The sequence below is a fragment of the Plecotus auritus genome (genome assembly GCF_963455305.1).
Source record: "Plecotus auritus genome assembly, chromosome: 15".
Classification (NCBI taxonomy): Eukaryota; Metazoa; Chordata; class Mammalia; order Chiroptera; family Vespertilionidae; genus Plecotus; species Plecotus auritus.
The window spans coordinates 4,943,213-5,207,595 of record NC_137781.1 but is presented as its reverse complement, the minus strand read 5'-3'; the positions used below and the strand labels follow the sequence as shown (position 1 = coordinate 5,207,595).

General features: G+C 54.6%; 3 protein-coding genes across 14 annotated transcripts; 1 reads left to right on the top strand and 2 right to left on the bottom strand.

Moving 5' to 3' along the window:
- The first annotated feature begins 69,043 nt into the window (after positions 1–69,043).
- Positions 69,044–133,058, top strand: MEF2A (myocyte enhancer factor 2A). Of its 11 annotated transcripts, none has more exons than XR_013959650.1 (13): positions 69,044–69,220; positions 92,414–92,499; positions 98,500–98,691; positions 104,086–104,289; positions 112,632–112,769; positions 115,280–115,499; positions 116,772–116,831; positions 120,555–120,742; positions 122,141–122,164; positions 124,555–124,681; positions 128,303–128,429; positions 129,512–129,928; positions 132,254–133,058. XR_013959650.1 is itself a non-coding variant. In XM_080651400.1 (13 exons), exons 3-13 carry the CDS (start codon positions 98,638–98,640, stop codon positions 129,858–129,860), a joined length of 1,623 nt encoding a protein of 540 aa, XP_080507526.1. In that variant the 5' UTR covers positions 69,092–69,220; positions 92,414–92,499; positions 98,500–98,637; the 3' UTR covers positions 129,861–133,055. The 11 variants fall into 11 exon arrangements, 9 of the variants coding, with proteins under 9 accessions (XP_080507530.1, XP_080507524.1, XP_080507532.1 ...); XR_013959651.1 differs by having other exon boundaries at positions 69,090–69,220; positions 120,657–120,742; XM_080651400.1 differs by adding an exon at positions 112,435–112,566 and having other exon boundaries at positions 69,092–69,220; positions 129,512–133,055.
- LYSMD4 (LysM domain containing 4) lies at positions 104,387–141,443 on the bottom strand. 2 transcript variants are annotated; one of them, XM_080651408.1, is made up of 4 exons: positions 141,397–141,443; positions 140,069–140,420; positions 130,318–130,410; positions 104,387–104,934 (listed from the first exon to the last, which is right to left on the bottom strand). In XM_080651408.1, the coding sequence occupies exons 2-4, from the start codon at positions 140,294–140,296 to the stop codon at positions 104,872–104,874; spliced, it is 384 nt and encodes a 127-aa protein (XP_080507534.1). In that variant the 5' UTR covers positions 140,297–140,420; positions 141,397–141,443; the 3' UTR covers positions 104,387–104,871. The 2 variants fall into 2 exon arrangements, with proteins under 2 accessions (XP_080507534.1, XP_080507533.1); XM_080651407.1 differs by lacking the exon at positions 104,387–104,934 and adding an exon at positions 126,223–127,527.
- Positions 141,444–157,749: 16,306 nt separating this feature from the next.
- Positions 157,750–258,573, bottom strand: ADAMTS17 (ADAM metallopeptidase with thrombospondin type 1 motif 17; the record flags this gene model as incomplete). Its single annotated transcript, XM_080651719.1, has 23 exons — positions 157,750–157,922; positions 159,327–159,504; positions 169,701–169,853; positions 174,231–174,435; positions 181,959–182,094; positions 182,826–182,985; positions 185,973–186,130; positions 188,457–188,537; positions 191,392–191,512; positions 194,129–194,256; positions 197,650–197,816; positions 202,208–202,353; positions 204,179–204,280; positions 210,767–210,917; positions 212,723–212,863; positions 217,352–217,457; positions 232,374–232,417; positions 234,835–234,992; positions 236,702–236,785; positions 240,662–240,834; positions 250,341–250,506; positions 257,701–258,074; positions 258,495–258,573. 23 exons carry the CDS (start codon positions 258,571–258,573, stop codon positions 157,750–157,752), a joined length of 3,384 nt encoding a protein of 1,127 aa, XP_080507845.1.
- Between the last annotated feature and the right edge of the window lie 5,810 nt (positions 258,574–264,383).

Below are 264,383 nucleotides of genomic sequence, written 5' to 3'. Positions count from 1 at the left end.
CTTTAGGAACCTTATTTTAAAATGTATTCTTACATCCCTGGACATTTAAAAAAAATATATATATATATATATTGATTGATTGATTTCAGGAAGAGGGGGAGAGAGATAAAAACATCCTACTGGGAATCGAGCCTGCAACCTGGACATGTGCCCTGACCGGGAATCAAACCATGACCTCCTGGTTCATGGATTGATGCTCAACCATTGAGGCACACTGGCCAGGCAAGGTTTGTTTCTTATAGCAATTTTGAGGCTATAATAATGCAAGATTGATTAATTCATTTTTTCTTCTTTTGTATACGGAAAGGATTTTCTAAAACTCAGAATCTATATACTGAAAAAGGATGGCAACATTTATTTGAAGTGCGGACGTTTTCTAAAGCTCATACTATATCCAGTGATTGTCTTTTACAGCTGCTGCTGTTTATAGCGCAGTTGAGCTTGAACCATGTGAATGCTTAGAAATGTCGCTGGTGGCAGCTTTATTCTTTTTTACCCAGATGCATTTGGTTAAGAAAAATAAGAGGATATTCAATAGTTAAAGCCAGAAAAAAAAAATGGTAGAGTGAAGACATTGAAAATTCTGCTCTTCACACAGCAAGGAGAAAATTGGCAAAAATTGGCAGAACCAACTTTTTTCAGAACGGTGGAAATTAACCAGAAGCCCGCAGCAATCCAAGGGCTACTTACTCGAGAAATGGCCGGATCTCAGGACAGTAAGCTTGGTGGCATTTTAACTTGCCCTGTCTCCATTCCCTCCCACCCCGTTCCAGCTCTGTTGTACCCTTGAAAACAACAGCCCACAATCAAGGTAGAAGCCACTGGAGGAGTGAATGGGGTTGGAGCTCTTTAAAATTCTTACTCCCAGAGAACCATCATTATTGGACTTGTCTGGTGGCGCCCTGGAAGACCTCACTTGCAAGGCTATCTTTATTTTGCCTGATCAGAGTTTGCCAGATGTGAAAGCTTTTTTCCACAGGGACATTGACGGAAGAAGGAAAAAAATCAGAGGCAGTTGTGGCTGCCCGAAAGCAGAGAATAAACCAAAACCTGGAAAGGAAAAGCTGAGGGATGAGATATTTGTAGGGGCTTGGTACGCTCTGACGTTCCTGGGAATTTACATGTGCAGGCATATGCATAGGGCTCATCACAAGCCAAGGGTGGTATGTCTGATGAGGGAAGGCCTGCGAGCATCATCATTTCTCACGTTTCATTGACCTTGAGGATTTGCACAAGCAGAAAGTGAAGCATAAGGCAGAGCAGCCAACTTCCTGGTCAAGTGTTGAAGGGTGTTCCGACATGCACACAAAACCCTCCACCGAGACTGGGAGAGTTATTGGATTCAGGTGATTGAGGAAATCCCTGTCCAATTATTAATTCACCACAGAACTATCTGAGCAAGACATCAGTGTCTGTAAATCACAAAGAATACAGGCTTTACAGAATGAGTTCAGATGAGTCACTCAACAAACAAAAACCAGCAACTACATCGAGCCCTTGGCAAAGGGGGTAAGTCAATCTAATTTTCAGATTTACCCCTAATTATTTGAGATATCCAGTTTTCCTTAAAAAATCATAGACATTCAAAGTAACAAGAAAATATGTCCCATACACAGGGAAAAAAGCTGTCAATTACCTGTACCTAAAGGAAGTCCAGACAATGGACTTCATAGATAACTAAATCTGCTATTTTTAAGTATGTCCAAAGAACTAGAGGATCAAAATGATGCCTCACTATCATTTATTAGCTAAAAGATAGAAATTATTTTAAAATCAAGAAATTCCATAGTTGAAATACAATTAACAAATAAAAATTCCTGAGAGCTGCTCAGCCTCAGATTTGAGCAGGGAGAAGAAAGAATCTGCAAACTGGAATGTGGGTCAATTGACCTTCTTTCATTGGAGGAACAGAAAGGAAAAAGGACCAAGAAAAATGAACAGAGCCTTAGACCTACGGGACACCGTCAAGCGTACCAACATATGCATAATGGGAGTCCCCTACGAGCAGAAGAGAAAGAGGCAGAAAGAATATTTTTAAAAATAATGGTGAGCTCTGGCTGGTGTTGCTCAGTGGTTATAGTGTCAGCCTCCACACAAAGGGTCAGGGGTTCAATTCCTGCTCAAGGGTTGCAGGCTTGCTTCCACCCCCAGTTGGGATGTGCAGGAGGCAACTAGTCGATGAGTCTCTCCCATCGATGTTTCTCTCTCCTCCCTCCCACTGTTTTTGAAAAGCAATGGAAAAAAATGTCCTCAGGTTAGGATTAACAACAATAAAAAATGGTGGAAGACTTTAAAACTTGATGAAAAACTAGTTTACGTACCCATGAGAAGGTGCTCAAGATCACTGTCATCAGGGAAGTGCAAATCAAAATGACAATGAGATTCCACTCTATATTCACTAGAAACAAAACCGTGGGACAATAACAAGTGTTGACAAGGACATGAAGAATTCCACTTCCTGGTGGGACATGTGAGCTATAAATACCAAGGCTGTCTCAACTGTCTTGTGAAAAACAGACTGGCAGTTTCTCAAAAGCTTAAATCTAGAGTTACCATATGACCCAGCAATTCCACTTCTAGGTATCTGAGGGAATTGAAAATATGTCCATGCAGTCCTAACCGGTGTGGCTCAGTGGATAGAGTGTCGGCCTGCGGACTGAAGGGTCCCAGGTTCGATTCCAGTCAAGGGCATGTACCTTGGTTGCGGGCACATACCCAGTAGGGAGTGTGCAGGAGGCAACTGATCAATGTTTCCCTCTCATCGATGTTTCTAGCTCTCTATCCCTCTCCCTTCCTCTCTGTAAAAAATCAATAAAATATATTTAAAAAAGAAAATACGTCAATGCAAAAACAAAAAAACAACCACGAAAGTTCATAATAGCCAAAAAGTAGAAACTACTCAAATGCCCATCAACGGATGAATGGTTGAATACAATGTGGTATAACCATGATGGACTATTATCAGCCAAGAAAGGAAAGAAGTACTCACACATGCTACAACATGGATGGGCCTTGTAACATTGTGATGGAAGCCAGATACAAAAGACTGTATGACTCCATTTACATGAACTATGAGGAATAAGCAAATCTATAGAAACAGAAAGTAGATTAGCCGTTGACAAGGGCTGGGGAAGGTGGGTGGAGAAAATGGGTAGTGACTGCTAATGGGTGCAGAGTTTCTTGTTGAGGCGATAAGAATGATCAGGAGTTAGATAGTGGTGATAGCTGTACATCCTGGTGAATATACTAACCATTGAATGGCACTCTTAAAGAGGTGAATTTTATGGTATGTGAATTATATCTCCGTTTTAAACAGTGTTGCACCTTATTTTGTGTATCTGTTAATAAACTATTTTGGGCCCAGCCTGCGTGGCTCGGTGGTTGAGCATCAGCCTAGGAACCAGGAGGTCACGGTTCGATTCCCGGTCAAGGCACATGCCTGGGTTGCAGGCTCCATCCCCAATAGGGGGCGTGCAGGAGGCAGCCGATTCATGATTCTCTTTCATCATGGATGTTTCTCTCCCTCTCCCTTCCTCTCTAAAATCAATAAAAATGTAAATTTTTTTAAATAAATTATTTTGGGGTAGATCCACAACCCTTGCAGAAGGTATGAATGGAACTGCTCCCACTGGCTGGGAAATAGATGGAAACGCAGTGTTAACAGCTCACCGGGTCTCAGAGTTGGTCCTCACTGGTTAGCACCAGCATCAGGCCAATATGCAGTCATTTAAAGATCCCAGGCGTGAGCTGCCAACTCACGTCATCCATTGAGTGAAGCCCCTCAAGGACCAAGGCCCCTGAAAGTAAAACATCGTGAAACGAATGGGTTTGGAAATACAATCAAGTGGAAAATTCTGTAATGAACTCAGAGGTCGTGTTGGCACTGTCCGGTACCATTCTTTCCCGAGAACAAAAATGTAAAGGGAGGTTATTATTTACTAAAGGTCCTATCTCCTCAGCATGATTATTAAATATTTGTGTTATTTTTATCAGGTATTCCAAACATACCTCAATTCAAGGCTTTTCATAGTTTTCTGAAACTTAATTTTCTTGATCAAAAGTAACTATTATAGCCGAAACGGGTTTGGCTCAGTGGATAGAGCATCGGCCTGCGGACTGAAGGGTCCCAGGTTCGATTCCGGTCAAGGGCACATACCTTGGTTGCGGGCACATCCCCAGTAGGAGGTGTGCAGGAGGCAGCTGATCGATGTTTCTCTCTCATCGATGTTTCTAGCTCTCTATCCCTCTCCTCTCTCTTCCTCTCTGTAAAAAATTAATGAAGTGTATTTAAAAAAAAAAAGTAACTATTATAATATATTGGCCAAACAATTACACCCTCTTTGTAGGTGTGCAGTCAAATTTGGTCAAAAAAAAAAGTGTGGAGCGTAGGAGGTTAGAGTAACAAGAAAAGAAGAGGGGGTGGACGAGGAAAAGTAGCCCCTTCCTGAAACAAAAATGAGGATCTGTGCCTGCATGAACAATGTGCACCCCCTCGGTGCAAGAGACCCTGAATGTGAGGAAAGAAACGTGCGAACTTGATCATGTCAGTGTGCTCTGCCTCTAGCAATCCACAGCCCTCCTAGGTAATCCCAGCGCCCTGCTTGTGCTGGTACCAGGCGCCCTCCTCCAGGCAGGCAGCCGAGATTGCCTATAGGCCAGTGGGGTGGGAGCCCCGGAGGAGGATGTCCTGACGACTATGGCGGCTGTGGTTCTTCTGGAGAGGAAGTTAAGCGCAGAATTTAGGAAACCTAGACCGAACGTGAACACGTCTCTGTTTACCCCGTAGGAGGCGACGGCTGGGTACCTGAGCATGAAGAGAGGCCCTAAGTGAGTAAGTTTCTTTTTTATTATTATTTTTTTAATATATTTTATTGATTTCTTACAGAGAGGAAGGGAGAGGGATAGAGAGCTAGAAACATCGATGAGAGAGAAACATCCATCAGCTGCCTCCTGCACACCTCCCACTGAGGATGTGCCCGCAACCAAGGTACATGCCCGTGACCGGAATCGAACCCGGGACCCTTCAGTCCGCAGGCCGACGCTCAATCCAGGGAGCCAAACCGGTTTCGGCAAGTGAGTAAGTTTCAGAAGAAACGGTGCATGCGCCTCTACCCAAGGTCCCCGGATCTGCTGAGTTTGGCAGAGGAAACGCTATGGGGAAATACGGCCGCTCGCTCTAAAGGTAAACATGGGAAGCTGAGATTAAGGGGCAGAAGCATCTGATAACACACGTGTAAAAAAAGCAAGCAAGAAATGACTTGATTTTTGCCCGTGCCTGTGGCCACCCCGAGGAGCTGCCTTCGCACGCCACCTTCCTTTGGGACAGTCCTCCCCAGTCCCGTATCTCTGCGTGGATCTCACTGAGCTATCTGAGCTGGCAAACTCCTCTCCGGGGGATGGGGGATTCCTTAAATAGAACTCATCACGCCCCGCCCCGCCTCGCCCTCGGGTTTCTCACCGGTTCCTTCCCAGCTCCTCTGCCAAACGTGTCCATTTGTGCAAACGTGGATCATTTCTGCTTCAGATGGTTAACTCTGGTTTTTCTGTTTGTTCGTTTGTTTTAATTGTTTGAAGTATTACAAATAATAGTACATATGTCTCCTTTTTTTCCCCCATTGACCTCCCCCCGGCCTCCCCTTCCCCCCAGTACATGCCTTTACCTGCCCCCCGACCCCCAGTGTCTTGTATCCATTGCTTATGCTTATATGCATGCGTACAAGTCCTTCGGTTGATCTCTTACAGCCCCCCCTCCAACCTCCCCTGCCTTCCCACTTAACTCTGGTTTTTTATTTTTATTTTATTAGATGATGTCCATTATTCACATATAAATATTTTAGTGGTCTGACCCGGGCGTTGTAGTTGCTATGCTGTTCAGACAACATTTTCCACATTATTACAGTCATCTTGGCTCTACGTGTGTGTAAAGAATGGTCTAGAAAAATGTGAAAGTTTCATTGGGATCGTGTTTTCCACTGGAGTCTTAAGGAGCCAATCTAGAGCCTTCATTTGAAAACATGCCATCGCGTACTTGGTCACCATGAGGGGCTGACACATCACCCATCCTCTTCCCAGTTTTAGTTCAAGGGTTACTATCTTTTTTTTTTTTTTTTTAAATATATTTTATTGATTTTTTACAGAGAGGAAGGGAGAGGGATAGAGAGTTAGAAACATCGATGAGAGAGAAACATCGATCAGCTGCCTCCTGCACACCTCCCACTGGGGATGTGCCCGCAACCAAATTACATGCCCTTGACCGGAATTGAACCCGGGACCCTTCAGTCCGCAGGCCAACGCTCTATCCACTGAGCCAAACCGGTTTTGGCGGTTACTATCTTTTTAATTCTCACCCAAAAGAGTGATAGTATCCCCCCCCCCATAGATTTTTAGAGAGAGTGGAAGGTAGGAGGGAGAGGGAGAGAGAGAGAAAGAGAAAGAGAGAAACGTCAATCTGAAAAAGACACGTCGAATGGTTGCCTCCCATACGTGTCCCAGGGCAGGTCTTGAACTTGCAACCCAGGTGTGCCCTTGACCGGAATCAAACCCAGGACCCTCCCATACTCAGGTCGACACTAACTACCGAGCCACACTGACCAAGGGCTTCTGCTGTCTTGTTTAACCCAACAGCTTCCTCCTGACAAAACTTTTTCATGTTATTTTTACTATCTGAAGTGACATACAAACTGCTGACCTCAAACTGATAATCCTGGTTCCTCTCAATAAAAGGAAAAATTCCAAATGCAACGGCAATCCCGGAGGGGAGCTCACCCAGACCAGCAAAACCAGAGGGGATTGGTGCCTGCCAAGTCTGCAAAGTGTCATTAAAACCGTCCTCCCAGCCCTGGCCGGTGTGGCTCAGTGGATAGAGCGTCGGCCTACAGACTGAAGGGTCCCGGGTTCCATTCCCGGTCAGGGCACATGCCCAAGTTGCAGGATCCAACCCCAATAGGGGGCTGCAGGAGACAGCCGATCAATGATTCTGTCTCATCATTGATGTTTCTCTCTCTCTCTCCCTCTCCCTTCCTCTCTGACATCAATAAAAATAAAAAAATTTTAAGAAGCTCATTAAAAAAAAAAACAACTGTCCTCCCAACCCCATCCCATTTGTCCTTAGGCAGAGAGAACTCGGTGTAAGTAACGAACGAATAGAATAAATAAACATAAATATGACAGCTACGATGTGTGTAAAAACAACGGCTCATGCTTTTTAGACTTGGGGAGCCCGTTCTTTAGCTCCCTTGTTTTTTTGGTTGCTGTTTTTTTAAATAAACATTTTTTTTTTTTTTCAGAGAGGCAGGGAGAGGGTGAGAGAGAGAAACATCAATGCTGAGAGAGAATCATCGATCAACGCACGCCCCCACCGGGGATTGAGCCTTCAACCCGGGCATGTGCCCTGACCAGGAACCGAACCGTGACCTCGTGATTCACAGGCCGATGCTCAACCACTGAGCCACACCGGCCGGGCTCTTTCGTTCCATTTTGCCCCGTGTAGCAGTTTAAGAATCTGCAGACATGTATCCATTACATGGAATCATCACTTCAATTCTAAAAATACTCTCATGCTACTAAACGCAATTAAAAAGAAGTGCAGTAGAAAGCTTAATTAAGCTTTCCAGGTTGTTAAAACTCTTCCAGAAAAAGAAAAAAAAGATACACTAATTCTTAGAGTCCCACAGTCCAATTGCGAGAAACAACCAGCGTATTACCCGTCAGGAAAGGTTGGTTTCTTTCTCTTGCTTAGGATGAGGCCATCGGATGGGGTTTCCATTGAGCCAACCCCAGGCTGCTGGGCCTCTGGTGAGAATGTTCTGGCAGCGACATCAGGCCCATGAGAGGGGAGCTGACGGGAGGCCAGATTCCCTCAGGAAATTTGGGACGAGTTGAAACCTCCCTTCCCCACCTCGCTTTGATGGTGGCGACTGATAATGTCTTCATTTTTCAGCACCTGGTGCTAACAGCGCAGGCTGCAGGCTGCCCAGCTCCTAAGCAGCAACGGAGCCTGTACTGAAGCGGCACCCACCCGCAGCCGGGCCGCGTGCCCCAGAGCCCACGGAGGGAGCAGGCAGCAGCCGGGTGAGGAGACACCCTTGATCTCCTTTTCCAGACATCAGAAATGGGGGAATCCACCCAGGGAGAAGCTATGCAAGACAGGGAGGAAGCGTGTGGTTTGGGGCTCGGGGCAGAGACCCCGAAGCAGAGCCTGGGTGGCTTTGAGTGGATTGTAATGTCGCCACTCCCCTCGCCCCCGGCCCCGCCCCCGGGTGAAATGAGGTTTATTGCATGTAAGTTACACTTCAGAAAACAAGCAGAGGGGGAAAATGCAGCAGCCCTCCTAGGCCTGACCCTGTCCCGCCCCTAGGCCTGACCTCCCACCTCTGCCCTCATCACCAGCACAGTGGCCTCGAGCCCGGGTCACGCCTGACTCTTCCCTCTGACTACCTTCCCAAGTCCACATGTAACCGCACAATCCGTGGGTCCCAGCTCAGCAGAGAGAGGGTCGAATCATACATGAGCGCTGATTCCAATCCTGCCAGCAGCATGGGCGAGCAGCAGGGCACCCACAAACATCTGCTCTGCCCCCCACCATAGGCCAGCTGCTGACAGTGGGCGGAAGGACAAAGATTGCATGGGAAGTTGGCCCAAGGGTTATGCCAAATGGGCAGTTTACAGGTAAGGGGGCTGGAGATTTGCAAAGGCCTGTGGGCGTGCAAAGACTGGGGGTCTTCAAAGGACTGGTGATAGGCAAAGGGCTGGGCGTCTTCAAAGGGCTGGTGGCTCTGGTTTCTGCAACAAGGTTGTCAGTCTTTCCACGATCCTAGGCAGCCCCCTGATGGGGAGGATGGGCCCCATTTCCAGGCGAGCTCCCAGCCAGGTTAGGAGGTGCCTTCTTTCATCAGAACAGCACAACCCCAGTTAACAGAGCACGGTTCCTACTCCTTACAGTTACAGCTGGTCTCCAGCGTTGTATTTCCGCCCCTGTCATTGGGAGTGTTGTCACACCGGCCTAAGGCACATGCATTAGTGGGTGGGGGCAAGGGGCTCCATACAACGGGTCCTCCGCCCTCCACGCCTTCAGAACGTCTTACCACTCTCCCCACACAGACCGGGCTTGCCTGCTGTGACCTATCCAAACACTCAGCCGTTCTTGTCCCAACCTGTGCTGGCTCTTTGTTCCTCTGAATGTCTCTGCCTCCTGATCCTCCTATTTTCTTACATTCACACTTACTCATTGCATCTGGCTGTCAGCACCTGCGTGCCTCCCTATGGCTTCAGTGTGCAGGAGCAGGGCCATCTGCGAACCCGGGGGTCATCCTGGGTCACTTGGACTTGGAGCCAGCTGGGACCTGGGCCCCCTTCTTGCAACGAGAGGGTCTGTGCCCAGTCCCCAGGCTCAGCCTCCCGGGGGACAGGTGGTTTCTCTGCCGCTTTCCTGGGCCCAGGGCTCCAGTGGCGAGGCAGCTGGAGTTGCCAGCCAGCTAACTCCTACAAACAGCTGGCATCACCAACCAGACTTCCTGGCACCACGCGGCCTGGCCATTCCCCTGGTGACGGGGCTGCCTATAAAAAGGGAGAATAACATAGGCCAGAGCCTTCCCTGGAACATCCATCCACCTGCCAGGCCTGCCCGCCCACTCTCCACGGGATGCAGGAGGATGGGGGCCTGCCTCCCCCTCTAGCTGACCCTGTGACCGTCCCTCACCCGTGACAGTGACAGTGACAGTGTGAAGCCCCACCTGAGCCCTGGGAGGCCACCCTTGGTCACTCTTTGCTCTCTGGATCTTTGCCTTTGACCTCCTCACTTCCCTCTCCTTAGGGCAGGCGACCCTGCTCATCAGCGCTGGTCCGCAGCAAGCTGTCCCCTCCCGGACCCTTAGGAAGTCCTGTTCGTAGTTCTCCCATGATAGAGAGCACAGCCTTCTTCCCGGGTAAGTGAGCCATCTTCCCACGCAGTCCGTGATGGGTGCCTCTCTGAGCCAAGTTCAGTCCTATCGTTCTAGAAATATTGCTGAGTATCTGTGATATTTCAGATATTATTCTAGCCCTGGCTGTTGTAGCTCAGTGGTTAGAGTGTCGGTCCTTATACCAAAAGGTTATGGATTCGATTCCCAGTCAAGGGCACATACCTGGGCTGCAGGTTCCAACTGGGGCGGGTGCAGGAGATAACCAATCGATGTGTCTCTCTCACATCGATGTTTCTCTCTCTCTGTCTCTCCCCCTCCCTTCCACTCTCTCTAAAAATCAATGAGGATTAACAACAACAAAAATACATTACTTTGTGGATGTACATACATAGAGAACGTGTCCGTGGCCCATGCCTTTGAGAAGTTTATAATATGTTCATTTATTGTTCTTGGAGTAAAAAGATATCAGTAGAAAAGGGAAATGGAGAGAGAGAAGTGACCATATTGATCATCAAACAAGGAGAAGCATCGCCCTGTTCAGCTTGTTCTAGGAAGCGGCGTGCTGCCATGGTGATGAGTCCAGGAGACTGGGTGCTGGCCAGAGCAGTCCTTCCCGGGACCTGCCCCCAGGCTCGGCAAAAATAATGCCCCCCCCTTCGGGTCTGCTGAGGTCCTGTGCGAAGGTCCCCTCAGATCTCCCCTCTACTGCTGGATTGGAGAAAGCGGTTCACTTGGGGAGGAAAGGGTGGGTCCATGAGAGTCTGTGGTCTCCACTTCCTACTTTCTAAAACGGGGGCCGCTTCTGGCCATGAGAAGAGGAAGACCCAATTGCCACTTCTCCGGGGTCCCTTACGGTCCCACCATAGTGGGGAGAAGAAAAAGGTTCTTCCAGGAAACAGAGCCTTAGGAAAGAGGAAACCCCGTGAGGGGACCACACTCCTAAGCAGACAAGTCTCTTCTAAAGTGGGTGGATAGATGGATGCATGGATGAGTGAATGAATGAATGAGTGGATGGATGGATGAGTGAATGAATGAATGAGTGGCTGGATGCATGGATGAGTGAATGAATGAATGAGTGGATGGATGGAGGAGTGAATGCATGAATGAGTGGATGGGTGGATGGAGGAGTGAATGAATGAATGAGTGGATGGGTGGATGGAGGAGTGAATGAATGAATGAGTGGATGGATGAGTGAATGAATGAATGAGTGGCTGGATGCATGGATGAGTGAATGAATGAATGGGTGGATGGATGAGTGAATGAATGAATGAGTGGATGGGTGGATGGAGTAATGAATGAATGAATGAGTGGATGGAGGAGTGAATGAATGAATGAATGGATGGATGGATGAGTGAATGAATGAATGAGTGGCTGGATGGATGGATGAGTGAATGAATGAATGAGTGTATGGGTGGATGGAGGAGTGAATGAATGAATGAGTGGATGGGTGGATGGAGGAGTGAATGAATGAATGAGTGGATGGATGAGTGAATGAATGAATGGATGGATGGATGAGTGAATGAATGAATGAGTGGCTGGATGCATGGATGAGTGAATGAATGAATGAATGGGTGGATGGATGAGTGAATGAATGAATGAGTGGATGGGTGGATGGAGTAATGAATGAATGAGTGGATGGATGGATGAGTGAATGAATGAGTGAGTGGCTGGCTGGCTGGATGAGTGAATGAATGAATGAGTGGCTGGCTGGATGGATGAGTGAATGAATGAATGAGTGGATGGGTGGATGGAGGAGTGAATGAATGAATGAGTGGATGGATGAGTGAATGAATGAATGAGTGAGTGAATGAATGAATGAGGCAGTAAGTGAAGTGCTGCCTGCCATGGCAGTGCAGGGGCTTGGGCTTGTGGCTCTCCACCCTCTCACTGTGCACAGTGTCACTTCCTCATGGAGGAAAAGGATGGCCCGGGGCCAGGAGTGGGGAGGAGGTTCCCAGGAGCCTTCTTCTCTGTTCTCCTTTGGCAAACCGCCATTTCCCGCTGAGGGGCCTTGGGCGGGCTGTGGCTGGAGTAAGTGGTCATCGCATGGTCAGGGGGCAAAGGGCACCTGTGCTCATTACTGGGAAGTGAGAAAGCATAGATCTGATGTCAGAATGAGGGCCATTACCTCCCGGTGCTTCCCAGGGAGGGCTCAGGACAGCGCCCGTGGGAAGCTGAGCCTGCAGGGGGCGCCAACCGGAGGGGACCGAGGGCATCGGGGTTCTGCAGCGTTTGCCAAGGTTCAGTCCAGTCCAGTCACACGCAGTGTCTCAGCTGTCACCCGCCGGGCGGGACGGTTGTCTTGCTACCAGCTATAGGAAATAATCTATATAACCTTGGCCTCCTGACACTAGAGGAGCACTGGTGTGTGACTTGTCACATCAGAGAAAGTAGGTCTGGAATGAAGGGTGCTATGGACTCCATGTTTGTGTTCCCCCCGCCCCCCCAAACTCATATGTTAAAGCCTAATCCCCAGTGTGATGCTATTTGGAGGTGGGGCCTTTGGAAGGTGATTAAGAGCCCTCGTGAGTGGGATCGGTGCGCTCATGAGCGGGTTTAGGACCCCAGAGAACGCCTCACCCCTTCTCCAAGCGAGGACAGTTTCTGCCTCCGGCTGGACCCTGAGCCATGAGGGTCAAGGGCATACACTCTGATCTCATCTCACGATCCTCTCCCAGGCTCTCAGGGCAGCCTGGTGACCCACAGGATGAATGAACTGCCTCGCTCAAGGTCACCCACGGCCGTCACCTCCTGCAGGCGTTCCCTGCGTGGAGGAGGAAGTGGCGACTGAGGACTCCAGCGTGGAGCTGCTCCCACATTTCCAAGCATTTTTCAATCTGGGAGGACAGGGAGCTGGAAACTCTTTAAGGGGGGGAGCTGAGGCCTGAAAGTCTTGGCTGGGATGGAGGAAGGGATAGAAATGTGTCCTGTGCCATCAGGACCCCCCCACCACCACCTCCAGGGGGAGGCAAGGGCGTGTCCAGGACAGCGCAGCCCGGCACACAGGCCCAAAACGGCTGCTACGGCCCTGGCCCCCAGCTCAGCCGTCCAAGGACACAGGCGTGCAGCCAGGCCCAAGCCAGACGCCCGCGGCACCGTGGGCAGGACACCCAGCTTGTTGGAGAAGGCCCCGGAACACTCTTCCGTTCAAACCCGCTCCCCACATTAGCCTGTTTACTCATGGAATACGACTCGATGCTGTTTACACACAGTTAAACCACAGCCTGTGCTTCCCCGGCCCCAGAAAGGCCGCGAGAGGATTGGCTGTCTCTGAGCTTTCCCGCGCTGCCTGTCCATGGCTTTTGTCATGGCCTCACCGTGAAGGCTGATGGGAAACTCAGCCCCGAGACACGGAGCGGAGGAAGACAGTCTCCTGCCTTCCCTCCAAGCACCCGGGCTGTGTTCACGGTCTCTTGGCAGGGCCCTGGGTGAGCCCCCAGGAGCAATGCTCTCTGGACGGGGTCCAGCACGGATGTGTGGCCAGAACGGTCATAACCATCGGCTACGCTCCCGGGGGAGGGGCCCCTCGGAGGAGCCACAGGGACCAGAGCAGGAGCCGCGGGCAAACCCACCTGCAGCCCCTCAGCGGGCTCCGGTGGCACCAGCTTAGACCACCCTCAGCGGGACTTCCGGTTACTGAGCCCACAGCATCCTGAACACGACAGTTCCATGCAACGTCTGTGCCCCCTTCAGCAGGTGAACGGTCGTCCCTGTGCATCGCGGCAGCTTCCCTCGTCCCTGTCGGACTCCGAGTTGGACCCTGGTGTCTGAGCATCACCACCATCACCACCATCCTGCCAAGGATGCCGTTCCTCTGCCTGTCTTCCTGTGGGGGTCCCCCAAAGCAGACCCTACGACGAGGGTTTGGTTGTGGGTAATCTATTTGTGGGGTGACTCCAGGAAGCACAGGGCAGGGGTGGAGAAGGAAGATGGGGGAGGGAGGAAGGCCATGAATAGGGCTGAAATGGGGTTCCCACGGCCAGCGATGGGCTCAAGCGGCTGGGACCTGGAGAGATGAGGGAGCCAGGCTTCCAGCGAGGATGTAGCCCCAGGCTCCCATCCCTGGGGGCTGAGAGGCCCCTGGGGGCACAGACTCCCCCTGGCACTTCTGGGCTGTGCCCGCAGGGGAGGGAGCAACTTCCCCAGGGGGCAGGAGAGGTGGACGGGCGTCACAGCCCGCTCTCCACACGATCACGGAAGCCTCGGTTTCCTGACCTGTAAAATGGGGCTGGTGGCACTCACATGGCAGAGCTCATGCGCGGAGCAATAGCAAACGCACTTCGTGGCGTAAGAAGGGCTGTGCTAGTGCTGGCTTATAAGTGTGGCTCCTTACGCGAGGACCGGCATCTCGCCCAGTGCGGTGACTCTGGGGTCTGCCTTCCCTCCTGCCACCGCGGCTCCACCCCTCGTCCTGCATCTGCATCTGTGGGCAGCCCGGGGCTCGGGGCACATCTGACTTGAACACACTGAATGGCTGCTGGCCGAGGGCCCGGGGCAGTGGTGGGGCCACGCCGCCAGTCAGCCAGGCCAGGATGGGTGCCGTCTGCTCCGTGTCAGAGCTTGGGCCCAGGCTGATCTGTGGGTCACTGCCCACTCACCTGTGCCCGCAGGCCATGCCACTTGGCCGTCTGGCCCAGCAGCCACCTGCTCAGGGCCCAGGAGGCCCAGCACTTGACCTTTCCCTCCCAGCATCATTTTCCGTTCGGCTGCGTCCTGGCCAGGCCTGCGATGGGGGAGCCTTGTTCCAAGGCTGTCATTGTTTCAGGAGCAGGTCGCTCGAGGCTCAAGAATCTCACAGAAACCAGAACTTCCTGAGTCGCCGACACCCACGGTGGGGCCTCAGATGGAGGATGGATGGCAGGGCTGGGTGGAGGCGGTGACTCCCTTGCCCCCAAGTGGGTCCAGCTGCTTTAGCGCCCTCCCTGCCCGCGGGAGCTGGGATTTTGTAGCTCAGGCCAAGTGCCCAATTGGCCTGAGGGTCTGGCCCCTGGCCTGGGCCTTGCTCTGCCTTAGCCAAGTCCCGGGGGAAGGTGGTGGCCCCCCAGGAATGCTCAGTGCTAAGGAGGGAGCTGAGAGGTATGTGTGTCACCTTGCAGGCCCCGCCCTGCCTCCTCCTGGTCTGTCTGAATCCCACACACTTGGTGGGGACCAGCCCTAAGTGTCCTAGGGCTGGGCAGGCCACGAAGCGAGCATCCCTCGGCTCCTGGCCAGCGGCAGGCTCGATGGGAAGGTGGTTTTTAACAGCCTCCTGCGTATCGATTTCTGGGCGGTGCGGTCGACGTCAGCCCACTCCCCCTGGAGGGCGGCTGGAAACCAGTGCTGCTCTGTCCCATCTATTTCCTGCAGGCTTCCTGGAGCGTGACCAGCTCCCTGCTGGCTACGTGACCTTGGGCAAGTCACCTCGCCGTGGGTTCAGCGGCTCCGAACCTGTGTCATCTGGCGACACCATGTACTGGAAGGGTCAAACACTTTTCTCCGCGGCCTCCCTACACAGGTATGACCCGGCCTTTCCCGACTTGTCAGATAAGGAGATGGAGGCTGTGGCAGCAGGTGACAAGACGTGGGCGAGAAGGCAGTTGGCCCACCCGAGGGAGGCAGGGGACCAGATTAATGCGGCATCAAAAGGTAGGACCGGCCCTAGCCGGTTTGACTTAGTGGATAGAGCATCTGCCTACAGATTAAAGGGTCCCGGGTTCAATTCGGGTCAAGGGCACGTATCCTGGTTGCAGTCTCCTCCCCGGCCCAGGCCCTGGTTGGGGCTCGTGCAGGCGGCAACCCATTGATGTGTTTCTCTCACATCGATGTTTCTCTCTGTCTTTCCCTCTCTCTTCCATTCTCTCTAAAAAAAATCAATGGAAAAATATCCTTGGGTGAGGATTAACAACAACAACAAAAAGGCAGGACTAGAGTTTTCTCCAACAACCTACCCTGTACCCCACACTGAACCCCTAGAACTGATTTGACCCCAAACAGCAGCTCCCCGGGAGGGTCGTGAGTACCTACTAGGTGCCAGACCTCCAGCCAGTGCTAGGGAGACAGTTGCCAGCCCTCCAGGGGTGTGGGTCAGGCAGGGGTGACACATTGAGGCGGGGTCACCCTTAGAGAGGGACCTGTGATCTCCCAGCCATGAGGAGGAGGGGCATCCATGGGGCGCCCTGGATTCATCCTCAGGACCCAGCTAGGTGGGTAGCACCCTGCTCAGGACAGTGTGTGTGCAAGGAGAACCCTGCCCGGCTCTCTGGGGTCCTTCTCTCTGTCCCCTAAGCCACCACCTGGGCTAAAAATAGAACGTTCTGGTCAATTCCACCTTCTCAAGCGGCACCCCAGCAGGACGCTGCTGTCCCCTCCCAGCGGTCAGGCGGAGAACAGTGAAAGGAAACAGGCTGAGATGGGGTGGGGACCACCCTGCGCCCAGGCTCCTGGGGAAAGCGCCTGTGTCTGAGAAATCCCCTCGGCCTGGGAGCACGGAGCGACCACGCCCAGCCCCGCGTGGGTGTGCGGCCTTCAGCGGCACCACGCCCTCCGCCCCTGAAAGCTATTTCTGCCGCTTCCTGGCTCGGTTTCTCTCCCTCCGCCCCCACCTCTGTCTGGGTTAGACCGAGAGGCCACACGCAGGGCAGGCCCTGGCAAGGAGGGGCAGACCAGCCTGGCCAGGGGCTGGGGGGAGGACAACAGGCCCCTTTGCCAGGTGAAGGGCAGATTTAACCCCTGGGACTCCAGCTAACAGGGAACATTTGGAAAATGAGAACAATCGTGGCTCACTCCACCTGTCCCTGCCCGAGCAGAGCTTGCTAGTGCTCCCCGCCAGGCTTGGGGGGCTTCTGGTAACGTCTCCCAGGGCAGGGACCCCCGTAGAGCTGTGGGGCCCACGGCCACATGTAGTCACTTTCTCTGGTTGGAGGGCTCAGGAGTCTGTGACAACCTCCATCTTCCTTCCCTAGAACAGGGCGGGGGGCCAGGAAGGCACCCCATTGCCAAGGGGATAGGCCACGGCAGAGCCCTGTGGGCGCGCTAAAGGACACAGCGGGCTCCGAGCTCCCAGCCCAGAGTCTGTCTCCCGTCTGCCACTGCCGTGCCCCACGGTGCCCCATGGCGGCCGCCTCGCAGCTCCCAGGGGCCGAGCAAGACCCATCACAGAGGGGTTCATACTCTGGTCACACATTCAGAAATGACCTCTTTCCCTTTTTTAATAAAGCGTTTATTTATATTTGCATCATAAATAAGCCATCTTCTCGAAGTCCACCTGGGACCCTCGGATGGGCTCAGGGCCGCTGTGTTCAAAATCGCACCCTCTCGCCCGGCCAGCGTGGGTCAGTATTGAGCATTGCCCTATGAACCTGGAGGTCACGATTTGATTCCTGGTCAGGGCACATGCCCGGTTGCAGACTCGATTCCCAGTAGGGGGCGTGCAGGAGGCAGCCCATCCATGATTCTCTCTCATCACGGATGTTTCTCTCTCTCTCCCTCTCCCTTCCTCTCTGAAATCAATAAAAATATATTTTGTTTTAAAAATCATACCCCTCCTCACCTGTCTGGATTCACTACCAACCTCCCCTGCTCTATCTTTCTCCACAGCAGTCATTGCCAAGACTGCACTCTGTATTTTACTGATTGGTCCTGCTTTGCATCTCTCCCCACCCCCGCCCCCCCCCCCCCAGGAGAAAGGAAGCCCCATGAGTGAGTGACGAGTGAGAGGGAGTTCCTCTATATCATCACAACCTAACCTGTGCCTGGCAGGCCATAGGCACTCAGTAAATACTTCTGGAATGATCCAAGAGGGACCCTTCTCAGCAGGTTGGGAAGCGGGGATCCCAGTGTCCCCAGGGCTCCTGGGAGCCCCCTGGAGGCAGCTTTCTGACGTAGAATCAAGCCCACCCCCTTTCCGGTCCTCACCGCAGCCAGGAAGGCCCTGCTCCAAGCTGACCAGCAAGTCCTGGCTTCCCAACGTCCACTGTGCTCTTCCCACGCCCCGCATCCTCACCCTGAGGCCCGCAGACCGGCACCAGCAGCCGGTCAGACATGCGAAGCCTCCAGCCCCACCCTGGGCCCGTGGACCAGAGTCTGTGCTCTGATTGCTATTTTTTGTTGTTGTTAATCCTCACCAGTGGATATTTTTCCATTGATTTTTAGAGAGAGTGGGAGAGAGAGTGGGGAACCTCGATGAAAGACACATCCCTTAGTTGCCTCCCGCACGTACCCAGACCAGGGCCAGGCATCGAGCCTGCAACCGAGGTACGTGCCCTTGACCGGAATCGAACCCAGGACCCTTCAGGCTGAGGGCTCACGCTCTATCCACTGAGCCACACCAGGTAGGGCGCAGAGTCTGCATTTTAACAAAATCCCGGGTCCTGAAGGAAGTGTGGGTGGCCGGCCCACAAGTGATCCCCTCTCCCAGGCTCAGAGAAACGCTTTGCTGAAACCATCTTGGCTTCTTTCTTTCTTGCCTCGCAGCTCCTGAAGCAGCCAGCGCGGGGCTGAGGGGGCCGGGCCGTCATGTTCCTGCGGGGAAACGGGAAACGGTGAAGGGCGAACCCAGCAATTAGCCTGGGAGAGTGGGTAGGCGAGGCAGGCGCGCTGGAGAGCCAGGGAAACAGCAGCCCTAATTGCGGGGTGTGCCAGCCTGAGGCCTCCTGTGCGTGGGGGAGGGGCATTGAGACAGCAGCCACCTCTGTGTGAGCGCCTGTCAGAGTATGTGTGTGTGTGTGTGGGGGGGGGCAGCAGGGGAGGAATAGGGTGACAGGGATGCAGAGAACTGGGAAACCAGCTGCCGTGGCGGGGGGGGGGGGGGGGGCTCTGCAGACCTGCACCCACCCTCCCCAGGCCTGCAGGTCCGCCGGTCTTATTTATTTTTTTTAATATATTTTTTATTGATTTTTTACAGAGAGGAAGGGAGAGGGATAGAGAGTTAGAAACATCGATGAGAGAGAAACATCGACCAGCCGCCTCCTGCACACCTCCTACTGGGGACGTGCCCACAACCAAGGTACATGCCCTTGACCGGAATCGAACCCGGCACCCTTCAGTCCGCAGGCCGACACTCTATCCACTGAGCCAAACTGGTCGGGGCCAGGTCCACCAGTCTTGCTGAGCTTTTGTCTCCCCTAGGCCAGACCCCTCACTGCCCCACCCTGTGATGCTGCCCCAGGTTACTAACTGCAGGGGCCTGCACCAGGCTCCTTGGCACCTGGAGGGCGGGACTTCCTGCTGACAGCTCCATTCACCACTTGGGAATGAGGTCTAAAGAGGATAGGCCTTCGGAGAGATGCTCAAACTGAGGTTCCTAGAACCCTGGGGCGCCCTGGAGGGGCGAGAGGAGGAATCAGACGGGCTTGCTGCCCCTCGCCCCAACCCCATCCATGCACCCCAACTGCCACCAACGGGTTCCTGTCCGTTTTATATATTAGAACTCTGAATGACACGTGCCTTCAGCAATGAGCTTTTGCTACTTTTTTTGGAAAAAGGGAAGAGAAGGAAAATGTTTTCATCTGACATAACCATGGTTTTTCTGGACTTACCTTATTCCGTGCTGCCCGGATAAAAGCAGACCCTTCCTCATCCCCCGAACCCCCCAAGACCGAGTGTCCCCACACCAAGGCCATAGATCCCCACCCGGGGCGGGTGGGCGACTTCTGTCCTCCCCCGGCCTGTGAGATCTGAAATGAAGAAAGGAGGGACCGGGGAGAGGTGCCCACAATAAAGGCTGCTGGGGATGAAAGCCCGAAATCCAGTCTCTCCCCCCAAAAAAGGCTTCCATTTGTTCTCAGGGAGCGATGAAAGAAGAGAGAGCATTGTCCGCATGAAACGGTTTCATCTGAAGCCTTTGCTTTGGGGGTTTGTGCTGGTTTTGTGGCTCCTCTCCTCCCGTGGCCACTGCACATGAAAGGCGGGGGTCAGGCCAGGCATGTGGGGGCGCGAGCGGCCGGTTTGGCTTTGATTTTCCCCGGAGCAGCAGCGGGGAGCTCTTTCTACCTGGGTGTCTGGCTGTCTCCTTCAGGCCAATCCCAGACCGGGCAGAGAACAATTCCTCCTCTGAAACACACACATAACAATTCCCGTTGAACGTTTCAAGTGCTCCGTGCCTCCCTCAAAGCTCAGAGAGGGGCCTTTGAGGGTTTTTCACGGAACAGAAATAAAACCTCCACAGAGGCTGGGAAAATGGGCTGAGATCCCCCCCGACCCCCCACACCCCGCCCAGGTGTGTGCCTTGCTGCTGACATGTGAGGGGCAGCAAAACAGCCCGGGGCTCAAGGTGAAGAAGGTTTGACTTAACAAAGGGGAGGACACGGAGAGAGGCTGTTTCCTGGGAGATTTCAGGCATTTGTTGTTGTTGTTTTTTAAAATATTTTTACTGATTTCAGAGAGGAAGGGAGAGGGAGAGAGAGAGAGAAACATCCATGATGAGAGAGAATCACGGATCGGCTGCCTCCTGCACGCCCCCTACTGGGGATGGAGCCCACCACCCAGGCTTATGCCCTGAACAGGAATCGAACCGTGACCTCCTCGTTCATAGGTCGATGCTCAACCGCTGAGCCACGCCGGCCGGGCTATTTCAGGCGTTTTTATGATGTGAGCCAACCCTGGGCCAATGCGATCACTGCTAGGTACTTCTACTAAGGAGGGAAGTGAATAATCACAAACGATGGGCAATCCCCACGGCAGAGGCACCTTTTGCTCCCTCCCCACCTTCCAACGAGGCAGCTCTGAGCCTAGAAACTAAATCAGAGGTGCCCCAATTCATTCATTCATTTATCCATTCATCCATTCATTCATTTGGCCATTCATCCATCCATCTATTCATCCATCCATCCATCCATCCATCCATCCATTCGTTCACTCAGTAAGCACTATACGCAGTCCCTGTTCTAGGTGCTGGATATACAGCAGGAAACACAAGGACTCCAGCCAGCCTTGCCCCTGCCCGTCAGCTGCATGGACCGAGAAACCCAGATAGAACATAAGCAGTTCCCTGGGGCTCCCGTCTCTCCCACAGCACCACGGTGCATCACCTGGGGCCTTGTTAGAAGTCGAAGAGGAACCGGAGCAGGAGTCAGGAGGGGCCTGAGGCTCTGCATTTTTAACAAGCTCCCGGGGGCGGGGGTGTCACTGCCGCCGGCCCCGGTGAGAGCGCCAAGCCGTCTGGGTTCGCTCCCTCCCAGCTCCGTCATCGGCCCTGTGAGCCTGGGCAAGCGTTCTAACCACATTCTGCCTCCATTTTCTCCTCCATAAAAGAGAGGTCGAAGTGGTTGCCACCACACAGAGATGTCTGATGGAAATTATTATTATTATTATTCTGTTTGGCCTAAGCCTGTTTGAAGTGAGGTTTTCCATCCCTTGCACAGAGTCTCAGCGATACATTTTTAAAATATAAATTATTTTATTGATTTCAGAGAGGAAGGGAGAGAGAGAGAGAGAGAAACATCGATGGTGAGAGAGAATCATGGATCAGCTGCCTCCTGCACGCCCCCTACATTTCGACTTGGGACTTGCACCTCCTGAGTGGGCAGGGTCGTGACTTAGACGCTTCTAGTTGAGAGGTCGTAGGGACTGACACCAACCTCAGGTCCAACGGTCCAACCGAGTGGCCAATGTCTTCGTAGGTGACCCTTCCAAAGGCGGAAGAGTGAGGAGGAACCTAACACGGTGGCCCGCCGGGCAGGGACATCCGGTGATGCCCGAGTGTGTTCGTCTGAGCAGCAAGAGCCTGAGGACCCCGAGCTGGGCTCAGGCACAGGGAGACACGGCCGCCTCCCCAGCCTCCTCCGGGGGCCACAGCAGCAGCCCTCCCCTGTCTCCATGGGAACCAGACCTGCCCCTCACCAGGTGGGCAACTGCGGAGACCATTCATCCAGGCCTCGGGGTCTCGGGTGTTTCTCCCCTAAAGCTAGGACAGTGCGATGATGGTTTCGGATGCCAGGGGCACACCAGTCTCTTGGGAACAAGGGGAGGGAATATCATTGTAGCCATGGAGTGGGCGGGGTGGGGGGGAGGGGGGGAGGGGCTTCACCTTGGTCCAGTTTCACCCAAAACTTATGGGGAGGGGTCCTCCTCTATAGCAATATAGGAATACTCGAGACAGATTTACACTTAATAAGGGTTCATTGTTTACCTGAAATTCAGTTTTAACGAGCATCCTCTGTTTTATCTTATCTCCTTCCGGCTCCATGCTCTCCTCAAGGCTCTGCCCTCAGCCCCCCAGCCTCCCCGAAGCTTCACCCATCCTGCTCCTCCCCCTCCCTCAGCCCAAATGCACCCCTGCACCCCACCCCAGGAGAAGGGGGTGCTCTGTTTCCCCTCTACCCTATTCTCAAGATACAAACTCTACACTTTCCTAGGGTTTCTTTTTTTATTTGTAAAATCCATCTTGGATCTTTTTAAAAATATATATTCTTATTGATTTCAGAGAGAGGAAGGGAGAGAGAGAGTGAGAGAGAAACATCAACAATGAGAGGGAATCATGGACCAGCTGCCTCTTGCACGCCCCCTACTGGGGATCAAGCCCGCAACCTGGGCACGTGCCCTTGACCAGGAATCAAACCGTGACCTCCTGGTTCATGGGTTGATGCTGACTGAGCAACACCGGCCGGGCCATCGTGGATTTTTTTTTTTTTAAGCACATTGCCTGTTTTTGTTTTTTTATTCTCTCTCGAACTTTCCTTCCTCTGAAAGCAATGAGGGTGCGGCTGCCTCTGGCTGACCACCAGGGAAAAGGCTGGGTGTGAGGACTTGAGGAGAGGAAAGGTTCAGGGCTGAATCCTCTGAGACACCTTCTCCGCACACCCAGCCCAGGAACGGAGGGAGCTGTCATTACCGCGGGTGCGGTGGCGGGTGGGGAGAGAGGGAGTCCCGCTGGGGACCAGAGCGGGTGGATGAGGTTTCATGTCCTAAGTTCTAAGGGTATCTTGTTTGGAGCTGGGCTGTGTGCATTAATGAAGTTCATTTACATACGTGTAATAACCACTCAGTTCATTTTTTTGGAGGAAGAAATGCATGTCCTTTTTTCTAAGACCAAGTGGGATTGAGTGACACTCACTCCTTCCCCACCTCCAAGCCCTTTGTTTACTCCCCAGAGGCCAACATGGGGACGGGGGACTTTTGTCCAGCCGGACCCAGAAGTGCATCCCTGGGCGGATCTGTCCTTCCCCTGGTGTCTGGGTGTGTTTGGTGGACAGGCTGCGGCTTCCAGTGGGCACTGCCCTGCTTCCTCCCTCACCTCCTGTCTTCTTTTTGTTTTGTTTCGTTTGGATCCTCAGCCCAGGATATTTTTTTCTACTGATCTTTAGAGAGTAGAAGGGAGGGAGAAGAGGGAGAGACACAGAGAGAGAAACATCGATGTGAGAGAGAGAGAGAGAGAAAGAGACATCGACTGGTTGCCTCCCGTACACACCCCAACCAGGCCCAGGGATCGAACCTGCAACCGAAGTATACGTGCCCTTGACTGGAAATCGAACCCAGGACGCTTTAGTCCGAGGGCCGACGCTCTAACCACTGAGCAACCGGCCGGGGCTCACCCCCCTGTCTTAGAGAATGTTCCAAACCCACCCATCAGAGGTCGCCTTCAGATGGGTCACCCAAGGCAGCGGGGAGGTGGCCCAGTGTCTGCCGCAGGAGCGGGCCTGGCACCAGCCGTTCGTGAAACACTCGGCTGGTCCCTGGGAATGCCGCCTCCCCCAGGAGCTATCGGTCCAGATCGCTGATTAAAATTCACAAGAACAGTTTAGAACCTAACTTAGCATTTCGAGGAGAGGTCCCCCCCCTCCCCGGTGCCATGGCTTTGAGACTGCACCCCATCCTTGTTGACGGACGCGGCGCCCTTCCCCCCCACTTCTCCTTAGTGGACACGTGCCAACTTTTGTCTTGCCCCCCTTGACTATCACCGCTCCTGAGCATCTCCCTGGACTAACACAAGATCCTATCTTTGTGACTTGCAATGGAAAAACTGTGTCACTATTTTTTTTCCCTCACTCAAGCATCTATGGAGTTGATCTTTTTTTTTTTTTTTTTTTTTTTTGCCAGAAGTTCTCTCGCTGGAGCTTGAATACAAAAAGGCATGTGAAAACTGCTGATTAACGATTAAAATGATCCTGCTGTCATTTGCTCTACATGTAAAGATCAAAAGCAGGAACAGCCGCCCTGGGCCCTGGCCAGTTTGGCTCAGTGGATAGAGCGTCGGCCTGAGGACTGAAGGGTCCTGAGTTTGATTCTGGTCAAGGGATCACACCACAGTTGCAGGCTCGATCCCCGGCCCTGGTCGGGTGTGTGCGGAAGGCAACCAATTGACGTGTCTCTCTCACATGGATGTTCTCTCTCTCTCTCTCTCTCTCTCTCTCTCTCTCTCTCTCTCTGTCTCTCCCCCTCCTTTCCACTCTCTCTAAAAATCAATGGAAAAATAGCCTCCGGTGAGGGTTAACAACAACAACAAAAAGGAATAATAACCGTGTATCCCCCTCTCCTGCTTCTGAAAAAGGCAGCTGGCGGACGACACCCCCTCCCACCCATCTTCATCACGCATGCCCTTCCTCGCGGGCTCATGGCATGGAAAAGGCTAGGAGCCAAAACTCACAGCTGGCCCTGGCCAGGAAAACAGTGTCTCCTCCAGCCGTGACCCCTTCCCACCAGCTCCGACAGCCGGGGTGCCGGGCGCGACATCGCGGAGCAGGACAGTGGGTGCTTTGGTGGCCAACTGCCCCCTTCAGGACATTCCCTTAAATACGTACGGACCCAAGTAAAAGAGTGTCCGTGGCTTCCCCCTGGAGGAGGATGAAGCTGAGCCTTCTTCAAGACAGATGGCCCTCGGAAATCTTACTGGGGATCGAGCCTGCAACCCGGGCATGTGCCCTGACCGGGAATCCAACCGTGACCTCCTGGTTCACAGGTCAACGCTCAGCCACCGAGTGTTTTTCATAGCAGTCAAGCCAGGTGGCATTTAACCCTTTCTTCTTTTTATGATGGACCTTGTTGAGAATTTTTCATCCGTGGGCTGTTTCCGGCTGGTTTGACAGCCACTTTTTTTTTTTTTTTAAATGTGATTTTATTTGGAAATAAGGTCTTTGCAGATGTAATTATTTAAGATGAGGTTAAACTGGAGTGGGGAGGGCCCTAAATACAATGTGATTAGTGTCTTTTTTTTAATATATTTTATTGATTTTTTACAGAGGAAGGAAGAGGGATAGAGAGTTAGAAACATCGATGAGAGAGAAACATCGATCAGCTGCCTCCTGCACGCCCCCTACTGGGGATGTGCCCGCAACCAAGGTACATGCCCTTGACCGGAATCGAACCTGGGACCCTTCAGTCCGCAGGCTGACGCTCTATCCACTGAGCCAAACCGGTTAGGGCTGACAGCCACTTTTTGATTGACATGACAGTTGGCATCAAGCAGCTCACATGACGATGATGAAACTTCTGTGGTCCATCAGAGGCTGTAACTGAACTGGCTAAAGGATGGCCGGTCGCCCGAGGCAGCGTGATTTGGGGCCATCCCGATGTTTGCACCTGCATGAGAAGGAGAAACGGGAGGCTGGGGGCGTGCATGCCTACTCCATACGTGTTGCTCCAAGGTCAAATAATCTCTTGTTCCCTTCCCGACCTGCATATTCATAAGGACCTTTGCACAATTCATGAGACGGAAGATTAAACGGTTGCAGGTTGAGAACAAACCCTACCACTGTAATGAGAGTAAAAGTTACCTCGTCCATCAGATTAGCATTCCACATACAAACCGGCTAACACAGAGGCCTGGCCATGAAAACGCACACAGCCCCCGGAGCCGGGGCGGGAGGCCAGGGGCCTGGTGATGACTCCTCCCTGTGATGACCCTTCCCCTGAGAGAGTCCCCGATGGTGGCATCTTGGAGGAGAGCAGGCGGGATCCCATCACATCGCAAGGCAGCCATTGCTTGACCCCATCGGCGGTAGAAGAAATAGCACCTCCCTATGTTGATTTGGTTGGATTTTCCCCAGACTCCTCCTTGAGAAAATTATGTAGTTTTTTTTTTTTTTTTTTAACTTTGTTTAAAAAGACTTTTTTATTGACTTTAGAGAGAGAAGTAGGGAGCGAGAGAAAGGGATAGAAACATCCATGATGGGAGAGAATCATGGATCGGCTGCCTCCCGCACGCCCCCCTACTGGGGATGGAGCCCACAACCCAGGCATGGGCCCTGACCGGGAATCGAACCGTGACCTCCTGGTTCCTAGGTCGATGCTCAACCACTGAGCCACACCAGCCGGGCTGGACATCTCTTTATATGCCAAGCCCCGGATGATGCTGATGGGCACCAGGGAAGCCATGGAAGATCCCTGGATGGACTTCAGAGAACCCATGACCTCTTAATATTGAAAACATTTATTGGCACGGATATGTTTCTGCGGAGTAGCTCTCACCAGGATGTCCAAAGTGGCATCGCATCAGAAACGGGTTACTCACCGCTGGGAAGGATGACCGCGGCGAGGAGACTAGAATTAGGCCTCGCAGCAGACACTGGCCACCGTGTAGCCCAGGGCCCACCATGGGATCTGCAGCTCAGAGGCCTCCCTGTGCTATCAGGTGTGGGCAGCTCTTTCCTCCAACCCTGGGGGTGCAGGTGACAGAAGAAGGGGAGCTCAGCGAGAAGAGAGAGGGTGGCAGGATGGCCTGGGCCACAGCTCTTCCCAGCAGAGGGGGCCCATCAGGCCCCCCGTACGAGGGGACACAGCCTGGGCTCCAGCATGGAGGTGGAAGTAAGCCTGGCCTGCGAGGAGCCAGGCATGGGCCTATTAGCCCAGGGGGCATTGCCCACATGTCCATCTTCTTGGCCAAGGTGCCCAGTCTCCGTGCCTACCCCTCCACACTCAGAGCTCGGTCCCATCTGTACCTGGAGCAGATGGCGGCCCTTCCCTGGCGTGGAGCGCCTCCCCTTTGAGGGAGCAGGGAGACCTCCCGTGACCGCCTTCCTGTATGATCGCTAATGAGATCACGTCTGCCTGCTGGGAAGAGGCGATTACCCTGCCGCACCGGGTTATTACCCTTTACAAGTGGCGCTCGGCCTGCCCAGCTGTCTGGCCGCCCCGGGCCATGCACACCTGGCCGGGCCAGGGCAGCTGCCGGGAGCCGCTCCTTGGCAACTGGCTCATTAGCAGACGTGGCCTCCACAGCGGGCAGAGCTGGGTGGCGGACGGCACCCAGGCCTGTCTGGGCCTCGGGGCCAAATCCCAGGAGCGGTGCACCCCCCTATGCCACGCCCAACCCAGCCCAGCGCTGGGGTGGCAGGTGGGGAATCGGGAGGCACTGAAGGCGAGGGGAGGATTCCTACCCCTGCGGAGGTCTGGGAGTCTTCGAGGGGAGCCCCCCTTTTATGGAAGGGCCCTGAGGCCCCTGCCCTGCATGGAGCACCTTCATCAGGACCCGAATGAATAGCGAAGGAAGGCGCCAGCCGTCCCCATGAAGGGCCGTCTCCTGGACTTGGCCAGCACCGTTGTCCTGGTCGGTGCCTCCTCCAGCATGCTGTCGTCCTGAACCCTGAGCAAAGCCTCCGTCTGAATCTGCCCCCCGCCTTCCGGATTTCCCAGCCCGTCCTGTCGTTTCCACGGGCTCGAACCCTCCCAGCCTGGTGTCAGGGCCACCAGCTCGCAGAGAACAGAGGAAGGGGTCCCCAGGAGGGCTGAGCGGGGTGTAGAGGGATGTGGTCCTAATTGCGTGAAAATGTAAATCAAGAAAGATTCCCTGCCCGGCTGGTGTGGCTCAGGGGTTGAGCATCAACCTCTGAACCAGGAGGTCAGGGTTTGATTCGGGTCAAGGGCACATGCCCGGGTTGCAGGCTCCATCCCCAGTGGGGGGCGTGCAGGAGGCAGCCGGCCCATGATTCTCTCTCATCATGGATGTTTCTATTTATCCCCCTCTTCCTGTTTCTGAAATCAATAAAAAATATTTTTTTAAAAAAGAAAGAGGGAGAAGTTTACCTGCCACGGTCTCCTTCCTTCTCTGTGTCTGAGGGTGCAGCAGGGTCCCCTGGAGGGTCTCATTCACCACAGCGTGCTGGGCGTGCCCCCGAGTGTCTGATTGCCAGGTCTAGGGAGGGCTGCAAGTCGTTCAGGACCAGGTGGACTTGCCCACACACCCTCAGCCAGCCGTCCCCTCAGATGCACCTCCCAGCCTCCCAGGGGGCCGCCCCCAGCCCCCTGCTAAGTGCCTGGCCCTGCTCTCCCTCGTCCTCTCTCCCCCCCCCCCCCCCCCCGCCCTCTCTCCTCCCGCCCCCTCAGCTGTGACCGCATTGCCCTCCCTTGGTCCTCTACATCCTCCCTCCATTTCTGCTTTCAAAAGGGGGAAAAAGCGTTTTGATTACGAAGCATTTCCAGGGCTGTTTAGGTTGGCCAAGCACCGGGACTTTTGTTTGCCTTCCCTCCCAGGCCTGCCTGAGTGGAGGTAACGTTATTATCTCCTCCTGACAGGTAAAAAAGTGCTGACCGAGGGAGGCCCACGGGCGGCCAAGGTCAATCGCCACGCAGCCCAGGACAAGCATGGAGGCTGGGCCCGTGTGCAGGGCGGAGGCTGCGGGGACAGAGACCCCAGCCCAGAGGGTCCAGGAACTGCTTGAGGGGTACACCAGCACCCACTGGAAGCGGCAGAAGCGAGGAGGACGTGGGTGCAGATCCTGGGCGCAGGGGGATGAGGCCTGAACTGAGTGAGTAAGAGGAACATGGAGAAAGCAATCCAGGGTTGAGCGTCTGTCACGTCTGCCCACGGTCCTGTCCTCATTCGATTCTTTTTTTATTTTAAATCGTTTAATTTTTATTGATGTCAGAGAGGAAGGGAGAGGGAGAGAGAGAGAAGCATCCATGATGAGAATCATGGATCAGCAGCCTCCTGCACGCCCCACACGGGGGATCCAGCCTGCAACCCGGGCCTGTGCCCTGACCGGGAATCGGCCCATGACCTCCTGGCTCCTAGGTCGAAGCTCAACCACTGAGCCACACTGGCCGGGCCTCATTTGATTCTTAAAAGCACTAGCGGGTGGTCAGGGCATGTCACAGACACCAAGGCTCTGGGCACAGGGATGGGTCCCTCAGCACCTCTCTCCCCAGGGCACAGCCTCTTGGGAAGTGTCCTGGGCTCTGTGGGACAGGGCACGGGGCAGGGAGGACCAGGAGGCCCTGTTGTGACCTGTGAGGCCCCGTGGTGGTGTGAGTCACCCCACTGTAGAGTGGCCAAGGAGAGGTGGGGTGGCAGGTCCCAGCCTGGGAGCCAGCCTCCCCCCACCCACTCTGCCTCACCACCTGGACTTGGTTGCGGGCCGCCCCGCTCCCCAGCTTCCCCAGCGGCTGGCACCTCACGTGATCGCGTTCACCAGTGAGTGGCACGTGGCAGTGTGCCGGCTTCAGGGGAAGGACCGGCTCCAGACACGGTCACCACCCTGTCTCCCGCTCTTCCTGCTCCCCCTGCCTCAGTGCAGAAGTGAGGCCCGGCCAGGGGTGGCCGCGGGGGCCTGGGCATGCAGAGCCCAGAGCTCCAAGGAGCCTGACTCCCCCGTGCCCCTCCCACAGCCACCCAGCCCTGTCTGCTGCTGCCCGGGAGGAACCGAAACCTCTCGAGTGGCTGTGGTCGGCTGTGGTCGGGGGCAGCTGAGTCCAATCCCAAGTCCCAACGGTCGTGGAGCCGTCAGGAGGGGCCCCCTGACCTTGAGGTCTCTCGGTCTCAGACCTGGCTTGCAGGTCCTGGGGACCAGCCCCTTACCCAGCACACGCTCAGCCCCACAGGCCCTCCCCGGGGCGTCCAGGAGCTGTGCATGACACCCCCCACCCCCACTCTGGGCCTGGTGTCCCCACCACTTTTGTCTTCACCCTGTCAGGCTCAACTATTAGGCAGGCAGCTGGACAACCCAGCAATGTCCTTTTTTAAAAAATAGATTTTTTATTGATTTCAGAGAGGAAGGGAGAGGGAGAGAGAGAAACATCAATGTTGAGAGAGAATCATGGGTCGGCTGCCTTCTGGAATGGAACCTTAACCTCCTGGTTCCTGGGGTCGATGCTCAACCGCTGAGCCACGCTGGCTGGGCTGGTCCTGTTTTCTTTCTTTCTTTCTTTCTTTCTTTCTTTCTTTCTTTCTTTCTTTCTTTTTTTAAAATATATTTTATTGATTTTTTACAGAGAGGAAGGGAGAGGGATAGAGAGTTAGAAACATCGATGAGAGAGAAACATCGATCAGCTGCCTCCTGCACACCTCCTACTGGGGATGTGCCCGCAACCAAGGTACATGCCCTTGACCGGAATCGAACCTGGGACCCTTCAGTCCACAGGCCAATGCTCAACCGCTGAGCCAAACCGGTTAGGGCTGGTCCTGTTTTCTTACGTGTTACACGGGGTTCTCCCAAATGCCCGTGCCGAGAGTGGGAACCCGTCTCTTGTAACATAATTACTGCCACACCGATGGAGAACGGGGGGTGGCATCAGGGCCCCAGGATGGCTGGGCAGGCTGTGCACAGACACCTCCAGGGGCCACCAAGCCCCACACTGGGGGTCCAGCCTGCAACCCGGGCATGTGCCAGGCCCCCCAGGCTTCCCCCTGAATGCTCAGCTCAGCGTCACCATGGAGATTTTCACACAGCGCCCCGGAAATTCTGCGCCTAAGTCTGCTGTAACTTGTCTCCCCCTCCCCATTTCTGCGGGAGCGTCACCTCCCCTGTGGCCACCAGCCCCAGGGCAATGCGGGCTGGGACTGATCTGGCCGGCCTGGCCTCACGGTGTGGGGGTCTCCCCCCCTGCACGGCCCACCAGAGCCTCCATCCGGGGATTGGGTGCTACCGGTCCCCTGTCCGCCATGCCCAGCTGACCCTGGCCCCAGCAGAAGCATGGCCTCCCTCCTCTGCCACCTCTCGCTGCTGATTTGGCTCCTCCGGGAGGAGATAAACCCGCTGGGGGGACTCTGTTTTCTGTGACAGCACGTGGGGGCTGCGCCAAACTGAAGTGCAGGGTGAGTCACCGGGACTGGTTTCCTCTGTGCCCACCCCTCCCCCGCCCGCCCCACCCCCGCACCCCCACCCCCGCACCCCGTGGCCTGTTTGGGCTTCTCCCTCTCAGGAGGCGCTTCCCGGCCTGACATACGTGTCCTGGGTGTTTCTGTCTTGTGACTCGGGCCCAGCTGCCATCGCATTCCTGCCGCGACACTTGGCTGGTGTGGGTGGGCAGCCCTGAGTGGGCTGGGTGCGGGGGGAGGGGGGGTTGTTATCAGAGTTCTATTTGGGGCCCAAATCCAGAGAGCTCGCCAGCCCAGGGGCCCGACTGGTGGGGGCAGAGCCTACAGCCTGCCCACCTGCTTGTCTTTGAAGGAGAGAGGGCAGGTGGGCAGGAGACCCAGGGGAGCAAGCATCTGCCTCCCCGGGGCAGCGGGGCCTCTGCCAGGTATGAAGTAGCTGGGGAAAGAATGTCCCGGCCAGCTGATGCCTCCCACTTTATATCTCCAGCCTGGCCCTCTGCCCCGGGCCCATAAATCCAGCTGCCTCCTCCCCAAACCATCATTCCCGATTTCCACCCCCAAAGGCTACTCCTCCTGGTACCTTAGCTGCTCAGGCCCAACGCCAGGGTGACATCCTTTATTTCTTTAATTTTTTAAAATATATTTTTATTGATGTCAGAGAGGAAGGGAGAGGGTGAGAGAGAGAGAAACATCAATGATGAGAGAGAACCATGGATCAGCTGCCTCCTGCACGCCCCCTACTGGGGATCGAGCCCGTAACCCGGGCATGTGTCCTGACTGGGAATGGAACCGTGACCTCCTGGTTCATAGGTCAACACTCAACTGCCGAGCCACACCAGCTGGGCCAAGCCCCACATTTTGCTTGGTCCCCGAATGCTAGGTGGGGGTGACCGCGTGGGGAGGCGCACAGACCAGCTTCCCCGGCACCAGCTGAACCTTGGGAGCTGCCACCAGCTGCCATCACTGGCTGCCGCCTTGAATGTCAGGTCGCGAAGCCACGGGTGGTGGAAGGAGAAATCGTCCCCATGGGTAGGACGCTTCTCTGACACGAATTTATTAGCAGAGCTGCTGAAGGTGTCAGGAGCTGAACGGAGGCAGCTGCCTCTGGAAGCGAGGCCCCCGCGCAGGCCGGGGGTGGGGGGTGGGAGGTCAGGAGGAGAGATGCTGGGGAACAACTTCTGCTGGCAAGAGAACTGTCTTTGAAAGTTCTGAACATTTTTGCAGCTTTCCTCCCCCTGGGAACCTCCTGACCTGTCCCTCCTTGGAAATCCATCCGTCATCCCCCAGGGCCCATCCAAGCAGATGCTCTTCTCCCAATGGCCAGCCGGGGAATTCCGGTGCAGAGGCACCTCGCCTGCCATAACTGATGTGTGTCTAAAGAAGTCTATGTTAATGAGCTTTGTTATAAATCCGATGCTGATCCCCCCAGCCCATGTGGCTCAGCGGCTGAGTGTCAACCTACGAACCAGGAGGTCACTGTTCGATTCCCGGTCAGGGCACATGCCCGGGTTGTGGGCTCGATCGCCAGTAGGGGGCATGCAGGAGGCAGCCTATCCATGATCCTCTCTCATCATGGATGTTTCTATCTCCCTCTCCCTCTCTCTGAAATTAATAAAAACATATTTAAGCAGGTTTACATAAGATTCTTCATGGGAAGAGATTGGTTGAAAGACAGTTTCCCTTTCCACAAACCTGTACTAAACACAAACACCCTTTATTTTACAGATGAAGAAACCAAGGCTGAACCGAGGTGAAAGCCACAGCCAAGGTCACCGACCTGAGAAGAGATTCAACGCTTGGCTGCAAACTCAGATCTTCTGACTCGAATCCAGAGCGGCCGAGGCAGGAAGCCGGCAGGATGGCCCCTCCGGGCCGGCTGCTATGCGCTGGACCGTCCTCAGATAAGGAGCTCCCGGGAGAGGAAGGATCTGGGACAAAGAAGATCTGAGCGGAGCGGGAGGACAGGAAATTCTGTCGGCCGGGATTTTCCCTGCCACCGGGAACCCAGCAGAGGGGCAGGAGGGGCTAGCGCGCCAGGGTTTCAGGAGACGCCCAGTCACGGTGCCAGGCTCCGCAGTGGGCCCCGGGTAGGCAAAGTCCCTGCCCTCTAGGATCTCACCATCCAGGCAGTCAGGTCCCCAGGGTGCAAGGAGATCCTGCCAATCATAGCTGCCTCGGGGGGGGGGGGGCTGGGAGTGGGGGAGAGAATGCTTAGAGAAGAAAACACATTTGCCTGGGGCCCTGGGAAAGGGTGCAGAAGAGGGGGCTGGGTAGAGCAAGAACAGGTGATTTTTTTTAAAATAATTTTATTGATTTCAGAGAAGAAGGGAAAGGGAGAGAGGGAGATAGAAACATCTAGGATGAGAATCATTGGCCGGCTGCCTTGGGCACGCCCCACACTGGGGATCGAGCCTGCAACCCGGGCATGTGTCCTGACCGGGAATCGAACCGTGACCTCCTGGTTCATAGTTGATGCTCAACCACAGAGCCATGCCAGCCAGCAAGATCAGGTGGTTTTCCAAGTGAAAGAATCAGCATGGACCGTGGCATGGAGGCAGGTGGGAACCTGAATTTGAAACCGGAAGTGGGGGCATGGGGCCAGGCAGCAAGCTCAGGGCCCGGTGTTGGGTTGACATGCTCTTGCTCTGCAGGTGGTCAGGAACCGTCAGAGGTCTGTGCGCAGGACAGTCCCCAGGTCAGTGTGTGTTTCTGGCAGTGAGTCCTGGGCGGAGGGGAAGGGGCAGGGGAGGAGGTGGAGGAAATGTGGAGGTCCACTGCTGTGGCGGGTAAGACACCACGGGATGAGGTAGAGGCCAGGGAACCAGAAAGGTGGGACTGGTTTTAAGAAATATATTTAAAATATATCTGGCCCAGGTATGTGTGTGTGTGTATATATATATATGTGTGTGTGTGTGTGTGTGTGTGTGTATTAGTGGCCCGGTGCATGAAATTTGTGCACGTGGGGCTGTCCCTTAGCCCGGCCTGCACCCTCTCCAATCTGGGACTCTTCGGGAGATGTCTGACTGTCGGTTTAGGCCCGATCCCACAAGGATCGGGCCTAAACCAGCAATTTGACATCCTTCTCGAAATCCGGGACTGCTGGCTCCTAACCACTCACCTGCCTGCCTGCCTGATTGCCCCTAACTACTCTGCCTGCTGGCCTGATCACCCCCAACTTCCCCCTCTGCCGGCCTGATCACCCCCAACTTCCCTCCCCTCCTGGCCTGATTGCCCCTAAACGCCTCTGCCTTTGTCTGGAAGAACGTCTGGAAGGTCTCCTGGTCTAATTAGCATATTACCCTTTTATTAGTATAGATATATATTGTAGGCAGAATGACCAGGACTTGGAGTGGGGCAGATTGGTGGATTTTTGGTTACCCAATAGCCAGTGCCCAATTTCCTCCTAGTAATGTCATAGGCTTATTGAAGTAAGTGTCTATCATGTGTGACCAAAACTGTCCTGACAGTCCCAGGTGAAGACAATGCATACCTTTGAAACACTGGACTTTTGCTCCCCAAGGATCCTCCCCAAGGGTCCCAGAGGGGCTGAGGAGAGAAGGGACCGGTCCACTCACACCTGGTTGAGGTTGAAATCCTCATTCTGACACCAGCTGAAATGAAAGAGTTAAACTCCAAGGGCGTTTATCACAGTAATTAAGCCCTCTCAGAATTAAGCAGGCATTCCTCTCCTCCCGCGATAACTGAACCTTTCAATGTCAACCCCAAGGACACACACACACACTCGGCTTCTGGGTGTAATTCATCTGTCCAGACGACTCTGCATTAACCCACGAATCTAAGTGTGGCTAATGACTCTCAAGGCCACATCTTGACCTTGACCTCACTCGACATCACTGCTGCCTCCCTCCGAGTCAAAGGGTAAAGATCGCAGGTGGCTGGCTTGTCATATACTAGTACTCCCTGCCCTTCCCCCACCAACAACTTGACTCAAATATGTAAATCATTCTGTTTTATACTTTGCCCAGGATTCCACACTCCTCCCTTGATCTTGCTCCCAACTCAGGGAACCCATTATCTCTGGTACCGGCTCCACGGGTCCCCTTCCTTCTGGGGTCACCGACTCCCCAGAGCCCCACCACTTCTAGGACCACGTGCCCAGCATGGGGACAGGCAAACCAACCTTCCCCTGCCTTCCTGGGGCAGGGGCCCTGCCAAGATCCCCGACTCCCCGGTACTGAGGGAAGTCCTGGGGACGCCCATGGTGGCAAAATGGTGTGGGGGACAGAGGGTGAGGGTGGGACAAGGCTGTTCTGCCCTCTCTTCCACACGAGTGACCAAGGGGGCATGTTCGCTGCTGGCTGTGGCAAGGAGCCGTCCCCCTTCCGGCCAGGGACAGAGGTGGCCAGGGACAGACGGCCCCAGCAGCTGCCCGTGTCCCGGTGGCAGCTCAAGGCCCCAGCGCTGTTCGTACGGTGGCCCGAGGCCCAAGGACCGCTCCACGTTCAGTGTGTGTAACTTCAAAGCGAACATTGCCTTTTTTAAAAATATTTTTTTAAATTGATTTCAGAGAGGAAGGGAGAGGGAGAGAGAGAAAGAGAGAGAGAGAGAGAAACATCTATGATGAGAGAGAATCATGGATCGGCTCCCTCCTACATGCCCCCTACTGGGGATCGAGCCCGCAACCCAGGCATGTGCCCTTATCAGAAATCGAACTGTGACCTCCTGGTTCACGGGTCCACACTCAAACCCTGAGCCAGGACATTGCCTTTTATTAGGGTCCCACGCCAACCCCAGCCCCAGAGGCCTCCATTAAGTGCCTGCTGCTTCTCTGTCTCCTTGGACGCCAGGTCTGAGAGCTACGCTGGAACACTCCCCTCCCTGGTTCCGCCCCCTGCCCATTTCCAAACGGACGACAGTAAAACCGCAGGGACAGCGTGGCCGGGAACACGCCCCACGACAAAGGAGGGGAACAAAGACAGAGAGTCCTGCCCAGGCTCCCCGCCTCGGGAAGGTAAAGTCTGAGCTTTCATTCCCTACGTGCCTTTAAGCTTTCCTCCGATACAAGGGCGACTTCCTTTTGTTTCTGTAAAGCCCATCAGAAAGGCACCCCCGCCCCGTAGCTGCCTGCTTCCCCCGGAGGAGCTGCCCGCAGCAGGCTGGCCGGCCACACAGCGGAGGCCGAGGCCCGGTGCAGCCGCCGCCCTCCTGGCCACGCGGCCGCAGGAAGCCCGGGCACAGTCATGCTGGCAGGTCCTCCAAGCGCGGCCCTGGTCTGGTTTGCGATGCATTTTGTTTCCCTGGTGGAAATAAAGGTGGAAAATGAGAAGGAACCCTGCTCCCCATCCCAGCACACACACACACACACACACACACACACACACACACACGCATGCACACACACACACACACAATGGCAGTTCACGATGCCTGGCGCCCCGGGACTCAGAATGAGCACGCGGTGTCCTCAGAGGAGGCAAACACAGACCCTAAGAGCATCCCTCCCGAAGTGGAAGAGGAAGGAGAAGGCGGTGGGAAGTGCTGAGTGTGGGCTTCCGGCGGAGTCCACCCACCGTCTGCGGGGGCCCTGGGGTCAGGCCACGCGGGGGCAGGGTCACGGTGCGAGCAGCGCAGGCGTGGGCAGTGAGGCCAGAGGGGGCCTTGCTTAACCTGCATCTCCTTCTGTCGACTCTATTTCAGCCTTAAAAACAGGACCCAAGCACTTCCTCTTGTTCCTCTGGGTGGAGCATAATGAAACCTGGGAGCAGGAGAGGGGTCCAGGCAGTGCCACGGCTTCCTGGCCGTCCCCTGAAGGTACGCAGGACTCAGCCTGAACTTCTGTTCTGTCCTCTGCTGATGGACCCCCTGAGTCTTGTGGTGTGTGTGTGTGTGTGTTTAAATCTATTCTGATATAACTATTTTTTATAACCACAAAAGTAATATATGTCCGTTGCAGAGGGTTTAGAAAATAGAGATTAATACAAAATGGGTTTTTCTTTTATCCTCACTCGAGGATATTTTTTCCTTTGATCTTTTGAGAAGTGGAAGGGAGGGAACAGGGGAGCAGGGGGGGGCGAGAGAAACATCGATGTGAGAGAGACACATCGACTGGTTGCCTCCCGCACGCGCCCGGACAGGGACGAGGGATTGAGCCTGCAGCTGAGGTACATGCCCTTGACTGGGAATCGAACCTGTGACCCTTTGGTCCACGGGCCGACACTCTAACCACTGAGCAAAACAGGCCAGGGCTCCCCGAGTCTTGTTTTTATCTTATAAAATGGGGACAGACAACAGCCCCTGCCATAATTCGGGAAACTCACATGAAATAGAATAACAAACACTAACTACAGTAAATCCCACGTGTGCATGTTATGTGCATTCACATACATTTAAACATACCCACATGCACACCCGGTGTCCCCTCCGCACAGAGCCTGAGGTGCCCCTGCCCTTGGCTCAGGTTCTCGTGACAAGGACAGGGGCCGGCCTCTCTCCTCCCGCGCCCTCCCGCACCCGCCCCGCCCCTGCCTGGCAGCCACTGAGGCCAACTGGGATGGGCAGCTGGTCCTAGACGGGAACTTGGAGGCCTGACCACGGGCAGGTCGCTCCCTGTGCGGGCCCCAGGCCTGGAATGCCCGCTCGTGAAACTCTAGCTGGCCGACCTTTTGGGTGAAGTGCCGCCCGCCTGTGCCTGGGGGGCCCGGAATGGAGGGAGGGCGGCCTGGCGGGAAGTGACGGGAAGCCCGTCGCAATGTGGCTTTGTGCCCTTCACCCTGGCTCCGAAGCCACCTTCCTCCTAGCTTCTCTTCACTCTGCCCTTCAGCGTCTTCTCCCCCACGCGTATTGCTGGGGTCCAATACTAGGGACACCTGGCCTCCCTCTGCAGGCGGTCCCTCCCACCACGCTGCCTGCCCCTTTGCACCTTCCCAGTCTCCCAAGCTGAGCCCCTCATCCTCCCAGCCTCAGCCAGCCCCACACAGCGCCCTGTGGCTCTCTGTCCCACACCGTCTTGCATGTTATGCACACATGTGGTTGTGTTTATTTGTGTAGCGTCTAGAACAGCCGTGGGCAAACTACGGCCCGCAGGCCGGATCCGGCCCGTTTGGCTGTTCTATCCGGCCTGCGGAGCCGAAAGAGCGGAGGGTTCTCTTGCTCTCCCCTCCGCTCCTTTACTTTGAATTTATATTCGTTCACACAAACACTCCATCCATGCTTTTGTTCCGGCCCTCCGGTCCAGTTTAAGAACCCATTGTGGCCCTCGAGTCAAAAAGTTTGCCCACCCCTGGTAGAATGTAGATGCCAAGGGAGTGGGCTAGGCCTGATGTAGAAGGGGTGCTCAGATAATAGGCATGGAGCCCGGCTGGTGTGGCTCAGTGGTTGAGCGTCGACCTAGGAACCAGGAGATCACGGTTCGATTCCCGGTCAGGGCACATGCCCAGGTTTTGGGCTCGATCCCCAGTAGCGGGTGTGCAGGAGGCAGCCGATCCATGATTCTCTCCCATCATTGATGCTTCTTTCTCTCTCCCCGTCTCCCTTCCTCTCTGAGATCAATCGTGTGTGTGTGTGTGTGTGTGTGTGTGTGTAACATAGGCATAGAATGAATGAGTGGATGAAGTAAGAGAGGCTCAGAGAAGGCAAGTTGCTTATCCAAGGCCACACAGCTGCAAAGTGGTGGAAAGAGGCTTGGGATTCCATCCGCTTCGACTCCTGGAGACCCTGGTGCCCGAGCTGCCATCCCCACCCCTCCCTGCCACTTAGAGGCCCCCTTCCCTTGCTCCACACAGCTGCACAGGGAATACCTTAGCTCTGCTGTCAATCACACCCCTCCCTTACCCCCTACCCAGGTAGCATCACCCAGGGACACAAGGTGGGGTAGGAGTTGGGCTCAGGGGCCCAGCTCGCAGCCTTTCTCAAGCGGACAAAGCTTCAGACAGAGAAGACAACCGTGTCATCCATGGGAGGGTGGGTCCAAGCAAGAACCGCGGAGAGCCTCTTCCCGAAGGCTCCTTCCAGTCCTGTTACCCTGCGCCCGGCAGCCGTTTGAAGACGGGCCAGCCGGCTCTACCTGTCTTGCACATTCGGAATCTAGGTCATTCTGCTGCCCGCCCCCCTCCTCCTCTGAATGACAAGCAGGCTTTCTCCTAGGGTCTCGGAGCCAGAGAGAGGGGATGGCGGGGGCAGGGAGGGGCGGGGATGTTTCAGTGGCACCCACACCCTGCCTGCTGCTGTCAGGCACACTTCATTTTGGAGCCACTATAATTTATGAGATGCAAATGGATTTAGCATAAAAAAAAAAAAAAAAAAAAAAAAAAAACCTTGGAAAAGGTACAAAGTGCACCTCACACCCTGGCGCTCTCAGGCGTGTTAGGGGCTCCATTAATCATCTCACACAAAGGAGATTTCATCTGAGGCCGGCGGCTGGGGAGAGCGCCCGCATCTCTCCCTGAGCCCGGCCGGGGGAGCAGGGGGCGCTGGCTGCGGGCCTGGCCTCCGGTGCTCGCGCTCCGCACTTGCGCTTCGGTCTCCTCCTCTGAGTCACGCAGCAGATGAAATTACAGAGGTTCCTGCACAGGATGAATCAGAAAGCAGGATCAAGCCAAATATTTAGACAAGCCTTGCCCCGCGTGGGGCAGGGGGAGGCAAGCAGCCTGCCAGCAGCCAGCCAGCCGGAGAGCTTTTTTTTTTTTTTTTCTCTTGACAAAGTGCCTCCCTGCACCAGGCAGGCTGCCGTTTAGAGAGAATCTGCTCCCCTCCATAAGGCACCCTGCTTCGGATCTCTGTGCCAGCGCCTGGGAAAGGGCTCACAAGCACCCCAGAGCCCTGAGCAGTGATCCCGTCTGGCCCCCAGACGAAGGAGCTTGTCAGGGTACAGCTCGCAGGGTAGGGGGCAGGGTGCGGGGAGGAGATGGCTCCCTTTGAGTCACCCCATCTGCCTTCCCTTTTTGGGAGTCATCAGGGCGGGCGGGCGAGGAGGGGATCACCCAGCCTGCCCACCACTCCTGCTTGGGACCCCGGTCTGTCCAGACGGGTGCAGACACCAGCCCCGGTGGCCACAAAATGGGGAAGGAGGTGCAGCCCTGTGCCCCGTGGCCAGGCTGACAGCTGCGATGCCGTTCACGAGGGGCCTAATTGCTACCCTCCGCAGCTTCAAAGCCAAGGGCTCTCAAGGCCACTCAGAACAATGAAACCGGTAATGACAAGGCCGCTTTCGGTTTGTCTGGAATCCTGCTTTTTTTTTTTTTTTTTCTTCCTTCAATGAACTTTTGAAAGGGCTCAGCATTCTTGGGGTTATTTTAAGCCACCTTTCCCCCTCTGCAGGGATGCTCCCAGGAACCAAGTGAGGCGGCCTTGAAGAAAACAGACAGATCCCTACAAGCTAGCCGTTGATACCGAGGCATGACCGTGACCGCAGTGGCTCACAGACGCTGGGGGCTGACGCGTGCTGCCACGAGAATGTCCTGGCTGAGCCTCACGAGAGCCCTTGCAAGGCAGGTACCGTCACTTCCTCACTTTGCAGATGAAGGAGAAAGCTTGGAGAGGTTAGACGGCTTTTCCAGGACCGTACAGCCAATAGGTTGCACAGCCAGAAATTTATATATATATATATATATATATATATGTTTTTTATTGACTTCAGATATGAAGAGAGAGAGAGAGAGAGAGAGAAACATCAATGATAAGAGAGAATCATGGCCCTCACCAGTTTGGCTCAGTGGATAGAGCGTCAGCCTGCAGACTGAAAGGTCCCAGGTTCGATTCCGGTCAAGGGCATGTACCTTGGTTGCGGGCACATCCCCAGTAGGAGGTGTGCAGGAGGCAGCTGATCAATGTTTCTCTCTCATCGATGTTTCTAACTCTCTATCTCTCTCCCTTCCTCTCTGTAATAAATCAATAAAATATATTTTTTTAAAAAAGAGAGAGAGAATCATGGATCGGCTGCTTCCTGCATGCCCCCCACATTGGGGATCGAGCCCGAAACCCGGGCATGTGCCCCTGACTGGGAATCGAACCGTGACCTCCTGGTTCATAGGTCATGGCTCAACCACAGAGCCACGCTGCCCAGGCTGCACAGCCAGAATTTGAACCCAGAACACCCCCCACTTATATTCTGCCTCTCAGCAGCACCCCTGGTGCACAACGCCATTAGCAAAATGACCGTGGGAACAAGTGAGTTCAGAGCCCTCTGCGAAGTGAGCCGACTGGGCGGCTGCCTCCGGGAGCCTGGCCTGCCCTGGGGGCTGGGAGAAAAGACTGAGTGAGGGGGGCTGGCTTCCTCAGAGGCCAGACGGTCCTTCTCACGGGTCAGCCAGGGTCCGGCCACGTGGGCCAGCCCTGCTTGAAGACAAGACTCAGCAAAGATCCTCCCGGCCAGACACCCCGGAGACACCAAGGCTGCTGAGCTTGCACGCGGAGCAGACCTGCCTTCGGAGGCACGGAGCCCCAGCGCCGGCCCGCACGGCCGGGACACCGTTTCCACGGGCACTGCTGCGTGGAGCCTCGGAGTTTGCGTGAGAAACCTCACGGATTATGCTCCCAGACTCCGTGCGTCGGCAGGGTACAGAGGGATCCGCTTGCTCCGTGATGTCTGGGGACACTAAGAGACGCGGTGGTCTGTCGCCGGTGGCTGGACTCATCTGGAGATGTCCTCACTCACATGTCTGGTGGCTGATGCTGGCTGCCAGTGGGGACTCAGCTGGGACGGTCACCGGAACATATCTGTGTGGCTTTGGTGATCTTACAGCGTGGAGGCCTCGGCAGAGCGAGACTTCTTATATAACAACTGCATTTGGCTTCTACGGCTGCCATACCAAAGTGCCACAAACCGAGTGGCTTAGAACCCAACGGAACTGCCCGGCCAGTGTGGCTCAGTGGGTTGGGTGTCATCCCATACACCCAAAGATCCCTGGTTCGATTCCCGGTCAGGGCACATGCTTGGGTTGTGGGCGTTGATTCCCAGCAGGGGGCATGCAGGAGGCAGCCAATCGATGTTCCTATCTCTCTCCCTGCTCCTCTCTCTAAAATCAATAAAAAAGCATTAAAAAACTGCCCTGACCGGTTTGGCTCAGTGGATGGAGCGTCGGCCTGCGGATTGAAAGGTCCCAGGTTCGATTCCAGTCAAGGGCATGTACCTTGGTGGCGGGCACATCCCCAGTAGGGGGTGTGCAGGAGGCAGCTGATCGATGTTTCTCTCTCATCGATGTTTCTGACTCTCTATCCCTCTCTCTTCCTCTCTGTAAAAATCAATAAAATATATAAAAAATAAAATCAAATCAATAAAAAAGCATTCAAAAACAAAAACAAACAAACAAAGAACACAACAGGACTGCGCTGTGTCACAGTCCTGGAGGGTGAAAGTCCGAAGGCAAGACAGCAGCACAGCTGGTTTCTTCTGAGGGCGGGACCTGAGACAGGCCTCTCTCCTTGGCCTGTAGACGGCCCTCTTCTCCCTGGGGCTCCACACCGTCGTCCCTCTGTGTGTCGGTGTCTGCATTTTCCCCACCCCCCTTCTTAAAAATATATGTTCATGGACTTCAGAGAGGAAGGGAGAGGGAGAGAGAGATAGAAGCATCCATGATGAGAGAATCACGGATCGGCTGCCTCCCGCACGCCCCGTCCTGGGGATCGAGCGAGCAACCCGAGCCTGGCTTTGGTTATTGATGTGGAACAAGATGCTCTTGGAGCTGAGAAGACCTTTTTCTCGGAAGTGCCCGGTTCTCTGTTTTGTGGCGTGGACCTCCGGGGCCTGTCCTGATGTCAAGGAATGGACATGGTCTCTTCCTCTTTGGAATCCAGCTGTAAATGGGCTCCCTGTGCTGAACCAGGAGATCGCGGGCGAGGACAGGTGCAGAGAGAACAACTCATTCATTAACGTTAGGTGTTCTCGCAGGTTCTCATTAGCCATGTGTTCGGAGTGGGGGGGGTTGCTGGAGCGATTTGAACTGAGCCTGTCTCTAAGATTGGCTGAGGTATCTATCAGAGTTTGCACCAGAGGGTCTCCCTGTGGCCAGATGCTGGGACCCCTGAGCTTTCAGGATGCAGAGAGAGAGGTAAGGGGCGTGGTGACCCGAGGGGCAGTTCATGGATTCATTTAGTTATTATAGCACCTTGCCCTCCATCTCACCCAGGACGGGAAAGACGCCATTTCACAGTCTGCCGACTTCTGGAGTGTATTAGTTTCCTTCTGCCGCTATAACAAATTACCGCAAGCTCAGTGGCTTTAAAAGAACACACCTTTATGTTTCCGTTCCGGAGGTCAGAAGTCTGCGGTGGGTCTCCCTGCACTGAAATCAAGGTGTCGGCAGGACTGGTTCCTTCCAGGGGCCCAGGGGAGAATGTTTCCCTGCAGGAAGGACGGCAGGCGCCCAGCCTCACTGAGGCCACCAGCAGAGTGGGTGATGGGGACAGGGCCCGCACTGAGAGAGAGAAAGGGAGAGGGAGAGAGAGAGAGATAGAAACTTCAGCGATGAGAGAGAATCATCGATGGCCTTCCTCCTGCACACCCCCCACTGAAGACTGAGTCCGCAACCTGGGCATGTGCTCTGACTGGGAACCGAACCAGCAACCTCTTGGTTCATGGTTCGATGCTCAGCCATTCAGCCACATCGGCCGGGCCTGGCTTTATGGACATCTAGTTTTTCTAGCTGGGGCGGGGAGCAACCCTCGGGTCTGACTGGTGCCAACTGGTAAATATTTGGAGAGTGTGAGCCTTAGAATCCCTGCGGGAAAGTAGGCAGGGACTCGGAGCCACTGAGATTTGGACGCTGACGTCAGCTACTTCCATCCCCTGGGGCTGGTGACATGGTGCGCAGGATCCTGTGTCAAAGGCTGCAGCCTGGGAACTCTGGGCACCAAGGCACCTCCCACACAGACCCACAGGCTGCAGGGAGAGAGCGGGCAGCCACATCTGCTTTGGGCAGAGAGAGGCAGCAGGACTGAGGGGGCTTTAAAGTGACTGAGCCCAGGACACAGCCTGCTGCGGCCAGGGCGGCCCTGCCTCCAGGGCCGGGGGAGGGTGGCCGCTGGCTGGACTCGGGGAACAAGGAAGCAACCCCAAAGGGGCCGTGCCTGTCCTTCCCCACAAGGAGCCATCCACATCTATAATTGAGATGAGAGAGGGAACTGCATTATTTATGAAGCAGCTTGGCCGGCCCGGAGCTAGCAAGGAAGGAGGAGGCCTTGAGAGGGGAAAGTGGTTTCAAAAGCATCCGTATTTTGCTGAAAAACACACACACACAAACTATGATTTAGGGTGCGCTGAGGTTTAGAACCGGAGATGACTCGAGTGCAGTTAGAGACCATGGGGGGTGGGGTGGCAGTGGGGGGGATCCTGCAGGCTCCTGGTGAGAGGGGGCGCACTGTGGGGTCACTCCCTGGTTATAGAGGTGTGTGTGCGTGCGTGCGTGTGTGTGTGTGTGTGTGTGTGTGAAGGTGCAGAGCCTCTGGGACTTGCCTGTTAATTCTGTGCCATGCTAATCAGTTTTATTTTATTATTTTTTTTAATGTATCTTTGTTGACTTCAGAGAAGAAGGGAGAGGGACACAGAGAGAGAGAAACATCAATGATGAGAGAATCATGGATCGGCTGCCTCTTGCACGCCCCACACTGGGGATGGAGCCTACAACCCAGGCCTGTGCCCTGACCGGGAATCGAACCGCGACCTCCTGGTTCATAGGTTGAAGCTCAAGCACTGAGCCACGCCGGTCGGGCAGGCTAATCTGCTGTAGACCAAAACTCTGAGAAAAGAGTATGTGTAGTATTCTTTCTTTTTAGAATTCAGGTACAATAAATTAAGGTATAAGGTGGTCAGGCTGATGAGGGTTGACCATTGTATATGCCCATGTAACCGCTGCAGACATACCCAGTCTCTGTCCCCACCCCCAGCCCTGTGGGATGGGGACTCCTCTGAGGCCTTGCTGCCCCTCCACCCCCGCTTGATGTCGGACAGTAACACTCCCATGCTCCTCCTGGAGTCTGAGTTGCGGAGACCCTCTCCCCTCTCCATGGCCTGGTCTTTCCCTTGAACACTTGGCTCCACCCTCTGGTTTCTGAGCTGGTTTGGATGTCTGAAGCCGGGCCGTCTTCATTCCACTGTCTCCTCTCTCCTTCTTCCCAGCTACCGCCCCTGGAAGCGACGGAAACCGAGGCTAACTAAGGGAAAGCCACCGAGAAGGAGGAGAAAAGCAAGCACATGCCTAGAATTCAAGGTATTCATCTTTTTTGGGAATGTGTTTATTGATTTTTAGAGGAAGGGAGAGGGATAGAGAGATAGGAACTTCAATGAGAGGAACATCATCGATCGGCTGCCTCCTGTACGTCCTCTACTGGGGACCGAGCCCACAACCCAGGCATGTGCCCTGACCTGGAATCGAACCAGTGACCTCTTGGTTAGCCTAACCTACTTGGGACTGGGAGCAACATGACAGGCAGCCTCCACGATGGCCATCGGTGATCCCCACCCACCTCTGAGTCTCCATGCTCTTGTGTGGTTCCCCCCCACCATGTATTGGTCGGTGTGACCGATAACATAAGGCACAGTGCCCCTCTCTCTTGAGTCGCTCGCTCTGGGGGAAGCCAACCGCCATGTTGTGAGTCTACGCGATGAGAAACCGAGGCCTCCTTTCAAAAGCCACTGAGTGAGCCACCTGGAAGCAAGCCCAGAGTCACAGTGGCAGACGAGGGTGGCAGACAGGGCTCATGCAGGCAGCCGCATCAGCTCCTCAAAGAGGAAGTAGGGGCCTAGAGCAGTCATAACGTCACACATCTGGTCAGCCCCCAAGCCGCAGCACTCACAGTCTGATTTCATTTTTAAAATACACCGAGTGGCCAGATGATGATGATCTCTGAACCCATAATAATCTGGCCACTCAGTGTATATCCTATATAATAAAAGGCTATTATGCAAATTGTCCCCTTGACCAGGAGTTCGAACAGCAGGCAGGCTGGCCAACTGCCCATGTCCCCTCCCCCTGGCCAGGCTGGCCGGACCACACCCATGCACGAATTCATGCACCGGGCCTCTAACATATACACACACACACACACACACACACACACACACACACACTGAGTGGCCAGATTATTATGCGTTCAGAGATCATAATAATCTGGCCACTCAGTGTATATTTCTATTGATTTCAGAGAGGAAGGGAGAGGGAGAGAGAGAGAGAAACATCAACGATGAAAGACAATCATGGGTCGGCTGCCTCCTACCCTGGGGATCGAGCCCACAACCTGGACATGTGCCCTGACCGGGAATCGAGCCGTGACCTCCTGCTTCATAGGTCGACGCTCAACCACTGAGCCACACCGGCCAGGCAAGACTTGGCTTATTACAGAGTATTGTTACTCTCAAAAAAAAAAAAAAATCCACTTAGAAATGCAAATGCCTTTCCCTTCATTTTTGTGAAGAGGCTGCAGGCCTACAAAGACAATAGTTTAAAGAAAAGAAACCTCCGGGACAGGGGATCTGCTATCCCTTCTGGTGGACGGAAACGATGCTTTCTGCAATCAAGTTCTGGTAGCAAACAACGGAAACCATCTCCGCTCGATTACAAGGAAAGGGGTCTCTTCAAAGGATATCGGGCAACTAACAGCATCGCGTGGAGGCCTCGAGGGCAGGTTCAAAGCCCACCTTTGAGGAGCCGCAAGTCAAACCACACCCGATCCGGGCTGTGGGGGAAGTCCCGGCACTGCCCTGCGCTGAGCGCCACCACCCTCTGATGGCAGGGAGGGGCAGCCACCGGCGCTGCTGTGGTCACCCCGGCCCTTTCCTCCCGTCACTGAGCTGGTGCATGGGCCTGGCAGAGGCGAGGCCCCGCTCAGAGCCCCAGCTGCAAGGCAGCCTGGGAAAGGAGGTCTCTGACCATCACGGCGCCTATGGAGGAGGTCGTTTTTGCTCCTCGCAGACGCACGCAATGGGCAGTTCTCCAAAGAAAGATGCCGGGGATCCAAAGCAGGTGGCCCGGCTCCGCCTCAAAACACAGGAATCACAGCAGGGCTGGGCTGAGAAGGCCCCCCATCGTCTCAGAAGCTCTGCCCGAGAATGGGAGCCAGCAGGCAGGCGGGAGGCCCCGGGGACAAAGATACTTAGCCTTGGGGAGGGTGAGCAGAGGTGTGACAGGTGTCAAGAGGCTGGGAGCAGCCGTGGCCGGTGTGGCTCAGTGGATAGAGCAGCAGCCCGTGACTGAAGGGTCTCCCGTTCGATTCTGGTCAAGGGCATGGACCTCGGTTGCAGGCTCGATCCCCAGCCCGGATCTGGGTGTGTGTGGAAGGCAACTAATCGGTGTGTCTCTCTCACACCGATGTTTTTCTCTCTCTGTGTCTCTCCCCCTCCCTTCTACTCTCTCTAAAAACCAATGGGGAAAAGTACCCTCAGGTGAGGATTTTTAAAAAGAGAGAGAGATGTCAGCCCAAACCGGTGTGGCTCAGTGGATAGAACGTCGGCCTGCGGACTGAGAGGTCCCGGGTTCGATTCCGGTCAAGGGCGTGTACCTTGGTTGCGGGCACATCCCCAGTGGGAGGTGTGCAGGAGGCAGCTGATCGATGTTTCTCTCTCATCGATGTTTCTAGCTCTCTATCCCTCTCCCTTCCTCTCTGTAAAATATCAATAAAATATATTTTAAAAAAATAATAAAAAATAAAAAAATAAAAAATAAAATAAAATAAAGAGAGAGAGAGATGTCAGTTGCATTTACCACACAGCGGGGGCCAGAGTAAAGGCTGGGTAAGCGCCCAGGCCGTTCAGCTGGAAATCACATCCTGCTCGGGAACGTCAATGTCACCCTCCCAGGCCCCAGCACAGCGACCCGCCTCCGCGCCGAGCCCGGGACTCCGCGGTTTCTGACCAATGGGCTGCGCTTGCTTTTAGATGCGACCTGTCTGGGTTAGGAAGGCCAAGCCAACAGGAAGCACCGGAACGCTATCACTGACCCAATCTTCTTATTTGCAAAACCAGCCGAACGAAAATGCGTCATGCTACTCTGGGTGCCATTGCAGGTGCTTCTTGCTCGTGAAAATTAAGACTCACGCTTCTTCGGAGCCTTCACGCCCGAGCCGGTGGGATGTTTGCGGGGCTGTCCGTTGGTGGGCACCGGAAGCCTGGGTCTGCTCCTAGAGGCCATCGCCGGATGGCAAATCGAGGAAGAGAGAGCGTGAACGCAGCCCAGGAGAGATTTACAGACGAGCTGGGAAGATGTTTGATTTGTCTGCACAGTACATCACAGCCAGAAACGCAGCAATCTGAGACAAGGCAGCCGACGCGAGGAACCGAGACCGGACGTGGCAGTGTCTTCCCAGGAGGAAGGGATCCCACCGAGCTTGTCCTTGGCACCCTCAGCCTCCCCTTTCTGAGACTTTTCCGTCTCGGGGTTCCCTTGGGCCCCCTCATTCCCACCACCATAGAACAGAGGGGCCCAAAGTTTGTTCTCCGAATAATTCCCACTCAACTGTGAGTGACTGATATCAGCCAAATCAGGAAACAGAACCAAGTCTGAAGCTCTAAGCAGGGGGTCCTCAAACTACGGCCCGCGGGCCACATGCGGCCCGCCGAGGACATGGATCCGGCCCACCGGGTGCCGCTGCCTGTCCTGCTTAGCAGCCGACGCGTCCCGGGCCCCGCAGTGCGCATAGGAATTTGTTCATAGTTTTTTTTTTAAACTATAGTCCGGCCCTCCAACGATCTGAGGGACAGTGAACTGGCCCCCCGTTTAAAAAGTTTGAGGACCCCTGCTCTAAGGAGCAAGCTTCCAGAAAGACTTGGGAGATTCTCACTGGGAACGTGGGGTCCTGCATGGGAAAGGGGGTCCCATGAAGAGACAGAATGGCCAAACTCACTGGGGTCTGGGTGGAAATTTCCAGCTCAAGTGTATTCAAACAAACAAACAAACAAAATCACCCCTCAAAGCTGTGGTTTCATGGTGCTCGCCATACATCGCAGTTAACAGGAAGGCCAGTTTAAAGAAAAGTATTGGCTAAATGATGAAACAGATGGCACCACAAGACCCGAGACTGACGTTTGCTGAAGGATGCCCGGGAGCCTGGCTCCTCCGAGCCTGGTCCTCAGGCGGCATCCTGGGTATCTCCGGCCCACCAGTTGGAATTGGCATCTTAAAAAGCCCCCGGGACTCGCATACATGTCAGAGTCTGAGAAGCGCAGTCTAAGAAACCTGGGGAGAGCATTCACGGTGCTGCTCTCCGTAGACGGGTCACATACATCTAGCTGAGCCCGAGGGGGCACAGTTGGGTCAACTACTGCCCAGCAGAGAGAATCATGTGGAATGTCCGTGGCTCCTTCCTTCACTCTCCCAGGAAGATGTTTTTTTGTGTGTGTTTCCACTGTGAACAGCGCCCAGGGCCTCCCCCTGACCTCCCTTTGCCCGCAGAGAATCGTGGCCTCTGCTGGACCAGCGACACAGCCCAGGGCGGTCTCACGTACAAGCGGGCAAAGGAACCCCCTCCCCCCTGGTGGCCGAGGACAGCCTGGATGGCCCAGGACGGGGCTGAGCCTAAACTCCAGTGCCTCCAGGCCCCGCGGGGCGGCTGCCAGCTGCAGGGGCCCCGAAGATGAAAGCGTGAATTTAGCTTGGCCGGCGTCCAGAGAGCTGAGCTGAGCAAAGCGAGGCCTCCAAGCGAAGGGTAGAAATATATAAATAAATAAATAAGATGGAAACACATTGGCAGATGTTCGCGCTTCCCTTTAAAGCGCTTAGCTGCACGCATTCGGCCCGTCCCGCTTGCCAGGCACGGGGCCAGGCGCTTCACGTTGTCATTCTCTGCGCCTCACTGAAGCCCCCGCCGGTCAGCAGCATCGGGACTGTTTGACAGTGAAGTCGAACGCAGCCCGAGACGGGTCTTGCCTGGGGTCACCCAGCCAGCCCTTCACTCACGTGACCCCACGGCTTTGTGCCGAGAGCCAGCTCTGGGCCGGAAATGGAAACGGGCTGGTCGTCTTCAAGGCTGCAGCGCAACCCGTTTTCCCGGCGGGTCCTGGATCGAAAGAACACTCGGTCTCCTAATAAGGTTTCAGAACCCCAAGGAGTGTCTTCATCACGCTCAGCTCTGCCAACACCATCTCATCCATCGTCTCTGCACTTGGACGCACACACTGCCGACTGTTAGCCACGCAGCGAGATGGGAGGCACCTTGGGAGAGAGTCGGAGCAAGCTGCCAAGATGCTCGCCTTCAGGAGGGGGGTGCGTCTGTGACAAGGAGCCCGGCGGGCTGCCCCCGCTGGGATGCCAGAGGGACCAAACGGGGCCACGGCGGGATGTGAATGATACACAGTAGCCTCTCCCTACCTGGGCGGTTCCTTCCCTCGCCCTCCCTTGCTCTGAACATGACTGACCATTTTATTTATTTATTTTTAATATATTTTTTTTATTGATCTCGGAGAGGAAGGAAGAGGGAGAGAGAGAGAGGAAAAGAAAACCATCCATGATGAGAGAAAATCATGGGTCAGCTGCCTCCTGCACGCCCCCTATTGGGGATCGAGCCCGCAACCCGGGCATGTGCCCTGACTGGGAATCTAACCGTGACCTCTTGGTTCATGGGTCGATGCTCAACCACTGAGCCATGCTGACCATTTTAGATCAGACCCTCCATTCACCCCACAGAGAACGAGACCCACTCAGCCTCTGTTCAAACAGGAGTAGATTCCACTGCTACTGAGATGGTGGGAGAAGCTCACGTTGAAACGCTGTTTCTGAAATCTTTCTAATCTGTGCCCCGTTTAGATAAATGTTAACAGTGTGTGCCCTTCTTCAATACTAGTTGAAATTTCAAGCGAAATGAGACACGAAATCAAAGCAAATCAAATGAATTACGTAATTTATGTACTTGATGCAAAAGGCCTCCCCCTGCTGAGATCTTAAAATGCCCCTCCAGAGGGGAGAACCTGGCTGTTTTCAGCTGAGTTTTGATGGATCAAGTTTTGATGGCCAGACCATGACAAAGAGACGTGGACAGCACAACACACCTATACTGTTCACACCTGCCCAGCCCATCTGCCTGCCCTGCGCTGGGTAGAAGGCTCTGTCACACTCCTTCTCCGTAGATGGGAACGTGGCCAAAGCTGAGCCAATCATAGTGCCTCACCTGCCCCCGGCTGCGGGGATTGGCCAGGAGGGTGGGCACGTGACCAAACCTGGGCCAATCACAGTGCTTCATCGGCCTCTGGCTACAGGGATTGGCTCCGGGAGTGGGCACATGACAGAACCCGCACATGAGTTTTCAAACTGGAGAGGTGGCCCCCAGGGGAGGGATTGGAGAACCCCCTCTCTGTTCTGGAAGCTGAAGGGAAGGGGAACCCTGAGGCCAGGCACCCCTTTGCTGCCGCCTGGAGAAGCGGTCCAGATAGAGAAGCCCGCCGCACAGAGAGGCCAAGGTAAAGAACACGGGAGAGCCCGGCCAGAGTGCTCAGGGGTTGAGCGTTGACCTATGAACCAGGAGGTCACGGTTCGATTCCCGGTCAGGGCACGTGCCCAGCGGGGGTGCAGGGCCCAACCCCAGGGTGGGGCGTGCAGGAGGCAGCCCATCCATGATTCTCTCTCTCATTGCATTTGGCACTCTTCCCCCTTTCCCCCCCCCCTTTTTTTTTATCTTAACAAGAATGGTTAAAAGTTCCAGTTGTCTAAGTAGCTAGAAGTTTAAACTAATTTTCCATTAAAATTTTTTTCTCCTAAGATAACTGTAAATAGTAAGACAATTTTTTTTTTTCACTATGGAGGAAAGGAAGGAAAGAGACCCTCACTTTACCACCTCCCCTTTGTAAATTTTCTACATTTTTTTTTTTTTTTTTTTTTTTTTGGTTAAAAGGCTATTTTCAAACCCCACAGCTCAGAGTTAGTGAATATCCCCTTTTTAAAGAAATTGAATTTTGTGGTGAAATGACCAAATAGCTTAGAAAGAGAAAAATAAGATCTGATGAAGAAAATACTGGACTTCTAATAACATCTCTCTAAGATCCATTCATGTTGCTGCCTTTTTATAAGTTAGAGGTTGAAGTCTAACCTATCTAGGTACACCCAGGACTCTATAAATATCCACACACCTCACATCCTTCTAAACGCAGTGAATGCTGGGCTTGGGGAAAGATTGGAACCACACAGTTCCCGAGAGAAGCTTGTTTTTTCAAGTTATTAAAAGAAGGTGGCAAGCATTCACGAGGATATGAAAATTCAGCATCGTCTGGAGGAAACTCTTGAATCTGGTTAGCGCGGCTGCCAAACATCTCAGCTATGTTATGTCAGAATGTTCAATTGCAAGCTCCACGCTAATGGATGGAAAGATGGAGTAAGAGCAGGAAGTTCCTGCAGGAACACAGAGCAACCTTGGAGCCCAGCGTCCCAACCGTGAACTCAGCGGTCCGGAGGCTACCGGGCCAGGCTCCGTGAGCTTCCAGTGAACAGTCAGGGGTGCCAGGTGCCCGCAAGCGGGGAGCAGGGAGCCACAGGCGTGGCCCGCCTCTCTCCACCTTCTCCCAGACATCACGTAAGGGGAAGATAAACTCACTTTGCTCTTTCAGAAAAAGCGGATGTTTTAAACAAAAACAACATAGTCTGACAGATAAGGCTCAGTGGCTGAGCATCAACCTATGAACCAGGAGGTTGCGGTTCGATTCCCGGTCAGGGCACATACCCGGGTTGCGGGCTCATACCCCGGTTGCGGGCTCGATCCCCAGTAGAGGGCATTCGGGAGGCAGCCAATCCATGATTCTCTCTCATCATTTTTTTTTTTTAAAGGTCAGGATATATATCCTCTCTGAACTTTTTTTTTTTTAAATATATTTTATTGATATTTCACAGAGAGGAAGGGAGAGGGATAGAGAGTTAGAAACATCGATGAGAGAGTAACATCGATCAGCTGCCTCCTGCACACCTCCCACTGGGGATGTGCCCACAACCAAGGTACATGCCCTTGACCGGAATCGAACCCAGGACCCCTCAGTCCGCAGGCCGACGCTCTGTCCACTGAGCCAAACCGGTTTCAGCTCTCTCTCATCATTGATGTATCTATCCCTCCCTCCATTTCCCTTCTCCTCTGAAATCAATAAAAACGTATTTTAAAACACAACCAACAAAACAACATAGCTCTAGACTCAGAAAAAGTATTCACCTTGGGGTGGGGGCTAGGGGCTGAGAGGAGGGGAGGAAAGGAGGGAAAGTGGGAGACATCTGTAATACTGTCAACTATAAAGTGATATTTAAAAAGAAAAAGATAAAAGTAGTCATTAAAAACGTGGTTCCCCTCTATTCCATGCAGTGAGCTTGCAGGGTGAGGTTGCTATTTTTATCAGCTGTCTTCAACCCAGCTGTTGCTTCATGTTAACATGGCGAATGGTGTGAAAATCCCAGCAGAGGCGCGTGAATCCCAGAGGGATCTGTCTCCTGTCGTTTCTAGAACAGATAAGATGTCATGCGCTGCAGTGGGGGTGGGTCAGGGACGTTGCACCAGTGAAGGCAATGAGACTATTTCTGACATTCATTTTTTTTAAAATATATTTTATTGATATTTTACAGAGAGGAAAGGAGAGGGATAGAGAGTCAGAAACATCGATGAGAGAGAAACATCGATCAGCTGCCTCCTGCACACCTCCCACTGGGGATGTGCCCACAACCAACGTACGTGCCCTTGACCGGAATCGAACCTGGGACCCCTCAGTCCGCAGGCTGACGCTCTATCCACTGAGCCAAACCGGTTTCGGCCTGACATTCATTTTTTAAAAATATATTTTATATTGATTTCAGAGAGGAAGGGAGAAGGAGAGAGAGAGAGAGAGAGAAACACCAATGATGAGAGAGAATCATGGATTGGCTGCCTCCTGCACGCCCCCTACTGGGGATCCTGAGCATGTGCCCCTGACCGGGAATCAAACCGTGACCTCCTGGTTCATAGGTAGATGCTCAACCACTGAGCCGCGCCGGCCAGGCTATTTCTGACATTCAGATGATGTGGAGCTGGGGACCAAACTTCCTCTCCATCAGCCCCAACCAAAAAGCCTGCCCTCGGAAAAAACCAGAAGCAGGACTCCTCGTGTTTCAGGGGCACCTGGCTGTCCCAGGTGCTGGGCGTTGTGGCGTCCTGAGGTTGGGACAACTGCATGGCCTCCAGCACGGAGGTGGCCCCCCGAGAACCCACTTCCTTTTTCTGACTTAGAATGTGACTTGTAATTTCAAACCCACTCTTTGGATTTCCTCTGTGCAAATAACAGCATTTTGGCGAGACTGTGCCGTGGGGCGGTGTTGGGGCGGGGGGGGGGGGCGCGGGGGAGGGGAGTGCCACATAAAACTTAGACAATTTAAAAATACAACTCTAATTGCAGGTTGGTTTGCCCAGGGCTTGGCAAATTAGGCGGGCAAATTGGAGGGGCAGTCAGAACTTGCCCCAGGCACAGAAGGACGAGCCAGTTACCCATCCGATGGTGTAGTCCACGAACTCTTTCAGAGCCTCTGAAAATAGGATGTCAGGGGCTTCCTTCTAGAATAGCAACTGTTTTCTCCGTGGGGAGATTTTGTGCCTGAATTCAAGGGCTTTAATTTCTCTGAGTCTTTCTTTCTCAAGCTTTAACGGGAAGACAAACGATTTCCCTTTTACTACAAAATTCTCAGATCCTTTTTTTTTTTTTTTTTGGAAATATATTTTTATTGATTTCATAGAGAAAGGGAGAGGGAAAGAGATATAACATCCATGATGAGAGAGAATCATTCATCGGCTGCCTCCCTCACGCCCCACACTGGGGATCGAGCCCGCAACCCAGGCATGTGGCCTGACTGGGAATCGAACCGGTGACCTCTTGGTTCCTGGTCGATGCTCAACACTTGAGCTCATTGACTATCTTGTTCACAACTATATACAAAGCCCATCCCAGTATCTAGCACGTAAGAGGGTCTGTGATGCTTGTTGGATGGGGGGATCATAAACAAATCATCAAGGATATTTATAGAGAATTTAGTGGAGCGCCTGGCACACAGTAGATGGTGTTCACAATGGGAGGCTTTGGAAATATGATGGTGGGGTCATTACTCTAACTGGGAAGACACTACCGGCATGCAGAGGGCAAGGCCAAGGGCAAGGGCACTAGACAAGGCCTGGGGGGCATCCCTGCAAGGCAATGAGTTGTCCCACAGCCCACACAACTTCAGAAGATTTGCCACACATTGTTGTTAGGGGGGAATCTGTAATGATCTGCGTTCATAACACTGTGTTTTACATCTGATCAGAAAGGACCATTTGCACCTTTTAATGGGCACTGAATTGCGCAGGAATGCAATGAGCGCGCACACTCAGAAGAGACCCGCTTGCAACTCCATGGAGAATCGTTCCCCCTTTGCAGCATCTCCATTAGCAACGCTGCTCAAGGTATTTGAACCCTCAATAGAACACGCTTGGATCAGGCTGTGTATGAGAAGTGTGATGGCATGTGTGGATGCAAAAAAACCAACACCCTGATTTGTTCATGTATTATAATGTAATTTCTTCTTTTCTAAAAAGAAATATTTTTTATTGATCTCAGAGAGGAAGAAAGAGGGATAGAGACAGAAACATCCATGAGGAGAGAGAATCATGGATCGGCCGCCTCCTGCACGCCCCACACTGGGGATCGAGCCTGTAACCCGGGCATGTGCCCTGACCGGGAATCGAACCGGGACCTTCTGGTTCATAGGTCGATGCTCAACCACTGAGCAACACCGGCCAGGCTCTGCTTTCTTCTTTACGTTATATTTAAAGCATTCTAACTTTTTTGAAATTATGCATATAGGTAGGTTATCTGTGCATTTTTTACAAGATCGTAAAAAACCAAAATGCTTGTTTTAAAGGAAGGCAGTAATTCTAATAGGGATTAGAATCACTGTATTTGCTCTTTTTCTTTTAATAATAATAATAATAATAATAATAATAACAATAGAAAAAGTTAGGGCTTTGTCTTAGGTGAATGGCAAAAGAAATAAGATATTTCTTATTTTCATTCTAAGATCTCACTGTCTTATTCATATTACCAAAATGATCCTTTACACACATCAGAGAAACTTTTTTTTTATTTGTTTCTTTTTAAATATTTATTTATTAGGTTGGGGTGACAGTGGTCCGCATGAACATATAGGTTTCAGGTGTGGGTTTCGGTGTTACAAGACCTGTATATTGCTCTGTGCGTCCACCCCCCAAAGTCAGATCTTCTCCTGTCACCTTATATCAGCACCCCCATCTCTCCCCACCCCCTCAGAGATTCTCTTAATACTTTGCCCTCAAGGTGCTGGTGCCTGAAAGAAAAATGTGCCTTGCAGGACTCAGAGTTGTAGCTAAGTAGAGGGAACAGAGAATCAGGAAATTTTAGATCCAGAAATAACCTTAGAAAAAAAATGTTTTTCATTCACTTTTACTTTCAAATAGCCAGATTTTTGCTGTACCAGACCATCTGGCTAAGAACTCTTTGTAATAACTTTTAAAAAATGATAAAAGTAGTGTATATATTTATTTTTTAAAAATTGGAAATTGTGATAAAGAACAAAGAACCAGAAAGGACTCCCAATCCTATAGCTGTTTTCTTCCATTATGGGATTCACAGCCATTTAATTAACCATATATCTATATTTTTGGGTTACCAGATTGCTTCTTTTTCTTTTTACTTTTCTATCTTTCTCTCTCTTTCTTTTTCTTTCTCTTTCTTCTTCCTCCTCCTGCCCGCTCCTGCTCCTTCCCCTCCTCCTCCTCCTTCCCCTCCTCCTCCTCTTTCTTCTTTGCTCCTTCAATAATGCTGCCAGAAACATCTTTGTTCGCAGAGTTCTGTTACGTATAATATTATCCCCCCTTAGTCTACTTTTCTAGAAATAGCCTTTGGACTCAGAGGATTTGGCCGTTTCTGAGGCTCTTGATATATCCTGCAATGATTGTCAATGGCTGCCTAAGTCACGAGATAAAATATGGATGAGGAACTTTATGAAAGATGAATCAGGCAGAAAATACCTAAGTACATCGATCAGTCTCCACATTGCTACCACCGAGACAGCCAAACACGGCGTGTACCCCTTGACTGGATGCAGTAGAAGCGACACGGCCTCACTAATGAGCCATTCTTGCCAAAGTGGAAAAAATCAACAACCAAACCAAACCAACCCCAACCCATCACGCTTTCATCCCATCTCAGTTCACAGGGCAGACAGTGCCCCGAGCAAGTGATCAAACGCGGGACCTGGGGCAGTCCCCTCCACAGCTAATTCAGTTCCTCCAACACGTGGCGTAACACAACCGAGGACGGGTTAAAAGAAATGTAGGGGCGCCCAGCCGGTGTGGCTCAGTGGTTGAGCATCAACCCACGAACCAAGAGGTCACCAGTTTGATCCCCAGTCAGGGCACATGCCCACATTGCAGGCTGGATTCCCAGTAGCGGGTGTGTAGGAGGCAGCTGATCCACGATTCTCTCTCATCATGGATGTTTCTCTCTCTCTCTCTCTCTCTCTCTCTCTCTCTCTCTCTCAAACTAATTACAAAAGTATTTTAAAAAGAAATGTAGAGGCATAAATAGGTTTGATCTACGGACCCTTCCTGGGATGCTAGAAGAGAGGCTTGAAACAGATTGAACCCAAACAGCTCCAGGCCCTTCATTCGCCCCAAGTGGGAGCTGGGTGCTGAGGGAGCTATACCTGCCAACCCCACGGGGGTGGCTTTGGCCTCTTCCTTCAGCAGGTGGTAGTCTGCACAGTCTTAATCCAATACTCCATCTTGCCCCCCCCCCCCCCCCCCCGCAACACACTGATCTTAAGTGTAAGAATTCAGCCTTCACAATTCAATATATTAGCTGCGGAGTTTGCATAAGTGCTCTTTATCAGGTTAAAACAGTTTCCTTCTAATCCTGGTTTACCCGGAGTTTGCATCATAAATGGATGTGGAATTTTTTATCAAATGCTTTCCTATTGAAAAGATTATATGAGTGGTGTTTTGTTTTGTTTTTGTTTTTTTTTTCCTCTCTCAATCTGTACACGTGGAGAATTCCATTGTTTGATTTTCAACTGTTAAATGGAAGTTGTATTCCTGGGATAAACATCACTTGGCTATGATGTGTTCCTTGTTTTATTTTTTATCCTCACCTGAGAAGTGAGGATATTTTTTTCATTGATCTTTAGAGAGCGTAGAAGGGAGAGGGGAGGCAGAGGAAGAGAGAGAGGGAGAGAGAGGGAGTGAGAGAGAGAGGAGCGAGGAAGCATTGATGTGAGAGAGACACATCGATCGGTTGCCTCCCACATGCACCCCACAGGGCCTGGGGATGGGACCTGCCACCCACGTACGCGCCCTTGACCGGGAATCGAACCTGCGACCCTCAGGTCTGCAGGCCGGTGCTCTAACCACCGCACAACGCCAGCCAGTGCCCCATCCTGAGTCTCAAGTCCCATCACTCACAACTGACCAGTTTATTTTCGCCTCTGGTCCCTCGGCCAGGCCACACCCTCTTGGGTTTGTGAACACACGGCTCTGTTCCTAGCCAGTGGGTCCCGACCAGCAAGTCACTGTAATTTTTGGTCGCGTTCCCGTACTCCCTCCCAGTGTCATTAGTCACATCCTCCTTCCCCTTTCTGCCTTGAATAGGCCGTCATTATGAGGAGGCCAGGCTGTGTCAGGATTGCATGAGAACCGCAGTGTCAGAACCTCAGCGCTGGAGCCGGGGATGGAAAAGGCTGGGATCCGGGGCTGGCTGGCACTGTCCCGTGAGTCATCATGGAAACGCTGTCCCCGGATGCTGCTGAGAGGCCCCGGGCGGCTGGTGAGTCCATCTGTCAGATGTGTCATATGAGATCCTGACCCCCTGACATCCTACAACGTTCCACAACGTGTGGGATGTTGGGCCTTCCGTCTGGTCTCCTGGTTACAATAAAATTTGGGTTGTTTCATTCTATTTTTGGTTCTCGTTCAGTTTCCAGTGCGTTGAAAAGAAAAACACACAAAATACTTTTTTTTTTTTCAGATTACAGAAAGAATACGTTATTCATTGTACAGAAATTGAAAAAGACAGGGGAATGCACGGAAGAAAATTCCACCACCAGAGATATATAGAGTTACATATATATCTGGTGGTGGAAATATATATATATATATATATTTGATTTCAGGGAGGGAGAGAGAGAGAGAGATAGAAACATCAATGATGAGAATCATTGATCGGCTGCCTCCCACATGCCTCCCACTGGGGATCAAACCCACAACCAGGAATCGAACCTGGATGTCCTGGTTCATAGGTGGACGCTCAACCACTGAGCCACACCGGCCGGGCGAGAATTTTTTTTTTTAACGAGTTGCATTTGCCTTAGGATGTTTTCTGGATTATCGTGTGTCTAATACTTTTCCAGGTGGTTTTTTTAAAACTCTGAACAGTGTAGCTCACACAGTCCTCATTTTTTAAAGCATAAAATGATATCATGTTTGCCCTGAAGGAGAACTTACGTAAGATACCTAGTTAAACACATTCTTTCTAAAAATGAGAAAAACGAATCCCAAGAGGGTCTTTGGCCCCAGGCGCCCAGCTAGGAGCCCGGACCAGGCACGGAGCTCTGGATGTCTGCCGCAGCTTCCTGCTGCTTCGTGACCCGCCATGTCCGCCCTGGCCTTCACGGCGCTCCTCTCCCGCAGGATCTGGAAGGACTCTGGCCTCGCAGGCAACTGATCGGGAGGAAATACCCCTGAGTTCCCAGGCTACCGCATAGGAAATGTGCCCCGGCCTTCCGTCTTGAGCCGGCGGCCTTGTGGAGTGGAGGAGATAGAATGTGCAGTTCAAGGACACTCCATTGGGAAAACAGCCATTGTCACACAGTCCCAGTGGGATACATTGGCCAAAGCTCTGATGGAGGCCGTTTGGCAGGATCGGGCCAAGTTACTTTCAGAGTCAGACATCTTTTGTTGTTAACCGTCCCCTGAGGATATTTTTCTGTTGGTTTTCAGAGAGAGTGGAAGGGAGGGGGAGAGAGAGAGAGAGAGAGAGAGAGAGAGGCATCAATGTGAGAGAGACACATGGATTGGTTGCCCCCTCCCCGCAGGTATCTGTGCAAGTAAGATTCCCAGACCTAAGATTGCTGCCCTGGCCGGTTTGGCTCAGTGGATAGAGCATCAGCCCTCAGGCTGAAGGGTCCTGGGTTCGATTCCAGTCAAGGGCAGGTATCTAGGTTGTGGGCTCCATCCCCAGCAGGGGGCGTGCAGGAGGCAGCCGGTTGATGATTCTCTCTCATCATTGATGTTTCTCTCTCTCCCTCTCTCTTCTTCTCTGAAATCAATAAAAATATATTTTAAAAAATAAGCAAAGAAAATAAACATACCTCTCGAGATAAAAAAAAAAAAATAATGTCCGTTGATGGGAGACGTGGCGGGGTCAAGGGGCACTGTTCCCACGCGGGATAGAAACGGCCTTTCTGTGGCTATAATTTCTGGGACCACAGCCCATCTCCAGGCTGGTGTCCAAATGTTAAGCACCAGCATCACCCACCACAGCCACCAATCCCCAGCACATGCTTCCCAGAATGCCCAGCAGCTGATGAGCAAGGTGTGGCTTCTGGGCTCCGGCAGCCATAGGTGGCACCTGCTGGTGGTGAGCGGCCTGCTCTCCCGAGGCCTGCGACAGCTGTGACCTGCAGGTGGGGGCCCTGTGGTTACCCCAACCGCGTCCCCCCCTCCCCGTCCAGAGAGCTGCCCCCGGGTCCTTTTAGTGACACGCTCTGGAATTTGTGGCTGCGATGCGGACAGGTGCCCCAGCACCTGTTGGGGTGAGGACTGGGCTGTCACGTGTCCCATGACATGTGACCTGATGAGCTGTCTTGCTCCTAAAGCTTTCTCTAGAAGGTGGATTTTTTTTTGCCTCCCTCGAGGGGCTCCTCCCTGGATGCCACCCTGCCCCCGGCCCCTGTAGCGACTCCCCCAGAGCCTGATGTAGATCCATCACCCTCGCTGGCAGGTGACTTAACATCTGTCTTAAGTCCACACCTGAACTATCCTTTTTGTTGTTGTTAATCCTCACCCGAGGATATTTTTCCCATTGCTTGTCAGAGAGAGTGGGAGGGAGGGAGGGAGGGGGGAGAGAGAGAAACATCAATGGGAGAGAGACACATCCATTGGTTGCCTCCTACCAAGGATCAAACCTGCAACCCAGGGTCGTGCCCTTGACCAGGAATCATCCCCGAGACCCTTCAGTGCACCGGCCGACAGCCTATCCACTGAGCCACACCGGCCCGGGCCACATCTGAACCGACTTTACTGCCTGCATAGAGTTGGTGGCAATGTTGTTTGCTTATAGTAGGCACTCAAAAGTACTAACAGGAAAAAGGATGGTAACCATATTCATGTTTATTTCATGGCATTGCTCCTATCAGAAGGCTCCGACAGTATATGTGCCATTTTACTGGAAACGGATTTGGCTATAATTTTAAAGAAAAGCTTTAAATCGTCCGTTGAATTCGATAATCCCTTGCCTCTTTCCATTCCGATGTTTTTGCAGTTTTCTCTTACAGTGTTTTTACACTGTGTGCATTTTAAGAAAGAAAAAGGAAGACTCGGAAAAACATTCTAAATGGTCCATACTCTTACTATCCTGGTGACTGCTTTTGAGAAATGAAAAAAAAAAAAATGCATGTGCGTGGCCAGAGCGTTTAAACCACGTGTGGGACCAGGAAATGCTGGGCCCTTTCATCACAGAGCCGGCCGTTAGAGTTTCTTCCCATGGCCTGGCCGGGGTGGCTCAGTTAGTGGCAGCACTGTCCATGCACAGAAGGGTTTCAGGTTCGATTCCCGGTCAGAGCCCAGGCCCGCGTTGCAGGCTTGCTCCCCAGTAGGGGGCTTGCAGGATTCTCTCTCATCATTGATGTCTCTCTCTCTCTCGTTCCCTCTCCCCACCTCTCTGAAATCAATAAAAATATATTTTAAAAAATAGCCCTAGGTCAGCCTTGGGCAAACTACGGCCCGCGGGCCGGATCCGGCTCTCTTGCTCTCACCTCCGCTCCTTTACTTTGAATTTATATTAGTTCACACAAACACTCCATCCATGCTTTTGTTCCGGCCCTCCGGTCCAGTTTAAGAACCCATTGTGGCCCTCAAGTCAAAAAGTTTGCCCACCCCTGCGGTGGTGTGGCTCAGTGGATAGAGCACTAGTCTGTGGACTGAAGGGTCCCAGGTGTTTTTTTTATTAATTTATTTATTGATTAAGGTATCACATATTTATACTCATCCCCCCATTCCCATCCCAGATCCCTCCCCACGCATATCCCCACCCCCCTGTTGTCCGTGACCACTGGTGAGGCTTATATGCATGCATACAAGTCCTTTGGTTGATCTCTCCCCCTTACCCCCACCCTCCCCTACCTTCCCTCTGAGGTTTGACAGTCTGATCGATGCTTCCCTGTCTCCGGGTCTGTTTTTGTTCATCAGTTTATGTTGTTCATTATTTCCCCTAGATGAGTGAGATCATGTGACACTAGAAATACCCTTATAAGAACCGAAAATGGGACAAGCAGTAATGGTTAGGCTGAGAGGCAAACGAATCAGTCTGTAGTGAGTTTCTTTCTGGGCCAACAGTTCCTTTGAGTCCCAATTTCAATGTCAAACAGTTCCTTATGTGTACATGTCAGCAGTGATATTTCAGTTCTGGATGGTGGACAAATGGTGGTAATGCAGGTCCGAAGGGTCCCAGGTTCGATTCTGGTCAAGGGCATATGCCTGGATTGTGGGCTCGATCCCCATTGGGGGGCATGCAGGAGGCAGCCAATCAATGATTCTCTCTCATCATTGATGTTTCTATCTCTTGCTCCCTCTCCCTACCTCTCTGAAATCAATAAAAATATATTTAAAAATATATGTATATTAAAAAAAAAATAAAAGAACAAAAGGTGAAACCTTGGGGTCTTTCTGTAACCTCGGCTCCCAAATGCACCCCGTTACAGATCAAAAGACCGGGCCGGGGGATTCCAGTGAAGATTTTTTATTTTTCATTTTTATTTTTGGCACGCTGAGTCCAACTCATCCAAGCTGCTTGCCGACCGCAAAGGCTGCTCAAGGAGAGGCCCTGGCCCCTTGAGCCTCACGCTTCATTCATGCAACGTGCCGGGGCACGCCTGCCCCCCGCAAGGGCTGTTTGCATTCCTTGTAGATACCGCGCACGATAAATACTTTATCACTTTCTGGGGCCCTTCACCACCCTGGGCCGAGGGGCGCTGTCCGCCTTCATCTGCGCGCTGCCTTGCAGATAGAAATGATCAAATGAAGTCAAGACAAGGATCAAGCCTCATAAAAATCTCGCCCGCAGCGAGTACCAGCAAAAAAGCGAGCTGTGCCAAGGCGGCGCGGGCCAAGGGGAGCCGGGGTTGTGCAACCACCGAGCAGGGGCTGAAGTCTCTGGCAAACACAGGGCCCTCCTTGAAAATGGAAGCACGCAAATGAGGCCTCATTAAAAAAAAAAAAAAAAAAGTCATTTGGATCGTTGGCTAACGTGAACCTGGAAATCCGTGCTTTCTGACCTCCCGTGTTTTTTTTTTTCTTCCTGTGTCAAGCCCGGGATAAAATAGATTTTCCATTCTCGGATTTTCTGGGTTGGTCACTTTGGCTCCAACCTGCACCGAGTTTTCAAGCGGTTGCATCAGACCAGAATGTTCCACGCGTTGCCTTTGCCCGGTGGCAGAGAAAGCTCCTTTCTTGCGCCCAGGGGACATTCACCGGAGGCCTACTATGTGTCAGGTCCTCCTCAGCCAGGCTCTGGCGAAGGCAGGAGGTGAGTAAGACGCAGCCACGCCCGCAGGCCAGGCCTCGGATGAAAGAAGATGGTCTGGGAAGAAAGGCTGGGAGCCAGGGGTGTGGGGAGCCCCCCTCGCCGGGACCCGCCAGGGGAGGCTCTGAAGGTTAGGGCTCTAATTAACCAGCACCGTGGCTCTGACTAATGAGAAAGGCCATTGAAGTCTGTGTTCTGATGTCTTCCTGTTCACCCTGCTGCTGGTGCGGAGGGGACCCCGCCCTGAGAAATGGGAGGTGATTGACACCTGGCACCTGCCACTGGACAGAGCAGCCTGGTAGCCGCTTATTGGTCACATGTGCTCACAGCCTGGGGAGGGCCGCCTGGAAGGGGGGTGCCCCCAGGAGCGGAGTGAGCCAGCAAGGACTGTGGGGCGCAGGCTGTGCGGGAACAGGAGGGTGAGATGACCCCTGGTTCCTGCAGAATGAGATGTGCGTGTGTGAATGACTGTGTGGGCTGGCAGGGACGGGGCACCGGGTTAGGATCCGGTGGGCGTGGCTAGGGCACCGGGTTAGAATCCGGTGGGCGTGGCGGGGCTGGCTGACAGGTGAACTAGCTGGGGAGGGGCGTGCGTGTCTGCCTGTCGGGAATGGGAGGTCATGGTTAAGACTCTGGGACCCCGGGAGGATCAAAGATGTCAAATAGCACAAGGAACCGGCCGGTGTGGCTCAGTGGGCTGGATCATCCCAGTGGGAGGTCACGGTTCCAGCCTGCAACCTGACTGGGAACTGAACGGTGACCTCCTGGTTCATGGGTCAACGCTCAACCACTGAGCCACACCGGCCGGGCTGTTTATATATATTTTATTGTCTATATACGGCCATGACTGCAAGCTCCATGAGAACACGGGTCTTCTCTGTATTCTCAGGGCCTCGAACAGCCTCTGGGACACACAGTCCGGCTCAGGGCAAGTCTGTGGGCTCGCTGAGCAGCCGCCCAGGCAGCTGCGCCTTGGGCAGGTACATGCAGACTCCGTGGGCGCGGCGTGTGGGTTGCTCAATCCCCAGCATGACCTCAGGGGAGGATTACTATCGTCTTCGAGGGAGGAAAAGTGAGGTTTGCAGAGATTGAGCAACTTGGCCAAATTCACACACGTGGAAAATGGTGGATTTAAACCCAGGACCACCAGACCGGTCCTACCTTTTCAGTGACTTCTGCAAGACTGGTCTCAAATGGTGACCTTCTAAAGTTCTGACATACAGCTTGCAATGGGGGGATGGTGTGTATAATGTGACTATCCCCGGGAGACCATTCTCTCCGTATGAGATCTGAGGGACACATGGGCCCAGACTAGGTCTAAATGGACATCCCATAGACCTGGCAGACTGAGCCTGGGAGTGCCTGAGATGCGTTTTGAAAGAAATTCTTGAGGGAGAACTAGACAGTTGCAGCCTTTAGAAGAATTATCTGGGACAAAAATACAGAGAAAAGAGGACAGGAGGGCGAGATCATGATCTCATATATAAGGGGTAGATGTGGGTAGAATATTCAGCGATTTGTGAATGCAACCCTCTTTTTTAAAAAAAATTTTTAATATATTTCTTTATTGATTTCAGAGAGGAAGGGAGGAGAGAGAGATAGAAACATCAACGATGAGAGAGAATCATTGATCGGCTGCCTCCTGCATGCCCCCCACTGGGGATTGAGCCCGAAACCCAGGCATGTGCCCTTGGCCAGAATCGAACCTGGGACCCTTCAGTCCGCAGACTGACGCTCTATCCACTGAGCCAAGCTGGCTAGGGCTATCCTCTTTTTAAAATATATTTGTTTTTATTGATTTCAAAGAGAGGAAGGGAGAGGGAGAGAGAAAGAAAGATCAATGATGAGAGAGAATCATGGATCGGCTGCCTCCTGCACGCCCCCTACTGGGGATCGAGCCCGCAACCCCGGGCATGTGCCCTGACCGGGAATCAAACCGTGACCTCCTGGTTCATAGGTCGACGCTCAACCACTGAGCCGCTCTGGCTGTGCTGCAGCCCCTTGTTGGATGGGACACAGAAAGTGAAAATATACTCAAGGTTTGGAACGACTATAATTGCCATGAGAATGTCTTGTGGGCTGAGGAGAGACTCACAGAGCCTCCATAAACCCTGTGCGGAACTAAAAAACACAGCCTAACAAAATGACAACACTTGAGAGGGACTGAAAGACTTATTTGAAGTTCGATTGTATAAAAGCACCCAGCTGCCAAGGACTCGGGCCCTGACATTTTTAAAGTTTATTTAATCTTTATGTCGACTCTGACATGTTAAGAATATAAACTGAGCAAAGGAGAAGTCTTTGATCTCCTCTGTTGGCAACCTGAATTCATCATTTTCATTACCAGGCATTCAAGAATAAAAGTCCGTGTGATATGCAAATGAGAGAATTGGAAACAACGTTTCTTTTTTTTTTTTCCCCTATATATTTTATTGACTTTTTACAGAGAGGAAGGGAGAGGGACAGAGAGTTAGAAACATCGATGAGAGAGAAACGTCAGCTGCCTCCTGCACACCTCCTACTGGGGATGTGCCCACAACCAAGGTACATGCCCTTGACCGGAACCGAACCTGGGACTCTTCAGTCTGCAGGCCGACGCTCTATCCACTGAGCCACACCGGTTAGGGCGAAAACAACATTTCTAATGCTTGAAAAAAGATGCCATGGACAGCCCAGCCAGTGTGGCCCAGTGGTTCTGCATCACCCCTTCTCCCCTTCCCTGTGCCCCCTCCCCCCACACACTATGGCCTGGCAGCCCCTTTGAAGGAAGTGCTGCTCCTCCTCACCTCTATATTGCAGTGCCCCTAACAGTGGTCGGCAAACTCCTTAGTCCACAGAGCCAAATAGCAACAGGGCAACGACTGACATTTCTTTGGAGAGCCCAATGTTTTAAACTTAAACTTCTTCTAACGCCACTTCTTCCAAATAGACTCGCCCAGGCCGTGGTATTTTGTGGAAGAGCCACACTCCAGGGGCCAAAGAGCTGCATGTGGCTCGTGAGCTGCGGTTTGCCGACCACTGCATGCGAGTCCCTGGAGCTCAGACACACCTGAGCGCTTTAGAGAGGCCAGAGCGGGAGGGCTGACAGGTGCGGCTCCTCATTGACCTCCCAGTCCAGGGCAGATAAAAGTGCGCCCACGTGGCCAGGTTGGGTGCCGGGGGTTGCTGAAGACGCTGGAGTTCAGGTACGGTTTCTCGGCCCCAACAGAGGCTGTCGTGTTGGTTACTTTAATGACAAATAAGAGTGATTCTGTTTTGCTAATGGATTTAGCGGTGCTGTAGAATTCTTCAGCTTTTCCTTCCTTCCTGCCTTCCTTCCTTACCACTCCCTGCAATTCTCCGACAACTGCTTTGATGCGGTAAGGAGAGAGGTGCTCGCTTGCAGCGGTCGGCAAACTCCTTAGCCAACAAAGCCAAATATCAACAGGACAACGATTGAAATTTCTTTGGAGAGCCAAGTTTTTTAAACTTAAACTTCTTTTAACGCCACTTCTTCCAAATAGACTCGCCCAGGCCGGGGGTATTTTGTGGAAGAGCCACACTCCAGGGGCCAAAGAGCCGCATGTGGCTCGCGAGCCGCAGTTCGCCCACCACGGGGCCTTAGGGGGATGCAAGCTCCCTCGGCTGGGCTCACGCCCAAGTTCCCAGCCTGGCTTTCTGGAGTGACCCATTGCATTGGAAAGGGTAGGAGGTGGTGTGAGCCGAGTGGTCTCAAGAGCTGGCCTTTGCAAAGGTGGGGGCATGGGGTGGAGCCATGAGTAGGAAAACCTCTTTTGGAGCAGTCTTCCTGTCCAGGTGGGAAGGAGGGAGTCCTTGCTTACTGTCCCCCCACCTCAGACCCTGGGCTTTGAAGGAAACGGGTCAAACTCTTTTATTTTCCTGGAGCGGAGAAGCCAAACCCAGCTGGGTTTGCAGCGCCCGGCAGGTTAAAGAGCACGCGTTTCCACTGGACGTGCTGAGTTAACGCCAAATTTTAACGTGTTTTCAAACCCTTCCCCTTGCCCCCCGCTGCAGCTCTGAGCAGCACCCAGGTTCATTTTTCGTTGTCTGGGGTTGATGCGCCACGTTGGAGTTGGGTTTCCCCCGGCCCATCGCCTCCTCCTTCAGGGAGGAAGCCTGCGAGCCTCCAGCTTCCTTTGCAGCTTCCCAGTTCCTCTGCCCACAGCCTCGGGGAGCCTGCTCCCCCACCCCGATCACTGTGTTGCAAAGCGCTGTGGGAAGGAATGGCTCATCTCCCGGTGAAATGAAAACAAGCATTCGGCTTTGTGTCCATTGCATTGGAGGCGCAGACGTGGGCAGCGTGGCCTTCGAATGGCTGCAGAGGGGAGCAGCCTGGAGGACGCAAGGGCCAGCAACAGCAACCCCACGAAACAGGACGGCTGTCTGTCCCAAGCTCATCTCCTTCGCTCCCTCCTCTCTCGCAAAAGGCCGCAGGCAGAGAGAGCGGTTAGTAAGTAGTTCAAGTCCTCAGTGCCCTCCTCTTAAGCCCGTGACCTCTGCTTCCCTTTCCTCTTCTGCAAAATGGGAACAGAAACCGAATCTATTCATGGCGATGTTGTAAGAGCGGGTGAACTCGGCCTGGCACACAGGCGTGCTGGCCCAGCCTCTATTAGTAATTGATGATCACTAAGAGAAAAGACGAGGAGGTTGTGGCTCTCCTGGGTCTTGGGTGAGCTTGGCTGGCCAATCCCAAAGGGCCTTCTAATCTAGGCCTTTCAGACCCTACTCTCTCCTCCGGCCCGGGTTCGTGGCGATTGCTCAATGAGGTTAACCTGGGGGCCGCCAAGGCGTGGGCACAGGTGCGGAGGTGCGGCCCTGATCACAAACAGGGCGTGGGCTTCGGCTGGACCAGGCGAGCCGAGGTCGGGAGAGGCCAAGTGTGCGGTCCCGGCGGGGGTTGGCCGGGCCCCAGAGCCCGGCAGGGGGCGTCTGCGCGGTGCAGGACGCCGTCGGGCAAGAGACCTCATGCTCCGGCCCCGCCCCCTGGCGTCCCGGGTTGGCTGCCGCTGGCGGCCTCGCGCGGCCATTGGCCACGGGCCGCGTCACTAGCGCGCTCGGGGCCCGCCCCCGCGGGCTGGTCAGGGCGGTGGGGGCGGACGGGCGCGACGCTACCGGGCCAGCCCGCCCTGGGAGCCGCCCCAGCCCTCATCAAATGACCAGTATCCCTCCCTGGAGAACGCGGCCCCTCAGAGGAAGGCCAGCTCCATCCCGCAGCCCGGCGCCAAGCCGCCGTCATCTCCCTTCCTGTGCCGGGTGATCCGTCTCCTAACCCACCCGGAAAAACATAGTCCGCCCTCCTGTCCTTGTGGAGTGGCCTCGCTCCCCATCGGCATGCCTCCCTCAGCCCTCACCAGGGCCTCCCCCAGACCCAGGACTCTAGGGCCCACCGAGGAGATAGAGCAGGTCCCTAGGGAAAGCTCATGGGAGAAGCGAACCGGGCATCCGGGGGAGAGGAGGGCGAAGGCGAGGCTGGCGGAGGGACACCGCGGTCGCCCGCGCAGTGCGCATGCGCGCGGGCAGGAACGAGTTCCGGTCTGGCCCGGGCCTGGCTCCTAAAAATAGCCCCGGTGTGGGGATCCGTGCGCGGCCGTCCCGGCGAGTCCCGGGCTGAGGGAGGGAGGCGTCTCCGGGCGACGCGGTGCTGGCGGCGGGTCCTGGCTGCGGCGTGTGCACGCCTGCCCGCGTCTTGGGGACACGGTGAGGGCCGCTGGGGCTCGGTGCTCGGGGCTGGGGGTGCCGGACAGGGCGGCCTTCCGACGACGGGGCCGGCTGGGGGCAGTGGCTCGCTGGGGCAGGATGCAGGGCGACCGAGGCATGGAGCCCGCTGGCCCCAGCGACACTGGGACAGGGCGGCGTCCGGCTGGCGGGAGGCCGTGTCGCGGGCTGGCGGCGCTGGGGCGGGCGGGGTGCGGGGAGGTGGCCCCGGAGGAGGTCGGGTCGGTCCGGTCCTCACGGAGGGGCAAGGCACCCCGAGGAGGTGGGGGCGGGGTGCCCCAAGGGCGGGCCCGGGTCGGAGGGGTGCCGGAAGGGTGCCGCGGGGCCAGGGAGGGATCTGGCAGCACGGACTCGGCTGCGGGAGCCTCGGGGCGCGCACGGCGTTCGGGGGCTGGGGACGTCACCTCCCTGAAAGTTGGAGTCTCCTGGGGGCCTGGCGCCTTTCCGGGTCTCCCCAAAGGGATTGACCCCCTCCCCCCGCTCCGAGTCGGGGGCGTCCGGCGCTCGCTGTTGCGGGACTTGAAGTCCCCCCACTTGTGCTCTGGGAGAAGGTCGGTCTAAAGGGGCGGAACATCTCGGTGCGAACTCCGGTGTGTGTAGATGTCAGTGGCGGCGGGGTCGCTATTGGAGGGTCGAGGAGGTGGCCCCCCGGCCCGGGGCACCTGCGGGTGCGGACGCGGGGACCCTACAGGGAAACCTCGCGGGGAAGCGGGGGGCGGGGGGGGGGGGAGGCGAGGAGGACATCCAAGCGGATCCTGGCTCGCGGGGAAGGGTTTGTGCGATAGAAACTTTGCCTTTTAGTTCGATTATCATCTGTCTTGGAACAGCGAGAATGAAGTTAGTAGGTGACATCGTGAAAAAGAAAAGAAGAAAAAACTTTGGAAAAAGTGAGCGTTTCCAAGCCCAGAAAACATTTATTGTTATTTTTTTTTAACCCCCTGAAAGGGCAGACGAGATAGGAAGCCAGGCTCCTTGAATGGTCCCGCCGGGAACCGTGTGTACATGGAAGGAAGCGGCATATCCTTAACCTGCGCTTCAGTTTTCCAGCGAGATGGGGGGGCGGGGGGGCCTCCCGCAGTCACACCGCGATCCGAGGGGGCCTCCTGCTGCGCTGTGCTCACAATGGGGTGGGTGCCTGTTAAAACCAATAATTGGAAAAAATAATAATAAAACAAATAATTGTCCTCCAGCCTGTTCCCCGTGGGTCCTGCCCCGCGTGTTCCTACGGCTGCGGATGGCACAGCAGTCCTTTCCCTTTAAGGATCCAGCTGTGTTGTTTTGGCGACTGCCAAGCGCTCCAGTTGCCAGTTGTAAAATCTGTTACCTTGGCAGTGCTTGCACAGTCTGCGCAAAAGGTAAACAGAATAGTTAGATTTTTTTTTTTAAAAAGCCTAAGTATGGCGTTTTTTTTTTTGTTTTTTTTTTTTTTTAAATAGGAATTGAGGAATGGGGGATAAAATAACTATTGGGCTTGTTATGGCTTTTGTATGTCCATTTTTTTTTGGTGGGTGTGTGTATTTTTGGAGGTCTTGGTCAACTCATTTCTTTCACTGTATGGTAACTTTTGTTTTAGGAAAAAAACTAAAAAAAATGTTTCCACCAAAGTAGGATGCTGGTTTGAGGTAGACTTGGTAGCAAATGGGAGTGAACGCGTGATGGGTCAGGAACTGTTAAGACCAGCTGAGCGGATGGTGTCCTGATGGATTCTGGAATCACTGTCAGTTCTCAGCATTCTTGTGAAAAAGCTGTGATAATCATGTTATAAAAATGAAAGTATTCTGAAGCGCTAACACTGCGTTTTGGATACCTCGTGGATTTCAGACTTGAGCCATTTGTTTGCAAGGTTGTTTCCGACAGAAACTTAACTACTCGAACAAACTTGCTTATCTATTTCTTTTACTTCACACTATTGTTCCTTGTGTATAAAACTGTGTGTGTTTTTCACATTGGAACAAAGGTGATGAAATTATATTGAACAGAAATTACTCTGCAGCAAAAGTTGTTTTTTTGTTTTGTTTTTTTTAATTAAGGGATTTGAGTGAGTGGTGAGGGTTGTTCAGTGGAAGGAACATAGCTCGTTGGGATTTGGCAATAATAAGTGTAATGTCATCGTGTTGAATTATGGCTTGAGAATGACCTCCTTCCATATTCTTGGAGTTTTTATATTTCCTTAATAGGTAGGTGTGACAAAGGTTTTTATTTTTGTTTTTTTTTGTAAATACAGCTGGAAGTAATCTTTTAAAGATGTTGAGTGGTGTTTTATTTTTCAAAGCAGGTGCGTTGTAGCTTTGTATCTTCCATTTAGAATGCTGCAAGGAGTAATATTAATCGTATTAACATTGGAGCGATAGCAACATCAGCCATTCGCCTGGTTACCGGGAGAGACATAGTGACGTGTGTGCCGAGGGTAGTTAAGTAACTACGGAATGTCTAATAGAACATGATTTTAACGTTTGAGCTCTTCCAGTTAAATCTTGAGTAGATCTGTGTTCTAATCTATGAGGAGGAGGCTGTCAACAAATTTGTTATTGGGAAGTCGCATGTTGTCAGCCAAGTTTTGGGAAGCCTTTTTTTTCTCTCCGTTTGCTGCTTTTAATCTGGAAAGAGGACACACAGTGATGATGGTTCCGGGTTGTCTGTGGGCATTTACACTGTCAGGAACCAGACCATACCCCTCTTGTTTGTTTGCTTGCTTTTTGTTTTTATTTATTTTTTTGTTTGTTTGCTATTTGGTTTTGTTTAAAGATACACCCTGGGTACCTGTGAATGTTACGAAGTGTTGCTGAAGTTTTATCAGTGATGGGACAGTGGAAATACTGCCCTGTGGGTTGAGAGTGATCTGATTGCTTTTTTCTGGAAGAGAAGGAGAATCTGTGAACACTCTCCATGGATGAAGTAATTAGAGGAGTATACATGGGGCCAGTTGGGTAACCTCGCACGTTAGGACACTGTACTGGGGACTGATCTGCACGTTTGCCGTCAGATCTTGGTTGACAACTCAGCTCTACCCCTGACAAAGTTAGGAGGTGTTTGGAAAATCCGAAGGAATTACACTGCCTGCCCCTTGGAATGGTTGGGGTTAAGAGAAATAATGGGTGTGAAAGTTTTAGCACACTGCCTGAGGCTCGGTGTACAAAAAGGCACATGGCCTGATCTCTCTGGATTTCTTCCCCCCATATCCCTTCCTTCCAATAAGATTGGTCACAGACATTACACGTACATGTACTAGGCAAAGTACCTACCTAGTACATGTACGTGTAGTGTGTGTGACCAAAGGACTTCCTATAACGTGTAAATATAGGAGAATGCACGTATATTTGTTTGGGATACAATATGCCAGCCTCTCAAAGTCATTGTCAAAGTCTACATAAAATGTTTACCTGGCTCACCTACATTAGATTTTTTAATCTGCAATCATTGTTTGATTCTAACTTCTCTAATGTCCCCAAACTAAAAAAAAAAAAAAAAAAAAGTTACAGTTAAATAAGTTTCCCTACTCTTCAGTGAAATGCGCCCTTTAGGAATTAACTGTGTTTTCAAGATGCAGTCATTAAAATTTGAAATTAGAAAAATATTTTTGTAACATACCTGCCATAGGTGTATTTTAAAAATAGCTTTTCTTTAGGAGGTAGTCTACGGGGTGGGGCAAAAGTAGGTTTCTAGTTGTGAGTACATGCAACAGTTTATTCTTGTGCTATTATTTATTGTACTAGAGGCCCTGTGCACGGATTTGTGCACTGGTGGGATCCCTTGGCCTGGCCTGCACCCTCTTGCAATCCTGGGGATGTTGTATTGCCAGTTTCGGCCCAATCCCCACAGGTCAGGCCAAGGGACCCCACCCGTGCACGAATCTGTGCACTGGGCCTCTAGCATGCATATAAAATCTTTGGTTAATCTCTTCCCGCCCTTTCCGCCTCCCCCCTCCCCTCAGAGATTCATCAGTCTGTTCCATGTTTCCATGCCTGTGTGTTGAGCATCTGCCCCCTGGTGGTCAGTGCACGTCATAGCAAACGGTCGAACGGTCGCTTCGGCTTTTATATATATAGATTATTTTCTATATGAACAACTGTGGGGTTACCTTTGCCTCCCCCTGTATAATTTCCATTTCTTCATTTTACCTGCTTTGTGGAATGAAATGATTTATCTGTGTGTGCTTTACCGGTGTAGTCTACAATCTGTGAACCTGTGTCTAGTTTATTATAATTGAGCGTAAACCCATTTAAGTCTCACGCATAGCACCTGATGTGTGTTGACACATACTATTATTAGTAAGTACTACATTTTAATATAAGTTTTTATTTACCGATTTCAATGGTTATTTGTATTTACTGAACTTAATTGTTTATTGAACTTCATATTATTTTTAATATCACATTGTCTTAGTAATCATTGAGATGGAGTCATACGTATGTAAGTTAAAAAGTGGCAGGTTTCTGAGGTAGAATGCCAGTGTTTGAACCTTGATGTGTGACAGCTGGTAACTTCCTTCTTTAGTTGAATCTGATGGTGGTGGAAGCCAGAGGAATTGTTAATGTGGGTAAAAAACAAACAATAGTGGATCAGACTACTAATAAACATCAACCACGCCACATCTTTTTATGGCTGTCTTGAATGAATACTATTTTTATTTTCTCCCTTATACAAAAATATAAACTTTAGTCTGTGAGCTTTAAAAAAAAATTCAACCATCAGTAAAGTTATGTTTTGAGAGGTATTTTGGGAGTGGGTGGTGAACTTATACTGCATGAGCTGGCCCCCTTTACCAGGTTATCTTTGTTACCAGCAGCATGTGTACTAGTGTGCAGGTTGACTTGGGTTAGTTTGAGTTATGATTTGTGACCCCTGGGACAAAGGGGTCCTCTTCATTTAACCTGGGCAGGTAACTGCTGGCTTATTAAAGCTGGGTGCTCTCGCATTGACTACTGTGTTTGCCTGTCTCACTTCTTATCTCTCCCCTTCTCCCCCCCCCCCCCCACACACACAATCCATCTTTTACATAGAGACGGAAATTACATTTCTAAAATTCAGGTCTAAACGTCATTCTTCTTTTACGAAAAAAATTCGAAGGCATAGAAAATCAGCAGAGAGGCAGTCATTTAAGGGGTAGAGATTGGCCTCTAAAATCCTACCGCTGCCCAACTGGTGTGGCTCTGGATAGAGCATCCGACTGGGGACTGAAGGGGCCTGGATTCGATTCTGGTCAAGGGCAGGTACCTCAGTTGCAGGCTCCAGGCCCGGGTCCAGGCAACCAATTGATGTGTCTCTCTCACGTTGATGTTTCTCTCTCTCTCTCTCTCTCTCTCTCTCTCTCTCTCTCTCCCTCTCCCTCTCTCCCTCTCTCCCTCTCTCCCTCTCTCCCTCTCTCCCTCTCTCCCTCTCTCCCTCTCTCCCTCTCTCCCTCTCTCCCTCTCTCCCTCTCCCCCCCCCCCCCCCCCCGTCTAAAAATCAATGAAAAAATATCCTCAGGTGAGGATTTAAAAAAGTAAAATAAATAAAATCATAGTATCTTAGAATATCCAGTCTAGTGCTTGGTGTTCTTTGGCGAGGTCTCCATCCTCATGGAGTTGTTGCAAGGACAAGACAAGATGTGTATTTTAAAGGCTTCAGCACGGTGCTCGGTCCCTAAAATGCAGCCACGTCTGTTCCCTGCCAGTGCTGTCACTACCACTGCTGCCATGGCTACTATTTTAGTCACGGTTCACTTCCCGATGGATTCTGTCCTATCTCTCAGGTTCATTGTCAGCCTCTGCCCTTCAATTCTCTGACCCCCTTCGGGCCAGCTGCTGGCTCTTCCCCGAGAAGGCCACGCCTGCTGATGACGGCCACGTTTATTTTCCTTGCCCGGAATTGCCCTTCAGTTCCACATCCACTTGGAAATCTAGCTGGGATTGCAAACGTCATTTTAGCCATGTGACTACAACATAGCTATTTATTCCTCTCCCACAGTCCTCTTCCTCCCTCCAGCCCCCAGGCCTTGGTGTCACTGCTGGCGTTCTCCATCTCCATGGACGGCAGTCCTCGAGCCAAAAGCGTAAGCTGTCTTTCTGCCTTCACTCCTTCCTCCTACGTGCAGCCCGATCCCGCCTTGGGCCGACCCTGCAGCATTTACCGTGAGCCATCCGCCCCTCTGCCCTCCCGGCCACCTCTTGACTTCAAGGCTCCCTTACGCTTTGCATGCATCAGCAGCCTCCGCTCAGGCCTTCTGGTTCCCTCTCTTGCTCCTCACAAGGTCTTTTCTCACACGGCAGCGCTAGGGATTGTTTGGAGAGCTAAAGCCTGTCATTTCTCCGCTTCGAATCCTCCAGCGACGTCCCATTCCTCTCCTCTCTGTGGCCTGAAGGGTCTCTCTCCTCCTCCTCTTTCCTTCCAGGCTGCTTCTCCTCATCACCGGCTGCCTGCCACCTGGACCCGCCGTGTTCTTGAAGCCCTCGATGGCCTTGGCCTTTGGTGAGAGCTGCTTGAGATGCTCTTCGTAAGGCGGGCTCACGTCCTCACGCAGACTCTCCAGTTTAATGTTGCCCTGCGTTCGTTACTGTCTTCACGCAGCTCGTCTGTCGCCTTGAAGATACTTATTACAATTTACACATGGCTGGTTTAGTTTTTGTTTGTTTTTAAAAAATATGTTTATTGACTTCAGAGAGGAAGAGAGAGAGGGAGAGAGAGAGAAACATCAACGATGAGAGAGAATCATGGATCGGCCGCCTCCTACACGCCCTCCACTGGGGATCGGCCCGCAACCCGGGCATGTGCCTTGACCGGGAATCAAACCGTGACCTCCTGGTTTCTAGGTCGATGCTCAACTACTGAGCCACACCAGCCAGGGCTAGTGAATGCTTCTTGGTGGCCTTTCTCTCTTACCTGAATGTAAACTCGGTGAGGGCGAGGCCTTGTCTGTCCGTTGGCGGCTGTGTCTGCAGGCAGTAGCACACTGCGTGGCCCTGGGAGACAGTAGATGTCTGATTGAGTGCTTTGGTGTCTTCTGTTCCTATTTTTGCTAGGAATCGGCATGCTTCTTTGCTTACATACCTATTGCACGACTTACTCTTCAAGTTGTGGCTCAAGTGTCATCTGTGATGCCAGTTTTAATCTCTCAAGACAGAGTGTTTCTCCCTTGGTCTTGATACGACACACTGTCTGTAAAAGAAATGCCATTTTAGCCCTGGCCGGGTTAGCTCAGTGGATAGAGCATCGGCCTGTGGACCGAAGGATCCTGGGTTCGATTCTGGTCAAGGGCACATGCCTGGGTTGCGGGCTCAATCCCCAGTGGTGGGCGTGCAGGAGGCAGCCAATCAGTGATTCTCTCTCATCATTGATGTTTCTATCTCTCACTCTCCTTTCCTCTCTGAAATCAATAAAAATATATATAAAAAAATGCCATTTTAGAATGTTTGGAGTGCGGGGCTGGGCGCCTACAGCCAGGCTCCCTGGCTCGGTGTGTGTGCTCGGGACCGACCGGCCCACCACGGAACGAGGGAATGCGCAGCCAGGGTGGCAGTGTTCCTAATCAGCGGCAAGGATCAACCGCAGCTGGTTTTCCCAGCCTGCCCTTCGAAACGGTGAAGGCGCTCTCCGGGCTGGACGAGACTCCTTGTGCATCGGTGTGCAGATCGATGGGCATTGCCATCAGCATTTGGGTCCCGGCCGGAAGTCAGAGCTGCTGAGCGCAGTGGCGTTGCCCGATATGCTATCTCGTCATCGTGTTGCGCTGGCAATGCCTCTCGCCGTGAAACGGTGTTGGAACGTATAATGGGTTGCTCGGAGCTCCTTACTAACCAGCATCTCTAGCCCGTTCCTCCCTTCAGCTCACCCACCTACTTTTGTTTTATCTCCGAAAGGCTAGGGCAGTGGTCGGCAAACTGCGGCTCGCAAGCCGCGGTTTGCCGCTCTGTTGACTAATGAGTTTGCCGACCACTGCCTTAGGGAAAAACACTTAAAAAACATTTTAATAATGTACTAATGTCTTTTTTAAAAAAATATATTTTATTGATTTTTTACAGGAAGGGAGAGGGATAGAGAGTTAGAAACATCGATGAGAGAGAAACATCGATCAGCTGCCTCCTGCACACCTCCCACCGGGGATGTGCCCGCAACCAAGGTACATGCCCTTGACCGGAATCGAACCCGGGACCCTTCAGTCCGCAGGCTGATGCTCTATCCACTGAGCCAAACCGGTCAGGGCAATGTACTAATGTCTTTAACCTGAAGTCAAAACTTCTGGGTAAGGGTAATGCCTTATGAAGTGGTTGGCAAACTCACTAGTCAACAGAGCAGAAAACCGCGGTTCGCAAGCCGCATGTGGCTCGCGAGCTGCCGTTTGCGGACCACTGGGCTAGGGGGAGGGGACTCTGCAGTTTAGCACAGTCGACATGAAACACAGTGCGGGTTTCACTTGTGCTGCTAACAAAGATTCGCTTGGCCAGCGTCGGGGACCTTAACCACGGTTTGTAATAGTGAGAACCGGTCCACGTTTTAGTGGGGTTTGGGACTCTATCCCACTTGCAAGATGGGGACCACTTTAGCAGGATGTGGATCTTGATACGGAAAACCTTTTTCTTACTGGCCTTAACCTTAATTTGACAAGGATTGTGGAGGGAAAGGGAGAGAAGAACCTGCGAGGTAAGATGGTGGTGTCCAGAAATGGCTGTTTCCCAACACCGGTAAAATGTTAGTGTCAGCAAGCAGGTGTGTGTGTGTGTGTGTGTGTGTGTGTGTGTGTGTGTGTGTTCTGGGAAAAAACTTAGAGCAGAGTTACGAGAAGAGTACAGCGAACTTCCCCCCGCCTGCCCGCCGTGAGCCTTTGGCATGCTGGCTTCGTTATTATCTGTGTTCACACAGCGGCCCCAAAGTCTGGAAACAGGTGTTGGTGTTGATCTGATTGGCAGCTGGGAGCCCCTTGGTTACACCTTCGGAGTATGCCGAGCTGCACGTCGGCTCAGTGAGCCAGAGGCGGGTCACCTGTCGCAGAGCATCCCAGACGCCCGGCCACAGATGGAGGTGCTGCGCTCACCACGGTGTATTGTAACAAGGAAACCCCTCGTTGGGCACAGCACGTCTTGTAACGTGATAGCAGGAATCCACTCTGTAGACCGCCTTTTGCTTCCTCATCCTCCTCTTTTCCCCCTCTTCGTCTTCCTCTTTAAAAAATGGTGTTTTCTTAATTGATTTCAGAGAGGAAGGGTGAGGGAGAGAGAGAGAGAAACATCAACGATGAGAGAGAATCAAGGATCGGCCGCCTCCTGCACGCCCCCCACTGGGGATGGAGCCCACACCCCGGGCATGTGCCCTGACCGGGAATCGAACTGTGACCTCCTGGTTCCTGGGTTGACACTCAACCACTGAGCCACGCCGGCCGGGCTTCTTCCTCCTACAGCTATTTTTATTGAACCATTTGAGAGTGGGTTGCACACATCGTGATCCTTTTCCCTAATTGTCTTAGCTGATATCTTCGAAGAACAAAGACACATTCTTACATAACCATGGTGTGATGGGTTCCGGAAATTTAATATGTGGATACTATAATATACAGTTCCTGTTGAAATCTTATTTATGCCAATTATATTCTTTAGCAGCACTGTTTCTAATGTAGTATCTATTCCATTATAATTGTCACATCTCTCTTTTAATCTGAAACGGCCCTTCAACCTTTTTTCCCCTTTTTTCTTCTTTCTGACTTAAAAGTGTTGAGGAGCACAGGCCCTTCTAGGCTGGCTGTGGGTTTGGGTTCGTCATCCTGCCGCTTTGTTAGATCCTGGCCAAGCTTTTCGGGCAGGAATCCCACATAAGGGATGGCGTGGCCTCGGCAGCACGTTAGGAGGCGGTATGATGTCAGGTTGACCCATTGTCGATGCTGTGCACTTGGACCACTTAGTTGAGGTCTGCCTGCCAGTTTTCCCATATAAAGCGGTCATTGCGATCGTTGCTCTGATTGAATAATTGGTGGGGAGACACTTTGGGACTGTAAATATTCTGTCCTCCCTAAAATTTAGCTCACATAATAGTTTTAGCATTCATTGAGGATTCTTGCCCGAATCAGCTATTACCCAATGGTTTCAAAACGGTGTTTTTCTATGATTCGTCCCACATTTACTGCTTGGCATTTGGCTCCATGGTAAGGAAGAACTTTGCCTTCTCATTCGCTTATTTAATATCACCATAAATTCATAGACTCTTTTTTTTTTAAAATCAAGTAGGTTATACTCCATTGCCTATCAGTACAGGACTCATTCTGGTGTGAGTTTGATGTCCCACACTAACTCACATTCGGTCAGTGGGTGCTTCCTAATTCAGCTTAACTCCTCGATCGCCTAACACGCTCCTGTCATTTCTGGAGCACTTCCTTCTTTGGGGGCCGTATGTTATTCCCGGCTCCCCTCCTGCTTGTCCTCCAGCCATCTCTTCGGGGAGGCCTGGTCTCTGATTGGGGGAGAGTATTCAGAAGCGAGAACTGGGCCGGAGGTAGGAGTGCTTGGGACCCGGAGGCTGTCCAGGCTAAGACACTGCCAGTTCCTGCTGATTCCTCAGGCCGCAGGCGGGAGCTTCTCCTTACGTTCCCGACCTTGGAGAAGAAAGGCTTTTCCTCTGAGAGAGTGAACGGTTTAAGCGACCACTTCCACCTGATGGTTCTGTGGCATTTTGCAGTGGTGGGGTGTTGTTGGCCACATGGTGAGCCTCTCGGAGTAAGAATCCCGTTTTTTATCTCTCTCTAGATATTCAGCGAGTATCTTCCACAGGCCTGGAATATAGTGGATGCCCATGTGTTGTTTATAACATGTAATTAAAATAATGACTCAGTATTATCTTGATTTCTCTCATACCGTAATTAAATACTCCTCTGTTTGTTGTAACATTTTAGGTAACGTGGTGGGTCCTTTAAAGGGAATTGGTGATTCATTCGTTCTGTTTTTAGTACTCTCTCCTAGAAGAAATGAAACGCGGTCACGTTCTTCAGCGTCGGCGTTTAAAGCCCTGATTCCCGAGACCGACGTGTGCAGGGGAAGGACATCTAAAGGCCCAGGCTTGGCATTGCTGTTTTCCAGGGTTTTGTCCCGTAGCAAGTAACACCCTTCCTGGGCATCGCTTAATTATAAAATGAGATGCTGTCTGGTCGCTCTTTAACGTGGCATGCTTTCTGTCCAATCAACGTCGGGCTGTTTATGAGAGGAAACGTTAAGTGCCGCAAAGCTCGCGGAAAGAATATCGCGCTCCTGAGCCAGGGGTTCGTTGGGGCCGGCTTCTTGGTAAGCGTGGTGGTCCCTGCCTTACGCGTCCAGTCCACGCGGCTGGGTGATGAGGCGGCCCAGGGCCCCCGCCCGGCTTTCACAGTGACATGGGTGGGGTGTGGACATACGTGTTCATCATCCGCTTTGCTGTGTGCTTGATGTGGACCGTGCAGGTTCCGGCAACGCCAAGAAGGGGCGATGCACCCAGGTGCAAAAGAGGCAGAAATGCTTATTCCGGAAGTGGCACCTTCAGTTTGGGTGGAACCCTGCGGCGTGAACAGGACAGCGGTGTGAGGAGGGAGGGCAGCGTCGCCAGGCCGGGGTTAAGGACAGGAGATCCACTTAAAGGGCCCGAATCGCTCGGAGAAGCTCAGAGCGCACCGTGCACGGGCCGCGCAGGAGTACAGGGGCGGGGCTTGAAGAGAGAAACGGGCAGACTGTGAAGAGCCCCTGAGCCACATGAGGGGATTTGTTCGTGGTCCGAGGGAGGAGGGAAGCACCCTAAACCTGGGGGGAGACGGGCCACTACTGGTTGCACTGTGGACAGATCTTCGGAGAGAGTTAGGACTGGTAGGTGGGGAGAACAACTAAAGGGGTGGCAGCAAACTGGTTAAAAGGGATCAGGTGGCCTCGCTACGGCTGTGGGGACGGGGGTGGGAGGAATTGGCGGGCTTGAGAGAGAGGTGGGCGGCAGGATGAAGAGCCTCCGTGATGGGCGGCATGTGGAGGTGAAGGAGAGAAAGAGTGAGGGGTGAAGATGAGGTGTGTGGGCGACCGGCGGAATGAGTGGGCAGCTTGCTGAGTGGGCGCCCCGAGGAGCAGGCGTGAGGACGTCGCTGCGTTTACCCGCGGTGGAGTGCCTGATGGGTGGCAAACAGCCAGGTCAGAGGTGGGAGGGACTCACCGTCAGAAGTGGGGCAGCTCCTGGTCACGGGGCCCAAGGATTTGGCCAGGACACGGGCGTGGGGAGCGGACTGGAGTGAAGAAATGAAATGGGAGGGACGGCGGGGATTCATGTACAAGAGGCATAAGGAGAAGTCGTGCTGTAACTCCTTCTTGTCTTGGTGGTCTGGATGCTCCTGAGAAGTACTGGTTATTCCTTTCCAGAATGTCTTTGGGTTTGGGTTTCTTTGATGCTTTCTTACGATTCATGTGGGGTTTTTCTTTTTTGGCAGTAACACCACCGGAGTAACGGTCGCATGCCCAGGGGTACATTTATATCGGTGTCTTATACCGGTGATGTTCATGTTGATCACGCAATTAAGGTGGCCTCTCCTGGGTTCTCCATTGAAAAGTCAGCTTTTCTCTTTGAGAATGGTAAACATCTGGGCGGAGCGTCTATGTTAGAGTCCCTGTTTCTCTCCAGACTGTCACCCACTCATTTTAGCATCCATCAGTGGGACTTACCTACAGCAGTTATTACTGTCATGTTTACCTAATGATTTTGTTTTTTCCTTCATTTACCGACTGAAAGTCTACCATAATGAAGAATTGTCCCTCCTCCATCATTTATTTATTTAGTCACTTATTTATATTGGTGCTAGAGGCCCGGTGCACGAAATTCGTGCACTTGCGGAGGGGGGTGTGTGTGTCCCTCAGCCTGGCTTGTGCCCTCTTGCAGACCGGGAGCCCTTGGGAGATACCCGACGGATGGCTTAGGCCTGCTCCCCGCCACCGCTGCTGCACTCGCCAGCCGTGAGCCTGGCTTCTGGCTGAGCAGCGCTCCCCCTGTGGGAGCGCACTGACCACCAGGGGGCAGCTCCTGCATTGAGCGTCTGCCCCCTGGTGGTCAGTGCGCGTCATAGCAACCGGTCGTTCTGCCGTTGGGTCGATTTGCATATTAGCCTTTTATTATATAGAACAGACCCAGAGATATTTTATCTGTAGGCTATGCTTTCACGCTGTCATTATTTATTGTATTGCTCAGATCGGCCCGCGGTGGCCTTCGGGAGTCCCTCTGGTTGACTGTTGTGTCCTTTCGGCCCGTCCCCATCCTTCTGGAAGAACTTCCTTACTGTCCGGTACTGTAAGAAGCTGCAGGCTCAGCTTGCATTTCACCTGTCCCGGTCCTGGGCCTGGAGTCATCTTTCCCAAAGAGCCCTGGCGTTCTTGGAGGCTGCGTTTAGAAACCAAGATCTGGGCGCTGGGTGTGCGCGTTGCGGCTGGGGTGTCATTGTTCCGAGGCCTTCTCCGTAGAGCGAAGGAGTACACGTGTGTGTACTAACCCACACGTGCACATCTACAGTCAGGTCTCTGATTCGGCCTGTGTGTCCCTAAATTCCCCGAGCTATACGAAGCTGTGCAACAAATACCACAGGATTCACGGGATAAATGGAGTTGGGGGACACACTCAAAAACTTTGTTAGTGACACATCAAGAAGGGAGAGTAGGAACCGAATAAACCTACTGAAAATAGCAGCATGGTTGTAGGCATGTTACATGGTTAAGTAATACGTGAGGACATGGCACATACGGTACTTCCCGGTGAAAAACAACAAGTGTGCTCATGTAAGTGGGTGTCGGAGGGTTGTGGCTTGTGAGTTACTGTGAAGTGGCAGGCAGGGAGTTACGTGAAACCAGGTGAAACGTCACACAGATGTGGAGGGATGTGTCCGCACACGCGGGGGACTGTGGTAGCTCATTTGTTTTTGAGCCCGTTCTCCCTTGGGGGTGTCAGTCTGGGAGAACTTTTCACTTTTTCTATTTCTTTTCTGAATGCAGCCAGCTTTTCTATATTTGGGCCATTGTTTTTTCTTTTTATTTACTGATTTTTTACAGGGAGGAAGGGAGAGGGATAGAGAGTTAGAAACATCGATGAGAGAGAAACATCGATCAGCTGCCTCCTGCACACTCCCTACTGGGTACGTGCCCGCAACCAAGGTCCATGCCCTTGACCGGAATCAAACCTGGGACCCTTCCGTCCGCAGGCAGACGCTCTATCCACTGAGCCAAACCGGTCAGGGCTGGTTTTAATGTCTGAGTTCAAAGTGGTTTTCATACCTTCAAGCCTCGTTTGAAGCTATTGGATTCCGTGTGGAGTTCTGTGTGGCCTGTTTCTCACATGCGTTGGGGTGTTTGGGTAGGGGTTCCGCTCAGTTGGTTTGGGTCAAATTCTCTTTCCTGCTCTCCCGGATTTCCGGGTCCTTGTTCGTCTGTACGGTGGGGGCGCTTGTGGTGGTCCCGGTTGAACGGCGCCCTCTTCTGTCAGCGTAATCCGTCCTCTTATGTCCGTGGTTCTGGTCGTTTGAATGGTCAGAGAAGGGTTGCGAGACGTGCAATGTTGCGACTCTGGTCTTTCTAAGACCTTAGATTTTCCCCTTACTGTCCACTTGCCAAAGGACATCCCTTTTCCTTCTCTGATTCCTCCCCCCGGAAGCCACATGTGGCACGGGTGGGCCCCTTTACATGGCAGGGGCGCCTTAATTGGTGCCTGTGCCTTTAAATCGCTAGAACGTTGAACTTCCTTCCCAGTTATGATCCACTAGACTCGGTTCCAGTATTTTCAGATTCAGGGTAGGTTTCATATTTTCGGGCGTACTTGCTAATGCTCCCCCCTCCCCCCGGCTGCTTTGCTAGTCTCCTTGCCACCAAGCCTGTGTCCAGTAGGGGTGAAGGGACAGCCTGAGACCCCAAGTGCTGGGATGGGGTGAGTTTTCTGCTTTCATTCCTAATTTTGTGGTATCAGCATTCTTTGTCTTCAGGCAGTGCTGAAAGCGTGTTTTGATGGTGGTGTTTTTTTTTGTAGAATTTCCTTGGCCGTTTTTTCATATGGTTTAGGAAAATAATTTTTAGAGTTACTTAGATATTCTATCACCATTGTTCTGAATAAAGTCTCTACTTTTGGGGTAGAGGGAGTGGGACTCGATTTTTGCCAGTGATCTTCAGCTGGTGTGCTGCAAGAATTTTTAGAACATAACTACCTGACTATTTAGTCAGGGGCACTGACCTCTATTCCCTTAGATTGTCAAATAAAAAATGACAACAGCCAACACAACAATAGCTGTCTGATGTGAATGAACCAAAATCATACCAATTTTTCTGTCAGATTGGCAAAAAATACATATTTTTTGGCGTGCTGCAGAATTTTAGCAATTAATTCATTTGTGTGTGCCGTGAGATGGAAAAGGTTGAAAATGGCTGATTTATGCTGTCAGTGCTACAGAGCTTTTAGTTAAGAAAGGACATGGGCAGTCAGCTTCCTCTGGTGAGCTAGGGACTCCAGAAAGTTCCTTGTCTGGGAGATAGGCTAATCCTATATAATAAAAGCCCAGTGACCGAATGGCCGGACGACCAGAACGACTGGACAGCCAGTCGCTATGACATGCACTGACCACCAGGGGGCAGACGCTCAATGCAGGAGCTTCCCCCTCGGCTGACCGGGATGAGTGGCTGCTCCCGCTGTGAACCCTGGGCCGACGGGCAGGAACCCGGGCTGCGATCATTGCCTCCTCACCCCAGGCTCCTCCTCCTTGCTCCCTGCTGCCTCCTCCGGACGCCCACAGGCCGCACGGCGCCGCCACCGCCGGGCTCACAGAGCTGACCCCAGAGCCTGGGAGGTGGGTTCGTGGCCGCCGTGGGACTGAGGTCTACTCTGCCGCCTCTCAGTGTTACTGTCGCTGGGCCCAGCCCCGACCGGGTCCCTTGGAGAGGCGGGTGCTCTGGCTCCACGGAAGATGCCGGACCAGGGAGCAGCCACCCAGAGGGCGGGCCCACAGCCGCTTGGCTGACCAGGATGAGCAGCACTCCCACAGCGGGGATCCCCGCAGGCCACGCCCCCCACCAGTGCACGGATCCCGTGCACCAGGCCTCTGATTGATGTAAACACTCCGTCTGCGTTCGGACAGCACCCAGCTGCGGGTCCTGGGGGGTGGCAAGAGTCTTACATGCTTTTATCTGCAAAGCAAGGTTCTTCAATCCCAGGTTGGTTTCTAGGACATACCTGGGAAATGCCTCGGCTCTGTTGTAACACGAATGAGTTATGGGCCCACATTCAGCCAAGGGCTTCTGGGGAACCTCTTTATTCTCACATGGGAAGTTCTCAGGAAAAGTGGCTTCTACCCTTCTGATTGAGCTGATGGGTATGATCTTCTTGGAACATTACACCACACGTACTCTTTTCACTATTTTTCTCCTCTCTTGGTTTTTCCAGTTTTATTTTATGATCTTGAGAACTGTCCTTTGGTTATAATGATTGGTAGGTGTGTCATTCCTAGACGCCACACGCCTTGTTGAGTTTCATAAGGTGGCACTATATATGTTCATTGTAGCCGAAGTTAATTGGTTCTGTCTTTTATGCTTTCTAACAAGAGAAATCCTATATAATAAAAGGCTAATATGCAAATCGACCGAACAGCGGAACGGCCGGATGCTATGATGCACACTGACCACCAGGGGGAAAACCCTCAATGCAGGAGCTGCCCCCTGGCGGCCGGTGCGCTCCCAAAGGGGGAATGCCGCTCAGCCAGAAGCCAGGCTCACGGCTGGTGAGTGCAGCGGCGGTGGCAGGAGCCTCTCCCGCCTCCACTGCAGCACTAAGGATGTCCGACGGCAGGTAGCAGGCCTAAGCCATCAGTCGGACATCCCCCGAATGCTCCCGGACTGCCAGAGGGCGCAGGCCAAGCTGAAGGACCCCCTCCCCCCGGAGTGCATGAATTTCATGCACCGGGCCTCTCGTTGAAAATAAAGTAGGAATTAGGCGTGGGAGTTCTTTCTGATTGGTTTCTAGAATTTAGTTGTTGGAAGTAGGTATTACCTGTAAGCACTTTTTCCCTAGAATGAGCAAGTTTTTGTCAGTGTTTTCTGCTGTTGTAGAAGTTGACTTGTTTCATTAGCCATGTTACATTTCTTTGTGTAAAATGCTCCACCAGAATTAAAGGGCGTATTGGCTGAAACATCAGAAGTCTTGCGTAATACCAGTGGGAACCTTCTGCGGGTAGTGATGTCTTTGGAACTCTGCACCTGGCTTTCCAATGGGGTTAAAGGCCGGCAGTACCTGTGCCCAGTTGCCCGTCTTTGGAACCTCACTTATGAGTTTTCATTTCCTTTTTTTTTTTTTTTTCATATTTTCCCTGAGTCTTAGATAACGACTTGACATGCTCTTTATACACTTTCTTTTTTAAAATCTATTTTTATTGATTTCAGAGAGGAAGGGAGAGGGAGAGAGAGAGAGAGGAACATCAATTGATGAGAGAGAATCATGAATCGGTTGCCTCCTGCACGCCCCCCACTGGGGATCAAGCCTGCAACCTGGGCCTGTGCCCTGACGGGGAATTGAACTGTGACCTCCTGCTCGATGGGTCAACACTCAGCCACGGAGCCACGCCCCTTGTCTGCAAATCTGAGAGCCAGAGACCTCTAAAGGAAAGCTTTCCTCAAGGGAACTGGTGGCAGGAAGCGGCCTGAGCTGATGCGAGGCGGTGTGTCACCTCTGCACCGCCTCCCGCCTGAAGTGCACGTGCCCGTTGCCTGGCTGGTGTGGTCCCGTTTATACAGAACGTCCAGAACGGACAAGCTCTAGGGAGCGGAGTAGATGCCCCACTGCTGCGGGCGGGGACAGGGGGCGGGAGTGACTGCGAACGGGTACTGGGGGAGTATGTTCTGCGATTAGTGGTAACGGTTGCACATCCCTGCAACTGTAAAAACACTCCAGTGTGTACCCTCAGTGGGCGAATTGTATGGGGTGCGGATTCTATCCAGGAAAGCTGTTGGGTATTTCTTTAAAAAAGAGCAGCAGCCGTGTGAAGAGATGCTTTGGGCCTCGTGGGCAGGTCAGGATATTGATGGAGGTGGACGGGCGTGGTGGACAGTGGCATTTCTCGGCATTAGTAATTGTCACATGGGACACACATGCGCGCCGCTCTCTCCCCTGGCAAAGAATGCGATAGGTTGCGTTGTAGTGGGGCTTCTACAAGAACCAGCCCTTAAACCTCACTCGGGGCCGGGATGAGTCCTGCCTCTCTCTCACCTTGGCATTTATTTTGTCACGTTAAATTCAGATGCTTTCCCATCTCCAAGGTGGCGCGTAATTGTGCTCTGCCCATCTGTCTGCCCCGCGCCCTGCTTTGCTCTTTTTGTTCATCACACCCACTCGAGTTTGCGTCATCTTCCTTTCTTGCCTCCTGTAAGTGGAACAGTCCCGGGTGCTTAAAATCCCTTTCTTCCTTAAATGCTTGCTTCCGTGAAATTTTACTGACTTAAAGATACTGTTTCTTGTGACTTAGTATCTATTTCTATGCCTGTGCATCCTTGTAAGACCTTAGCAGCGTGTTTTTTTTTTTTTTTCAAGATTAGTATCAGATAGTAAATGATTCCAAATAGATTCCAAACGTTCTCCCGTGGCGTTTGCTGTAACGTTTGCCTTTCTGACGTCGTGAGCAAAGTGATGAGATTTTAATGGGAATGTAATTGATTTCCAGCGACATCCGTCTGTGCCACGTGTCTGTGTTCGGGTTCTCTCTGTCTGAAGGCAGTGCCCTCCCCTCAGTAATTACAGTGATGGTGATGGTGACTGCACAGCAGCCCCAGTAATTAGCCAGTACGTACTGCGCTCAGACACATTCGATGCTTGTTTAATGCTCATAACTAAATTTGCCCAGTTTATGAGCTATTACTGCGTTATTATAGGTGCAGAAACCGAGACTTAAAAGATAATGCTGATGGTTCTTAACTTTGTAAGGTCAGAAAATTACGTCGTGTGTAGCTTCCCAGTGTTGAGGAATTTTGGATCTTTGTATGTTCTCTGGTGGTGGCTCAAGAATTTGCAAATTCATTCCTAGGTGGAAGCGTACAGTATGTGCTCACTAGTGTTTTGTTGTTTTCTCTCACCAACATGTTTCTGCGATTCATTCATGTTTGTGTCGCTCCGTTTTTCGTTCCGTTTTTCCGTGGCCCAGAGTTCCCCGATGTGTTTGCACCACACCTCCTCCGTCCTCCGTCCGTGGGCATCTTGGTTGTTTCCAGTCGAAGCTATTCAGAATAAAGCTCCTTTGTACGTTTGAGTACAAGCCCTTGTGTGGACGTACGCTCTCGTTGTTCTTGGCAAAAACCAAGGAGCGGGAGTTCTGGATCACATGCTAAGTGTGTGTTTTACCATACATGCTAAGTGTATGTTAAGTGGCTAAGAAGCTGTGAAACTGGTTTCCCAAGTAGTTGTACAGTTTCACAATCTCACCAGCAATACGAGTTGTAGTGTCTCCGTATCTTTTTTTTTAAAAAATATATTTTATTGATATTTTACAGAGAGGAAGGGAGAGGGATAGAGAGCTAGAAACATCGATGAGAGAGAAACATCAATCAGCTGCCTCCTGTCTCCGTATCTTCATCATCGCTCGGTGTTGTCAGTCTTCTTAGCCTTGGCTATTTTAGTGAGGGTGCATGTCCCCCCCATTGTCCCTGGTGCGTGTGGGGGGAGGGGATACATCTGAGACCCCGGTGGATACCTGAAGCCACCGGTGGTATCGAACTCTATATATGCGATTTTTTTCTATCTAGACGTTCCGATGGTAGAGTTAATTGAGGCACAGCAAGAGATTAACAATAATAACTAATAAAACAGAACAATGATAACAGTATACTTTAATAAAAGTCACGTAATGAGGTCTCTCTCTCAAAGTATCCTATTGCACTGCACTCACCTGTTCCCGTGAAGGAAGCACTTCCGGCTTCTCTGGGGCAGATCCGAGTGGCCAGCATCACTCCTCTTGTGCTTGGGGCCATTGTAGGGTGAGCTAAGGGTCACGTGGACTCACCCACTGCGATACCGCGACCTGATGATGTAGAAGGCTACTAAGCGGCTAATGGGCGGGGAGCAGGCGCAGCGTGAGTGCGCCGGACAGAGGGGTGAGTCACATCTCAGGCGGACAGAGATGGACAGCACGAGATTTCACGCTCGTCAGAATAGCATGTAATTTAAAACGTACAGATTGTTTATTTTTGCAATTTTCCATTTAACATTTTTGAGACCATGACTGAAAGCACAGAAAGTGAAATGGCAGATAAGGGGGGACTGCTGTCTACTGGCATCTCATTGTGGTTTTAATTTACATTTCTTTGAGTAATGATACTAAACTTTTTTTTTTTTTTTACTTACTAGAGGCCCGGTGCACGAAATCTGTGCATTCGGGGGAGGAAGGTCCCTCAGCCCGGCCTGCGCCCTCTCGCAGTCCAGGAACCCTCGGGGGATGTCCGACTGACGGCTTAGGCCTGACAGTCGGACATCCTTTGCGCGATTGGGGCCAGGGAGGGACACGGGAAGTTGGCCAGCCGAGGTGGGGTCACGGGAGGGGTCCAGGGCGTGTCTGGCCTGTCTCGCTCAGTCCCAATCTGCTGGACCCCAGCAGCAAGCTAACCTACGGTGGTCAGTGCATGTCATAGCGAACATTTGAGCAACCTTAGCATATCATTAACATATTATGCTTTGATTGGTTGAACGGATTACTGAACAACCGGACACTTAGCATATTAGGCTTTTATTATATAGGATTGGTGTTTCATGTGTCTTCTGTGGTGAAATGTCTGTTCATATCTAGATAGAAGTCTTTTTATTCTCACCATCGTAGAATATTTTCTTGCCTATCATGTCAGCAGTACTCTGATTTCACTTTGCTTTCTCGCTTACTGGCATTCACTGATGAGGCATAAATAACAAGAGAGGAGTCAGTGAGCGAATTAGTTATTTTGGATCATTTAGGACTTCAGTGACCAACAGTTGTAACAGGGTTGTCTGCTTGCTCGGTAAAGGGTAGTTGAGACATCTGAAGAGAGGAGTTGGAACCCTGGTCATTTAACCTTGCTTGTTAACATGGAAAATTGGAAATGGACAGTAACTTGTGCCACAGAATAAAACATGTACTCAGCATTTACTCATCATTGAAATGATAGTGTCCCATTTGTTTGAGTGCCTTCTTTATTAAAAGGAATTTTTTACCGTGTGATTTTTGTGATATTATCTTGTGTAATTTTTACTTGTGGTAACTGTGCTGTAGAAATTTAAAGTATACTGTACCGGGTAGTGAGAAGGTATCCATTTGTCATTTTTGTTCACAGCAGGCACCCACCTGCCATTTGTCAGGCAATCGGCCACCTCTAGGTCTTGATGGGCAGTGTCTATCCATGTGTATCAGAAGCTGCTCCGATGTATCAGCCTCTGAGGCTGAGGTTTGCTTTGTGGTCTTCTGAGCCTGTTGCTACAGTATGCATTCAGTCTGCCACTTACTTAACTCACTCAGAGAAGCGTGACGTGGCCTGTGGTCGGTGAGGCATAGCTGTCGGAGCATGCCTGGGTTCCAGGGCTGGCTTCGCCGCTTCACCAGTTTCACTGCGTGACCTTGGCAAGTTCCTGCTTAGTATTTCAGTTTCCTCTCGAGGACAATAATGAGGTTATTGTTGGCTTTACATCAGTTAGCACATGTAAAGCAATTAGGGTACCGATTAGCCAACGATAAAGACTCAGATGTTCCTGCTGCTGTTGCAATGGTTCTTGTTACTGTTATTACACTGGGTCTTCCCTGGATGCCTTTCCTCTGGTGTAGTGCCCTCCCGGCCACAGTACTTTCTCTCTTGCTTTGTTTTTTCTCATGAAGGACTTTTTACTAACCTGCCATATATATTAGATACTCCTCGTTCACTGGGGTAAAAAGCCGAAGAAAGTTACAGACATTGATTTGACAGTTTGGGCAATGGCTCGTGGTCCATGTAGGTTAGTTAGAAGTAGGGGAGCTAGGTGGTGGGTCGGGACCAGGTTTGGGAGGGCAGCAGTTAGAGGTACAGGGGTCTATCCCTTGTCCAGACAAACTGTGGGATTTAGAGGTTCAATATATGAAATTTATTTACAACTGGCTAAAGGATTAACATTTTAGTTTTGGTTTTATTTTCTGAACATTGGAGTGTGTTTCATTGTAGATAATTATAAAAGAACTACAGTCATGCAAGTCACCCAGTCATGCAAGTCTACATTACTGGATTAGCATCATAATTTAGCCTGGCCATTTGGGGTAAAGAGAGGCGTAGCTTTTACCATCTTTCCCTTTTCTGCCTAAATGTCTTGCTACTATTTCCAAGCAAAAATGTAGCAGGTCTGGATTATTCTTTTTTTTTTTTTTAAATATATTTTATTGATTTTCTACAGAGAGGAAAGGAGAGGGACAGAGAGTCAGAAACTTCGATGAGAGAGAAACATCGATTCAGCTGCCTCTTGCACACTCCCTACTGGGGATGTGCCTGCAACCAAGGTACATGCCCTTGACCGGAATCGAACCTGGGACCCTTGAGTCCGCAGGCCGACGCTCTATCCACTGAGCCAAACTGGTTAGGGCTGGATTATTGTTTATGCACTAATTCATTGGTTAGTATTCCCAGTGTTCCTTTGTTAATGTGGATTATTGACATTGATCAGTTTTATATTCATTTTTGGCATTGTATGGTCATTTTCATTTTATGTTCCCTTTAAAAGATAGTGAAAGCTACAAGTATATATATTGTATCTGAATACAAACATGTATTCTGGCAATAGAAATCGCCCATGGACAGTTGTCTTTCTAAATGAGAATGCAGTACAGTGAACATTTCCAGCTATGTTATCCAACCATCAGTTCAGTAGGCTGTGTGTACCAGGTAAATATACAGCGTTATCATGTGATATACTAGTAGACGATAGGAAAATGGAGCCCGGGGAGCCACTTGGTGAAGCTTGGAGTGCATACAATGTTACTGAACATTTCCGTAATACTCCCTGAAAAAATGGATTAGTGACATCAGACATGCTCAGTTGCCTAACATTATATTTTTTAGCCAAATCAAACAATTGACTTTTAAACATTTATTTTTCTATTATTCAGCAAGTATTTGTGGAGCTACCTGCCAGGCATAATGTTAGAATTTGTAATCATGAAATATATTTAATTCTGTGTCGGAGTCAAGAACAATTACTAACCCATCTCATATTTTTTTCTTTTTCAAGGAGTGGCTTTTTGTGAAAAAGTAACAACGAAGAAGTTTCTTCAAGGATCCTGTCTAAGTGCACTTTCTGTTGATACGTCATTTCTAGTAAGACAAACTTTTCATTTCTCTCTGTTACGGAGTAAGTAAGTGCCATGGAAATGCTTTGTTTCAACATCTAACTTTGGGAGTTAAATATAAGCTATTCAGACTGTGTTGTGAGTTTGAGTGGCAGTCATTTTGGAGTTTACCTTGGGGATTAATACAGATGAATTAAGGATTTATGGAGTCCAATTCAAGTGCCTGGTAGTGTATAGTGATAGTGTATCTGACCCTGTTCAGGTAACCCCAGATTTTTTCATTGTTGCCTCCTCCATATCAATTTTCTTGTTTGTTTGTTTGTTTTAAAAGAAGAAAAAGATCTTCAGTGGGTAGTCTGTATTTATTGTGACAAGAATTAGGAGGATGGGAGGGTGTGAGGAGAATCACGTAAGCCGAGGAAGGCGTGTTCAAATAACGGACGAAGAGGACAAATCTAGCCTTGTTTCTAAAAAGATGGGAAGGGTCCGTGAAAGAAGTTCAGCTAATTTAGGAGATCCTTGAAAACGTGCGCTTTTTTTGTGACTTTGAATTTATTGCCTTAAATCATAGGCCCATAATTGCAAAGCCCTGGAGTACTTTATTTCGATTTTAAAACTTTATTGCTCCAGGTTAATAGTTCCAATACGCCAGTGCGACGTGTGGTCTTCCTCAGAAGTTTTCCTGAGTGAAACCTCATCTGAGGTCTACCTTTGTTTTTAATGGGAATTTAACTACATTGATTCTTGACGATTTAAAAAGAATGGAATTTTGGAAAATGTTGGCAGGGGATATTTCTGGTATGTTATAAGAAGCTAGCATTCACAGTTTAAATGTTAGATCTCATTGATTAAGCCTGGTTATGTCAGTAAAAACCTTGGGGAAGGTACTTCAGACTTTTTGTTGTTGTTCTTGTCATTTTAAGAATAGTTTCGAGCCCTGACTGGTTTGGCTCAGTGGATGGAGCGTCGGCCTGTGGACTCAAGGGTCCCAGGTTCGATTCCGGTCAAGGGCATGTACCTTGGTTGCCGGCACATCCCCAGTAGGGGGTGTGCAGGAGGCAGCTGATCGATGTTTCTAACTCTCTATCCCTCTCCCTTCCTCTCTGTAAAAGATCAATAAAATATATTTTTTAAAAAAAGGATAGCTTCGCTATTTAACATAAGGTTTAACTTTTTCCTTGAATAATTATATGTTAGAAAGTACTTTTATAAGTTTAGAGAATGAGTTCCTTGTTAGAATACTTTATCCTGATATCAGTTTCTTGTTGCTTTATTGTTAAACTTGGAAGAAAGTGTCTTTTTATACCTTTCAGTTCAGGCAACTCAGAGTACAAACATTGCTTTTCAGTTGAAGCAAAGTGTCCTTCAGACCAAAACTTACCTATGTCCAGGCAGGATGGGGCGAATGACGTTCAATTCACACTGTAAAATAGAATCCGCGGTCGGTCTTGTGTAAATCTCTGAATGCTCACTTTCTTCATCTCACTGACCTTTCTCCGAAGTCCCCTTTGTCCACTAACTGCTCAAAATGGAATGGCGGGAGGTAGGGGGGTGGAGGGACCGCTGGGCCATTCTCACGGCCGTCGCTCAGAACTCGGACCCTCTGAGCCGCGGTGAGGGCTCTGTACACAAGCGCAGCTGTTCTGTTCTGGGTCCTGGCTAAGCGTCAGGAAGTTACGAGGCTTCCTTCCCTAACGAAGCTCCAGGAAGGGGCCAGTGTCCTATTCTCCATGGCAGGCTTTCCCTGGCTCTGAGCGTTAGGCCTGAGTTCATCACGGCCTGCTTAGCAGTTACTCTGAGGACTTTGATGGGAAATGCACTTTCCTTTGGAATAGAATCACATGTTGACTCCACAGCTTCCGATGAGGGATTTCCCCCTGTAATTCCGCCCTAATTTGGAGTAGAAATTAGAGGAGTTGGCACAGAGGTTGGGCAAAAATGTTTCTAACCTTTTTTCTTTTCTTCCATGTTTTAGAACTGCTTTGGGCTTCTGTTTTAGGTCTGTGATCCACTTTGAGTTAATCTTTTTATATGGTGTGAGGTAAGGGATGAGATTTCCTTTTTTGCAAATGGAACATTTTTGAGAAGCTAATACAGGCTCCTGTTGAATTACTTTGGCATCTTGGTTGAAAATCAATTGAGCATTATATGTGGGTGTATTTCAGGACTCTCTGTTCTGTTTTTATTCATCTATAAATCTGTCCTTAATGGCGACGCTGTACTGTCTTGATTATACTGTAGCTTTACGGTGAGTCTTAAAAGCAGATGGTGTAAATCCTCCAACCTTGTTCTGCTCCCAAGTTTTTCTATTGTAGGTGCTTTCCATTTCTCTTTGTGTGTTTTAGAATCCGCTGGTCAGTCTACAAAAATGCCTGCTGGCGTTTTGGTTATGAACACTTACCTTACAGCCCAATTGGGGGGGAGTATTTCTCTCTCTAGGCTCCTAATTTAATCCTGTTGTGGTCCAGGAACACACTTTGTGTGTGTGTTCTAAGGGCAGGATGTTGTCTGTGTGAGTGACTGTTCGCTGTGCACGGAACATTCTGCAGTTGTTGCGTGGAGCTTTCTAAAAGTGTTCATTCGGTCTCATTGGTCGGTAGTGCGTTTCGAGACTCACCCCTTCTGACTTCCCATGATCCCGCTCGCTGCGGCCTGCGCAGTGTGGCATCTTCAGCATCGATTAGGGCTGGTCTGTTTCTCCTTTCCCTTCTTGGCTCCTGGAATTGGAAGCTCTGTAATTAGGTGCTTGCATATTTAGTGTTTTTTTTTTTTTTTTTTTAAATGTCTTCTTGATGAATTGGGTCCACTGTCTTGAAATGGCCCTCTTTATTCCTGGTGAGGTGTTGTAAAATCGTTTCTGAAATAGCTCGCATAGTTTGGTTTGTTGGTTCGTTTTATTGCTTTCTCTGTGTGTCTGTCTCTCCTCGTAGGTCCGCTTGCATAGTTTTTGACAGAACGTCTGATGTTATTCTGGACCCCATGTGTAAGTGTTCTGTTCATTTGGACTGCTCGAAAGACTCCTTCAAATGCTTGTTTTAGTCATTTGGTTAGGATGTGCCATTGTATGGTTTTCTTAGAGAAAACTCGTAGTTTTTTGTTTTGTTTTTTAGGGTTTTTACATGACAACCAAATCTGGAAACACTGCCTGCCGTGCTGGGTGACACAGACAGGTCATCCCTGTGTGCCTACATGGCATTTGCCCTTGTGGCTCCTATTGTGATGGCACCGGATGGACACCCCCTTCCATGTACTTTGTCATTGTCTTCTTTCCTTAGGATGTTTGAAAATGGAATATTTTTCAAGGGGAGCTGAAACCTAGGTTTCTTTTGGAAAAAATAAACCATTTGAGCCACATTTAAAACTTGAAGAGCCTTTTCTCTAGAGGATGATTTTGAGGGACTGATGTTCAAAGACAGATGTTTTGTTCCCGGGTGCTTGGCTTCCTTTCCATTTTCTGTTTCACCCCAAGGCGGGCACAGTTCCCTCCAGGGCTACTGTCATCAAGATGCCCGAGGGTTCCCAAAGTGTGTCCTTAGCGCTGATGTCTGAGTCCTCCATCTAGCTTCCTGCTTGACATCTCCAGCTGCCTGGTCCATGACCACCTCCAGTTTAATGTGACCAAAACTGAATTCTTAACACATAGCGGACCAGTGGTTTCATTGCTAGCTTTACCCAGTGGCCGCTAAGTCTCTACTGAACGAGTACAAAAAACGTTTTACATAAATGTTAAAGGCACGCCTTAAAATGAAATACCCATTGTATCATGAAGTTATTTATTACATGTTCTTACAAGCTAATACCTTTTTATAGTAGGGTACTTTGTAAAACACTGTGTAATATGAAGCGAGAATTCTCGTGATCTGTCCGCGATGTGTTAAGTTCCTCTCTTTTAAAGAAGGAATGAATCCTTATAGATTTTCTCATAATAGATGCTTGTTTGTTAAAAGTATTCAGTTGTTGATTGTACATAGTTACTTTATTAGAAAGTAGTTTTATTTTAGTAGCTTTTGATAAGATTTAACAGGTAGTTGATTATTAGAATCATCCAAATGGTGTGTTCTGATGAGTGGTGTTTATTTAATAAGGGCCAAGTTGAAAGTAAAGTTCACCTTCTGTTTAAAGTCCGTGCTCTTAAAATATTTATGTACTTAAGCCACAGGTTCTTTAAAACAGTAAACAAAATTGATTGTAAAAGACTGAACATCTGTAATCAGTCTTAGAATGACTTGGTCTGAATTTGAGCGCTAGATTCTGGTATCTCGAAAATTGAGACAACAGAAACCCATATTGGGACTCTTCCTTAAACTCTAGTTCCTGATTTTTTTTTTTTAATGACATACTACAAAAAATAATTCAGTTATCTGGGAGTTCAGTTTAAACTGATTTTTTTACTGTATTAATTTTGCCTGAATACAGTTATAGGCCTGGCATTTAATTAGATTCATTTTTACCCCCGAGGGTAAGATATATTACTTTCTCTGTGGGCAAAAAAGTGCCCAACTGTGTTTGTTAAACATGGGTTTTAATTTTAAAGGCAGGTTTTAAATGTTGCGATTTCTACTAAAACTCCTTGTATTAAAAACACTTGAAACCTGCAATTATTTTAAAGATGCATACATGCTTTTTAGAGGACTGTAGTTTTTGAAAGTGCAGTAAAATGTCATTTGCCACGTTAGCCATTTTAAGTGTGCAGCTCATCGGCATTAGGCAGGTCCCCATTGCTGTGCGAGGACCACACCATCCACCTGCAGAGCCGGTTCATCATCTCCTGCCGAAACTCCGCACCGTTAGCGCTGACTTCCACCCCCCTGCCCTCCGGTCCCTGGCAACTGCCTGTTCACCTTTTCTGTCTCTGTGCGTTTGACAGCTCTAAATACCTCTCGTCAGTGGAATCATAGAGTATTTGTTCTGTGAATTTATGAACGTCCTAGTATTTGTCTCCCATCCCTCTAAAAATATTTTTATCACGGCAGTTCTGAAAACACTGGGTTTTGACACAGCTGTCATTCACAACGTGACAAGTTACATAATTGCCAGCCGTTCCACTGGAGAGATGAAGGGAATAGAACATCCTTGTTTCTGAATGATCCTCAGAGTCGGGGGAAAATGGACATGGGGTTCCTAGGTCCACAGCCACCAAGTAAGGTGCTGGGTTTATCCCGCTCGGGGCGTTGATGTTGGCTTCCTCGGGAGATGCCTTCCCGGTGATGAGGAACTCATTAAACACTAACAGGGGAGCGTTGCACCCAGGGCGTACTATTAGGGAAGCAGGTAGTGTCTTTGTGGGTCGACGAATAGCACTTTTGCTGGCGTCGCTGGCAGTTTGCAGGAAGTTTGTAAAGGCAGATTGGAACTATCCGGATTGTTAGCCATCGGAAGCTTTTAAGGATGTTAAATAACGTTTATGAGGGGAAGCTTTGGAGCTAGACTCCTTGTGTTCATACGCTAAGCTGTGCCTCTTACGGTGTGACCCCGGACCCACTCCTCACTCTCTGTGCGTCAGGAACCCTAGTTACCAAACGAGATAGTTACAGCTGACCCGGAAGATTGCAGCGACGAGTGAATGGATGAAAACGTACCCAGCGTTTAGAAAGGGGGCGGGCACACGGAACAACCTCAGCCAGTCTTGGCTCTCGTGGCCATAGTCGGAAGCATCGAGGAAGAACTCAGAGGTTACAGTTGCACTCCGTCAGCCAGAACCAGAGGTACAGAAAGACTTAAGAGATATTTCAGGGCTCCAATGAACAAGGCTTCGACTTATTTTATTTTCCCATTGATTTTTAGGGAGAGTGGAAGAGAGAGAGAGACAGAGAGAAACATCGATGTGAGAGAGACACATTGATGGGCTGCCTCCTGCACGCGCCCCGACCAGGGCCCGGGCCTGGGAGGAAGGGCTTCACCGTACTTCCTGGTTTTAACTAAGAATCCCGCCAGCGTGCAGCATCAAAACAGGCTTGAAATTTGTACAGCGTTTTCATGATTTGCAAATCTGTAGAACTTAAATTTTCGAATTTGTGTTTTCTTTTAGATCTTACAGAAAATTTCAGCGGCAGCCCTTGGACCAGAAGCTGCAATAACAGAAGCCGTGTATGATGCATTAGGCTATTGAAGAAAAGCAATTTTTGAATTAAATATTTGGAATATAAGGGAGGAAAGGTGACCGAAAATGGGGCGGAAGAAAATACAAATCACACGCATAATGGATGAAAGGAACCGACAGGTAAATGAACATCTTAACTTATCTATTTAATAGATGTAAATATTTTTTTCTTTAAAAAGGAGTGTAGGATAAAATGGTTGATTTTTTTTCTTACACATAATTTTAAGTCTAAATATATATATTTTTAAAAATATATTTTATTGATTTTTTACAGAGGGGAAGGGAGAGGGATAGAGTTAGAAACATCGATGAGAGAGAAACATTAATCAGCTGCCTCCTGCACACCTCCTACTGGGGATGTGCCTGCAACCAAGGTACATGCCCTTGACTGGAATCGAACCTGGGACCCTTCAGTCCGCAGACTGACACTATCTACTGAGCCAAACCAGTTAGGGCTAAATATTTTTATTTTTAGACTAAATTAAATATTTTAGCAATCAGAAAGTTTTGGCTTTTTATCATGTGCTTTAAGGAAACATTTTATTTCAGAAATCATATGTGTTAATTATAAAAACATAGGCAGAAAGAAGAAAAGTAAAATCCCTACAGTGATTTTATGTTCACTAATGGTGTACATTTTCCATAATATATTTATTCTTCTGTCCATTACATTATTAGTATGCTACATATTGATCATTTAAAATGATCACCTCTGTTCTCATAAGTAGGTAATTCTTAAGTTAACTACAGCTATCTGTGAATGTGTTCTGGTCAGTTAAATTTTCAGGTTGACCAACAAATAATCATATTTTTTACAACTTGTGTTATCACAAATATTCTACATCATTTATGTATCAGGTGGGCAAAAGTAGGTTTACAGTTGTTTGTATAGAAATAACCTATAAGAATAAAAGTGTAATATGCTAATTAGACCGGATGTCCTTCTGGACGAAGCCGGGGTTGTGAGGGAAGCCCGGGTCCCGGTGAAGCCCAGGTCCCGGGTGCCTGCCTGCGGCCGGAGGGAGGCCCGGGTCCTGGGTGCCGGGGGAAGCCAGTGCTAGTAGCCGGGGGAAGGAAGGTCTACTCTTGCATGAATTTCATGCATCGGGCCTCCAGTAAATCTATACTAATAAAAGGGTAATATGCTAATTAGACTGGACGTCTTCCGGACGACCTTCTGGACGTTCTTCCTGACAAAGCCGGGCCTGGGCAAAGCCGCCTGGCACCTGTGGCTGTGGCCTGGGAGAGGGAGAAAAGCCTCCTGCCCCGTGGTCCCTGGTGCCTGCGGCCAGCCCGGGCGAAGCCGCCCACCTACGGTCCCCTGCAGCTGCGGCCGGCCTGGGTGAAGCCGGCCCGGGTCCCTGGTGCCTGCAGCCGGCCAGAGGAGGGAATTCTGGGTCCCAGGTGTGGCTCCGAGGCAGAGGTGGTTAGGGGCGATCAGGCCAGCAAGGGAGCAGTTAGGGGCGATCAGGCAGGCAAGCAGAGGTGGTTAGGGGTGATCAAGCAGGCAGAGGTGGTTAGGGGCAAGCAGGCAGGCAGGTGAGCAGTTAGGAGCCAGCAGTCCCGGATTGCGAGAGGCCCACAGGGATCGGGCCTAAACTGGCAGTCGGACATCCCCTGAGGGGTCCCGGATTGGAGAGGGTGCAGGCCAGGCTGAGGAACCCCCCCACCCCTGTGCACAAATTTCATGCACCAGGCCTCTAGTGATAAATAATAATACAATAATAAACTGTTTTCCCTGCGCACCACATTTTTTGTTTGTCTGAGAAGGTCTTTATTTCTTTTGAAGTACAATTTCTCAAGATCCAGCATTTAGGCTGGTGGTCCTCTCCGCCCTCCGACACTTGAAACTTATCAGTGTGCTCGGCCTCGTTGTGGGGTGTCTGAGGAGAACTGGGTGATACGGTGTTTTTTCCCCCTGGCTTCTTCCAAGATACTTTACCTTTGATTTTACACAGTTTGTGTATAATATGCCTTGCTGTCGGCTTGGGGTTTGGAGGGGTTTTTGTTTGTTTGTTGTTTGCATTTATTTTGCTTGGTGTTCTTTGAGCTTCCCGGATCTGTGGTTTGGTGTCTGAACATTAATTTGGGGAAATTCTCAAATGTTTTGATTCAAATATTTCTTCCGTGATTTCTCTTTCTTCTCTTGCTGCTGTTTACAGTTTCTGTTGGCATGTCCTCCAGCTCAGACGTTTCTTCCTTATTAGTTCCATCCTGCTGATGGACCCATCAAAGACAATTCCTTTATGTTTGTGTGTTTTACTGCCAGCATTTAAAAAGAATTTTTTTAAAAAGAATTTCCACCTCTCTGCTTACCTGTTGCTGCATGCTGTCTACTTTTTCCATGAGAGCCTTAGCTTGGTAATCATAGCTGTTTTGAATTGCTGGTCCGATAATTCCAACATTTTTATTGATTTTTAGAGAGAATGGAAGGGAGGAAGAGAGACAGAGAGAGAGACATCGATGTGAGAGGGACACATCGATTAGTTGTCTCCCTCACGTGCCCTGATTGAGCCTGCAACTGAGGTACATGTCCTTGACTGGAATCGAACTAAGGCCCTTTGGTCCTCAGGTTGAAGCTCTATCCACTGAGCCACACCGCCTAGGGCTAATTCCATCAGGTCTGCCGTGCTTCTGATGCTTGCTCTGTCTCTGCAGACGGTGTTTCTTACCCTTAAGGAAGCCTTGTATGTGTTTCAAGGCAGAGGTGGTGCCCTAGGATGGGACAGCAGGAACAGGCCCCTGGGACTGGGTAGTGGGGGGAGAGCGGACGTGTTCCGGAGCCTCGCTGAGACATAGACTAAGTTGTGAACAGAAGAGACCATTGACTTCAGTCACGTAAGCTGAAGGATATTAACAAGTCTTCGTGGACCACGGGGCATGGAAGTCTGATGGCAGCAGGGTGAGGCGAGTGGGTGGCATGAGGTTGGAGAAGGTATAGATGTTTCTATCAAGCGTGTGCACTCCGGATTAGGGCGGGCGGGGGGGGGGCACCTGGAGGAGCAGGGCGGGCTCAGGGGAGGCCGGAGCACGTCCGTGTGCCTGCGGTCTTTGCTCTGGTGGCGAGGACGGGACCGCTGGTGGGGAAGAGCCCGGATGTATGGGAAGGAACAGGAGCGGCAGTGCCATCCCTAACAGCAGAGACGGGAGGGCGTGCGAAGGTAGGAAGCAAGCGTTTGAACGGATAGCTCTGGTGATGAGAGTGAGACGAGAGCCGCCTGTTTCTCTTTCCCGGTGGAGAGTGGGTCTGCGGGAGAGAAGGCAGGAGGCAGTTGGGTCTGCGGGAGAGAAGGCAGGAGGCAGTTGGGTCTGCGGGAGAGAAGGCAGGAGGCAGTTGGGTCTGCGGGAGAGAAGGCAGGAGGCAGTTGGGTCTGCGGGAGAGAAGGCAGGAGGCAGTTGGGTCTGCGGGAGAGAAGGCAGGAGGCAGTTGGGTCTGCGGGAGAGAAGGCAGGAGGCAGTTGGGTCTGCGGGAGAGAAGGCAGGAGGCAGTTGGGTCTGCGGGAGAGAAGGCAGGAGGCAGTTGGGTCTGCGGGAGAGAAGGCAGGAGGCAGTTGGGTCTGCGGGAGAGAAGGCAGGAGGCAGTTGGGTCTGCGGGAGAGAAGGCAGGAGGCAGTTGGGTCTGCGGGAGAGAAGGCAGGAGGCAGTTGGGTCTGCGGGAGAGAAGGCAGGAGGCAGTTGGGTCTGCGGGAGAGAAGGCAGGAGGCAGTTGGGTCTGCGGGAGAGAAGGCAGGAGGCAGTTGGGTCTGCGGGAGAGAAGGCAGGAGGCAGTTGGGTCTGCGGGAGAGAAGGCAGGAGGCAGTTGGGTCTGCGGGAGAGAAGGCAGGAGGCAGTTGGCTGGGAGAACGGGCTCCTCAGACGAGCCACGTCGTGATTGCCAGGCACCACCGAGTGTTGGCTGGGACTTAGGGTCATCAGTTGAGAAACACCAAGTGGCTGAGTGTGTGTGTGCATGTGTGTGTGTTTGTGTGCGCGTGCGTGTTTGTGTGTGTGCGGGCGTGTGTGTGTGCGTGTGCGTGCGTATGTGCATGTGTGTGTTTGTGTGTGCGTGTGCGCGTGTGTTCGTGTTTGTGTGTGCGTGCGTGTGTGTGCGTGCGTGTGTGTGTGCGCGTGTGTGTGCGTGCGCGTGCTCCCAGGAGGAGTGTGAGCTACTTGGGTAAAGACGCAGGGGTAATGGGGTATATGAACGGGGGTCGGTCCTGGGAGGGGCTCTGCAGGCACCTGTGTTAGGAGGGAAGAGAAGGAGCTGTGTCTGCAGGGAGTGAAGACAGGGATGGGCCGTGGAACCTAGAGGCGAGAAAGGACCTGAGGTGGACAGTCCAGCGTGGTGAGCTGAGTAACGGGGGCTCGATAAAGGGTGAAGGGTTTCTGGAGGCACCGCACACCGTGGGACGCTGGGAGGGGCCGGCGGAGTGGGGCGGTGAGATGATGGCTGGCGGCGGAGTTACAGGTGTGGCTTCCGGAAGAGGCTGACCATCTGGAGGCTGGGAGATACAGGAACTGAGAGGCCGAGGTATTTGCAGTGACCCCCCTCTTCCCCCCCCCCCACCCCCCCGCTGAGTCAGCAGAGACGAGAAGAGCAGGGCTGGACCGAGGGGGCGAGGTGACGCTCATCGGCGTGCGGGGGAGAGGCCCGGGGCTCACCTGGCGCCTGCCACGGGGTTGGTGGTAACAATGTCAGGGCCCAAGCTCAGTGCCTGGGGCTTTTGAAGAGGAAGGAACGAAAAATAATTGAGAAGAGACTAGGGAGCAGAAAGGACGTCTCTTCCAGGCCGAACAAACACAGATCGGGCTGTCCGAGAGCGCTGCAGCCATAGGAGAAACGGTCAGAGGGCACGGGGAGCGGGCTGTCCTGACTGCATTTCAGGGGGGCACCCGGAGGGCTTGGGAGAGGGCGAGTGAGATGGGAGATGTGCTCAGCTTGGCTGTGTGGGGAATAGTCCGAGTGAGGAGGGGTGCCTGGAGGGAGGACTTGGGGTTTCTGGTGGGAACCATTTTAAGCCAGACGGTAAGGGGCCACTGGCAACCGTTTGCTCCTGTGGCCCCTGGCCTCCTGCAGTAGAGCGGGCAGGGCAGAGGCCTCGCTCCCAGGAGGCTGCCCTGCCACAGCCCGTGGAGATACAAGATCCACACGGGACCGAGCTACTATGGCGAGTGGGAGGTAGCGGCTCCCGGGGGTGTGAAGCGAGGAACCTCTCCACCTTCGAACTCTGACTCAGTATTAAGACTCATTTTCAGGGAGCCTGGGTCCAGGTACTGCTAATGCTTCTTACAGATGTTTCAAATGGAGTTTGAGAAAGAGGAAGGGAGAGAGAGAGAGAGAGAAACATCGATGGGAGAGAAACATCATGGATCGGCTGCCTCCTGCACACCCCCCACTGGGGATGGAGCCCGCAACCCGGGCATGTGCCCTGACCGGGAATCGAACCGTGACCTCTCGGTCCCTGGGTCGAGCCACCCCGGCAGGGCGACTGCTAATGCTTTTAACAAAATGGCCTTCCCCCCTTGCTTGTCCAGGTCACCTTTACGAAGAGGAAGTTCGGGCTGATGAAGAAAGCCTACGAACTCAGCGTGCTCTGCGACTGCGAGATCGCGCTCATCATCTTCAACAGCTCCAACAAGCTGTTCCAGTACGCCAGCACCGACATGGACAAGGTGCTGCTCAAGTACACCGAGTACAACGAGCCGCACGAGAGCCGCACCAACTCGGACATCGTCGAGGTAACGGCCCGCTCGCCGCTTAACAGCTGTGCCGGGGACGGCCCCTGCGTCCCACCCAGATCCGTCAGAGACACCTCTTCTCCGGATCATTTCTTTTGTAAAATACATTTTTATTGATGTCAGGGAGGAAGGGAGAGAGAGAGAGAGATAGAAACATCAGTGATGAGAGAATCATGGGTCGGCTGCCTCCTGCACGCCCCCACGGGGGTCGAGCCTGTAACCGGGCATGTGCCCTGACCGGGAATCGAACCGCGACCTCCCGGTTCATAGGTTAACGCTCAACCCCTGAGCCACGCCGGCCGGGCTGGGTCATGTCTCAGGAGGATCTGATGGTTGCCTGGGATGGCCCACTTCGGCTCTAAACGTGTCCTCCCAGTGAGACAGTGAATGAGCTGTTGTCCCCACACCCACATCACCTGGCACGTCAGCTGTGTGACTGGCTTTAGGAGTTTCTGAGTTAACGTTCTAAGAAGCTGTTATCACCACGAGTTAGTTTTAATGTCTTCATTGTCTTATGACGTCAGAGATCGCCCACCGCTCGAACCGCCAGCGAAGGGAGGAAGTGGCAATAGTTCTCTCCTGCTAGTCGTGCTTCAGCTGTGGGGACGGATGCCCTCGTTTTCCTTCTCTCGTAACTCTGCCAGCCTAACGGGCGGGAGAGAAAGAATAGGGATTGCTTTTAGAATGACTTCTCTCTGCTCATGCTAAATAGAGAAACGGTGGCTTAAAACAGCCTTCAAAACGGAGGGCCAGCAGGCTTCCCCTGCAAACCCTCCTCGTAGAAGCTAGCAGCCCATGGGTATTTCCCATAGCACTTACATTAGCTCCGTCTTCACTGCTGTCTCATTGGTTATATTTAGAGATTTTGCTTCATTTTTATTCACCTTTATTTGTCTCCTTGAAAAGATACGTACTTGGGCTTAATTTTGTAACATTAGAAAACGATTTCAATAAATTCGGTGTTTCTTTCCTGGGTGGAAATCCTGAAACCCCGTGAGATGATGCACAACTAACCATGAAAGCAGGAATGAGGCTCCAATCTAGATTTTATTCAAATAACTGAAATTCAGGTGACGGTACTCCGTTGTGTAGGCATCTGTTTGCCGCCACAGATTGGTTATATTATCGCTCTGACAGTGAGATCTGTACATTTCCCTACATTTCTCTGCCTTAGCCGTTCCTTTTTTCACAGTAATTGTGACTGCAAAAAAAACACACAAAAATTCTCCTACTTGTATTGCAAGAGCCCTCCTGTTACTTGTTAAGCAGGTAATTGTGTGAAAACGGGAAAAGTGTAGAATAATTCCAGCGAGGCCCCGGCCCTCTTGCTGATGTGCCGGGTTGAAGCGGCTCGCTCCGGCAGCCGGCCCGGAGAGGGTCTGAGGTTTGTTCCGCTCTTGCTGAGGCTTCACTTACACCGCGTGGTGACGTCGTTAGCCACGCCCCTTCATTGTAAATCACTTCATGTCATCGAGCCTTTTTGGCAGGGGTCCTCAAACGACGGCCCGCGGGCCACATGCGGCCCGCCGAGGACATTGATCCGGCCCGCCGGGGGCCGCTGCCTGTCCTGCTTAGCAGCCGACGCGTCCCGGGCCCGCAGTGCGCATAGGAATTTGTTCATAGTTTTTTTTTAAACTATAGTCCGGCCCTCCAACGGTCTGAGGGACAGGGAACTGGCCCCCTGTTTAAAAAGTTTGAGGACCCCTGCTTTTTGGTCTCCCTCATCACGTACACCCGGCACGGACTATGCAGTAGACTTTCCCCATGATGGAGACCCCGTGAACTTTGAACCGTAACTTTGTAAATGAGGAGGCCACCGTTCGGGTCAGCATTCAGAGAGATTTCATAACTGGGTTTTCTTGAGATGGGGATTGTCCCTTGTGTGTGGAGTTTAAGGTGGTATCTTGTTTTTTAAATCTCCGTTTCTGATGGGAGGTTGCGGTGCCTCAAGTCAGCCAGAACAGTGAGTGGCTGTGACACTGTCACCAGCGGACGTGGAGCTCGGTCCCCGGGCGGCGGCCTTGGGGCCCTGCCTTCCCCGCGCTCCTGGGCGCGGCGGTGCTGCTCGGGGCCCCAGAGGTCGAGCGTGCATTGTGCAGGCGGCCGGGCAGCGGGTACTGCCGTAGAGAACGGGAGGAGGATGGGCTAGCTGAGTCCTCCCCGAGCTTCCGGAGACCGCCTCCGCCTCCGTACCCCCATCGCAGCATCGGGGAGCGCGTCCCGAGCCCTTCTGAGCCGTCTCCTGCATTGTTCCAGCTGCTTCAACAGGAAGGAGAGCTTTGCAGCCCAGTTGTCAAGTGGGATTCTGATATCTTCTTTTTAATGGGAATCCGTGGAGGGAACATAGGTCTTACCAGCAGGTTTTTGTGACGGTCACAAATGCAGAGGGTAGACGGCAGGTGATGGTAAGGGACCCGTTGGTTGTGGTGGAATCCACGGTAAGGCTTGCTTCTCCTTTCCTGTGTGCTAATGGCTCGCTGAGGTCGCCTGCGTTTGAGATGTCAGCTGTCCTTCCTCCCACATAGAAGGTGCTACAACGCGGCCTCAGTAGCAGTGCGTGCACCTCTGAGTCCTCCTATCAGCCGTGGGCCTGGCTTATGCTAATGCAGCACACAGACTCCGAGCCGCACTGAGTTCACAGATAAGAGAAATGCCAAATCCCCTCCCTGCCGAGCTCCGGTGGCCCAGGCTGTCACAGTGCTTCCAGACCCCTCACTGAAGGCTACTCCCTGGATGCGGTTGTCAGTCTTTCCCCCTCTCAGAGCTCCCTGTCCAACAGCTGTAGCCGTTGGAAGCCCACTTTCTGATGTGCATGTGCTCACTTAACAACAGGAACCGGGGCTCCTGTGTGCCGAGGGCTCGGCAGTGATGTTATTTGGAGAGTCGGAGCTCAAGCCAGTGCCCCGGTCTTCCTGCCCAAGTTTTATAACCCATGGAGATCAGCTTTTTCCAGCCGGAGGTTTTATAGCCGTGGACTTGTAACACGGTGGTGTGTGGTGTTCTAGACTCTGTAGCCTTCTCACGGAGCATGAAATGGAAGCATGTAAACCGCTGTAAGCGATCGACTTTAGTGCGTTTCCTTATGCAATGTGGTCCGGTGTAACCAACGGGAAACTGGGCGGACAGCTTTCCTAAGGCCTCTCACGGAATCCACCGACTTCCGGTTGCGTATTGTCAGTCTCTACAATCGGCAGGGTTTCACCTGGATGTCCTGCGGCAGAGTGTTGAATATTAAAGTGGAGTCAACTGCAGATGTATGTCATTGTGTGCTACACCCCAGCCCTTTCGGGGCGCACTGTGACGAGAGAGGAGGTGGGTGTCCTGTGTTGTTAGCCAACCTGCATGGTCTGCAGCGTGTGGACACGTGTGTATGGCCTGTGGAATTAGATCTGGCATGTTGTCTGGGAGCACCATGCTAAATACATATTAAAGCTGTTGGTGTTGGAATATTGCGGGATAAGCAGATAGTGAGAAAGATGTGACACTCACTTATCCACCTTTCAGTTTTTAAAAAGAATATTTGTATTGATGTCAAAGAGGGAGGGAGAGCGAGAGAGAGAGAGAGAAACATCAAGGATGAGAGGGAATCATGGATCGGCTGCCTCCCCCACGCCCCACACTGGGGATGGAGCCCACAACCTGGCATGTGCCCTGACTGGGAATTGAACCCTGACTTCCTGGTTCATAGGTCGACACTGAGCCATTGAGCCACGCCGGCCAGGCTCACCCTGGTGTGGAGTAGAGTTTGTGCAGGGGAATGATAAGGGTAAGGAAGAGGCAGGTGGAAATAGTTGATGGGGAGAGCGCCTGAAGTGCCACGCTGTGGCATTTTGACATTTGTGCTGTGGCCCTTGGCCACAGAAAATCAGCGTTTTCAAAGAAGTTTATAGCTTTTGAAAACAGACTGTTCTCGCATCTCTAAATTCCATAGATGGTTAGCAAGCTGAGGTGTATGAAGAAGAATGCCGTCTCGCTGGGGAAGGGAGAGGAAGTGGGGTGCGGGCTGTGTCCTGAGGGAAAAGTCCGGGTGCTGCTGCTGTCGGGCAGTCTGTGCCCCCCGGGCACCCTCACACTGCGGAGCCTAGCAGCCGTGTGCTCCGGGGAAGTGGGCCTTCACGGAAAGTGTAACCCTCCCTGGGAGAGGCAAAATGATCAGCCTTCTTAGAAGATAAATAGGAAAACGACCTCATAATGTTGAGGAAGGGAAAGCGTTCTTTACACAAGACACAGAAATTACTGCCATAGGGGAGAACTGTAAAGGGAAAATGGGATAAACGTGACTTTATTAAAATTAACCATTTTCATCCAAAGACAAGTATTAAAAACCATGCCAAAGGATGGGGAGGGTTTACAGTGCGTACCATTAGCAAAGGCCGTGTGCTGATTACAGGTGAAAAGGCTCCAAAGCACGAAGGCGGAGAAACGCGCGATAGAAAACCTGGCCAAGCACTTGACAGGCACTTCACAGAGAGAAAGCCCACGTGGCCAGTGGGTATGGCCTGCGCTCGCTTTATTTTCTCCGTCGTCGGAGGCGTGCACAGCCAGTCCTCATGGCATCGTCTGGAATGACCGAAGAAGAACTTTTTATGAGCTAGCAACCTCACTCAGATACTGTAGAGCAATGTGTGCAGATGTGTAGACCATCTGCCAGAATGAACATACGGTCCAACCGGCGTGGCTCAGGGGTTGAGCGTCGACCCGTGAACCAGGAGGTCACGGTTCACTCCCTGGTCAAGGCATATGACCAGGTTGTGGGCTTGGGCCCCAGTAGGGGCGTCATTGATGTTTCTCTCTTTCTCCTCTCCCTTCCTCTCTCTGAAATCACTGATTGGCTGCCTCTTGCACGCCCCCTATTGGGGATCGAGCCTGCAACCCAGACACGTGCCCTGACCAGGGAATTGAACCAGGACCTCCTGGTTCACGGGTCGACGCTCAACCACTGAGCCATGCTGTCCAGGCTTGATGTACTTTTCTTCATGTATGCTTCACAATTAAAAAGAAGTTAAATGTTTTTATGTATTTTCAACTTGTCTAGGAAATATAAAGTGTCTTTCAAAATTGGGAACAATTATTAAAAATGGGGAAAAGGAGAACTTTTCTGATGTAACAAATCCTAATGGTCTGAGTTCCTTGCAACTTCAGACATTATTCTGTTATGTTACACGTGCTCATTTGTGTTTTTTTAAAAAATATATATTTTATTGATTTTTTACAGAGAGGAAGGGAGAGGGATAAAGAGTTAGAAACATCGATGAGAGAGAAACATCGATCAGCTGCCTCCTGCACACCTCCCACTGGGGATGTGACCACAACCAAGGTACATGCCCTTGACCGGAATTGAACCCGGGACCCTTCAGTCTGCAGGCCGACGCTCTATCCACTGAGCCACACCGGCCAGGGCACACGTGCTCATTTGTACCTTGTGCCCCATCTGACTCATTACCCGTTCAGCCGGCCCCCGGGGAGCATGCGCTGCTCGGCTGCCTCGCAGGAGTGAGAGTGGGGTGGGTGGCGGGAGCGTGGAGGGGTGTACGGCTGAGCCGCCCGGGCGGTGAAGACGCAGGCAGACACCATGTGAGTACTGTCAGGCCCGCAGCCCTACCTCTGAGCGCTGTGGCTGTTAGTGTGGAGTGGAATCTGACGATTATCATCACAGAAGGGGGCACACACTAAGGAACGTTCTGGTTCTCCGAGGCAGTGGTGAGAGCCGCAGTCCGTCAGGCCTGGCTCTGCTGAACTCTCCGGAGGCGGCTCCCGGGCAGCTGCGAGACCGAGGCCGGCCTTGCTTCCGCGCCCCGCCGGCCTCGCTGAGGGATCACAGCATTCCACTGGTTAGCACCAGGGACCCGGGAACCCTCCCTCCGCGCTCTGCGGCCCCGATAAGGAGACAGAAAAGGCCTTTTTAGGTAGCGGGGCCCTCAGAAACACTCCCCATGCTCTGGTGATAAGAGGGCGCACTTGGCTCCCAGCAGAGGCCCACCAGAGTGTTATCTGCGGGGCTGATAGGGGCTCTCACATTCCCTGCAGGACAGGCCCCGAGGGAGGCCCGCTCCCGGAGAGCGGACACGCAGGGCGCCCCGCCGCCATGCCGTGAACGCGGGGCCCTTACTCCACAGAGGCGCGTTTCTTCGGCAGCAGAGGTGTTCTCAGAGACGCGTACTTGGTAACGCTGTGCGTGAACGTGCGGGACTGAGTTGTGTCGTCTGAAGGCTGATGACGAGGGGACCGCCTGGACGTCGGGGGCTGGGATCGGTGCACAGCCCCAGGTGGTGACATGGGCGGAGGCACCTGCTGTGCGTCTGTGGCAGGGCTGTGCGCTCACGGAGGCCGAGGCGGCAGCGTCCTGAGTGTTAACACCTCCCCGCGATAGCGGCCTGCTCGGGCGGCGCCTGTCCTCAGCTGCGGGTCTGCACAGCAGGACCTTTTATGGCCACGCGCACGCAGCGCCGAGGGCTCAGGCCGGTGCCGGACCGGCTGCAGGGTGCTGGGTGCGGTGCCGGTGGCTGGCGGGTGCCGGCACTGTGCGTGGGGCTCTAGCACACATCGGGTCGTTTGAGAGGCTAACGTATCTGTACTAATGACTTTTTATGGTTCTTTAAGCATGAAAAGAAAACCAATTTAGTGAAGTGCAATTTTAAAATAAATTTATTCAGAGAGACGAAGAAAAAAGTCACCAATCTTAATGTATTGTGTGATGACTCTTTACTTCCTCCAAGAAAAGAGGAGTGTAAAAGCAGCATTCACAGTTATTATTATTTAATACATATTCTTATTGATTTCAGAGAGGAAGGGAGAGGGAGAGGGAGATAGAAACATCCATGATGAGAGAGAATCATGGATCGGCTGCCTCCTGCACGCCCCCTACTGGGGCTGGAGCCCGCAACCTGGGAATGTGCCCTTGACTGGAATCGAACCCGGGACCCTTCAGTCTGCAGGCTGATGCTCTATCCACTGAGCCACACCAGCCAGGGCAGCATTCACAATTATTGTAAGTCATGCTTTAAAGGATGCCAAAATCTATTACTGTGGATTAATTAAAAAGATCCTTCAATCGAATTTAAATAATTATTTGTTAATGAACTTATCTAGTGCTGGTCTATGGATCAAACCATTTCCTAGTTAAATGAACTCTGGGAGGTAGGCTTACCTGGAGAATTTCCACTTCCCTTTGGTTGGCTGGAAAATCAACAAATCTCCAAGCTACTTAAGTGTTGGACCCAGGAATCGTACTGTGAAATAAGACTCACGAGGGCTTTTAAAAGCAGACATTCTAGAAGGAAGTTAGTTTCACAGATTGTCAAGCCCTTGGGTTTCAATACTGGACGAGTCCTTTCATGATGACTTTTCCCTTAAAAAATTAAAAAGTAGAAACCCAGCTGGGCACTGTACTTTCACTGTATTAGTAAGAAGAAGAAGAAAAGTCATTTCGGTGCAGGGGGGATACTTGATGACATTCGAGAAAATTCTCCAGAAAGGGACTTCAGTGGACCACGTTAACCCGTGAAGCGCTATGGAAAGGGCAGGGGAGAGAATGCTGAGTCACTTTTTTTACAAATTTTAAACATATGTAAGGGCACTCATACGGTGATTCTCTATAGGAAGGAGTCAGCACTGTCACATATTAAATATTTGAGTTTTCATACTGCAGAGTTATGTAGGAAAATGACCGTACTGGAGAACAGATGAATGAAGTTTTTGGGATACAGGGCTGATGTGATGCTCTCTGGGGATTGGGACACACGCTCAGAGCTCAGTGTCAGTAGATGAAGTTGCTGGAATGTTCTTTGTTTAAGGTGCTGTACCCTGACCTCTAGGGCAGCGTGATGCTCCATTTCGTTTCGGTTCTCACGCGCAGTAGCCCCTCCGAGAGGAGGGCGAGGCGCTCCTGGGGCCGGGCTGTCCCCGGGAGAGAGTGAGCAGTTGATCGCCTTCTCCTGGGAGTGTGGGAAGGGGGACCCAAACAGAGCCCCCCGCTGTTGGTGGAGGGAACGTGCGCGGTGCTGACGCCGCACTGAGCAGCCAGGTCCGTGTGGTCACGTGAGACCATGTCGTGGCTCCGCCCAGCCTGTGCTCGTCGTCGATTGTACAGAAAACCGCGTGGCACGTCAGTATCCTGTGTGTGTGAACTTTCCAATTGTATTTCAGACGTTAAGAAAGAAAGGCCTTAATGGTTGTGAGAGCCCTGATGCTGACGATTACTTTGAGCACAGTCCACTCTCGGAGGACAGATTCAGCAAACTAAACGAAGAGAGTGATTTTATTTTCAAACGAGGCCCTGTAAGTACTGCCGCTTTACCTCTGCCTGTGATGTGTTGATCCTTTTTGTTAACTTCATCGTTTAGGCTCTGAACAAGAAGGAGCACCGAGGGTGCGACAGCCCCGACCCCGATACTTCCTATGTGCTAACGCCACATACAGAAGAGAAGTATAAAAAAATTAATGAGGACTTTGATAATATGATGCGGAACCATAAAATCGCAGTGAGTACTAACGTCTGGTTTGTGTTTCTAACTTGTGCATGGAGAGACTGACCACTCGTCTTGTTCCTTTTCAGTGACGGCAGTGATACGTAGGAGGAGGAAAAAAGCATAGTTTAGTTTAGTTTGTAGAACTTGGGGTCGAAATTGCTGAGATCTTATCATACGTGTTCAGTGCCTTAAGCATAGACGTGAGAGAAATGTTCTAATCCAGGCTCGCTTCCTACTGCGCCCTGTGCCTTTGGATGGGGCACCTACCCCATCCTGGATTCGTTCCCTTCTCTGTAAAGGGAGTGAGTTGCCTCACATGTTTAAGGTCTCATCAGCTCTAAACTTCAGCGATTTTAACTGTAGGTGCATATGACTGTCCCCTCCCTCCTGTGACTTAAAAAATATCTCATGCACTTTAAATAGATCTTGAGGCTATGGAGTATAAAATGGTTAGCTTCATTACAGAGTGTGGTGTTTTAAAATTATTAAAATACATTTTTACTGATGTCAGAGAGGAAGGGAGAGGGAGAGAGAAAGAAACATCAGTGATGAGAGAGAGTCATGGATCCGCTGCCTCTTGCACGCCCCCTACTGGGGATCGAGCCCGAAACCCAGGCATGTGCCCCGACTGGGAATTGAACTGTGACCTCCTGGTTCACAGGTTGACGCTCAACCACCGAGCCACACCAGTGGGGCTCAGAATTATGTTTGCTCACGTTGTGTAGTTGCTGTAATAGTAGCAGCTTACTGGGTGGCTCTTGGTGAATGTCTTCAAACCACTTGGTAACAATACCTCCTGTGCTTTGCTGAGCCTGTGGGTGTTGAGGGAGAGAGCCCTGGTTCTTTTTCAGCTTAAGAAGCAGCATTCTTAACCTGGTGCAGAGTGCAGAGTCGTTCAGAACTGTCCAGCTCACCCCTCCACCATAACGAAGCGGTCTTTCTTTGAGCTCACGCTCCTCAGATAGCTCTTCAAAGAGCTCTCATCGCCAGCCCCACTGGCAAGAGCTCCTCACGGCACCTGTTCTGAATCTGAGTTCCAAACGCTATGGGAGTCGTGTAGGCCAGTGGTCGGCAAACTGCGGCTCGCGAGCCACATGCGGCTCTTTGGCCCCTTGAGTGTGGCTCTTCCACAAAATACCACGTGCGGGTGCGCACGTACAGTGCGATCGAAACTTCGTGGCCCATGCACAGAAGTCGGTTTTCGGCTCTCAAAAGAAATGTCAATCGTTGTGCTATTGATATTTGGCTCTGTGGACTAAGGAGTTTGCCGACCACCGGTCTAGGCCTATGGGATGAATTGGTTCCGATGCTGATATTTATTTCATGTCAGAGTTAATGCTCTTAAAACTGTGCCCTGAAGTATGCATCCTGGGCTGTTTCTTCAAAGCAGTCTTACACTGTACAAGCCACTCATGAAAGATAGACTTAAGGAGACATTTTTGTGTTAATACCATCACTGTCTTTAAAAATAATAGCAAACAAATAAAATGCCTTTTGACCTCATACGGATGGTGGTGACCCCACAGTTAATGCTAAGCTGCAAAAATTGTGTAAATAAAAGTATTTACGTCTGAAAAAATTTTAAATCTTATGTCCATTGTTTAGTGTCTGTTAATGACTTACACTTTCTACCTGGAATAAACTACTGAATAGAATATGTAAACCGCGTTCTTCCAACTCTGGATTAGCAGTTTCCTTCCTTTGCAAAGCACTTTAAAGAGTCTGAGGGGGAAGGGCTTCTCCCATGTGAAATGACGAAGAGGGTGGTGGTTTACCGTGGCTAACACGCCTGTGGAAGTGGTCTGTGCGGGAATGAAAGAGGAAATAGAAGGTATTTCAGAGGAGTGTGGACTGTTTGGAGGGAAGGAAGATAGCATTGATAATAGTTACAATTTAATCATCATACAATTTAGAGAGCTTGTCAGTTGTTAATTTTATTTTTTAGATTATTTTTTCCCTTTCGTTATACTCGGATTGCTTTGTGCTGCATATGTAACTTGATTGTTTTTAGTTTTGTCCATTAAGAATGTCAGTCAACTAAATCATTCCAGGGTGATTTATAACGTCTGAAGTTCTCCGTATTAAGTTTATCATATTTGTACACACTTTGCCCTTTTCAATCTCCCAATAGAAATGTAATGTCACTAAACTGGTTTCATTAAAGTGATGATCTATGCCCACTTGGTAACATCATACATTTTGTAACGTCTAAATTTGACCACAGTACTTTAATATTAGGGTGACTTTTTCATCTCTATGAATGTTTGAAATATATAACATATACATTATTTCAGAATATATGTAGTAATACATAAAAAACAGAAAAGGTTCATGTCAACCATACTCCTGTTTAAATATAATTCTAAAGGAAAGAGCTTACGTCTGCGAGGTGAAAATTTAGTAAGGATCTGTCCCCATCCTCTGCTTTTAATAACCAGTGAGTTATTTAAGTTCCTAAGTGAGTACGTCTAACATGGATGGAAATGAAGCTAACAGTGTCTCTTCCTGTTCTTTCTTCACAGCCTGGATTGCCGCCTCAGAACTTCTCCATGTCTGTCACGGTCCCTGTGAGCAGCCCCAACGCTTTGTCCTACGCCAGCCCCGGGGGCGCCCTCGTGTCCCCGCCTCTGGCAGCCGGCTCCGCGTTGGCAGACTCGGGCATGCTCTCGCCGCCTCAGGCCGCGCTGCACCGGACCGTGTCCCCCAGCGCCCCGCAGCGCCCGCCCAGCACAGGCAGTGCGGGTAGGTAGTGACGGCTGATCCGGCAGCTCTTTATCAGAAAGGGTAAAAAAACCCCAAATTGCTACCCTAAGCAGTTCTTAATGCTGCTACTCTTAGTTTTATTGTTGTTTTTTTTATATATATATATTTTATTGTTTTTTTACAGAGAGGAAGGGAGAGGGAGAGAGAGTTAGAAACATCGATGAGAGAGAAACATCGATCAGCTGCCTCCTGCACACCTCCCACTGGGGATGTGCCTGCAACCAAGGTACATGCCCTTGACCGGAATCGAACCTGGGACCTTTCAGTCCGCAGGCCGACGCTCTATCCACTGAGCCAAACCGGTTTCGGCAGTTTTAATAAACAATAATTGGCTTTCTTTTAAAGTATTTTTAAAAATATATTGTTACTGATCTCAGAGAGGAAGGAGGAGAGGGCGGGAGAGAGAAACATCAGTGATGAGAGAAAATCATGGATCGGCTGCCTCCTGCACACCCCACACTGGGGATCGAGCCAGGAATCTGCCCTGACCAGGAGTCCAACCTTGACCTCCCGGTTCATAGGTCGATGCTCAACCACTGAGCCACGCGGCCGGGTGAAGTGTTTTTGGACCATCTGCTGTGGCTCCAGCGCTGCGCCGGGTCCCGGGAGCAGTGTATACCGCCCGCCGCCGCTAAGCCTCACTCCTCCTGGGACAGCGTGCTTGGACGGGCAGGACACCTGAGCGGAGAGTTAGAGTGGTGTGGGCCGTTCGTGTTGACAATAGCGGAACAGGCCTGATTGATGGCAGTGCGTGCTCTTGCCTCTCTCCCTGCCCGAACGTGTTCGGTGACCAGCAGGATTCGCGGCGCGTGGACGGCCTCCCTCAGTGGGATGCGCCCCTCTCCGTGCCCTGGTCTGTAGGCCCCCTGAGCACTGTCACCCCAGCAGCGTGCACCGTTAGGCCCGACCCAGCGAGGCAGGCACACGCGGAGCCTGAGAGCGAGCTCAGCGCAGGGCGGGCCGAGCAGGCTGACAGCTCGAGTATGCGACACTTTGTTCTTGCACGCCCACGTGTTAATTACTGTGTTATTTATATCGTTTGTGCTTTATTATGGTGGTGGCTACTGTGTATCCTTACTTCCGAGTTATCATTTAGGTATGATGGCTGGTAACTTAACCCACGTAGATTACCCGTCAGTGCCAAGTTCAGGCTGGGCTGGAGGCCTGGGCGTGGAGGGGGGCACTCTGTGCACGTCCTTCCTCTGCAGCGGCGGCGGCCAGCTCCTCACCTGTCCCCCCCTCTCCCCGCAGGTGGGATGCTGAGCTCGGCGGACCTCGCGGTGCCCAATGGAGCTGGGAGCAGCCCCGTCGGTGAGTGGGTCCTGCGGCCGCGGTGCAGGGAAGGCCCCTCCCCATCCTCTGCCGGTGAGGAGGGGGGGTGCGTGGCATTTCCCTTGGTTTCTCCCCGAGGGAACCTCCTCCTCTGCCGCACGTTCCCGGTGAGGCCCCTGTCGTGTTCCGTACACCTGGGCCTGGAGTTCGGCGCCTCCTGTACTCGGGGAGTGTTTGGGGAGAGCCCCCCTCTCTCCCTCCGGCATTATTCCTTTCTGAAGACTAAGTCGCCACAGTGCAGTTTCTACAGCAGCACTTAGGAGAAGCTTTCTGTATCTCCTCTTCTCCCGAAACTAGGCCAGCAGACCTCCGGCCAGCCGACAGCGGGAGCCGGCCGCGGGGCGCGGGGGTCACAGGGGTCACAGGAGGACACGCACACTGTGTCCGTCACAGCCACGTGGCTCTTCCCTTCGGGACCCTCCCGAGAGGGCTGGCGGCCTAAACCCTCGTCCTAGTCGTGCCCGCCCCGCCCAGGATCTGGTGGGGAGCCTGTGATCCCGCCATGACAGGACGGCGTGTGTAAGGGTTAGGACAGCGGGGTCCCTCTGGGTTGGCGTCAGGCTAAGGCATCGAGGTCTCCCGGTGACTCTCGTCCTGGTGACCTGGGAGGAGAAGCAGGCGCTCCTCTGCCTTCCGGCACCGCTGTGGGTTCCCGGAGACTTCTGGAAGAGCCCCTCCTGGGACAGTTCCCACACACCCCATCATTCACTGAAACGGGCAGCTTCTGCCTTACGAGGACGATGGAGGACTCAGTGCCTTAGTTTACGTCGATGAGGAAGGACCGGCCGTTAGTTAGACAAGTTACACAGCATGGTGACCTAACGTCGGAATAAGGCCCAGTGACACCTGTCACCGTGTTAAGTGCTATTTAAACGGGATTAAACAGGCCAGGCCGGCGTAGGGTCTGTTTAAATAGATACTTAATGTGCAAAAATTCATGCAGCTCCCGCCGGCTACACATGAGGGCCCTCGCACGTGGATGTGTTTTCCCAAACGTTCACGGCCTTTTCGTCCCTGTCGTCTGCACCTCCGTGTCCATCTGCGCCTTTACCCCACGCGGTGCGTTTGCTCTCCCCTGACCTCCAGCGGCCCGAGGCTGGACAGCCATTCCCACCGCGTTCACCGCTCCTTTACTGGTCTTGGTTTGTTGGTGTAGTTTTTGTAAATATTTTTATTGATTTCAGAGAGGAATGGGGCACCTGAGATCATCCCCGTCCGTCCCCCTCCCTCCCCTACGCTCCCCACCCCTGCGTGCTCCCATCCCCTTCGCTCTCCTATCCCTCTCTCTCCTGCCTGGGTCCCCGGTACCAGCCGTCCTGTCCAGCTGAGCGGCCTCATCGAGGCCACAGGGGAAGAGGGACTGGCGCTTCCTGATGAGGTTCTTCTGAATCAGATCCTTGTATCCCCTTCTCATGTGAGAGGAAGGAGGGCTGTACACGTCAAGTAAATAAGTGCACGTCAATGAGCCTCTTCCAAGGGTTACCAGAGAGACTGAGAAGACGCCCGTGCCCTTATCTGTGTCATGAAGGAAGTGCTGCTGACCGCACTTGTTCATTAACCCGCCATGCCGCTGGGTTCTGGTAAGCCTGCCTGCCTCTGACGGCAAGGGTTTGATGAGCGTTTCCTATCCAGATGCCTAGCCTGGCGGTTGTCTCTGCCCGACTCAGAGCCGAGCCCTGCCCAGTGGGGCGGCCGAGGGGAGACTTTTCCTAACAGCCCTGCTTCTGACGCCCGCGGAGGCAGGAAATGGCTCGCTGGGTGTGGAGGGGCGCGGCAGCCGGATCCAGTAGGTCCCCCTGAGGATCATGGAGGCAGCAGGCAGGAAGCAGCCTCTGCGGGCGCCTGGAACCCGGCCACAGCCAGGGGAGCCGCACAGACGCTCTGGCCTGGGCCACTCGGCCGAGTTCTGGGGAAGCGAGGCCGGGTTGGGGTGGGGGGGGGGAACCCCGACGTCCTGAGTGACAGCTGAAGGAGATGCGCCAGTCCGAGCGCCAGAGCTCTGCGTCCTCGTCCCTTGGACACGGGCTGCTTGGGAGCCAGCGAAGCCGATTCCGTCCTGTTGGCAAAGCATCACTTTTCAGTCTCAGAACTAGTGACACGGCTTCTCCAAGCTCTCCCATAAGCACGCACGTTGAAGCGCCCTTTTCTTCGATTTGCCTTCCAGAACTTCCTCCCTCTCCTCCTAGGTACATAGGTTTTGGTTTAGAATTGGTACAGCCATTGGTCAGTTGCCCCTGTTCCTCACGTACTGTTCCTGGAACGTCTCACGCACGGCCGGGCGCCGTGTACGTCTTAAGGGGCTGTGAGTGACATTTCTGTTTCCCTGGAGAAGCGCTGCTGAAATGAACGCGGTCGGTGCCGTCAGCAGCACCACAGCTCCGGGTGGCACGTGCAGTCGCCGTGGGGTGTCACCAACGCATTGCAGAGCTCCGGGCCTGTCCTTGCCCTTCTCCGGATGGTCTCGGGGCGAGAGGAGGTTTTGGGGCATTTAGCACGGGGCAGGCAGTGAGGTGTGCCGGTCCTTGAGGTTTCCCCGTAGGTGTGCGTGTGCACTTACCTGGATGTCACGTTGTCTGGTGTGCTCTGTGCTGGAGGGAAGGAGTGGAGCAAACTCCGCTGCCGTCTCCTGTGATGGTCCTGGAGCAGCTTATCTGTCCCGCTCCTTCCCCACCCTTTCCCAGACACCCGCCTCTGTCACTTACAGTCCGTGTCCCACAGCCCCGGGCCTGGGCCCGCTCTCCGTCTCCCCCTAAGCTCCGTGTGCCGGCCCTAGTGTGTGCTTTCCTAGTGTGTGCCTCCGCCCCCCGGTGTGTGCCTCCGCCCCCCGGTGTGTGCCTCCGCCCCCACCTAAGTGCAGCTTTGACCTTTCCCTGCCTGGGGAGTGTGCCTGCTCCTGCTCCTGGTCAGTGGAGGGAAAGCTGCGTGAAGACCATGGAGATTTCCTCTTTCCTGTACCCCCACCCCGTGTTCCACACGTAACAGGGGAGTAAGGGTTACTCCACATCGTGCAGGCAGCGCTGTGCGAGTTGAGATGGCTGCTACAGTTGTGCCAACGCCACGTCCACTAGAGAATTCGGGGGCCACTCAGCCCTCCAGTGAGGTCAAGGTCACTGTTCCGAATATTTCCGTTTTTGGTCAGCTTTGTGTGTGTGTAAGCTGGCGTTCTGTCCAGTTTCCCCAATACCATCTGTTAAGTGGACTGTCTTTACTCCATTGTGCGTGCTTGCCTCCTTGGTTACGGATTATCTGACCACACAGGCGCGGTGTTTTGGGGGTCCCTGCCGTTCCACTTGCCCACATGTCAGCCCTTAAGCCAGTGCCGTGCTGTGGGTTCCTGTAGCCTGGTATCGCGGTCTGATGCCAGGCAGCGTGACACCTCCGACTTCTTCTTTCTCAGGCTCGCTGTGGCTATTCGTGGTCTTCTGCGGTTCCATATACATTTTTGGAATATTTTGTGAAAATATTCCAAGTGTTCTAGTTTGTGAGATAGAGTAGTACATTGAGCTCGAGCATTATATCTATTTCACACTTCGGCCAACTTCCTCTGCTTATTTAAAAATACCCCAAGGTACACGTGAGCTGCTAATGAGCTTTCTTACAGAACCCGTCTGAAATCAGAACCGGGGGAAGCTTGCTTCACACTGACACCCAAGTACGTGGATGGCTCTGTTTGTGTTAATGAGTGATATTTCTTTTTTCCAGGGAATGGCTTTGTAAACTCGAGAGCTTCTCCAAGTTTAATTGGAACTACGGGTGCGAATAGCTTCGGCAAAGTGATGCCTACAAAGTCTCCCCCCCCTCCAGGTGGCGGCAACCTGGGCATGAACAGTCGAAAGCCGGACCTGCGCGTCGTCATCCCTCCGTCCAGCAAGGGCGTGATGCCGCCCCTGGTACGTCACCTTTCCTTCCGTTTCCTTCCTTAGGACACGTGTCCCTCACACTCTGGGGCTGTATTTCCTTGTTTAAAATAAATCTTTACTGATGTCAGAGAGGAAGGGACAGGGAGAGAGAGAGAAACATCCATGATGAGAGAGAATCACTGATCGGCTGCCTCCTGCACGCCCCCCACTGGGATCGAGCCTGCCACCCGGGACTGGAACCCTGACTTCCTGGTTCCTCGGTGGGTGCTCCATCCCTGAGCCATGCCGGCCGGGCTCGGTCTGTATTTCTGTTGGAATGTTCGTACTTCCCTAGAATGTAGACTTGTCCTAGTGATTATTTCCATGCGAAGTTAGCATTTGAAGGAACAAGTCAGTTGTAAATACACAGAAATCAGAGTCTGGAGAACCAGACTGGTTATTTAAAAGTAAAGCCCAATAGGGAGAGGTTATGTCTTCTCTGTGGAGGCCCTGCTTTTAGTGACGGCTGTGCCTGCTTTTCTGTGAGGAAGCACTGTTATCTGTTAGAACATTCTACACCCAGGACAGCTGTTGTGGAACAGGGAAGGATGCATAAAAACGTGCATGAGTTATTTTGCAAGTAAGTTTATTTCTTCTCGAAAAACCTTCCCCTTTGAGTCTGTAAAGAACACGGTCTCCTGGCCCGGCCGCTGGCAGGGTCCGCACAGTCCCAGCCTCTTCGCGCTGGAAGCCTGTCGGGAAGCGGAGCGGGTTCTGCCCCGGCCTCTGCGGGAAACACTCCCACACGCAGGCTTCCCAGCGGTCCCCGTGGGGCGGCTGTGTGCCAGCACGCCGGGGGTCCCCGTGGGGCGGCTGTGTGCCAGCACGCCGGGGGTCCCCGTGGGGCGGCTGTGTGCCAGCACGCTGGGGGTCCTCGCCCCCTGAGGCTTCGGAAGGGGGAGATGCGTCAGCGTCAGGCAGTCGTTCTGCATTCGGTGGCTGATGCTGGGTGGCTCCCACACGCCTTCCTGCGCATCAGCTGATTCCCCCAGGAACTGACCCGGGCTGGTTGAGGGGAGGAAGCAGGAGAGGTGAGGATGGGAGAACCAGGGCCCAGACGCGGAGTCCTGAAGCAAAGGCCTCTTCATCCCAAGATGCCGCTGAGCCCCGCCGGCCGGCCGGTGCCCCTCGAGCCCGTGGCGGAGCCTGTGCGCAGGCACAGCCAGAAGGGTGGATAGGGTTGGGGGGAGACACGCCTTCGGGCCCTGGGGTTGACAGGCATCTTCCCGGGCGTTGGGCGGCCACAGCACAGACAGTAAGTCCCTTCCGCGGGCCGCATGACCTCCAGGGTGTCCAGCGCCCGCGTGTCCACATGACACGTTTTCCTGGAAAGCCTCTCCGAGTACGGCCGCTGAGTAACTCTCTTCTCCCTCTCTGTGCCGAGTGCAGTCGGAGGAAGAGGAGTTGGAGCTGGTGAGTGGGGTGTCTGTTACGGCGACGTGGAAAGTACTAACTCGGGTGTTGTGACAACCAATGTTCCCTTTGCTACACAGATTTCCTTCTTGTTCTCAAACACGATGGAAACACTGTGAATAACTAAACCAACCTCCTGGTAACGTGGCTGGTCTAGTTTACTTGTAATTGTTGATCTTGATCCATTTTGTTCGTCGGAGGGAACATTGGCATGAACAGTAGCTGTCCATGATCAGGAGACAGTTGTTACAGCTTTTAAGGAAAGATGCAAAATGCCGTATATAGTTCCCCAAGTTATTGACATATTCTTAGAAGGTGACTTCACCCTCATCGTTCCTCAGATGGTAACACATGGCTGCGTGTCATTAATCTCTCAAGACGATGACATCATTGTTGGTGAGGTCACCTCTGACTCGCTCATTGTGCAGAGAGCAGTCTGCGCCACCACGGGCTCCCTGGGAGCCAGCAGGGATGCCGATAAGTGACTACAGACAGACAGGTTTTTCATTCTCAAAAAAATCTTCTAGAAAATAAGTTGGACTAAAAATAACTTTCAGTTGACGTTTCTTCTTTGAGAACTAAAACCCAAACCTCACAGACGTGATCAGACGAATTCAAAGTCAGCTGCTAATTAGAGGACTTTTAGGGGAATAAAGTCTTGAAAATGTTTCCTTTTTAGCATGGACAGGGGGTCAGATTGCATGAACGCATGGGGAATGGCATCTGTTGGTTTTATTTACACACACACGTGTGTATGTGTGTGTGTGTGAGGGTTGTGTGTGCATGCTGGCGTGTTTTGCACTATTTGTTTATTTTAAAACAAGAGCTCATTCTTTATTGGACTTGGTGATTGCTCGTAGATTTGGATGTGGTTTGTATTGGTTAACGTCCATACACTCGTCAGCTGTCACTGTATCGGATTATATCATGTGCAGATTTGGACTATCGGGAAAATACTTAACGATACAGTAATGATTACAAATGCAAGTTTACAATTCAAGATAAAAGAATTTAGATTAGATTAGATTTCACTATTTACCCGTAAGTTCATGTCATAAATGTGACCTTGTGGATTATCCAGCAATACGTCGCCCTCTAGTGGTTCCGGAAGTCACAGCCCCAAACACCATCTGTTAGAATGCAGAATTTGAACTTGGAATATAATCATTGATGGCTCTGACCCAAAGTGAGGAAGGAGGTGTCCTGGAGCCAGGCCAGAGACCCCAATTCTAGACCAAGTGTACCTCCTGACGGCTCTGGGGACTGGCTCCGGACCCCAGGTCCTGTAGAACCTTGGGCCGGAGGGGTGGCTGGGACCCCAGGTTCTGTTGCTTTTGCGCAGGACTGTGTTCGGGGAAGGGAATGAGTTCCCAGTGCTTGTGAGGTGGTGGATCTGGGACAAAAGCCGGGCAGTGGGCCCACATCCTGAATGCGCTTCCCACAGTCTCTGCCTTAAGATTGTACAGGACGTACAAACCAGGAAGAGAACTGATGCTGGATCCTTAGCCAGTGATCCACATTCGGCCCGGTGATCCACGTAGACCACCCCCAGGCCTCACCTGCGTGCAGACGAAACTGGGAAAGTGGCGAGAGGAGCCCCCCCAGTCGATCCCTCGTGCTCTCGGGGCACCGACTGGGCCTTTATGACCTGTTGGGTACAGGCCGTCACTGCTCCCTCGGAAGCCACCGAGCTGGTGGCTTTCTCTGCCCCTCGGCCCCTCTGCCCTTTGGAAGGTTCCTGTAGCCGCTCCTCCTAGTCCACACGGGGCAGTGACGGCCTCGCTGGTCCCGCTACTCCACTGGGTGCGGGCAGGACGCCGTGGGGAGGGGGCGCCAGCCGCTGTGCGCATTCACCGCCCTGTATCCACAGCCCCCTGCCCACCCCCCAGACGGGGCGGGGACTGGAGCGATGCGTGTCTGCATCTGCTGTTCAGGGGACCCACGGGTGGGCGATGCGGGTAACGAGGGAGGGCACGCGTGTGGAAGGGCAGGGGCGCATGGGAAGTCTGTGCATTCCCTAAAACACAGTGTGGATGTAAAAAACATCCACGCTCTCCAGCTGCAGGGCCCCGGGAGGAGCCGGCGGGGAAGGGGTTGGTCCTGTGCCACGGACGTCGTTCCCTGGACACGAGTGCCGGGCCGGCCTGGTACCAACGACCCACAGGGGTTTGTTTTGGGCGGCCTGGCAGCATCCGCGTCGGGCCTCAGCGATGCTCACAGGGGCCGTCGCTCATAGCGCGGGGACAGAGCCATCGCTGCCGAACGGGTCCCTCAGCGGGAGACGTTCAGATCTCCGCCAGCTTCACCTCGAAGGCTGCCCAGCGTCGCTGCTGCGGGAAAGGCGCAGCCTGAGCAGGTTCCTCGCAGCGACACCTCCCCTCTCTCCGCAGAGTGCCCAGCGCATCAGCAGCTCGCAGGCCTCGCAGCCCCTCGCCACCCCCGTGGTGTCCGTGACGACGCCCAGCCTGCCCCCGCAGGGGCTCGTGTACTCGGCCATGCCGACCGCCTACAACACGGGTAAGCGGCTCACGCCTTCCTTTTGTCACCCACGTGTGCGTCTGTGACTTTAGAAAACACGTTTATGGACATACATGTTTGCCAGCTTCTGAGACTCACATTTGCACTGGAAACCCACGCCGCCTTCTAGAACGTTACAGACGAGACACGGCCAGCGAGGGGTTTCCCAGCGTGACCTTGGTGACCCACAGGCCCAGCAGCTGTGCGAGGAGGACAGCGCCTCCCGTCCAGGCTCTGAGATGGCCGTTCCCCTCGCGCCCAGTTAACCTGCTTCGGGGAGGGCCCATCCGTGGGACCGGGCCGGGAGGCGTGCCCCGTCGTGCCCTCCAGGTCCCGCCCGCGGGCTCCCTGTGCGGCTGAGGGCAGAGCCAGCCCGGCCTCAGGGTCCTCCCTCGGGCGTTAGGCCTTGCATCGCAGAGCGCCCCTCGGGGGTGCGGGGGCGACGGAGGCTGCCGGGTGGGGGTGCTCACTGCAGTGCGCCCTGTGCGCGGGTGGCGGCTCTGAGGCCTGGCAGGCGCTGGGTCCCGGGTCACAGCCCTGAGGCCGCTGAGCGAGCGGGGCTGAGGGTAGCGCAGGGCTCGGCAGCGGCAGCGCAGGGAGCGGACGCCTTACTGCGAGGGTGCAGGGCTGGACGCAGGTCCCTCGTCCTAGGCCCGAGGGTCGCACTGGCTGAGGGCGGGGAGCCGGCCCCCCGATGGCTGCTGTCTTCTCTTAGAACACGTCATACAGTTTCCAGTGTCGGCAGGAAAGTGGGGCTCCCCCCCCCCCCAGCACAGCAGCTGCGCGCTCATCCCAGCCTCCGGGACGCTGAGCGAGGCAGGCAGCCCTGCGCGGGGACGGGGGAGTCGGGGGGAGCCACCAGCTTAGAGCTGGGAATGCAGGGCCGGGGCGGGCTGTGAGCTGGAAGGCCAGGAGGTGGGCCGAGGAGATGGGGCTGACCTGGGGCCAGAGGTAGACCACAGGGACTGAGCCTTGCCTGCCGGTTGGCCATGGAAGAGGGCGTGGTTAATGGCACAGAGGGTGTGTGTGTGGGTGGGTGTGCGGGGGGGAAAGAACGACACTGGAATGACCCAGTACAGCCGTGGTCGGGCTCCTCCCGGCTCGGCCTGAAGGCGTGCGTGACGCAGGCCGGGAGGGCGCTGGGGGTTAGAGGCGAGACTGCAGGCCCACAGGGGAGACGTGGGGTGTTAAGCAGGCGTCCTAGCTGTTGTGGCTGCAGTGTGGGGGGGGCAGGTGGAGCAAGACCACGGGGGCAGTGGGCGGAGACAGCAGCTAGAACCGACCGGATGTGGGGGAGAGAAAGGGGTCAAGGGTGACCCCCAGGTTGTGGGCTCGAGCAGCGAGGTGCAGGCGAGGAGGAGTGGACATCGCAGTGGACAGTCCAGCAGGCGGTGGAAGGCGTGGCGGTCAGGGGTGAAGAGGGAGCCGTGGGCTTCGGGGCTCACTGTGGAGGCATCGGTGTGATGCCCCCCCAACTGCTGTGGGGACGGTGAGGCTGTCTTCGAGAACACAGGACAGTGCCAGAGAGAAGCCTGTTTCAACGGCTGCTTTGGGCTTTAATTTCATTTTTCAATTCCGGTTGACGTTCAGCATTCTTTTGTGTTGGGGTCAGGTGGACAGCGTTGTGGTTAAAGTCACACACCTTACAAACGGTCCCGGTGTTCCAACAGCCCCGCCCCGGCCCTGAACGTATGATTACTTTAGACGGGAGTCCCCGGCTGGACGGCCGTGCCCACGGCCGTGCTCCAACCGCCACTTTTCACTTCTCCAGCCCTTCACGTCCCCCCCCACACACCCCCCTCCTTTCCGCAACCACCTGTCCGTCTCCATCTCCGTGGATCTGTTGTTTATTTTGCTCTTTAGATTCCACGTGTCGGTGAAATCCTAGGGCATTTTCCCGTCTGACTCACTGCACTCAGCGTAACGCCCCTCGGCCCACCCTGCTGTCTGTCACAGAGGGAAGGTGTCCTCCTTCATGGCGAGGGCGGGCCATCCATTCCCCCGAGGGGCACCTGGGCTCTTGCAAACAACCCTGCAGTGAACAGAGCGGGTGTTTTACTTCCTCGCGTAGAAGCCTCGCTGGACCGGCTGTCACAGGCAGGGTCACTGTTAATTTTTTGAGGAAACTCCGGTTTCCCACAGCGGCGGCGCCATCTGCACTCCCACCAGCTGTCCGAGGGCTCGCTCTTCTCCGCATCCTCCCAGCACCTGGGGGTTGACTGATGGACGGCAGCCGTTCTGACCGGGGAGGTGATACCTCCTTGTGGGTCTGGTCTGCCTCTCGGATGACCGGTGCTGCCGGCTGGCATCTGCAGGTCCTCTCTGGAGAAGGGGCGCGTTTAGGCCCTCGGCCATTTTACCTGGAACGCGTTTCCCTGCCTGGGGATCATCGCTGAGGAGTCTTAGCTCCTGAGCCCGACAGTTGTCTTTATCCATTGAGTTGATTTCCTCTTGTAGGGGAGAGGGGGGTCCAGTCTTCCCCGGCCCCTTGCTGTGACCGTCTTTACGCAGCGAAAGCTCTTGTCTCCTTTGTCAAGTGTCGCTGGCACGCAGGCGTGGCATCTTCCTGTCTGTCCTGCTGGTGGCAGTTTGTACGTCAGCCTTGTGGTCGGGTCGATGTCAGGCAGGTCACACCTTCAACTTGGTTCTTTCTCAAGATCCCTGGGTTACTCGGGGCCTTCTGAGCTTCCAGACACATGTTTGGATTCTTTGGTCGGGTTCTGTGAAAAGCACCATTCAGCTGCTTTTTAAAAAATGCCAACTTGGTGGGCAGACCAGCTTCTGGAGCACGCGTGGAGACGTGAGGAAGTTAAAGGTGGAGGGGCTGTTGGCACCTCTCGGGAGAACTAAAGGGAAGGACGAGAGCTAATGAGGAACGAAGGGACCGAGGGAGCGCGTGTCCGAGCCTTGGCCACAGCGGCGCTGGCGGGAGCGACCTGCCCTGTCGCCCTGGGCAGTGTCTTCATGACCTTGAACGCAGGTCGCTTGTCCTTCAGAGTGGCGGCAGTCCGGTAGCAAAGGGGGTGAGTTATGCAGTGACACGTGGGCTGCCTAGGGCCGTGGTCGGCAAACTGCGGCTCACGAGCCACATGCGGCTCTCTGGCCCCTTGAGTGTGGCTCTTCCACAGAATACCATGGCCTGGGCGAGTCTATTTGGAAGAAGTGGCGTTAGAAGAAGTTTAAAAAATTAGGCTCTCCAAAGGAATTTCAATTGTTGTACTGTTGATATTTGGCTCTGTGGACTAAGGAGTTTGCCGACCACTGGACCAGGGCATGGGGCTGGCCCGTGCCTTCCCTGGGACGTGCGGACAGGGACCCGTCTGCCAGAGCTGGAGGGTGTCCGTGTGTTTAGGATGCTAGTGGGGTGGGGGGGAGTATTTAAAATAAGTTGCCTAGCACAGCCTTGGGCGATGGCTTTGTATTATTTACAAGTATCTCAACTTCCTGTGAAATCATAAACCATGAGCATTTAGCACAACATGGAAGCTTCGCTCACTGACATGACCTCAGACCCCGGGGCCAAGCGAGGTCTGTAAGCGCGCCCCCCCCCCACCCCCCGCGTCACTTCCCGCTGGGACCTGCCTGCGATGGGAGAGAACAACGCCGCGCCCTCTCTTGCAGATTACTCGCTGACCAGCGCGGACCTGTCGGCCCTGCAGGGCTTCAACTCCCCGGGCATGCTATCGCTGGGCCAGGTGTCGGCCTGGCAGCAGCACCACCTGGGCCAGGCCGCCCTCAGCTCCCTGGTGTGAGTACCGGCCCCATCTGCTCCCTCCCACTCAGGGTCTGCCTGCTGGTATCCGCGACTCCCACAGCGACAAGGACCGGCCCTCGGGTCCTGGGCCGGGGGTGCTGTCCCGCTCCCTGGCCCCACGCTCCTGCCCCTACAGTGCCCAGGCGGCCATGGTTGGAGGAGAACCTGGTTTGCAGGCTCCGTCCGGGCTTGGAGGCCGAGCGCACGAGGCGCCTTGAAGAGGGTCAGGCAGCCGGGCTGCGAGGGACGCGTGGAGGCACACGCTCAGGACCTGGGGGACTGGGCTCAGATGGCACCGCGCACCCCCACCCCCCATGTCTGACCCCGTTGGAGAGGCAGCTCGAACATCCTGAGGCCCCGCCCCACACCTCCCTCCGCCAGAGACAGGCCAGGAAAAGGAGCCGTGCCTTGGGCTCGCTGGGCCCCAGGGGAGGACCAGAGGGTGGGTGTCAGGCAGACCCCAGCCCACTGCGCCCCCCCCCCCCCCCCCCAGGGCAGGAGGCGCTCACCGAGAGAACCTGCTCGTGGCAGGTGTGGGCAGCGGGAGGGAGCGCTCCAGCTGTGAGGACACAGGACAGCCACCCTTGGTACTTCCCACCAAGCACCTCACACCGCCTCTGCCCGCCTGTAAGCGGAGGGCGGCCGTGGACCGGACACCACGCACAGGACAGACCAGCAGGACGGGAGGCCCGGGGGCGGCTGGGGACAGCGTAGCAGACCCGCCGGCCCCCTCCCTGCGGCCCCCCTGCAGCGGCCCCCCGGCCCTAGGGGGAGTGTGGCAGACAGGGCCCCCGGCCTGTGCTCTGCCTCCTGGAGGGACACCCTAGGAATAGCCGGGCGGGGGCGGGGGCGGGCCTTGAACCCCCTGCCGTCTGGGCAGCCTTCCCTTCCTGAGGCTGCTGCTCCCTGGGAGCGGGCGGGCTGTCCCAGAGCAGGGACTGAGGGGGCCTCGTGCAGGGCCGGCCGTTCCTCCAGCCTCGCCAGCCCCTCGGGTCGCAGCGGCCTGGTGGGCTCTTGCCCTGGGGGGTGGGCTTTCCTGGGCGCAGCCAGGACCCGCTGACCCCCTTTCCCTGCAGGTCTGGCGCGCAGTTATCTCAGGGTTCGAGCCTCTCCATCACCAACCAAAACGTCAGCATCAAGTCGGAGCCTGTCTCGCCTCCTCGGGACCGCGTGACCCCCTCGGGCTTCCAGCAGCAGCCGCCGCCGCCCGCCCAGCCCCCCCAGCCCCCGGCGCAGCCCCGGCAGGAAGTGGGGCGCTCCCCCGTGGACAGCCTGAGCAGCTCCAGCAGCTCCTACGACGGCAGCGACCGGGAGGACCCGCGGGGGGACTTCCACTCCCCGGTGGTGCTGGGCCGGCCCCCCAACACGGAGGACACAGAGAGCCCGTCCGTGAAGCGCATGCGGATGGACACGTGGGTGACCTAGGCCCACGAGGCGGCGCGTGTGACCGCAGTGCACTGCCCCGCGCCGCGCAGGGGGGGGCCGGACAAGAGGTAAAGCTATTTATATGTACATACATACATATCTGTCCCGTCACGTATGTATGTATGTGGTGTGAGTGTGTGTGTGTGTGGGTGTGTGTTGCAGACACAGAATCAGGCCCTTCCCTGCCGACCTGTCCGTCTGCAGACGTGGTCCGTGGGCGCTGGCCGGCGCCCGGGCCGCCTGTGTCCTGAGCGCCCGTCTTGCAGAGGAAACGTGTGCCCGTAGGTAGCCTCGCGCGGGGCGTGTCCTCCCGAGAAACGCTTCGTAGAGAGCAGCGCAGGAACCAGAAAGCAATACTGTACATAGTGTCCCCCCCTCCCTCCCACCCGCATGGCCGGCGAGGGGTGCATGGGGAGGGCTCGCCACAGGCAGACACGAGACAAACCCCACACCTCACCGTGTTGCACGCCAAGTGCGTTGGGTCGAAGAAGGGGTCTTCGGCGAAAGGGGTCTGCAGCCGCGTGAGCCCGCCGAGAACCCTCGCCGAGAGCTGTAGAGCATAACAAGCAAAGTAATATATTAAGTTATAATTGGGACGTGCCAGAAGGTTCTTTTACAGGCGCAGCTTAGAAATTAAAGAAACGGATTTTAGCTCATGTATATTTTATATGAAAGAAAACACCCTTATGAATTGATGACTATATATAAAATTATATTCACTACTTTTGAAAACATTCTGCTATGAATTATTTATATAAGCCAAAGCTGTATGTTTAAAATTTTTTTTTTTTTTTTTTTTAGAGAATAGCTTTATCTTGTTTTAACTTTTTAGTTTTATTCTAAAGGGGGAAAAGTATCTTGCAAACAGAACCTTGGGGGAAAAAAGCCATGAACACTTATTATTCTATATATAAATTAAAAGTTGAGCCAAACTCTTTCTGTACATAGCATCTTAAAGATATTACCACCTTCGATGTAAGTACCTATGTATTGTATGGTCACCAGATTAAAAAGTATATTTTTGTGGATTTGCCGCCACTTTGGGGGAAAAGGCGAGATCCTTAAGTAGAGTACTCACTGTTTAATATTGCCTATTTTGTTAAATATGCTGTACTTGGGGTGTTAACTATTAGCCCAGTCTGCGAGGACTGTGCGCGGGGTCCTCCCTCCTGGTGGTGTGTGTGCTGTTGCATTGTAATCTGTGTGCTGTGTGGGGTGAGCGTCATTCTCTATTTTGTATGTGTACATAAATAGCAAAGTGGCAAAAAAATTGGTGTTAAGTTCATCCTGCATAAATAGAAAATGTGTTGTAACGGATTTTACAAGGCATTCTTGAAAACTTGCCTTTTGTGAGGAAAAAAATATAGTAGCAAAAGCTGACCTGATTGACAGAGAAAATGGCAAACTAGGTGTGCACAAAGGTTCCCTAAGTGGGAAACGGTGAGGGAGGCACCCGTGGGGGCAGGGTCTTCTCTCGGGACCCCCTCGAGTGGCATGATGTGGCTGGTCACGGAGACGCCCCTTCTGGGGGGACTCGGGTGCAGATCTGGGCTCGGCCCGCCACCCCGAGCTCACTGCACCCTCAGCTGGGGTTTGACCACAGCCTTAACTCTCACAGGAGTGAGTGGGGGTCCCAGGTTCGTCCCTCTCCCCGGCTGGTGCCATGAACAAAATTCCAAGTCCTGTAATGTATGTATATCTACCAATGTTTTAAATACTACTTTTCCTGAGAAACTCAAAATAAGGGTTCAAAAATGCTGCTATTTTCTATTTTACATTTGCTAGGAGCAGCTGCCTACAGTTTGTACCTGCATTTTGTTTATGCCCCTAAAGTGCACCCGTGTGCTCTTGGGGACAAATCGTCAGCCAGGCTTTCTGGCCGACACGGGGCGCGCCTGGCCCTCCCGTGCCCCGGGTTCACTCTGTCTTGATCGAGGCCAAAAGGGGAGCGAGGGGCTCTCTCCACACACAGGGCTCATTCGGAAAGGATTCGCTTTCCTTTAAAATGTCCTCATCTTTCTGAACTGCTCACTCACAGGCACATCCACAGCGTCCCCCTCATTGAGACAAGACAGTCCCCCACACCGAGGTTCGAGATGAGCCTCCACCTGCACCCGCCAGAGCGGGGACCGTGGAGACGGCCCTCCCCCGCTCCATGTCCGTGACCTCCGCTGCCCGTGGGATGGGAGCCCCCACCTGACTGTCTCTGTGTGCCTTACGAGATGGCTTTCCGACTGTATCTCCATAGCCCTCCCTCCTGTGCACGTTTCCGATCGGTCCCACCGCTGTCCTGACACAGCGCCACGCGAGGCAGCCACACCGCCACGACCAGGGAGCGAGGGGCTGTGCTTCCAGGACCCGAGTCTGACTGTTACCCCTTGCCCCACACGCAGGGACCGGGAGCACGTGACCCTCCTCACCATGACGCCACGTACGAACACGCCTCCCGGTGGGCGCCACCCCGACTGGGCAGGACACTAGCGGGGCCGCTCAGCACCTCCATGTCTCACCCTCTCAGACACGTGGGTTTTGTATGACACCATCACAAGAACACGTATTTTATTACTAAAAACAAAAACAAAAACAGCTTAGCATGAATTGCACTGGGCGGTAGTTTCCAGCCACTGTACTTCCCTCAGGACCCCCCTTCCCCAGGGAGGGCGAGGGTCCCCATCGTATGTCACATGGCCCACCCAGACTCCATCTCTTGAGCCCTCAGTACGTCCACTGCGTTAAGAGACTAAATCAGGGTTTGTTCTAAAGGAACGTTTCACCATCCCCCCCCCCCCCCCCCCCCCCGAGCATCCATCCGTTTTCTGCACGAACCATCCCGCGCACGAGACACGGTAAACGAGGAGCAGGGGCTCCTGGCGCGGGAGCCGGGGAGCCAGGCGGTGAGAATGTGAAAAGGGACCTGCAGATGGAAAACTCTGCTCTCTCTCTGGACAGTTCCTTCGCTTTGCTGTGCGAGAAGACACTGCTTTGCTGTATTTAAAACGGCTTTTTTACAAGAGATTTCTGTCTTTGGTAAATGTTTGTAGTCACAGTTCACACGGAAGCTGTACACGGTTCGGTCATGTGAACCGTTTGGCGGCACAAGCTGGACTTTGTTGCCATCCTTGCGATGAAAAATAAGTTAATCTTTTTCCCTGACGTGTTTTTTCTTCCTTATACAATAAACATGATAGTGAACTTTTTACCAATGGTCCAGCTGCTCGAGGCTGTTGTAACTGTGTGTCTGCCCTCACCGCGGTCAAGGCGCCTGGCCTGGCTCCGCCGGGGGCGGCCTCCAGACGGTCCTGTTGGCCCGAGCCGGTCCCCGGCCTCACCCTGCGGCCTGGCGGGTTCACGGGGCCCCGATTGGGGGCGGCCAGCAGATTCCACTTATCTTAGTTGTTTTACCCCAAATGCGCACCCAGCCCTGAGCCAGAGGCAGACTCGCTCAATAAGCCGCGCTCCGTCCCGGCTGTCCTGGAGAAGGGCCCTCTCCCTCCGGTTAGCGAGCCTAGGAGCCTGCGCACGTCCGCTGTCCATCCATCGCTGGAAAAGCTCCAGCTTCCTGCTGCTTTCCCCTGCCGCCCCGTGAGGCTAGAGGGTGTGAAACCTGGCGGAGCCCTGTGGCTGGAGGTACTGGAACCCCACCTGCAGCTGCTCAGTGCCCCCCGTTTCTAAGCCGATCCTGCCTGCCTGGCAGCAGCCAGGAGAATGACTCCCGCTGGGGGCTCCGGCCGCCTGCCCGGGGGTTCACGGGTTGTGGACACGGAGGGAAGCAGTGTTCCCCACCTCCCACGGGTAGGGGTGCCACAGCGGTGCGGGGGGGGGGGGCACAGGGCAGGGGCTGCAGGGGCGGGGGGGGGGCAGGCCACCAGGCAGCGCGGGTGAGCACTGGGTGAGGAGCTGGGTACAGGCTGCCCCCCGGGCCCCCGCCCCCTCAGCCCTGGCCTCGTCCCCTCACTCAGCTGCACTAACTGCTTCCTGTGTAACCCTGCCCGCCCCTTCACCTCTTTTAAACGAATTTTTATTTAAAAAGTTGGAAAAATAAGAGTTTCCATTTCTGTGTCACCTAACTTCCCTGGCGCTAACACTCACGGAACCATAGAGCACCATCAGCAACGCCCTAAGGGGCCTCCCTTCCCTGCGGGGCCCGGCCCGTCCTGGGGCCCCTCAGCCCGGCCTGACGGGCGGGCACTGTGAACAGCGGCCCTGAGCGTGGCTGTGCTGTGCCGGGTGTCCCCTGGACCGGAATGGGGGTGCTGGGTGCGCCCTGGGGCCATGGTGCCGAGGCCTCAGGCCACGTGGCGCGGGCCTTGACCACCTGCTACCTGTTTCCTCTGGGAAGTCACCACCTTCCCTAGTGACTGACGAGTATCTCAGGGACACGCTGAGACACAGGTTCCCCGCACACTTTCACCCCCGCGTTACAGCATCTCGTTTGCAGCGATGACGGTGCCATCTCCCTGGATCTCCCGACATTTACTCACCGAACCGTCCACCCTCCCGCTCCCCCTCCCCTCCCCTCCCTGCTGTGACTGCACGCAGGGGACCCGCTTTAGTCTGTGCGTTACAACCAGCACCGTCAGGGCTTCATTCCTCCCGCCACCCACCCCTCCCCTCCCCCCCCGCCCCGCTGTGGCCGTTGAGCGCGCCTCCCCCGGGACCCCACGCTCTGAGCATCGCCTTCCTCTCTGGCAGTAGCTCCCTCCTGTTGCCCCGCCTCGTGCTGATCAACAACTTCTCCAAAGAGGAGATCAAAGGCGAAGTCAAGAACTAGCTTGAAACAAGTGAAAATGGAGACCGTGTACAAAACCGGATGGGCGCTGCAGTTCTTAGTGGGGGGGGGGGGGGTGCACAGTTCTAAACGCACATGCAGCAAGACACACCTCACTCACACCTCCCTCACTCACACCTCCCTCCCTCACTCACACCTCCCTCACTCACACCTCCCTCCCTCACACCCTTACACCTCAAGGAGCTAAAAGGCAAACAAGCCTGCGTGTGGAGTAAATGCCAAAGAGGTCAGAGAAACTGGGAAGATCAATGAAACTAAGCTCGTTTTTTTATTTTTATTTTTTAAATATTTTTACTGATTTCAGAGAGGAAGGGAGAGGGAGAGAGAGAGAAACATCAATGATGAGAGTCATTGATCGGCTGCCTCCCGCACGCCCCCTACTGGGGATCGACCCTGCAACCTAAGTACGTGACCTTGACCCGGAATCGAACTCAGGACCCTTCAGTCCACAGGCCGACACTATATCCACTGAGCAAACCGGCCAGGGCTACGCTGGTTTTTTACCAAAAGATTACCAAGATCGATAAATCTTAAACTAAAAGGATCAGAACTGACGCCTGGACATACGTAGGCTCTAAGGCATTACTGTGAATTAACACCCCCAAGTGGGACAGCCCAGGTCAGGGGTCAAGCCCTGGCTCGGGAACCCTGAGCAGACCCAGTGCAGCTTCAGGAGACGGAACCACCACCAAGACCGCCCGGCCTGAGGACAGGCGACGTCCATCACGTGCTGAGGAGCGTGAACGTCGGGAGGGAGCACTCCCAGACTCCTTCCCGCGGCCGGCATGGCCCTCACCCCAGGCCCCAAAAGGACACTATTAGCCAAGCACAGGCCAGTGTCCCTGATGAACACAGATGCACAAGTTCTCCACACACTCGCAGCAACCCGAGGTCAGCGGCACAGCCAGAGGGTCGTTCGCCACGAACGAGGGGAACTTGTTCCAGGGATGCAAGACTGTTCAACCGAACATCCCAGATCCATCGCTGGGATACGCCCGCCTCCGTAACCAAATCCTACGATCATCTCAACGGGGCAGAAAAAGCATCGGACAGAATTCAACGTCCATTCGTGATATCAACTCCCAAGCAATCCGAGAGGAATTGCCCCCCATGACGAAGGCAGGAAACTGCCTCGGACATCTGGTGCCAGCGGGGGGGGGGGGGGGGGGGGCACGCTCACCTCTGCCTTTTGACACAGTGCTGGCTGCCGGCCGAGAGCACGCAGGCCAGAGAGAGAAACAGCATCAGAATTGGAAAAGAAGTAAAATGGTCTCTACCTGAAGATGGCAATTGTTGTTAATCCGCACCTGAGGGTACTTTTCCATTGCTTTTCAGAGAGAGTGGGGGGGGGGGTGGAGAGAGCAGAGGGAGAGAGTGGAGGGGGAGAGGCGGAGAGAGAATTATCAATGTGAGAGAGACGCATCGAGTAGTTGCCTCCTGCAAACCGAGCGAATCCACAACCCAGGTAGGTGACCTTGACCAGGAATCAACCCCCCGACCTTTCAGTGCGAGGGCCAACGCTCTAACCATTTAGCGACATGGGCCAGGGCCAGATGACAATTTTATGTTTATGTCTATGTATACATATTCCTAAAGACTCCCCCAAAAGCTGTTAGATCTGATCAATAAATTCAGGGCACAAAATTAACAAGCAAAAATCAGTAGTGTGCATACACTATGAGTTATCTAAAAAAAAGAGAAAGAATCCCATTTTAAAATAGCACCGAAGACAATAAAATACTTAGGGATACACTTCCCAGGGGCAGGTGAAAAGCTTCATACTGGAAAGGACATGATATGGCGGAAGCAGTGGAGGGTACACATACATGGCAAGGTACTTCCGTATTCATGGACTGGGAGGTTGAATAGTTTAAAAATTCCCCTATTACTCAAAGTCATCTACAGACTCATGCTATTCCTACTGAGATTCCAATGGCATTTTTGTGTGTATACAGAAGCAGAAAAAACAATCCTGCGGTGGCCAGTGTGGCTCAGTGGATAGAGCGTCGGCCTGCGGACTGAAGGGTCCTGGGTTCGATTCCAGGCAAGGGCACCTGCCTGGGTTGTGGGCTTGATCCCCGGTGGGGTTGTGCAGGAGGCAGCCGATCCATGATTCTCTCTCATCGTGGATGTTTCTCTCTCTCCCCCTCTCCCTTCCTCTCTGACATCAGTAAAAATATATTTTTTTAAAAAGCAATCCTAATTTACATGGAAGCACAAAGGACTCTGAATAGCCAAGGCAATCGTCACAGAAAAGTCCAAGGCAACGGCCATCAAGCCTCCTGGTTTCAAGGTGTGTTACAAAGCCACAGTCATCAAAGCAGTATGGTGACGGCGTACAGACAGCCGAGAGCCCAGGAATCAACACAGGCCTGGAGTCGAGTCAGATTTGACACGGGAGCCAGGAGAGAAGGCAGCCTCGTCAGTAACGGGGGAGTCACGCGCAGAAAAACAGAAGCGGATGCTTTCGGTCAGCTGCTGGGGTCTGGCTTCCAGGCATGTCCTCCGTGTGGCTCAAATAAACGCTGGTGCATCCCGATAAGCCCAATCCTGTGACCTTCAGGGACGGCAGGACCCAGCGAGGAGGGACGGGGAAGGGGCAAGCTGTCCGCGCTCCAGGCCATGCCGTTTCTGTAACTTCAAAGTGAGTGAAGCGCAAATGAGCTCCTGCATTCGTTCAGCATCGTTCACTGCTCTTCCTTTAAGCCAAGGACTGGCATGTCCGATTACACTGACTGTTTTACGGCCAAGGTTTAGAGTAAAATGACTCTTACAAGTAGCACATAAACACATAAATGAAAGTAGAACCCCGTCTTACACTGCTCACAAAAATTAACTCAACATGGATTAAAGCCTTGAAGGTGAGACCGTACAACTCATGGCAGAGAACACAGAGCTCGCTTCTTGACGTCGGCGTTGGCGTGGTGAGAACCAGGCAGCACAGCGACGTAACCAAGCGGACACCAGCCAGCCAAGAGCTTCGGCAAAGGGAACCACCAACAAAATAGAGCCAGCTCGTGGCACGGGGGCGGGTACGCGCGAGCCTTCTACCTAATCGGGGTTTAACATGCAAAACGCATAAAAAACTCCTACAACTCACCAGCAGAGAAACAAAACAACAAAAACTGTCAAAATGGCCAAGGACCCGACCCACCAGCAAGCACGGGAGGAGGCGCCTCCCTGGATATCCTGGCCGCGCAGCTCCACCCACGAGGCGGCGTCCCGCGGGCCTGTCCGAACCGGGCCTGTCCGAACGGCCGCCGCCCAAGAGACAGCGAGAGCAGGAGCTGGCCAGGACGTGGGGAAACGCGACTGTGAACTGGCACAGCTACCACCGAAAACAGCATGGAGGTCCCTCAAAACAGAAAAGAAAGTCAGACATAGAACCGCCGCCGGATCCAGCTGTTCCACATCTGGGAAAGGAAATAAAGGCGCGATGTCGAAGAGCTGTCTGCACCCCATGTTCATGGCAGCTGTATTTGTGGACCTTTATTGTTGGAAATGTTACGATTGCCCCCATTCCCCCCCATGGACCCCTTCAGCCCCCCCGCCTTCAGCACCTTATTGACTGTGTCCGTGGGTCATGCGTAGATGCACACAAGTTCTCAGGCTGATGAACCCCCGCCCCCGCCCCTGCCCCCGCCGAGCAGCTTTATGTACAACAGCCAAGACGTGGGAAAACCCAAGTGGCCGTGAAGGAATGAATGGATAAGAGACACACACACACACACACACACACACACACACACACACACACACACACAGTGAAATATTACTGTGCCATAGAAAAGGAAATCCTACCACTGAGATGGATGGACCTGGTGGACATTAAGTGCAGTAAGCCAGCCAGAGAAAGAGAAATACGGTATATGTGCCGTCTAAAAAAAAAAGAAAAAGCCAAACTCGTAGAAAAAGAGATGTGATTGTGGCCCCCAGAGGCAGGGAGGAGGGGAGGCGGGATGCATCCACCTGGTAAAACCCATTCAAGCACGTGACTCATGGAGGCCCACCAGCCAGGCTGTGGGATGACCTTCACCAGCCGGGATGACCTTGGGCCCAACCCCTGCACACGGCCACCTCCATCTTCTCCAACGTCATCCCTTATTGGGGCGCGAGGAGAAAGGAGCGGCTATGTGCGCTTTAGAAACCAGCCGGCCAGCACCTCCCGGCACGCAACCCCCGAGTTAAGAAGGAAGGGGTGCGAGGCAAGGTGAGCCCTTCCTCTAGCTACTGTGTGAGCACCTGGGACGGGTCTGCCCGGAGCAAGGCCACGCGACCAGTGGAAACGCAGCCCGCCACCTGCCGCAGGGCGCCTTCTCGCCCCCCCCCCCCTCCGCTTAGTCGGCAGCTGGCTCTCATCACCTGATTCTACCGGGCTGAGGGACGTTTTACATCCATGTCCTGGAGTTCGAGCAGAAGGTGTGTGAGACCGTGTGTCCGTGGCCCTGACAGACTAACAGCGAATGTCTTTCCCCGCGATGGGAAGACGGGCGTTGGGTGGAGGCGTTACCTGGAGTCACTGAGCGTCGCCCTCCAGGAACTCGCTGTAGGGGCTCCGGTGCGTGGAGGGCAGGACCCACTCACATACATGGGCCCACACAGCCCGCCCCCAGGAGCGTCTTAGGAGTCAAATGTGGCCGTTTCAGCGCCCACACGTGTGGCCGGGACCAGCCTGTTTGTTTCCCCGGGAAACGCCGCCACACCCACAGGTGTTCACCATGGGGCCCTCGTCGGAGAACGGAGCCGCATGAAGGAGAGAAAGGTTTTTATAGCAAGGTGCGCGGGGGGGGCGGCCGTAGAGAAAGCCCCAGAACAGAAAGCCATGGTCGTGGAGAGTCAGCCACGCGGAAGTGCCACCTTCCAGCCGGGAGAAAACGCAGCGGTTCCGGAGCCGCTTTGCTATCACTCTGAGCGCTAAAGACAGTGAGAGAGGGAAGCGGGGTTACACAGGGCACAGACACAGGGGCTCGCTCACACAGCTCCAGAGAGAGACGGGGCGACGTGACCAATCAACTGAGTGACCGCCAGCAAGAAAGGGTCAGAAAGAGACGCAGCCAAAAATAAGTAAATAATAAATAAATAAAATAAATAAAAATAAAGCAAGCATACCAAAGAAATCGTGCGTAAGTTCTGCCTGGCGCCTCTGGCCCCATTAGGCCTTAAACACCATGAGCTCAAAAGGAAGGAAAAGGTTTCAGAACCTGTTCGGGGGAGGGGCAGCGAGGAGGAGAGGGGTTTTGCAGAAAGGGCTCGGCCCACCAGCTGGGACTCCTAACCTGAGGCTGCGAGCCCAGGCCTGGGGGGAAGTGCTTCCACCTGTGAGCCGGCAGCCGCTCCTGTTCCATGGCCTCTCCCAGCCCCTCTGCTGGGACGGGGGGGGGGGGGGGGGGGGGTGCCAGGCCTCCCCTGGGGGTCTTACCTGGCAGCCGTACTGCAGGGCGAGCTTGTGGAGGCTGTCTTCCGGGGCCGGCTCCCGCTGCAGCAGCACCATGCTCCCCGCTCCCGGCGGCACAGGGCGGTGGGCAGCCTTCTCCGGGCGCCACGGCCGCAGAGCCACCTGGGGGGCCTCTTCCTCCGAGGAGTCCCCCGTGTCCCCACCGCCACGGCCACACACGTCCACGTGGCTGCTCGGAGTCCCACAGACCATGGCGGGCCCCGGAAGGTCCTGGTGAGCACTCCCTGCTGCCTCATTTTCTGAACTGCAAACCAAACCCGGCGCTAATTCCGGGCCAGGCGGTCACCCCGCCCTCCGCGCTGAGGATGAGCGTCTCCTTAGAGGTTCGGCCTCGCCACAGGCATTGCAGACGGTCCAAACGCACCAGCAGCACCGACGGTGTGTTCATGCGGAAACAGAGGGCGAGAGAGACAGCAATCAAAACACCACTTTTTTCCAATTGGTTTTTTTTTGGTTCTTCTTCGCCCCTTAGTCTTCATCCACACCTGTGACTCCCCAAAACCAGAAATGTGGAGAAAAACAACTCTTTGGGGTCGAGAGGAGTGAAGAGGTGGCCGGGACCCCGGCACTGGGCATTTTAACTCGGTTCACCTGGGCACATCCCAGCGCCTCGTCCGTAAGACCACTTGCTTAGGGGAACCGAGAGTAAAATACTCGGACTTTGGAACAGCGGATGTTACAGGCGATGCAGGGCAAGTGAGGCGGAAATCCCTGCCACCCTCAGACATCCCTCCAGCTTTTCTCAAGTCCCTTGGCCTCCATGGCACCCCAAGTCCAGCCAAGTGCAAAAACACACCCCCCACTCCTCCCTCTCCAAGTTGTCCCACTGAGTCCAGGAATGAAATCTCCCCAACACAGAATGACAGCCTCAAAGAGTTGGCATCCGGGCCTTTGGAAACCCCAGCGCGACCCCCCCCCCCGGCCCCGCCCCCGCCCCGAGGTCACCTGCGCGGCCCGGGCCGCGCCCCTCCACCCGAATTCAGGGCCGACAGGACGCCCCAGGCCTCAGTTTCCCGCAATGTCTCTTCCGTGAAAGGAAGGCGGGGGTCCCCAAACAGGAGCTGGCACTCAACACGGGGAGCGGCCCGCCTCCGCGCTTAGACAGGCGGGGGCCCCAACTTGACACCAGGCACGACCTCTGACCTCCAACCCCAACCACCTCGGGCCAGACCCCGTCGGCCGCGGTCGCCGCCCCTCCAGCAGCAGGAGGGTGGCCGGCCCCCCAGCCTCCCAGCCGGGCGAAGCTGAGCGCCGCCGACCCGGACCAAAGCCACCCCGGCAAACCCCGATACCTCAGCTCCCAGGACTCGCTTCGACTGTCGCCCGCGCCGCCGACCCCGCTGCGCTTGCCCATTGGCTGCGAATATCAGCAGGACGCGAGGGGCGAGGCAGCCAATGAAATCGGCGGGGGGGCGGGCACTAGAGCGAGTCCTGCTATCCTGACTGGTCAGCACCAGACGTGCAGGGAGCGAGGCTCGGGCCTAGGGGCGGGGGCGGGGCCTTCTCGGGGGCGGGGCCCCAGCTCTCACACCTGAGCCTCGCCCCGCCCCCTGCCTGTCACTGGCTGGGATTCACCTGAACGCCTCACTCCACAGGCGGACACCCCGCAGAGGAGGGTGCCTTTGCTCAGATGGGCGACGGGTCCGCGGGTGGAGTTGGCTCCGCCTCGCCAGCGAGCGTACCGGTCCACCAGTGTAAGCATGGAACCACCACAACTCGGACCAAACACCCGTATGGAATGCAGGAGGGCAGAGGACTCCTCCAAGGTGATGAGCTCACGCACGAAATCACAAATGTTTAAAGCTTCCATCCAGAAAAGAAAACCAAAATTAAAAAGCAAAACTAACTGGAGGGAAATAAATGCAACAAACACCACAACTGATTAAAATCCTTATTTGAGAGAGACCGCATCAAATGAATACGAAAGACACGAAGACCACCACAGAGGGATGGGTGCAGACAATTCACCAAAGACTCCAAATGGTGCACAGAGAAGAAAAACGAAACCTCACTAGCAGTCAAGTGAAACAAAAGGATCAAAACTTTCCATCCCATTTAGAATAAAAGACACGTTCTTTATCGTGGCAGACAAGTCCAGGGTGGTGTGAGGGCTGCAACTCCTTCCCTGCCATTCTGCTCATTCCTCTCAGCCACACTTGCCTTGGTGACATTTCCCAGTTAATTTACCTACAGGTTATCATATCGAGGTCTGTTTTGCTCACCACTCCCGGTGCCCACCTCAGAACCTACACTTAGTAGAGGCTCATTAAGTAGTGGTTCAATAGGACAGACCTGAAGTGATGGGATCTGGGGGCCACAGGAGCAATGAGCAGCGCCAAAATCCAAATCCTAAAATGTCTCACTCCCAAGACCCTCTGTCAGCCATGGCTGTGCTTCTGGCCCAAAGGCGTGATGGCTGGAGCACCTGCCGTCATCTTGGACCATGAGGCAGCAAGAGAGGACGTGGAATCCACGTGTTGAGGATGGCAAAGCAGAAAGGTGGGAGGTATTCCTTGTCCAAAATATCACAGCTGGTAAGTACAAGAGGCAGGATATACCTCCAGGCAGTGGCCACTGAAAGCTTCGGAACAGGACTCAGTTTTTAAAAAAATATATTTTTATTGATTTCAGAGAGGATGGGGGAGGGAGAGAGGAATAGAAACATCTATGATGAGAAAGAATCCTTGATCGGGTGCCTCCTGCATGCCCCCCTGGGGATGGAGCCCACAACCTGGGCATGCGCCCTGACTGGGAATTGAATCAATAACCTCTTGGTTCCTCGATCGATCGATGCTCAACTGCTGAGCCACACCAGCCAGGCTCTCCCAGGCTGACCTTGAAGCCCAGCTCTGGCTTTTCTGGGCATGCCTGGGACTTCTGCCAGGTTCCCAGGGCCCAACTCAACACCTCCACATTCCCCTCTCCTCCCCACTCCCCTGAGATCCGGTGGGGACAGACCTCATTTATAATTTTTATATGAGTTACATGCTAACGTGGAACTATTTTAGATATATTGGGTTACAGAAAATGTTATGAAAATCAATTTCACATATGGATCCTCTTAGGGCTCGGAGTGAGAGGCATTCCCAGGCACGGGCCTGCTGGCTTGAAGAGGATGTGAGTTTAATTTTACGGGCTGTTGCCAGGTTGCTTTCAAACAAATGCCACAACAATTCGCATGTCAGCAACAATTTTCAGAGGACCCCATATTGGTACTTATTTTTATCAGTCCGCTACGTATAAAGTGATAGGCTGTTGCTTAAATTTGCATTTTTCCAACTTCTAACGAGTTTAAGGACATTTTTCGTGTCGATCACTTCGATTTTTCTCCTCTGTGGACGGCTGTGGTAACTGGACCAGGTTTAGCTGTACACAGCAGAAACCCCAACTAGCAGAGACCATTTTTGCTGCCCTCAGCCCCCATGTGCCAAGACGGCTGCCATAGCGCCAGGCATCACATCCTCATTCCAAGCTGCGGGGGAGCGGCAGGCGCCAAGGGGAGCACACTACCTCCCTTTAGGGAGACTTCTTGGACATCACACGTCATGCTTCTGTTCGCGTATACCGAGCCAGGACACATGCCTGGATTGCAGGCTTGATCCCCAGGAGGGGGCATCTGATCAGTGTTTCTCTCTCATCGATATTTCTCTCTCTCCTTTTCCCTTCCTCTCTTTCTGAAATCAGTAAAAACCCAACATCCTTTCATGATCAACACATCCAACAAACTAGGAATAGAAGGGGACTTTCTCAACCTGATATACGTATGACATGAATGGAAACCCCCACGCTAACATCTGGTTTAATGAAGAAAGGCTAAAAGCGTTCCCCTTAAAATTTGGAACCACACAAGGATATCTGCTCTTGTCACTTCTATTCAACATTGTAGTGGAGGTTCTGACTGGGGCAGTTCGGCAGGAAAATAAAATAAAAACCGTTTAGATGGGAAATAGAGAAGTAAAACCATCTCTTTTGCAGATGACGTAATATATGCAGAAAATCCCTGCCAAATCGATAAGAAATGATTAGCGCTAACCGATGAGTTAAGCAAGATCGCACAGAACACACTTCGGTATCTGAAAGAGATCTTTGATGAATGGGCAAGTCATAAAAGAAGTATTCTACATAGCCGAAACCGGTTTGGCTCAGTGGATAGAGCGTCGGCCTGCGGACTGAAGGGTCCCAGGTTCGATTCCGGTCAAGGGCATGGACCTTGGTTGCGGGCACATCCCCAGTAGGGGGTGTGCAGGAGGCAGCTGATCGATGTTTCTCTCTCATCGATGTTTCTAACTCTCTATCCCTCTCCCTTCCTCTCTGTAAAAAATCAATAAAAGCCCTGGCCGGTTTGGCTCAGTGGATAGAGCGTCGGCCTGCAGACTGAAGGGTCCCGGGTTCGATTCCAGTCAAGGGCACATGCCTGGGTTGTGGGCTCAATCCCCAGTAGGGGGCATGCAGGAGGCAGCTGATCCATGATTCTCTCTCTCATGGATGTTTTTCTCTCTCTCTCTCCCTCTCCCTTCCTCTATGAAATCAATAAAAATATATTTAAAAAAAAATCAATAAAATATATTTTTTAAAAAAGAAGTATTCCACATATAGCAATAAACGGTCTGAAAATAAAACTGCGAAATAATTATACGCACAATAGCAGCTAAAGAGAATAACAGACTTAGGAGGACATTTAACAAAAGAAGTGGCGAACTTGTATACCGAAATCTAAGGAATTTAAAAGGACCCCAATAAATGGAAAGACATCTCACATGCATAATAACTTAATATCATGATGGCAATTCTCCCCAAATTGACTGACAGACTCAGTTTACTACCTCTTAAAGTTCCAACTACCTTTTTATAACAGATATCAACAAGCTGATCTTATAATTCGTACAGAAATTTGAAGGACCCAGAGGAGCCAAAACCATTTTGAAAAGCAAGGACGAGATCGGAGGACTCAAAATTTCCAATTTCGCACCTTCCTACAAAGCAACAGTAATCAACGTCGCCGTAAGAAGAGACATACAGAGGAACGGGATCGAACTCACAGCCCAGAAAAACCCACACATTAAAAGGCAATGGTTTTGGACAAGGGTGTCAAGACCACTCAGTGGACATAAAAACAGTCTTTTCCACAAATCCCACAGGACAACTGAATATTCACATTAAAAAATAAATTTGCATCACTATTGCATGTCTTATTAAAACATTAACTAAAGCCCGGCCCGCGTGGCTCAGTGGTGGAGTGTTGGCCTATGAACCAGGAGGTCACAGGTTCGATTCCTGGTCAGGGCACATGCCTGGGGTGCAGGCTCGATCCCCAGTGTGGGGCGTGCAATGATTCTCTCTCATCATTGATGCTTCTATCTCCCTCTCCCTGCTTCTCTGAGATCGATAAAAAACATTAACTGAAAATGAAGAAACAACTAAATCTAAGAGCTAAAACTAAAAAAAAAATCCTTAGAAGCAGACGTGGGCCTGAAAATGCGTGACCTTGGATGAGGCAGCGTTTTCTTGGAGATGACGTGGAAAGCCCAAGAAATCAAAGGAAACAGACAAAGTGTTGGGGATGTGGGTCCTCAGAGCCCCCTAGGACTGGAAACCGACCTCAACCTGAGTGTCAGCTTTAATGGAGCAAGACGCAAAGCAAACCCTACTGGGGATAGAGACCAATTTCATCGCAAGTAAGCACACAGCACGTGAAACAGCATTATCAGGGAAGGGACAGGACAGCCCACCCACGTGGTCGAGGAAAATCTTCAAAAATCATCTGACAAGTGTCTACCATCCAGACGACATAAAGAATTCACACAACTCAACAGTACGCAGACAACCCCCTTAACAACCAACTGAGAATTCGAGTAGACATTTCTCCAAAGAAGACATAAAAATGAGCAGTAATCTTTAAGCACATCTAAAGATGTTTAATGTCACTGCTGGCTCTTTGGGTTAAATGCACGACATTGTGGATAAAAATACCGCCGCCGCCTAGAAAACTGAAGAGGTCATTTGAGGCTCTGAATTATTATTGCACCTGCATTTCTCAGAGGCCCCGGTGAGGGTGCCGGCCAGCAGGGGGCACTGTGATGTCACCGTGGACCCAGCCTGGCCGAGCGCTGGCTCCTTGCCTGGGCTTTCCCTCAAGATGATCACGCAGCTGGGGAGGGGCAGGGCTTGGACTTAAAGTCCTGTCTCTTTAATGCCAAAGCGCATGGTTTTCCTACTGTCAATCATCCAAGATCAGGGTGCCGGGAGGGATGTGTGAGTGCAGGGATGGAGGGGGGCCCTCTTTCTGGTTGTGAATGACTACCTTCTCCCTGCATCCTCAGCTGGTAGAAGGGTAATATAGATATTATGTATATATGTACACATGCACATGTGCATGTATATGTAAGTGTGTTTATGTATGTTTGTGTGTGTGCATGTAACACACACACACACACACACACACACACACACACACACCACGAGGACCCCCCCCAATCACCTCCAATAGCCCTATGGGGGTTAGGGCTTCAACACACGAATTCTACAGCGACGCCAACTTGCATTCCAGAGCAGACCGGATTCACGTCACCCGCCGCCCTCCTCTTCTGCTTTCCTGTTCGCTCCTCTTCACCAACGCATCTTCTTTCCCCGCAGCGCAGGCACCCCTATTTCACCCCGTGGGCTTGTGGGAGTGTTACTCCCTGTCGGTGCCACCAGTGACCTCGGCTGCCTCCCCAGGTCCCGGTGCACAGCCACCTTCTCGCCCAGCCCTAATCCCAAGGGCACCCTGAAGGTACCTCTGTCCTGAGCTACGGGAACAACATCCACTTGCGGGAAACTGACTTTCCAAACCCATCGCTGCTGTTCCTGGTCTCTAGGAGGCGGGCAGTAGCCTCTACCTTGTCCTTACTCCCTCCACCGCAGAGGTCACCCCATCCCTTCCTACCTCACTCATAGGTCACCCCATTCCTTCCTACCTCTACTCATAGGTCACCCCCATTCCTTACTCCCTCCACTGCAGAGGTCACCCCATCCCTTCCTCCCTCTACTCATAGGTCACCCCATCCCTTCCTACCTCACTCATAGGTCACCCCATTCCTTCCTACCTCTACTCATAGGTCACCCCCATTCCTTACTCCCTCCACCGCAGAGGTCACCCCATCCCTTCCTACCTCTACTCATAGGTCACCCCATTCCTTCCTACCTCTACTCATAGGTCACCCCCATTCCTTACTCCCTCCACCGCAGAGGTCACCCCATCCCTTCCTACCTCTACTCATAGGTCACCCCATTCCTTACTCCCTCTACTCACAGGTCACCCCATCCCTTACTCCCTCTACTCACAGGTCACCCCATCCCTTCCTACCTCTACTGCAGAGGTCACCCCATCCCTTACTCCCTCTACTCATAGGTCACCCCATCCCTTCCTACCTCTACTGCAGAGGTCACCCCATCCCTTACTACCTCTACTCATAGGTCACCCCATCCCTTCCTACCTCTACTCATAGGTCACCCCATTCCTTACTCCCTCTACTCACAGGTCACCCCATCCCTTCCTACCTCTACTGCAGAGGTCACCCCATCCCTTACTCCCTCTACTCATAGGTCACCCCATCCCTTCCTACCTCTACTCATAGGTCACCCCATCCCTTCCTACCTCTACTCATAGGTCACCCCATCCCTTCCTACCTCTACTCATAGATCACCCCATACCTTCCTACCTCTACTCATAGGTCACCCCATCCCTTCCTACCTCTACTCATAGATCACCCCATACCTTCCTACCTCTACTCACAGGTCACCCCATTCCTTACTCCCTCTACTCATAGGTCACCCCATTCCTTACTCCCTCTACTCATAGGTCACCCCCATTCCTTCCTACCTCTACTGCAGAGGTCACCCCATTCCTTACTCCCTCTACTGCAGAGGTCACCCCATTCCTTCCTACCTCTACTCATAGGTCACCCCATCCCTTCCTCCCTCTACTCATAGGTCACCCCCATTCCTTACTCCCTCTACTCATAGGTCACCCCATTCCTTACTCCCTCTACTCATAGGTCACCCCATTCCTTACTACCTCTACTCATAGGTCACCCCATTCCTTACTCCCTCTACTCATAGGTCACCCCATCCCTTACTCCCTCTACTCATAGGTCACCCCATCCCTTCCTCCCTCTACTCATAGGTCACCCCCATTCCTTACTCCCTCTACTCATAGGTCACCCCATCCCTTACTACCTCTACTCATAGGTCACCCCATTCCTTACTCCCTCTACTCATAGGTCACCCCATTCCTTACTACCTCTACTCATAGGTCACCCCATCCCTTCCTACCTCTACTCATAGGTCACCCCATTCCTTACTCCCTCTACTCACAGGTCACCCCATCCCTTCCTACCTCTACTGCAGAGGTCACCCCATCCCTTACTCCCTCTACTCATAGGTCACCCCATCCCTTCCTACCTCTACTCATAGGTCACCCCATCCCTTCCTACCTCTACTCATAGGTCACCCCATCCCTTCCTACCTCTACTCATAGATCACCCCATACCTTCCTACCTCTACTCATAGGTCACCCCATCCCTTCCTACCTCTACTCATAGATCACCCCATACCTTCCTACCTCTACTCACAGGTCACCCCATTCCTTACTCCCTCTACTCATAGGTCACCCCATTCCTTACTCCCTCTACTCATAGGTCACCCCCATTCCTTCCTACCTCTACTGCAGAGGTCACCCCATTCCTTACTCCCTCTACTGCAGAGGTCACCCCATTCCTTCCTACCTCTACTCATAGGTCACCCCATCCCTTCCTCCCTCTACTCATAGGTCACCCCCATTCCTTACTCCCTCTACTCATAGGTCACCCCATCCCTTACTACCTCTACTCATAGGTCACCCCATTCCTTACTCCCTCTACTCATAGGTCACCCCATTCCTTACTCCCTCTACTCATAGGTCACCCCATTCCTTACTACCTCTACTCATAGGTCACCCCATTCCTTACTCCCTCTACTCATAGGTCACCCCATCCCTTACTCCCTCTACTCATAGGTCACCCCATCCCTTCCTCCCTCTACTCATAGGTCACCCCCATTCCTTACTCCCTCTACTCATAGGTCACCCCATCCCTTACTACCTCTACTCATAGGTCACCCCATTCCTTACTCCCTCTACTCATAGGTCACCCCATCCCTTACTCCCTCTACTCATAGGTCACCCCATTCCTTACTCCCTCTACTCATAGGTCACCCCATTCCTTACTACCTCTACTCATAGGTCACCCCCATTCCTTCCTACCTCTACTCATAGGTCACCCCATCCCTTACTCCCTCTACTCATAGGTCACCCCATCCCTTCCTCCCTCTACTCATAGGTCACCCCATCCCTTCCTCCCTCTACTCATAGGTCACCCCATTCCTTACTCCCTCTACTCATAGGTCACCCCATTCCTTACTACCTCTACTCATAGGTCACCCCCATTCCTTCCTACCTCTACTGCAAAGAGGTCACCCCAATTCCTTACTACCTCTACTGCAGAGGTCACCCCCATTCCTTCCTACCTCTACTGCAAAGAGGTCACCATCATTCAAGAAAGCAGTTCTGCCAGCCTGTGTGGCTCAGTGATTGAGCATCGACCTATGAACCAGGAGGTCACGATGTGATTCCCTGTCAGGGCACATGCCCAGGTTGCAGGCTCGATCCCCAGTAGGGGGTGTGCAGGAGGCAGCCGATCCTTCATTCTCTCTCATCATTGGTGTTTCTCTCTCTCCCTTCCTCTCTGAAATCACTAAAAAGAATAAAAAAGAATAAAAAAGAAAGCAGTGTCCCCTTGGGCGGGGGGTGGGCTCCAGGGGGGATGCTGTAACTCAGGGTAGACTTAGTACTGGGTTTCTGGTCGGAGGAGACCACCAGGGCTGCCCATTAGCACCACATTAGTCAGGGCCATTGTTCAAGAACAAATCAATCATGAATCGGAGCTTGAGCTCTGCGTGATTAATTTGCGGCGCGGTGTCACCATGAATCACGCTCCGGAGTGCTGAGGAGAGGGCGGAATGCGCGAGAAGGTGAGGGTTTAGGGTTTCCTGAAACAAAGCTCACTCAGCGGTATTCATGAGCGGGTGACGTACTGTGCTCGCCAGTCCTTGGTGTTAGTCCAGCTCCATTAGGGACCCCAGGGGCTGCAGGCCTGCCCAGCTGCTGAGCGCTCTGGAACAGAGGGATTCGTATGCAGCCTGTGTCTGGGGAGAAACCATATACAGCCCATCGTGTGTTTCCAGGGCTCCACGTGGAGAGCGAACGAGAAAGGAGAGGTTTAAGATTTCCACATAAAATTCAAATGTTGTATGAGGTCGGGGCCAGGGGCCAGATTGCCCTGCAGTTCGGGCTGTGGGTCCTCAGAGCCCCATAGGACTGGAAACCGGCCTCAGCCTGAGTGTCAGCTTTAGTGGAGCAAGACGCAAAGCAAGCTTGGAGTTGCATACTGCTGAGGTGCTTTTAAAAATATATATATTTTTTTATTGATTTTATTATTATTACTCTTTAATCATGGATAAGATGCTTGTGTCCTCTGTCAAGCACATCCCCTCAATGTTTAAAAAATATTTTTATTGACTTCAGAAAGGAAGAGAGAGATAGATACATTAATGGTGAGAGAGAATCCTGGATCGGCTGGCTCCTGCATGCCCCCTACTGGGGAATCGAGCCTGCAACCCGGGCATGTGCCCTGACCAGAATCGAACCGTGACCTCCTGGTTCATAGGTCAAAGCTCAACCACTGAGCCACACCAGCCAAGCTATTTTTATTGATTTTAGAGAGAGGAAGGGAGAGGGAGAGGGAGAGAGATACATCAATGGTGAGAGAGAATCAATGATTGGCTGCCTCCTGCACGCCCCACCCTAGGGATCGAGCCACAACACGGGCAGGTGCCCTGACCAGGAATCTAACGGTGACCTTCCGGTTCATGGGCCGACGCTCAACTAAGATGCTTTCTAATGCTATTGGTCCAGCTGCTATTATTGTCATGAGCAAGAATAACGCCAGCTACCATCTCTTGGACCAACTGTGAGCAGGCTGGTAGACATGCGCATGCAGGGCTGTGTACGGGAAGACAAGAAGGCTGTGTACCTGCGACGTCGAGCGCACAAAATTCCGGGGTGCGGAGGCTCGGGAACCGTCTTCTTACTCCGCTCGCTTTTCCCGTAAATCCACTCTGTGGGGCCGGGTCTCCCCTGTCCGGGGATGAAAACCGTGGCCCATGAATTTCCTGGTCTCTCTCCTGGGTAAGAAAAGCAATTCACTGGTCACTTCCTCAGGTCAATTTCAGTTGCAATCTATGATCTCTATTCAGTAATAACTAGTTTCCTTGAATGATCTCTGAACTTATTTTAAAAATGTACTAGTATATATACTAGTAAATATATCTGTGTGTAGTGTATATATATTGGTTTCAGAGCAGAAGGGAAAGAGAGATGGAAACATCCATGATGAGAGAGAATCACGAATTGGCTGCCTCCTGCACGCCCCCTACTGGGGATCGAGCCCGCAACCCGGGCGTGTGTCCTGACCGGGAATTGAACTGTGACCTCCTGGTTCAAAGCTCAATGCTCAATCACTGAGCCACGCTGGTCGGGGTCAAACTCTGAACTTACTAGTATTTAAACTTGAGACCACTGCTCCTTCTTTGGCTCGAGGAAGAACCCTGCTTGGAGCCGGGGTCCCCGATGAGCCTCTTTGAGGTTTCCCCACCGTGGCCTTCTTCTTCCTCCTGGGCAGGGTGGACAGAAAGGGGAGCACGGACATTCTGACCTGCCAGCTACCATCGGGTACAGGCATCCCTCCAGCCCTTTCATAGGTTGTTTGGAGACACCCCCCCGCCCCATGCACCCCATCATGTGCTGGGAGCTCTCACCTGGAAGGCTGGCGTGGGCGACACCCTTCCCTCCACGGTGGCCGCGGCTCCTTCTGCAGCTCCTGGGATCCTGGCTGATCACGGCTGGACCTTGGCTGTGGTCCCCTCTGAACACAGTCCTCTCGGATGGTGACCCAAGCCCTCTCTACTGGCTCCCGCTCAGAGAGCCCACATAGTGGCACACAGGGCGTCCTGGGGCAGTCACCTCCCCTCTGTTCTGCCAACAAAGCACCCAGGCAGCCTGCTAGGGACTGAACTGAGCCCCTCTGGTCAATGTGTCGCAGTGCGAAGCCACAGTGTGACTGAATTTGGAGACAGGGTCTGTAAGGAGGTAAAGAAGGTCAAATGAGGTCATAGGGGTGGGGTCCTGATCCAAGAGGATTAGTGTCCTTAGGAGACAAGATACCAGTTTGTGCTGAGAAACCAGCTTTCCAGCACCAGAATGAGGGGTTGGGGATGTCATAAAGATTCGGGGGTGTCTCCTGGAGGGGTTGAGGAGGTCTGCTGGATGAAGGGAACCTCCACGGGGTACAGCCAGGAAATTCCCAGGGGGGATGGCCCAGGCCCATTTGCCTGGGGGTCCCGCTGCCATCTCTCCCCGTTTTGTTACAGACATACCTGAGACATCGCTTTCCCGTCATCCCACCTGGTCCCCGAAGGAGATACTCCCCCGAGGACGGAACCACCACCACACTGCTGCGAGCAGGAGGCAGACATCGAAGGAGCCGTTACCACATCTCAGTTGCTGGAGGACAGGAGCCACGTCCTGGGCCCAGATGCAGACAGGGCCTCCGTCCATGGCTTGGCAGAGCCGCCCTGGCCGTTGACCCCAGCAGGAAAAGAAGGCGAGAACCGTGGATCGGCCGCCTCCTCCTGGGGATCGGGCTCGCCACCTGGGCATGCGCCCTGCCCGGGAATCGAACCGTGGCCTTCCGGTTCACGTGTGGGTTGATGCTCAAACCGCCGAGCCACGCCGGCCGGGCGAGCCAGGGTTTTGCTTTCATCTCAATGGCCTTGTCAATTCCGAGTTGCCTTGCTGGCTCTTTTTCCTATTTACTTGATTTTGTGTCAAGATTTCTTGTTCGTTTATAAATATTTGCTCCTCCTAGCTTTGTCTTCTGACATCCCAAAACAGCTAGCTGTGCGAGAACCCAGCTTCTACCTGCGAGCGGCTGCGTGCCGTCCCTCCGCGTGGCCAGGCAGCTCGGCCTGGATGCAGGACCATTCCATGAGGTCCCGACCCGTGGAGCCGCTGGGAAAGCACAGGTGATGTCGTTAGGATGTGACACCGGCGATCAGGGCAATGTGGGAGGCACAGGGTTCACGGGAGGCTGCTGTGTGTGTGTGTGGGGGGGGGGCGGGGGGGGCGGGGGGCGGTACTCAAACGTTGAGAACTTGGCTTTGCTGAGTCCCAGCCATCCCAAAGCCAGCAGATCCTACCCCCACTCTCCCCCCCGGGGGCAGAAGTGTGTTTATCCTGACTCCGGAGCCAACAGCCCTGTTAGTTTTGAGCGGACTTAAATATTTTTCCACATTTGGGCAGAGCCACTGTTTGCCAAGAGGAGGGCATGGCCACATGTTGTTATGATCCTCTGAGGACGGGGACTGTGCCTCCTTTATCCTTCCAGCCACCCTACATCCCCCACGCGGCTCAATCAACGCGTACTGCCCCGGCTGGTGTGGCTCAGTGGGTAGAGCGTCGGCCCGCAGACTGGAGGGTCCTGGGTTGGATTCTGGTCAAGGGCATGTACCTTGGGGGGAAGCTCAATCCTGGGCTCTGGTTGGGGCGCGTGCGGGAGGCAACCAATCGATGTGTCTCTCTCACATCGATGTTTCTCTCTGTGTCTCTCCCCCTCCCTTCCACTTTCTCTAAAACAGCGGTCGGCAAACTGCGGCTCTTTGGCCCCTGGAGTGTGGCTCTTCCACAAAATACCACCACGGCCTGGGCGAGTCTATTTGGAAGAAGTGGCGTTAGAAGAAGTTTAAGTTTAAAAAATTTGGCTCTCCAAAGACATTTCAGTCGTTGTCCTGTTGATATTTGGCTCTGCTGACGAATGAGTTTGCCGACCACTGGTCTAAAACATAAACCAATGGAAAAAGACCCTCTGGTGAGGACTGACAATAACAACAAATGTTTACGAACTCACACTGTAAAATGGTCATTTAACAGGAGTCAGGATATAAAGTATAGTCCGGCCGGTGTGGCTCAGTAGTTGACCATCGACCTATGAACCAGAAGGTCATGGTTCAATTCCCGGCCAGGATACATGCCCGGGCTGCAGGCCTGATCCCCCATAGGGGGCGTGCAGGAGGCAGCCTGTTGATGGTTTTCTTTCATCATTGATGTCTTTCTCCCCCCGCCCCTCTCTTTCTTCATCTCTGAAGTCAGTAAAATAAATATTAAAAAGAAAAGAAACATCCAGGATGAGAATCACTGATGGGCTGCCTCCTGCATGCCCCACACTGGGGATGGAGCCCACAACCCGGGCCTGTGCCCTGACCGGGAATCGAACCGTGACCTCCTGGTTCCTAGGTCGATGCTCAACCACGGAGCCACACCGGCCGGGCCCCATCCAGGGTTTTGCAACCACACGGGGAGGAGGCCCAGGACGGAATGGTTGGTTCGCACTTGCTCGCTGGGGGAGACCCAGCCAGAACCGCATGGACCAGCGCCCCCTGACACTGTCCGCAGCTGGCCGGCAGCCCCCAGCTCCCTGAAGACAAGCCCCGCAGCTTCCCCGGGGGAAGGGACACGGCCGCTCTCTCTCAGCCTGTGAGGACGCTCGCTTTTGTCTCTTGCTGCACAGACGGCTTACGACCGTTACAGGAAAAACGTTTTATTGAACGTACTCAGCTCGCTTCCAATGAAATGACAAATCTTTCATGTACAGTGTGTCCAATGCGTGTCTTGTTATAGGTCTCCCCCTTCCCCCTTCTTCTTTCGAAAACCAGCACCAGAAAGAGTCGGACAGGGTACCCCGAGGACAGTACGCAATGTGAGTTAGCTACTGGGGACTATATACATCTGCCTCCGGAGAGAACAAAGGCATGGTCTCACGGCCACTGAGATCGTCCCCCGTGTGCAGAGATGGCCAAGCCGTGGTCAGCCGGGAGGGTCGCATCTGCACCAATGAAAATAGCACCATGAGCCTTGGCCGGCGTGGCCCAGGGGTTGAGCGTCAGCCTATGAACCAGGAGGTCACGGTTCGATTCCCGGTCAGGCTCGATCCCCAGTAAGGGGCGCGCAGGAGGCCAATCAATGATTCTCTCTCATCACTGATTCTCCCCTCTCTCTCCCCCTCTCTTTCCCTCTCTCTCTGAAATCAATAAAAATATATATATTTTTTAAAAAATAGCACCATGAGATCCTAAGATGGTGGTTAGCCACGCATGTGGGCCACCGCATAGGGACAGCACGTGAATGGACAGTACAGGGCGTTGTTGACCATACAGACACATCGCTGCGCTGTGGCCATCACAGGGCGTCCGTGTCTTCTGAACAAAATGGGGCGAGGGCTGCACCGAGGTCAGTCCTTGCGGGTGAATTTCAGATCGCCGGCGCCCACGTGCGTGAAAGGCACCTTGGGGAGGCAGTGGGTGTTTCCTAACCACCGAATCGGCGCTTGCACTCGGAGGGTGTGAGGCCCCGGCCAGGGGCGAGCCCTTGATACAGGGGCGACAGGGAAAAAGGGCTCAGCTAGGAGTCCAGGCCGTGACCCATGCAGGCGTGCAAGCTAAGCTGCCCCGGCTTCCGTAGCTGGCATCCCCGCCCCAACCCTCCTGCCCCCCAGCTCTGTCCATCTGTGATCAACTACAGAACATTTGGGGCTGAGGAAAAACGAAATCCTAGTGCGGCAAGATTTAAGAACTTTGTGGGTACAAGAGCTGGGGCGGAGGGGGGAGGTGACATTAAGAGGGTGGGCAGCTCCATCCTGGCATTCTGTCCTTTCTCTCCGCAGAGCACCGGGCACGGAGCACCGAAGGAGGTTTCTCCACACTCCTCGTTGATTCCAGGGGGTGGGGGTGGGGGCGGGGGCCGAGGGGCTGCGTCAAGTCCCGGCCACCCCGCTCCACTTTCCCCACCCCCGGAGCAGGCTTGAGAGAGCAGAGGGATTTGTTGTCTGTCATTGTGGTTGAAGCTGACCTGAAAGCCGTGACATCCACAACACAAACACAGCACCAATAAGGGAAGAAGCACCCAGAGAAGGCCCCATGGACACCCTTGGGGTAACGGAGGAGACGGTGGGGCCCTCACGGCAAAGTCCTTGAACGTGAGCACCCCTCCAACTGCCACCACGCGGCTCAGGGAAACGGACCTCCTGGCATCCAGGGCCCCAGTTCCCAGTCTGGGGTCCCTTCCTCCCAGCTCCCGGGAGGCGAGCGGTGAGCGGCCTGTGCGCGGGCAGTGCTGTGGGATGGAGGATCCTGGCTGCACGACTGTTGCGCCCTGTTGTCAGGACTCATCTGTGCCCTCAGAGGGGTCACCTCCCAGGCTCCAGAGAGGGCACAGCTCTGTTTTGAGGGGCGAAGGGACCGAAGGTGAGAAAGACCCTCTTCGTGCTTTTCCGAGTGTCCTTCTTGCCCCACTGGGAAGACGGTCAACAGGGACAGCGTGACAAGGTCTGCGCTACAGGAAGGCTGGGTGGCCGGGCAGTGGTCCCCGGTTCCGGCCAGGCGGATCCTGCCCGCTAGGCGGAGCACCCCCGGGAGGAAACCCGCCTGTGATGGACGAAGCGGCCAGGCCTGAGCTTGAATCTTCTGAGGTTCTGGAGATAATCAACTTCAGACAGATGGCCAAGGTCACTGGGAAGCCATCCACAACGTGCCAAGTTTATGAAGTCCTGGCTAGAATAGAGGGCCCCACCCTCCCCCCCCAAAAAAAGTAAAGTAGAAGGCTCCAGAAGCCAGAGGGAAGCCCCCACAACCCTGACAAAGCTGTCCTGAGCTCCCCCGAATGCCAGGAGGCGATCCCAGAGCTGCTCACAGCACCTGGAAGAGAGGGTCTTCCATTTCCCTGGGTGGACAGCAGAGATCCGACTATTCAACACCTCCCCGAACCTAAACCCTTCCAGAACCTTCTCCCCGACACAGCGGATGCAGTTCGACGTGGCCCCGGTCTCCCGTCGGGTCACGCAGATCCAGCCTCGTAGAGGGAAGTCTTCCGGGCCAGGCCCAGGGTCCAGAGAACCTGCTCTCAGCGCTGGGCGGACGGCAAAGTTCCCGTGATGTTGCCAGGCCCCTCCGGAGAGGCCGCCGGCATCTGTCCCTCCGCCCAGGGTGCCGCTGGCTTTCGGAATAAAGCCCGATTTGATGTCCACGGCCTCATTTTGGCTGTTCCACCCCGTGATACGCGAAGCACCGGGAATCCGGACGTCAGAAGTAAGCCGAGGCGGAGGCGGCCATGACGTCTTGCTCTGCTGTCGGTTGTCAGAGGTGCCCCCGTGGGGGTCCGGGGAACCTTCGAGACTGTGCCGGTTCTGTGGTTCAGGCCTATTTCCCCCTTACGGTAGAAAGCCATCCAGTGGCTCTGAACAATATATTAAGTATAAAAGCACTAAGGGCAAAGGTCAAGTCCACACTTGAGTTCTGCGGGGACTTGGATTCTTGGGACGGCCGGTGGGGGAGGGGCGCTGTGCTTTGGAGGATCCTGGCTGCGGGACTGCTGTGCCCTCAGGTGGGTGGGTGTTCAGCTGGGCCTGCAGTCAGGAACTCAGACCTCACACCGGAGCGTGGCGGGACCGCGGGAGCACGTGTCATGAGCTTGGCGAGGGCGGGGGCAGCGGCCGGCGCATCTTGTTGGCGTAGAAGTCCCTGCACGTCTGGCAGCAGCGCTGGTACCACCGCATGTCCTGGCAGAGGTTCTTGTCCCGGATGACCCGACAGTACACGGTCCACTGGTCCCGCGTGCACTTATAGGTCAGGGCGGCTACGGGGACAGTGGAGAGAGGAAGCCTGGGGGTTACAGGTGGCACGGGGTCACTGTGACCGAGCCCGGAGGTGGCCTGTGGCCCGACCCACGCTGGGCCGCCCTGACCGCTGCCCCGTGGAGCCTGGGGGAGACGGAGGAGGTGTGTCCCCTGCTGGGGTCACTGTGGCTGCTGCTTTCTTCTAGGGGGACACACCCCTGTGTCCAACGTGACCACGTGGCCGAGTCTGGTGGTCCGGCTGCCTCCTTGGGACGGGGGCATGCCCACCCTGCTTCTGAGCTAAGTGGCGCTTACTGTTATTTTGGGGCAGGAGAGCCTCGTTACTACGGGCATTGATGAAGCACGAGGGCACAGGGCGCTGAAGATCCAAGGGCCCACACAGCGCAAGGTCACAGCGCAAGGTCACAGCGCAAGCAAGGTCACAGCGCAAGGTCACAGTGCAAGGTCACAGCGCAAGGTCACAGCGCAAGATCACAGCGCAAGGTCACAGCACAAGGTCACAGCGCAAGGTCACAGTGCAAGCAAGGTCACAGCGCAAGCAAGGTCACAGCGCAAGCAAGGTCACAGCGCAAGGTCACAGCGCAAGGTCACAGCGCAAGCAAGGTCACAGCGCAAGGTCACAGCGCAAGCAAGGGGCCCGAGTTGCCTTCAGGGCCATGGTTCTGCAGAGCGGAGGTCCTGCCTGAGGGACATCCCTGGGGGACCCCGAGGAGCTTGTGCATGCAACAGCCTGGGGTGCACCTCTACGAGCTCGCTCACCCTCACTCCCACCCCCACCCCCACCACAGTGCAGCCACATAGCGACGGCCTTCGTCCCGGTGCCATTCCAAGCGGCAGGAAAGCTGTGGTGGGAAGTGTTCCCTGGGGATTCTATTTGGATGAGCAGGAACTCTGCAGGCGCCACGGGAGCCGTGTTCGGTGTTTCTCGCCCTGCACCCCGCTGGCCCGGGCCAGGCCTGCTAACGGCCAAGTTGGGAGCCCGCGGGGCCAAGCTGCTCACACAGAAGGTCCCCGTGAACGGAACACCAAACCCGCTAATACCCGTCCTCTCAGGCTCGGCGTGAGGAACAGCCCGTGCGGACGTCCCCAGGGATTCACGAATGACGCCCCCACAGCCTTCACTGGCAGAAGAAAGCGCCTCCCTTTGCCCCTAAAGGACCCCTAAAACATTTGGAGGAATTCCCTCGTGCTCCCCAGGGGGTCCGCGGGACACTGGGTTTGAGACGGAAGTTAGCAAATGGCTTTCTCGTGACAAGGACTGAAATTCCACCTCTGATCTGTTACAGAGGTGACCAATGTCGCATCTCCAGGGCTCAGATAAGACCAAGGAAGGCTCTTCCTGGCTCATTCATGGACCTCCCCCACTCGGCGGGGCGGGGGCGGGGGGGGGACAGGGCACTCACCGAGGCGTGGGGAGGTGATGGTGTTCACGTTGATCTTGTCGTTGCAGACCTCCAGGTGGCACTGCCTGTAGGCCGCGGGCTTCGAGAGGGTGGGGCACTCGTTGCCATGGCGCCCGGTGACCTTGTGCATGCACTGCACCACGCGGGACTGCAGGCCCTTCCCGCAGGTGGAGGAGCACTGTGGGGACAGGGCAGCCTGAGCGGGCCTCGCCGGGCTGGGGCCGGGAGGGGCCGGGGCGTCTGGCCCACGCGCCTCCCGTCTCTCCCCGGCGGGCCTGCCCCCCGGCGTCACCAGGCACAGGGGCCGCGGGAGACCCGAGTGGGCGCCCTCCGCTCCCAAGGGCGGTGTGCGCCAGGCGGGTTCCTCTGCTTTCTAGATGGACAGGCGGGACCATGGGGCTTTGGTTTTTGTTTATTTTTAATAAATATTTGTACTGATTTCAGAGAGGAAGGGAGAGGGAGAGAGAGAGAGACATCCATGATGAGAGAGAATCATGGCTCGGCTGCCTCCTGCACGCTCCCCACTGGGGATGGAGCCTGCAACCCGGGCATGTGCCCTGACCGGGAATCGAACCGTGACCTCCTGGTTCCTAGGTGGACGCTCAACCACTGAGTCACGTGGCCCGGCTTGTTTTTGCTGTTGTTGCTCTTTTCCACTTTAGAGGGATAAAGGGGCACAGAGACCATGGTGCTGTGGAGGGTCCCAGTCTTTCTGAGTCACTAGAAGCAGAAACCCCCAGCGGGCAGCCCCTCTGTGGGCCCCGGCCTGCTCAAACCAGAGGGGCTGTCTCCGGGAGCCCCGGCCCCGCTGTGCGCCCTGTTCCACGTGCCCTCTCCTGGCCCAGGGCCCTGGTGCAAAGCGAAGTCCTGTGAACACAGAACGCAGTCATGCCATAGCAACATGGAGCAGAGTCGCGCCAACACAGGGCAGAGTCATGACAACAGAGCAAAGCCATGCCCACGCAGTGCACGGTTATGCCAGCGGGCGCAATCCTATGCCGATGTGGACCACCTGATGCCCACGCAGTGCACGGTTATGCCAGCGGGCGCAATCCTATGCCGATGTGGACCACCTGATGCCCACGCAGTGCACGGTTATGCCAACTGGGACCACCGGATGCCAACACAGTGCACGGTTATGCCAACGGGCGCAATCCTATGCCAACGTGGACCACCAGATGCCAATGCAGTGCACGGAATGCCAACGGGGACCACCTGATGCCAATGCAGTGCATGATTATGCCAACGGGGACCACCGGATGCCAATGCAGTGCACGGTTATGCCAATGGGCGCAATCCTATGCCAATGGGGACCACCTGATGCCAACACAGTGCACGGTTATGCCAATGGGGACCACCGGATGCCAACACAGTGCACGGTTATGCCAATGGGGACCACCGGATGCCAACACAGTGCACGGTTATGCCGACGGGCGCAATCCTATGCCGACGTGGACCACCTGATGCCAACACAGTGCACGGTTATGCCAATGGGGACCACCGGATGCCAACACAGTGCACGGTTATGCCGACGGGCGCAATCCTATGCCAACGGGGACCACCTGATGCCAACGCAGTGCATGATTATGCCAACGGGGACCACCTGATGCCAATGCAGTGCACGATTATGCCAACGGGGACCACCTGATGCCAATGCAGTGCACGATTATGCCAACGGGCGCAATCCTATGCCAACGGGGACCACCTGATGCCAACACAGTGCACGGTTATGCCAACGGGCGCAATCCTATGCCGACGGGGACCACCTGATGCCAATGCAGTGCACGATTATGCCAACGGGCGCAATCCTATGCCAACGGGGACCACCTGATGCCAACACAGTGCACGGTTATGCCAACGGGCACAATCCTATGCCGACGGGGACCACCTGATGTCCACGCAGTGCACGGTTATGCCAACGGGGACCACCTGATGCCAACGCAGTGCCATGGCTTATGAGTGAATCGCCAAAGACCGCAGCACAAACACATTCAGAAACAGGGCACTCCGTGGGCTCAGCTGGCAGTGCCCAGGCACAGCCTGGCGAACGGAACAGGCGGCACAGGAAGGGGGTGATGAGGGCACAGGCAGACGCCGCCATGGTCAGGCTGCCCCTTACAGAAGCGCGCTCTCTCCCACCGGTTCTGACCTCTGACCCCGCACGAACGGCAGCTTTATCCGGCCCAGCGTTACCGTGCACGCGAGACCGGACCCAGCGCGGTGTCTAGGATAAACCTGTGACCTTACTCGTGAACGCGGAGCTCCGGGAATGAGTGACGGGTTTTCCGCAGGCGTCTGACGAGCCCACCTATGCTATTAAAGACGTTTATGTCTAAACTGGTCATAAAATAAAATAAAAACGCTGCTGCCTGAGAAAGCGGGATTTCCATGTGCTCGGGGCCTTGTTTCTGTTTATTTTTAATAAATATTTGTATTGATTTCAGAGAGGAAGGGAGAGGGAGAGAGAGAGAAACATCCATGATGAGAGAGAATCATGGATCAGCTGCCTCCTGCACACTCCACACTGGGGATCGAGCCTGCAAGGTCACAGCGCAAGGTCACAGCGCAAGGTCACAGCACAAGCAAGGTCACAGCGCAAGCAAGGTCACAGCACAAGGTCACAGCACAAACAAGACCAATGAGGAGAGAGAGGGACCCAGCAGCACCACCATCATCCCTTTTCTCATCAGATCTGGACTCGGACCCGGGGCCTGGCACCACTGGCTGCAGGAGACACACCCACAGGAAGAGCCAGGTTCTCCTTTCCATTGTTAGTCCTCACCCAAGGATACTTTCTTTCCCAGTGATTATTAGAGAGAGCGGAAGGGAGGGGAGGAGGGAGGAGGGGCAGCGAGAGAGAGAAATACTGAAGGGAGAGAGACACATCGACTGGTTGCCTCCCGCATGTGCCCAGACCACGGCCAGGGATGGAGCCTGCAATCCAGATACGTGCCCTTGACCGGAATCGAACCTGGGACCCTTCAGTCTGCAGGCCGAAGCTCTATCCACTGAGCCACACCGTCCGGGCAAGAGCTAGTATCTTTCCAGGCCCTCCTTGGAGGGATATGGGACAGGTGGCAGCTGGGTTTCGAAGTCCCTAGGAGTCGCCCGCAGGATGCCTGCCTCACTCCCAGGGCGCCCCCTGCCACCAGGCAGCCGGGCCCTGCCAGCCGGGCAGTGGGCCTGTCTGAGTCACTTCCTGGCCACGAGTGCCGGCAGGGGTTTCAATGTCTTTTGCAGGTGCGGTTCTTAGGCCTGTGAGAAATCAGGCGAGGCCTCAGCCCTGCGGGGCTATTAAAACCAAGTGCAAAATTGACAAGGTCTCTGCCCAGAAATGATCAAGGGCCATCGTAAAACTTAGCTTCCACCTATGAACCGGGTTCGATTCCTGGTCGGGGCACGTGCCCGGGTTGCGGGCTCGATCCCCAGTGTGGGGCGTACAAGAGGTGACTGGCTGCCTCCTGCACACCCCCTACTGGGGATGGAGCCTGCAACCCGGGCACGTGTCCTTGACCGGAATCAAATCCGGGACCTTCACCCCGCAGGCTGACGCTCTATCCACTGAGCCACACCAGCGAGGGCAAGCAGCACGATTGTTATTAACAAAAGCAGGCGCAGGGCCAAGAGCGGAGGACAGGACTGCCGGGGTGTCCCCTGGCCTGTAGCTGAGCGCTCCCAGGTGGCCGGGCCCGGCCTCTGCAGGCAGGTGTGGCCGGCACTGACCTACTGACCCGGCAGCTCAGCCAGGTGGCCTCCGGGGCACAGAGGCCGAGGTGGCCCTGACGACAGACACGATTCCTGACAGGTGTGCGGCCTGCTTGTGCACGGCCTCTTCCTGTCACCTGAGCTCCCCACAGTAAGGACAGGCGCAGGCAAGGAATCCCGTCTCCATCCCCCCTCCACCCCATCGGCCTCGGCTTCAATTGAACAGCGAGGAGGCCGCCCACCCGTGCGGCCTGATAGCATCAGCTTAGCCCCAAGCACAGGAGGGAAGCCATTTGTCGGGCTTTTAAAACGCAAGCAAATAGATCTATAAAAGACAAAGGAACGGATCTGGTCTTGTCTGAAGCCCTCCTTCCCTGCTGGGCGGTTTTCTCAAGTCGCTCGTTACACGAACATTTCATGGGGCTCCCCAGACACAGGAAACTGAGCGGCAAGGGAGAGGCCCTAAATCCACCCCAACAGCTCCTTGCCTGGGGCTGGAAGGCTGTGCCAGCCCCTCACGCTCCCTCCCCAGCCACAAGGCCTGGTGACCTGCCACCCTGCCCAGGGGCCCTGCCCCAGCCAGGAGGGGGCGCCAAAGACACTTGGGTGTGGGCTCCACAGGAAAAGCAATCTCTATAGAAATCTATACATAAAAGGCTGATACGCAGTGTCTCCTCGCGAGTTTGACCAGGAGTTCGGCCGCTCGCTATGACATGTGCTGACTACCAGGGGGTGGCGTGGAACGAAGGAAGGCCCCAGCCGGCAGCCAGAAGGAAGGCTCTGATCGGCCCTGATGGCTGGCCAGGCCTAGGGACCCCACCCATACACGAATTTCGTGCACCAGGCCTCTAGTATTGAAATAAAATAACTGTTGCCCAGCCAGCGTGGCTTAGTGGTTGAGCATCCTATCTAATAAAAGAGTAATATGCAAATTGACCATACCTCTGCCACACCCACAAGCCACGCCCACCAGCCAATCAGGAGCGAGTATGCAAATTAACCCAACCAAGATGGCTACAGCCACAGAGAGAGCAAGAGGCTTAGGTTTCCCCGGAAATGGAGGAAGCCAAGCTTTCCACCTGCCCTGGCGGGTCCAGGCCTCCACTCAAGGCTACAAAGTTTCAATTATAGGAGATAAATAAATCCCAACAAAAATGGCAGCAGCCACGGAGCTGGAGAGAGCAGGAGGCTTGAGTTGCCCCTGGAGATGGAGGAAGCCAAGCTTCTGCAGCCCTGGCCTGCCTTGGCCTCTTCCGCTCAAGGCTACAAAGTTTCAATTATAGAAGATACATAAATCCAAAAAAAAAAATGGCTGCGGCCACGGAGCAAGCAGGAGGCTTAGCTCCTCTCAAGGCTATAAAGTTTCAATTGTAGAAGATAAATAAATCCCAAATACCAGGGCCTCCGCTTGGGTTGCCAGGAGGCGTGGCCAGCCTGCAAACCACCACAGGCCCCTCACCCAGGCCGCCCCATGCCCCAAGGGAACCCCCACCCTGATCCGGGACACCCTTCAGGGCAAACCAGCCGGCCCCCACGTGTGCACCAGGCCTCTATCCTATCTAATAAAAGAGTAATATGCAAATTGACCATCACTCCAACACACAAGATGGCTGCCCCCATGTGGACACAAGATGACTGACCCCATGTAGATATAAGATGGCCACCACAAGATGGCCAGCAGGGGAGGGCAGTTGGGAGGGACCAGGCCTGCAAGGGAGGGCAGTTGGGGGCGATCAAGCCTGCAGGGGAGGGCAGTTAGGAGTGACCAGGCTAGCAGAGGAGGGAAGTTGGAGGTGACCGGGCCTGCAGGGAAAGGCAGTTGGGGGGGACCCAGGCCTGCAAGGGAGAGCAGTTGGGGGAGACCAGGCCTGCAGGGGAGGGCAGTTAGGGGTGACCAGGCCTGTAGGGGAGGGCAGTTAGAGGCAAACAGGCTGGCAAGGGAGCAGTTAGGCAACAATCAGGCTGGCAGGGGAGTGGTTAGGGGGTGATCAGGCTGGCAGGCAGAAGTGCTTAGGGGCAATCAGGAAGGCAGGCAGGCGAGCAGTTGGGAGCCAGCAGTCCTGGATTGTGAGAGGGATGTCTGATTGCCCATTTAGGCCCTACCTGGATCAGGCCTAAACAGGCAGTCGGACATCCCTCGAGGGGTCCCAGATTGGAGAGGGTGCAGGCTGGGCTGAGGGACACCCCTCCCCCCCCGTGCATGAATTTCATGCACCGGGCCTCTAGTAGATCTATAAACATGCACCAAATGCATGAATGGTGTCTCTGGGGCGGAATATGAGCCTCAGGGCCTGAGTGATGGGGCCCCCCACCCGGGCCTGCCCACTCTGAGGCCCCCACTCCTCCCAGCCACACCCCCCCAGCTGGAAGGGACCAGGTCTCCGCCATCACAGGAGGCCAGACCCTAACGACAGGCCCCACTAGGGCGAGACGTCGCTGCTCCTCCCGTCTCTCCCGCCTGTAAAGTCACGACTCTATAGAACCCCAGGTCCCAGAGGGATGCTTTGAGAATCAGTGAAAGGAGGTTGTAAAAGTCTCGGAAGAGCGACTCGCTGCGGGAATGTCACAGCTGTGTGTGCGTGAGCCCGGGTTCCGGGCCCTGGGGGAGCAGGGGACTAGGTGAGGGTGACAGGATGCAAGGTGGACTCTCACTGCCCAGCATCACCCCCGACGTGGTCACTGGGCCATTCTCGGAGGGGTAAGTCTGCCTGGGGCAGGTTTGGGTAACAAAGAATGAGAGAAAGAGGAAGGAAGGGAGGTGGGGAAGAGGGAAGGAGGGGGAGGGAGGGGGAGAGAGGGAGAGAGAGAGAGAGATGGGGGGAGAGAACACCCTTACAGTAACTCCTTCTGTTTGTGCCTGAAAGGCACTCGCCTGGGAAAATGTCAAAGCACGTGTGACAGATCGCCCCCAACTTGGCATGAGCGCCACCAGCCTCGGAAGCGGCTGGAAGCTGAGCCAGCAGGTTTAAGCAACAATGGAAATCCCCTGTCCTGGCTCCAGGCTCAGGCAGCAGATGCTATCTTAGACAGCCCCCCCCACACGCACACACACACACATACAGCCCCCCACCCCCACACACACATACACACACACATACAGCCCCCCACACCCCCCGCACACACACACACACACACACACACATACACATACACACAGCCTCCCACACCCCCCACACACATACACACACACACACACACACAGCCCCCACACCCTTCCCACACACACACACACAGCCCCCCACCCCCCACACACCTACACACACACACACAGCCCCCCACACCCCCACACACATACACACACACACCTACACACACACACACACACACACACACAGCCCCCCACACCCCCACACCTACACACACAGCCCCCCACCCCCCCCACACACACACACAGCCCCCCACACCCCCACACACATACACACACACAGCCCCCCACACCCCACACACACCTACACACCTACACACACACACACACACACAGCCCCCCACACCCCCACACACCTACACACACACCCCCACACACACACAGCCCCCCACACCCCACACACACCTACACACACACACACACACACACAGCCCCCCACAACCCACACACACCTACACACACACAGCCCCAACACACTACCAACACACACACACACACACACAGCCCCCCCCCCACACACACACACACAGCCCCACAGCCCCCCACCCCCCCCCACACATACACACACACAGCCCCCCACACCCCACACACACCTCACACACACACACACACACACACACACATACATACAGCCCCCACACCCCCCACACACCTACACACACACACACACACACACTCAACCCCCCACACCTCACACACACCTACACACACACACACACACACACACATACATACAGCCCCCCACACCCCCCACACACCTCACACACACACACACACACACACACACAGCCCCCCAGCCCCCCCCACACATACACACACACACACATACACACACACCCAACACACACACAGCCCCCCATCCCACACACACCTCCCCCACACACCTACACACACACACAGCCCCCCATACCCCCCCCACCCCCCCCCACACACACACCCCTACACACACACACACACCCAACACATACACACAGCCCCCCACACACACACCTACACACACACACATACACACACACAGCCCCCCACCCCCACACACCTCCCTCACACACCTACACACACACACACACACACCAACATACACACACACACCTACACACCCAACATACACACACCTACACACCCAACATACACACACATTGCAACTCACACACCTACACACACACCCCCAACACACACACACACACACCCAACACACACACACACACCCAACACACACACACACACCCCACACACCTCCCACACACACCTACACACACACACCTACACACACACAGCCCCCCACACCCCCCACACACCTCCCACACACACACACACCTACACACACACCTACACACCCAACATACACACACAGTGCAACTCACACATCTACACACACACAGTCCCCCATACCCCAACACACACACCTACACACACACACACAGCCCCCACACCCCCCACACACCTCCCCCCCACACCTACACACACACACCTACACACACACACCTACACACACACACCTACACACACACACAGCCCCCCACACCCCCACACACCTCCCACACACACCTAGACACACACACACCTACACACACACAGCCCCCCACACCTCCACACACACCTACACACACATCTACACACACACACACCTATACACCCAACATACACACACACAGTGCAACTCACACACCTACACACACACACACACAGCCCCCCACATCCCCCCACACAACACACACCTACACACACACAGCCCCCCACACCCCCCACTCCCCCTACACACACACACACCTACACACCCAACACACACAGCTCCCCACATCCCACTCCCCCTACACACACACACACCTACACACCCAACATACACACACACAGTGCAAATCACACACCTACACACACACACACACAGCCCCCCATACCCCCAACACACACACCTACACACACACACAGCCCCCCACACCCACCTACACACACATACACACACATACCCCCAACACACACACACACACACCTACACACACACACACAGCCCCCACACCCCCCCCCACACACACACCTACACACACACACACCTACACACACACCTACACACACAGCCCCCCACACCCCCACACACCTCCCACACACACCTACACACCCAACATACACACACACAGTGCAACTCACACACCTACACACACACACACAGCCAGCCATCTCCCCCAGCCCCGGTCTCTCTGACTTGCAGACTCTGGTGGGACATGGCAGCTGGGGAAGCAGAGAGCTAGGGTGACCCCAGAGGGCAGGCTGGTCTCCCCAGAGCCCTGGATTCTGGTTGGCGAGCAGGGAGCCGGGAGCATGGGGCTCGCGGGGGGCACTCTCCCCGTCTCTCCAGTTTGGTACCTGACCTCGCCACCAGGACAGTTTCAAACCCCTGCACCCATTAGAGCAGTGGCTCTCAACCTTCCTAATGCCGCGGCCCTTTAACACAGTTCCTCGTGTGGTGGGGACCCCCAACCATAACATTATTTTCGTTGCTACTTCATAACTGTAATTTTGCTGCTGTTATGAATCGTAATGTAAATATCTGTGTTTTCCGATGGTCTTAGGCGACCCTGCTAGCGGTTCTCAACCTGTGGGTCGCACAAAATTACAGTTATGAAGTAGCAACGAAAATAACTTTATGGTTGGGGGTCCCCACCACATGAGGAACTGTATTAAAGGGCCGCGGCATTAGGAAGGTTGAGAGCCACCGCATTAGAGCCTCCTTGAGCAGAATTCTACCCCAGGGACGGGGCAGCCTGGGGCCGGAGGTGCAGGGCACGCAGCAGCGAGGAACAGAGGCCGGCACCGCCAGACGGAGCTGCCCGCACCGCACTCCGCTTCCTGCCGGCTCCCTGTGGCCACGGGAGCCGCTCCTCGGGACTGCGGGCGGCCTCTGCCAATTCCCCGACTCTGCCGCTTCATTCCCACCCACACCTGCACGGGGGCCTCCAGACGATGTCCCTCTGCCTGTCAGACAGGACAGGGCCCCTCTACGTCCTCAGCGACCTGTCGGGCACCACGGGCCCTCCCCGGGAGACGGCGGCCCGTTGCCAGCAGTTTGAGTTCTGATCAGGAAGCAATCAGTGCCCAGCCGGCGTGGCTCAGGGGTTGAGCGTCGACCTATGAACCAGGAGGTCACGGTTCGATTCCCGGTCAGGGCACGTGCCCGGGTTGCAGGCTCCATCCCCAGTAGGGGGCGTGCAGGAGGCAGCTGATCCATGATTCTCTCTCATCATGGATGTTTCCATCTCTCTCTCCCTCTCCCTTCCTCTCTGACATCAATAAAAAATAAATACATGCATACATACATAAGTAAATAAACAAAAACGTTGGCGAGAGTTCCGTGGCAGGGCTGTCGAAAGCCACTAGCTCGAGGTGGGAAAGGGACTGCCCCTTTCACACGGCACACGCGTGGGGTCACCGTCGGGTGCAGCGTTTGGAAAGAAGGCGCGTTTGCCTGGTCACGCAGGGGCCGCCTGGTCGACATCGGCCGGGGCGGAGGGGAGTGCGGGCGCTGGGCTCACCTTGGACCAGTCCCCGGTCCTCCACGCGTAGCAGCCGGAGTAGTCCTCGCACGCCTCCTCGGCTCGGGGCCGGGTGGACGCGTCGCACTTCCCTTGGGAGTTGGTGCAGGTCACGGTGCGCTTCTGCGTGCCCGGGCCACAGCTGGCGGAACACTGCAAGACACGGCTGGCGCTGAAGCCGGGCCAGCGCCCCGCCAGCCCCCCAGCGCCCAGGGAGTCCCACACCAGGGCCAGGCCCGGTGCCGAGGATGCAGAGGCCGGGGGCCAGGCGGCTTCTTTTTTTTTTTTTTTTAAATATTTTTATTGATTTCAGAGAGGAAGGAAGAGAGAGAGAGAGAAACATCCATGATGAGAGAGAGTCATGGATCGGCTGCCTCCTGCACGCCCCCCACTGGGAACCGAGCCTGCAACCCGGGCATGGACCCTGACCGGGAATCGAACCGGGACTTCCTGGTTCCTAGGTCAACGCTCAACCACAGAGCCACACCAGCCGGGCCTTCGCTCCTTTGGCATATTTGCTTGATTTGCCTAAAATAAGGGGCCGGTCACAGGGATGTTCTTCAGCTACAACAATGCTGACTTGGGCAAGAATGCACAGGAAGGGCACGTGCTATTCTTTGCATTTCTGTCCCTGACACTGGCCCCCAAGTGCTGTCTGGCTTTGGTTCCCCGAGGCACGCAGCGTAGCTCTGTCTGCGGTCCCAGTGGTTGTTTTCCTTCTGCTTTTGGAGGCTGAAGTAGACCAGCTTGTTCCAGCAGAAATCCACTGGCCGTGGCGTCACTCGGGGGAGCACGTGTGTCTGTGATCCTGCCTGTGGGGTGAGCGGCTGGTTTCGGGTGGTGGGGGAGGGGGCACCAGGGGTCAGGCTGAGGCGGGCTACGTCCACAGGGCAGCCCGGGCAGGCGGGCGGCTGCAGGGAGCCCTGGGTGACTGTGCTGAGGGGTGGGCCCCCGTTCTTCCGAGTGGCCACGGTCCGCCCCATCATTCATCAACTCCGTTCTCACCGTTTGACCCCTGGCTCCTCTGTGGCACCCGCCCCCGCCCCCTGGCTCCTTCCTCAACCAGGAGCCTCCTCCCTCCCCGCTTCTGCCCGACTCTCTGCTCTGTCGGACCCTCTTCCTCGTTCTTCGTCCCTTTCCCGTGATTGCAAACGCGGACTGTCCAGCTGCCTCCTGGCCAACCTGTCGCGGCCCTGCTGGGCGGCAGCCCGTTGGCCGGACTGCCTTGGGAGGAAGGGACCTGGGAGACGATGTTCAGTTTCTCTCTTGGCCTCGGACCCAGGGATGGAGCCTGGAAGCCGAGGGCAGGAGACGGCCAGCCCCCTTTTCTTCCTTCTCGACAGCTGTGCCTCGTTCTAACCGTGTTGGGGAGCGGCTAGTGAAAAGATGGGCAGGGGTGGCTGAACCAGGCAACCCTGTCCATAAACCATCTCCCCCGGAGAAATCTAAACCCAGGTGTTTCCGGGGGAAGAGATGGCAGAGGGGCTTCGGCGCGGGGCAACGTGGTAGAAATACGTTTGGGCCCGGCCGGTGTGGTTCAGTGGTTGAGCATTGACCTGGGAACCAGGAAGTCACGGTTTCCTTCTCGGTCAGGGCACAGGCCCGGGTTGTGGGCTCGATCCCCAGTAGGGGGCGTGCAGGAGGCAGCGGGTGGATGATTCTCTCTCATCGTGGATGTTTCTCTCTCTCTCCCTCTCACCCTTCCTCTCTGAAATCAATAAAAATATATTTAAAAAGAAAGAAGAAAGAAAGAAGCACTCGACTCAAGCCTGGGCTGAGCCCAAGGGAGACGGGTGGGTGCGGATGGGGTTTCAGGAGGAGGCCCGGGCGTGATGGGGCACATAGACAGACGGAGACGGAGACGCTTCTATAAATCTCGTCTCCGCTGGCTCACACTCCCCGAGAGGGTACTCTTGAATCCGATGCTGACAGCTGATAATGTCAGGCTTGGGGTGTTTTGGGAAAGAGGCATTTATGTTTTTTTTTTTCCCATATAAGAAAGAATCTGAATGGAATATTTATGGTTTTGATCTGATTAAAGTATAAATCTTGTTTGGATCAAGACCCAGGTGATGAAGGCCCTCCGGCTCCTAGGAGGCGGGGGAGGGGAGAGCAACTAGTACCTGCCCCCCTACCCCTGTAATGAGTACCCCCTCCCCGAAAAAAGGACCCTGGGCTGTTAAACTTACAAACCTAAGTGCATATAAATAAAATTTAAAAATCAAGCAAAATTTTTAAACTCTTGGTCTGGTCGGCGTGGCTCAGTGGTTGAGTGTCGACCTATGAACCAGGAGGTCACGGTTTGATCCCCAGTCAGGGCACATGCCCGGGTTGAGGGCTGAATCCCCAGTAGGGGGCGTGCAGGAGGCAGCCGATCCATGATTCTCTCTCATCGTGGATGTTTCTCTTTCTCTCTCTCCCTCTCCCTGCCGCTCTGAAATCAATACAAATACATTTTAAGACAATTTAAATTGTCTTCTTTTCTTAAGATCTCATAAAGGGTGGGTTCAACACGCAGGTCTTTCAATGGGCACACGTCAAGATCTGTCTGAAAAGTAAGCTTCGTTTTAGAACAGCCCGGGCAGACTTTTCATTCATTAAGAAGGGGCTGAATGCTTCCTTATTCAAAATCATTCCAACTGTTTGGCAATAAAAAGGAACTTTAAAAATATTTTCCACACTGAACAGTGTCTTGGACTGAGCCCTCTGACTTTCCTAGAACACATCTCGAGGGGAACCCGGGGGAAGCTGGCCCTTTCTCCAGCGATTTTGCTGTTTTACAGCCAAACAATCAAGATCGTGACTGCAGGGTCGACGTGAAGCCTCCAAGAAGGCTGTTGCCGAGGAGAAAACGAGACACCGAGGGCCGCAGCGACCTCGCTCCAAAGCGGTGATGGCACGAGATTGGGGACTGGGACCAGCTCAGCGACAGTGGGCCCTCCCACCATCCGCCTGCCGCCGGGACGCACAGCCTGCCTCAGGGTTGACGGAAAGCCTGGGAAACCTCCTTCCCAGGCTGACACCAAGTTCAAACATGCCCCAAGGGTGTGAAAGGCAGGCCTGCACATCTATGTATCTATCTACGGGTGTGTCTTTGTATCTATCTACGTATCTACCTATGTGTCTATGTATCTATCTATATGTCTAAGTATCTATCTATGTATCTATCTACGGGTGTGTCTTTGTATCTATCTACGTATCTACCTATGTGTCTATGTATCTATCTATATGTCTAAGTATCTATCTATGTATCTATCTACGGGTGTGTCTTTGTATCTATCTACGTATCTACCTATGTATCTATGTATCTATCTATGTATGTATTTATGTATCTATGTATATGCCTATGTATCTATCTATGTATGTATTTATGTATCTATGTATATACCTATGTATCTATCTATGTATGTATTTATGTATCTATGTATATACCTATGTATCTATCTATGTATGTATCTATGTATCTATGTATATACCTATATATCTATCTATGTATGTATTTATGTATCTATGTATATACCTATGTATCTATCTATGTATCTATCTACGGGTGTGTCTTTGTATCTACGTATCTACCTATGTATCTATGTATCTATCTATATGTCTATGTATCTATCTATGTATGTATTTATGTATCTATGTATATGCCTATGTATTTATCTATGTATATATTTATGTATCTATGTATATGCCTATGTATCTATCTATGTATCTATCTACGGGTGTGTCTTTGTATCTACGTATCTACCTATGTATCTATGTATCTATCTATATGTCTATGTATCTATCTATGTATGTATTTATGTATCTATGTATATGCCTATGTATTTATCTATGTATTTATGTAACTATATACCTATTATCTATGTACATATGTATCTATGTGTTTATGTATCAACTATGTATCCATGTTTCTATGTATTTATATATCCATCTATGTATCTATCTATGTATCTTTCTATGTATCTATGTATCTATCTATATGTCTATGTATCTATCTATGTATGTATTTATGTATCTATGTATATTCCTATGTATCTATGTATGTATTTATGTAACTATATACCTATTATCTATGTATTTATGTATCTATGTACATATGTGTCTATGTGTTTATGTATCAACTATGTATCCGTGTTTCTATGTATTTATATATCCATCTATGTATCTATCTCTCTCTCTTTCTATGTACCTAATTTACTTATCTATTTATCTCTCTCTATTCATCTGCCCATCCATCTGTATCTACATGAGAACTGTCATAGGAAATGGGACCTAGAAGCACGGGGGTATATTTTCAGAAAACACCTACCCGTTGTCAGGAATGCATTTCCCGTGTTTTTTGGCCACGCGGCTATCTCGCCTGGACTTAGAGAGCACGTGAGCGCCCATACAGCTTTGGGTTGACCCAGGGGCTGGCGAGGGCCGTGACCTGTGAAGCGGTGTCACAAACACGACGCAGGAAAAGGGACCACGTGGAGGTCCCTGTGGACAAGGGCCGGCGGCCCCGGGGGCGGCCCGGGCACCCACCTGTGACCACTCGGACGCTTCCCAGATGGACAGGCAGTCCTGGCCCTCGCAGCTCTGCACGGGTGCGGGCCGGGCGCCCTGGCAGTAGAGGGGCCGCGTGGTGACGTGGGTGCCGTTCTGCAGCTGGTACACGCAGGTCACCTCCCGCTGCTGGACGCCCTTCTCACAGGTCGCTGAGCAGGGGCTCCAGGGGCCGGCCACCCACCTGCCCAGGAGGAGAGACAGTGAGAGGAGACCCGGGCAGAGAGGCCGCCTCCCGAGGGCCCTGCCCCGCATCACGGGACCTGGGGCCTGCGGGACGCAGGAGGAGGCAGAGCAGAGAGCTCTGTGTGGACTTTGTCTTTTGTCCTTGTTCATCCGCACCCGAGGATACGTTTCCATTGATTTTTAGAGAGAGTGGAAGAGAGCGGGAGAGACAGAGAGGGAGAGAGAAACATCGATGTGAGAGAGACACATCGATCGGCTGCCTCCCCACACCTCGAGCCTAAGCCTGCAACCAAGGGACACGCCATTGACCAGCATCGAACCTGAAACCCTTCAGTCCACAGGCCAGCGCTCTGTCCACTGAGCCACACCGGCCAGGCAACCTCCGGATTTTAAAACCGTGGACATGGACTCCAAACCTCACGACACCGCGGTGGGCCCGCCGGGGCCGCTGTGGGATCCGGCCCCACACCTCCCGTGGGGACCTTCTGCTTTCACATCCGGGAGGGAGGCAGCGGTGCCAGAGCCGAGCCGGCGCCAAGCGGCCGGGTGTCTATTTTCCTCCCGCTCTCGCCCACCAGAGCCGACACTGGGCACCTCAGGCATTGCTTTCTCCTTCGCTTTGGTCCCCACACGCCTGCTGCACACATGCATGTGTGCACACACACACACATGCATATGCACACATGCGCCCAGACCCACACATGTACACATGTGCACACACATGCGCACACACGCTAGCTTGTCTTTTGGTTGCCTGAACAGGTGAGTCCCAAGCATCTTGTCCTCAAACAATTAGAAAGAAAGGCTGCCCCAGGCGACTAACGTGGCGTGGTTCTCCCGAGACACCCCCCACGTGGGTGGGTGGGACCAGCCCAAAGGCACCCCACAGTCCACACCCAAGCCGGCTGCTGCGGAGGACACAGGGGCTCAATGAACACCAGCAGGCGCCCCGCCCCCCGGCGCTCCCCCCGGCCCAGCCCCAACACAGCGATTCAAGGTGAGACTGCGCCAGCGGACCTCCCTGCCACGCCGCCCCGGCTGCCCGCTTTGGCTATGAAAATGCTCAGAGTTTCTCAGCCTGCGGAAAGGTTCCCAGCGGAGTCCCCCAGAACCACAGCGAGCCAGCTCGGCCTCTCCGGGACAGTGTGCGGAGGGCATGGGCTGAGGGGACGGGCTGGACAGGCCCACGTGTTCAGAGGCGCAGACACAGGACCCCCCGAGGGCCCAGCCGGGGAGCTGGCTGCCTGCGCCCCGAGCTCGCCCGCTCTGTGAGGCTCTGGCACGCGGCTTTACGAGTAGGCAGTTTGCAGTTCTGTCTGCTCCCACCCATGACTACCTTTGTGTTTTAAAAAAATATATATTTTTACTGATTTTGGAGAAGAAGGGAGAGGGAGAGAGAGACAGAAACATCAAGGATGAGAGAGAACCATGGATCGGCTGCCTCCTGCACGCCCCCTACTGGGGATGGAGCCCGCAACCCGGGCACGTACCCTGATCGGGAGTCGAACCCGTGACCTCCTGGTTCACAGGTCGATGCTCAACCACTGAGCCACACCGGCCAGGTCACGACTACCTTTAGTGGCAAGCCTCTCATTTGCCCCCTGAACCCTGCCTGCCGAAGACGGACCGATCTTGTGGGTGGTACTGGTTCCCCCAGACGGCCCTCACCTGGCTCTGGCTGAGAACCTCGTAGGAGGCAAGAGTCTCGTCTGGGCTCCCAGGCCAAGTCTTTGATGACCTTGCTCACGAATCTCCCTCCAGGTTCTATTTGTCCATCTGCGAAATGGGATGAATGGCTCCCACTCATTTGTTTCTCCCCGTTATGTGCTAACGCTCAGGCATATGCGGCCAACCTGTTATCATCTGAGTGTCCCCTCCTGGATCAACCGAGGCCTTAGCAGGCCCGTCACAGAACAGTCCGGGTTCTGCACCCCCAATCCGGCGACTTAGCTGCTTCTTTCTTTTAAAAAATATTTTTATTATTTCAGAGAGGAAGGGAGAGGGAGCGAGAGATAGGAACATCCATGACGAGAGAGAATCATGGATCGGCTGCCTCCCCTACTGCGGATGGAGCCCACAACCAAAGCATGTGCCCTGACTGGGAATCAAACCCAGGCCCTCTCGGTACCTGGTACAAGGCTCAGTCCACAGAGCCGCACCAGCCGGGCGTAGCCGCATCCTTTCCAAGGCCGCCCCCCGCCCCCTCGGGGCTGGGTCTCCCCGAGGCAGCGTGTTCTGAGTACGTTGCAGCCCTCGGCTCCGGCACGTTGGAGAGACACTGCGCATGGACACCGCAGGCTAAGGAAACCCTGGGAGATCCCTGTAAGATGTTACAGCGGGATACATCCACCATAAAACGTTCATGCCCTTTCGTTCACGCCCCGGAATGATTCAGGCATCCCGAGCACGTGGTGTCACAGCAGATGCTGGGCAGATGCTCCTCTGGGAACCGCAAGGGAACGAGAGGCAATAATTAGTCTCAATTAAGTTCCCAATAATTCCCAATAAATTATGGAGCGGGGGGGGGGGGGCCCTTTGGCGGCTCAGCCCTGAGGGGCTGGCTGGGCCCAGGTCAGGGAACCCGGTCCAAGCCCGTTTAGAAACTTGGGATGGCTTTGGCGAATTCACGTTCAGAGTCAATTGCATGCAAGCCTTGGCAGGAGAGGAAATAACCCCATAACCCCTTGCAATTGGAAATAATAATTTGTTAATAATTTTAATAGCTAATGAGCTACAGAAACCATGTCCGGGAGTCCTCCAAGCAGAAGGGAAAGAGATGCGTTTTATTTCTGGCTTTCTTCCCTTCAAATATATTTTATTGATTTTTGCGAGAGACAAAGGGAGAGGGAGAGAGAGAGAAACATCGACTGGCTGCCTCCCGCACGCCCCCTAGCGGGGATCGACCTGGAAACGCAGGCGGGAATGGAACCGTGCGCTCCTGGTTCACAGGTCGCCGCTCAACCACTAAGTCATGCCAACTGGGAAAAACTCTTACGTTTACAAATATTTCTCTGAAGCCTCGACACTCGAAGGACAGTTTTGCTAGATGTAAAAGCCCCCTTTTCACCGTCTCCTTCCTGGTCTCTGCTGTTGTGTGAGGACACCACTCGCACCCACGTGACGACGGGGACCTGGGAGTCGGGGGGCACCCCCAGAAGCCACCAGGCGCGTGGGGCCTGGAAGGGAGGAAGAGCAGAGCGGGTGCCCCGTTCTCCAGGGACTCCGACCCCTTCACAGCCACGGGTTTCTGTGGAGCTCGCGGGTTCCGTGGCCGCCCCATCACGGAGCCCAGCCCGCCCGGAGCAGTCACGCCTGGAGGGTGACGGGCAGAGCTGCCGTCAGACCCCCAGAGGCCGCCCTGGATGGGAACAGAGGCAACCTGGGTCTCGCTGTCACTCCGTGGTGATGGGCCATGGGACTCTTTTTATTTAAAAAAACAACAAACCTATTTTTATTGATTTCAGAGAGGATGGGAGAGGGAGAGAGAGAGAGAGAAACATCCATGATGAGAGAGAAGCATGGACCGCTGCCTCCTGCACACCCCCTCCAAGGGATGGAGCCCACCACCCGGCATGTGCCCTGACCGGGAATCGAACCCTGACCTCCTGGTTCACAGGGTGACGCTCCACCCCTGAGCCACACCGCCGGGTCCATTGAATTGTTTTCCAGCTCGATCAGTAGAAATACCACCGAGACTTGCCAAGTGCCGCTGACCCGAGTACCACCCCATCACACCGTCTGTCAGGCACACAGTGTCCCAGCAGCGCCCCTCACCGGGGGCACGCACGCAGCCTGCTTTCCCAGGAGTGCACACCCGCGCCCTCGGGTCCTCTCGGGGAACGGGAACCCACCCGCAGGCTGCTGGCTCCTCTCTCCTGGGCCACGATGTCACCGAGCCACCAGCAGAGCCCGGGAGGTGACAGCGCGGAGTTGGGCAGCATCCCGGGCTGGACTTCCTCCCGGAACGGGGCCTCGGACGCTTCTAACAACGCACGATCGCGGCGAGCATCCGGAAGACCGACGGAGCGCTTACTACGTGTGCCAGGACTGTCCCGAGCAACGCGTACCTGCTAACTCAGATCCTTCTCACGGCGGCCTCCGGAGGGGCGTGCTAGCGGTGTGCCCCGCGACCTGGGCATGTGCCCTCGACAGGAATCGAACCCGGGACCCTTCAGTCCGCAGGCCCGATGCTCTATCCACTGAGCCACACCGGCCGGGGCCTTCAGTGGTATTTAAATCCAAACACAGGTTAGCAGGCAGAAGTGCGGGCAGGATCCAGCGTTCATCCCCATCCCCATCAAACCTAAGCTCGTCACTCCAACTTCCCAGCATCCTCCCGGCCGCTCTGTAACGAGCCACCTGGGCAACGCACGTCTGGAATCTTCTAGTCGCACCCCAGCCCGTAACCCAATCTCGGGGTCTGAACGACACTGAAACCCTTTCACATCCTCTTTTCCTCCCCACGCCCAGCCCCCATCCTGCTGATAATATTATCTGAAGTTCACAGACGTAGAGCTCAGAAACATTCACGAAGTGCGAAATGAACCACTCGCCACGGCTCTGCTGTTTCAGTTTACCCCAAAACACATACACGTTATGTAAACTTGCCCTAGCAGGTGTGGCTCAGTGGATAGAGCATCGGCCTGCAGCCTGAAGGGTCCCAGGTTCGATTCCGGTCAAGGGCATGGACCTCGGTTGCAGGCTCGATCCCTGGCCCTGGTTGGGGTGTGTGCAGGAGGCAACCAATCAATGTGTCTCTCTCACATCGATGTTTCTCTCGCTGTCTCTCTCCCACCCTTCCACTCTCTCTAAAAACCAATGGAAAAATATCCTTGGGTGAGGATGAACAGAAAAAATTATACAAACTTGTTCTGACAAGAAAGGGAATGTTAGCATATAGGAGGACCTTTTATTACCGGGAAAATACGAGCAGAGGTTATTTAAATTATGTAGTTACACACTGGATTAAAAATGTGTGCGTGTCTGTGTGTGGTGTCTAAAGAAATGATGGATAGTCCGGCTGGCATGGCTCAGAGGTTTAGTGTCAACCCATGAACCGGGAGGTCACGGTTCCATTCCCGGTCAGGGCACATGCCCGGGTTGTGGGCTCGATCCCCAGGCTGGGGCGTGCAGGAGGCAGCTGATCCATGATGCTTTCTCATCATGAATGTTTCTATCTGTCCTTAACCCTAACCCTAGCCCTAACCCTAACCCTTCCTCTCTGAAATCAATAAAAATGTTAAAAAACATTTTTTAAAAAATTAAAAAAAAAAGAAATGATGGGGAACTCAGTCAATGCTGGGGCCCAGCAGCTGGCCGGTGTGGGTCATTAACGGGTGCGGCAGCTGAGCAGCGAGGCTGGTTATGGCTCGCGCTCAGGGCTCACTGGCACGGAGGATTTTACGGGCCTCACTTCACCAAATCTTCTCAAGACTCCGGTGAGAGAGGCTCTCATTCCCCAGTTTACCGACGGCGAGGTCAGGTCACGTGCCCGTGAGTTCGCCTTTGGCTCGTGGTGGCGCGGTGACCTGACCCGTGACTTCCTGGACCCGGGGCCGTGATCCCCTTCTGGATCAACCGAGGCCTTAGCAGGCCCGTCGCAGAACAGTCTGGGTTCTGCATCCCCAATCCGTCAACTTCGCTGCTTCTTTCTTTTAAAAAAATATTTTTATTGACTTCAGAGAGGAAGGGAGAGGGAGAGAGAGAGAGGAACATCAGTGACGGGAGAGAATCATGGATCGGCTGCCTCCCGCATGCCTCCCCTACTGGGGATGGAGCCCACAACCAGAGCATGTGCCCTGACTGGGAATCAAACCCAGGCCCTCTCGCTACCTGGTACAAGGCTCAGTCCACAGAGCCGCACCAGCCCTGGTTCGGCCACCCCTGGGTAACTGGCAGCATGCCACCCCTTGTCTGGTTAGCTACCAAACCCAACAGATCGTGTGCCTTCTGCCTTCCCATAACAGGGACGTGAGGATCTCTCGTTCCCAACTGGAAGACGAATCTATTGGCCTCAAGGCCACAGTCAAGCGTGACGAGGGGCAGGAAGGGAGAGAGTCCTGCAGAAGCTGATGCTCAGAGCGTGGGGAGAGGAGGGCTCCTGGGCGGGGGGCCGGGCCGAGCCAAAGCCGGAGTGACAATGAAACGCGCCGCTTTTGTTTCAGTGGAAAGCAGGAAAGAGAAGCTTCACGTGCCCGCCAGCCTAGAAATGGGTGCGATCGTGTCACCTTTTCAGATTCTGGCTGTGCCTAAGGGGCCACCTGTTGTACGCTTCATTCTTAAGTCATGATCACATGCATGCACACACACGTGCATGCACAAGGCACACACACGTGCACACACTCATGGATATATGCGCACGTGCATGGGGAATATGCTTCCATAAAAACAGAAGGGATTCCACTCGATCTTAAGCCCAAACCTGGTTAAGATATCTGAGAAAAGACGGCCTATTTCAACTCCACATTCACTGCCTCACAGGTGACTATCCGGAGTGCTTGCCAGGCAGGTATTTCACATTCTTCTCTGAATCCCCCGAATTCAGCGCACGTGCAGTGTGTGCCGCCCGGAAGGGGTCCAAACCGTCACGACTCTGGGGGCACAGCTAACAGCTCGGCATTAGCTTTCCAAGGGGCCTGTAAGCTCTGACGGGCTGAAGAGACGAACTCAGCGACGCTGAGCGGCGGTCCCAGCAGGCCCTGGGACCTGTCATCGCCCTCCTTGCTCCAGGACGTGGGACCGGCCTTAAGGGACAGGCTCGTCCCGTCCCTGCCAGAGGATGGCAGGGTCTGAGGGCCTCTGTCCCGCAGACGGCGGTCAGCACGGGGGAAGCCTCTAGCCGCAGCCACGGCAGCTGAGCGGATCTGCCATGTCTGCCTCGCCCGCCAGCCCTGGGGCCAGGTTGGCCCACGTGTTTGTGTTGGTGCGGGAGGCTGGAGGGAGGCCATCTGCTGTGTGTGTTGGATTCCAGATTCCAGATGGTTAGGGCGGGGCCTGGGAGCGGTACCCACAGAGTGGGGGCGGGATTAGAATGAGGAGGTGCGAACAGCGTGCAATCGGGGAGGGAGAGGCAGCTTGCCGGGGCCTGAATGGGAAAAGAGGGCTGAAGAAAATGAAACGGGGGTCGGGGAAATCGAGGACAATGTACGGGATAAAGACAACCATCCCCCCCCACTTTTTTTAAATTGATTTTTAGAGAAAGAGGAAGGGAGAGGGAAAGAGAGAGAGAAACATCCACGATGAGAGAGAATCACGGGTCGGCTGCCTCCTGCACACCCCACACTGGGGATCGAGCCCGCAACCCGGGCCTGTGCCCTTGACGGGAATCGAACCGTGACCTCCTGGTTCCTAGGTCGATGCTCCACCACGGAGCCACAGCCGCCTGGCGGATTGTACATGTCCATCCCCGCTTTTCGAGCACACACAGATCCCTCAGCAGCCAGGGAAGGCCGCATGGACTGGCCTGTACCGATGGCATCGCTCTGCCCCACAGTCTCGGCGCCGGAGACCCCAGCTCCTTACCGTGCCTGGCATGGGTGTGAGTTGCACCTTCGGACCTGGGGCTCCGGGCGGCTCGCTGGGGGGCAGTCGCTGTCGTTCACCAGCGTCGTGGTCTTGTTCACGATGCGTGTGCAGGACACGATGGTCCTGCGTTCCCCTGGAAACCAGCGCACAGGGAGCTGAGAGGCTATGGCTGCCACCTCGGGAGGGGCATTAGGTCCCGCCATGGAGGGGCCTTCGGGGCATCTTCTGACCGGAGAGTCGTTTAACCGACTAAGGCAGCCGTGGGCAAACTACGGCCCGCGGGCCGGATCCGGCTGTTCTATCCGGTTCTCTTGCTCTCCCCTCCGCTCCTTTACTTTGAATTTATATTAGTTCCCACAAACACTCCATCCATGCTTTTGTTCCGGCCCTCCGGTCCAGTTTAAGAACCCATGGTGGCCCTCGAGTCAAAAAGTTTGCCCACCCCTGGACGATGGTCAGGGCAGGAGAAGGATAACCTCAGCCAGGAGGGTGTGCGAGACATGGGCGGGGCCAGGAGGAAAATTCTAGACGAGGACCAGGTTGAGCGTGGACCCATGAACCAGGAGGTCACGGTTTGATTACGGGTCAGGGCACATGCCCGGGTTATGAGCTTGATCCCCCGTAGGGGGCGTGCAGGGGGGCAGCCGATCCATGATTCTCTCTCTCTCTCTCTCTCTCTCTCTCTCTCTCTCTCTCTCTCTCTCTCTCGTCGATGTTTCTCTCGCTCCCTTCCTCTCTGAAATGAACAAACACCGGTTACGTGCCCGGCCTGTCCCTCTCTGTGCCCTGGCCACAGAGTGCCTGGAATCCACGCCTCCTTCCTGTGACCACACCTGCCCGCCTGGGCCCGGACCCGGCGCTCACCTCCTCCACACTGCACACTGCACCCTTCCCAGCCGCTGTGGGTCCAGATGAACAAGGAGTCCTGGGGTTTTTCGGGTTCGCTCTGGTGTTCGGCCGTGGCGTTCACGGGGATGGTGTACTCATAGTGAATTCCGTAATTCTGGTCGTGGAATAGCAACACCTGGGCGGGCGGCAGAAGGAAAGGCCGCTTTGAAATCACGCAGTAGCCCCGGGCTGCTGACGGTGCGCAGAGAGCCTCGCTGTGGGGTCTCCCTCCCGGTGGGCACGGGGTTTTAAAGCAGGTTGGACCTGCCCAGCCGGTATGGCTCACTGGTTGAGTGTTGACCCAACAACCAGGAGGTCAGGGTTCGATTCCCTGTCAGGGCGCATACATGTCCACGTTGCGGCTCCATCCCCAGGAGGGGGCGTACAGGCGGCAGCTGATCCGTGATTCTCTCTCCTCATCGATGTTTCTCTCTCCCTCTCCCTCTCCCTTCCTCTCTCTCTAAAAATCAAACAATAAAAACATATTCAAATTAACGTTGCACAACAAGGCCTCAGGTAGGACTTTCAAGTGGCCTGGCTGTGGGGGGGGGAGGAGGGTGTCCCCAGGGTAGGCCCCAAACCAGCAGGTCCTCTCAGGTTGAAGCCACTAGCAAGTTCACTTCCAGGCCGGGAGGTGCAGGAGGGGGGCCAGCGGGAGCTGAAGGCAGACCGTGCAGGGCCCACCTGACTAGACGTGGGGGAGGCCAGGTGGCAAGTGCCTGAGACGGGAGCCTCCTCCCTCCCCGGCCTCCCCCTCCTCCTCCGAGGGCTTGAGTGCGCGGTGGGTGGGGGCGGGGCGCCTCGGCAGCATAAACATCTACTTCTCCAAGAAACAGACTTGCAGGAACGCATTTGGAAAGCTGCCTCCGGTGGAAAAGAAAGTAAAAAAAAAAAAAAAAAAAAAAGCCTCTTTAAAAGAGATCTTTATTATCTCAGTCTGGGGATATAGGACTGGTGAATGGGGGATCCATCTGAAACCAATTTCGTGCAATTTCGCAGCCACATGTAATTTGTGTGCGTGTGCACGACTGGTTTCCGAGGCAGGTCCCCGTGGTTCCCCAGGGCGTGCGTCCTGGTTTGGGGGACAATGGCTCCTACGGACAGCCACAGCGGCACGCTCACTTCTAGATCTGCAAACTGGAAGGAACTGTCGTCATTCGAGAGAGAGAAGCAGTTAATAGTAACGAGGGCTGGGCCTGGGGCTGCCTGAGCTCTGTTTCCCGGCTGCGCCTGGGCCGGAACGGGCTGGCGATGCACTCGGGCCATGGAAGCTTGGAGAAGACACGGGAAATAAACCCATCCTGGTGCCCATCCTACAGAGAGCAAGCGCCAGGGCGACCGGGGACGTGACGGTGAGGGTCGCATCTTATCCTTGGCTTCCTCTTAGGCCCTCTGCATAACTGCTTTTATTTTGTTATTATCGTCATTACGTTTCATCCTCACCCGAGAATCGTTTTTCCCATTGATTTCTAGAGAGAGTGGGAGGGAGGGAGGAGGAAGGGAGAGATAGAAACATCGACCTGAGAGAGACACACATCGATTGGCTGCCTCCAGCACAGGCCCCTCCCGGGGCTAGGAAACCTGCGATTCAGGTACGTGCCCGTGACCAGGAATCGAACCTGTGACCCTTTGGTCTGCAGGTGGAAGCTCTAACCACTGACCGAACCGGCCAGGGCTGCTTTTATTTTACTTTATTTTATTTTATACATTTTTATTGCGTTCAGGGCTCACAGGCACGGCTGTCCCGGGAGTGCTTTGATATTCATAAAAAGGATGCATCAGCCTGGCTGCTTTGGCTCAGGGGATAGAGCAGGGGTGGGCAAACTTTTTGACTCCAGGGCCACAATGGGTTCTTAAACTGGACCGGAGGGCCGGAACAAAAGCATGGATGGAGTGTTTGTGTGAACTAATATAAATTCAAAGTAAAGGAGCGGAGGGGAGAGCAAGAGAACCCTCCGCTCTTTCGGCTCCGCGGGCCGGACAGAACAGCCGAACGGGCCGGATCTGGCCCGCGGGCCGTAGTTTGCCCACGGCTGGGATAGAGTGTCAGGCACAGACGGAATGGTTGCAGGTTTGGCTCCGGTCAAAGGCATGTATCTCAGCTGCAGGCTCCAGGCCCGGCCCCGGTTGGGGCATGTGCGGGAGGGAACCAGTCAACGTGTGTCTCTCACATCGATGTTTCTCTCTCTCTCTCTGTCTCTCCCCGTCCCTTCCACGCTCTCCAGAGAAATCAATGGAAAAAATCCGCAGGTGAGGACTAACCAAAATAAAAAATTAAAAAGGACGCATCAACAGGTGGTCCGTGGGTTGGGGGGGGGCGCGTCCTCCCCGACAGGTAAGACAGGACCCCACAGGTTTCTGAGACCACCCGGGGAGTGGGCATTCCCGTAGAACCTGCCCCCCCCCCCCCCCCCCCCCCCAGTTCCCAGATGCCTGTTGCAAGCCGAGCTTGGAAAATCTGAGCGCTGTTGGTTTGGAAGGAAACGGAGTCAACAGCTCCTTTCCAAAAGGTAATTTCCAGTGTGGATACACACACCGTGGGGCGGATCGGTGCCATCTGATATAAAAACGCAGACTCGGCGCGGGCCGTCTGCTTAACGGGGCCAAGTCTCCCTGGTGGCCACAGGGCCGCGCGGCTCCTTCCTGGAGGCTGTTCCGCTTCAGGAGAGGTTGGGGCCCTGCCAGCGAGGAGCCGGGGCGACGTTCTGCGAGGGGAGAAATCGGAAGCATGGCCAAAGGGATGAGATAAGAAAAGATGGGAGGCCGGCCGGCGTGGCTCTGTGGTGGAGCGTCGACCTAGGAACCAGGAGGTCACGGTTCGATTCCCGGTCAGGGCACAGGCCCGTGTTGTGGGCTCCATCCCCAGTAGGGGGCGTGCAGGAGGCAGCTGATCCCCGATTCTCTCTCCTCATTGATGTTTCTCTCTCTCTCTCTCTCTCTCTCTCTCTCTCTCTCTCTTCCTTCCTCTCTGAAATAAATAAAAATATATTGAAAAAGAAAAGTGGAGATCAAGAGAGAGCCTTGAGCTGCAGGTGACCGGGTGAGCCACCAGGAACCGGGAGCACCGGCCCGCCACCCAAACCCCTGGGAAGAAGTAAACGGGGAGCCCTCTCCAAACCTTACCATCAAGTGCAGGGGGATTTTGGTCGGTCCCTTGGCGGAAATTTTCTCCCACAGGCCCCTGCGGACGTAGCGGACCGTGGTGCCCGCGATCTGGAACTCTCCGGGGAGCTCGATCTTCCAGTCACTGTTGATGGACCTCCGGCTGGAGTCTTTGAGGGCTGGAAAGAGAACGGGACAGCATGGAACGGAGGCCACGTAGAACGTCTGTACAGAGCGACCCTACGACCCAGCCATCCCTCTCCTGGGTATAGACCTCCCAAAAAACTCAAAAACTAAAAAAATCAATAAAAACATTAAAAGGGAAAAAAAAAAAAGAGCACCGGGAATTCTGGAGGGACCTGGTTCTGTCTGTGATGTATGTCTGGGGCTCTGATTGGCTGGGAAGAACAATTTCATTTTGGGGATCCGCCGGGGTCAGAGGTCAGACGTTTTATTTTTATTTTTTTTTAAATATATTTTTATTGATTTCAGAAAGGAAGGAAGAGGAAGAGAGAGATTGAAACATCCATGATGAGAGAGAATCATGGATCGGCTGCCTCCTGCATGCCCTCGACTGGGGATCGAGCCTGCAACCCGGGCATGTGCCCTTGACTAGGAATTGAACCTGGCATCCTTCAGTCCCCAGGCCGACGCTCTATCCCAGGGGTCCTCAAACTTTTTAAACAGGGGGCCAGTTCCCTGTCCCTCAGACCGTTGGAGGGCCGGACTACAGTTTAAAAAAAACAACTATGAACCAATTCCTATGCGCACTGCGGGCCGGGGACGCGTCTGCTGCTCAGCAGGACAGGCAGAGGCACCCGGCGGGCCGGATCCATGTCCTCGGCGGGCCGCATGTGGCCCGCGGGCCGCAGTTTGAGGATGCCTGCAGTATCCACTGAACAAATCAGACGGGGCAGGTGGGACGTTTCAAATCGCTGTCTGAAGCACAGCAGGGCCTGCTTTGTGTATTTTGCTGAGGAGCCCTTAGGACCTCTTAAGGGCGAGAGGAACTTCTCACAGAAGGGAGGGTGGGTCCCTGCTCTCCTCACCCCCAGGGCAGGGCAGACAAAACCTCCTCCAGGGCCCAGAACCCCGGGTCACGTGACGCGTGTCCGTTTCCAACCCGGGTCCTTCTTTCTCCGTGCAGACATGTACACTGGGCACTGGAGGGAGAGATTGTGAGCCACGCTGGGGCGCGTGGAGGGGGCATCCCTGGCCGGGGGGGCAGGGCTCCTCGTTAGCGCTGGCCGCAGGCCCGTGTGGGGGTCTGACCCCGTCCCCCAGGCCTCCCGCTCCCACCCCTCCCCGCGTGGGGCTGCGCGGGAGCGGGCTCCTTGCGGCTCTCCCTGCTGGATTGCGCTGGAAGACCTGACCCGCAGTCAACCCACTTCTAATCCTGGCGCCGCGTCAGCGCCTTTTATTTCCACTCGGAGGCCCGCCAGCGCTGTTCGGGGCCGTGGATGCGAACTGCAGAGGCATTTCCTGTTCCAGGTGGTTTCGAGCCGCGAGCCAGGCGGCGTGGGCTGGGGGTAGGTGGGGTGGAATTCCTCGGGAATCGCTCCCAGCAAATACGAGGGGAACTCAGGGCTCCAAGGGCTTGACTTCCAGAGCGCCCAGCCCCGGTGCCAACATGGCTGGTTTGAACTGAAGTTTAGAAACGTAAGGAGCGTGGACCACCTCGGGGCTTGCCCTAGTGCCCACCCCAGGCCCTGAATCCTGGGGTTCTGATTGGCAGAGGAGACGAGGGGACCAAGGCAGGCTAGGCCGGCGTGGCTCAGGGGTTGAGCATCGACCTATGAACCAGGAGGTCATGGTTCGATTCCCAGTCAGGGCACATGCCCGGGGTGCGGGCTCCATCCCATGTGGGGCGTGCAGGAGGCAGCCGATCCATGATTCTCTGTCATCACGGATGTTTCTATCTCTCTCTCTCTCCCTTCCTCTCTGAAATCAATAAAAATATATATATTTTTAAAAGCCCATTTCAGGTGGGAATTAGAAATAGAAGTTGAGCGATCTAAAGGACCCTGACATCCTTCTGCCCTTTCCACATTTCCCCGGAAGAGCAGAGACAATGTTCCCCATTCTGCTCGCTACCCGGGGCTGGGGTCAGGTGAGTGGTGGTGCTGGGAAGTCTGTGCAGCCAGAACCATGAGTCCTTCTGCCATGACACCTAACATAGGAGTTGAACGCCAATGGCCTGGGACAGTGGTTGACAAACTCCTTAGTCCACAGAGCCAAACATCAACAGGACAACGACTGACTTTCTTTGGAGAGCCACATTTTTTAAACGTAAACTTCTTCTAACGCCACTTCTTCCAAATAGACGCGCCCAGGCCGTGGTATTTTGTGGAAGAGCCACACTCAAGGGGCCAAAGACCCGCCTGTGGCACGCGAGCCACCGTTGGCCGACCACGGGGCCTGGGAGAACGCTGCTGACCCCGGCCTGGCCCTCCACCTCCATCCTCAGAACAGACGCTGTGCGCCAGCTCACTTTTTTGGCGTTACCTAAGAAACTGTGGGCGGGTTTGTCCTCCACCACGCGGATCCTCCGCGCTCCGGCGGGAATGACAGCGGCTTCGATATAACCTGTGGCGACAAGGAACATGGGTGAACCAGCCCGGCCCCATCTCCCGCCACAGTCCCCTCTATCCCTCACCCCCGCCCCCAATAGAGATTGCAGAGCTGGTGGGCCGGTACAGCTATGACAAGTGTCAACCACAGAGCGTCCTTCTACGGCCAGAACCCCTGGGCTGCCGGGATGCCAGAGAGCACCCCTTCCCTACCTGCGTGAGGGATGAGTTGAACCCTATCTCCCGCCCCCCTCCCCGCCCCAATTCATTGGTTGAAGTCCTAACCCCAGGTGCTCAGAATGCGGCCTGATTTGGGTTACCGTCACGGAAGGTGCAATCCGTTAAGACGAGGTCTCGGATGTGTTTTTAAAGACGAACAGGCTGTTTCAGAAGGTTTCTCTGGACGCAGGGCGCCTGGGTCACCGTGGGGGGTTCCGTGGACGCCAGTCGCTGGCGCTAAGGCAGGCGTCCTCAAACTACGGCCCGCGGGCCACAGGCGGCCCGCCGAGGACATGGATCCGGCCCGCCGGGTGCCGCTGCCTGTCCTGCTGAGCAGCCGACGCGTCCCGGGCCCGCAGTGCGCATAGGAATTTGTTCATAGTTTTTTTTTAAACTATAGTCCGGCCCTCCAACGGTCTGAGGGGCAGTGAACTGGCCCCCTGTTTAAAAAGTTTGAAGACCCCTGTGCTAAGGCCTGAGTGGACGGAAGGCTGTACCGTCAGCTGGCGATGTAACGAATGAAGTGAAAGCCTCGTCCCGCTCCTGGGTATAGACCTCCCAAAAAACTCAAAAACTAAAATATCAATAAAAACATTAAAAGAAAAGAAAAGAAAGAAAAGAGCACCGGGGAATTCTGAAGACCCATTCAGCCGCCGCCTTCCGCAGGGGAGCGGTGAGTAGCCGGGGCCCTGATCGGCTCAGGCTGGGACGCGACAGGCCGGAGGGTCATACATAACCACCACTCAGCCTCTCCGGGACATGAAAGGAGGGTACCCCGGAGGGCGGGGACGCTGTCCCCGTGGCAGGGGTCGGGGTGGGGGGTGCTGCTCGGAATTCCCAGCTCAGCCTTGAAGGTGAAGGGCCCAGAGGAGTTCAGAGGAGGGTCAGGATTCCACAGAACCTGCAGAAAGCCTGCGTCTGGCTGCTTTTATCTCTCTGGGCTGGTATTTCTCTTGGACAGCCACCCTAGACGATAAGACATTCCTCCTGGGAGCTGGGCGGAGATGAAAGGCACCTCCCTATCGGAGCTGACAGAATCGGCCGGTCCGTCAGCCACACCTGGTGCCACGGAGATGTCACATGACCTGGGGGAATCCTACTCTTTCCAAGTTGGGTTCCTCCTTCAACCTGAAATGCCCTGCCCCACCCTCCCTGACCGTTAATCTCTACTTGTCCTTTAAAAAAAAAAAAAAATATATATATATATATATACACATATATATATATAAAATACATATATATATAAAATATATATATATAAAATACATATATATATAAATATATAAACATATATATAAATATATAAATATATATTTATATATATGTTTATATATATTTTTATATAAATATATAAATATATAAATATATATATATAAGTATATATATATTTATTTCAGAGAGGAAGGGAGAGGGAGAGAGAGAGAAGCATCAATGATGAGAGACAATCATGAATTGGCTGCCTCCTGCACACCCCCTACTGGGGATCGAGCCTGAAACCCGGGCGTGTGCCCTGACCGGGAATCGAACCGTGACCTCCTGGTTCCTAGGTCGAGGCTCCACCACTAAGCCACGCTGCCTGGGCCACCTCTACTTGTTCTTTAGGACGCAGGGGTGCCCTCATTTGCCTGCAGCCCTGAGGGAGGTGCCCTGCAGCACCCCGCCGAGCTGCCTCCCCCTCACACAGGGCCTCGGGCTGTTTGCTGGGGGTCCCCTCCCTGGACTTGGGGTCAGTTACGTTTCCCTTCTGCATACCTCCTGCCCCTAACATCGTCGTCATGCTGAATGCACGTGCACTGGATGAAAGGCTCGTGGGTGACCGTGGCTCAGTCATTGAGCATCAACCTAGGAACCAGGAGGTCACGGTTCGATTCCCGGTCAGGGCACATGCCCGGGGGGACTGCGGCCTTGGTCCCCAGTAGGGGGCGTGTAGGAGGCAGCCAAGCAATGATTCTCTGTCTTCATTGATGTTTCTCTCTCTCTCTCTCTCTCTCTCTCTCTCTCTCTCTCTCTCTCTCTCCCTCTCCTTTCCTCTCTCAGAAATCAATAAAAACATTTTTGAAAAAAAAAATCAATGGAAAAAATATCCTTGGGTCCCAAGGATTAACAACAAAAACGTTTGAAGCGGGTCAGTGGCCAGTGGCTATGAGATTAGAACAGCCGTGGGCAAACTACGGCCCACGGGCCAGATCCGGCCTGTTCGGCTGTTCTATCCAGCCCGTGGAGCCGAAAGAGCGGAGGGTTCTCTTGCTCTCCCCTCCGCTCCTTTACTTTGAATTGATATTAGTTCACACAAACACTCCATCCGTGCTTTTGTTCCGGCCCTCCGGTCCAGTTTAAGAACCCATTGTGGCCCTGGAGTCAAAAAGTTTGCCCACCCCTGCGTTAGACAGAGCTGCCTGGCTTCCCTCAGTCCCCCTCAGGAGCCGGGGGGCAGGCACGGATTCTCACACAAGCCCCCCGTATTACAGAAAGGACACCCGTGTCATTGCGGATAAAATGCCTTTCAAAAATTGTGACACTGAAGTCCCAGGTCGCCCTACCCATGACCAACCAGCCCTTCACCACGAAATGCAGGGCGGGCCCACGATCGCTGGCTTGGGGGCAAAGGAAGTAAGACATCTGCAAAATGCAGGCTTGTGGCCCACGCTCACCTGTCCCCCGGGAGTGGCTGAAGTCGCCCTTGACCACACGGCACGTCTTGCCGTCCCCGCTGCACACCCCGCACCGGTCCTCCTTGGCCGCCGAGCCGATGATGCCGTCGCAGCCGATTTTCTGGGGGACCAGAGAGCTGCGTTAGCCGTTAGCCGGGGTTCCAGTCTCACGAAGGTCGGGCACGCGGCGACTCCTCCGTGAGGCCCAGCAGACGGGGCGGGGGGCCCCGCTGCTTCCAGAGGCCCCAGCAAATAGTTAACTTGTTTTAAAATCGGAGGAGCGAAGCGTGAATGGGACCCAGCTTGCATTACGTCCGGCATGGCACCCCCCTCGTGGCCGAGTGTCTCCTTTAGGGTTTGCCCGAGAGAAGGGGGGCCCGGGAAGGCAGCGGCGCCCCCAGCCCGGCCGGAGGGGCTCAGTGCGTTTGTTTTCCTGGCCGGGAAGGCGAGCGTGCGCTTTCTGGAACGTAACAGCCACCTCGCAATGACAGCGCAGTCTCTCTCTCCCCATTGGAGGGACGCCACTGACTCCTTATTTCATGTGGAATGAAGGCTTTCGGTCCACCCGGCATTTCCTACCCATTCGCAGCCCTCACCTCTTCCTTTTAATGTATATTTTCATTGATGTCAGAGAGGAAGGGAGAGGGAGAGAGAGAGAAACATCCATGACGAGAGAGAATCACGGATCGGCTGCCTCCTGCACGCCCCCTACTGGGGATGGAGCCCACAACCCGGGCATGTGTCCTGACCGGGAATCAAACCGTGACCTCCTGGTTCCTAGGTGGATGTTCAACCCCTGAGCCACACCGGCCTGGCATGCCTCCCCCTTCTCGACTTGCCCCCCGTTTGGTGAAAGGGCACCCCATTTCTCTGAGAACAGGCGCCTGGCAAAGACCATTTCTGAGTTCTCCCCTATCTCTCAACCTGACTGGAGTTTGCTCCCAGGCTTGGTTGCTGACTTGGCAGAACTCCAGAATCCTGCAGGAGTCTATCATTATCTCCGTCCTTCCTGCCAGGGGGCGTTTTCTCTGTGTGTTTTTCTTGGTCTTTCTCGGCCGGCTGCTGGTTTCCTTCAAACAGCAGGTCATCTCTGGTTGACCGCTCACATTGGAGGAGGCACACAGGCAGACCAACCCGGGGAGCTAGGCTTGAGGGTGGGGGGTGTCGCCTGCGGGGGGGGGTTCCACTCGGGTGGGTGCCGGCCCCTCCCTCCTCTCTGTTTCTCTTTGTCCCCTTCCGTGGCATTTATCACCGTTCCAGTGAGTCACACACAGGCAACGTCGGGGGTGGGTTTGGGGACTATATCCCCGTGGGTGGGGCAAATCCCCAAAGCCGGGCATCTGTACCCCTTGGGGTACCATTTGCAAAGGCGTCTGCTTCGGGCGGTGTCTTCTGTCCCGAACCAAAGCAGCCTGTCTGAAAACACACCCTCCCCACACCCCAGCCTCGCCTCGGCATCGCAGCCGCTCTTCCCTTCGTCATCACGACTCGAGTTGCTCAGACGTTTGAGAACATTTGACACCACGAGACCCGACTCCTTCTGCCACCTCGACTCCCAGGTGGTCGCCAGGTGAGCCTGAACGAGGGGTGCCAGGCGGTGGGAGGCAGAGCCTTGGTGTCTTCGTAAGAAAACCCGTTCCTCTGCCCGCCCGCCTGGCCTGGTGGTGGAGCAGTGGTCGCCCCGGTGAACCAGGAGGTCAGGGTGCGATTCCCGCTCGGGGCACACACCCGGGTGGCGGGCTCCATCGCCAGCGTGGGGCGTGCAGGAGGCAGCCGATCCATCGACAGACGTTTCTCTCTCATTGATGTTTCTCGCTCTCTCTCTCTCGCTCTATCTCTCTCTTCCACGCTCACTAAAATCAATTTAAAAATGTATATTCAGGGGTCCTCAAACTTTTTAAACAGGGCGCCAGCTCACTGTCCCTCAGACCGTTGGAGGGCCGGATTATAGTTTAAAAAAAACAACTATGCCCTGACAGGTTTGGCTCAGTGGATAGAGCGTCGGCCTGCGGACTGAAGGGTCCCGGGTTCGATTCCAGTCAAGGGCATGTACCTTGGTTGTGGGCACATCCCCGATGGGAGGTGTGCAGGAGGCAGCTGATCGATGTTTCTCTCCCATCGATGTTTCTAACTCTCTATCCCTCTCCCTTCCTCTCTGTAAAATATCAATAAAATATATTTAAAACAAACAAACAAACAAAAAAAACCACAACTATGAACAAATTCCTATGCGCACTGCGGGCCCGGGACGAGTCGGCTGCTAAGCAGGACAGGCAGCGGCACCCGGCGGGCCGGATCAATGTCCTCGGCGGGCCGCATGTGGCCCGCGGGCCGTAGTTTGAGGACGCCTGGCTATGTTCTTAATCCTCACCCGAGGATATTTTCCCATTGATTTCAGAGAGAGTGCAAGAGAGAGAGAAAGACAGAGAGAAATATCGATGTGTGTTAGAAACACATCGATGGGTTGCCTCCTGCACGCACCCTGACCAGGGCCTGGGCTGGGGAGGAACCTGCAACCGAGGTACGTGCCCTTGACCGGAATCGAACCCGGGACCCTTCGGTCCGCAGGCCGACGCTCAATCCTCTGAGCCACACCGGCCAGGGCCATAAAAATGTATTTTTTTAAAAAAGAAAACCCACTCCCCCAGGCCTCCCCGGCCCCCCGCCCCCGCCGAGCCCCTCTGAGGAGAGCGAGCCGCCTCCTGGCAGCCCCGCCGAGGACAGAGAACCACATCACCTGGCACCTGCCGTGCACGCAGAGGTCGGTCTCGTAGGGCCCGCAGGGCGTGCCGTCCAGGACCCTGTCGGCCACCAGCAGCGGGGACTCCTTCCCCAGGGGCGAGCAGTACAGCTCACACGGCTTCTCTGGGGAGGGAAAGGGGTGAACGTCGGCGTGGGGAGGGCCACGCAGGGCGCGGCTGATTGCTTCGCGAAGGAACCCCGATGGAACACGGACACCTGCGTGCGCGCTCCCCCTGCGCCTCCCTAGGGTCCTGCCGGGGCCTGCGAGCGGGGTGGGGCTGGACAGCCTGTGGGGCTTGCAGGGCCTCAGAGGGCCGGACGCTGAGCGGGAGGGGTCCTGCCACAGCGGGTACACTCTCACCCAGGGCCTGGGCCTTCGGGAACGAGTGCCTGTCACTAAGGGCCAGGGCGCTCGCCGCTTTCCATGGCCGGTGTCCCGTGGCACCCTGACCCACCCCGTCGGTGGGAAGGCCTGTCCTGGAAGGCTAGAGGGGAGTGTCCTCAGCAGGGGTGGGCAAACTTTTTGACTCGAGGGCCACAATGGGTTCTTAAACTGGACAGGAGGGCCGGAACAAAAGCATGGATGGAGTGTTTGTGTGAACTAATATAAATTCAAAGTAAAGGAGCGGAGGGGAGAGCAAGAGAACCGGATAGAACAGCCGAACGGGCCGGATCCGGCCCGCGGGCCGTAGTTTGTCCACGGCTGGTCCTCAGGTTATAAAGAAGCGTCTCCTGGCTAAAGCAGTTTCAAAACAGTGCATTTTTAAAAAAAAAATTTTTTTTTAAATTTTGATTGATTTCAGAGAGAGGAAGGGAGAGGGAGAGGGAGAGAGAAACATCCATGATGTGAAAGACTCATGGACCAGCTGCCTCTTGCACGCCCCCTCCTGGGGATGGAGCCCACAACCCGGGCATGTGCCCTGACCGGGAATCGAACCGTGACCTCCTGGTTCCTAGGTCGCCGCTCAGCCACTGAGCCACACCGGCCAGGCGGGCACCTTCCCTCTGTTTTGTTAAGCAGCTCCAGCGGGCCTAACGGAGCTGGCGTGAGAGAGCGCTCACCGCCACACCCGCCCGGTGCCCCTGGGGGCTCTGACCCCCAGGGGGCTCCGCCGTGCCGGGGAGAGGAGCGGGACTGTGCCTCTCGGCCTTTGCCAAGCCCGCCGACGCCTCGCTGCGACGAGGTCCCACGGGAAGGCAGGAGCGGGGTGGGCTGGCCCCGGGCCACGTCCACGGGTTCCGTCGGAGGCTTTTCCACGGAGCCGTCGTTTCTAAGGAGCGTCTTTGTCGTCCGTCCGCGGGAGGCGGCCAGGGTTTGCGGTCCCGAGTCCTCCCTTGGAAAATCTACCTCTGCAAGAATTTCCTTGTTTTCTTTCTTTTTTTTTTTTTTCCTCCTTTTTTCGAGAAGAGAAAATAGGAAAAAAAATAGCGCGTCTCCCTCCCTGAACTGTGCGTCACCGGCCAAAGAATTCCGCCGCGATAGCAGAGCTATGAATAGGGCCGTCACCATGGGCTCCCCAAGAGCCGGCCGACCGCGGGGGCGCGCCTGCCGCTGCCGGGGCGGGCCCAGGCCTTTCAGAACGCAGCGCTGGACAGGGACGCCGACACGCTGCCCTGTCCTCCCCGCGCTGGGCCGGCCACTGAGGATCTGGTCTTTCTCCTCTGAAACGCTCCTCTACAAAGGGCTGGCTCCTGCTTATGTGCGGGAAGGAAATGAAACGGAACCTGCAGGAAGGCCTGAGCGCGCACCCCACAGGGGAGGTGGCCCCTGCAAAGCCCTGAACTCCAGGTCTCTCCGTCAAAGGCGAAATGCTGACGGTACCCCGGCTTCCTTATCCAAGACGGCGGCCTTTTCAGCGCCCGGCCGGTGTGGCTCAGTGGTTGAGTGTCGACCAGTCAGGACACATGCCCGGTTTGTGGGCTCGATCCCCAGTAGGGGGCGTGCAGGAGGCAGCCGATCCAGGATTCCCTCTCATCATGGATGTTTCTCTCTCTCTCTCTCTCCCTCTCCCTTCCACTCTGACATCAATAAAAATATATTAAAATAAATAAGTACGATGGCCCCTTTCAGATCATCATGATTTCTTGCTTTGGGGGGAAAAAAACCGCACCCAAAAGCGAGCGGGTGAACCCGTCCGAAGGCAGTGAGCTTCCCGGAGGAGCCCCTGCGAGGCCCCGGAGGGGGGTCTGGGCAGAGGTGGCTCCCAGCCACGGCAATGCTGGGCGGCCGAGGAGGTCAGGCCTCCCGCCGCGGTTCGAGGTGAAACGGGAGTGTCTGGGGACTTGGAGAAACGGGTGGAAAAACAGACATTTCCGTGGGATTTCTGTGTTCGAAGAAGCGAGGCCGGGGAAATGAAAACGGAAGCGAGAGGCGAAGGGAAGGAAAACACACACGGTGTGCACATAGCCGAGTGGATCGGAGGGCGGGCGAGCCCTGGGCCGTGACCTCCTCTCGCTCCCTCCGGGGAGTGGGGCTCCCAGTCCTGGCCCCTCCGTGTGGGCGTGGCCGAGGGGCGGCTGTCTCCCTCCCGCCCTCCCCCCAACCCGGGCTGCTGGGAGCCTCTGCGTTTTCCTGCGGCCATGCTGGGGGCGGCCAGGGTCTGCATGCAGCTGCCCGCACCCCTCCCGGGAGGCTGAGGTACAAAGGCTCCACGGCGTGGCCCTGGCTGGTCTGGCTCAGTGGATTGAGCGTCAGCCTGCGGACTGAAGGGTCCTGGGTTCGATTCCAGGCCCGGGGTGCAGGCTTAAACCCTAGGAGGGGGCGTGCAGGAGGCAACTGATCCATGATTCTCTCTCATCATTGATGTTTCTCTTCCTCTTTCTCTCTCTCTCTCTCTCTCTCTCCCCCCCCCCTTTCTCTCTGAAATCAATAAAAATAAAAAATTTACAAAAAGAGTAAAAACCAACCCAAAATGATGCTGGAAATTGCAAGGGAGCACCAACACCAGAAAGGGAGGCAGCAGACGCCCACTGTCCCGGCCCCGCACAGCCTCCCGCCCCACACAGTTGGCCCCGGGCCCCTAGAACAGGGGTGGGCAAACTTTTTGACTCGAGGGCCACAATGGGTTCTTAAACTGGACCGGAGGGCCGGAACAAAAGCATGGATGGAGTGTGTGTGTGAACTAATATAAATTCAAAGTAAAGGAGCGGAGGGGAGAGCAAGAGAACCGGAAAGAACAGCCGGATCCGGCCCGCGGGCCGTCGTTTGCCCAAGGCTGCCGGTACCCCCGCCCCCCCCCCCCCCCGAACCCGCCGCTGCTTGCTGCAAATGGGGGTGCGGGAGGCATCTGGGCTGCTGCCTGCCTCGCAGGTGCTCTTGGGAAATGGCACAGAGCTAAGTCGTCCAAGGTCAACCCCAGGCTCTAGCCATGGGTCCCTCCAAGGCTGAGCTGGGCAGGAGGACTGGGGCACCCTCGGGGTGGACTGCGGGGGGCGGGGGGGCCCTCTGGGTTCTCCCAGGAGGTGTTGAGGTGCCTGGGAAAGGACCGGAGGGGAAGGACACGCCACGTTCCTTACCGTCCACCACCACTGCCGCCAGCAGGCCCTTCTTCTTGCTGCTCAGCCGGTCGTGCGTCTGGCACTGCTGGTCCCGGAAGCTAGGCAGGCCCTTGGGGCAGGGCGCGTTCTCGCAGACCGCGTGCTCCACGCTGGCGCCCAGGCAGTGCGCGCCTCCTGGCCCGGGGCTGGAGGGGAGAGGTCGGCCCCCCTGAGTTAACCAGACCCAGCGGGTGCTCCGTCTCGGCCTCCTTGCCAGGAGCGGGAGGGGGAGGGGCCGGGCAAGGTCTCCAGAGCACCCCCTCTGCTCCCTCACCTCCCATCTCGGCAGCCCCAGCCCCACACGAACGGACGGCGTGTGTCAGTGAGCCCCAAGGGAGATGCAGCCCGAGGCTGTCAGTCAGGGTCACCCGGACACGCAATGTGGTGAGTATCGGTTAGCAAGACCCAGCCGCTGTGTCTTTCGTCTGAACTTAAAACTTAGCCATCGGGCCCGCCGGCGTGGCTCAGGGGTTGAGCATCCATCTACGAACCAGGAGGTCACGGTTCGATTCCTGGTCAAGGGCACATGCCCAGGTTGTGGGCTAGATCCCCAGTAGGGGGCATACAGGAGGCGGCCGATGGATGATGCTCTCATCGTTGATGTCTCTCTCTCTCTCTCTCTCCCTCTCCCTTCCTCTCTGAAATCAATAAAAATATATTTTAAAAAATAAAAATAAAAACCATCCATGTGGACCCCAGGTCGCTGGCAAGGGCACCTACGGGGTTTCCCTGTGGGAGCAAAAGCCGGGACAGGGGCCTTAGCAAGCAGGCTGCTTCCCCTCCTGGTGCTCCTGGGGGACTCCACTCCGTGACCTGCCGCCTTCCTGGTTCCACCTGCTTCCACGCCCTTCCTCCTTGGGCTCCGACAGAGCTGGCTCTCCATCTCCACCGGAGCGCGCCCGAGCCTTTCCAGCCCTCCTCCCGCAAACACGCGCCCTCCGGATGCACGGGGCACAGGCATCCGAACTAGAGGCGACCTTCCCACCCCGCAGACTCTGGGCGGAAACTCCCACCGAGAGCGACACCGATTAGGGCGGGGAAGGAGCTGGAGCCAAGACACGGATGACCCCCAAGCCTGGGTGTCAGCTGGCAAGAAGCGCGAATTCCGATAGCTGGAAAGACCAAGACAGAGAGAAAAAAGGGGGCGAGGGGAGGGACTCTTCTGCCAGTGTGTTTGGACAGTGAATAAACCAGCTGTAGGAGACGGGAAAGGGGCCAGGACTGAAGGGAAGGGGGGGGGAGGGGGGGCGGGGGCGGGAACGCTCCGAGGCCAGGCCGAGCAGGGAGGCTTGCACATCCCGGGAAATGGCGAGGCAGCCAGCCTGGCGAGCGGAGGACTGAGCCGGGAGGGAATGCCGTTTGGGTCAGCTTGGCTCCGGGCCTCCGTCAGCTGTGTTCTGTAACCATCACCACATCAGGTCCTTCTGCAAAAGCAGCTGACGCGGCTGCCTGGCCCTCACACAGCTCCCCGGAGGGAGGCACCCCGGCTGCGGCTGGAACAGCCCCCCCAGGCCGGCCCCTTCGCTTCCCATTCACCTGCGGAGGGTCCCCGAAGGCGAGGAAAAGAGCCTGCCGTTGCTCTTTAGAACAGGAAGTCTGGTGTTTTTAAAATATATATATATATTTGTATTGATGTCAGAGAGGAAGGGAGGGGGAAAGAGAGAGAGAGAAACATCCATGAGGAGAGAGAATCATGGATCGGCTGCCTCCTGCACGCCCCCCACTGGGGATCGAGCCCACAACCCGGGCATGTGCCCTTGACCGGGAATGGAACTGTGACCTCCTGGCTTGCTGGGCAGGAAGCTCAGACAGAGCACCAAGGTGTAAATAGTACCCGAGCAAAACCAGATTGCTGGGCTCCCTCGGAATAAACCCGACTGGGTCAGAGCTTAGAACGGGTCCTAAGAGGCCAGGGAGCACCCTATCCGTGGGCAACAGTCTTGCGGGCACGGGGGGGGGGGGGGGGGACCGGCGAAGACGGCCCTCGTGTGCAGGGGGACTGGCCCCGCCCCCTGGCTGCCCATAGCATTTGGGCGGCCTCAGTGAAGCAGATGGTCCCAGGCCCGCCTGACCCGCCTCTCTGGCACAGTCCTTTGCAATAACCTCAGTTTCAGGGGAAACAACACGAGGTGAGTGTGCGGGGGGCACTGGCAACGCAGAGGGTCCCTGACGCTCAGTGAGCAGGCACCCAGGCGGGGGGGTGCACAGATGTTGGAGGGCTGCACTGAGTGGTGCCCAACAGGGGTGGGTCTATCATCTACCTACCATCTACCATCTACCTACCATCTACCATCTATCTACCTATCTACCATCTATCTATCTACCTACCATCTACCCATCTGTCTACCTATCTACCATCTATCTACCTACCATCTATCCATCTATCTATCTACCATCTATCCATCTGTCTACCTATCTACCATCTATCTATCTACCTACCATCTATCCATCTATCTACCATCTATCCATCTATCTATCTACCATCTACCCATCTGTCTACCTACCATCTATCTACCTACCATCTATCCATCTATCTACCATCTATCCATCTGTCTACCTATCTACCATCTATCTATCTACCTACCATCTATCCATCTATCTACCATCTATCCATCTATCTATCTACCATCTACCCATCTGTCTACCTACCATCTATCTACCTACCATCTATCCATCTACCTACCATCTATCCATCTGTCTACCTATCTACCATCTATCTATCTATCTATCTATCTACTAGTATCTATCTATGTTCTATCACCTATCTATCTGTTATCTATCTATCATCTATCTATCATCTATTATCTATCATCCATCATCTATTATCTATCATCTATCTTCTATTTATCTATCTATCCATCTATCATTTATCTATTATCTCTCATCTACCTATCCATCATCTACCTATATTCTATCATCTATCTATATTCTATCATCTAATTATCATCTATTTTATCCATCTATCTTCTATCACCTATCTGTTATCTATCTATCTATCTATCTATCTATCTATCTATCTCCTATTGGTTCTCTTTCTCTGGGGACCCTTACTACACCATCAATGCCCTTAATTAAACAGTCATTCCTAAAGCATTGAACACCCCCTGGGAGTCGGGCGCTCTGTTGGGGGCCGGAGGAAAGGGCTTTCACAGGACACACTATGCAATACCGATCCCCTGAGCACTACCAGAAGGGAGAAGGTGTTCCTGGCATAGACTCAGCTGTGAGCATACATTTCCCTGTAACCGGGGGCCCTCCACGCTGGCCAGGGGAGCGACCCCCAGAGATTTAGCGCCTCTGCCCCCCGGCCTCCCCCTCCCCCCCGGAGCGTGTGATTTATGGGGCTGGGATCCCGCCAGGGCAGCAGGGTTTTGCACACGAGGGGGATTTGCTAATTATTCATCAACATGACTTAATTGTGGATAAAAAGCCTTTCGGGTGAGTCATCATTTATAACGCGCTGGTGTGCGACGTTAATGGGATGCAGCTGAGGGCCCCGGAGACGGAAAGCGGCCGTTCTGAGCGAAAAGGGGGAGTTGCGAGAGAAGAGCAAACTGCGTGGGGCGAGGGAAGCGTGGCTGGGCGCACACCTCGCCCCACGCGTTCCGAACCGCCGTGCGAAGGGGGGCCAGAGGGCCGGGGTCCACGCCGTCGGAGAAAGACCTGGAAGCACTGCTTCCAGGCCCAGTTCCAGGAGGATGGCTTCAGATACAGGTGAGCCCCTCGGCCACCCCGGGTGCTCTCCTGACACCCGGCCCCTGAGCTGGGCCGCCCTGGAAGGACCTCCACGGAGGAGTGGAGTGCCAGACGCCGCGGCCCGGAGCGCCTGTCCTCCAGCTGTCCCTAGAAGCCTTTTTAAAAAAACCTCTTCTTTCTATTCATGTTGTTGTTGCTGCTGTTAATCCTCCCCCCAGGATAGTTCCTGGGCTGATTTTTAGAGAGAGTGGGAGGGAGAGGGAGAGACAGAGAGAAACATCAGTGTGAGAGACACACACGCATTGGCTGCCTCCTGCACGCCCCCGACGGGCCGGGGATGGAGCCTGAAATGGAGGTGTGTGTCCCTGACCGGAATCCAACCTGCGACCTTTCAGTCTGCAGGCCAACACTGTATCCACGGAGCCACACCAGCCAGAGAGGATTGATTTGAGAGAGAGAGAGAGGAAGGGCGAGGGAGAGAGACAAACATCCACGATGAGAGAGAATCATGGGTCGGCTGCCTCCTGCACGCCCCCGAATGGGGATCGAGCCCGCAACCCGGGCCTGTGCCCTGACCGGGAATGGAACCGTGACCTCCTGGCCCCTAGGTGGACACTAACCACTGGGCAACACCGGCCGGGCTCTGGAAGCCTTTGGATGGAGGTGGGTCTGTTCCCCAGAAAGAGCTGGGCCGGGATGCCCCCTGGCATGCGCCCCGCCCCGGCCCTGGTAGTTCAGTTTCCTTGCCTCTCCCTGTGAGACGAACCCTGTAAAGGGCAGTGAGACCCGCAGCCCCGTGGAGGTGCCGGGGCGGCCGGGGCGGGCGGGGGGCGGCACTCACGGGGGGTTGTCGCATTTCCTCTGCCGGAAGCGGGCTCCGGTCCCGCACGTGCGGCTGCACATGCTCCAGGCGCCCCAGGGGCTCCAGTCGCCGTCCACGTGCTCCGGGATGGGCGTCTTGCTCACGCACTCGCCCGCGCGGCACCACTGCAACACAGCAGGCCCCCCGCGTGACCCGGTGCCCCGGCCCCGCGGTCCGATCGCGCTGCCTACCTGACGTCCCCGCGGCCTGTGCTGGGGTGGGCGTGCTCGCTACCTCTGCGACCGCCTCACCCAACGCGGCCCGACACCCACCTCCGTCGGGGCTGGGGCCTCGCCCTAAACTTCCACGGGGGTTTGGTAAGTGCCCCGCAAAGGGGTGAATCCACGGGGTGCGTGGAGAGACCTGGGCTTCTGCGGACGTGGCTGCGTGGGAGAGAATCTGACCCCGGAGGGCAGCGTGGCCCAGCTCTGGGGCTTTGAACGTCAGGGTTGAGGTGGCTGCTTGGGGAGGGTGAGCCGGCCCCACGTGGGTGACGCTGGCTTCCCTCTGATGACAAGAGGAAGCCGGCCCCTAAAACAGAACTTCCCAGCGTGCGTGGCACCAGGCCTGGAGCGGGAGCGCTGACGTGCTGGCTGCCAATCACAGCATCTCCTTCGGTCTCGCTGTGCGACCAAGGAGAAAGGCTGGCCTGGACACCTCTCTTCTCTATTTCTTAAAAAAATATATAGTTTATTAATTTCAGAGAGGAAGGGAGAGGGAGAGAGAGAGAAACATCCATGATAAGAATCATCGATCGGCTGCCTCCTGCACGCCACTTACTGGGAATCAAGCCCGCAACCCGGGCACGTGCCCTGACCGGGAATCAATCCACGACCTCCTGGTTCCTAGGTCGGTGCTCAACCACTGAGCCACACCAGCTGGGCGACACCTCTCTTCTATAACGCTCATCCATCCATCCCCCTGCTAAGGAAGACCAGGCAGCAGGCTCGGTCTCTTAATCTTGAGCTAGCACGGAACAGCTGCTCTCATTAAATCTACACGGAGTGGCCAGATGATGATGATCTCTGAACGCATAATAATCTGGCCACTCAGTGTGAGTGTGTGTGTGTGTGTATACATATACATATATATGTGTGTGTATGTGAAAATATATATGTATATGTGTGTGTGTGTGTGTGTGTATATATATATATACACACACACACACACACACACACATATATATATATATTAGAGGCCTGGTGCATGAATTCGTGCATGGGTGGGGTCCGGCCAGCCTGGCCAGGGGGAGGGGACATGGGCGGTTGGCCGGCCTGCCTGCTGGTCCAACTCCTGGTTGAGGGGACAATTTGCATATTACCCTTTAATTATATAGGATAGACACTGAGTGGCCAGATGATTATGCGTTCAGAGATCATCGTCATCTGGCCACTCCGTGTATTTCACCACAGCCTTTCCTGTAAGGCAAGCGGTCCTGCGTTCCCATTGATGATCTATCGATGTAAAAGTCTGTAAGTAAATCCACTTGTATGACAAACAGTGTTAATTTAACAAAAATAATAAGCAGCCCGGCCGACGTGGCTCAGGGGTTGAGTGTTGACCTAGGAACCAGGAGGTCAGGGTTCGATTCCCGGTCAGGGCACATGCCGGGGTTGTGGGCTTGATCTCCAGTGGGGGGCGTGCAGGAGGCAGCCGATCCATGATTCTCTCTCATCGTGGATGTTTCTTTCTCCCTCTCCCTTCCTCTCTGAAATCAATAAAAATATATGTTTAAAATAATAAGCAAACGATGCTTGTATCTTATAAGAAAAAAAAAGAAAAGGGGGTAATGGAAGTGGCCCTCAGCCCAGCGTGGGCTCCGTGGGCCTTTCTGGGGAGGCCCAGGGGGTGCCCCAGGGGTTCCTGAGAGCAGCGCAGACAGCCTCTTGGGAGACGTGCCCTGTGCCCAGGGGGCGGGGCTGCCCACTGGGACTGGCGGGAGGCGGTTACCTTGTCCGCCCCGCACTCGGTGCCGTCCAGGGGAGGGTCCAGCTTGGTCTTGCAGGAGGCGTCTCCTTCCACCAGGCACCACAGCCCCGCGCACATCAGATGCTGCGGACAAAGAGGAGACACGTGAGTGCCGAGAACACCGTGTGCAGGCCACAGCGGGGTCGCCGGGGGGCAGGGGAGGGGGCCCAGCGATGCGTTTGGACTTGGGATTTGAAATAGGAGGGGAGGAGGAAGGTCGTGAATCCGGAGGTCAGAAAAAAAAATTTTAAAGGTGCCTGGCCGGTGTGGCTCAGAGGGTGCGCATGGACCAATAGAAATATATTTTTTTAAACACTGTATTCTTTTTTTAAAAAAAAAATCTGTGTCTATCTCTCTATATATTGATGTCAGAGAGGAAGGGAGAGGGACAGAGAGATGGAAACATCACTGAGGAGAGAATCACGGATCGGCTGCCTCCTGCACGCCCCACCCTGGGGATCGAGCCCGCAACCTGGGCCTGTGCCCTGACCGGGAATGGAACCGTGACCTCCAGGTTCATAGGTCAAAGCTCAACCCCTGAGCCACGCCGGCCGGGCGGTGCACCTCTTCTGACTCCTCCTCCTCCCACCACCCTGTCCCCTCACCATGCTTCCTGGGGTCACCTCCCAGATACACTACTTGCACCCAAACCCCCATCTCGTGGTCGGAAAATTGAGACCAGATGTCCTTAGGGCTCTTTTAAGCAGGGGTCCTCAAACTACGGCCCGCGGGCCACAGGCGGCCCGCCGAGGACATGGATCCGGCCCGCCGGGTGCCGCTGCCTGTCCTGCTTAGCAGCCGACGCGTCCCGGGCCCGCAGGGCGCATAGGAATTTGTTCATCGTTTTTTTTTAAACTATAGTCCGGCCCTCCAACGGTCTGAGGGACGGTGAGCTGGCCCCCTGTTTAAAAAGTTTGAGGCCCCCTGCAAGTTTTAAGAGACAGTGTTTGCATGAGGCCAAACCCAATCAACAATAACAAAAAACCTGAGCTGCAGTGGGGACACATGCCCCTCCAGGGAAAACCGGGGACCTGGAGGTGCACTTCGGGCAGCGTGAGCCTCGGGGTCCCTATGCACAGCTCGGGGCAGTCACTGCACGGCTCGCCAAGGGTGTGCCAAGCTCAGCTCCAGGAATCTCGAACATCTGCATGGAACAGGCGCTGTCCACACTGCTAATGGCAGGACACATCCCGAAGGGGAGGGGACAGCCTTAGCCTGTTTGGCTCAGTGGACAGAGCATCGGCCTGAGGACGGAAGGGTCCCGAGTTCAATTCCCGGTCAAGGGCACGTAACTGGATTGCAGGCTCGATCCCCGGCCGTGGTCGGGGCATGTGCAGGAGGCAACCAATCCATGTGTCTCTCTCACATGGATGTTTCTCTCTCTGTCTCTTCTCCTCCCTTCCACTCTCTCTAATCAACGGAAAAATGCCCGGCCGGCGTGGCTCCGTGGCTGAGCATCAACCTATGAACCAGGAGGTCAGGGTTCGATTCCCCGTCAGGGCACAGGCCCGGGATGCAGGCTCGATCCCCAGTGTGGGCCGTGCAGGAGGCAGCCGATCCATGATTCTCTCTCATCATGGATGTTTCTATCACTTTCTCCCTCTCCCTTCCTCTCTGAAGTCAATAAAAAAAATATATTTTTAAAAAATAAATAAACCCTCACCAGTGTGGCTCTGTGGATAGAGCGTCGGCCTGCGGACTGAAGGGTTCCAGGTTCGATTCCGGTCAAGGGCATGTACCTTGGTTGCAGGCACATCCCCAGTGGGAGGTGTGCGGGAGGCAGCCGATCGATGTTTCTCTCTCATCGATGTTTCTAACTGCCTATCCCTCGCCTGCCCGAGGGGTGTGCACCGAGAGCTAAGAACAGCCCCAGCGCCTCTTGGTTTCCGAGGATGTGGGAGCTGCCCTGGGCCCCCAGAGAAGTTGATGATTCAAGCGAATACCGTGCACTGGGGTTCAGGAAGCCCCCACGCCCCACATGAGCGGGAAAGAGATGAGAGCCCGGAGCATAGCACCAGCTGGTCCCATAAAGAGCGACCGGCGGCGGCACCTCATTAAAAGGCTGATGTCGCGCCCTCTGACCCAAGAGCTCTGGGGACAAGGCTGAGGCAGGAGGAATGTATGGGGGGGGGTGGACTGGGGGTTAGGAGACGTAGCGGGCCCTGCAGGAGAGGAAGAAGGCGGCATGAACTGTTTATTACGCGTTTTATAGACAGCGCTTTCCCATAACACTTTCCTGATCATAAAAAAAAAAAAAAAGGGAGGATGAGGTCAGGCAAAGATGTCTTCAACAGAACACAAAACGTCTGGACTACGAAGAGAAACACTAATGAATTATATTATATCAAAATGAGGAACTTCTGCCCAGCCGGCGTGGCTCAGGGGTTGAGCGTCAACCTAGGAACCAGGAAGTCACGGTTCGGTTCCCAGTCAGGGCACACGCCCAGGGTGTGGGCTCGATCCCCAGGAGGGGGCGTGCAGGTGGCAGCCGATCCATGATTCTCTCATCATTAATGTTTCTTTCTTTTTTTTTTTTTTTTTAAATATATTTTATTGATTTTTTACAGAGAGGAAGGGAGAGGGATAGAGAGTTAGAAACATCGATGAGAGAGAAACATCGATCAGCTGCCTCCTGCACACCTCCCACTGGGGATGTGCCCGCAACCCAGGTACATGCCCTTGATCGGAATCGAACCTGGGACCTTTCAGTCCGCAGGCCAACGCTCTAGCCACTGAGCCCCACCGGTCAGGGCCATCATTGATGTTTCTATCTCTCTCTCTTCCTTCCTCTCTAAAAATCAATGAGAAAAAAAAAAAAAATATATATATATATATATATATGTAAAACGCACATTAAAACAGTTTCTGCAGATAAAGGTGCAGTGACTCAAGCCGAATCAGGGGTGGGGGTGCCCAGGGTCCCCCAACTCCCCAGCCTAGGAGCCGTCCTTAAGGAGCAGTAGAATGCTGCTGACCCGCCGCAAAGCGTCAGGGCAATGAGACTGCTCCCTGGGTCTGTTCCCTCACTGGCTGCCTTTAATGTTTGCCGCGTGGATGGCATGTCCAGTGCGTTGTGCTGCAAAGGCCCGCGGGATGCTGTGTAACAAATACGCCGGGGCCGCTGCCTTCCCCGGGGACGACGCTGTGGGACTGCGGGGAGGTGTGGGTCCCTCGGAAGAAAGACACCCCTGCTCGTTCATTCGAGGCTTGACCGTGTCTCTCTTAACGGGCTGTGCCCCTGTGAAGTCCCCTCCAGGTTGTCGCGATCCCCTTCCTCATGCGGCACCGCCGAGTGCCTGGAGGGACGCTCTGACTCAACACAGAGCTGAAGGGAAGGGTTACGTAAAAAACCCTCACCCCACACCTTTGAGCGAGGAAATGGCATTTTTAGGCTCCAAAGGGTGAATGCCAAAAGAAGAATGCACATGGAGTCCAGCGGAAGGAGGTTCTGGATTCAAAATTTCACCTAAAGAATAGCCCGGCCAGCGTGGCTCAGGGGTTGAGTGTCGACCTAGGAACCAGGAGGTCAGGGCCGATTCCCGGTCAGGGGCACATGCCTGGGTTGTGAGGTCGATCCCCAGTGTGGGGCGCGCAGGAGGCAGCCGATCCATGATTCTCTCTCATCATTGCTATTTCTACCTCCCTGATAACACCAGCCAAGAGGGAGATAAAATAAAACGTTCAGCGCTGGAATTGGAAGTGACTAATCCACATTTTCCACACAGACTCCTGCAGTTTGAAGCCCTTTCCCCGCGCCGGCATGCCAGGCCTGCTTCTGGAAGGTTCCGTGAGTCCCGGGTTTGGTCACTCCTTACATGTCCCTAAAGGCTGTGGCAGAGACCACCGTCACCTGGCTGGGGCCACCTGGTGCGGGGGGGGGGGGGGGGGAAGGGGGATGACTCGGGGGAGGGCAGGGCCAGGGCACCCAGGCGTGCAGCCGGCCAGGGGAACGGGCGTGAGGGAGGGCGCCAGGGAGGATGTCGACTGTAAACGCTCAGACGCTTCTGGAAAATCGGGGCCATCTGCTGCCAAAGCCCCAGAGTTCTGGGAGAAGCTGCAGCTGCCGGGCAGGAAGCTGAGACGGAGGCAGGCAAGGCGGCATTGGCCGTGGCATCTGACCCGGCTTCCTGCCGCCCGGCCCGGCCCGGCCCGTCTGTCTGAGGGGCAGGGCGAGGCTCCCGTCCGGCCAGCCGCCCACTCTGGCCAGGTGTGTCCGTGGGTGTTAAAGGGGCAGGCTTCCTTTAGGTCGCTAGTTCCTAAATTGAGCTGAGCGTGACAACCCTGGGAAAGATGTCTCAAAAGGAATACCTGGACCGGCCGGTGTGGCTCAGTGGTTGAGCGTTGACCGGTGAACCAAGAGGTCACGGTTGGATTCCCGGTCAGGGCATATGCCCAGGTTATGGGCTTGATCCCCAGTAGGAGATCTCATCATTGTTGATTCTCTCTCTCCCCCTCCCTTCCTCTCTGAAATCAATAAAAATACATTAAAGAAAAAAAAAAAAGATACCCATGGGCATGAAGAGGTTAAGACAGCCGGGGGCAAACTACGGCCTGCGGGCCGGATCCGGCCCGTTCGGCTGTTCTATCCGGCCCGCGGAGCCGAAAGAGCGGAGGGTTCTCTTGCTCTCCCCTCCGCTCCTTTACTTTGAATTTATATTAGTTCACACAAACACTCCATCCATGCTTTTGTTCTGGCCCTCCGGTCCAGTTTAAGAACCCATTGTGGCCCTCGAGTCAAAAAGTTTGCCCACCCCTGGGTTAAGAAGTACCGATCAGAAATTGCAGATAGTCCCTGGGATGTGAAGTACAGCAGCGGGAATATAGTCAGTAACATTGTAATTGCTATGCATGGGGCCCAGCTGGTGTGGCTCAGTGGTTGAGCATCGACCTAGGAACCAGGAGGTCAGAGTTCGATTCCCGGTCAGGGCACATGCCCAGGTTGCGGGCTTGATCCCCAGTAGGGGGCGTGCAGGAGGCAGCCGATCCACGATTCTCTCTCCTCATTGATATTTCTCTCTCTGTCTCCCTCTCCCTTCCTCTCTGAAATCAATAAAAACATATTTGTAAACAAATCACTTAAAAACAACTGGGGCCAGGAAGGGGCAATGCCACGCTGTTCCTTCCAGCTGTCACCACCCACAGTCTCACCTTGACGGAGACGCTGCTCTGCAGCAACCGCTGAGAAGGACAGGAGTGACTCGTCGGCATAAAAAAAAAAAAAAAAAAAAAAAGACCGGACTGGGCTCATCGGTCAAGTTCGTCTACCCCTTTCTAATAAATATTTACTACCTGCTGTATATAACGTGCAGGTTTGGACTTTCTTGAAACGCTTTCCTGAATCACAAACATCGCATTACCATTGGCTAAAAGAGGAGACGGCTCTGTTTGCCAAGGACTTGGAACAAGTGCCAATTAGGCGATGCCAATGTGTGTTTTTTTGGGGGGTTTTTTTTGCACTTATTTCCACGGGCAGCTTTGGGCGCACAGCACCAGCCTCTGCACACACGGGAGACGCGATGCTGGGGGTGGTGGTGGAGGGGGGTGTCTCCAGGGCCCTAGGAGGGAGGGCGGGCGGGGCCCTAACTTCCCTGGGTTCTCCGCCATGCAGGTGTTTCAGGAAGCAGGGGCCTGGCGCGGAGTGGAAGCCAGGCTGCTCCCACGCCACCGGAAGCAGCATTTCCCCAGCGTTCTTCACCCCACACCTCTGAGCGAGGAAATGGCTTTTTTAGGCTCCAAAGGGTGAATGCCAAAAGAAGAATGCACGTGGAGTCCAGCGGAAGGAGGTTCTGGATTCAAAATTTCACCTAAAGAATAGCCCGGCCGGCGTGGCTCAGTGGGTGAGCGTCGACCTAGGAACCAGGAGGTCAGGGCCGATTCCCGGTCAGGGCACAGGCCCGGGTTGTGAGGTCGATCCCCAGTGTGGGGCGTGCAGGAGGCAGCCGATCCATGATTCTCTCTCATCATTGCTATTTCTACCTCCCTCTCCCTCTCCGTCTCCCTTCCTCTCTGAAATCAATAAAAATATATATTTTTTTTTTAAAAAAAGAAGAAGAGTAATAACTCACGCAGGCCGGCACATGCCGTGGGGGACAGATGCTGGCCCGCCACTCCCGGGCGCCCAGCACCTGGCCTCCCATGAGGAGGCACCGGGCGGGGACTCTGAACCCCTTCTCAGGGTAATATCTGTCCATGCATAATGATGAAGGACAGAAGGTTACCAAGGAAACAATTCAATGCAAATGTAATTCCAAATACAAAGTAACTACAAATGCGTACTGTAGCAATGTGGGTTCCTTAGTGAACACGTTACGTAACAAAATCTGACTCTGAGCGTATGAGCGTGTGTATACGTGCACCCATGTGAGCACTCGGCTCTCTAGGCAAGCCCTGTGCAAATGCCCATGATGGTAGACGTATATGCATGTCTGCTTGTGTATGTGCACATACATGTGTGTGGATGCATCTACACGTGTGTGCGTGCTCAGGTGCGTGGAGTGTGAATACCTGTGTCCTCCAGCCGAAGTCACGCGCTCCTGCCTGGGCCGCCCCGCCCCCCACCCGGCCGCTTACCTCCATGTTTCTGCAGAAGGTGGCGTTGGTGCCAAACAGGATCTGGCACTGCTCATTGGCGCTGTAGTGCATGCCAGGCAGCTTGTGAGGGAGGCGCACGGCGTGCTGGCTCCGGGGGTCCGTGAACAGCAAGCAGGTGCTGACTTTCGACCTGAAACAGACAAAGGGTAAGTTGACACGCCAATGCCCGGGTCTTTGTTTTGATTTTGAGTCACGGAGAAGGCTTCGCCTCCACATTGCTTATGGGACGCCCAGCCGGTGTGGCTGTGGTTGAGCGTCGACCGAGGAACCAGGAGCTCACAGTCAGGGCACATGCCCAGGTTGCGGGCTCCATCCCCAGTAGGGGGTATGCAGGAGGCAGCCCATCCATGATTCTCTCTCATCACTGATGTCTCTCTCCCTCTCCCTCTCCCTTCCTCCCTGCAATCAGTAAAGAAATACTGAGCGAGCCCTTGTCCCTAGTGAAGGCGCGTCCCCATCACAGGGAGCCTGAGTGTGGAGGGGCATCTGCTCTGCTCCAGCCACGGCCGCCGCCGCAGTGGTGTCCACTCACAGTCACACCACGGCAGAGAAAGGAAGCAGCTCCAAGGCATGGTCACGGTGCAGACATTTCAGTCAGCCAACAAGCATTTATGAATATGAGCTGGGTGCCCAGCATCACAGCAGATGCCTGCGCCTCGTCGGGCGCGCACATCACACCAGGTGCACCATCACACCAGGTGCACAATCACACCAGGTGCACAATCACACCAGGTGCACAATCACACCAGGTGCACCATCACACCCGGTGCACCATCACACCAGGTGCACAATCACACCAGGTGCACCATCACACCCGGTGCACCATCACACCCGGTGCACAATCACACCAGGTGCACACGTCACACCAGGTGCACACGTCACACCCGGTGCACAATCACACCCGGTGCACACGTCACACCAGGTGCACACGTCACACCCAGTGCACATGTCACACCAGGTGCACACGTCACACCAGGTGCACACGTCACACCTGGTGCACAATCACACCAGGTGCACACGTCACACCAGGTGCACACATCACACCCGGTGCACATGTCACACCAGGTGCACACGTCACACCTGGTGCACAATCTCACCCGGTGCACACGTCACACCCAGTGCACCCGTGGGTGAAAGCTTGGCAGGTACGGGAGGTCCTGCACTGACCATGCTTTCGGGCGGCTGAGCATTCTGAGATCCAGTTCCCCTTCCCACACGTGCGAAGACCCCAGGGGGCGTCTCCCAGAAGCACCTTCTATTGCAGGGGTGGGCAAACTTTTTGACTCGAGGGCCACAATGGGTTCTTAAACTGGACCGGAGGGCCGGAACAAAAGCATGGATGGAGTGTATGTGTGAACTAATATAAATTCAAAGTAAAGGAGCGAGGGGAGAGCAAGAGAACCTTCCGCTCTTTCGGCTCCACAGGCCGGATAGAACAGCCAAACGAGCCGGATCCGGTCCGCGGGCCGTAGTTTGCCCACGGCTCTCTATTGCCTGGAAGGCACAGAGGGATCCCAGGACTGGAAGGCACGGAGGGATCCCAGGACTGGAAGGCACGGAGGGATTCCAGGACTGGAAGGCACAGGGGATCCCAGGACTGGAAGGCACGGAGGGATCCCAGGACTGGAAGGCACGGAGGGATCCCAGGACTGGAAGGCACGGAGGGATCCCAGGACTGGAAGGCACAGGGGATCCCAGGACTGGAAGGCACAGAGGGATCCCAGGACTGGAAGGCACGGAGGGATCCCAGGACTGGAAGGCACAGGGGATCCCAGGACTGGAAGGCACAGGGGATCCCAGGACTGGAAGGCACGGAGGGATCCCAGGACTGGAAGGCACGGAGGGATCCCAGGACTGGAAGGCACAGGGGATCCCAGGACTGGAAGGCACAGGGGATCCCAGGACTGGAAGGCACGGAGGGATCCCAGGACTTACTTGAGGAAGTTTTCAAGGTCATCTCGACTGCAGGAGGACCAAGAGAGGTCGCTGGGGTTCCGGCCTTTCACCCACTCCCCCGACATGATGTGGGACCGGCCGGCGCAGGACGAGTGGTCGTCATCGTGGTTCATGCCCAAGCTGCCGAGGGAGGAAGAGGGGACAGGCACACTTATCCTACGGGCTCCTCACCTCTGCTTCCAGGGTCCAGCATCCATCCCCCCCCCCTTTTTTTAACTTGATTTCAAAGAGGAAGGGAGAGGGAGAGAGAAACATCAACGATGAGGGAGAATCACGGATCGGGTGCCTCCTGCACGCCCCCTACTGGAGATCAAGCCTGCAACTCGGGCATGTGCCCTTGACCATGACCTCCTGGCTCAACCACTGAGCCACACCGGCCAAGGGCCCACTGATGTTACTTCCAAACCTACTTGTGTCAGTCATGCTTGCTACTTCGTGGCTAAAAATGGTCAAACACTGCCCTAACCGGTTTGGCTCAGTAGATAGAGCGTCGGCCTGCGGACTGAAGGGTCCCGGGTTCGATTCCGGTCAAGGGCATGTACCTTGGTTGCGGGCACATCCCTCGTGGGAGGTGTGCAGGAGGCAGCTGATGGATGTTTCTCTCTCATCGATGTTTCTAACTCTCTATTCTTCTCCCTTCCTCTCTGTAAAAAAATCAATAAAATATATATAAAAAATAAAAATAAATAAAAATGGTCAAACGCTAAGTAAGCGCCTGGTGAAGCTCCAGTTTGATGAACCAGCATTGGGGCTGGGAGGCGTGACATTGGCGTTTAAACGCAGGACTACTTGACTGCTCACTGGCATGCTGTGTTATTGTAGGTTTGCATCCCAGGGCGTCTATTACTCTGGCAGCATCACAATTCACAGAAACGAGGAGTGTGAAGCACACACTGTAATTTTAACGTCGAGTGGCTGTGGGATTCAGGACACAGACTGGCCTCCTGTCCCATGTGGCCCAGGTGCACCCCACACAACAACTTCAGGGCCAGAGTCTGACTGGATCTGGAGGCAAGGAACGCTGCTTCTCCTCAAACCCTATGTGTCTGGGCGCTCTGGAAGTGGCAGTTGGAGGAGGCTGTCAGCCTGCCTGTCCCTCTCTCAGAAGGTTTGGGATTTAAAAAAAAAACAAAAAACAAACACAACGTTTTTATTGATTTTTAGCGAGAAAGAGAGAGAGAGAGAAAGAGAGACAGAGGGAGAGGGAAAGGGAGAGTGGGGGGGGAGAGAGAGAGAGAGATCCAGGCTGAGAATCATGGATCGGCTGCCCTCCTGCACGCCCCCTAGTGGGGACCGAGTGCACAGCCTGGCCATGTGCCCTGACTGGGAATCGAACCATCAACCTCTTGGTGCACAGATGAGGCTCAATCACTGAATTCACTTTAGAGGCAAAGACCAAAACAACTCTCCATAGGGATACGGGGGCCATGCTAACGGCAAAGCTAGAGATGACCGATACTCGACGGAGAGCTTCTAACTCAAGCCCAGGGCTCCCTGCACTCTGGGAATAAAAGTCTTGCCCGGCCGGCGTGGCTCAGTGGTTGAGCATCAACCTAGGAACCAGGAGGTCACGGTTCCATTCCTGGTCAGGGCACGTGCCCGGGTTGCGGGCTCCGTTCCTGTGCAGGAGGCAGCCGTTCGATGGTTCTCTCTCATCACTGATGTTTCTCTCTCTCTCTCTCTCCCTCTTCATTCCTCTCTGAAATCAATAAAAATACATTAAACAAAAAAAATGACTCCATAGCTTACTTACTTGCAACGTAAAAGAAAGAAAGAATCAAAATATTTAGATGCCACGCCGGCAAAAGGAAGTGCATGGAAGAAACATCTGGATCAGGGGTGGGCAAACTTTTTGACTCGAGGGCCACAATGGGTTCTTAAACTGGACCGGAGGGCCGGAACAAAAGCATGGATGGAGTGTTTGTGTGAACGAATATAAATTCAAAGTAAAGGAGCGGAGGGGAGAGCAAGAGAACCCTCTGCTCTTTCAGCTCCGCGGGCCGGATAGAACAGCCGATCGGGCCGGATCCGGCCCGTGGGCCGTAGTTTGCCCACGGCTGCTCTAGACACCCTGTTTCTTGGACACTGAGGATTTGTTTCTGAAGTTTCCACACCACTGAAACGCTGGCGGCTTTGTTACTGCTCTTTCTCTTCCATTTAATTAATTAATTTATGTATTTATTTAGAGGCTCTTCTGAAGCAATCCTTTTTATCTTTAAAAAAAAAAAAAATCAAGCTTCACTTCCCCTAGTGCAAATTATAGGCTCCTTGCAGTTAATCACGCCTGCTTAAACTGGCATTCAAGGTGCAGGATAAAAATAGCTTCCCCTGGCCGCCTTAATGATGGTGTAGGCAGCTCTCAGCTCGTCCCCAAAGCCCCTCTGAATTCCGGCTCGAAGCGGCGCCCAAGCGGTAATTGGTATTTTCACCAGCGGCAACCTTGTAGCCGATGAGGGGTTATTGGAGCGGCCACTTTGTAGCGGAGAGCGGGTGGTTAACACAGGGAAGGAGGTCCTCCCTGCAGAATCCCATCCGGGGTGTAGAAGGCAAAGGGGTTCCGGACACAGAGCCTCTCAGTGTGTGGTTCCCCCAGAGATGCGAAGCCCCTGATGTGGGGGTCTCCCAGCACAGGTGACGATGACCAGGGAGGGCGGAGGAAGCTGTTCTAGTGACCACCCCCCCCCCCAATGGAAAACACTTCATTTATTGTAAATATGTTTTCATTGATTGGCAAGAGAGAGAGAGGGGGGGAGAGAGAGAGAGAAACAACGATGAGAGAGTGAGTGATCCATGGACTGGCTGCCTCCTGCACACCCCACACTGGGGATGGAGCCTGCGACCCGGGCCTGTGCCCTGACCGGGAATCGAACCCTGACCTCCTGGTTCCTAGGTCTACGCTCAAGCACGGAGCCATGCGGGCCGGGCTACAAGCAGTGTCCTTGCCTCGCCTTGGACTCTGCGTCCAGGGTAAGGCTCCAAAGGAAACCTTGGTGATTTCCATGCAATTCCTGTTACCGCTGGGCGGTGGGAAATTCCCGCTTAGGGCACAAAGGCCACTTGAATGGGGCCACCAGCCAGAAGGTTCCTGCGGCTCCGGAAGCTGTCCCGGCCCTCCCGTTCAAAATCACCCCTCAGAGAGGGGCGGAAGGAGAGTCTGCTTTTGCTGGTGCGGGAGAGGGAGGCGGGGGCGGGGAGAGGAGGGGGCCCTGCGAGTCCCCAGGGGCCCCTCCTCGGAAGCCAGGCCTGCAGCTCAGGGCAGACACAGGAGGAGGAGGAGGGACGTGGCCGAGGCAGACGGCAGGGGAGGACGGGAGCGGGCTTGTCCATGAATTGCATGCGCAAGGCTCTGCACCGCTCAGCAGCACGCGGAGGAAGTATGATCCCCAGGGGACATGAGCCCCGGTGTTTTGTCCGGTTCTGGAAACTGGATCAGACAGACGGGCTGGGAGGACGCTCACACGCACCCTTTGATCCGGGGGCCACGCACCTTGGCGTGAGACCGGAGCTCCCTGCTCGCGTGCCCAGCTGCCCCTCCGTCCGGCGCTGACAGAAGCCGAGTAGCAAAGGACGGCAGGACCCGGGGGGCCAGGCGGGAGCCCATCCGAAAACCGAGCCTGGACGGCCTGATGGGAAAGCAGACCCCAGCGCCGTGCCTGCCTGGAGACCCTGTTTGGTCTGCAAGAAAGACCGACCCCGACCGTCTGTGATACAACAGCCCTAATTCCGACAAAGACACACCACCCAGCCGGCGTGGCTCTGTGGCTGAGCATTGACCTAGGAACCAGGAGGTCACGGTTCCATTCCCGGTCAGGGCACATGCCCGGGTTGTGGGCTCGATCCCCAGTGTGGGGCGTGCAGGAGGCAGCCGATCCGTGATTCTCTCTCATCATGGATGTTTCTCTCTCTTCCTCTCCCTTCCTCTCTGAAATCAATAAAAATATATTTAAAAAAAAAAAAGTTAAGGCACAGACATTCTACCTTCAGAAACCTGGACTTGGGAACTGGCAAAAAAAAACAAAAAACAAGGAAGCAGGAAGTCAGCCAGATGAAGAGAAATAAATCCCATTATTTGAATGCTGGGTTGAGAGTGGCTCAAAGATCATGCTGATCCCGGGAGAGAAATGCAAGTAGGAGACGCTGAAAAAACCTTCTTCACATTCGCGCAGATGCTTTCAGAACAGACCCGAACCCCGAGTTAAGATCTCAACCCTCAGAGCCCGGCCAGCGTGGCTCCGTGGTTAAGTGTCAACCTAGGAACCAGGAGGTCACGGTTCCATTCCCGCTCAGGGCACAGGCCCGGGGTGCGGGCTTGATCCCCAGTAGGGGGTGTGCAGGAGGCAGCCGATCCATGATTATCTCTCCTCATGGATGTTTCTCTCTCTCTCTCTCTCTCTCTCCCTTCCTCTCTGAAATCAATAAAAAATATTTTTTTTAAAATAAAAAAAGATTTCAACTCTCCGAGCCTGTGGTTGGGTGAGCTCTGGGGTCCCCCGCAGGGCTGTGGAAGAAGCAGAGGCACGGAGCAGCAGGGACTCCGACTGCGGAGAATCCGAGTGCAGAGATACGTCCTCGGAAAGGCATTAAACGGGTCGGGTGTCCCACACTTACTTGTGGCCCAGCTCATGGGCGATGGTGAAGGCGAGGTTGAGGCCATTGTCCTCGGCGAGCACACATTTCCTCTTGGCGCTGCACACGCCTCCTAAGTAAGCGATCCCTGCAGCGGAGACACAGACACAGCCTTCAGAATCCAGGGCCCCGACCTCGCCAGGAAGGCCCGGATGGCTGCACGTCACACGCGGCGGAGAGAGGGGCAGGCGGGGTGACGAGGGGCACAGGCCGGGCCTGCCCTTCCGGAGCTCACGGAGGGGTCGGTGGACACGTGACGCTTTTGCCTCAGCCTAGTGATAATAGTAACACAACAAATGCCTATCAGGCTTTTTTTTAAAAAAAAAATTTTAAGTATATATATTTTTTAAATATATTTTATTGATATTTTACAGAGAGGAAGGGAGAGGGATAGAGAGCTAGAAACATCGATGAGAGAGAAACATCCATCAGCTGCCTCCTGCACACCCCCCTTATGGGGATGTGCCCGCAACCAAGGTACATGCCCTTGACCGGAATCGAACCCGGGACCCTTGAGTCCGCAGGCCGATGCTCTATCCACTGAGCCAAACCGGTTTCGGCTTAAGTATATTTTTATTGACTTCAGAGAGAAGAGGAGAGGGAGGGAGAGAGAGAGAGAGAGAAACATCCATGATGAGAGAGAATCATGGATCGGCTGCCTCCTGCACGCCCCACACTGAGGATGCACCCCGGGCATGTGCCCCGACCCGGAATCGAACCGTGACCTCCTGGTTCCTAGGTTGATGTTCAACCCCTGAGCCACGCTGGCCAGGTGACATCCTCTTTGTGGATCTCCATTTCACCCTGGGGTGGACCTGAGCCATTCCCTCCTGCCTGGTCCCTCCAACAGCCCCCGACCCGGCTCGCTAGCCTCCTCCCCGCCACCCCCGTCCCGGCTCTGCAGGGAGGCGCGCTGGGACCCGGGGCACGCCGAGCCGGGCACACACCGTGTGTCTACTTTCATTACAAACCAGCAACACGCTGGGCCGAGGCGGGGGAACGTTCTGATGAAAGGGACAGAGAATGGCATCGGCCGCGCGATGCTGGCTTGTTCATGGACGTCCCAACCCAGCCGTGCAGGTGACCGTGACCTCCAGCAAGGACGCCGTCCGGCTCCTCAGGGCCTTCCAGGTCATCTCTCTGGTTTTATTTTTAAAAACACACACACACACACATTCTTTGTGGCTCGTTGTGAAGTGGCCAGCAGGGAGCCAGACGCACACTCCCACGCAGCCCTGCTGGTATGCACATGCAGTGTGCACACACACACACACACACACACATGCACATGCATGCACACATGGGTGCCCACACACATACACACACACTCACACACGTGCGCTTAAAGCCACACCCAGCAGCACCATCCCAGGCCCAGGCCCGGCCTCCGGGGCCAATAAATTAATTACAAACGATCCGCCGAGCACGCCCGGGAGAAGCCGTCTGGCCAGGGGGTAAGGGCGGCCACCGAGGCCAGCTGTGCTGAGCCTGCCGTCCCCGCGGCGTCTGCTGACCTAGCAGACTCCCTGCCACACGGACACGTCCCCAGCCTCCGCCACACCTGGGCCGGAGCAGGGGGTCCCCGTCCCCACTCCCCACTCTGCTGAGGTAAGGCACAGGCTGGGGAGCCGCTCAGCACAGAGCCTTCCAGTAATTGCCTCTTAATGTGCCCAAGGCGCAGAGGAGTTCTGGAAAGCTACAAACAAAGGCTCGGCTTAGTCACAAAAAAAAAAAAAAATGTTCTCACACGAGGGTGGGTGAAGGTCCAGGGTTTTTTGTTTTTTTTCAAAAGACTTTTTTTTTTTTTTAAATATATTTTTATTGATTTCAGAGAGGAAGGGAGAGAGAGATAGAAACATCAATGATGAGAATCACCAACTGGCTGCCTCCCGCACGCCCCCCACCGGGGATCGAGCCCGCAACCCCAGGCATGCGCCCCTGACCGGAATCGAACCCGGGACCCTTCAGTCCGCAGGCCAACGCTCCATCCACTGAGCCACACCAGCCAGGGCTCAAATGACTTTTAAATAGAGAGGGAGAGGGAGAGAGAGAAACATCCATGATGAGAGAGAATCATGGATCGGCTGCCTCCTGCACGCCCCCTACTGGGATGGAGCCCGCAACCCGGGTATGGACCCTGACCAGGAATCGAATCGTGACCTCCTGGTTCATAGGACAAGGCTCAACCCACTAAGCCACACAAGCTGGGCAAGCTCCAGTGCTTTTCATTTATTTTATTTTTTTATTTGTATTGATTTCGGAGAGAGGAAGGGAGAAGATATAGAGAGAAACATCAACGATGAGAGAGAATCAGAGACCGGCTGCCCCCTGCACACCCCACACTGGGGATCAAGCCCGCAACCCGGGCATGTGCCCTTGACTAGAATCGAACCTGGGACCCTTCAGTCCGCAGGCCGACGCTCTATCCACTGAGCCACACCAGCCAGGGCAGTGCTTTTTGACGATTCACTGCGATTGTGAACAACCTGGTCCTCGAGCCGAGCGAGGGAAAGAGAAGGAGAGGGCCCGACACACCCGAGGGCGTTTACGAGCGACGGTGCGCAAGTGCGCGGAATCCCACGGCCACGTGGGGGGGCGGGGGGGGAGTCCCAGGCGGCTGTGACAGTAAGGGCTGCAGCATCAAGTGGGCACAAAACCATGAGCCTCAGCGGGAAGAAAGGCCACGGGGGACACAGCCGTCCAGAGGGAGGGGGAGCTGGCGGCTGGCAGAGACCCCATCACCTCCGGCGGCTAAGGCACCGACCAGCAAACACCCACCCGATCCCCACGCCGGAGCTCCCGCGAAAGAGGAGAACTCAGCCCGGCCGGCGTGGCTCCGTGGCGGAGCGTCGACCTAGGAGCCAGGAGGTCACGGCTCGATTCCCGGTCAGGGCACAGGCCCGGGTGGTGGGCTCCATCCCCGGGAGGGGGCGTGCAGGAGGCAGCCCATCCGTGATTCTCGCATCATGGATGTTTCTCTCTCTCTCTCTCTCCCTTCCTCTCTGAAAGCAATAAAAATACGTTCAGAAAATAAATAAAAGCACCAATTGCACCTGCTTGCAGAGCTTCTCGGGACACGAGGGAAGCAGGAAGGCAACAGTATTTACGAGGGTCCTGTCCACAGGCCGGTGTTGCTCGCAGGCTCAGCAAGTGCCATGGCCCCATTTTACAGACGGAGAAATGGAGGCTGGGCCACCAGACTCGGAGAGAAGCGCAGGGCTCTCTCTCTCCGACACTCACGCTCCTCCAGGCAAACCCCGGGGCCTCCCTCACCAAAGTTCCGATAAAACAACGACAATGAATAACCTTTTCAGACTGAGAAGATTTCCCTAAACCTGAATGTGTTTACACAGAGACGTGGGTGGGAGAGAGTAGAGGTTCCACGCGGTCCAGTCCAAAGGCTCTTAATCCTGAAGATAAAAACACTCAAGGGACAGAGGCAATTATATGAACAGCAGCCACCCCCAAGAAAGGGTGAAGTCATTACAGCTCTTTTTAATTGTCTCCTTCTTTCTGTGTGTGGCTCAAACAGAAGAGAACGAATAGGTACCTGCTATGAAGATTGAAGGTATTGGTTATATTTCACTTATCCCAGGAGACATGGAACAGTGGCAGACGAGGTACACACACACATACACACACACACACACACAGTCTTCCAGGCCCGGCCGGCGTGGCTCAGTGGTTGAGCGTCAACCTCCGAATCAGGAGATCACGGTTCGATTCCCAGTCAGGGCACACGCCCAGGTTGTGGGCTCGATCCCCAGTTGGGGGTGCACAGGAGGCAGCCGATCCAGGATTCTCTCTCACCATGGATGTTTCTATCTCTCCCTCCTCTCCCTTCCTCTCTGAGATAAATTAAAAAATGTGTATATATTTTTTTAAAGTCCCCTAGATTTTGATTCTGGTATGAAGGAAGTTCACCTAGGGTCAACACACAATGGAGTGTGTGCTTCTATCCCAGCCGTGGGCAAACTACGGCCCGCGGGCCGGATCCGGCTGTTCTATCCGGTTCTCTTGCTCTCCCCTCCGCTCCTTTACTTTGAATTTATATTAGTTCACACAAACACTCCATCCATGCTTTTGTTCTGGCCCTCCGGTCCAGTTTAAGAACCCATGGTGGCCCTCCAGTCAAAAAGTTTGCCCACCCCTGTTAAATCTATCCCAACTCCCTCTCTCCTACACCCCTGGCAAAACACGTTTTTTTAAATCGGAGATGCTGAGGACAGGCGAGAAGGGCTGAGGCGAGTTTTCCGACGCTGGAGAAGTACATTTCATTCATCCCGAATGGCGACCGCGGCCCTGGGAGCCGCCCGGCCTGTCCCCCCACCCCCCCCTCCCCCCCTCCCGTGTCATCTCGGGGCAGACGCTCTCCTCCACCACCCGCTTCCGCTTCTTGGGAGGGAGGGGCACCCTTTTGGTGCGGAAACTGGGGGCAAGGACGTTTCCTTGTTTTCTTTGTCAGGAGAAAACGGCGTGGCGTCAGCACAGAATTCTTACCGGCTTGCCAGGGGACTGCAGACTCAAGCAGTAAACACGGCGCAGTGTAAACGCTGGCGCATCCGGCCAACAGCCCCGGGTAAACAGTCCCAGCTGCTGGCCCGGCTGCCCACGTCTCGGGCCACCCTGGGCTCCCACCATCCTGGTTGTCACTGGGATGCATGTGCCAATGACAAGAGAGAAACTGATGTAACCACGGTGGCTGAGATCAAGTCCTGAGTCCAGGCTCACTCCCGAGTCCTTGTGCTCCACGTGGATGGAGGTGTGATTTAAATGGGTGAACCAGCCCGGCGGGCGTGGCTCTGTGGTTGAGCCTTGACCTAGGAACCAGGAGGTCACGGTTCGATACCCGGTCAGGGCACAGGCCTGGGCTCGATCCCCAGTGGGGGGCGTGCAGGAGGCAGCCGATCCGTGATTCTCTCTCCTCATGGATGTTTCTCTCTTCCTTCTCCCTCTCCTTTCCTCTCAAAAATAAACCAGTTGAAAATAAGAAACTTGTGAACCACATTGAAAAGCAAAGAGCGGCCGAAACCTGTTTGGCTCGGTGGATAGAGCGTCGGCCTGCGGACTGAAAGGTCCCGGGTTCGATTCCGGTCAAGGGCATGTACCTTGGTTGTGGGCACATCCCCAGTGGGGAATGTGCAGGAGGCAGCTGATCGATGTTGCTCTCTCATCGATGTTTCTAACTCTCTATCCCTCCCCTTCCTCTCTGTGAAATATCAATAAAATATATTTAAAAAAAAAAAAAGCAAAGAGCGTGCTCTGGGCAGTGTGGCTCAGTTGGTTGAGCGTCGCCGGTTCGATTCCTGGTCGGGGCACATCCCGGGGCTGCGGGCTCATCCCCGGTCAGGATGCCTATAGACCACAGGAGCTGTGTCTATAATTCGCCTTGACTCTATTCCAAGGACCCGTGCCATGGAATGCTCTAGAAAGTGGCCCGGGACGACCTTGACATACGGCTTCCCTCCCTCTCACGCTAACAGCTCTGTTTCCACAGGAAGCATAAAGTACAAGGCCGTGCGCAGGAATGCACGCCAAGTGAGCACAGAAGAAAGAAGCGCGTTCGCAGAATGATGAAGAAACCACACTTCTTGCGAATGCTTGGCCCCGTGAAGCCACCCTCTTGGGGACGAGAGGCGGAATTGAAAAGACCCGGGCGGAGGGTCGAGGGCAGTACCAAGGGGACTTCTGATCTAGGCCCCTCGAGAGCGGCCTTGGCTCCTGGGCGGCACGTGGGAATGGGGCAGGGGGAGGGGGAGGCCAGGCCAGGCCCGAGGGCGGCTCTGGGCACCAGCTCCTGAGCGAAAGTCCGTAAACACTCCCCTGGCAAGGACAGGAGAGCCCCTCCGTAAAGAAGCAGTCCCCACACCCAACTCAGGAAGCTGGCTGCCCTGTGGATGCTGACTCAGCATCCTGAGCTCAAGTCAACCTGCCCCGAGAGGCCCTCCCTCCCTTGCATGCCCTGAGGAGGCCTGGGCGGGGCGCCGTGCTGCTGACAGGATGCAAAAATAAGGACATTGCACCTGGCTGGCGTGGCTCCGTGGTTGAGCGTCCACCGAGGAACCAGGAGGTTGAGGTTCCATTCCCGGTCAGGGCACATGCCCGGGTTGCAGGCTCCATCCCCAGTGTGGGGCGTGCAGGAGGCAGCCGATCCATGATTCTTTCTCACCGTGGATGTTTCTCTCTCTCTCTCCCTCTCCCTTCCTTTCCGAAATCAATAAAATATATATATATATATTAAAAAGGGTGCTGAATGCCCTGCTCCAAGAGAACCAGAATGTTGCTTATTTAATCGGACCCGACTCAGCAGCCACTGTTTGCCACGCAGCCGTGGCGCCATGCTTGGGGACATAAGCCATGGCGATTGTCTCCTGGGCCAGCAGGGGCTGAGGTGGGCAGGCTCTGGTCTCGGGTTGTGTGTGCGCCCCCCCGCTCTGCCGTCTAGCACCTGGGTGATGACAGCATCCGTGCCACCTAAGGCCCCCCCGCCGCCCCATTGGTAAGATGAGACTGACACCACCTCCCGGGGTGGAGGATTCAATGAATCATGCCAGGGAAGCACTTCTCAGGTAGTAAGCCCCGAACAGATCTTCTCTATCGCTACAGTTATTTCGAGTGAGTCCAGAGAGAGAGAGACGAGAACGCTAAACAGAAAGTATTTGTTAAGCAAACACTGCGCCAAGCATGTGAGGGTCTCACACGGAGGGCAGTGACCGTCGCGGACTCTCCCAGTGCTTTTATGACCATGACATCCGGGAAGCTGAAGACAGAAGGGCAAGTAACTGGGGGCTTCTCCTACGTTTCTTTCCTGTTTTAAAAAATATGTTTTTATTGATTTCAGAGAGGAAGGGAGAGGGAGAGAGGGATAGAAACATCAATGATGAGAGAGAATCATGGATCGGCTGCATCCAGCACGCCCCCCAACGGGGGATCCAGCCCACAACCTGGGCATGTGCCCTGACCGGGAATGGAACCGTGACCTCCTGGCTCCTAAGTCGATGCTCAACCACTGAGTCCACACCGGCCGGGCCTTATGGTCCTTTTGAGTGAGAGAAATATTGCCCTCAGATAACAGACATCCCAACACACTTACATCTCTCCCTTTCATGTGATATATCCATTTCACTCATTCTGAAACCAGTCCTATACGGGGCCAGTGAGAACTATAAGCTGAAGACCCTGTACGTGTTAAACCCTCCACGTTGTTCTCAGGACATCCAAGTCTTTCTGAATTTGCTTTAAAAGATGTGGAGCCCCGGCCGGTGTGGCTCAATGGTTGAGCATCGACCTAGGAACCAGGAGGTCACGTTTTGATTCTTGGTCAGGGCACGTGCCCGGGTTTGCAGACTCGATCCTCAGTGTGGGGGCGTGCAGGAGGCAGCCGATCCGTGATGCCCTCTCATCACTGATGTTTCTATCCGTCTCTCCCTTCCTCTCTGAGATCAGTACAAATATGTTTTAAGAAATCGTAAACGGGGTGGGAACGTGGGCCTGTGGGAGGTCAGAGAGCTGGGGTGAAAGTGCCCAGAATTCCGTGACGTCTGAGGTGCTCAGCTCCCAGCAGCAGGAATAAGCCGCATTGCTTCCTCCCGAGCTCAGGGCTGGCCTGGCCGAGAGGTACCTTCGGCCCCGGCTGGCACCTGTGCCGGTGGCTCGGGGACCCCAGCCCGGTGCTGGTGCCATCAGAGAGCCTTGGAGAAGCTCTTGGCCACCACACCGGGGCCCAGTCGAGACCCTGATACCGTGACCTAGTCAGCCAAGTGGGTGTGTGCCCCCAACGGTCCTAGTCAACTGCATTGCGCCTTGGCCCCCAGGGGGTTTGGGACGGCATTGACGGCACCACAGCGATCACCCAACAGTTTGCCCTTTGCCCTTTGCCCCTTGCCCCGCAGCTACTGTGAACGCATCCACCTGGAACGACGCCGACTGTGGCCTAAACACCAACACAGAAGCCGGCGGCCAGGTACGCACCGAGGAGGTGCCATTGTGTGCAGACAGTTCTCTGCTTTAAGTCTGGGCGTCCGCCCGGCTTGGGCTGGGCTGGCTCTGGAACACCTCGCTGGCAGACGGCTCACCGGGGCGGAAGGCAGCCTGGCACGTCGGAACAGAGAGGTGTGATAACAACAAGGGGGGCTTTGTTCTGCCGGATCTTCTGCAAAAGCCTGGCGCCCCGACGGGCGTGGGCGCTGAGCCAGGGGAGCGCGGGGGGGGGGGGGGGGGGGCGATGTGCGCACCTGGGCGGCCTCTGAGCCTCCCCACGCCGAGCGGGCGGGCTGGGGTCCGAGCACTCGTGCCCGCGGCCATCCCAGAGCAGGACCACCCGTGCCCTGCCCCTTCTTGGAGGGCAGTGTTCGTCCACCGAGGGAATGTGTGGACTTGTCATTCGTGACTGTGACGAGGGCTCCCCTCCGGCCAGAGGTCAGGACACCTGCTCTGCGGGACGGCAGACACCCCTGCACAGGGAAAATGGATTCTGTCCGGGCCGGTGCGGCTCAGTGGTTAAGCGTCGACCTATGACCTAGGGCCGTGGTCGGCAAACTGCGGCTCGCGAGCCACATGCGGCTCTTTGGCCCCTGGAGTGTGGCTCTTCCACAAAATACCACAGCCTGGGCGAGTCTATTTGGAAGAAGTGGCGTTAGAAGAAGTTTAAGTTTAAAAAATGTGGCTCTCCAAAGAAATGTCAATCGTTGTCCTGTTGATATTTGGCTCTGGTGACGAATGAGTTTGCCGACCCCTGGGCTAGGGGGTCAGGGTTCGATTCCCGGTCAGGGCACAGGCCCGGGTGGCGGGCTCCATCCCTAGTGGGGGGCGTGCAGGAGGCAGCCGATCCATGATTCTCTCTCGTCACTGATGTTTCTCCCTCTCTCTCCCTCTCCCTTCTCTAAAAAGATAAACTTTAAAAAATAAAAAAAGAACGGGTTGAAACAGACGTGGTTACTCTGCCACAAATTCCTCCGTCATCACACATTCCAGGGGGGACTCGGGGGGATGTGATCTGAGAGAGAATGCCCGCCATTGTGCAGAGGCAAAAACGTCTTTCTTCCCCGCTCCCCGCTCCTCACCCCAAGTGCGAAGGCGGGAAAGGGCACTGTGTTCCCGGGGTCCCCTCGGATCGGCCTTACCCTTCTCCGAGACGCCCATGTTCCACAGGAGCCGCCACGGAAGGACACAGCTCTTGGTCCACACTGGCTGCCTTCGGCGCTCACTGTCCTTTTTATTTTTAAATAAGTTTTTATTGATTTGAGAGAGAGAGAGAAACATCCATGATGACAGAGAACCATGGATCGGCTGCCTCCTGCACGCCCCACACTGGGGATCGAGCCTGCATCTGGCATGTACCCTGACCGGGAATCGAACCGGTGGACCTCCTGGGTTCGTAGGTTAAAGGTCAACCACTGCCGGGCAAAAAAGAAAATTTTCACACACACACACACACACACACACACACACACACACACACACAGAACGTATCTTGTTTCCTGACCCCCACGAGACACAGGTGTTCAGACTCCGCCTGGTGACCCACTTAGGAAGCCTTTCCTTTGTCTCGCAGAAGCGAGGGGACGAGCATGGTCTGTGGGGAGGAGAGGGGGAAGAGGAGGGAGAGGAGGAGGGGGAGGAGGAGGGGGAGGAGGAGGAAGAAGAGGAGGAGGAGGGGGAGGAGGAGGAGGAGGGAGAAGAGGAGGAGGAGGAGGAAGAGGAGGGAGAGGAGGAGGAGGAGGAGGAGGGGGAAGAGGAGGGAGAGGAGGAGGGAGAGGAGGAGAGGGAGGAGGAGGGAGAAGAGGAGGAGGAGGGGGAAGAGGAGGGAGAGGAGGAGGAGGAGGAGGGGGAAGAGGAGGGAGAGGAGGAGGGAGAGGAGGAGGGGGAGGAGGAGGGAGAAGAGGAGGAGGGGGAGGAGGAGGAGGAGGAGGAGGGAGAGGAGGAGGGAGAAGAGGAGGAGGAGGGAGGGGAGGAGGGAGAAGAGGAGGAGGAGGGAGGGGAGGAGGGAGAAGAGGAGGAGGAGGAGGGAGGGGAGGAGGAGGAAGAAGAGGGGGAGGAGGGGGAGGAGGAGGGAGAAGAGGAGGAGGAGGAAGAAGAGGGGGAGGAGGGGGAGGAGGAGGGAGAAGAGGAGGGGGAGGAAGAAGAGGAGGAGGAGGGAGAAGAGGAGGAGGAGGAGGAGGAGGGAGGGGAGGAGGAGGAAGAGGGGGAGGAGTGGGAGGAGGGGGAGGAGGAGGAGGAGGGGGAGGAGGAGGAGGAGTATGAGGAGGGGGAGGGAAAGGAGGGAGAGGGGGAGGAGGGGGAGGAGGAGGGAAAGGAGGAGGGGGTGGAGGAGGAGGAGGGAGAGGAGGAGGGAAAGGAGGAGGTGGAGGAGGAGGGGGAGGAGGGAGAGGAGGAGGAGGGACTGACAAGGTAGGTCTTAGAAGGCAGCCTCCCCGCCCACCGCCTCCCCACGCGTGGAAAGCTCCGTTGGCACCAGGAGGCGTTTTGCAGGCGGAAAACCTCCCCCCTGGAGCGCAGCTGCGGAGCCCACACTTCCGAGGGGAGGGAGGGGGGGAGGATCCGAGGCCCTCTTCCAGATGAACACCTCCATCGGGGTTCACGTTGCTCCGTGTCTCGGGACAGCGTGCCTCACTGTCTCCAGCACCGTGTCCCGGCCCGGCCTGCGGTGCTTTCAATGCTGACCTCGGGCCTGGTAGCAAAGACCATCGAATCCCAGGGGTACAGCTGCTCATCCTCAGACCAGCCACAGGAGGTTTAACTGAGGTCTGGGTGTGACGCCTCTCCGCAGGGACCTCTCCGTCCAGCTCTCTGGGTCTTCTCGTTCCGTTAGACACATTTCCCGGGGCGCCTTGGCTCCTGACTCCATCCGCCTGCCACTGGAACGGCACGGAAACCGGTCACCGGCGAAACGGGGTGGCCGGTACCCTCATCCGCCGGCCTGGCGGGGCCTGGAGGCGAGGACCGGGCTGTGGCTGACGGGGGGCGCTGCTTCCTTCCGCAGGGACCACGTGCAGCCCAACCACACCTTCCCACAGGCTTCCCCTGCGGACCTCCTGCTTGGGATCACATGGCCTTCCCCGGAGCGGAGGTCACATGACGCGTCATTTCCCAGCATGCTCTTGGCTTTCTCAGGACAGGAGGCGTTGGGATCACTGGTTTTCCTGAACGCCCTACATCGTGTCTCAGAGGCTCTTCTCTTCCTGCTCTCTCCTGAGCTGTTTTTTGTGGGGTTTTTTTAAATAAGTATCGTTTTATTGATTTTAGAGAAGGAGAGGGAGAGATAGAAACATCAATGATGACAAATCAATAAAAAATATATATGTTTTAAAAAGGGTCCACTGGCCCGGCCGGCCTGGCTCCGTGGTTGAGCGTCAACCTATGAACCCGGAGATCACGGTTCGATTCCCGGTCGGGGCACATGCCTGGGTTGCGGGCTTGATTCCCAGTGAGGGGCGTGCGGGAGGCAGCCGGTCCATGATTCTCTCTCATCATGGCTGTTTCTCTCTCTCTCCCCCTTCCTCTCTGACATCAATACAAATATATATATATATATATATATATATATATATATATATATATATATTTTTTTTTTTTTTTTTTTTTTTTAAAGGGGTCCAGTGTATTCTAAAGGCGGAGTGGGCAAGAACTGCTGATTGAATGTAAGCACCAGGGACCTTCTGGAACGAAGACCCTGCAACAGCCCGTCAGCTTCGAGAAACAGCTAATAACAATCACCGCCACCCTTTCCCACGGCGGCGGGCGCTGTGCCACACGCTGTACACGTGTGCCCGTGTGCCTACTTCATGCTGACCTCGCCTCGGGCCCGCCGGGGGCCGCCACCATGCCGCAGGCGGGAGGTGAAGGGGACAAACCCAAGGGCACACACTGGGGGGGCAGCAGCGCCGGGAGCTCCCACCGGAGCCCCTTCTTCCTTCCGCTCCGTGCCCGGCCTCCCCGGCGCCCTCGCCAGCATCCTTGCCTCCTCCGCTCCCTCCGCCGTTCGCAGGCAGGCCACGCAGACCTGGGTGTGGCCGCAAAGGGCTTCTCGGCCCAGCGCCTGCAGATTTATTTGTCCAAGGTGAAAACCTCTGGGGGTTCCCACTGGATCTCCAAACGCACGTTTATCTTGGCAGCCGGAGCCCATGGCAGAAGCAATGCTGCGACCAGACCAGCCGGTGAGGCCGGCCCCGGGGGCTCCGCCGGCCCCTCGCGCTGTGGCTCCGGGAACCCTTCCATTTCATCAGTGGCTCGGCCAAGGTGGGGCGCAGAGGCCGGGGCCACGGCCCAGGCACCGCTGGCTCGGCCCAGGCACAGCTGCTGGGTCCCGTTTGATTTTGTAACCATGGGGTCCGGGGGACAGGAGACCATAGAAAACATGGGAAGAGTTTGAAACCAAACAAGAGAGAAGCAGTGGGAACTGGGAGGAGGAAGTATTAAGTGGAATTGGCGTTTTCCAAAAAAAAAAAAGAAAGAAAGAAAAACCTCACCACAAACACTAATCGTTTTCATGGAATCGAACCGTGGGATACCGTGGGAAACGGGAAAGGCCGCGGGTAGGACAGACGGTGCCCTTCCGAGGACAGGACGGTCTGACAGCCCCGCAGGAGAGAGGACGAGAGACGCTTCTTGGGAGGATGGGCGGGGGGACGTGGAACTCGGGGGGGCGGGGGGGACGTGGAACTCGGGGGGGGGGGCGTTCTCCCAACAACTGGCAGACAGCACATCCTCACAGCTCAGGGCAGAGAATAAACAAAAGCCAGCGCTAAGTCATAGGAGAGAAAACCGCACACAGTAGGTCCTCGGGTGACGTCGGAGATGCGTTCCTACGGCGACGTAATGCGATTTTCGCGACGGCGAAACCCACCCACAGGAGCACCTACGTCACTCACGTGCAGCACAGACACAGCAGTGATCAAGTGACACAGTAAAAAAAATTAAAGGAAAAATAACAATTCCTGACCTTTAACTTGTGGTAAATAATAAAAAACATAAAGCACCTATGTACATACGTCAAAATGAATGACGGAACTTTTTTTTTATAACTAAATGGGAGATGGCGACGTAACCACGAAACGACGTCCATCGAGTCCACGTAACCCGAGGACGGCCTGTAATCAGATGCACGTTGGAAGGACACACTGAAGTTCCTGCTTATTCATTCACTCATTCACTCACTCATTCACTCTCACTCATTCATTCATTTCTATTCATTCACTCATTCACTCAACAATTCAATCATGCACTCATTTCTGGTCATTGAATCATTCGTCCATTCCATCCATCACCCATTCCTATTCATTGAGTCATTCATTCATTCACTCATGTGTCCATTCAATCATTCACTCATTCCATCACTCAGCCAGGCGTCACTCATTCACCAACAGTGGGGACTAAGTCTTCCAAGCCCTGGGCCGGGCGCCGAGGGACACGACACGCGGGGGAAGCCCGTGTCTGTGTGGCACAGAGTCCTCGGAGGCACAGGAGGCACCGGTGCCTCCAGGAGGACAAGCTCAGTGAGCCGGAGGGCGGGGCAGAGACGGAAGTGGGGTGGCCGTCCAAGCTGAGTCACGGGCACTGAGAAGGACAGGACGTTCCGACCGTCCCGCACGAGAGAGGACGAGAGAAGCGGACCTCGGTGGACAGAGGGCAGCATGAACTGGTCAGCGACAGCCCCAGCCAGACGGGGACGGGTGTCAGCGGTCCCTCTGCCGGGGCCTATGTCACACCGAGAAGACGAGTCACTGCATTCCGGCACCTAGCTCGCAGATCTGTTCGGAGGAGGGGCCAAGTACAACCTATAGAGACTAACGGGTGACATCCATGGCAGCCGTCATCATCAGCCAGATTTCAAAGGGCCTTAAAGTCCCCTTGGAAAGGATCGTTTTAAGGATTACGAAGATTGGTTGTTGTTTTTTTTCTAGAGAGTGGAAAGGTGGGGGAGAGTCGGAGAGAGTGAAACATCGATGTGAGAGACACTTCCATTGGCTGTCTCCCACACCAGCCCCAACCAGGGCCAGGGGCCGAGCCCGCAACCCAGGTACATGCCCTTGACCGGAATCGAACTTGGGACCTTTCGGTCCGCAGGCCAACGCTCTACCCACTGAGCCAAACCGGCCAGGGAAAGGATTATGAAGGTTTCACCAAAATCTCCGGCTTGTACGTGGCAGAGCCGGAGAGAAGGATGGAGATGAGACGCGACGAGGCCTCCAGGGGAAAAGGCCGGGTTTTGAACATGTGAATCCCGCCACGGGATACACCGCCCAGCCCTACGTTAAGCACATCAGGAGCGGTTCGCACCCGTCGGCGCCGCATGGTGACCTCCTCGGGAAGGGAGGTTTGGGCCATCGCTGACCTCACCCCTCTAGGGGGTCCCTGTGAACCTCGAAGTCTATTCCGATGCCCCAGGAATGGATCCATCGAAAGCCTATGAGAAGCCAGGTACACCTGGGGAGGGGAGGCAGGAAATGGCGGGTGGGGGTTGGGAGGGTGGGGGCGGAGGGGAGAGAAGGAGAAGGAAGAGGAGGCAGGGAGGGGAAGAAGGAAAATGTGTTTGTCCAGCAGCAAGGGCTGGTGGCGGCGTGGCTACGCGACCGGGAAGTAAAGCCTGCAGCTGCCAGGGCTCGCCCCGGTCACACCTCACCCGGGACGCGCGTGGAAAACCATCCGTGGGCACGAGAACCAACCAGCAAAAGCTCTGCCTCATGACAATCATCACGTTCACTCAGGGGGGGTCCCGCCCCTCGGGCACGGGTGGCCTAGAGGCTCAGAAACAAATGCGCCCCCAGATACGGTCCCCTGGGGGTCGCCCCGTGGTCCCTCCCCCAGGCTTAACATTTCCTATCTTCCTTATCAACCCCCTTGTCTGGATGCCTCCTGCCCTGAGAACTGGCAACGCTTTTCTGGCAAAACGAGCAGAAGGAAGTCCAAGGACCCGTTTCTACAAGGGAAGAGGCGGCGGAAAAGGCAGGAAGCAGCGAAAGGGACGCGGCGGCGCCTTCGGTGGTTGTTTTGACGCGGAACTTACCGACCGTGTCACATGGCTCGGCTTTGTGCACGCAGAAGTCTGTCCTGCAGAGAACACAGAGCGGCAGTCAGGTGCAGGCAGCCCTGGGCGGGGGGGGACGGGGGGAGGGAGGGGGGGGGGACACTGTCCACGCTGAGTCGTCCCGCCCACCGCGACGTCCTTGCTCCCCTTGTCATGGGAGACGATGAAGAGTCACATGACCGGCAGGGCGTGCCCATAGCAACGCATCTGCATTTCCGCGCGCAACCCCACCCACCCACCCACACGGAACCCCCCCCCCCTTTTCCAGCTAAACTCTTCCACGCGGGGCTGGAGGGCCTCCTTCCAACAGCTGAAAGCATTTGGGGAGAAACGTGTGCCAAGTCGCGGATCAGAAACAATGACCGGTCAATACCCTCCACCGACAGTGACTTCCCCAAGCGACTCCGCTCGGGCAGCCTCGGGGTGTAGATGCCGGGACCAGAAGGCAACCCGAAAGCCGTTTCTTTTCTTTAATGTTTCTATTTTTTTATGTCCGAGAGGAAGGGAGAGGGAGAGAGAGAGAGGAACAGCCACGATGAGAGAGAATCATGGATCTGCTGCCTCCTGCACGCCCCCTACTGGGGATGGAGCCCGCAACCTGGGCATGTGTCCCGACTGGGAATCGAACAGTGACCTCCTGGTGCATAGGTCGACGCTCCACCACTGAGCCACGTTGGACGGGCCAAAGTCATTCCTGAGCGTATTTCTTTAAAGCTCCCCTGGCCGCCCCCCCTCCCCCGCCAGGTAGGTGGCCGTGGACAAGAGTGAAGCTGCTCAAACCCTGACCCCACCCCCACCCTGCAGGTACAAGGGACTCATCCTGGCCTCTGGCTGCTCTTGGGGACAAAGGGCTCGGGGCCCGGGGAGAGACAGAGTCGCAGCCAACACCGAGCGAGGTGTGGACGCCTAGGTCCCAGTCCTCCGTGCGGGCCCCGCGGCCCCCGCCTTGGTCCACACGCAGGGGTGCTCTGGCGCCCCAGCCGAGGCCGCAGCTGCTGACAACCAGCGCCCGCGCTCCTGCTCGGCAGCTCCCGCTGGCCATGACGTCATCCGCGCTCCCATCGCCGCGCGGGCCGTCTGCAGGCTTGGGGGGCGGCCAGGGGAACACACTCCTGGGCTCGGGCTCAGCCCACGGAGGGGCAGGGAGGGGGGGACACAAACGAGAAGAAACCTCGCCTGGGTCGGCGGGCGTCGGTGCGGGGCCAGGACGGGGGCCTGCGTGGCCCGGGGGCCGGATCAGGCTGGGAGGAAGAAGCAGCTTCCCCCTCCCCGCGCAGCAGCGGCCTCACACCCAATTTCCGTGGGAAAACGTCAGCCCGTTGTTATCCCAACCCGGGGAATTGCAGCTCTCAGCGTCTAATTATTAAACAATGCCTCTCGGCCAAGTTGGCGGCCGCCCCCCACTCTCACACCGCCTCCCCGGCTGCTGGGAGGTCTTTAATTGAACATCTGCGAGGGCGTGGAGGACTGGCCGGGCCGGGCGGACACCGATCCTGTAGGCCCAGCAGCCCTGCAGGACTGGGCGGAGTCGGGGTGGCTCGGGTAGCTCGGGAGGTGCCAGCACCCAAGGGAGACAGAGAACGCCGGCCCTGGGCGGGCTGCAGGTCTCAGAGTCCTCGGCAGGCCTTGGCACAGGCCCTGCCTGCAGCGGAAGAAATCTTGCCCTGGCCCGTGTGGTTCAGTGGTTAGAGTGTCACAGCCTGTACACCGAAGGGTATCGGGTTCGATTCCCGGTCAAGGGGCACGTGCCTGGGTCGCAGATTTGACCCCCAGCCCCAGTCAGGGTGCGTGCGGGAGGCAACCAATCAATGTGTCTCTCTCACATCCATGTTTCTCTCTCTCTCTGTCTCTGCCCCCCCCCAACTTTCACCCTTCCACTCCCTCTAAAAATCAATGGGAAAAATACCCTCAGGTAAGGATTACAAAAAAGAAAAAGAAATCTTGCTTTTCTGACCTCTAGTCTCCCCCCTGCCCCAGCACCCCCACTCAGAACCACCCGCGTGCCATCAGCACCCCAGAAGGTGCTCAGGTGGAAAAGGACATTCCTAAACATGTTTAATTGCGGAAGAACACACCGCACACAAAACTTAGCATCTGGACCATTTTTTTTTTCTTGTTTTGTTACTCTTCGACCCAAGGATATTTCCCATTGATTTTTGGAGACGGTGGAAGGGAGGGGGAGAGAAAGAGAGAGAGAAACATCCATGTGAGAGAGACACCTTTTGGGTATCCACTCATCCACTGAGGGACACGGGGGCTCGCTTCCACATTTTTGCCGTCCTCCCCCACGGCACGGATGAGGGGACTGAGGCGCGCGCGGTGGCCAGCGGTCCGACGACCGAGCCCGAATTCCTAGCAAACGGCCCTCTTCAACTCTTCCACAGGAAACGGCTTTCTCCAAGCCCGTTTGGGGGTGCAGGCCGCCTCCCTCCCACGTTACCTGGTCACGAACACGGCAGCGTCCACGGGCGGGGTGTCGTCCTTGCCCCCGGGGACCTGGTTGTTGCCGAGGTAGCGGGCGCCTCCGTATTCCTCGTTCTGCCAGCGGCAGAAGCTCTCCAGGGACCGCTCTCCGTGGTGCCCAATGGACAGCTTGGCCTAAGAGAGATGTGGGGGGGGAGCGGGGTGGGGCGGGGGGAAGGAAGGAGGGGGCATTGAGAGAAGCCAAGGCCCAGGGAAAGCCGGCGATGGTGCTCAGGCTACAGTGCGAGGGGGACACAGCTGCCCGCGGCGGGGCGCCGTGCCAGACACGCTTCCCCGAATACAAGCCTAAGGCTGGAGGGTGGACGCAGGGAGGCGGACAGAAGCCACGGTGGGTCTCCGTGTACGTTCAGATGAAGACTACGCTGTCTGTTTCTTTTGGATCAATCCTCCCCCCGAGGGTATTTTTCCACTGATGTTTAGACAGCGGAAGGGATGGGGAGAGACAGAGAGAGAAACATCGATGTGAGGGACACGAGGTACGTGCTGCTCTTGACCGGACTGGAACCCGGGACCCTTCAGTCCTGCAGGCCGACGCTCCATCCACCACGCCCAACCGGCCAGGGCAAGACTGTGTTATTAAAGAAAAGTGTTCTTTGTCCGACCGGCGTGGCTCAGCGGCAGAGCATCAGCCCAGGAGCCAAGAGGTTGCCGGTTCGGTTCCTGGTCAGGGCACAGGCCCAGGTTGCGGGCTCAGTCCCCAGGAGGGGGCGTGCAGGAGGCAGCCGATCGGCGATGTTCCTCTCTCATCAGTGTTTCTATCTCTCTCTCCCTCTCCCTTCCTCTCTCTCTCAAAATCAGTAATCTCTGAGATCAATAAAAATACATTTTTTAAAAAAGGACAAGTGTTCGCCGAAACCGGTTTGGCTCAGTGGATAGAGTGTCAGCCTGCGGACTGAAGGGTCCCGGGTTCGATTCCGGTCAAGGGCTTGTACCTTGGTTGCAGGCACATCCCCAGTGGGAGGTGTGCGGAGGCAGCTGATCGATGTCTCTCTCTCATCGATGTTTCTAACTTTCTATCTCTCTCCCTTCCTCTCTGTAAAAAATCAATAAAATATATTTAAAAAAAAAAAAAAGGACAAGTGTTCTTTTTGGTGAACTGAACAGCATGCACCCACCAAGCGTCGGCCTCTCCCTGTCACCCTCCTGCCTGACCGTGGGAGTGTCCCACGGGGAGTGTCCCACGGGGAGTGTCCCACGGGGAGCACTCCATCAAAAGACCAGAGAGCGATGCTACAGGGACTCCGAATGTGGGCTGAAGCTCAGGGAGAGCGACAGAAGGGTGGCCGTGGTTCCGGAGACCTCGCCGCCACCACGCTCCGCACCGCTGAGACGTGCCGGGCGGGGGAGGGGGGCGCTCAGGCCCCTGCTCAGGGTTCCCTCCAGATTCTAACCAGGGGTCCTCAAACTTTTTAAACAGGGGGCCAGTTCACTGTCCCTCAGACCGTTGGAGGGCCGGACTATAGTTAAAAAAAAACACGATGAACAAATTCCTATGCGCACTGCGGGGCCCGGGACGCGTCGGCTGCTAAGCAGGACAGGCAGCGGCACCCGGCGGGCCGGATCCATGTCCTCGGCGGGCCGCATGTGGCCCACGGGCCGTAGTCTGAGGACCCCTGTGACTAAGCGGTCGGACGGAGGGCTGCACCCTGAGCTTCCAGTAACGGCACCGGCCCTCCTCCCCCCGGACATCCCCGGTCCCTGGCCCCGGGCACACTGATGCCACCTGCAGAGCCTGGGAGCGTGGGTAAGTCAGACAACCCCCTGGGCTCCTCAGGGCTTCCAGACCCGGCACATTCCCCGCGCAGGGTGCTGATGGGACTCACGGGGCGCTGTCGCAGCAGCACGAGCTTGGTGACCTGGATGTTCACCTTAATCCCCAGGGTCTGGTGCTGGAACATATTGTAAACCTATCGAGAGAGAAGAGGAAAGAAAGAGGTAAATCTAAACTTTTTTTTGAAAATAATCATGGTATCCCGCAACAGAGAAGAGATATTAGGTAAAAACTAAGGAAATCGGAGCCAATGGTGGACTCCAGTGAATAATGGACCAACACTGATCCATTAGTTATAACCAACGTACTAATGTAAGATGTTAGTAACCGTGAAACGTTACGGGAAACCTCTATGCGTTCAATCTTTCTATAAATCTAAAACATAAAATATAAAGATATACGCTATGAATTCATGAATTTATACAACATAAAATGTAAGTTCTATTCATTAAAAAACATATTACTTAAAAACTAATGGTTAGTCTGGCTGGTGTTGCTCAGTGATTGACCTTCGACCTATGAACCAGGAGGTCAGGGTTCGATTCCCGGTCAAGGGCACATGTCCGTGTTTCAGGCTCCATCCCCAGAAGGGGGCGTTGCAGGAGGCAGCCGATCCATGGTTCTCTCTCATCATTGGCGTTTCTCTCTCTCTCTCTCCCCCTTCCTCTCTGAAATCAATAAAAATATATTTTAAAAAAACACACAAAAACCCTCTTGGGCTGTGAACAGCTCCTCCCCAGGGGTCCCTGTCGGCCCCTCCCCGGCCGTGTCCCCACGTCACCCAGCCAGGACAGCGGCTGTGGGCCCGCCAGGCTGCCAAGGAAATGTGACAGCTGCAGCCGGGGCTCTGACCACTCGCCAGGGCGCAGCCAGCGCCGGACGCCCGAGACAGACTTTCCAGACGACGGGCCGCGCTGTTCCCTGCCCGACCAGGTGTCTCTCCAAACATCGCATGGACGCTGCCTCCAGACTTGTCCTGAGCAGGAATTTCCATGGGAAAAAACAGTCGGCAGACTCGGTTACATGTCTCCGCGCACCGCGGCTCTGTGTGTGGTGGCTGTTGTCCGATTTTCGTCTGGCGCGCCGGCTGCCAGCACGGTCCTGGGCGTCGGCCCCGCACTCTGCTGGGCCTTGTGGGAGGCAGCCGAATGTGGGACAGCTCCCGCCAGGGGGGCAAGCACGTGAGCGGTGGTCCGCTCCCCCACCTGCTCCCCTGGACGGGGCACACCGAGGGGAAATGCCTGCCGACAGACCTTATTTTTAAACATACATTTTTTATTGACGTCAGAGAAAGGGAGAGGCAGAGAGAGAGAATCGTGGATCGGCTGCCTCCTGCACGCCCCCCACTGGGGATCGAGCCTGTAACCCGGGCCTGTGCCCTGACCGGGAATCGAACCGTGACCTCCTGGTTCCTAGCTCGACGCTCCAGCACGGAGCCACACCAGCCGGGCCCAAGAGGGGTTTTCACAACAGCACTCCCTACCTGTGTGAATCAGGGCCTCCCCAGGGGCATCTGGGGACTGTGAGTGACTCTGCAATTGGGGCGCCATTCGGACCCCACACAGGAGGGTGTTTCCCTCCCACAGCGCCTCGTGGGGTCCCTGGAGCGGCAGCCCCAACATCACCTGGGCACTTGGAAGGGCACACGCTGGAGCTTGGGCCAGGCCCTATGGCTTGGAGACCCTGAGGTGGGCCCCGCCGGCTGCATTTAACCAGCCCCCTCCCTTCGCCCCCCCCCCCCCCCCCATCGAGGCCGCCGCCGGGTATGGGACCAGGGCGTGCTCACACGCCGTGCTGTCCTCTCTGGTCGCCAGAGAGAGGCCGCTTACCCGTTCCGCCTGGTCATTGAGTAAAATTGATGTCATTTCCCCCCCCCCCGCCCCCGCCCCACGGAACCTGCCTGGAACGCGTCAGCGTCTCGCGCTGCCGGTGGTTGTTAAGGAAGCTGAGAACAACTGAAGCTCTGTCCAGGGGCCCATTTTCCAACGGGGCTGCCCAGACCCGGGTCTGCTGGTGTCGGCTCCCCGGCCCGGCGGCGATCTGCTCTTTCAAATATCCCAGCTCCCGTGTCACCGCGCCCCGCCCCCAACTGGAGGAAAATCCAGTTACGTATGGAAACAGACACTATGCAACATGTGGAAAACCGTGGGAAGCCGGAAGCCGGGGTCACAGCACCCCCCACCCCTCTCTGCGCTGCCCGCTGAGGGACCCCAGGGATGGCTGGCAAGAGGCTTCTCCCTCTGCATGGACCTGGGCAGGTGAGTGGTTTGTTGGGGACACAGAGCTCAGGGCAGGCCTCCACGTCCCTGGAAAAGAGCCAGGCGGAGGGGTCTTTTAAAACACAAAATAGGCCCGGCGGCGTGGCTCCGTGGTTGAGCATCCACCGAGGAACCAGGAGGTCGAGGTTCAAATCCCAGTCGGGGCCCATGCCCGGGCTATAGGCTCGATCCCCAGTTGGGGGCGTGCAGGAGGCAGCCGATCCCTGATTCTCTCTCATCATGGATGTTTCTGTTTCTCTCCCTGTCCCTTCCTCTCTGAAATCAACAAAAACATGTATTTAAAAAAAAAGAGAAATTATAAAAGGAATATAAAAATAGGAGCTTTGTCTCATGACTACTTCAGTTGTTGTAATGAAGGTTTATTCCTTGCACGCGTGCCCCGGACAATTTTAAAAAAATAAATAAATAAATGAGATGAAATTATCCGCAGATGGAGGAGTCGGGAGCAGGGCCAGGCCCCCCAGCCCGGCGTCTGGGCTTCCTCTGGGTGGACTAGAGGCCGCAACCCGTCATTACCCAGCCACCGGGAAAGACAGAAATCCTTCCCAGAAACCGGGGCCACGCAGCGCAAGGAGTTAGCAAAAGCAACCCCACCTCCGGGTAAATCCCTGAAAGGAAACTCAGGCAGGGGCTCCGACAGGTTGTTCAGCCGTGGGCAAACTACGGCCCGCGGGCCGGATCCGGCCCGTTCGGCTGTTCTATCCGGTTCTCTTGCTCTCCCCTCCACTCCTTTACTTTGAATTTATGTTAGTTCACACAAACACTCCATCCATGCTTTTGTTCCGGCCCTCCGGTCCAGTTTAAGAACCCATTGTGGCCCTCGAGTCAAAAAGTTTGCCCACCCCTGGGTTATCTGCACGCCCGCATTCACCACAGCCTCCTTCACAACAGCCCGCAGGTGGGAGCGACCTGGGGCACATGCACGGGCGAGTGAGCGGACAACACGAGGTCCATGTGCACCAGGGAGTACCACAGGGTCTGAGAGAGGAAGGGGAGTCCGGGACACGCCACCACACGGAGTGGTGCTCTGTGTGCACATGGACCTGGAGGACACTGTGCTCAGTGAAAGAAGCCGGTCACAAAGGAAACTCATACAGCAAGACTCCACGCATCGGAGGTCCCCACTTCCCACCAGGCCTCGCTGCACACCGCAGGACCTGTTTTTTGTTGTTGTTGTTTTTATAGTTTTTGCTGTTGTTTAATATATTTTTATTGATTTCAGAGAGGAAGGGTGAGGGGGAGAGAAATAGAAACATCCATGATGAGAGAGGATCATGGATCGGCTGACTCCTGCACGCCTCCTACTGGGGATCGAACCCACAACCCGGGCATGCGCCCTGTCCAGGAATTGAACCGTGACCTCCTGGTTCATAGGTCGATGCTCAACCACTGAGCCACACCAAATCTATATTTAATTAGATTTGCATTAAATGTTGATCTCAATTCCTCCTACTAGACTGGACTCCTCTGAGCAGGGAGAGCAGGGATGGGGCTCACTGGGCTCTTAATCCCAGGGGAGGGGTCTCCCCCACACAGCAAGGGTCTTGGATGGCTTCCAAAAGGAGTGGTGGGCCGGGCCCACCCACCATGCAGACCCAGGCAGTCAAACAGCGCCGTCCACCGTGGCCACAGCCGCCGGCCCCCAGGGATCGCAGCTGTGTGGGCCCGCCTCCCCCTGAACGGAGGCGGAGATGAGGATGCCGGCTGCCTGGGTCGGGACCGCCAGGACTCACCATGTTCATGACGGTGAGGATGAACCTCTGTGCGGCCTCGGCCCCGTGGTACTGCACCATGTCCGCGTCGGCCACCACCAGCGTCTCCACCGTGTGCTCGTTGGTGAGCCGGATGGCGCTCCTCCGCTCCCGCCAGTCCGGCGACGGCCCGCCCTCCCTCGGCTTCTTCTTTTCTAGAAAACAAGGAAGGCGTGAGTGCGGTCCTCGGCAGCGGCGCGATTCCCAACCCCGCGCACGAAGCAGGCCTCCACGGGGCCTCCCTGCGAGAAAGGACCGTCTCCACCGGCCAGTGGAGGGGTCTGCACGGTCCCAGGGGAGCCGGAGCCCGCTCACAGGGGTGGGATGGGGCCGAAGCGAGATCGGTGATGCGGATCTAGCCAGGCTTTCTTTTCACTAAATATGTCTTTATTTTATTTTACTTTTTTTAAATATATATTTTATTGATTTTTCACAGAGAGGAAGGGAGAGGAATAGAGTTAGAAACATCGATGAGAGAGAAACATCGATCAGCTGCCTCCTGCACACCTCCTGCTGGGGACGTGCCCGCAACCAAGGTACACGCCCTTGACCGGAATCGAACCTGGGACCCTTGTGTCCGCAGGCCGATGCTCTATCCACTGAGCCAAACCAGCTAGGGCTAAATATGTCTTTATTGATTTCAGAAAGGAAGAGAGAGAGAAACATCAGTGATGAGAGAGAATCATCGATGGGCTGCCTCCTGCACGCCCCCTTCCAGGGATCGAGCTCACAACCCAGTCATGTGCCCTGACCGGGAATCGAACGGGTGACCTCCTGGTTCATAGGTGGATGCTCAGCCACTGAGCCATGCAGGCCGGGCCTGAAATCATTGGAAAGCTGTCCCCTGCCTGGAAACGGTGTGTTCCTGTGTCGCGTCCAGGTCGCCTGCCTTCGCTCAACCACAGAGATGGACTTTGCTAGGTCATCAGTTTCACTGCCTGGATTAGTCAAAGCTGAGTCACACCGGGCCGGCTCTAAGTGATGGGTTAGAGCAGGGGTGGGCAAACTTTTTGACTCGAGGGCCACAATGGGTTCTTAAACTGGACCGGAGGGCCGGAACAAAAGCATGGATGGAGTGTTTGTGTGAACTAATATAAATTCAAAGTGAAGGAGCGGAGGGGAGAGCAAGAGAACCAGATAGAACAGCCGGATCCGGCCCGGGGGCCGTAGTTTGCCCACAGCTGGGTTAGAGTTTGCACACACACACACACACACACACAGACTTACATAACATGCTCGGGCCCTCCCAAATTCTTTTCTGATCACTTTTTTTTCTTCAGCCAAAGCAAAGGGTCGGTTTGTAGAAAAACACCCTTTTTTTGCCTGGAAACAGTGGCTCCGCACGTTGGGAAGCGCTCCCAGCCGGGGGAACTTTCCGGCAGCTGCAGAAATCCAGCATCCTTGAAAGAGAATGGCCCTCTCTTTTCTTTTTCTTTTTTACCAAAAAGGAAAAAAAAAATAAGCTTTGCTCTCCAAGGATGAATGCTTTAAATAACTTTGCCCAAGGCCAAGTCGCTTTCATAAAAGACATCTTTTGCATGTAAATTCCTTACAAAAAAAGGTGAAAAATAAGAGTTTTGTGATTGGATTTTTTTTGTGGGGGTTTTTTTTTTTTTTTTTGGTGTTTTTCTTTTTTCTTTTTTTGTCTAGTTAAGATCCCAAATAAAGAACTGATCAATCTTGAAGTCCAAAATCAGTGCTTGCAATCAATGATTCTCTCTCATCATTGATGTTTCTATCTCAATCTCTTTCTCCCTTCCTCTCTGAAATCAATGAAAATATTTTTTTTAAAAATCAGTGCTTGCACTCGGCAGGAGGTATGACCCCTACCCCACCCTTGGGACTAGCAGGACCAGGGATAGCAAAGCCGAGCTGGCCCCCCTGCTGACCTTCCCACCCACGGTCAAGGCCACAGAAGTAGCAAGCAGCCAGGCCCTGCTGCCTGTGGGGGGAGGGGGGAGGCCAGCCATTCAGCCAGCAAATAGAGAACCAGCGTGGCAGGCGCTGCCACAGCACAGGGGACCATCTGGAACAGGGCTGGGGACCTTTCTCTGCCAAGAGCCATTTGAATGTTTATGACGTCATTTGTGGGCCATACAAAACGATCCCCTGAAAAATTAGCCTGCTAGCCCGGCCGGTGTGGCTCAATGGCTGGGCATCGACCTGTGAACCAGGAGGTCACGGTTCGATTCCCGGTCAGGGCACATGGCCCGGGTTGCAGAGGCTCGATCCCCAGGAGGGGGCGTGCAGGAGGCAGCCGATCCATGAGTCTCTCTCATCATGGATGTTTCTATCTCTCTGTCTTCCTTCCTCTCTGAAATCAATAAAAAAATATATTTAAAAAACATCAGCCTGCTCTATGTAGTCAAACATTTAATGAAGTCACCCCTCATGCCTTGGCAGGGCCTGACCAAATGATTTCTCAGGCTTCATATGGCCTGCGGGCCAGACCTTCCCCAACCCCGCCCCACAGTGAGCAGCTCTGGTTCGGCCCATGTCCTAGGTAGGCGGGTGGCTGATCTGCTCCTCCCACCTCCACCTCGGACCAATGAGAGAGATTTCTGAGCAAATGAGGTGGCAACAGGGCAGATCGAAGAAGAGATCCTCAATCTCATTTCAAGAAAGCAATAGAGACTCAGCTGAAGGGCAAATAAATGTTCAGGGGGCATAAAACAGCCCCTAAACTTAACCATACTTGCAGCCCAAGTTTTAGGAACCAGTCGAGCTGGTTCCACGCAGCCCGTTTTTCTGTGTTTTGCACGCCTCTGTCCATTCAAGCACAACGGAGGCTGCTTCTGTGTGTTTCCTTGGGGCTCAAAACCCTTCCTTTGTCGGTACGCACAACAACGTTCCAGGGATAAGAGCATTTCAGAAAAACAGGCTGATGTATCTGCCAGACGCAAGCAACGTCGTGTTCGACTCCTGGTTACATGACGCTTGTTACCAAAACCTTCTCTCGGTGGGAGTTCGCCGTTTATAGCAAATCACGGAGGCGTTCGGCTTCTCCGTAGTGAAGATCGGCCGGTCTCTCTGACTCTCGTGTTCTCTGTGGCTTTGGCCAACGGGGAGTCACAAAAGATTTGGCAAGTTGCTCTGCGCGGATGGAAATCTTCCCCCCGAGAATCCTTTAGCTATAAATGCACAACGTTTGTTTTCAGAGTAGATAATGCCGTTTTACTTAAGTTAGAACAAGTCTTTAGGAGGAGAGGAGCTTAAGTTTGTTCGGTGACAAATAACGTTCCCGTTTCGGAACTGAAAGAAGGCAATATGTGAATGTCTAAGTGCTAGATAACTTACGTATATAAAATACTGCAGGGAGTGCAGCCGCCGTGGCTCAGGGATTGAGCGTCGACCTATGAACCAGGAGGTCACGGTTCCATTCCCGGTCAGGGCACATGCCCGGGTTGCGGGCTCCATCCCCAGTGTGGGGCGTGCAGGAGACAGCCGATCCATGATTCTCTCTCATCATTGATGCTTCTCTCTCTCTCTCCCTCTCCCGTCCTCTCTGAGATCGATAAAAATGTATTTTTAACAAATAAATATTTAAAAAGGAACATCTGTGCTATTTCTCTGCGGACGTTCAAGTGTAAAACCTCCGTCTTCATTATGGGGAAGGGCACCGAGGAGGGGCATGAAGGGAGATTGGGGGGCAGGCATTTCCCTGGAGGGCATGAAAGGTGGACGCTCACGTCACTAGAACAGCCACGACCACTGAGAGAGAAAGGTCCCTCGATACAGAAAAGGGCTGTTTTTCAAACTCAGAGGCCAAGCCAACCAAGGCCCCTGACAGAAATGAATCCAGGGCCTCGGCCCCCGTGCGGCTCCAAACACTCAACACGGAAAACATGATTAACTGCTGCCCCAAACCCAGATGTGACTCAGAGGACCCCAGGCCCCCAGGACAGACCAGGCGTGATGCCCGAACGTGACGCCCAGACGCTCGGCCGGCCCCTGCCCACTGTCAGCCCCGCGCAGGGAAAGGTGCCCCCGAGTCAAAGCCGGGTGGTCCCCGACAGGCGTGGGAAGTCAGAAGACAGCCGGCTTGGTCGGGAATGCCCTAGAGCCGTGGTCGGCAAACTGCGGCTCGCGAGCCACATGCGGCTCTTTGGCCCCTTGAGTGTGGCTCTTCCACAAAATACCACGGCCTGGGCGAGTCTATGTTGAAGAAGTGGCGTTAGAAGAAGTTTAAGTTTAAAAAATGTGCCTCTCAAAAGAAATTTCAATCGTTGTACTGTTTATATTTGGCTCTGTGGACTGATGAGTTTGCCGACCACTGTTCTAGAGTTTATCTTCTGGGAGAAAGTGGTACTTCTTTAAATATTGACACCAGGAACACGTGTGATGGCTGCGAGGGCCAGGAGGCCAAGTCCAAGCTCCATAAGGGGTCCTGAGCTCTGGCCTCTTCAGTTCTGTCTCTAAATAACGCCCGTCTCGCCCGGCCGGCGTGGCTCGATGGTTGAGCGTTGACCTATGAACCAGGAGGTCAGGGTTCGATTCCTGGTCAGGGCACATGCCCAAGGTTGCGGGCTCGATCCCCAGTGTGGGGCGTGCAGGAGGCAGCCGATCCATGATTCTCTCTCATCATGGATGTTTCTCTCTCTTCCTCTCCCTTGCTCTCTGACATCAATCAAAATATCTTTTAAAATAACAATAATAAATAAATCAATAACGCCGTCTCCTTGGCGAGAAGCCAAGCCCCGTTTCGCCTCCCCCACCCCCGAGTGTCCCTGAGCATGGGGGGGTGGCATCGATGCCCATGGCGGGTGTGGGTGGGGTCTCCCTGTGTCCCCACCTGGGGGGGCTTTGGCCCTTTCCCGGCAGGTTCCCACCACGAAGGCCGTTCCAGTCCCTGCCCGCCACCGGTGGCGCCTGGTATCTTCTGCCCCACTGGGCGGGCTGTATGGGGCTTTTCCCCTCCGGCCCACCGTCCAGCTCCGTCCCAGCCCCGAGACACGGGACCAGATCCATGACTTGCTAATGGCCTGAGAAAGGTCTGGGCTGCGGGCAGACGATGCAACCCTATCCCTGTCGTGGCGAGCGAATTCCCCAGCTGGCTGTGCCGGAGACATCGCCCGCCGCCCGGAGGGGGCCCTGCGGGGCGAAGCGCTGCCTCCATGGCTGGAGAACGCCCAAGAACACTGGGCAGCAGACGTCCCCGCCGAGCCTCTTTTTTTTTTTTCTGGGCTTTTCCATGAGAAATGAGTGGACTGAGAAAGCCAGACCGTTTGCGGTGGAGAAAAAAAAAAAAAAAAAGCAACCCAAAAGGCATTGGCTTAGCAAGAGCCAACAGTCGCTGCAAACAGGGTGTCTGCTCCTTCCCCTCCTCCGCGTGTCGGACCCTCTGGCCCGAGCCCTCCTGCTGGGAGGGAGGCCGGGCAGGCTCCCCGGCCCGGGCCCACATTCCCTCCAGCTCTCCCCCTCGGAGGGAGCGGGAAGGGGGACGCCGCTGATTCAAAAATCAGACACTTCTGCGGGAACTGGCAGGGGCCGCGCGCTCCACCCCCGCCGGCCCTGGAACACGAAGTCAGCACCTCGGCCACCCGGCCTGGGGCCTGGCCCGTGCCTTCTGGGGACCACGATTCCTCTTCCTCCTCCTGCCTCAGGGCGGCCCGGCTGCCAGGAGCTTCCTCCAGCCACCTGGCTGGTCCCGGCAGCAGGCACTTTGAATAATCGGCTGCATTCTGGACCCGTCTGCCCACAGCTCCCAGACAGATTTTCCTGTGGAAGCTGGAGGCTGGCCCTGCTTCGAGTTATTCAAGTGGGGCGGGGGGGGGGGGGGGGGGGGGGGGGGCGGGGGGGGAGTGTTGCATAACAGCCCAGGAGAGGACTGGGAAAAGATAACACGCTTCGCGTCCAATTCCTCTGCTTGGGGGAACGGCAGTGGGAAAGGCAGTCACACTCACACACACACACACTCACACACACACACTCACACACACACACACACTCACACACACACACACACTCACACTCACACACACACTCACACACACACACTCACACACACACACTCACACACACACACACTCACACACACACTCATACACACTCACACACAAACTCACACACTCACACACAAACTCACACTCACACACACTCACACACACACTCACAAACTCACACTCACACACACACACACACAAACACACACTCATACACACTCTCACACACACACACTCACACACACACACTCACACACTCACACACAAACTCACACACACACACACTCACAAACTCACACTCACACACACACTCACACACACAAACTCACACACACACACTCATACACACACACACAAACTCACACACTCACACACAAACTCACACTCACACACACTCACACACACACTCACAAACTCACACTCACACACACACAAACACACACTCATACACACTCTCACACACACACTCACACACACTCACACACACACACTCACACACAAACTCACACACACACACACTCACAAACTCACACTCACAAACTCACACTCACACACACAAACTCACACACACACACTCACACACACAAACACACTCACACACACACTCACACACACACACACACTCATACACACTCACACACACACACTCACACTCACTCACACACACACACTCACACACAAACACACACACACACTCACAAACTCACACTCACACACACACTCACACAAACTCACACACACACACTCTCACACACACACACACACACACACTCACACACACACACACACACTCACACTCACACATGGTCACACATGCAAATTCTTGCATGAATTAGCAATATACAACCTCTGAGTAGTCACAGTATTTTCTAAACCAGCCGTGGGCAAACTACGGCCCGCGGGCCGGATCCGGCCCGTTCGGCTGTTCTATCCGGCCCGCGGAGCCGAAAGAGCGGAGGGTTCTCTTGCTCTCCCCTCCGCTCCTTTACTTTGAATTTATATTAGTTCACACAAACACTCCATCCACGCTTTTGTTCCGGCCCTCCGGTCCAGTTTAAGAACCCACTGTGGCCCTCGAGTCAAAAAGTTTGCCCACCCCTGTTAAACACTGACTACAGTAACTTGTTAATGCTATAAATGGACCAGACAATATTACAAAATAACTGCAATTATTTAAAAAGAACCATCAGAACAGAACTTCGATGGCAAAGGACCGTGATGCCTTCCTTTGAGGTTACCTATGTCGGACGTGTTCTAAACATGTAGGAGTCCTGGTGTGTGTGTGTGTGTGTGTGTGCGCGCGCGCGTGCGTGTGTGTGCGTGTGTGTGTGTGTGCGTGTGTGTGTGTGTGTTAATCCTCGCCAGAGGATATTTTTCCCATTGATTTTTAGAGAGAGTGGAAGGGAAGGGGGGAGAGACAGAGAGGGGGGGAAACATTGATGTGCGAGAGAAGCATCGATGTGAGAGAGAGACATCGATGGGTTTAGCTCCCACACTCGGATTAAACCTGAAACCCAGGTATGTGCCCTTAACCGGGAATCGAACCTGCGACCCTTTGGTGTGCGGGCCGACGCGCTCATCACTGAGGCACACTGCCCAGGGCAGGAGTCCTATGGTGACAGTGCCTCGTGGCAAAAAGCCGTTTTATTATTTGAGTCTCTGGCGCTACCATGACAGGTCCTGTCTACCAGGGTGGAGCAGGAGGAGACGAAATTCAGATTCTCACCAGAGACTATGAGAGGTGAAGACGCTACACCAGATCTGAAAGGAGACAGGCAAGTAACCACAGAAGGCCGACAAAAAGTGTTAAACTAAAAATAACCACATTAAAAACAAAACAAAACAAAAAAAACACACCGAAAAACATTTCAAAAGATCCCACGTCCCATTTCAGTGGTTGAGAGGGCCCAAAGGCCTTCAGAAACGCACGCTCTCACCCAAAGCGGGGAGAAGGGCTCACACAGGCTCCACGTTCTCATGCCAAGTCCCAACCTTCCAAACTGGAGTGATATTTTATGAATCGGTTTATAAGGTCCTAAAAATAAGGAGCTATAACCGAAACAGGATCAGCCCGTCTCCTCTCCGAGAGCCCCAAAGACTGCGAGAAATGCAAGCTCAGCCCGGCCGGCGTGGCTCAGGGGCTGAGCGTCGACCTAGGAACCAGGAGGTCAGGGTTCGATTCCCGGTCAGGGCCCATGCCGGGGTTGTGAGCTCGATCCCCAGGAGGGGGCGTGCAGGAGGCAGCCGATCCATGATTCTCTCTCATCATGGATGTTTCTCTCTCTCTTCCCCATCTCCCTTCCTCTCTGAAATCAGTAAAAATATCTTTAAAAAATAAATAAAATAAGAAATGCAAGCTCAGAGGTTCCCCTCCAGCTGGCCTTGACTGCATTAGTCCCTCCATGCCCCTGGCGAGCATGGCGGCTTACCTCCCCCACTCACAGGTCACTCCAGTGCTTCCTGCAGGAGGAAGATCTATCCGCCCCCCTCACCCGCATGAGCCCGCTGGCCACCCCTAAGCCATGTCCCCGGCTGGGGCAACGCAACCTTCAGGACGAGGCCCAGGGCCCTCCCTGGCCACCACGTTCAGCCGTGAAGACCCCATTCCCGTGGGAAAAGCTGGGTCCCTCCGGTTCACCTTTCCGGGAAACTCCAGTCATCAATCAATGTTCCCTGTTTGCTAAACTCACAGCGTTCGATGCTAATTACAAGCCTATTCACAGAGGCCACTGTCCTTCTCAACGGAGCAAGCAAGTTCACGGAGACCCTCGGGCAAAGGAAGAAGGACCCCGGAGCAAAGCATACACCTTTCTCCCTGGTCTGCGTCCCCCCCCCGGCCGGGGCAGGCCCTCAGATATGCCCGCCTCCCCGCACACAGGGGAGACCGGGAGGTGCGATGTGGGGGAGCGAGTGACTGCTCTTGTTTTGACTTGGTTTCCAGCACATCCTCCCCGCCCCGCTTTTGTGAACAGTTTCATTTCCTTGGTCGGAGGCCAAACAGTCCTTCCGAAGGATGCCTCCACGCTAACCCCAGGGACCGGAATGCACACACAAGCGGCGCCGTGGTATCATCTCGTCCGCGATCCTCGAGGTCACGCCCCTGCCGAGGAGGGCGGCGGGCCACGGGCCGGGCATTCCGAGACACGGCCCACGCGCACCTAGACCAGCCGCAGACAGACGGTGCGGGTTGGACGGGGCGGGGAAAGGCGATTTCCACGCGCTTGCCCTAGGTCACAGGGGTGGGCAAACTTTTTGACTCGAGGGCCACCATGGGTTCTTAAACTGGACCGGGGGGCCGGAACAAAAGCATGGATGGAGTGTTTGTGTGAACTGATATAAATTCAAAGTAAAGGAGCGGAGGGGAGAGCAAGAGAACCGGATAAAACAGCCGGATCCGGCCCGCGGGCCGTCGTTTGCCCACGGCTGCTAGGACGTTGTGGTACTTAGTTCCCAGGGACTTTACCCCGAGGCCCAGCCTCCCTCCCTGCTTTTGGGAGGGTGTGGGAAGGAACAGAGCAAAACCCTAATGCATGCTGGCGTTCTCTCTTCATCCACCACTCGGGGGCCCCCAGCGGGGCAGGGATGATGACCACGTCGCCCTAAAAGAGAGTCCCAGCTCAACGTGACTCGGCCGCATGTGGGGACGCACCGGTGAGGGTGGGTCAGGGGATGTGCGACGGCGCCAAATGGGAGTCAGCCGTCCCGTCTTCCAGACTCACCTGTCAGAACCTGGCAGAGCGGGCCGGCGGCCTGGGCCTCGGTGGGGGGGCTGGGTGCCAGCGACCATCTGCGCCTGACCAGGTGCTCTCGGCCGCTGAGCGGGCCCCGGGACCTGTTGAGGGGCTGGAGGAGCACCTGTTCCTGCCCCAGCTGGATGAGGCCGACCTGCCCGGAAAAAGACACAAAACACGGGATGGCGGTCACCTTCGTTCACACTCGCCCGGGACCCCAGCAGCCCGGGGGGACAGCAAGGCCACCTGACGGTCCCCACACCTGGGCTTTCTCTTTGCAGGTGGCCCAGCGTACGGAGCCCCAGAAGGAGCCTGTGTGTGCCTTGAGGCATCCCGCCCGCAGTTGTGTTGGGGAGGGGGGGTCACAAGGTGTGGGGGGGGTCCAGTGATATCTGCGGCAGCACCCACTTTCCAGGTGTGCTTTCAAAGATGTATTTATTAATCAAAGCAAATTTGAAAAAAATAACAACCAATATGACTTTTTAAAAGATTTTGAGAGAGAAAGGAAGGGTAAGGGGAGGAGAGGGAGAGACGGAGAAAGAGAGAGAGAGGTGAGAGCAAACATTGATTGGCTGCCTCCTACACGCTCCCTACTAGGGATAGAGCCCGCATGTGCCCTGAGCGGGAATCGAACCGGCAACCTTCCGGTGCACGGGATGACAATCAACCAATGGCGCCACACCGGCCAGGCCCAAACTGATTTTTAAAAGAATTTGTAAAACCATCCCCAGAAGTCTACCTGAGGAGGAGGCCCCAAACGTGTTGGGAATGATTGACAATTCTGTCCTTAATGAGAACATGGATCTCCCCCTTGGGGATATTTAGAATTAAATAGAGGATGGAATCGGTCAGACACGTACCCTTCACCAGAATCGAACCTGCGACCCTTCTGTCTAAAGGCCAATGCCCTACCAGGGGTCCTCAAACTTTTTAAACAGGGGGCCAGTTCACTGTCCCTCAGACTGTCGGAGGGCCGGACTATAGTTTTAAAAAAAAACTATGAACAAATTCCTATGCGCACTGCGGGCCCGGGACACAGCGGCACCCAGCGGGCCAGATAAATGTCCTCGGCGGGCTGCATGTGGCCCGTGGGCCGTAGTTTGAGGACCCCTGCTAGCCACTGAGCCAAGTAAGCCAGGGCCGAGGGTTTGTTTCTTAACCAAACAAAGAACCTGAAAATGAAACTGAATGGGTTAGATGTCTAACCACAGTGTGAAAGGTCAAAAAGTTGTTAATCACCAAATTTGTACATGGGGCCCAATATTATTCAAAGCCCCCTAAGTGCCAAGAATTGCTGGATGATCAATGAAACGGGCTTTGTAAACTGAATGAAAAATGGGAGAACTAGGATTTTTCATCAGTTGCTTTAACAGGATGAATATTAATTCACACACACATACATACACACACACACACACACACACACACACACACACACACGATGTGCAGAGCTGTTCCTGAACTGGGGACATGCTCCTTCTCCAGGATCCTTCCTTCTCTCTGCCCCACCCCTTCGTCTAAAAGCGATGACACGCTCAGCGAGCGCTTCTCAGACCCCAAAGCCCCTGGACGTCTGGGTGGAACCCAGAACGTGCCCTTCGGACGGGCCCCACGCGGTACTGGTATTGCCACTGCCACCCGGGGACGGCACTCTGAGACACAGCGATTCCTCCACGTCTCGAGCACGGACCTCACCCAGGCCTCATGAAGCAGACCCCTCCCCCTCCCCCCGAGGAGGCGCGGACGCCAGGCCTCTTCGAAAGTAAATCGGATCGCCCCATACGATCGCCTACAACCTCCCGTCCTCAGCACACAGGGCGAGACCGTATGGACGGCTCGAAGCACACGTCAAGGTCTCTAATTCATTAGAACGTCTGCCAAGAACAACTCGGAGATTTTACGGCCCACATAAAACTCTTCAAGTGGCGGTGCGTGACCCGCAGGGGAGCACGGCCTGCGAGCCTCTCCCCTGAAGTTGCCACTCGAGCGTGAGACACTTTGGGGAGACCAAAGAAGCAGACAGAAGCAGAGGTGGGCTGCGGGGGACCCGCAGGGCCCGCTGGGGCTGGGGTACAGGTGGAAGGCCTCGATGACCACACGTAATCACTTCCACGTGGAAGTCAAGTGGGCAGGTACGGCACGGGCCATGGATGGGTCCCGCCCGGAGGAGCCCTGGAGGAGACACTCAACTTTGTCCTGGGCCTGGACCGCCCTCCGAGGAACGGCCGGCATCGCCCTCTCCCCGAGGCTGGATGGGAGCCGACCAGAGCGGCCTGCGCTTGGCAGGTGTGTGACAGCGAGCCGGTCGCTGTCAACAATGCTGGCTGGCTGGCTGGTTTGTAACTGGGAAGGCCTGGGAATGGCCTGTGTGGCACGAGGGGAGACGTGTCTCCCAGGCCAGCTCCCCCTCAGTGATTGCACCGGCTTCGCCCAGTGCCTCCTCTCCAGGAGCAGCTAAGGGACTGGCTCTAAGATCACAGCCCCCGACGGCCGGCCGTGCGGTCTCATTTCCTGAAGAACAAGAACGTGCCTTGGCCGGCGTGGCTCCGTGGCTGAGCGTCGACCCATGAACCGGGAGGTCACGGTTCGATTCCCGGTCAGGGCACATGCCCGGGTTGCGGGCTCCATCCCCAGTGTGGGGCGTGCGGGAGGCAGCTGATCCATGATTCTCTCTCATCATGGATGTTTCTATCTCTCTCTCCTTCCCTCTCCCTTCCTCTCTGAAATCAATAAAAAAAAATAAAAAAAAAAAAGAACAGGAACATGACTGCACATCCGTGTGCAGAAGCGAGCGCAGGGAGAGGTTCACCGGTGGCTCCGCGTGGCTCCCTCTGAGGTTCTGCCTGCAAAAACCTCTCCCGCTGGACACATCCGAGGCCGGCCAGCTGCAGCAGCTCAGAGTTCAGGAAATGAACTCCAAGAATGCGATCCGTCTGAGATGCCTCCAGTTCATCGTCCCGTCTCCAGCTCCGATTTTTTTTTTTTTTCGCGACGCTGCCAACGAAGCGAAAGTTCAAACGAGGGAATCTCATCCCTGCGTGCCCTGGGTGACGGTCACGGGCAGCCCGACGCCCCGGAGCGGTGGCGGGTGTACAAGGTCACTTCGAGGCCATGGGGATGTCTCTGCGGAGAAAGCTTCGCCTTCTCTGGTCCAAGTTCTTCCCTTCGTGTCCCTCCGTCCTTCCAAATTCCACCGACTGTCCTCTGCCTTCTTCTGACGTTCCTTGACCGCCTCTCGACTATTTCTTTCCACAGAGCTTTCCACAATGGGCTTTGCGTCTTCCAAGGATGTGTCCGCTGCCCCCGGATAATAACCTTCATCGGTGAGCCACTCAGGACGAGGCACCTTCCTGCCACCTGTACCAATATAACGGCGTGTGATCGTGCAGGTTGGTCTAATTGCTCCCTTCCAAACGGTCCCCACACCATAGAATTTCTGCCAAGATCAATTCCTGCTGCTGCTCTATGTGGTGTTGCACGAAAAAGCAGGCAATTTTATAAGCAATCAGGAGTCTGGTAACTCTTTGTTTGTTGTTATTAATCCTCACCCGAGGATATTTTCCCACTGATTTTTTTTTTTTTTAGAGAGAGACTGGAAGGGAAGGGGAGAGATGGGGGAGAGAGAGAAACATCGACGTGAGAGAGACACATCGATGGGTTGCCTCCTGCGCGTGCCCCGACCAGAGCCGGGGATGGAGCCTGCAACCAAGGTACGTGCCCTTGACCGGGAATCGAACCCGGGACCCTTCCGTCTGCAGGCCGATGCTCTATCCCCTGAGCCACACCCGCTAGGGCACGGGCCCAGCTTCCTAACCTCCCGCAGCCCAGGGCTCCTGGGTGCCCGGGCTGGTCCCAACATCTCAAGCACAGCACGGCCCTGGCAGCCCAGCCTCAGCCAGGAAAGGGTGGACAGAGCCCGACACCTGGACGACCCAGCGTGTCAGCGTTCACCCGAAGCAGCAGGCTCACCGCTCAGCCGCCCGACCCCGCAGGCAGGGCCCTCCCGTCCTCCGACGGCGTGTCCTCACGGCCAGGGCGGGCAGTCACCCCCTCTCCTCCCCACGCGGCGCGGACGCTCATTCCAACCTCGGAGTTCCGTCTCCACTGCCAATCCCGGGGAAGCTGAACCGGGTTCCAGCCCCGCTGGCATCCCGCGATCTGTTCCTCTCCACGGGCGGCGGCGGGTCCAAACTGACGTCAGCTATTTGGGGCAGGAAATACCTTCCTCCCCGGCGCGGACGTCATGGCTTTGAAATGACACAGCTACGGACACGCTTCCAAACCCTTACGCCACCCCCGAGGACGCTCGGAGATGTAAATACAGCGGAGCCGCATAAACAGAAAACGGCGAATCCTGGAGCCAGTGAGCTCGGCAGCTCCAAGCAGCGCCCTCGGCCTGCCCAGCCTTCCGAGATGAGACTCAGAGAGAGGCAACGCCACAGGCCCACCCCTGTGCCCCCTGGGAGCCCGGGGCGGGGGGGGGGGGGGGAGGGGGCGCAGGTTTACTCTTCAGGCCCCTACACAAGGAAGGGGGGCTCTATTCTCACTGTACCCCTCCTTCAAATGTCTCTGGAGCCCTAGCCAGTTTTGCTCCATGGCTAGAGCCTCGACCCACAGACTGAAGGGTCCCGGGCTCGATTCCCGTCAAGGGCAGGTACCTCGGTTGCAGGCTCGATCCCCAGTCCTGGTTGGGGCGCGTGCAGGAGGCAACCGGTCAATGTTTCTCTCTCTCTCTGTCTGTCTCTCCCCCTCCCTTCCACTCTCTCTAAGAATCCAGGGAAAAATATCCTTGGGGGGAGGATTAACAAAACAACAGCAGCATGCAGGAGTCACACAGCAGGAGCAGGAGCTGTGTCTCCCGCCCCTGCTCCCGGAGCCACTGTGGGGACGTCAGGTGTGGCCGGATTTCCTTGATACGCAACATCGTTCAATAAAGTTTTATTGAATGTCCATTTGTTTACTTACCCTCTGTGGCTGCTTTCTTGCTAAAAGGGTCCCCACGATCCCTAAAATAGTTAACTCTTCAGCCTTTTACAGATTGAGTGGGCCACCCCTGCTCTATCTCTGGTTCTATGGGCACCAGAATTTCCGTGGCGTTGCCCGTCCCCCCCACGCCTTGGAGCCACGCCTGTCCTCACACATGCCACGCACACACGCGCACATGCCAGCTCTCCGCCTCCCACTGCTTCCACCGCGGTCAAGAGGGACTCTCAGGTGCCCACCCACCTGAACTGTCTCAAGCACCGAGCGCCATGCAGACTTGGTCAGCCTACGCACCCCCCCCCCCCTTCTTTCTTTTCTCCGTGCGTTCCGGACCACCTTGCAAACCAAGTCCCCAGGCCGTCGGTCCCCTCCTGCCTCCGGCCAGAGTGCACTTAAGGAAGGAGGGTCCAGCATCCAGCTCACAGGGACGGGATGAACAGGGCAGACTAAACAACAGAAGCGACAGCTTGGGCAGGAATTTAGAATCTCTAGTCTAAGAGGTCCACCCGCCGCTGGCAGGGCCCAGCTCAGCCTGTTGGCCCTGTTCCTTTATCTAAAGCACAGCGCCCTCACATGGCGCCGGAGGGAAGGACAGTCCCGAAAGCCTGGAGGACTGACATGAACTCTGATGGCTCAGATGCCATCTGCAGAGGGCCCAGCCCTCACTCACTCGCTTGCGATTTAAACCGATGCGATCCAGATTTCCACCCCCGGCTGCTCCGCAGATAGCTAGCTACTCGCTGGAAACTTTACACCGAGAAGTCTAAACTCTGACCTCTACAGAAACTCACTAAACCGCAGCAAATGGGATTCAGATGTTTCCATGTACAGTACAGGGATGTGACCTAGACTTTTAAACACTTTGGCAACAACAGCAAAAATGATGTGGGCCTTCCAGTCCCTCCCAGAACGTGATCCAGCCTTGACCCCAGTCCGACCGGGATCGGGGCCTTTCTCGCTCCGACTTAACCCTCCTCGCCCACAGCCCGCGTTCTCTGCCCCCTCCGCCGACGGCCAGGTTTTCTGGTTTAACCAAAGAAATCAATTTCTCCTGGCCGAGGAAAAGGAGATCACATTCCGAGCAGGACGCAGACACGTCCAGACTGGGGCACTGGCGAATGCCATTCCTAGGACATTCCCTCTGGGGTCCCCTACATCGCTCAGAAGAAAACAGAATTTTCATAGGAGCCTGGACCCCAGGCTGCGTGAGGAAGGGCAAAGGAATTCTAGAAGCCGCAAGCAGATAAGCTCGAGGTGGGGCAAGTAGTTCCTGGTGCCTGGGAAGGGCGGACACACAACAATGTCAGAAACGGCTTCCCCGCCCTGCGGCCGGCGGTGTGGCACAGTGATTGAGCATCAACTTATAAACGGTTTGATTCCCAGTCAGGGCACATGCCCCGGGTTTGCGGGCTCGATCCCCAGTAGGGGGCGTGCAGGAGGCAGGCGATTGATGATTCTCTCTCATCATGGATGTTTCTCTCTCTGCCCCTCTCCCTTCCTCTCTGAACTCCATAAAAAATAAATAGATAAAAACCAGAAACTGCTTCGCCGGCAGCCAGGCATGGCCGTAGACAGAGAAGCAGCTGAGTGGCTCATGCCCTGAGCCTCTGCCAGGCTTGCTGGGGGCAGCCCACCTGCCAGCCCTGTGCGCCCCTCGGGGCCCGAGGAGGAGCTGGGAAGCACTTGGCTGGGCGCGTGTGCAGCTGAGTGACCACTGGGCGTCCAGGCAGGTGCACAGGATCACGGGTGCCTCCAATGCAGCGGGGCAGGGTCTTGGGGACAGAGGACAAGCTACGGCCACAGCTGGGAGCTTTTGGAGACAGGGAGAGTCTTATGTCCAAGGTCAGCACTCCTCCGGCCTGGCTCAGGGTGGGTGCCCCACAAACGCCTACTTGTCGAGTGTAAGAGAACGAGGGTAGGAACATCCTCTCCCTCCTGGTTCACAACTAATTAGAGTGGGTTAGTGGCCTGGTGGTGGTGGGGGGGGGGTGGGGGGCGGCAAACTCCCTTTTCCATGGACACAGGTCTCAAAGGGACAGAAAGGAGGTGAATGCATGCCCACCACCCCATCCCCACAGCCAAGAAGAGGCAAGGCGGACGCCAACAGGTGTGCCCCACGAAGTGCACACGTGCAAATAGTGCACACGCTCTACACCTGGGCCGAGAGAGGGAGCGAGAGAGAGAGCGCCTCTCTGTCTGGGGGCCGGACGGGCTGAGACATATCCCCCACTGTCTGCGGTAGAGCAACCCCTGGAGGCTTAAGTTCCCCCCAAGGCACCCCACCCGAACCCCAGCCCTCCTGGGGACCACCCCCTGCGCTGCGACAGACGGAGGGGCAGACCGGAGGAGGGGGCGCGGGCAGTACCAGGCCGCCTGCGGCGCCGCAGGTGCTGATGGAGACCAGGGAGCCCGGGTGGCCCAGCACGCGGCCCGAGTAGAAGCACAGCTCGGCGGGGCGTCCCCGGCGCCAGGCCTCGCCGGCCTCCTCCACCTCGAAGCCGCCGGACAGGAAGCGCAGGTCGCGGCGCAGCTGCAGGTACAGGTCGCGCCCGAAGGCCGGCAGGTGCAGCAGCAGCGCGCGCTCGCCGGGCGGGGGCCGGGGGACGGCTGGGGGTGCGCGGGGGCGCCGCCGCCGTCGGGGCCCGGGGACCCCGGGCAGCAGCGGCGGCAGGTGCACGTCGTCCGGGCGCACCCGCCTCGGAAGCACCACTTCCACGTCGGCCGCCCCGTCGCCGACAGCTGAAGGGGAGAGAGGAGACGTGTCAGCGCGGCGGGGCCCACCCGCCCTCTCGCCGGCCCTCCCGCCGGCCCTCCCGCCGGCCGCCCGTCGCGCAAGGGTCCGGACAGCACCCGGACAGCACGACCCCGAGCGGGCGCGCTCTGCCCGGCCCTCGCCTCGGCGCCTCCGTGCCCGCCAGCGCCTCCGCCCGGGCCCGACCACCCCGGGAAGGTCTCGCGTGCGGCCGCCCCGGCTCGGAACCCCATCCTGCGGCTGCGGCCTGCGCCTCGTCGGCCAGGGCGCTGTCAGCCGATCGGCGTCCGAGCAGCGCTGCGCGGGCGGGCGGGCGGGCGCGGGCCGCCTGGATGCCTCGGGAGGGCAGAAGCGAGGGGGTCGCGAGAGGCACCGGCGAAGAAGAGCGGCGGGAGAGGGGGCGCTACCTGTGCCCGGGTCCAGTCCCCAAACCAGCAGCAGCAGCAAGGGCAGGGCGAGGGGAGGCAGCAGGGCGCCGTCACACATGGTACTTGGGAGGAGCAGCCCCCCGGATGGTCGCGGCAGAGCAGGAGCGCGCGAGGCGGCGGCGCCAGCCGGAGTGAAACCCTCCTCCTGCCTCTGGAAAAAGTAATTAGCGCTGCGGACAAACCCAACGTGGTAAACCCGAAGCCCCGCCCTCTCCCCGGAGAGCAGGAGGTGATTGGGCGCTTGCTTCCCCCTGCCCCGCCTCCCCGTCGCCTATTGGCTAGGACGGGTGAAAACCAGGGTGTGTTGTTAGGTTGTAAGCACTTTCTTACACGTGGTTTCTCGGCAGTGGCAAAGACCGGACGCCAGGTGGCGCGCGACCCCGGAGGACCCAGGAGGGGACACCTTGAGGGACCACCATGGGGAAATCTCTGAGCTTAAAGAGTTTAGCCTCGTTGTTGAAATCCCCTGATTTGCCGCCCCAGCTGCACAAGAAGACAGGCTGGAAATCGTCCTGGCCAACCGTGTCACCCCTCAAAGCGCATTCTCGCGGCATCTGGATGTTTGCCGCTGGCCACTTTCTTGCACACCTCCGTTGGCACCTGACTGCCCGCTGCATCCAACACAGCAGAATTTAGCCAAACCCTTCACACAACCTGTCGTCTTTATCCTCACAGAAGCCGGCGCAACAGGTATGGTCACACCCTCTTACAGATGGAGAAAGGTCCTGGTGACCTTTTTGGTGCAGCTTTTGTTGGCCAAAGAGCCTGCCACTGAAAGCCAGCGAGGAGCAGCCAGGAGAACAATTACCTATGCCGCTGAAGTCAGCCTGACGGAGTCACTGTCAGCCTGACAGACGCATGCAGACTACAGCAGCACCTGGATAGCAACTAGACGGTGCAAAACTAAAGAGCTGGGGAATACAAGAAATTGGAGAGGACACTCTGGTGCCCATGGCTGGGAGCATAAAGTGGTGCAGCCACTATAAAGAATAACTGGGCCATTGGTAGTAAAGTTTAAAATGCATACACCCGGCAACTCTGTAACTCCCATCTGGTTCACTACCGTGGAGAAGCAATGGCACCAGGACAAGAATCGTCACCACAGCACGCATAAATTGCGAAAACCTGTATGTCCATCAACAGATACATGGCTAACAGGACACCAGGCATCAATAAACGAAAGTGTAGTAATTTGGTGTTTATAATCACATGGAGAGACATCCAAGACTAGTTGACAAAACTTTTTTTTTTTTTTTAAATCCAGTTGCACCCAGCCGGCGTGGCTCAGTGGTTGAGCGTCGACCTATGAAGTCACAGTTCCATTCCCAGTCAGGGCACGTGCCCGGGTTGTGGGCTCGATCCCCAGTAGGGGGGCGTGCAGGAGGTAGCCAATGGATGATGCTCTCTCATCATTGGTATTTCTCTCTCTCTCTCCCGCTCCCTTCCTCTCTAAAATCAATCCTATATAATAAAAGGCTAATATGCAAATTGTCCCCTCGACCAGGAGTTCGACCAGGAGTTCACCGGCCAACCACCCAAGGCCCCTCCTGCCAGCCGGCCTGGCCCGATTGGCCCCAATTGGGGTGGACCAGCCGGACCCCACCCGTGCACGAATTTGTACACTGGGCCTCTAGTAAAAGCATATTTTCTAAAAAATCACTATTTGCCATAATCTCATTTCACGTTTACACACACAAATAGCCTTGTCTTAATTTTTGGGAAGGGCAGGGCTTAAACCCATTTCACAGATGGAAGAGTCAGGGGTCGGGGGGAGATGAACCCAAGACACGCAAGCCCGCCAAAGCCCTACAGGTGGCAGCAGAGGCCTGAGTGTGACATGCGGGCAGCTGGCCTTGGCTGGCTCTGGGTCAAAACAGTTCCGGGCGCGCGCTGTTGACAAAGCTCCTCAACGCGGTGGCGTGTCCACCTGCGTTTTGTGAACAGCTCTCTTCTGGTGGACAGAGAGCTTTCCCATCATGCTGCTGGAACAGACACCAGCAGGTCCGTCACGTGCCTCTCTTGGACACTTCACGCCCAACGGTCATGTTTGGGTGCTGGCAGCCATCACCATGCCTGTTACTATTGCTACTGAAAGCAGATGACCCCTGGGCAGTATTAAGAGGACTGTGGGCCCTCCGCCCAAACTTGACCCTCGTTAGTCCCTCCTGACTCGGGCCTTTCTCGAGCTGGTGAGCTGGGTGCAGGCGCCTACACCCTTGTGTGTGCTCCATCCGTGTGTAGGTGGGAGAAGACCCATGATCCTTCCAGAACCAACTGACTAGACATTGACCAGGGAGGGAGGTGAGGAGAGAAGGTGCAAGAGGGGATTCCCATGACAACCTCTTTGAGTCTAAATTCACTTGGTCCTTGAGCCACCATCCATCCCTCCTCCTAGGAGCCCATGAGATGTCCCATGCCCTCCAGCAGGGGGCGTCTGGCATCAGTCCCATCTTCCATCGACAGCCAGAACTGGTGGGAAATGCAAGCACAGGCTTGCTCTCAGCTCCAAAGGCCTGGGTTCTTTTTTATTTTTTTTTGGGGGGGGGGTAGTTTTTTAATTTTTTCCCCTGATTTTTATTTCGTTCTTTCCCTATAGAGCCTGGAGCCCAGCCCCAAATGCAGCTACTTGGCCAGCATCCTCATCCCCTGGGTGACTCCTGCCCACCTCTCCCTGTGGGGTCTGCACGCACCTCCCCGCTTCCTGGGTCTGCCTCACCATAAAAGGGTGCCCTAGCCACCCAGGCCATTCCTGCCTGACTCTGGGGATCGCCACTGTCTGGAAATTTCGGCTCACCCAACCAGGCCCTGGTAGCGATATTGCGGAACAAGTCCAAGTTACTAGCACTGCTCCTTAAAACATTGATTTTAAAATAATTTAAATATTTATAATAGACTAGAGGCCCGGTGCACGGATTCGTGCACTGGGGGGGGGGGGGGCCATGGCCTGTGGGGATCGGCAGCTGTGGGAGAGCCGCTCATCCTGGTCAGCCGAGAGGCGCTCCCACTGTAGGAGAGCACTGCCCATCAGGGGGCAGCTCCTGCATTGAGCGTCTGCCTCCTGGTGGTCAGTGCACATCATAGCGGCTGTTCAACCGGTCATTCTCATCATTCGCTGTTCGGTCACTGGGCTTTTATATATACAGATTCTTAGAGAGAAAGGGAGAGGGAAACACCGATGTGATGGTGAAACATGGATCGGCTGCCTCCTGTACGCCCCCGACTGGGGATTGAGCCCGCAACCTGGGCATGTGCCCTGACCGGGAATCGAACCGCTGACCTCTTGGTGCATGGACATTGCCCAACCAACCGAGCCGCACCAGACCTATGGTTGAGAAGAACTGTATCTTCATGTCCCTTCGGAAGAGGGGGGGAGAGCAGCCTCTGACAGAGGACCTTGCTCTCCCTTTTCTCTAAATTAGCAGGACAAGGGCCAGAGGGTGAGGCATGAGCACAGAGCGGCATCCCGACCGCCACCTCCCCTCCCTTACAGACGACGGAGCAAAGCAATACATGCTCTGTCACTCGGCAGCGCACCTGGCCCTTCTCTGCCCGATTTCTCCCATCGCAGCCCTGCCCCTCCGCTTCCCACAGTCCCTCCTTCTCTCCGCTCTTTCCTTTGCTCCAGGAAAGCAGCTGGTCTGATGAACGAGGCTCGAATGTAACGCCAGGATGGGCGGAAGAAGGGAACTGACCCAGATTTATATTTTACTTTAGGAAATGCCGGTGGTGATGGCTCAAACTGGTTGAGTGATTGATGTTTCTCTTTCTCTCTCTCTCCCCCTCTCCCTTCCTCTCTCAGAAATCAATAAATATGTATTTTTAAAAACTCAGTCATTGCAGCTCACAGTATTAACAAGCTGAAGGGATGGCCAAAGGACAGGAGGCGACGTCAGGGGCTGATGAACGTGTTGATCGCTGCGATCGCTTAGTGAGTGTCCCCGCGTCTAAACTCACCCAACGGTGCGCTCCAGACACGGGCCGCGTGTCACACGTTGCCTGTCAACTAGATCTCCATGAAGCTGTGGCAAAAGGCAGCGTTGAACTGAACATGTGAATCACTTGGCACTGTGTTTATGTACTGAAAGCTCCAAACGACACTGTATTTCGAAGACAGAAAGTGGACGAGGAGGACATACGTCGAACATACAGACTGCCTTCCTCTCTCGGGGAGTGGAAGGCGAGGAATGAAGAGGAAAATAATGGAAGAGAAGAGAAGAGGGTTCTGGGTGGCCCGTGAGGGTACCCTGCAGTGTGGTCGGGTCCCATCTAAGTCCCACTGAGACCCATCCTTGGGGGAGGGCAGGGAAGGAGTGCAGGAGGAAGCTGGAGGGAGGAAGGGGAGAACCAGTGGGAGGGAGGGAGGAAGAGACAAAAGGGGGAGGGGGAGGGGTGTGGGGACAGACACGTAGAGCTGAAAGACAAATGCATTTTGTAGAAATGTCTCTCCCGTTCCCGCTGCAAATGTGCCCCTGGCTAAGGGCCAGACGCCGGGCTATCTAAGGGTGTAGTTGCCTGGTTATCAAATTCCCCCTCCCCGGAGCCTTCTGGAAGCGGTTGCCAAGAACAGAAGGGGGGAATCCAGCCCTCTCTCTTTTTTTCTGTTGGACCTGATTTCACGGTTTCCTCGCTTTATTTCTCCCCGGGGACCCTTTGGCCCCTGCTGCAGGTGGGATGGGTCGTGGGATTTGGGTCAAGTGCTAGGGTTTCACAAGACTGCACGTGAGCTTGGAGGCGAGACGGATGCCAAGCCCCTGCTCAGAGCCACGGCCTTCCAGCCCCGTGTGGCGTCCCTTACCCTTGCCTTCCTCTTCCTCCCTGTCCTGAGGCAGGCAGGAGAGGCAGCTGGGCGGTCCTGCATCCTTCCCCGGGGGTCCCAGCCCATCCCACGCCCCAGCGTGTGGGTGTGGGGAGCGGAGGGGGGCTCTGCCTGCACCCCCTCCATTTGCTCACCTCTCTGCCACCCTCCTGCCTGGCTCACCCGGTTGGCTTCTCCAGGTCCTAAGCACAGGAAGTTCCCATCCCCAGGACCCCCTGAAGCAGCCGCTCCACTAAGAGCCAAGGTCAGGGCTATTGGGGTTGCCTGCGGGGTGCTGGGGAGCGAGAAGGGGGTGGTGAGGGAGGCAGGAGAGGGCAGGCCGGGAACTTGGCTGGCGCTGGCGCTTGCTCTAGGAGGCACGGGCAGGTCCCACCCTTCTCAGCCTGGAAACATTTTATGATGATAAAACAAGGTCCCGGGAACCAAAGCAGAGGTCAAACGGGAGGGCGGGCTGGCGGCCAGAGGCACATGGGGTTCTTCAGAGGGACAGGTGGGAGGAGCCACCAGCACAGCCAGCCGTGGTCAAGTTCCACCCTGAGAAGAAGGGGCGGGGGAGGGAGGAGAGGTGGAGGCTGGTAGGGATGGAGGGGCTGTGCTGAGGGCAGGGTGGGGGACAGTTAGGAGGAGCCTGGGAAGGAGAAGGGAGAGGGGACCTCTGCCCACTCTGCTCGGACACCTGCTGGCTCTCAAGGGCTCTCCACCTTCTATTAGTTCCTTCATACCCCAGCCCGCCCACCTCTCTCTCTCTCTCTCTCTCTCTCTCTCTCTCTCTCTCTCTCTCTCTCTGCTGTTCTCCCTCCCTCCCGGTCCCGTGCGTGCTTGCAGTCCCTCTCTGTCACACACACTCTCTGACTCCCAGGCCTGGGCGGTGTGCCCTGCGGTCAGGGGCCGCCGTGGGTGCTGGGAGGCTGAGCCGGCCCCTGCAGGAGCCCACAGACTCCCCCACAGTGGAAACAGGCCAGATGTGTTCCTGAGAAGCTCCAATCAGAGTGACCACACTGACCGCTGTGTTCTTGGACGTGCCTCCTGGACCCGAAGCCCATAATTTGACT

What these genes read in the sequence shown, in the direction of transcription:
- MEF2A (XM_080651400.1), top strand. Translation starts at nt 98,638, where the DNA reads ATGGGGCGGAAGAAAATACAAATCACACGCATAATGGATGAAAGGAAC. An exon ending in TGGATGAAAGGAACCGACAG is followed by an intron (nt 98,692 to 104,085) that starts GTAAATGAACAT and finishes TTGCTTGTCCAG; the next exon opens with GTCACCTTTACGAAGAGGAA. An exon ending in GCCGCCCTCAGCTCCCTGGT is followed by an intron (nt 128,430 to 129,511) that starts GTGAGTACCGGC and finishes CTTTCCCTGCAG; the next exon opens with GTCTGGCGCGCAGTTATCTC.
- LYSMD4 (XM_080651407.1), bottom strand. Translation starts at nt 140,296, where the DNA reads ATGGTCTGTGGGACTCCGAGCAGCCACGTGGACGTGTGTGGCCGTGGC. An exon ending in CCCTGCAGTACGGCTGCCAG is followed by an intron (nt 130,411 to 140,068) that starts GTAAGACCCCCA and finishes TATGCTCTACAG; the next exon opens with CTCTCGGCGAGGGTTCTCGG. An exon ending in CGCACTTGGCGTGCAACACG is followed by an intron (nt 127,528 to 130,317) that starts GTGAGGTGTGGG and finishes CCTTCCCTTTAG; the next exon opens with TTCTCCCGAGAGGTGCCAAC.